This window comes from Sorex araneus, chromosome 3 (genome assembly GCF_027595985.1).
Source record: "Sorex araneus isolate mSorAra2 chromosome 3, mSorAra2.pri, whole genome shotgun sequence".
Classification (NCBI taxonomy): Eukaryota; Metazoa; Chordata; class Mammalia; order Eulipotyphla; family Soricidae; genus Sorex; species Sorex araneus.
In genome coordinates this window covers 130,502,323-130,755,498 of record NC_073304.1, presented here as the reverse complement: position 1 = coordinate 130,755,498, position 253,176 = coordinate 130,502,323, and the positions used below count along the sequence as shown (strand labels likewise).

At 41.9% G+C, this 253,176-nt stretch overlaps 2 protein-coding genes and 1 pseudogene across 3 annotated transcripts; 1 reads left to right on the top strand and 2 right to left on the bottom strand.

Annotated features, from left to right (window-relative positions):
* Positions 1–15,611: 15,611 nt before the first annotated feature.
* Positions 15,612–233,813, bottom strand: SLX4IP (SLX4 interacting protein). The gene is given in 9 exon segments (XM_055131157.1): positions 15,612–16,358; positions 16,360–16,498; positions 17,904–18,016; positions 35,199–35,287; positions 37,680–37,757; positions 87,231–87,351; positions 92,828–92,917; positions 212,087–212,150; positions 233,565–233,813. Coding segments are annotated over 8 exon segments (1,347 nt in total). The 5' UTR covers positions 212,114–212,150; positions 233,565–233,813; the 3' UTR covers positions 15,612–15,668.
* Positions 226,764–226,861, bottom strand: LOC129403875 (U6 spliceosomal RNA; annotated as a pseudogene).
* An 825-nt stretch (positions 233,814–234,638) lies between the features above and the next one.
* Positions 234,639–247,225, top strand: LOC129403584 (uncharacterized). Of its 2 annotated transcripts, XM_055132688.1 has the most exons (3): positions 234,642–234,798; positions 234,965–235,038; positions 247,003–247,225. In XM_055132688.1, exon 3 carries the CDS (start codon positions 247,024–247,026, stop codon positions 247,213–247,215), a length of 192 nt encoding a protein of 63 aa, XP_054988663.1. In that variant the 5' UTR covers positions 234,642–234,798; positions 234,965–235,038; positions 247,003–247,023; the 3' UTR covers positions 247,216–247,225. The 2 variants fall into 2 exon arrangements, with proteins under 2 accessions (XP_054988662.1, XP_054988663.1); XM_055132687.1 differs by lacking the exon at positions 234,965–235,038 and having other exon boundaries at positions 234,639–234,798.
* Positions 247,226–253,176: the final 5,951 nt, after the last annotated feature.

The following is a 253,176-nucleotide window of genomic DNA, read 5'->3' as shown; positions in this document are numbered from 1 at the left end:
CGGCTGCAACATTTAAGCTATCTCCCAGTCCTTTGGTTTTCTCTTCAGCTGCGGGTCCCAGACTTAGCAGAGGCCTCCCCGGTGGGGCCCTGGAATCTGTATTCGAACAGGGCCTCCTGTCCCAGCTCCACTACAGTAAAATCTGCAAACAGCTCTACTGAAGGACTCAAGTCCCAGCTCTTCATTAATTATAATGTTTTTCCTCCTTGTTAAACTGCATTAAGTAGCCTGGAAGCCAGTTTGTTGCTAAATTGCCACCTGACATCATTTTTAAGTAAAATAATTACACTGCCCCTTGAGCAAGTTGTGGCCTAAGTGCTCCGGGTTTATTAGCTGATGTGAGGGGTCAGCAAGTCAAAGTCAACTTCTTTGGTAATATTTCTTCGGCAGCAAAGGGCCAAAGGAAGCAGGGCCTGGGCGTCCCACCGCTCCGATGGACTTAGACCTGTCTGTTCAGAAGGCAGCGAGCAGACTGCTAAGCAGCCGTTGCCTTCAAAGCCCTTCAAAGGTCCCCCCCAGCCTCCAGAGGTTTGCAAGCTGGGCTGAGCAATGTTCCAGCATTTCCGTTTGGACCTCGGCTCTCCTCCCTGCCTCTAGTGGGAACAAGAAACGGGAGTGGGGACGTTCCTGGTCTGGGAAGACACATAAGCACATGGGTTATGGGAAGCCTCCTCTGCTAATGTGTATTTATACTTTGTAAACTCTGATTCATCCTAGCATTGGAACAGAAATCTGCTTCCTGAGGTTCTGTTTTTAAATAGATAGTTTGCAAAAACAACAATTATTTTTCTTAACATTTTTTTTTTCCACCCCACAAGCACTAAATAGCCCTGCTCCGGCTGTGTCAGTCTCTAACAATGCCAACAGACAGCTTGGTTATCAGAGCGAGAAGGGCACCCTGAGGCATTTCTATAGGGTTCTGGCCCTGGCAGTCTTATAAACAAAGCCGCCAGTAGGGCAGTATTGCATCACTTCAAATTCAGGAGATATTTCTGGGTCTATTAAAAATAACGAATTTCTCTCTGCAACAGCGACCCTTCCAACGATGGTCACGGGAAACGCCAGAGCAACTGCAGGGGTGAAGCCGGCGGGGGTGATGCTGACGGGGGTGATGCCGGTGGGGCTGTGGGTACTGTTGCCTGGCAACAGAGGGACCCGCACACCTGCGTGGCACCCTCTGAAATCCTGTTGAAAGGGTGCGGCTCCCTTGCTTTGGACATAAATTCTACCTGTTTTACTTGCTCCTACATGCCAGGCACAACCTTTCTGGCTTAAAGTGTGTTTCTTTCAAGTCCCAGGCAGCTTTTACAAGTCTTAAATTATGTATCATTATGCACGGGTCCAGTATTAACCTGTGATAGGCAAGTTGGGAAAATTAACTGGAAGAGTAAAGGCTCTTAAATCCAGTAAGAACCTCAAATTGAGGCCTGTCCGTTGCCTCCCCCACCCCTCCCCGGCCCATCCCCCCGAAAATATCCACACCAGGGCACCCAAGGGTTGAATTATCCCGAGAGCGAGAGCAGATGCCAGCAACTTGAAAGTAACAGCTTTGTTTGAAAGAGAAGCTCCCCTGGCAGGGCCAGTGGGGCCCTTCCGTGATCCCTGAGGGACCCTAGAGTTTGCAGCTGGCTTCCTAATGATCACTCAGGCAACAGACTGATTGGCCCCCTTTCTGCTTTGTACCTGGAGAGTGAAAAGCTTCGAGATTTCACCCTACAGTGGAGAAGCCTTCATCTTAGAGCCCCTGGATGTTAATACGATCGGACACCAGAGCCATCAAAAGGGATCCACCCCTTGCCCCGACCGTCCCTCGAGGAGAACTTGAGGTCTAGATGAGGTTCCAGATGAGTTTCAGGTCACACAGGGTGTTAGTAAGATCCAGGACTAGACTCTGGGATTCTGCTTCCTGCTTTGCTGTGCTCACTCGCTCTCCTGGGAATCTGCCAGGCTCTAGCCTGGATCCTGCCCTGAGTGTTATTTCAAAGGTGAAGACCTGGGAGATCACCGTTGAAAAGGGGGGTCCCAGGAAGCTTCCTTGGTTTCCTAGATTCAGCCTGTGCCACCTCTGGCCTTGGCCTCAAAAGTAACCTCTTTAAATATTTATTTTCTCTCTCTTTTTTTTAATCTTTTGGGCCACACACCCCATAGTGTTTGGGGCTTACTAACGGCTTTGCTCTCAGGAGTAAATCCTGGCAGTGCTCAGGGGACCAGATGTGGTGCTGGGGATCAAATCTAGAGAGATCATGTACAAGCAAGGTTTTTATCTGTGGTACTATCTCGGCTCAAAACTTACCATGATTCAACCAAACCCTTCCTCCCTCCCTCCCTCCCTCCCTCCCTCCCTCCCTCCCTCCCTCCCTCCCTTCCTTCCTTCCTTCCTTCCTTCCTTCCTTCCTTCCTTCCTTCCTTCCTTCCTTCCTTCCTCCCTCCCTCCCTCCCTCCCTCCCTCCCTCCCTCCCTCCCTCTCTCCGTTCTATTCTTTCCTTTCTTGGAGCCAGGCATCTAATTGAGGTCAGCCACAGGCAGGGCAAGTGCCAACCCTCTGTACTATCTCTTCAGCCTTTATTTGTATTTATTTGGGGGCCCTGACCTAGTAGTGTTCGGGGGCTACTCCCGCTTCTGTGCTCAGAGAGTAACTCCTGGCAGTATACTCAGGGTCAGGGCCCCCAAATAAGTAAAGATGTCAGGAATTGAACCCGGGCCTCCCAGCTGCAAAGCATATGCTCAGGCCATTGAGCTCTCTTACCCGCCCGGGGAAAACAGCATCTTCATAAATCTGAGAGGGGTGTTTTCTGAACCAGAGACTAAGTCTCATCCCTTTAGAAGTGGGTCCTTTGTTCTTGGGCAGATTCAGATTTCCTTTTGTGCTTCAGCTTCAGAGAAACATAAAATGGATTGCAGGAAAAGAGGCTCATAAAGAAAATCCAGTCTCTCGGCATCCCATTCCTTGCATGTACACACACACACACACACACACACACACACACACACACACACACACACACACACACACACACACTCTCTTTCCATCAGCTTTCCAGAGGGACAGCACCGCCCCGAGTACCCGTGAGGCCATGGTGGGAGCCCTTCCTGGGGACAAACACCGCAGCCCACAGTTCCCATCGCCACTCCTGCTTCTCCTGGCCGGCTGCTTCCTTGTTACCTCCCAGAAAAAGTCGCTGGATTTCATGTTTACATATCCTCACCTGACACAAATATTAAAATCCAAGTTGCCTGAATGAGACGAACTTGGACCCGTGTGCAGTGGGGCCAGCTGAGACATATCTGGGAGTTTCTGGAACAGCCTGTGGGCAGCGTTACTTCCTCTCCCCAACACCCCAAAACATCTCCGCGGCCTCCCCACCCACCACGGAGGGATTAGAAATATAGCCCACAAATCATCTTTAACCTGTTTGTCGTGTCAGGGGTGGGCCAGAATTACGTAGTACGCGAAAGTTTCCTCCGTGCGGAGGCACCCACACAGAACAACTTGGAAAAACCCTGTCCTGGATCCAGACATGGAAACGCTCCAAGTTCAGGATATTAACAATCAGATGCTCTCAGGGGGGCTCTCTTGCTGGCTTTGCAGGGATGGTTTTAGGAAGAGCTTTTCAAAAACGCTTTATAAGGATTCGAGGCATAAACTAGAAAGGAAGAACCCAAATGTGAAACAGCTACGGGTTTACACACAACTCATAAAATCGTGTCGCTGGGGTAAAGAAACAGCAGTAGGGTATGGCCTTGCAACCTTATTCCTTCTTCAAATCTGTGACCTAGTATTTCTGTGCTTCCTGTGATTTCTTGTTTCAACACTCAGCAAAACAGACTCGAACACGCCACCCAGGACTCCCTGCCTTCACTGGGACCTGCCTGGCTCACCTGGAATCACTCATGACTTTCACCTTTCCATGCACACTGCCAGGCCCTTTGCTGAGTGTATCAGCTGGAGATGTGTATCAGCTGGAGCCAGATTTCCTTGATTCCTCACATAGCTCTTCCTTTGCGATTCCTGGACTCCTGGCTTGGCATTCGCTGCCTGGGTGGTCTGCGGCTCAATTCAACAGCAGTTTCTGACCTCTGCGAATTGGACAGACCTAGTTTCTGGGTGCTGCCTGCTATTAGCTTGGGAAAGTTTCTGAGATTCTTTGTGTCTCAGTTTCCTTCTCTGTGAAATGGGGGTAATCAATGTGTGCCACTATTGGCATTCATGAAATGGCAGCAGGAAGAACAAGGCTTTCGGCATTTCTCTAAGTATCCTGTGATACCACAGAGTCCATTAAAAGATTAAGAAATTCAGCTAGATTCCAATGACAGTCTGTTCTCACCATTAAACTGGGCCCCTGTCAGAGGAGAGCTAATTGCTCTTGGATCTAGTGGTAGATGAAATTCAAAGATAGCCCAAGATTCCTGGCCCCTGGTTATTAATCAAGTACTAATCCAGGTGCTCCTGTGAAGGGACTCTGAAGATGTAATTAAAATACTAAATCAGTTGGCCTTAAAATATGGTCATTATCCAAATAGGGCTGGTGTATCACAAGGACTTTAACAAAAAATTTTGGTTATGTATGAAAGGTAAGATTAACAGTATTATAAATCCCAGCACCTCAATCACAGTAAAATGGTTAAAAATAATAAAACATAAAAACAAATTTTGGTGCATTCCACTTTGAGATCACCCACATCCCAATTTGGGCTGTGTAATTTCTCTTTTTTACTTTATGGGACATCCCCCCCCCGCCCCCTTCCTAAATAAAACTATTTCATTTCATTAAGAAGAAAAAAAAAGGATTTTTCAAGAGTCAAAGATGTAGCCCAGTGGTTGAACTCAAGCTTTGATTCCTGGTACTGCAAAACAATCAACCAGAGATTTCTTACTCTTATTAGAGAAATGCAGATCAAAGCAGCAATGGGCTATCAGGAAACATACATGCGAAAACTATTATCCAAAAGATAAGTCAGGTGTTGGAAAGGCTGTGGCAAGAAGGGTGTCTGCTGGGGTGAGAACTGATGCAGTCATCGAAGAAAGCATTATGGAGAGTCCTCAAAAGAGTGCAAGTAGAATGCCATGCCATCCAGCTAGCCCACTCTGCCAGAGGAATACAAAACCAGTGATTCAAAGAAAGGTATGTATCCCTTGCACTGCAATATTCTAACAAGCAGGGGTTGAAAACATCCTAAGTGTCCACCAACAGGCGATTGGATAAAAGAGATATGGCATATTCTAGAATGAAAGACTACTCAGATATAATAATCATTAAATCATGTCATCTGATTCAACATGGATAAACCTATACAGTGTTCTACTTAGATTCATTGAAGATAAACACCACATAATTTTACCCATATTTGCTGCATGAAAACAAATGAAACAAAAACAAACTTTGAGGACTGGGCCACATTCGTGATTACTAGAAGGAATGGAGAAATAGGGGAAGGTCAATCTACCCAATTAAAGGGATTGATTATATGACAAAGGATAGATTTGGACTCTGAGTTGTATAAGGACTTAATGCTGTATATGTAGATACTGGTCTATAATGATACACATGTAAATCTAAAGTAATAATGCAATATTACATCAGTAAAATTATTTTAAAAGTTAGTAATTTTTGTACTTGTCTCCATGTGACTGATTCCAGTTTGATCCTGGGCGCCTGCATATATTCTCCAGAGCACCAGGAATAATCCCTGAGTACAGAATGAGGAGTAATCCCTGAGCACCACTGGATATGGCCCTCAGCACTGTAGCACAGTTGTCCTGTTGTTCATTGATTTGCTCAAGCGGGCACCAGTAACGTCTCCATTGTAAGACTTGTTAGTTTTTGGCATATTGAATATGCCACGGGTAGCTTGCCAGGCTCTGCTGTGCGGGCGGGATACTCTCGGTAGCTTGCCGGGTTCTCTGAGAGGGACGGAGGAATAGAACCCAGGTCAGCCATGTGCAAGGCAAAACGCCCTACCCGCTGTGCTATGGCTTCAGTTCCCAAAACAAAAAAATTTAAACAATGAGTTTTCTTTGCTTGGTCACAGAATAAGTCTTGTCACCAAAGAAGAAATATTCAAAATGTGAAGGAAATTCTGTGCAAGGGAGGTGCCCCATTCCTGAGAAGCGGGGAGCATGACAGATCTGCGATGAAGCAGTCTCTAGGAGCTGAAGGAAATCCCCACCCCAACTGTCTGCAGGACAATGGGGCCCTTAGTCTTACAGCTGCCAGAAACTGGATTCTGCCAACAACCCAAGGAGCTTGGAAGAGGCTTTTCCTCTAATTGAGCCTCCCGATGAGGTTACAGCCTGGCTGACAGCTTGATTCCAGCCCCAAGATGCCCAGAGCAGAGGAGCCATCCAAAAGGTGTCAGATACTGTGAGATAATTTGTTTGAACCTGCTAAGTTTATGGGTAATTACACAGCAATAGCAAACTAATGGAATCCGCATCTAAAAGCAGTTGTACCTGGGTGGATCACATGTGTGCCAGTATTTCGTTTTGTTCATGCACAATGTCAATCTCTCACCTGATCGACCAATTCAGTGCCTGCGACTAACAGCAGAAAGAAAAGCTTCCTTTGAGCTTAGGTTGAACTCCAGCAGTCTTTCTCTATCTTTTCCTGACTGTGGTCACCTTCTGACCTTGTTTCCCCTCCTGTGGTGACTCTGTCCTCCCACTTGGACCACTAGTTTCATACCATGGTACCCCCAGTTATGCAATTTTCACCTGCAGTGCCCTTGAACATCCTAAGGGCCCCAGAAGGGCTGGTTGAGAAATGCTGAACTAAAAGACTGCAAACAAACAAACAAACAAAACTTGGTGCCAATTGAATGTTACAACAGTGCACGGTTAGTGGTGATAGAGCATTCTCTATTGCCTTGGCGCCAGTGACATCGTGGCACCAAGCTCTATGTTGGCACACCTTCTGCTTTATCAATGGAGGGCCCATGAGGTAAGCTCAGGTGGCTGGCCTTCTGACAACATACCTCCCACCCCGAGCAGCCTTGCCCTACACAGAAGTGCCCATCGTAATGGCGGCTGAGGGGTCACTGCCTCTGAGTTGCAAAAGATCAAGCATCAAGTGTGCTCTTCTTTCCCATCGTCGCCTCTTTCCTAAGTCAGTCCTGAAGACGGTGGGTGGTGGATGAACAGGTATTGCCAGGGTAGAAAGTGACTATTTCTCTCAAGTCCAGTAGCACTTCACCGATACAGGAAACGACAGCCAGGACTGTCATTTCTACCACCAGGAGCTAGAACGTGCTGGGTGTGGCCCCCAAGCCAAAGCCAAATGCACCGACAAAACAGGCCACGAGATTTGATAAACCTGTCGGAGGACAACTATCCTCGAGCGGAGGCACATTTGACAGAGGAAATGAACTGGTGGAGAGGGTGGCTGCGTGTCTCTGAGCCTGCACTGAGATTTGCGGCTGGGATCAAACGAGAAGGTTCTTCCAGATGTTGATTCTTCTTTGTTTTAAAACCCCCCACAACAGATCCCTCATACCTCTGACAAAACCAGCTCGTCTTCGTCTCAGAGATACTTTGAGATTTCAGGCATTTCTTTTCATTAGGGAGCTTCTAGCGAACCCCGTTCTAGGTGCCCGCCCCCAACTCCACCTGCACAGTACTCCTCCCTGCTCTGGATGAGGTCCCAGCTGGGAAGAAGGCTGTTGGAAAAGACTCCCCAGGGAAGCGTTTTCAGGGGAACTTCCAAAGCAAAGCAGAGATGCTGTTGCACAAGCCCCAGTCCCCTTTGGCATGCTGACAGGAAGGTCCTTTCCAAGCCCCGCCTACTGGGACGCGTCCCAGAAAGCCTGTTCAGTCTGCCATGGCGAGGCCGGAGGTCACACTAATTGACCATTCCACCTTCTCCCTGTGACAACAGGAATGGAGGGGCTGGTATTCATCCTCCCAGGCATCCTCTGCAGGGTTGGGAAAGAGCGCTCAGCATTCTTCTCACCAACGGGGCCTGTGAAGAAGGAACTGGAAAAAAATTCCCAGTTAATCCATCACCTGCCTCCTCTGGAGAAGGCTCTGTCAGTCCATCTCACAGCTTCAGTGCAGGTGGAGCGAGAGAGGGAGGTGAGGGAGGATGAGAATGAGAGCTCTGCGTATGTGTGTGTGTGTGTGTGTGTGTGTGTGTGTGTGTGTGTGTGTGTGTGTGTGTGTGTGTGTGTGAGAGAGAGAGAGAGAGAGAGAGCATAGCAGAGTCAGGACTAGTAATAGAAGAGCCGGCGAGAGGGCGTGGGAGACTGGGAACTTATTTATAAAAGTCTTCTGCCCTAAAGCAAGTCAAACTCCCTGCTGAGGAGTTGCTTTTTCTTCCTCCCTTTTGAGTCTTGTGTGCTGAACTGACCTCTTCCCCCACAGAGGTCAGCACTGCGCTCACCCTGTGCATACTCAGCCTTCTGAGGTTTGATCGCCTCCGAGCCTGAAGAGAAATTCTCCAGTTCTAATTTCTGAGAGAAAAACTGTAGTAAATCTCTTGAAGAAGCTGATTTTTTTTAAATAGATGTATGTTATGATCTTCGGGGCACTGTGGAAAAATTACAACGCAATCATAAAAATGGTCCATCACTAGAGTCCCTCCCACCTCCTACTTCACTGTCTAAAATAAATCAGGCTGGGGGAATGAATGAGGTTTTAAAGAAATGGAACTGAACTTAAAAAACAAGGTCAGCATCTCATCCTAGGTAATCCTTTGGAGGATGAGAAATTCTTTGGATTTTCCCACAGGCTTCCTCCAGATGAGCTTTCCGAGCCAAACTATTTTAAAAGTGTTCATACTTCCACTGCCCTGCCAAATGCGAACTTACGATTCACACGCACTTTTCGCGAGCTTATTAACGATATTAATGATCATGGATCAAAGGCAAACACCAGACAATTATTTCAGGCACTTTAAAAACTCATCTGTATGAGGTAATGATTTCTCAGTGGTGAAGGCACAAACGAAGCTATGCTCTGAGATGCAGTCTAAAGCAGGAGAGTTAATGCAGAGGGGCCCGAAGGAGCAACAAGACGTCCCTTTGTGTAAGAATGTGGCTCTACTGACACCCCGTCACCAAAGCTTTCCGATTCCTTTGAAAGCACACTTTCAAAGTACACTTTGTACGCACTTTGCAGAAAGTCCATATTCTAAGGGATACTCAGCTCTGTCAACCTGGCTCTTTTAAGCATTCAATATTTAAGCGTGTGTTATAGGTGTTATATATGCATGCACACACAGACACACAAATGTTCTTTGCTATTGCTTCTCATTAGGACCACTATATGAGCATGTGTTATACGTGTTATATGTGCATGCACACAGACACACAAATGTTTTTTGCTATTGCTTCTCATTAGAACCACTATATAAGCATGTGTTATATGTTATATGTGCATGCACACACAGACATGCAAATGTTCTTTGCTACTGCTTCTCATTAGAACCATTATGTGAGGTGCAATGTCCTAACCGTAGCTTTAGGATTCTGACTTTACTAGAATTCATCCGAGTGGTATTTCCAATGTGTGGCCAGTGTTAAGGATTTTTCTTTTCATAATTTTGGTTTTGGGGCCACACCTGGTGATGCTCTCAGCATCATGCTTACTCTGGGCTCTGTGTTCAGGGATCACTTCTCTCAGTGCCTGTGAGACGATGTGTATTGGTGGGAATCAAACTGCAATTAGCTGTATGCAAGGCAAGTGCTTTAACCCCTGTACTGTCTTTCTGGCCCATGAACCCACTTTTAAATGCATGAAGAAATTAATGAGTGCTAGTGGTATATCTACATCGACATTCTAAAGACCCAAGAGTGGCACTTAAAATTAGTTGCCTTCTATATCCCTTTACCTGCTTGATAACCTTTCAGCATCTGTACTGCAAACCATAATGCCCAAAATGAGAGAGAGAAAGATAAAAAGAAGACAGGGGCAGGCTGGGGTTGGGAGGTGGCTTGAAGGGGTGGGAGGGAAACTGAGGACACTGGTGCTGGGAAATTACACTGGTGGAGGGATGGGTGTTGGAACATTGTATGACTAAAATGCAGTCATGAACAATTTTGTAATGTTCTATCTCATGGTGATTCAATAAAAATTAAAAAAAAAAAGAATTAAGCATTTAAAAAAAAAGTCCTCTTTTCAGCCTCTGAAGCAGTGTACAGGGAGTTCTGAGGGTGCCCTGGCTAGACTGGCTTAGTGCTTGTGTTGGATCTACCTGGCCACTCCAATAGTGCTCAAGAGACCATGCCATGCCATGAATTGAACCTGGACCTCTGCATGCCCAGGGTGTGCTCAGGGCTATTTTCTTGGACAAATATGGATTTTATTTAGGAGAGGGAGGCTCTGGAGGTTAAGACACCTGTCCCAAACACACAAACCGATTAGTAGCAAAGCAGCCCCTGGCTTGGAGTTTGAAGCTTGTAGCATTGTGCCAGCATCATGCAGCCTCTGCATCTCAGCTCTGACACAGAGCAGGCAGCTTGCTAGCTTAGGCCACAGTGCTGTGGCAATGACAAAACAAAGCTAAACAAACTAGGATGAAATGGGCTTTGTTTCACAGTAGCACTGGTTTTCCGCAATTCACACATGGTTATTCAATGTCCTTTTTAATCTCCTGCTTCCCATATGATCCGCTGAGCTCTGCTAGTACTGACCGCTAAGTACAAAGCCAGAGGGAAGCCCTGGGCACAGCCGGGTGTGGCCCCCAAATGAAAGTAAAATGAACAAAAATCAAATTCACTTTTCCAACCTAACACTGAAATGCTCCTGAAGAATTATGTACAACACCCCAGGGTAAACATATTTACAAGTTATCAGAGAGGCGCCCACCCGATGCTGTCAATAAAAGGCAGAGCAGAGAACAAGTTGGCCCAAGACTTTATTCAATGCTGAACAAGAACTAGATCTTCTTCGAAAATGGAAATGAATCCTCTTGGGAAATGTCAAGAGTCTTTGGAAAGAAGTCAAGGTCGAATATTTTAACCCCTCACAAGAGGGGTCTATCTGAGCTCACAATTGGGAGCAGAAGGGGGAACATCACGGCACCGTATAGACCACCCCCAAATCTTTGGGGCTTATTGTTCAAATACAAAGCTCCAGGGATTATTTTAACACAGTGTTCAAAACTTTCGAATCACTTCACGGAGGAAAGAGTTTCTAACAAGAATGATTGTAATTTTAAGTAATTTTCAGAACAGGGCATCTTAGAGTTATAATCCCTGGGGTTAATTCCCTTGTTTTGATGAAAAGCTATACACACTAATTTGATCTTTTAAAACAATTTTCGTTTTTATTCATAAAACAGGTTCATTTTCACTAATACTCTTTTCATCCCCTAGGCATGCACCACTACCTAAACTATTTCAAAATCAAAACAAAAAAAATCCAAGGGTATGGCCAATGGGAGCAAAAAGCTTTCCTGGTCATGACTGTAGTGTCTGGTGTTCTAACTTTATTAAAGAAAATTAAACTGAGAATCAGTCAAACCTACACCTTCAAATATAAACCTAATCAGATACTTTGGTCTTATTGATTTTTGTTTTATTAAAGAATTGAAAAACTGCAATGGCAATTATAAACTAACTGTATAAAGAAACTTACTGGATGTGATTAAATTTAAGCCCAGTACTGAGCGGTTCTCCAGAATTATCTCATCCGCCCAAGCCCCTTCTGTTAAGCTACACGTTGTTGCCATATATATGTTTCTTGTCTTGTTAAAATAAGTATAAAAACCAAATTAAAGGAAGTTCTGCAGATTTCTGAGTATTTAATTATGCCATTAACTGGTAATACCAATGATATATATGGTTGGACTTCTGTCCTCAGTAATTATCTGAATTAACTTCATTTTATAATGCTTAATTTATTTTGTACTAAGGGAGGCTTTAAACTATTTAAGAGAAATCAGCTTAATTTTGATTATTTTACTTGCTCCAACGTGTTTCAATTCATTAGTGTTTCAGTAACAAGGAATGAACTCTCTTCATCTTGACAAACCAAGCATGGAAATTTCCTCATAAGAGAAAAGAAGAAATTAAAGTGATTTCCATATTCAAGTCATAGCATGCTGAACAAAGAATTTGGGGTTCTTAGGAAAGACACTTGTTATCTCAAAGGGAGGGTCATACACTAGAATTTTGTGGAAATGTTACAGTGGGTCCTGCCAAGAAGGAACTCAGGGAAGCCGGAACGGTGACACTGTGAACCCAGGCCATTCCTGGGCATGGAACTTCCCTTCTCTTGTGTGTCCTGCCCTCTTCAAGTTTTTTCTGAAATCAAAGACTATAATTTACTCTAAAGACCAAACATGGCACCCAAAGCAAGTGACTGTGATCCCATACTTGTCTCTTCAAAATATCATGAGAGAATTCGCTCAGAAAACAACTATACTATCCACTACTCAAAATAAAGGCAGTTCTATGATTTACTTTTAATAAAATGAAACATTCTAATTTTTAAAATATTAAAATCAATGAACGACAGGAACGGCCATACTCACACTTATTTCCCCAAACCTCTGCTTTTTTCCAACAATTATATGTGTACAGTGGATGACAGCTAATCTCTTAGTAGGGGGGAAAAAAGAGAATAAAAAAATGTGTATGAAATACCACTCTGGTTATTCTCAGACACTTATTGTTTATAGATCTAAAAAAGTAAGCAAACAAACCCCACACCAATCTATTAAAAAGTCATTTGAAAGCACAAGGAGGTGACTTAATAGTCATGGCACCAAGAAAGTAAGTTCAAAGTCACAGCATTAACTAAATTGGATCCACATGTCTTCCAAGCATCCAAATGGTGGACAAAATTCCTCATTTTGACTAAGAATACTGACAGGGCTGGAGATTTTATATTACTTTTAAGTGTATCAAAGCACATACCACTCGCAGCAGTAAAGAAATCATCATCCTCCTTCCATAACCCAACAAATAAACCAGACAGCCATTTTCTCCAGTGAATTTCTAGTCAACAAATCCACCACTCTACAAGGAACAAGAGAGCCAGGGGAGTTTTACAGGTGTGTAAGGAAAATGTTTCAAAGCAAAATTCCTCAAACACATGCAATAGTACTGAAATGGAAAGCTGTTCTCATTATTCCTATTCTAATCCCATGGATATAAAGGCTGTGAAAAAGACCATATTGATCTATAATCCAAGACACTACTTCCCTCTTAGGTGAGTTATTATACTTCCACAAATATACCAAACTCTAAAGCCAAGACTGTTCTCAAAAGAAAATCATTACAAACATTGGCTTTGAGCACTGGGCCCAATGAACTAATGAAATAAAAACTCCTCAATTTAAATTTTATCTGGTTCTTCCAGTCCAAATGACTTCTAGTTCTGGGTCAGGTAGCAGCTATGGTTTTGGAATGGTTATTTTCCGTTTTGTTTAGAATTTGAGCCTCTTGTTCAGAGAACGTACTTCTTAAATTATCCCCTGGGTTAGTATTCGTACCCTCTCTGTCTGTGTAAACTCTTCCAATAATTGTTTCTGTTTAAGAAAAACTCAATGATACATAGCAGTCTCTTCAGTGAAAAGCACACTGATAATATTGGTGACTATAGGAGAGAGGTTCAGGGAAGAGCAAGGAAATCAATGTTTTACTACTTTCTCGTCTATTTCTACTGAATGAAAAGAAGTGTTGGCTCCTTCTTCTCTTAAGAGCATCCTCTGACCACCATCAGCTGGGAACAGGAAAGAAATGAGGTGGAAAGAAGAAAGAATACTGGTGGGTAGGGCAATGTTGCTGACAGGAGAGGGGGAAGATGGGTGGACAGGAAGGGGACACTGGAACATGAAAGAAGTAAGATTTATAACCCTCACCAGTTGTGATGTGTGAAGACTGTATTCCATGACCCAAAATAGTGTCATAAAATAGGATTGCCTCATTAATGAGTCCTGACCCACAATACAACTAGGAAAAGGAGACACGGGGAATCACAGGATGAGTGGAAATAAAAACACTGATTTGCCTTGACCATGAATCTATACTCTGTCTATTTCCATATTCGTTTATTCTAGGTCCTCTTGTGACCTGCTGGTTTATTTTTCCACTAACTCTAATATTCTCTCTCATTTTCTCTCTCTCTTTCTCTTCTTCTCTCTTTCTCACTGTGTGTGTGTGTTCACATATACACTTAATTTTCTCCACTCAGGCAATGCTTCTGAGGACTACTCAATGCTGAACACTGTAACACTGTAGCACTGTAGTCCCGTTGTTCATCATTTGCTTGAGCGGGCACCAGTAACGTCTCCATTGTGAGACTTGTTGTTACTGTCTTTGGCATATCAAGTACGCCATGTGTAGCTTGCCAGGCTCTGCCGTGCGGGCGGGATACTCTTGGTAGCTTGCTGGGCTCTCCGAGAGTGGCAGAGGAATTGAACCCGGGTCGGCCGCATGCAAGGCAAATGCCCTACCCGCTGTGTTATTGCTCCACTCCAATGCTGAACAGAAAGAAAAAAAAAAACAACAAGATGTAATTCATGGTGATCATAGAATATGGTTTCCTCCTTATTTTAGGTTGAATCTGGGTTAAGAAAATATTTAGTAGGTGTCCATCAAAGTAAGTCATTACTCTGATTGAGTATGTGACATTTCAGCAAGCCCACTAGACACTGTGACATATACTGAGAAAGTATGGTGTTTGTTTGGAAATTCAACATGTCTGTGAAGCCTTCCAAATGGGAATTTAGAAACTCTGGCCACCGAGTTCCCCTTGAGTTCTGGTCCTTCTCGAGCCTAATGAAAATATGAGAGATGGAAGCAGAGCAGGGGCAGTCATGCACTGGAACTGTGGAGCAGAAGCAAGCCTATCTATAGGACTAGAGTGATAGTACAGTGGGTAGGGCATTTGCCTGGCATGCAGCCAACTTGGGTTCAACCTCCAGCATCCCATATTGTCCTCTGAGTTTGCCAGGAGAAACCCCGGAGCACTGCAGGATGTGCCCCCAGCCCCGGGGGTGGAGGGGGGAAGAAAACCTATATCATGTCTTTCCTGAATGTTCAGCCAAATTATCCATAAACTTATAGCAATTCTGAAGGGACATGACAGCTGCCTGCATGGGTGCTATGGCTGCGGTACTGTAACACCTGGGAACAGAGCAAACCCAGGAGTTTTCCAAGTTTGAGGGAGCAGGAATGTGTGTATGTGCACACGTGGGCCCAGCTGATAAACTAGAGACCCGGGTAGCCAGACTGGCGGAAATAAACACCAGAGAGTCTCCAGCCATTCTAGGAGTTCCACAACTAGAGTCACTAAGTGCGCTTCTAAATCACCCAGTTTCTTATTGAATAGGTCCAGGAGGGCCCCCAGATGTGTCCTGCTAATACACTCTCAGACAGTGAGGCTGGTCCCAGGACAAGCTGCTGGGAACTTCCTTCACTGCTCCTCTATCAGGTGGGGGAGGAGCAGCGTGAACTACCCCAGAACTGATCTGCAACCAAAGCATCATCATTCCACTGTGCAGTTTTGTGGTTGGCACAGTGACAAGCCAAAACTGTACATGACTAATACTTTCTGTAGCTCTTTCACGAATGGCGTACCCTCGACAATGTCCAGAGCTCTCTGTCATTAAAATAATTTCATAAGGCCAGTTATCAAAGTAGGATGAGAAAGTAGATGCTGCTAGAATAGCAGAGAGGTCCCTGGAGGTGCCTGCTTTGAAAGTTAAGCCAACATGGAGAATGAATCAATTTTTATTATTATTATTATTTAAAACAGTCCTTCTAAGTCCTTTAAAATCACGGCCTCTAGGCACACAGGGTTCATTTTTCACAGGTTTGGTCTCCATATCCTCCACACGGACACACTCTATGCTAAGTTTGTGGCCTTTCTCAAGCTTCATTCTCTTCTTGGGTCTTTGAGTGTCTGCTCCTGAGCCAGCGTGTTGTGCCTGCCCTGGCTTATTTTTCATAAGTTGTCTGGAGGAGAGATTTCCCAAAACATGAAACTCTTCTTTAGACGAGGTTTTTGCCAAATCTTGTTTCAAAAGTAACCCCGGATCTGACAGCTCAAAGTTGGCAGAACCCTGACAGTGTTGCTTTTTTTCCACTATTATGTCTCTGGGGACTCATCCATCACTTCCAAGAGCAACTCTGTTGTGGTGGTCGCAGCCTTCCGCAGAGCCCCAGCGCCCGCGTTCCCCGTGTGCTCTGGCCTCTTGCGGACTTTGTTTTGGACCTGCTGATGCTGACTCACAGCTACAGACAGGGCCCCCACTTAGAAGTCCTGTCTGTAACCGCTCCCCAGGATGAGGTTTTTGCTGGCTGCGAGAGTCTTCTGGCTGGATCTGATGAACATTTTCCAGCTTTTGAACAGGAAGCCCCCAGTGGTTCTCAGCTGCCTTTATGTAATCCTTCGCCTGTCCCGTGGCCTCGGAGAGGGTTTCTGGATGAAGCCTGGCCATCACCCCTCCTCTTCGATATCTCCACAATCTCTGACTCACTAGATGTTCCCACAACATTCTTGCTGTTCCATGATTTGCTCACAGTGCTGCTTTTTGTTTCAATTCTCATCACACTAAAACAAAGAAAGATTTTTTGGTTTTGTTTTGTAAAGTTACAATGGCAAAGTTTCCTCCAAATTCCCCTTACCACATTCCTATACCTGAAAACAGGAGACATGGGCTATCCTGTATCTCCCCACTGCCCCGGCAAATTGAGAAAAGTCCCCAAGTGTATGCTGAAAGGTCAACTGGACCAAACAATGCACGTTTCCTAACACATGAGAGTACATTTCACTGACTGGGTTTTTAAGAGAGACATATTGGAGACCATAATATTAGACATGAACACCTAATACTATAGACCTAATATTCATAATGTAATATCCATATATCTAATATGTAATATCCATAGTATGGATATCTATACTACTTTCAAAACATAGGCTGTATGTGTGTGTCTGTATGTGTGTGTGTGCGCTCGCACTGTGTGGATGAAAACATGTTTCCACACTACAGTTTTTATTTGTAAGTAAAAGTAATCTGGAATTTCTCTCAGGTCATTTTAAGTATAATCACGATTTAGCTGGTGTCAGGCCTATTCATCAGCCATCTGGAAACAGGATTCAGTTACTGTACACTGAAATGTCCTGGAAGAAATTCCAGATAGTATGAGAGGAAAGAAAGTAAAATAATGGCAGACACAAGAATGTGTCTCTAAACCACACACTTACATACCACATCCTATGCTTCTGTGCTTCTTTTTGAACATTTCTTTTGAGATATGCATCTATTCATACAGAAATTACACCCTCTTTTCTACAGTATACATAATAGACAATGCAAAAATCTACCTTTTAGAATCTACCCTGAAGGGCGGGGTAGGAGGTACACAAAGAAAATTTGGGACTAAAGACTCTGCCTTCAGCAGATATTTGCAGGTTTGTGAATGGCAACATGTTCCTTAAACCAACAAACGCAAACACTGAGGCTGGAATATTAATTCTGTTGTTTTTTTCTCTCCAGGCTCCTGCTGTTGCTATCAGGGGCATAAGGATTATCATAATTATATTAGGGTCGGACTAAGCATCTTAGGAAAGGAATGTACCTTTTAGATCTGTCTGTAGTCACTCTGAAAGTTGTATGAAATACCACCAACAGGTGCTTTTCATCTTCAAAGCCCTTGTAATTAATTACTTCTTGCAACACACCTGTGAAGCAAGGCTCCATCCCCATCCCCATCGTACCGAAAGCTGGAGAAAGAGTCAGAGAGAAGAGCAAGTCCATGGCTTCCGGTACGGTCAGCAACAGGGTGGGTCTTATCTTTAGGTTACGAGTGCTGGAACTGGAGTCTAGACTTTATGTTATGCAGCCACATACACAGAGAGTCAGATACACAAAGAGTCAAAGACAAGGAAAGGAAGATGAAGAGCATTTGTACAATTCTTTTTTTTTTCTTGGGGAGGTGAAGGTGTCAGAGACGGTGGACCTACATTTTTTTCCAGAGCACTTCTCTTGTGCTTTTCACGGGGAGGAAATGTGCTCTCGGCGCACTCAGCAAAATAATCGGACACTCCGTGGTGAGCTCTTTCCGTCTATTCCAAAAGATAACAAAGGTTCAAGCAGAAATCTACTAGCTGAGCCTCAGAAACAAAGAGTGAGACCCAAGCACTGATGTATTTTTATGATGGTTAAATGAGACCGCCGGCTATCAGGCTATTTTAATGATTTGAATCTAGATGTTCCTTTGGATAAATGCACAACACTTGGACTCTCAGCCCACACGTTTTGTGTCCTGAAATGGGCCACAAGCATACAAGACTGTGAAGAAAAGGATTTTGATTTCTAGCCGTGGAGAAACGCCTGGCCAGTGTGTGACAGGCCCGGTGTCCTGGAGCCAGGAAGCAGCTTGTTCTGCGGCTTTGATCTTCCCGAGTTCGCGTGGCACAATGGCTAGTGCGCTGCTTCGCCTAGGAATTCCCCCATTTTCTCTACTTACAAAAGACAAAGTATGGTCCTTGCAATATTCAAGATAAAAATCAAGAGGGAGACCTTTTAAAACTGGAGGTTGTGGTTTTTGGCTATTAAGAAAGTGGGAGATTTCCCTTCTTCCCTGCACCCCCGCCCCCCTCCCCAAATTAAAAGTAGTACCATGGCTTTACATAATTCATAAATTATCTATCTTCACTCATATATTCCCATGGAACTTTCATAAGGAAGTAATTATATAATGGAAAAAACCTCTCAACCTTTGCCAAAATAATGACCCATTTTATACTTTTGAAATTGTTTCCTTTTTGATAACAAGTAGGTCGGACAAATAAGGTGTTAATTTCTCTCATTTTCTAAGAGACCAAGTGCCCTTTCCACCAAATTCTATAGTAAAAATGTTGTTGTCACAAGGTTCAGGTTTAAAAAAAATTTGGGGGGAGGCGGCACACCCAGTGTTTCTCAGGGGTTACTCCTGGCTCTGTACTCAAGAATTACTCCTGGCGGTACTCAGGGGACCCTATGGGATGTCTGGGATTGAACCCAGGTCAGCTGTGTGGAAGGCAAGCACCCTACCCATTGCATCATTGCTCTGGCCCCACAAGGTTTAATTCCAATCATTTACAAGTAGGTCCTTTCTTAACACCTAACTCTGGCACAGGCAGTCAGCTCTGGACCTTGGTGGAGGGGCAGTCTGCCTGCTGTCCAGGTATTTCAGAGAACCATGGTAGCAGCTGCATCCAGTCACTGCCTTCCACACTGAGCACGAAGCAGCCTTTGGCTCTTACTAACCCTCCCTCTGGTTTCAGATCGGAACCGATATTATTCAAGTTTGATCCATTTAAAATCCAAATCACTTGTAAGACTTCATGAACAAATTATTATAGATCTTATTGGATTACACTACATGTTGATGTGTTCTCTCTCCCCATCAAGTATTACTAGTTCACCAAAATAAGCTAGTTTAAAAGCTGTACACACACACACACACACACACACACACACACACACACACACACACACTCAGAAAGAGAGAATATGAGAGATTGAGATTTATGTGTGAAACACTTCTAAACATGCCCTATAAGTACAGTAGATTTTCCCCTTTCAACCACACCCTGTAAGTGCTGTATTTTCAGAGTTGAACAATTAACATAAGGAGCATGAGTCAGGCTTTGAACAACTCTGTGGGAACCAGAAAGCCTTTTGCTATTAGGGATGATGTAAATTCCCCAAGGCTGGAAGAAGTCCACAATGGAAGGCAGACAGGGTCATAAATAACAACAATGGATACGACATAGTAGACCACATAAAGTATGATGCTGCGATACTGAGCCGCTTCACAATCTCACATTGGATTCGATCGCTTTTCTAAACTTATTTTTTAAAGCTAAGTTTAAAGGATTCTATTTATTTCCTAGGGAAACTTCAAAAAGTTCTTTAAGAAACAGAACAATCGACTCTCATCCCAAATTCCTCTGACAATAAACAATGGGGAAAATGTCCTTGAAAGAAAAAGGGACAACAGAAAAAGGGACTGGGTTAGATAAGGAAATGTCCAGATCAAAAAGTGCAAAACCTGTGACATAGTTTAAAAAAAAAAAAAAAAAGAAAAGAAGAAAGAAAAGAAAAACAAGGGGGGGAAAAAGACAAGGCAGCGGGTTTCCCTGCTTCCAAATTAAAACCACATTTGGCAATTTGTTGAAGGAGGCATATTTACATTTGTATGAAGACTGGGTGGGCAAAAAAAAAAAAAAAAGATTAGACTCCCTCTTCAGCCCTTGAACTGTCAGGTCTCATTAGGAATCTCTCATTCTGACATTTTAGGGTCAACTCACATCCTTTTGTCGCAGCCTCCCTGGTGGCCCCTCAAACAAGGATTTCAGAGGAAGCAGCTATCACCTGGGAACAGGATTTCCCAAGGGAGCCTTGCAGATTACTAATGGCCTCTCACATCTAGCATCAAAATGCAATCTGTGGTTTATCCGGAGGCAAAATTCAGGTGCCAATAGTGCAAGCTGGGAAGTGCTTCCCGGGTTTACCCAGAGGACACTTGTTCCCTTTCAGAGTCTGTCCTGAATGATAACCTTAACTTCTTTGGCAAAGAATATAGGGAAACCAGCAAAAAATAAAAAGCCTACCTCCGTTGGCCATCCAAACTCTCAAGTGAGTGCCCCAGGTAGAAAATTGCAGTATTAAAAACAGGTTAATCCAGACCAAATCCTGGAGGTGGCAGGAATGGGGGCGGGGGTGGAAGTGGGGGAATGATGATGGCCAGGTGTGACATATGAACAGTGGTGGAGGGGGGTGATGAGGTGCAATGACTCTACATAAACACCATACACTTCGGCACCAATATAACCATCTTGCCCCAACTCTCATAACACTAAAACTGGAAAAGAGAAATAGGTTAATCAAGAGAATTTCTCTGAGCTCTCATAAATAACACTGCAACCTGGAAGCTAGTTATAAATTAAATTAAGCAAAAGAATAATATTCCATGGGAACCTCCTCAGGTTGCCTCCTCCTTCTTTTTTTCAATATTATTTCGAGAATTTTAGTTTTATAACTTTCCACATATAAACAGGATTTATATGTATTTTCCCTCGTGAACAGAGTCCTCTGGGTGAAACTGAACAGAAGCCATGTAAAAAGTAGTTAGCAAGAGGGCTTCCTGCCTTTAATCAGAGAAAGAGTGGAATTGATTTTTTTTTTTTTTTTTGCGGAATTGAAATATAGCTCAAAAGGCAAACTGAAGTTCGGATAAATCAAGAAGTTCACTCCACAGTGACATGCTTTTTTATGCTTAAAAGTGTAGTGTAGTGTGGAGAAGTGAGGGACAGAGAGAAAGACTGATATAAAAAGACACTGAAAAAACTGAGCTGCTCTTGAGTTTATAATCTTCTCGATTATAAACCTGAGTTGGAAATCTGAGTCTATCAGAGGCACAGAGGGAGTTTTGAAAAAAAAAATAATAATAATAATCCCAGGACTCATCCCTGGAAGTTCTGATTCACAAGATCTGGATCTGGGTAAGCAGATCTATATTTAGGTTCCCAGGTAATTCGAGAACTGATAAACACAAGACAACATTCCACAGAGCAGAGCAACAGGAAAATTAGGGTGCCCTGTCTGACTGAGGCAGCAGTTGGCAGTATAGTCTGATAACCTATAGTCTGATAAACATCAGAATCTCCTGGGGAGCTTCTTGAAAATCTTCTGGGTTCTCCCCCAGAATCTACTGCAATGGAGACTCGAGTGGGGGAGTCAAAGCAACAAAGGTGCCCCGAAATCATGACAGGGGCATTGAGAGAAAGAGGGGCAAGCTGGGAGCAGGGACAACAGTGACGAGGCGACCACAGTGCTGCACAGTGAGAAGACAGGTGTTGGAGGAGGGGCGGGGTGGTGGGAAGTTATAAGACTAGAAATATAATTTGCAGGGATGATGGGGTCTGTAGACAGAGTAAGTTAAAAAAGAAAGTTGAGAGTGACTCTAAAATTTGTGGTTTAAATATCTGAGTGAAAAAATGCTGCCCTTTGGAGTTTCTCCCCCCTAACGTTGGACCTGCTGAAAAGGAAGTATTTGATAATAATAGTGAGTTTTTTTGTTGAAATATTGAATGTAATCAAAGTAAAGTGAAAGTAAAGTAAAATTTATCAGTTACACAGGTGGGGTGGGGGCTGGGGAGGCAGGGGGTGGGGGGAGGTATACTGTGATTCTTGGTGGTGGAATATGTGCATGGGTGAAGGGATGGGTGTTCGAGCATTGTATAACTGAGACTTAAATCTGAAAGCTTTGTAATGTTACACATGGTGATTCAATAAAAGAATAAATTAAAAAAAAGAAAGAAAAAAATGTTGCCCTTTATCAATAAAGGGAATAGTTAAGGGGAACATAAGTTTCAAGAAGTGGAATCAAAAAGTATATTTTAGAGATGTGAATTTGAGTCCTCTAGAGTATTTATTTATTTAGAGTTTGGGATACACCCGGTGATGCTCTGGGGCTGGTTACTCCTGGATCTGCACTCAGAAATCACTCCTTGCGGTGCTCAGGGGGCCATATGGGATGGCAGGAATTGAGCCCAGGTCAGCTGCATGCAGGGAAATGCCTGACGCATTCTACCACGCTGGCCCTACTCTAAGACATTTAAATAAAGACAGTGAGCAAGTAGAAGTGGTGGCAAGAGAGACTTTTGACTGCAGAGAGAAAGCGGGAAAGTCCAAGGGGATGGTCTTTAAAGCTATGCGCTCCCTAGCAAGTGAGTTTCAATAGGGGGGAGGGGCGGATTGAAGGAGGAAAATTTGGGAAAGTTTTGAGGAAACCATCAGCCAGGAAAAAGTCAACGCAGATAACAGTGACCCAGGAGGCCTGAGGAGAATGATTCGGTGAAAGTGACAACCACATTTAACAGTGCTGAAGGTCTGGAAAAGTGATGAGTGTGATGAATATGACTTGACTAGAGCGGTGGTCAAGTCTTGGCATCCAAGACACCAGGGATGGGTTTGAGAGGCAAGCAAACACAGGTGATCAGAATTGTGCAGCAGAAATATACCATGAGCTGTACAGGAAACTTTACATTTTGTATCGTCCCATTAAAGAAGGAAATTGGTGAAGTTAAAATTTAACATTATTATTTAACCCAATACAATATTATATATAACCCAATATGTATTTATATAAAAATTATATAAAATTTGAGACATATTTCATGTTGCCACTAGTGATTTTTATGGTGCCAATGATCACACCCTCTCAGAGTTTCTCAATCCAACACAGGATCTCACCACACTCTCAAACATGTGAGATAATTGAGCCACTGAGCCACATTCCTGGCCACAAAAAATACTGAGACTGTTACTATTTTTCAGTAATAAAGCTTTGAAATCTGCTTACAACATCTCACTTTTGCTTTCCTGATTCTAAATGCCCAAGTCCAATGTGACCAGTAGCTATATTACTGGCCAGTACAGATCTAGACCAGAGATGCCCAAACTTACCTGGCTTCCTGTGCCTTTTCAGGAAAAAAAAAAAATAAGTGGACCCCCGACACTGGCTTTAAGTGAATAAACAAAAAGCATGGTGCTCCAGACCACTGCCACCTCTCTGATCATCACTGTCACATCATCTACTTTGGAGAAAGCTGATCTAGTTAATACTTTTCAATTGAGAGTTTTTCAATTTTAAAGGAACGAGATGGTAGTTGGAGTGGGGAAGACTGTTACTGGAAAGTAAATCAGAAATGGCTCTTGGAAAGGCATGTGTGGAAGGATGTGACTGTGTACCAATTGAGTATAACACACTGTCACCCTTAATGTCACACTCAGGACAAACAGGTGAGGCAGATAATATCATTGCCCAGGGCTGGCTACCACTGAGTAGGATCTCATTAAAATCAGCTTAGACTGTAATACTCATCTGACAAAAGTGACTTAGTTGGGAAGATCTTGCTGCCATCTCTTTAAGCACCTGAATCTAGGCCTGAAGTAACAATTCCATTTAACTAGCATCGATGGGTGTCATATTAGGCTGTCATATCCAGGAGCCCTGTGTGTGTACAACAATCACAACTAACCTCAATCACACTTCCTGCCCATGGTGTGGTGTACCAACCACTCTTAATGGCCATGGCTGGGAGGGAGCTATCCCTCCAATTCTTGTTCTCATGTTGGTGAACGTAGAACATCCTGTCTGCAATAAAGACAATGAGGAAAAGAGAGGGAGAAAAACAAGTTCTTCGATGTTTTTGGTTTTTCTCACAAAAGTACTTAATATAGTAATACGGTATTTATCAATCTTTATTTTTTGAGAGTTGGATCAATTCTCTTAGTTGTGTACATGGTGCATAATCTGAATTGATTCATTCCTCAAAAAAGTAGTGAGCATAACAGAGAAATGCTTAAAGAGATAATTCACCGTGGACTACCAAACTTTAGTGGACTACATAACTTCAGATTACATTCAGAATGTTACTTTTTTTTTTTAAAGTTACTTGCGATAACATCAGCTGTGAATGATATAATCACACTTGGTCAAATCCGAGGGAGCCTTGTGGGATAAGAGCTGGCACCCAGGCAAGGTCTAGCAGGCCCTACTTACTACTCCCAGAGCCTGTTTCTCAAAGCCCTAATGGTTGGCTTCAACCTTCCAGATTGTTTTGGAACTTCAGATTCAGTGACATTTATAAAGTCCACTTTAGAGACTGCAAAACATCAACCATGTTGTAGTGATATTTTTAGAAAAGAAAACCCAACGACTATGTAAATCAGGCGGGGCTGGCCAGAAGACAAGGGTGTTTTCTATTTGTAGGAAACTTACATGATTAAAGACTTGGTCCTTACATCATATCTGGGTATTCAGCAGCAAGAATCATCTCGATTTGACAAATGAGAAAAATGAGACTCAAGAGACTAAGTCACAAGTGAACAGAGAAAGCCTGGGTTCCTGTGTAGGACCCTTTCCACTGCACCCTGTGAATCATCTGCCACACTGGAATGCAAGGAAGTTGTAGGAAGAGAACCAGACACAGAGTTGGAAATCTTTGTGTCTGGACCCTCTCGGTTACGACCTCCCTATAGATATGGACAAGCTACTTAACTGCTCTGACATAAGATTTTTCACTGGTGTGTGTGTGTGTGTGTGTGTGTGTGTGTGTGTGTGTGTGTGTGAGTGAGAGAGAGAGAGAGAGAGAGAGAGAGAGAGAGAGAGAGAGAGAGAGAGAGAGAGAGAAGAGGTGAGAGAGGAGAGAAAAGAAAAAAGGGGAAAGGATAAGCTAATGTCTCTATAGTGAATGCTCATTTATTCATTTCATTTCCTGGAATTGATACTCATCATTCATCCCAACCCCCACCCTGGGGAATCATATCCACAGTCCCCATACAAAGTTCATGCAGTTCAAGAGGCCTGACTTCTGTTACCTAGTGCAGGCCAATCAAAATACTGAATTCATGAGCCTCAAAGAGATGCATAAGCTACAGGTAGTCTGGGAAGAGGCTTGATTTCTTTTCCCAGGAACTGGGAGCTTATAGGACCAACCACTATATATAGACTGAAAATGAAGCCAACAGAGTGGAAGGCAGGGCTAAAAGACGGTGAGAAGCAGATCTGATGATATAATTTGTGCTTTTGATCAACAAGCCATACCTGAAGTCTGGAGTTTTCAGTCACATGAGTCAAAAGTTTTCCTTTTTTGCTCAGGCATTTTCAAGTTGGCCTTCCTGTCCCTTGAAAACTAAAAGGTTCAAGACTGATACAATCTCTTCTCAGGTTTGTTGTACTGAATAAGTTATTGTATGTGACAGCCTTTTGCAAACAATAAAAGCCTTTTGCAAACAATAAAAGCAGAGTAAAAGTAATATATTATTAGCTTGTGTGAGGGGGATGACAATATTAAAGTATAATACTTGAACTACTTTAAATTCTTTATGACTTTAATCATTATAAAGACAAAAAAAGAAAAGCTATTCTTGCATTTTATTGTGATACCTAATGATTTTCAGGAGCATTAGAATACTTCTCCCTGCCATTTTATATTTCATGGCTTTTTATTTCTGAAAGCATCAGCGTTCTGAAATGTGACATGATATGAAAGGTTGGGCCACAGAAAATTACCCCAGAGAGAGCATGATATATGAAAACGGCCGGAATCATGAACCATGATGAAAATGCCAATACAGAAGCCATAGGTCACAGAATGGAGAAGAGAGGTCCTTCCCAAATTTCACTTCTAATCTTTTCTGAATTTGATAATTGTAAAATAAGGAAAGGGAAAAAACAGGTGATACAGTAGTGAACCATTTTATAAAACTATAGAAACATCCACGTGTACGGAATCAAAAGAACTGTTGCAGAGAAAGGTAAAATAAAAAAGGAAAGTGGTACTGGTAAACATAAATTCTGTGGAGACTCATCCAATTTTTTGAGAAAATGAGTACTGATGTCTAAATAATCTGGTTACAGATTGGAAAGATATTTCAGGTAATAAAGTGCTTGCTTTGCATGTTGTCAATTCTGGTTTGATCCCCAGCACCACATATGGTTGGTCCCCTAAGCACCACCCGGAGTGATCCCTGAGCACAGAGCCAGGAATAAGCCCTAAGTACCGTTGAATGTGGCTCAAAAACAAACAAAACACAAAAGCAAACCATCTGTTCATTAATAAAATAAGCAGTTCTCTCCAAAGGTCATTACATTCACGGCTTCATGCACTGAGAAATCACAGAAAAACCACTGAGTATCAGGAATAGTACCCAGGAAATGAGTCCTTATAAGACACCCAAGGGATGAGTGTGGCCTTCCCCATTTCAGAGGTGAGGAAGCTGGTGCCCAATTCCCAGGACAAGTGAAATGTGTCCTCATTTGCGTTCTCTGGTCCCGGTCTCTTCCTTCTTATAGCAAAGTGCTCCATCCCTTCTCAGCCCATGGATGGTTGGGTCTCTAAGAGGAAGTGTAGTGGAGGCCTGCTTTTGCTAAGTGGGGTAGTAGCAGATACTCCAGTTTTGTATTTTTCTTTTTAATGTTTTTTTTAATTTTTTTTCCCCTAAATGATTGCCATGAAACAGGTCTGGAGTAGATCTAGGGGAAGTAGCAATAAACAGTTGCAAAGAATGGTAACCTGAAAATGAAATCATCAAAAGAAAAAAAATCAGGGAAGTTATTTTGCAGGAAGTACACATTTCAGAGGGATTTTCCAGTTTAGATTCACCTAACCTTGGAGAAACTAAAAATAAATCCTGAGCAACTTTGGGTCATGAGAAACAGCAGAGCCTTTGGTGCCATGTAAGTGCAATGGATCTTGGTTGGTCTGGAGAATTTGTAGATTTGGGGACCACTGCTTCTTAACAATGGTGGGGGAGGGAGAAGGCTTCTTATAGATTACTCAGCAATAAACGAAAGCCATCTATTGACCATAAAATAATAACACATACAATTTAAACAATCCAGGGAATGCGTGAATCATACGTTAATAACACCAAGTTTGAAAGTAGAACCAGGGAATCTCTGTGAAAAGTAGAGAAAAATGTAATGCAAATCATGCCCAGAATAGCTAACCAAACATACCCGGACCCTCAAGTACGGTAGATGAAAATTACCCATCTCTGAATCAATATTCCAAACTCTTTATCCAGGGTGATATCTTCCTTCCGAACATTTCCCACAACTGAGCACGTGGACAGGAAAGGAGAGATAGGAGTATATGCGGAGTTCAACTGCTCTGGTAGCAGGACTGACCAGAAAAGGGCTGGAAAGATAGTTCAGTGGGCAGGGCGCTTGCTCTGCATGCCAATTCCACCCACGGCATGTCCCTGGAGCACTGCCAAGTTTCACTCCTCAGCACAGAACCAGGAACAGCCCCTGAGTACCAACCCCTAAGCCCCCTCCCAAAAATTAAAGACATTATAGATGCTGGTCTTGCTTCGAAATTCTGCACAGAGGTGGCTTTTGGCCAAAGAAGTTAGAAGGAACAGTTCTTGTCATCACCCTAGAACACAGACGGTAAGTTCCCCTCTTTCCAAGACCCTGATTTCAGGATAGTCACAGCTGCTTCTGGACGAGTCTGCAATCATTTCCTTGGGGGAAAAAATGAGGACTAAACTCTACATCATTGTTTACCAAAGAACTTTCCAAATATAATCCCATGCATATTTGACTCTGTCTATGCTGAAACTGTGGGTGTTCTGATGCCCACTGCACTTTCACAATTTAGGCCAGTGGCACCTATCTCCCAACTCTAGTGCTCCTTAGAAACTGACTGGATGCGTCCTCCCCAGCCAGGTCTCACTGGGAGTTTCATGGCAGCTATCCGGGTGGCCTGTGCCTTTCTTTAACCTCCACTGGAAGCACAGGTTTATAGTTTTGTAACCCTCTTTCCAACACTGACATCCAGGTACCTGGATGTTTATCATATACTTCATTTTTCGGTTTGTCTACTTTTGGGGCCACAATCAGCGATAATTGGGGCTTACTACCAGCTCTGCACTCTGGGATTACTCCTTGTGGGCATGGAGAATCATATGGGATGCCGGGGATCAAGCCTGGGTTGGCTGGATTCGATGAAAGCATCCTATCCACTGTACTATTGCTCTGGTCCCCCACTTACCTTTTTGGTACTTCAGATTTTACAGTTACAAAATGAACCTGGGCTAGTATGTGGAGATTAACCAAAAAATGAGGATACTGAACTTCTTAGGAGAATAACATATCTGGATGGATTTTACCAGGTATTTTTTTTTCCATTTTTGAGCATGGATAGCAAAAAGATTTTAAACCTTCTACCTAATTTTAATGGCATTTAAGTTAACTCCTCTTCAGGGAAGAAGAGAAATGATGATAATAATAGCCATTACTGCACAAGGGCTTTCTAGCTTACAAGACACATTTAGAGTCATCATTTACTTGATCCTTAGAAAAACTTGGGAAGTCTTGTATGCCAGGCAACACTTGGCATCTGCTTAACAAATTAGGGAGCAGTGCTCCAAAACATCATATGACTTATCCCAGGCCATCAAGTGACTGACATGAGAGGTGGTGATACAGTCCAATATTTTAATTTCAAGTATTCCCCTCTTCCACTTGTTTTATGCCACCAGCCCCCTGCCCCCTGCCCCACTGAATCTATTCTGTTCAGACTCAGCAAAGGACAGCAGAGTTTCTCAAAGGACTGAGGAGGCGGGGCATGAATCATCTCATTCGCATAGACTGCAGGCTCGCTGTTTGGAAGAATTTTATTATTAGGAAAGGAAAACAAAACCTTAGCTTACTATATAACCTCTAAGCAAAGGAGAGTTAATGTTTAAAGAATTATTTTACCTCAGGGGAAAAAAATGTATCTTCTGTTTGGAGTTGAGGATAAACCACTCTAGATGAACCAAACCGACCAAGAACTTCATCTCTACCAGGAGCATTTTCATCAGGGTGTCTAACTGTGACTCACTCCATCCCTGGCACCACAAATTCCCCAACCAGGAGTTACTCCCCCCTCCCGCCAGCAACATGCCAGTTGTAGCTCCTGAATACTGTAATTATGGACAAAAACCTGAAACCAAATAAATGAGCAAAAGACTGTATCTACCTGCCAGTCTTCCTAAAGGAAGTAACGGAGGCTGCTGCCTCCTTACCTAAGTAGAAAACCCAGCCATAGACAACTACTGCAAAACAACAAATGACTGAAAGATAAATGAAAACATTACTTTCCTCTTTAAAAAGTAAGTTCTTATAAAATGGTTTGTAAAACAAACAAAAAAACACTCACAGAGAAATGAGAACAGATGCATGGTTCTCAAATGAATGGGTTCTAGTGAAAATGAATACACATATCAACAATCAATTGAAGTATAAAATAAGAGGGTAAGAGTATAGATCAGAGATACTCAAATATATTTAGTCTATGGATCCCCTTTTAGAAAATAAAAGTTTTTTTTTTTTCAGGAAATCCATCATCTTTAAGTGAGAAAACTGCAAGTGTTACCCCCATGGACTGCACCCCAAAGTACTAGTGCCCTCTGGAATATTCCAACACCCTCTGGGGCCCTACTTTGGGAAAGATTGGGCTGCATTATTAACAGAGGGTATCTCGGGGGTGAAAGTTGTGGTAATTTCTACACTCTTTTTAAGAATTTGGTATTAATTTTTTGGTACAATGCACAGTACAATTTTGGCAAGCAGTTATTAAGTTCAGAATACTATGGAAAATGTGAATTATTGAAAAGTTCCACTCAAGAACTTCTCTGGTACAACAGTAATCTCTTGCATATAATATAATTTACTATTAGCATTATGTCTTTTCTTAAATGGTCTGATATATACTTACATAGCAATAGTATAGTGGGTAGGGCATTTGCCTTGCCCAGAATCCCATATGGTCCCCTGAGCACTATTAGGAGTAATTCTTGAGTGCAGAGTCAGGAATAACCGCTGAGCATCTCTGGGTGTGATCTAAGAGCCACCCCTCCCCCCCCAAAAAAGCCCAGACCAACAACAACAACAACAACAATTAAAACACCCAAAAAAGTTACCTCAGGAAAGTTTAATAATTCTGTCATCTGGGTATAGATGTTCGTACAGAGTCAAACTGCTAAGTAGCTTATTTTATTTTTCTATCATAAAAGGATGTGAAGAGTGGAAGAACCCTCCAATCAAGAATATCCAGTCATTTATCATCCAGATTTGAAGAGGAATAAAGAGCTTTTCAGAAAAATAATAGTTCAAGGAATTCATCAGTCTCTAAAAGACACTTAACAAAGTTATATGAAAGGAACAGAAACCCTACTTGCAAGTAACAAGATACCTAAAAAACATAAAATATGGGGCAGAAGGACAGTATTGATGGGAACCCTTAAAACAATCTCAAGGTTTAGTTGCTTCAGCTTAAAATGAGCCATACTCCTAGAACCCTATACAAAACCTCACATCAGTGAAAGAGATAGGAGTTGCTTTGCCTGTGGTAGAACCTGGGTTTGATCCCCGGGACCACAGGATACCACAGAGATGAGGAAGTGAGACAGTACTGAACGTGAACCCAGGCTAGAGTCTCAGTAGGCTCATTTTCAATTCGATATCATAGTCACCCACTAGACAAACATTCCAGTTACCTGACTTAAGAGAAGTATCCAGGTTAGTGTTTAATAATTGTCTTGTCAGGACATCCTTGAAATCCCGAGACCATGTTATGGGCGGGCTGTGTTTTGCAGCTAGGACACGGCTGCAAAATGTGATATTCTCACAGTTTGGCTCTAACTCAGATGAAGTATGAGAGAATCCAAACTTTTAATGTACACTTCCACTTTGAAGTCCTAGTGTAAATGTCTTTTTTCCATGTCCAAAAGAATGACAGACTTACAGCTTAGATTTCAAAATAGGAAGATAACCTAGAGTCTCAGAATTCTCCTCCTCAATGGCAGAAAGAATTACCATCAAAAAGATAATCATAAAGGTGCAGAAAGGCTTCTTCTTGAAGAAAAAAAAGAAAAGCTCTGTTTGAAATACTTTTTATAGGGCTTCAGGATCATTTTTGGTGCCCTTAACCAGGTGGTAACTCTTTGAGGATAAGACCACCTGCTTCTTTGTCACTATCTAGAAGAGGCAAAGGCACAGAGCCAGCAATCAGCAAAATATGCTAAGATGGAGTAGTAAGAATAGTTGCGAAGGATCTGCAGAGACTAGGAGTGAGCACATGGTTATTTCAATGTGCTATTCTGCTTTGTGCTGACCCTGTAATGTTCAGGTAAATAATTTCTATGGCAATTCACACAATCGATTTATGACCTGGGGCATTTGCATTAATAAATAACACATAATTTTGAATTTCCAAAGAGTTCTTAGACTTTATATCTGAGAAAGAAAATGGTTTCCACCAAGGGACTTGTATTTCTAAATTAGGAAAGAATACTGATGGGACAGAATAGAACTGAGCACTATTAAAACGGTCCTTATGCTTTTCATATTTTCAGTGGGTGGGGGGAAGAGGGAGGCAGAGAGGGAGGTAAAAAACAAAATCAAATTCAAGGTAAAACTCACCAAAAAGACTTCCCAGCTCCTAGTAATGGGACAAAAAACTGGGGCTTACAAGAGCTCTGAGATTTCTTATGAGAAAATGTAGAAAGAAAAATACAATGACTCACTTCATAATAATGCCCTTTCTTCCCAAAGTACACAGTATGATTCCCACATCCCAGACACATGGGCACTCACTGCGGAGCTATTGCAACACGGAGCATCTCCCCGTACCAGCGGGCCTCGGTGGACAGAGAAATGCCCACAGGATAGCTGGGAACGGACCTCCCTGGTGCTGTGAAGGTTAGGGGGCAGCCTGGCTGCACTTGCTCTGCCCTGCAAAGTAGGGGGGATTTCTCCCTTTGTACTGCCTGATCTGGAACAGCAGTTCTTTTGTGTGGCCACCTTTAAGAACCAGGGAGCTAAGTGCAGCTGGCCGCCTTGTGTAGGGCCTGAAAGCATCCCCTGGCAGAGCAGTTCTGAATAGGCACTCCCAGATTTCCAAACCAATTGTCATTTAGACATTGAAAATCCAAAAAGGGGGTGGGGCTGGCGGGAAGACAAAGGAAAAGGAATCCTCTACTCAAGGCGACAGGAGTCAGAAGCCCTTGATGATGTAGCAGATCACTCCCCCGTGACTGTGGTAGACAAAGTGTAGGAACCACTTGTAGGGAAATAATTGAAGTTTGCTGCTGAAGAAATAATCTCCAATGCAGCTATTCCAGAAGCCGATTTCCCAAGCCTCGTCACTTCAGATGTTTCTTGAGAATAACTCCGAAAGCAATAGAGGTGAATTCTGCCCAGTGTAAGTAAATTGATAAAAGACTGCAATGCTTTCACCAAGTTCAATAAAGACTCATTGGAGAGCCACACATCATTGGCTTTCGGCATTTCCAGGAAACAATACAGAGTAAGAAGGCCCTTTCTGGGGAAGAAGATAATTCTGGGAAGAAAGGATGGTTTACTGATCCTTAAATTTCTGGGACAGGTGGTCTCCACTGAGGTCTCTGCATTTGCAGGGGAAGCATGGCCTGTTGGCTCCATGGGCAATTGGCAGGAGAGAGAACCCTTTTCTTGTCTAGGATTATTGTTTCTAGCATGAAGAAGCTTGAGAAGAGCTGATCAGAAGGTTATGAGTGCACAGGTGGGCAGGATAAGCAGAAGGACTCCATGAGCTTTCGTGCTGGGATTGAACATGTAATAGCATCAGGATTTAAATCACTTATGCACATGAAACTGGGAATGTGCACAAAGAACAGCCAGAAGAGGAGGAAAGAACTGAAGAGGGGCCAAAAAGACAGTGCAGTGGGTAGGGCGCTTGCTTACCTTGCATGCAGGCAATAGTATTTAATTCCCGGTATCCAATATAATCCTCTGAGCTTGCCAGGAGTGAGCACAGAGCAAGGAATAAACCCTGAGCACCGCACTGGGTGTGGCCCCCAAACAAAACAAACAAAAAGGACTGCTGAAGAAACAGGAACTGACCCCTCCAAGGAGACTCACTCAAAACAAGGAAAGAGCCTTATGATGTAAGTGGCATTTTTTTATACATTAACTTGATTCAATCCAATCTGAACATTCTTTAGATAAGAAAGCTAAGCTGGCTCATATAAAAGGCTTGGACTAGACAACTTTTCAGAATGAAAGTTCTCAACATTTAGAAAGTTCTCCAGATTACAGGATTTATTATGACAGCGGTTATAGAAAACTTACATCTGTATAAATACCAGTGCCCCAAAGGATGATAATATTTCATTTGTCTCAAGATGTTTTGATTCACTCTAAATAATTTAAGATACTAAGTATTAATATTATATATCATACATGATCTAATTTCTTCTATATTCCATCTGAAAGCAATAATACTTTCTGGTATAGTTAATTATTGTTTTCTTAAACCACGGATCAATTTCTTCATTGCTCTGAGAAATAGTAAAGCTATATGACATTGCAGTTGTATGCCAACAGCATTATTACATTAGTATTTATTAATTTACTAAGCTAACTCAATATCCTGAAAATATTTCAAAAAATTTTATTGACAATAAAGAAGGGTTATACTGACATTTTCAAGGGCTTATCTGTTCAAAAAAAGGACATCTAAATTTAAATGACTTTTCTCTTCTTTCCCTTTTCCTGAGTCTCTCTTCACCCCTAAAACACTCTCCTCATATATTTATTTAAGATGAGATAAGAAGCTGGTTTTGACCACATGAGCCAAATTTCAAATTCTTTGTGGACTAAACAATAATAAACATAAGGGGTAATCTAAAATCCCCATAAACTATTTTTTTGGATAAATAGTAGGTCCAGGTTTAATGTGTGCTCAATTTTTTATTCTTTGTTAGAGATTTAAGTCCTATGTCCAGTAATATGGACAAAAATATATGTACAGAGGTACTTTAGAGAGACTGAACTGTGTGTGGCTAGCAAGACATATGTGCGCTTGCTCACACACATACACACACATACATACACACATACACACACACACACACAGAAAGATAGAGGCCCTGCAGTGTATATATTAGACTTAAAGACAAAACTGTGAAGCACAATATGAGTTTTCTGTATCTATTTGTTTGAACAGTGAACTCCAATGAAACAGAAATAGAACCTGATGGAACTTAAGACTAAGCATGAGAAAAGAGAGAGAAAATGAACCCTATCAGCTAAGAAATAACACACTGGGGAAAAGTACTGGTTCTCATGAAAATGTCAGTGATTCACCATGGAATAAAATGCAAAAGCCACTGACCCCAATGAAAGCTTACAGTGGAACATGTGCATTTTGCCTCATTTCATTTAAAGATGACTAGATTTCATTTAAGTGGTACCATAAGAACTATCACAGTTTTATCATTTCAAATTAATATGGAAAAGATACTGCTGATCAAACAAACTTTTCAAGGGCCTTCAAAAAAAAAAGAACCAAGAAGTGGATTAATCATCATACAACAAAGATAGGGCCTTACATAAGGGGAATGTAAGGTGGCCCCTCAAATGCGAATCAAGGACCAAGGAGACAGCTCAAAGGCCTGAGTTTATGTGTGTGTGTAGGAACCCTAGATTGAATCCTGAGCACCTCACAGTCTCCTGAGCACTGACAGGATGACAGACACCAAAGGACCAAGCCACAAGTAATCAGTGGGCACTGCCTGGGGTGACATAAAAACCTAAAAAGAAAAATACACATCAATATTTCAATAGCTACATGAGAGGGGGAGATGATTCATTTTCTAATGTTTCAATGTTTGTCATCTAAGAATATGTGTTTATAGAAAAAGTTTTGTACATACCAACTCTTTGTTCTGACTTGCCAAATGATCGTGACTGAATGCTAGCTGACTTACACAGACCACAAATCTGTCAGGAAACACACGGAGCGCTGCAGAAAATGAAGCGAGTCAAGTTAATAAAGGCATCCCCAAACCATGACACTTTAATGTGATAGCAGTCAGAGCAGTCGGCAGGCGTGCCTGAGAGGATTCCTTCCCTCCTCTCTCCACCCAGGGCCGGCCAGCAGCTGGCAGGCACAGCAAGCAGAGTTCTGCCGAAAGCCGGGAAGCCACAAATTGTTCCACCTGAGCCCTGGATGATAATATCTCCCACAATCCCCTGGCAAGGCCTTTTCAGCTTTGCTTTCGGGTCAGTTTGACTCTGTCAGTTTAGAAGGAACATTTAGAGAATAGAATCAGTGTTTGCTAATGAGCATATAGATGTACCCAGTTTAGAAGGAACATTTAGAGAATAGAATCATGCTTGCTAATGAGCATATAGATGTACCCAGGAATAGGAAAAATAGGAGAGAAAATCTGAGAAACCCAAACATGAAAGCTTGTAACTCCTCAACAGAATTGGTTAACTTAATAGGCACTTGATCGACGAGTCTTAGCCAAGTCCCCTAACTGGAGGCTAAACTCTTGATCTAAATCAGGCTCTAGAAATAGCAGTTTCAGTAAGGGGAATGAACGAGCAAGCTAGTATGGAAATAGTTCAATACAGATGTGCAGCAGCGAATCCCAGAAGACAGCAGCTCGTGGGAGATCTCCCCGGATCCCGGGCCCAGACAATTTCACCGGGGCTCTTCAGATGGAGCGGGTGTCCCTTCTCCACCCGCTCCAGATGAACTCCTAATGGCCCCAAACTTTTAGAAGAAAAATCCATGAAATTTGCTCATAAATGGATAAACATGGAGAGTATCAAGCTAAGTAAAATGAGCCAGAAAGAGAGGGACAGACATAGAGGGACTGCACTCATTTGTGGAGTGTAGAATAACATCACATGAGACTGACATCCCAAGACAGTAGATACAAGGGCCAGGAGGACTGCCCCATAGCTGGAAGACTGCTTCATGAATGGAGGGGAGAAGGCAGATGCAATAGAGAAGGGATCACTAAGAAAATGATGGCTGGAGGAATCAGTCGGGATGGGAGACTCGTGCCAAAAGTAGATAATGGACTAAACATGATGACCATTCAGTGTCTGTGTTGCAAGCCATAATGCCCAAAAGTAGAGAGAGAGTATGGGGAATATTGTCTGCCATGGAGGCAGGGGGAGGGTGGGAAAGGGGGGGTATACTGGGGATATTGGTGGTGGGGAGTGTGCTCTGATGGAGGGATGGGTGTTTGATCATTGTGTGATTGTAACCCAAACATGAAAGCTTGTAACTATCTCACAGTGATTCAATAAAATTAAAAAAAAAAAAAACCCAAATCTGCGGGAACAGGCTCTGAAGACGCCAGGCCACACGGCAGTGGCAGCGGAGACTGTTGGACCCTTTTCATCTCCCTGCCCCTGTTGGATCCTGGCTGTCACACCTAGGAACTGCCTCCAGGCCATATTTAAGTGCATATTTAAGGACTTGATCCAGAGACTCACAAATGAATCTCAAAATGGATTACCTCCCTACAGAGATGTCTCTGGACCCCAATCATTTACATATTTAGAATTCCAGGAGTTCTCATAATAGTCCTAATAAGCAATAAAAAATAAATTATCTAGAATCTGTTTGTGGCAAGCATGCTTGAACAGTGATGGGAAAATTCGAAAAAATGGTAGTGGGAAGGTGTAACGGTGGTGGGAAGGTGTAACAGTGGTAGGATTAGTGTTGATATATTGAATGTAATCAATTAATGTGAACAACCTTATGAAAATAAAATTTAAAAAAAATGAAATAACTTTTCTGAAAAAGCAAATAATTTTGATAGTTCCAAGAGCAAACTGCTATACCGTCCAGTTTTAAAGTCCCTGTGGAATATTTTATATCCTTATCATTGAAGGAAGTTGAACTAGGTTATCTTTACAACGTTCAGATCAACTCAGAGACTAGTCATCAGCATCCGATTCTATTGTTATTGGCTGGATGTGTTTGACATCATTTCCTCTCTGGACATCTTGACGTTGGGAAATCAGGAGGAAGCCAGCCTTGTCACACCTAGGGAGGGTTTTAGCCATTTGGGGCCAGGAAAACATTTTCTTGTGTGCACATCTGCTCATCAGACAATGATGGAGTGATTCATAGTTTAGCCGTCCATCAGCTCCACTCAGAAAACTCAATGAAAGTGCTGAGATGAAGGGAAAAATTCAGCATTACCTAGTTCACTGTTCTCCTGACAGTGGACACAGTCAATACTAAAAACAACCTTTAAAAGAACATTTCAAAATACTCTTTTTCAGGACTTGAATGATAGGAAAACAATAAAGCCAGGAGGAATCCTCCTGTCTTAGCTTTCACCCTTTCTCAGGGTGCTTGATAAATTAAGAAGCGAGTTTCTTACCAGAATCCTGGGAGCCCCCAGAGCAGTAAAGGCGGATCCCTCTCCGGAGGAAATAAGCTGTTATATGAAAGCCATAACCTGTAAAGTGCAAGGGGATAGCACTAGATTATAAACTTGCTTGCCACTTAATCCCAGGGGCCCGTTTTAGTGTCTGCCACCCAGCATACATTCAATAATTATTTAGCAAATAAAAGAGTAAAAGAAATCCATTGAGAGGAAGGGATAAACATTCCAATCTGAGCTCTTCCAAGAGGTCTGGTCATAGCTGCTGGGTTGATCTCCTGTGCCTGAGGTGCCTCTGTCACTTGATTTGGAAATAAGTGAGGATATCTGAAACTAACAAGCCTGAACATCGGGTGCTGAAAACAAGTGGATGAATTCAGGCTGAGCTAGTGCAGAGATCTTGGCTACCTTCTGATACTCATTAATTATTATCTTACTAACATCACTTAATACTTACTTAAGGAGTGTTTATTTTACCTATAAATAAGTCACTTCTAATTCAAGGACAGTAAAACCTTATTATGGAATGAAACTTTTTATTATTTTTATTTTATTTTTTCATTTTTTAAAATTTATTTATTTTATTGAATCACCTTGTGGAATGTTACAAAGATTCCAGGCTTATGTCTCAGTTATACAATGCTCAAACACCTGTCCCTTCACCAGTGCGCATATTACACCAACAAAAACCCCAGTATACCTCCCACCCCCCCAGCCTCCCACCCCCACCTGCATAGCTGATAAATTTCACTTCACTTTCTCTTTACCTTGATTACATTCCATATTTCAACACAAAACTCACTATTGTTGTTGGAGTTTTCCCCCCAAAAAACAGCCCTGCTGAAAAGGAAGCATTTGATAGTTTTCTATTGCTGAGAATGAAGAGATATGAAGTTGTGTGGCCACAATAGCAGCTGCGCGGTTTGGGATTTCTGTATTTTAGTATTATAGTAACTAAATCCAGGGAGATTTATGTTAGAAATTGCATCATTTCCCTTCCTGGGGCAGCATGGGGCTATGGCTTAGTTCACTGTCTAGAGACATTTCTGTGAGCAGCTGCTGGTACCAGAAGTAGTCTAGCTGGCCTCCAGATCGTGGTGGATCAGTCGCAGAGTGGCCACACAAACGTGTGGCCACCCGGGTCGCATCTCGGCAAAGAGCGCACCGGTATTGTCCCTGTCCTGAGATCACGCATGAGTCCCTCTATTGCAAGTTCATACCTCTCTCTCTCTCTCTCTCTTTTTTTTCCTTCCCGGGCCTCCATGTTCGTACCTCCTTAATGGTCCTTATAAAATGGCCGAATGAGACTTTTTATTTTGTTGTTGTTTTTTTGCTTTTGGGGTCACACCCGGCAATGCACAGAGGTCACTCCTGGCTCATGCACTCAGGAATTACTCCTGGCGGTGCTCGGGGGACCATATGGGATGCTGGGATTTGAACCTGGGTCGGCCGCGTGCAAGGCAAATGCCCTACCCACTGTGCTATCACTCCAGCCCGGAATGAGACTTTTTAAATGACATAAATGAATTCAGAGCAAATGGAGGGGGCTTGCTTTGCATATGGCGGACCTGGGTTCGGTTCCCAGTACTGTGTATGGTCCTCTGGGTTCCTCCAGGAGTGAGCCTTGAGGACAGAGTCAGGGGTAATCCTTGAGTGGGTGTGGTCCCCAAATAAAAAAGGAACCCCCCACCCCAGCCACACACACACACACACACACACACACACACACACACACACACACACACACACAAAGAGGAGGGAATGGGAAAGAGATAGAGACAGCAGAGACAGTGACACAGAGACAGAAAATTTTTCAATTCACCAGAATGGTCTCAATGGAAAAGATCAAGTGCACCCAGCATCAGCAAGAAAGTTGCAAAGTAGTAAGTCAGACACTGCTGGCAGAAGCACAAATTGGAGCAGACACTTTCAAACTGCTTGAGCAAAGTTGAACTTAAGCATGAAGATACAATGCTCACAATAGCATATTTCTGATTAGTCCCAAACTATTACGAAACTGATGGACAAATTGATAGCTTTTTTTTTTTTAAAGAAGGGACTAGGGTTAACAGTTACACAGTGAAATAACACACTAATCCTAAAAGTGAAAGGTAACTGCCAGAAGTCACATGAGAAACAGATTTCATGAATATATGGTGAGGTGAGAGAAACCTGGTCCAGAGGATTCTGTTCCATCTGTGAAAATGGAGAAATAACCATTCCTCTCACAGTGCAGAGCTGAGGAACTTCAGCTGGTTCACAGAGGGGCCAGCACTTTCCCTCACAGAAGTCCCCTCGCTCCTGCTTCTCCAGATCTCCCCAAGCACGCACTCTTCCATTGATGGCTTTCCTAAAATGGTCAAGTGAAAACCTTCCTCACTAACTCAGTGCCTGTTAACACCTGGTGGGAGAAAAAGAAGTGAAAGGCCCACCAGGCATCAGGACACTCAGGTTCGAAGGCAGCCTGAGAAAACTGTTCACTCTCAGAGACAGCACTTCAGAAATGAACTGGCAGGTGAGCAACCCACAGGTGATGGAGGTGATGTGCTTTCCAGAACCAACGGACTCTCAAGTCTAAGCCTATGATTGTTTTAAAAACGTGTATGCAAAGGATACAGAGAAGTTTCCACTTTCCATTCAGCATCCTTCTAGCACCTCTATAGAAAGGTCTAGAACCTCAATGACCACAGAAGTGATGTTCTGTCTACATAAACTATAACTCTGAAACCACAATTGTTCTAGTCACAAGAACTGCAAACAAGTGACAACCATGATAGGTAACTGCCACATTTACTGAAATGAAAAAGTTTTTCCTAATACACTTGAAATGGACTGCATTTGGGTCATGTGACTTTCTCCTTAAAATAGCAAACAAAATATGCACACTGCTGGCATTATTCTGAGTTCTTTAAAACAAATACTTCATTCCTTCGGCCACTGAGAAAGTGGAAATGGTTTCCAATATCTGTTTATTTGTCCTACTCCTGGAGGTGGGGGGGCTTGTAAAGGAGGATACCTTAACAATTTGGGATTCAAACACACACACAAACACATACAAATTAAAGTGATTTTCAAAGTAATGATTTATAAAGCGAGGCTTCCAAAGAAACAAATAACAACAAAATGAAATCTGAGTAATTCTGCTTTTGTTCTGCCCTAATGCTTAACGTTTGAGGTGATTAAAATTCAGATGGCATGTTCAAAACTTCAAAAATATTTCCCTGTACAAAAGCCCCAGCAATAAAATGTTATTATTAGGAAAGGGCTAAATCTGAAGTGGACTATGAAAGCTCCGGCTCTGCATTCAGGAAGCCTGGTATCTGGAGATACCGTGTGAGTGACAGCTAAGTCCTACTTGGTCAGCTGAACAATGAAGTCTCAGCAGGACACCTTCCCCTATAGAATAATACAACTGTGTAAATTCTAAGTGATTTATTACTGAAATCACTAGAACTGAGTTCATTGAAACCTTTCCCCTACTGCCTCCACTCCCAGAATAGGATTATGTTATGAGAATAAAAAAAAAAAAACCTTGCCAAATAGCACCTACGAGAAAAATGGCGACCTTAACAACAGGTAGGGAAAAATTTGCACCTCCTTAGTCAAAATTCCACTGGTCACAGGAAACTTTATTGTTCAAAGAAAACTTTAAAAGAGATTTTCAGTACTTGTTAAATTGTTTTGGAGGGACACATGCAGATACAAACACTGCAGCTGAAATACAATGGGAGATCATTTCATTTATCCATTGACAAGAGTGTGAGAAAGATATGATTCTTTAGTATTTTTTTTTTTTAATGAAATCAGCTATACAGAACTCAGGTGGCCACTGAGACCTTTTATGCATCCTGAGCTAAAGTGAAACTCTGTTATTTTCTAAAATGAACTGGAAGGGCCAGGGAGGTAGTACAGGGCATAAAATGTTTACCTTGTGTTCCACAAAGCCAGGTTCAATTCCTGGCCTCTCAGTACCACCAGGAATGATATCTGAGGACAGGATCAGGAGTAAGCCCTGAAGCACTGCCAGGTGTAACTGCTAAACAACAAAATATTAAAAAAATAAATAGTAACATGGCAGGGAATCCAGAGAGTCTTTGCTTCTCTTCTCAGAGTCTTAGCTGTGGTCACCTCTCTTGGTATTTTAAATTCACAGACCTGCTTATTAATAGGAGTATAAGGTAGGTTTGGGGAAGGAAAGATGAATGATAGGAAGCAAATTAAAATTCTAAAGTGAAAAAACTTCACAAAAGAAAATTAGTTTTAAGAATATTCCAACATTATTGGGCACTTGTAAACCACATTTATTTATTTATTTTATTTTATTTTTAGTATTATTTATTTATTCAATATTTTTGCTTTCTGAGTCACACCCAGAAATGCTCAGGGTTTACTTCTGGCTCTGCACTCAGAAATTACTCCTGGCAGTGTGTGGGGGACCATATGGAATGCCAGGGATTGAACCCAGGTCGGTTGCGTGCAAGGCAAATGCCTACCTGCTGTACTACCTTTCTGGCCCCTGTAAACCACATTTACATAAGCTGTTTTCGGGGCTGGAGTGATAGCACAGTGGGTAGGGCGTTTGCCCTTGCCTTGCACATGGCCAACCCGGATTCAATTCCCAGTATTCCATATGGTCCCCTGAGCACCGCCAGGAATAATTCCTGAGTGCAGAGATAGGAATAACCCCGATGCATCGCCAGGTGTGACCCCAAAAGCAAAATAAATAAATAAATAAACATACTGTTTTCTTGGGCTGGAGCGATAGCTGGCGCACGGGTAGGGTGTTTGCCTTGCACGCAGCCGACTGGAGTTCTATTCCTCTGCCCCTCTCAGACAGCCTGGCAAGCTACCTGTGGTGTATTCGATATGCCAAAAACAATAACAAGTCTCACATGGAGACGTTACTGGTGCCCGCTTGAGCAAATCGATGAGCAATGGGATGACAGTGACAGTAACAGTGTCAGTGCTGTTTTCTTATTAGCTGCTGTGGTCCTCCTAAATCTGGGAATACTATCTTTCGACATAAGAGGAGTTTGAGGTTGTAATTAAGACAACTTTGAAATGTAAGGAGTCTTCAAATATGTAGATATGTATGTATATATGTATATACCTGTATATACATATCTAGAAATAACATTTATTAATTGCTTAATGTTATGAAGTGATCATTGACGTAAAAAGAGGGGTTCGGCAGGGTGATAGCATTTCACTGAAACTCTTCAGTGCCACTCTCGAGAATGTCATGCAACGACTGGAATGGGAAGCAATGGGAGTAGAAATACATGGTCGGCAACTACACCACCTCTGCTTCGCTGATGACATCGTTCTCATAACGCCAAACATTAGCCAAGCAGCACAAATGCTGGCCGACTTCGACCTCGAGTGTGCAAAGGTCGGACTGCAGCTGAACCTCAACAAGACGATGTTCATGAAAAACGAACTAGTCCCTGATGCTCCATTTGCTCTCAATGGAACGAATATCACTGAATGCAGCAGCTATGGGTCGAGAACTCAACATGAGGAACGACTTGGCACCAGAACTGCGCAGGAAGAAGAGAGCAGCATGGAATGCCTTCAAGAGTGTCGAAGAAGTGGTTAAGCGGACAAAGGACTTCTGATTCTGGGCACATCTTTTCGATTCCACCGTTCTTCCTGCACTAACATATGCCTCAGAGACCTGGGCCCTACGCAAACAGGATGAGAACGCTATTTGGGTATCCCAAAGAGGAATCGAAAGAGCTATGCTAGGAGTATCACATCTCACTCAAGTGAGAGAAGGAATCCAGAGTTCCGACCTCCGTTGATAGTCAAGAATCAGGGATGCTGTCTCATTTGCCAAGACATCAAAAATCAGATGGGCCAAACATGTAATGCGATTCAGAGACTGCTGGACTAGAGCTATTACCGAGGGACGTCAAAAGACGGCGTGGCTGCCCACCAATGAGATGGTGAGACTTCTTTGTCAAAACCCTGAATGAATGGTTTGAGGTTCTTCCTGTTCCTGGAATGAGCAGATATCATTGGGCTACACTAGCATGTGACAGGGACAAATGAAGACATTACAGGCACCCACTGGAGCAACGGAAAGATCAACGGAAAGACAAGTGATACAAGTGATTAATGTTATGATACTATCAAGTACCAGCAAAAGTCTATCTTTCACAGTTTCTAAATAGCACCCTGATTCATTAGTCCCGTGCTTCTTGCAATCTCTGCTTTGGAAATAACTGATGTCCTTTTCTCTATTATTCTACTGACAACTTCCTAACCCCAGGACTCCCCAAATAATGACTTAGCATTAACTTTCTTCTAGTTTACCTGGTTGTTCACCAAGCACTACCACAAAGAGGTGAGGAGTCATTAATATTTATGAGAGAAAGAAAGGGTGGCTTTTTCAGGTTTTTAAAATTACTCAGTTTTGCTACTCTTTTATTTCATTTTATCTGAAGTCAGCTGCTCCAAAATGGCTATATTAGAAATTTAATGACTTCATGAATAGAAAATGGAAAACAATAACAAAAAGTTCAAATATGTTGAACAAATTTCATCTTGGCTTAGCAAGGCTTATTAGTTTATTAATAAGGTTATTAGTTTTAAGTTTTACAGTGCTCCAATGAGTAATAGGTTTTAAGAAAGTGGAGTGTTTATTTGGGTGATTATATTGCTTAGTCCTGAGACACAGAGAGCAAATATGCAAGGAGTTTCTGCTGTAAAACAATCCAGCTTCACTGTTTTCTCCTGGCCAAACTGACTTGAGCTTTCCCGAGGCTGCCCACCACGGTAGAAAGTCTTCTTCCAAGGCTGTTATGAGACCAGGTGTAGAGGAGCTTGGAAGTGTCTCCTGGGGCCTGTGCCCCTATAAGGATGGTCTGGCAAAGGAATATAACTACAACTAGTAGGGCTGGAGTGATAGCACAGCAGGTAGGGCATTTGCCTTACACGCGGCTGACCTGGGTTCGATTCCTCGGCCCCTCTCAGAGAGCCTGGCAAGCTACCGGAAGTATCTCATCTGCATGGCAAAGCCTGGCAAGCTCCATGTTGCATATTCGATATGCCAAAAACAGTAAAACAAGTCTCACAATGGATACATTACTGGTGCCCGCTTGAGCAAATTGATGAGCAACAGGACGACAGTGACAGTGACAGTGAGTCTCACCCAGTACTGTCTGACTCTTCTGGACAAGCAGTCTTTCAATCGAAGGCAAGCTCCAGAAGGCATACTATGCAACACAATACTTTATTCCGAGATGCCTTCCTCATTCCTGTCATCATTACTCACAATCATGGAACACTGCATACATATCTAAAGCTAGGAAAAGAGTGCCGTGAAAACTCCCCAGTTCACCACTTAGACTTAATGGTAGTTAATGTTGATCACAACTCATCAAAACACACGCATTTGGTAAATCACTGTTTAAAAGCAATACGCATAATGACGCTTCCATTTAAAGAAGAGAGCACAGACTCCCAGGTGACAAGAAGGACATTCTGGGGCTGGATTTTTACGGTGAGTAGCATGATTGCTCTTCACGGGGCCTTCCATATGGACCCCTGAGTGCTGCCAGGGAATTCGTGATTGCAGACCCAGGAGTATCCCCTAAACATTGCCGAGTGTGACCCAAAAACCAAATAAACAAATTAATAACGGCATTCTCTTAGATCAACATCAAGATACCATGGCTGCAATCGAGCATGACATTTCTGCTCAAGTAACTCTTATCTCTTACACCTATAACTTAGATCAATCTCCTCTGACCCACCCCCACTCTCTCTAGCACCAAGGACTGAACCCAAAGGCTCACATATACGGAGCAAACTCTCATGCTCAGAGATATCCCTGCCCTTCCTTCTTTCATTCCTTCCTTCTTTCCTTCCTTTTCTCCCTTCCTCCCTCCTTTTCTCTCTCCCTTCCTTCCTCCCTTCCTTCTCTCCCCCCTTTCCATAGTTTTAACCTTTAACAAGATGTTTACACCTTGCCTTGAAAGTTAGATTTTGTATTTTTGTAGAATGGTCACGATCCTAATTCAGAACATAAACTGTTTTTATGAATCCCATTTGCCTCAGTACAAATTTTCAACCTGTATGCTCTTTTAAAATGCTAGAAATTTACCATTTTGGGGCATGTATTTAACTTCCCCCCCAAAATTTCAGGTTCACCTAAGGCTATAATTATAATTTGAAATCTAGAACAAATAGAACCTAATCATAATTTCAGAGAAATCAAATCTTTGATTTGTAGAAACGAAGGTTTAGCAAAGGGAAGTCTACCTAAGCACATTGCATTGCTGTCATCTGTTTTAAGAAAGGGTACTTGGGGCTCTCTGATGACTATTGGCTGACCAAGAAGTGGCTCCATTCTGTATGACCATTCAGACTTGTGACTGACTGTTTTCAGTGTCCTGAGTCAGTTCTCATTGTCCATCAGAGTTGGGTGGTATTTAATGAGAGTATAAGAAGGAAAGAGTTGATGTCTACAAAGTATTGTCAATTATCGGGTGCTAGACTCCACCAGGAACATAGAAAGGGTTTAAACAAAAGCAACCAGTGCTGGCGTGGATGTGGGGGAAAAGGGACGCTCCTCCTTCACTGTTGGTGGGAATGCCAACTGGACCAGCCTTTCTGGAAAACAATATGGACAGTCCTTCAAAAACTAGAAATTGAGCTTCCATATGATCCCACAATAACACTTCTGGGAATATATCCTGAAGATGCAAAAAAACACAGTAGAAATGACATCTGTACCTATATATTCATTGCAGCATTGTTCACAATAGCCAAAATCTGGAAACAACCCAAGTGCCCTACTACAGATGACTGGTTAAAGAAAGTTTGGTACATCTACACAATGGAATACTATACAGCTGTTAGGAGAGATGAAGTCATGAAATTTGCTTAAAAATGGATAAACATGGAGACTACCATGCTAAGTGAAATGAGTCAGAAAGAGAGGGACAAACGTAGAGGGACTGCACTCATTTGTGGAGTATAAAATAACATCATATGAAGCTGACACCCAAGGACAGTAGATATAAGGGCCAGGGGGATTGCCCCTTAGCTGGAAGACTGCTTCATGAGCGGAGGGGAGAAGGCACATGGAATAGAGAAGGGATCACTAAGAAAATGATGGCTGGAGGAATCAGTCGGGATGGGAGATGCATGCTGAAAGTATATAAAGGACCAAACATGATGACCTCTCAGTGTCTGTGTTGCAAGCCATATGCCCCAAAGTAGAGAGAGAGTATGGGGAATACATATGGGGAAATGTGCACTGGTGGAGGGATGGGTGTTTGATCATTGTGACTGTACCCCAAACATGAAAGCTTGTAACTATCTCATGGTGATTCAATAAAATTTAAAAAATTTTTTTAAAAAAGAAAGGGTTTCAAAGATGGAGGTGAGCTGGAGTGATACTAGAGTAGGCAGCGGCCCCCAAATGAAAACCAAAACTAAAAGCAAAAACAAAACAAAAAGATGGAGGACATACATCTTTATTCAGAAAAAATGAGGTTCTCACTCCATGACTTCTAAAATTTTGTTCACCTGAGAATTATACCTGTATTTTGAAGCTGGCTAAGCAGACGAAAAAAGGGGAAAAAAATAAACAAGTTTAGCTGATACTGTCACAAAGAACATAAAGAGAGGCTGAATATAAGTGAGCATCTCTTGAAAAGCCTCGTACAGCCTTTGAAACAAGTTCTATATGTGACCATCCATCCTAGTTCTACATGTGACCATCATTGCTGCTGATGTGTGGAGTTGAAAAAAAAAAGCATTATTCTGTGAGAACCAAAATATCAATACTCCCATGACAAGTTTAAGAGTGTACAGATAGGATACTAGTTTAACATCAGTGTTGGAAAACAGTTTTGATGCATACATGGAATATTTAGTCCTGGGCTAAAAATTTCACTCATTACCCAGGACATTTAGAGACTCCAAAAACGTTCCCTTGAGATAAAATTTCAAGTCTTTAAATAAGGACAGTACTGGACTCTGAGTCACAGAAAAGCTATGTCTGTTTGATGCCAAAACAAATGGCAAACTGGTTAGTTCCACACACCAAAAAAATACATAAAACTATGAATAAAATAATCATTTGGGCCAAACTGACTAAGAAAAGAAAAACAAATTTTCTACCTGTCACATTAACTTCATATGTAAAATAACTTGTCATGTGTTCTATTAATTTCATTTTGTGGAGACTCCCATGAAACGCTCAGATCGTGTGGGGCCATTCCTGGTGATTGTGGAGCATTTAATGCTTGGGAGTGGCAATGTGGTATTCTGCTTTGAAGTCACCCAAGATGGTTACTCCAGAGATACACATGATGATGTTGGGGGCGGGAGTATGTGGTGCCATGGCTCAAATTCACCTGGGTACCTACCAGCCTGACACTCCTAACTGCTGAGCTATCTCCCAGGTCCCCATTAATTATATTATCTATGACAGTGTTTTCACAAAGTGAGTGATTCTGCCCCCTATAGGGCCAGGAAAATTTGGGGAAGAGGGGCATAGTAGTACCCTCAGGGTGGGGGTGGGAGTGTTATGTGGTTGCTTAAAGGAGTCAGATTTCCAGAGGGTTACACTAAGTAGAGATTTCTTTTCTGGGAAGCAGCGGGAGACCAAAAAGTCAGGAACCACTAATCTATTGAAAACATAAATGTTGAATGAGAATGCTTCTCTGGAGGCTGGAGAGAGTACAGGGGATAGGGTGCTGGTCTTGCACGTGGCTGATCTGAGTTTTATCCCCAGCATCACATATGATCCCCTGAGGCTCATCAAGAGTAATCCCAGGAGTGAAAATCCTAAGACACCACCAGCAGTGACCAAAACACACACACACACACACACACACACACACACACACACACACACACACACGGAGAGACAGAGAGAGAGACAGAGAGACAGAGACAGAGAATGCTGGGGCTGGAAAAACAGTACAGCAGGTAGAGTGCTTGCTTTGCCTGGGGCTAAGCCATCTACTCGTGTTCAACCCATGACTCCCCCAAAAGATGCCAGGAGTCCTGCTAGGAGTGATCCCCAAGATCAGGGCCAGGACTATATTCTGAGTATCACAAAGAATGGCCCTCAAACTCCACCACTCCCCAAAAAGAGACAAAGATTTACAGAACAGACAAAAATGAGAAGAAAACAAATAGAAAAAGAATCACTTTAACTTTCTCTCCCATACTGTTTTCCCATCCTTTGTTTATAAAAGTAGGCCCTCAACATTAAATATGAAAACCATGTTTAGATAATATGCAAGCACAGATGAAATGATATAGAAAATGATGGTTCCCACAATCATAACTCTGCCAGACCTCACATAATGGAGTGGTATAATATTGCATACTTATAAGACTTAAAGTTCTCTACAAAATCCTTCACCCACCTTTAAATAATTATTTATAAAAGAAACATCAATTTCTAATAAACTATCAAAATGAGGCGGCTGATAATAGCTTTGCAACATCCTGTGCCTACTACAGGAACACCAGACTAAGAATCTGTCTGTGGTCTTTTGGAGAGGGGAGGGGTCCCCATTCCAAGCTAGAGTCCAAGACCATGTGAAGTGAGATAAAGAACTCAAGACCCAGCAGACCATTCCAACAGGAAGAATCATAGAATAAGAGCTCTGAGAAGCTACCGAATCTACCAGTCACTTAGGACCCCATCTGGATATATTTTATTAATTCTTCTAGGAGGGGCCTCCCAAACACTGATGACAGGGTCTACAGATGACTCCTGGTGATGGCCAAACAGTCAGTGGAGTCATTCAATACTAGAGACTGAGAATACAATGCAGTTAGGGTCCTGAGTGACAGGGACCACCAGGGCCACTGTAGTGGAGCTCATCAGGAGTTCTGGCCACATGCGGTTGTGCTAGTAGGTCATGCAGGAACTGTGCCCAGGATTGAACCAGGGTCCTGTGCATGCAAGCATGAGCCCTTGGACACTGTGCTACTTCCCTGGTTCCATAACCATGCGCGCACGTGTGTGTGTGTGTGTGTGTGTGTGTGTGTGTGTGTGTGTGTGTGTGTGTGTAGACGTATGTTCCAGAGCATCCCAGCTCAAGTTACTCTTGGCTCTCTGCTCAGGTGACCTTCTGCAGAGCTGGGGATCAAATGCAAGGAAAATATCTTACTCTTCACTATTTCTCAGGTCCCTTATGTTAAATGCTGAAATGCCAAACAAGAAGACACCAAACCACCCACGTACAACTCAATTCTTCCTTCATCACTGGAATGAAGCTTGTAGAATTTGATGCTTACATGGCAAAACAGAAGAAATCTGAGGTTCTGACCATGGAAAACTGAAGACACCATAAGGGGCTTAAGGGGGACAGCAGATATTGAACCTCAGTCATCAGCTGCCTAAGGAAAACTAGAGCACAAGAATAACATACTGATTTTGTTTTGTTTGGGGGCTGCACCCATAGTTTACTTCTCATAGCTGACTCCTGTCTAGGCACTCAGGGATCACTCCTGGTGGGCTTGGGACCATCCGATCAGCTCTATGCAAGGCAAATGCCCTGCCTTCTATATTACCACTCCAGCCCCCAGAAATTGCATATTGAAAACCTTTCTAGAAATGTGGAAGATCAAGTTTGCTGTTTGTTTTTTTGTTTGGAAGCCTGGCTGGGCACAGGAACTACACTTGGTTATGTGTTCCTGGGATGCTCTTGGCAGTTGGCAAGGGATCAAACCCGAGGTCTTTCTGTCTTCCCACACGCAAAACATCCACTGCCATCTTATGAAATCAAGGATTTCAATGTGAAACTTGAAACACATCATGCCGTCAAAAGAAAATGCTGGGCTGGAGGGACAGCACAGCGGGTAGGCCATTTGCCTTGCATGCGGCTAACCCGGGTTCGATTCCCAGCATCCCATATGGTCCCCCGAGCACCGCCAGGAGTAATTCCTGAGTACATGGGCCAGGAATAACCCCTGTGCATCTCTGGGTGTGACCCAAAAAGAAAAAAACAAAAACAAACAAACAGCAACAACAAAACCAAAACAAAAGGAAATGTTTCTGAGGGCCTTCCAACTCGCACTACCAGTTTGCGAACTCTAAATCTCTCATCTACAGTCCTCGCACTTCAATGGAAGCTCACTTTCTGGTCTTCTCTTTTTCTAGAGTTGAAGGAAAACTGGACACTATCAAAATGCTTGAAAACAGGGATGCAGTGTCAATCTCCTCAACTGCCCTTTTTTTTTTTTTATTTGCTTTTTGGGTCACACCTGGCGATGCACAGGGGTTACTCCTGGTTCTACACTCAGGAATTACTCCTGGCGGTACTCAGGGGACCATATGGGATGCTGGGATTCGAACCTGGGTCGGCCGCGTGCAAGGCAAACGCTCTACCCGCTGTGCTATCGCTCCAGCCCCTCAACTGCCCTTTCTAAGGTAAGTAAACGCACAGGAAGATTGCTCAAGGTTTAGCATGCCGAGGTCTTGCATTTTCCCGGTAATTACGGGACTACGCCCCCCGCCCCCACCACATACACAGCATTGCAGGATGTGGTCCCATAAGACAAACAACCCCCCCCCCCCAAACTCAAAAAGTCCTGCCCCTTAATCTCATTACACACGACATATGTATCTACATTTAAATAATATTTTCTGACACTTCTAAGTCATGACATTAAAAATCCAGTTAAGGATTTAACTCATCGCGGGAGGGTGTGGGGTGTGGGGGAGACGATGGTGGACGGAAAGACACAATTTTAGAAAACATGATTTCTAGTTTGTGTGGGTTTTATATTTTGAAAAAAAATCACAAAACTGACATTAATTTTTAAAAGGCCTTGAAAATATTGAGTAATATAAAATGTTCTTGGTTGAAAAGCCTGTTATAAAGATGTGAATTGTTCCCATATTTATTTATTTAACAAACACGGACTGAGTGCCTATTATGTACCAGACAATTCCAATCAAAATCACAATGAAATTATTTTGTGTGTGTGATGGGAGGCGGCAGTTGGAAGTTGCCAAAAATAATTCTAAAATTAATCTAGAAGAATAAACATGTAAGAACAGTCAAGGGGAAAAAAAACTCAAAGTAAAAACTGCTTTTTATTAAATTAAAACTAATGTGCATTCAATGTATTTTTAAAAACTGGTCAAAAACAAAAGGTATAAAAAGAAGAAATTAAATCACCAATGTCCTGACCACCCAGAGACAGACTCTTTGTCAACCTTGACATTTCATGTCCTCCAGACCTAGTCTCAAGATATATTTACTTATATATTCTTCTTTTTATAAAAATGGAGTCACATTATAAATGCTGCTTTAGGACCAGATTTTTACTGGGTTCATTGGGTTTGGGCTACCTTCTGGGGTACGCAGAACCTATTCTTGGCTTTGTGTTCAGGAGGTCATTTGCCTCTTGGGGACTGGAACAAAGGTGGCAACAGGGAGGGCAGCTGCCTCCTCTCCTGTACTATTTCTTTGGTCCCTAGACCCTAATTTAAAAAAAGACTCATGGGGTCTTGGGCTCTTTGGTGGTGGTGAGGTGAGGTTACACTATACATCAAGACCATAAATGCCGGCACCATTGTAAACACAATAACTTAACTATAGATTACATGCATAAACTTAAAAGAGAAAGTGAAAAACTCCCTTCATGTTAGGGTACAGACTTCGTGCATTTAATAAGGGTTAGCTCAACCACTTTCATTTTTGCCCAAATGAATAACTAATTGAGTATTCATGAAAAAGTCCCCATTGGTCCATAATGTCGGCTATCATTTCAACTCCACTGACAGATCCATTTGCACTCTCTTATTTATCTGAGCTTTACTATATTCTACTAAGTCTTAATAGATTAGCAGCAAGTTCCTCTCCTGATCCCCAACACTATTTCTATTCTCCATCAGCAGGGCTTGGGGTCATTCTTGCTCCTTTATGTTTTCACATAGACTGGCTTGAGAAGTTGCAAGAAGTTTTGATCAGAAAGGCTATAAAACTATAAGGCAATTTGGAGAAAATATTATAAAAATGAGACTTTCTATCCATTTGTTCTGGTGAATCTCCTAATTCTAAGAAACGTTTAAAATATCTTAATAAATGTTAAAACATTTCTACATAAAATTTTTTATACCTGGGGCCAGAGACCTAGTACAGAGGGTAAGGCACTTGCCTTACAAGCTTTGGACTTAGATTCAATTCTAGGAATCCAATATGGTTTCCCCGGAGCCCACCAGAAGTGATCCCTGAGTGCAGAGCCAGGTGTGGCCCCAAACCAAACAAAATAAAACAAAATTCTTGCATGCTTTATTAAGTTTGTTGAATTACTTCTGAGAAACCCCTTAAACACTCTTTTTAATTATAGTTATTAGTCCCAGATTTCCTAGACTTTTCTACATATCATTTACTTGAAAAAAAAAAAAACAGATTTGCCCCTCTCCTTTTTTTCCTTTGATTTTATTTTTTTTCAACCTCTATAATTGTTTGGGCTGAAACTTCGAATTAGAATTGACTATTGTTGTTAGTAGACAAAACTGTAATGCTCTTGGTTAAAATAGAAATACATGCTTCTAATTTTCTAAGAAATTTTATCAGGAATATGGTTACTTTATCTGCACCAGATAAAATTGTTATATAGACATATATATTGTTCTTTAATTTATCAACATCATAAATACTAATAGTCTTTGTAATGCTAAACAATGTTGCATGGTGTCATGATTATTTTTTCTGCTTTGTTAAGTTTGGCTTGCTAATATTTAGCAAACCTAATAAGTTTAGGATTTCTGCTTTTAAGTTTGAGGGAGAATGATTGGCAATTTTCCTCTCTTTAACTGCCTTTTTCTAGCCTTAGTGTCAAGTTATGCTAACCTCATAAAATGAGCTGGAGATGTTAACTCTTGTTCAACTATGTAAAACTGAATTATCTCATTTTTTCAACTTAGAGAAGAATTCATCTACTAAAATATCTGGAATTGATACCCTCTCTTTAAAAATAAATGTTCAAATTCTTTAATAGGGACTATTCTGGTTTTCTATTTATTCTTAACTCAATTTTGCAGTTTATATTTTTTAATTTGTATGAAATATTCTTTTACATTTTATTCATCTCTAAATTTACTGGCATAACATTGTTCTCTATAAAATTTATTTTTAATATTCTTATTTCCTTACTAAAATTTCCTTTATTCTTTATTTAACTCAGAAGCTTAGCTCATTATTTTCAGCCTTTCTTCTTTTCTAACATAAAACATTTTTTCGTTTTATATTTGGGGGCCACAGCCCAAAATGTATATGGCAACACTCTTTACCTTACTGATTCCATACCATAATTTTAACTTAAAGTATGTATTTTTTGTTTGGGGGCGGTGGGGGGAGGGGCATCTATCAGTGCACGCAGGGATCACTCCTGGCAGGCTCAAGGCCGTAAGTGGTGCTGAGGACAGAACCCGGGTCAGCCACGTGCAAAGCAAGTGCTCTACACACTGGAATATCTATCGCTCCAGACCCTAATACAAACATTATTATTTTTTTCCTGCTTTTTGGGTCACACCCAGCGATTCACAGGGGTTACTCCTGGCTCTGCACTCAGGAATTACCCCTGGCGGTGCTCAGGGTACCCTATGGGATGCTGGGAATCGAACCTGGGTGAGCCGCATGCAAGGCAAAGGCCCTACCCGCTGTGCTATGGCTCCAGCCCCCATAATACATTTTTAAGTCCACAAATTGCAGCAGGTATGTTGCCCAGCAAGTCCTTTTTTTTTACGCCCCCCCCCCCCGCTGGAATCTTTATTCCAATCAAGGGATGAAATGCCCACCGGGGAGGGCCGTGACCCACAGCAAATCCAGTCCCTCGAGGGTGGGTGCGTGGCCCTCTGCAGGGCTGGATCTGCTCCCCCTCCACTGTCCCCAGCATCCAGAGGCCTGGCCCACCGTGCCGGTCCCGGGCTCTCACCAGCTCTTCGTGAGGGTCTGGTCTGTCCCTGCTTGGCGGGGTCCGAGTCCTCCCGGCCTTCGGCGGGAGGTGGGCATCCTCCGCTTCTCGTGAGGGTGGACAAGGCCGCGAAGAGCAGAAGGAACCGGGTTGTGGGGGACATCGCCCAGGTCTTGGCGCAGCCGCTGCCGGCCCCGGGGCTGTCCTCAACATGGGTCTCGGGCAGTGCAGGCGTGCCCCTGACCGCCAGCTTCCCGCGAGCGTGTCTGGCGTCCCCGCAGAGGCGGCGGAAGGCCCCGGGTCCGAGTCCTCCAAGCGGGACTGGGAGGGACGCAGGAGCGGTGCCCAGGTCCCCGCGCAGAAGAGCCTGCGTGTGGCCCAGGTGCGACGGGGCGAGGGACACGAAGGGAAGGGTGCTGTCTGGGTTTGGGCGCTCCGGGTCCCGCCCGCCAGACGGAGGCAGGCTCAGGGGGCTGGGGCAGGTCATAGCTGAGCAGGGCACTCACGCGGTTTAAATTTTTTATTGATAATTTAAACTATTTTTGAGTAATCTGAAATATTTTCATATTTTAAGATTTTTTTTGAAACATATGCTACGTGTGAGTATATTTTTTAATTTCCACAATAGCCTCTTTGTAAAATTTTAATTGAGTTTATTATTGTCAGAGGGTGTGAATTTTCTATGTAAAGGGGCTTGCTTCGTAGTCTGTGGTCTTGTTTCATAACTATTCCCTGAAAACTTGATTTTTTAATTTAAAAATTATTCACTGGATCACAGTGAGATACACAGTTATAAAGTTATTCCTAACACTTGTTCCTATAGTTGGTCCAACGCTTGTCCCTTCACCAGAGTAATTTCCTGCCACCAATGTCCCCAGTTTCCCTCCTGCCCCTCCATGGCGTTCCCTTCTGCCCATGGCAGGCATTTCTCTCTGTCCCTCTGTCTCTCTCTCTCCCTCTTTTGGGCATTATAATTTGCAAATGTTATGTATATCCCTTCATCTACTTTGAACACTCCGTTCTTGCCCAAAGTGATCATTTCTACGGATTATTGTCATACTGGTCCCTTCTCTATCCTAATTGCCCTTCGCCCCACACTCACTTGTGGCAAGCTTCCAAACACTGGCCAGTCCTTCTGGCCTCTGTTTCTCCTGGTCTTGGATATTAGCCTCATACCATTTCTTTAGGTACATACATATATATATATATATATATATATATATATGTGTGTGTGTGTGTGTGTGTGTGTGTGTGTATGTGTGTGTGCATATGTATGTGTGTGTGTGTATATATATATCCCACAAATGAATGCAGTCATTCTATATCTGTCCCTCATTTTTTATAATCTGTCCTCTTCTTCTGACTCATTTCACTCAGCATGATACTCTTAATATCCATCCATTTATAAGCAAATTTCATGACTTCATTTTTCCTAACGTCTATGTAGTATTCAACTGTGTTAATGTACCAGAGTTTCCTTGTCCAGTCACTTATTCTCGGCACTTGGGTTGTTTCCAGATTCTGGTTATTGTGAGTAGTGCTGCAGTGAATAAAGAAGTGTAGATGGAGTTTCTGCTGTGTAAAACTTGATTTTTTTTTTAAAAAAAGGCATTCTTAATCTTCAAAATATGTGCACTGATTTACACTTGTTAGGAGATTTACTCAAACTATATACTTTTTGTTTGATTAATTAGCAGAAACAAGATTAAAATATCCCTTTATGATGGTGGGTTTACTAATTTTGTTTTAGTTTTGTACATCTTAAGTGAACTTTTAGAAACTATTATAGTGAATATAAGTTTAAAGTGATTAAATGCTAAGTGAATTAGTCTTTAATCAATTTTCAGTGCCTTCTGTCTTTACGGGTTTTATTTCTTAAAGTTATTTAGAGTTTGTACTAATATACTGTGCTTACTTTCACTGTATCACTGTCATACCATTGTTCACTGTTTTGCTTGATTGGGCACCAGTAATGTCTCCATTGTGAGACTTGTTACTGTTTTTTGCATGTTGAATACGCCACGGATAGCTTGCCAGGCTCTGCTGTGCGGGTGAGATACTCTTGGTAACTTGCCAGGCTCTCCAAGAGGGATGGAGGAATTGAACCTGGGTCAGCCACATGCAAGGCAAACGCCCTACCCACTGTGCTATCGCTCTGACCCCTTGCATGCTTTTTCCTTATTTTTACTTTAAATTTCTGAGCTCTTATGTTTTAGGAATAATTTGCAAATAACATGAATAAAACTTTTAACAACTGAGCCTAAGACTCCGTTGTTGGTCAACATTTGACTCTGATTATCAATAAATCAAAGCTAGAGTTTGGTAACAACTTTAATGATTCAGTTTTTATGATTTTCATAAAGCTCTTTTAGTATCATCTTAAATTTGGTGTCTTTTATTATCATCTTACTTTACCTCTATTCCATTTAACCTCTTCAACTTTGAAATTTATAAAGCCCCTTTTCATTTTTGTAGTACTTATAGTATAATATAGTTAATAAGCATTTTTACCTAACAAGGCAAGTTTGTCCACATTTTTACACTCCTCCAAAAAAAATCAAGACCTAAGAATCCATATCTCACATAACCTTACTATCAGTCAATTCTTTCTAGGATTTTTATAGATGATTTTTTAGGATTTTCTATAAATCCTAAAAATTACTCAACTTTATAGTTAAGTTGCACCCACAAGGTAAGTATTTTCTATGTTCACAATTGCCTGTCTTTCAGACCCTTTTCCTGGCATCACGTCCTGTTTCCTGAAAAACATCCCTTGGAAGTCCTTTAATAAAGTTTTATGAGTAGCAAACTTGTCAGCTGTATGAAATTCCTTTATTTTTACCTTTCATCTTGAAAAACAATTTCATACAATATAGAATTCTACGTTGAAATTTGTTTTTGTTTTTTAAATCTCAGTTCCTTGAGAAGTTATTGCAATAATTTGCCTTCCATTTCTGCTGCTGCTTGGTTAGCTGTTTAAAAATGATCTGTCACTTTCTTCTGGCATCTTTAAGATCTCTTTTAAGTCTTTGGTGTTTGTGAGTTTTCTGCAATATGTTTAGTTCCTTTGAAAAAAAATTATCCAAAGACATGTTGGACTGGTTTGTAAAACCAGACACTATCTCCTTCACTAATTTTTGAAAGCCATTGGTCTTTTATACTTCTATTTCTGCCTTCAGGCCCTTTCCACCCTTCTTTGTTTTTTTTGGGGGGGGGGGGTCATACAGGCAGTGCCCAGGGATTACTCTTGGCTCTGTACTCAGGAATTACTCCTGGCGGTGCTGGGGGAAACCATTTGGGATGCTGGAGACTGAACCAAGATCAGTCCCATGCAAGGCAAATGCCCTAACTGCTGTACTATAGCTCTGGCCCCTCCACTCTCTTAGGCTGAATTCATTCTCTCTTACCCAATTGTGGATATTTTATGATGAACCCTGACTGATATAATATAGTCACACTATTCCAGGAGAAAAACCCAATTCACATGACCACTGACAGTCATTTCTAGTTGCATTTCATAACAGTTCACCAATTATCATTTCTGCTTCCTCGCATTCCACTGATATCAGGTAATATCATCCATTACCAATGTGTCAGAGCTCACAGCTTTCTTATTTTTAATTTTTATTACAAATAAAAAAATTTCACTTTAGGTGTTTATAATTCCTTGTATGTCTATATGTTCTTTGGTCATGTCTCAAAAGCTGCAATTTTTTTTTTTTAAATTTGCTCTTTCCCTGTGTTGTCAGAATGATTCTATAATGAATGAATGAATCCTTTAATTAAAAGCATTTTACCCAGCTTATCATTTATATTCCAACTATATAGTATTTCTATATGCTGTAGAATACTTTTCACATTTTAGTCAAATACACATAGGTTATTTTTTTTTTTTTGCTTTTTGGGTTACACCCATCGATGCTCAGGGGTTACTCCTGGCTCTGCACTCAGGAGTTACTCCTGGAGGTACTCGGAGGACCATATGGGATGTTGGGAATTGAACCCGGGTTGGACCGCGTGTAAGGCAAACACCCTACCCGCTGTGCTATAACTCCAGCCTCATATACATATATTATATTCTAATATATAGCCTTTTCTTCTTGCCAGAATAAAAAGAAATCACTTCCACTAACAATTTCTTTTTCTTTTTTTTTTTTGGGGGGGCGGGGTTGGGTCATACCTGGCGATGCTCAGGAGTTACTCCTAGCTCACGCACTCAGGAATTACTCCTGATGGTGCTTGGAGGACCATATGGGACGTTGAGAATTGAACCCCGGCTGGCCGCATACAAGGCAAATGATCTACCCACTGTGCTATCTATCGCTCTAGCCCCTAACATTTTCTTATATTTTTGTCCTATGTTTTACTCAGATCACAAACTAATCTACAATCCTCCTGCTCTAAAGTGCTGTTGGTTAATTGCAAATATTTTAAGAATTGTAAAATTTACATGAAAAAACAAATTTTCAGCTTCTTTTGAAAGCTCAAGATACTTAGCATCCAGCCTGTATCTTCACTGTGGTATACAGTGGCGGGAGCTGGTAGATGCTATTGCAAGACAAACGGGGAAAAGCAAGGGTCACAGTCATACTAATGAGAAAGGGACACACTCAAGGCAAACGTCAGAGATAAAATCAGAGACAATTTTTTGTTGTCAGCAACCAACATGCGCAGAGAGGGATGAATCCCAATGATGAATTTTCTAGCTGTGTTAACTATGTGGATGGTGAAATGCCTAGAATCAGAGGTGTGGAGTATTGGCGAGATAGTGGGCCAGCTTTCGATGAAGAGCCTGTGCGAGGTCTGGGAGAAGTTATCCAAGCAGCAAGCAGAAATCAGGGAGGGATTTCAGAGAAGTGCAGTTTGAAGATATAGACTGAAGCAACTCTAGCCAAAGAGCAAAACACGCCCCAGCCAGAGCATACCAAGTGACAAATAAAGAGAAGAAAGATAGAACCGATATCCAGGGGTCAGTCAAGAAGGTGAATCCCACAAAGCATTGATGGCCGGAGCTGGGGAGATGGCTCACGGGGCTGGAGCGCAGGCTTCGTGAGCTGCCATCAGGACTGATCCCTGGCACCACATGGTCCCCTAAAGTGGCAGAGAGTAACCCTGAAAAAGATGCCAGGTATAGTCTTTGTGCTGCTCTGCCACCCTCCTCTCACCAAAAAAAAAAAAAAAAAAAGATGGACAGCAAGAGGGATTCTTCTCAAACACTTACGTCTTGGAAAAAGGGGTTTCAAGATCAAAAAACATGAATATTCACAAAACATGACAAATTACTAAGAATTGGGAAGTATGAGGTAGGCCGATCGCATTTCTGAGATAATTTTATGATAGGAAAATGAATAAAAGCAATAAAGCGGATGTGAAAATGCGATCATTTTCTTCTAGGAACACGAGAAGATCAGGAACAAAAGACAGCATGGGAGCTTCAGTGTAAGCTACAAAATTAAAGGAAGATCATTGTTCTGTCCGCATCACGCTCCTGTTTCATTCTCCAGTCTCCTGCTGCTTTGCTTCACAGGCAGTGTCATACAGAGAAGTGGCGGGCATCTGAAATTGACATGCATCACTACTTTCTCCTCTGGTGTGTCAACAGTCTATTTTCTGACCAGTTTTCTATTCAGCGTCTGTAGCAAATATTCTTGTAAGAACTGTCGAAGTCATATGAGATATGCATGCCATTTTTATAAGATGTTATGTGTTCTTCCCATTTTTGACGTACTTACTTAATGATGAAATATCCCTAAAGTTTATCATTAATCCTACTATCTTTCAGCTATTAAATAAACCACTATGAATACAAGTAATCAGTTACTCATCTCGACTGTTTTCTGTTCTCAGCCATGGGTTCACCGCTCATGTCTAAATCATTTGGGGAGTCTGAATCTCTAAGGCGGGGTCGTTTCCCACCAGACGCCTATATCCCCAAAACTAAGAATCTGAAGAATACTGGGGTGGGTGCCAGAGAACTGAATTTCTTTTGAAGATCCACAGAGGATTCTGATGTACAATTCATGTTTTGAAGTCACAATCTTATTCTGTTGATTTACTAAGAAATATGTAGCAAGTTTTGCTAGCATAATGGTGGGGTTTTGCAGAGTTTTTGAAAGACAAAAACAAAATGTAAGCTCTATAAGTGAATGTAGCAAAAGTTATTCTAGTTCCTTAAACACAAACAAATAGGTCTTTAACAGGAGTACTATAGCAACAGTGAAGAGGCACGGGGAGAAAGCTAATTTCTAAGGTACTCAAGGCCCAAACTACCAAAGCAATTTATGAGAAGCCAATGCATATTAGCTCAATTATTATCACACCTCTGGAGGATTTCAAAGGAAGGCTCCCTGCCTTCTGTGTTTTCTTTTTCCTCTCTCTCCCTCTCCTAACTGCCTGCTGATGTATCTTTTCACAGAAAGGGAAAAAAATCATCATGTGCTTTTATTTTTTATTGTTCCCAAGTTCTTAGGGTTCACATAAATAAGTCATATTGATATGCAAAAATTTAAGTGATAGTTCTTCAATGATACAGTCTTAATTAAGATGGTAAGTCAGATTGCACATAAACTCAGATTTCAAAAAAGAAGTCATTATGTATGCTATGACTCAGGTATTACTATTTCCGGGCCATTACCCTGATACTCTTATCTTAACTGTCCATTTAAAGCGAAGCTGAATATGCAAACGTGTCTTACTAATTTTGGTCTTCTTATATAATATTCACTGATGATGCAAATGCCACATGATCACATCTAAAGTTCTGAGTTATAACCATAAAGCAGAAGCTCCATTTATACAGATTTTTAATTTAAATCAAAAGATACACTAGAAGCAACTGTCCTGAAGTACACTGAACTACCCGCAAAATATTCTTGCACAAAGAAAAACAAGAGGATGTAATCTCACCAAGTCTGCATATCTATCTCACAGCTGACAGTGAAGAAAGGGACTGGAAGATTATGTTAAAATCAAATAGATACAGTCAGCCAAATTGCAAATGTAGGAAATTTCAGGGACTACATGGCCCAATTTTTCTGAAAGGACAGCAAGAAAAAAATTGGTAGGGACAGGAAATCTATAGGTTCGAAAAGATACTCATCTCTGGCAAAGAGAATTAATCAAATGCAATGACTATGCGGGCACACTTATTTACATTCTGATTTGACCAGCCCAACTATAAAACTACTGAAGAGGGCCCAGTGATGTTCTTCACTGTAGCTGCTTGCCTTGTATGTGTGATGCTGCTAATTTCATCCTACACCACCACAAATCACTAAGTATGACCCCAGGAACTCAGACTCCCCCCTCACAGAAGGAGGTACAGCAGGAAGGGCACTTGTCTTGCAAGTGGTGAACCTGGCACCCCAATGGTCCCCTGAATCTGTCAGGAGTGATCCCTGAGTGCACAGCAAGGAATAAGCCCTGAGTACTGCTGGGTATGCCCCCCAGCTCCTGAACAAAAATGGGCATAAATGAGTAGTGTACACTATCCCCAGGTAGTGTAACAACAATAAGAAAGGGAGGACTTGGGTGAGGGGTGGAAAGAAATGCTTGTTTATATAAGTCTGAAATAAGACTCTATACCTGATGAAGCCAATTATTGTTTTCCTAATGGCATTTCAATCTTTTTTTTGGGGGGATGAGGATGAGGGTGAGGGGTAGGGAGGGCACATCTGGCAGTGCACAGGACTGACTCCTAGCTCTGAGCTCAGGGATCACTTCCAGCTGGCTAAGGAGAGCTTGGGACTGAGACTGGGTCAGCAGCATATACGGAAGGTACCCTAACCACTATATTAAATTCTTATATATTTTTTTAATTGAATCACTGTGAGATAGACCCCTACAACACTGTTCATGATTAGGTTTTATTCAGTGTTCAGTGTTCCAACACCCATCCCTCCACCAGTGTACATTTCCTAGCACCAGTGTCCCCAGTTTCTCTCCCATCAACCCCCACCCCCAGCCTGTCTCTATGGCAGGCACTTTCCTTTTCTCTCTCTCTGTCTCTGTCTCTCTCTCTGTCTCTCTCTCTCTCTCTTTCTCTCTCTCTCTCTCTCCCTCCCCCCTCCCTCTTAAAGAAAGCAATCTTTATTACCTTTTAGAGTTGTATGTTCTGAATCATTTATGGATAGTATGTACGCATTTCTATAATAAGAGAACTCTTGGACTTTCTTAAAATAATCTGGGGAGAGGGTAAGAAAAAACGATGGGGATAGAAATACAACAACACTGAGAATGTATTCAAAATGTGGCACCGAGGGTCTGAAGGATAGTACAGGGCAGCAAGCAGCTAACCCCAATTTGAGCCCCAGCACCATTAGGTTCTCTGGTAGCAGCCCTGGAAGCCCTTGAGAGAAGCCAGGTGTGACTTAGAGGACCCCTGGGAACCTCTGGGCACTGCAGCTCCCGAGCAGCACGGCGCTCGTGGGCCCTTGCATTGAACTGCTGGCCTGGCTGGCCCAGGGTCCATCCCTGGGAGGGGGCTCTGGCCTCTGAAGGACCATTTAGAGGTAACAATTTTAAAAACTTGGAAAGGGAGGTAATGGTATGTGTTTGGGGCTGGTTTTATATATTTGGGGGGGTTATTATTTAAATTTTTTAGAAAGTTTTAAAAATTAAAAATGAAGATTCTTTTAAAGAATGTTTCTTTGGGTGGGGGGAGGCAGGGATGGACATCCAACTGTGCTCTTGCATACTCCAGGCTCTGGCAGTGCCTGGGGGACCACATGTGATGCTGGGGATAGAACCTGGGTTGGCCATATGCAAGCAAGCCATCCTGCCCACTGACTGTCCAATATTCCTGGTCCCTCGAAGAAAATGTTTTTAAAATAAACACAAATATTTGATGAAAATATTCAAGAATGTTAATGGTGATTTATTTTTTAAAAACTACTTGTGTTAATAATAGCCTCCTCCTGAAGAATCAGAACATGAATCACGAAAGTAAGCTTCTTCTCAGTGATTTGCTAACTTTGAAAATAACATTTTGGGGGAGGGGGAGAGGAGGCGACACCCAAGCAGTGCTCCTGGCTCTGTGCTCACACATCACTCCTGGCTGGGCTTAGGGGCCATGTGTGGTGCTGGGGATTGAACTTGGATCGTCCGCATGCAAGGCAAGTGCCAAACCTACTGTGCAATTGCTCCTCCCTCCCCAAACAACATTTTACAAAGAATATGTATTACCTACTATGTTGTGAACCACAACCAAAGTGTTTTTTATTGTTATGACTCATGACCATAATTTTTAGCATACGTTTTCTAAACTGATAATAAGAGGAAACCTAAACGAAAATTATCAAATAGCTAACTGTGAAGTTCTCATCTACCTTAAAGCACTTATAATCAGAGAGTAATTTTAAGACTTGAGATACTTTTATTACTGGCCTGGTAGTTGAAATAGAACTGAAACAGGGATAGAGATATAGCTGCATACATCTGCAGCCTCGAGCTATATTCCAGTCTGTCCCGCATAGAGTGAAAGCTGTGCCATCTTTTAAAAGCAGCCCTGCAATCATTTGTATCACTTGTAGTCCCGTTGATCTTCGATTTGCTCGAGCGGGCGCCAGTAACGTCTCCATCTGTCCCTGTCATGAGCTAGTGCAGCCCAATGATATCTGCTCGCTCCAGGAACAGGAAGAGCCTCAAATCGTTCATTCAGTGATTTGATGAAGAAATCTGACCATCTAGTTGGTGGGTGGCCACGAGGTCTCCTGATGTCCCGTGGAATCCAGTCGGTAACAGCTCTAGTCCAGCGGTCATCTCTGAATCGCATTACATGACCGGCCCATCTGATTTTTGATGCCTTGGCAAACGAGACAGCATCCCTGATTTTTTTTTTCTTTTTGGGTCACACCCAGCGATGCTCAGGGGTTACTCCTGGCTTTGCACTCAGGAACTACTCCTGGCGGTGCTTGGGGGACCATATGGGATGCCGGGGATGGAACCCGGGTCGGCCGCGTGCAAGGCAAACGCCCTACCCGCTGTGCTATCGCTCCGGCCCCAACATCCCTGATTTTTGACCGTCGACGGAGGTCAGAACTCCGGATTCCTTCTCTCACCTGAGTAAGACATGATATTCCCAGCATAGTTCTTTCGATTCCTCTTTGGGATACCCTAATAACATTCTCATCCTGTTTGCATAGGGCCCATTTATTTTCAAAGGCTGAAATGGGCAATCAAGCAGGTAAAGACCAGGTGTTCAACATGACATATCCAGATTTTAAAAACATGTTCAAATATGTAGCTTGGCCCTTCTCCCCCTCAATGAACAGATCAAGGACATTCTAGGATTGAAGATGGTATACAACATAAGAAACCAATGTTTGGACTGGAGGAACAATACAGTTGGGGAGGGTGTCTGCCTTGCATGTGGCCGACCTGGGTTCAATCCCACATGTTTCCCTGGGTCGTGCAAGGAGTCATTCCTAAGTGCAGATCCAGAGTAGCCCCTGAGCATTGTTAGGTGTGGCCCTAAACCAACAATTTCTTTTTCAAATGGCAGGGCTGGAGTCATAATACAGCATGGGGCCAAGCCAGTTTCGATCCCCAGCACCCCATATGGTCCCCCAAGCACAGCCAGGAGTGATTCCTGAGTGCAGAGCCAGGAGTAAGCCCTGAGCACCCCTGGGTGTGGCCCCAAAATAGAAGAAACAAAAGAAACCAATGGGCAGGCACTCAGTATCTTCTATCAGGTGAGACACGATGGTAGACGATGCAGCGCCTGCTAAGCTTGACCCCAGGCCTCACCCACCTCAGAGAAAACTTCATTCCATGAAAAGTCCACTTGCCTACCACCTATATCTTTTTCCCTTGTTGACCTTTGAAAATCCAGCATGCCCTGAGGCTCCAGAAAAGTCTTTAGTACTGTTTCATTATCTTAAATCTCCCAGCTTCCTGGATATCCAGCCACTTTACATCACCTTTCCCCTCCATTACCACCTTTCAAGTGGGCTGGAGCCATAGCACAGCGGTAGGGCGTGTTCACCTTGCAAGCGGTTGACCTGAGTTCGATTCTTCCACCCCTCTTGGAGAGTCTGGCAAGCTACTGAGAGTATCTCGCTCGCACGCCAGAGCCTGGCAAGTTTCCCGTGGCATATTCGATATGCCAAAAACAGTAACAATAAGTCTCACAATGGAGACGTTACTGGTGCCCACTTGAGTAAATCAATGAGCAACAGGATGACAGTGACAGTGACCACCTTCCAAATGCAAACTATTTCAGGTGTCTCTCAGCTCTCACACCTTGCATTCAGCTGTTATTTCCAGCCACAGCTGCCCTGATTTTCTTTTTTTTCCCCGTGCCTCTTCAGTCAGACCCGGCGATGCTCAGGGGTTACTCCTGGCTGTGCACTCAGGAATTACTCCTGGCGGTCCTCGGGGGACCTATGGGATGCTGGGAATCGAATCCAGGTTGGCCACGTGCAAGGCAAACGCCCTACCCACTGTGCAATCGCTCCAGCCCCAGCTGCCTTATTTTCAAGGCAGCTATCTCTCTTCCTTTGTTCTTATTAGAAGATCCCATCATAGGGGACCTTCCTCTTGGCATATGAAGTCATTGGATCCTCTGTAGTATTGTGGGGGTCTCTGAAAGGGACCCGGAGATTCTGGGCCTATTCTCGGAGTAGGTTGTGAGTTTCAAAGCAAGGCCCACCTAAGCAAGTAAAACTGTGTTGTATTTCCTCCTGCTTCTTGCACTGTTTGCTCCACCCCCGGTCCTACCAACCCCACTGCATTTTTCTGTTCTACTATGTCTTCACATTTTCTCAGTGGAAATCTTTTCCTCGGGGTATTGCTCCACACAGACCCTGCCCACAGCTCTGATCATCAGCTCCTTTCCCCCGTCTGGCTCCGAGAATGACTAAAGCTTATTCTCCATGATGAAGCCGCTTTCACCTATTCACCTGTTGCAACCTTGGGACTCTTCTAGTCTGATCTCCCTGTTTTTGGTTGTTGTCTTGGGGGATTCACACCTGGTTCTGCACTCAGAGATCCCCCCTGGGGGTGCTTGGGTAACCGTGTATAGTGCCAATGGGTTAACCCAGGATAGCCACATTTAAAGCCAAGGGCTCAACTAGCTGTTCTTTCTGGCACCCCAAGTTCCATTCTTAAAAGTTCATTTCTGTGCACTGCTACAAATCTGTTTCTCTCTCTCTCTCTCTCTCTCTCTCTCTCTCTCTCTCTCTCTCTCTCTCTCTCTCTCTCTCTCTCTCTCTCTCTCTCTCTCTCGGCTCTTTGTGATCACACTCAGTGATGCTCAGGGGTTACTCCTGGCTCTGCACTCGGGAATTACTCCTGGTAGTGTTTGGGGGACCATATGGGAAGCTGGGGATTGAACCCAGGTTGGCCACGTGCAAGGCAAATGCCTACCTGCTGTACTATTGCTCCAGATCCTCAGATTTCCTTTTAAAATAAAGCCTTTCTAGAATAATATTTCTGGGTTCAGGAAAAATTAGATTCTTTAGAAATGGCAGTAAGCATTGCTGTTAGCCAAGTTTGGGCTGCACTTACTAGGGGCTTATACACTAGTTGGTTTCATGTGTCGTGCGGACGATGAGCTATTACTGAATGTGGGAAGTAAAGCAGAGGGTCTTTTTCTATTTTCTTTTATTTTAAAAGCTTTAAATGTGAAGCTTGCAGCACTGTTCACAATAGTCAGAATCTGGAAATAGCCCAAGTGCCAGAGAACAGAGGACTGGTTAAAGAAACTCTGGTACATCTACACAATGGAATACTATGCAGATTTCAGGTAAGATGAAGTCATGAAATTTGCTTATAAGTGAATGGTCATGGAGAGTATCATGCTAAGCAAAATGAGTCAGAGAGGGACAGACATAGAATGATTACACTCATTTGTGGGCTATAAAATAACTTAATATGAAACTGACACCCAAGGACAGTAGACACCAGGGCCAGGAATATTGCCCCAGAGTTGGAAGCCTGTCTCGTGAGTGGGGAGAGATGGCAGCTGGAATACAAGGGATCACTCCGTCAATGATGGTTGGAGGGATCATTTGGGATGGGAGATGTGTGTTGAAAGTAGATAAAAGACCAAATGTGATGGCCTCTTCGGTATCTATATTGCAAGCCATAATGCCCAAAATTAGAGAGAGTATGGGGGAAATTGTCTTCCATAGAGGGGGGGGAGGGTTGGAATAGGGGGGATAGTGGGGACATTGGTGGTGGAGAATGTGCACTGGTGGAGGGATAGGTTTTTGATCATCATATGGCTGAAACTCAAACATGAAAGCTTTGTAACTGTATCTCATGTTGATTCAGTTAAAAAAAAAGGTATTACCATATCCAAAAAAAAAAGTATATGTGAAGCATTCTACTAAGTAGGGGTTTTACTATTTCTGACCTTGGAAATAGTGGCAGGAGGCTGAGAAGACAGTCTATGGAAGTGAGGGCACATGCTCTGCCTGCACTCAAGCCCAGTTTGAGCCCACTGAGCCCACTGGGGAGGCCCTGGGGGTTCCCAGTATGCACCACCCAAGCAACAACACATACTTGGCTCCGAGCATTCAACTGTCTGGCCTGATTGGCCAAGAAATACTGCAAATGGCTCGTGGGCACCCTGGGCACTGTTTGAAAGGACTATCATCAACACCCAAACAAACCAGACAAAAGTAGGATCTCAGCAGAGAAATTCTAGGGACAGTATGCACAAGAAAGAGTCATTACAGTGTGAATAGGAAATAATTTGTCTTTAAATGTGTTAAATGTGGTGTTTCTTTAACATTAAGAACCAAAGCAGAGGGTCAAACCAGAGCAATAAGACAGTGGGTAAGGCCCACATCAGCACTTAACTGACCAGGTTTGATCTCCGGAAACACACATACGGCCCCCCAGACTAGCACCAGGGGTGATCCCTGAGTGCAGAGCCAGGAGTAAGGTGTGAGCACAGCTGGGTGTGGCCCTCAAAAACAAAAACCATAAACAAATGTAAAAGACCCAGAACATAGTCATCTGCCTCACACTGTGTGTACATACTACACACACAAGCAGTGTGTGAATGTCAGAGCTCTGGATATGCCTCTCTCTTCAGGGACCCTTGGATGAGGTGGGAGGGAGAAAGGGAAGAGTCAATCAACAGGAGTTAACAGCGACAATGGTTACAGTGTAAGTCCTAGGCAAGGAAATGCAGGGGGAACTGCCCATGCCAACAAAGAGAATGTCTGAGTAAACAAGGTTGAGCAACAAACTCCACTGGCAGGAAAGTGATCCCCAAGGAAGAGAAGCAGCAGCATCTGGAAGCATGGAGGAACTGAGACTCCACACAGAAGCCGGTGTCAAGTACAGCATGCTGACTGACCCCCCAGAAGCCAGGAGGGCAGACTGAGAGGAAACATTTGACATGAAATTAAGAGAAAGCCAGAGAAAGGGCAATAGGCTGAGCATACACTTTGCACGCAGGAGGCCCAGGCCTGGTCCTCAGGACCACGTGATCCCACAACCCCAAGCAGCAGTGATGGGCACCAAGCCAGGAGTAGCTCCTGAGCACTGCTCCCCTACCAATGAACATGAATATATATTCAGTTGAAAATGATGGAGAAATGGAAGGGTGAGGCTAGAGGGATATGCAAAAGGGATCAGTCTTTTAGCCAGAGTTTAACTTTATACGCTTGTAACTTTATAAATGAAAGGATTTTGATTTTTTTTAAATTTGCTAGTTTTGTTTTGTAATGCCAGGACTTGAAATAATGCAACTGCTCTACCACTGATGTACACTGCAGAACCTTAAAAGGATTTTAACACGAATTACTGAAACTCAGAAGTATCCTCAAACACAGCTTATAAGCACTAACCTAAGTTTTCCATGAATAACAACCTTTCCATTAACATGGGGAGTCTACAGTGAGGATCACTTTTCTCTTCATTCCTTAAACTAAAAGGGAGAAAACTGAGTTGATACATTCATTTATTGATGGGTATAATTTTACCTAAAATTTTAAGAGAAAAGTTTGGTAGAATTAATGGTATTTAATTCATTAAAATCAGATCTTTACAAATATTGATCCTGACTACTTAAATGTTAGCTATAACCAAGCTCGAAGCAAATATGGTTGTACTGCGGAAGGAGTAGGAAACCACTTCAACTTTCTGACAAAGCTACAGTAATCATGACAGTTCGGCACATCAAGGTATAAGGATATAAAAAATATTGAATAGAGTAATTTACTGTGAACTGAGTTTTGATGAAAAGTGCTAAGACCATGAAACAGAGACAGGAGGTTGTATAAACAAATGGTATTGTGAGCTAATAGCAAGTGGACCTAAATGGACTCCTCATAGCACAGACATTAAGTCTAAATGAATCGAAGTGTAAATGTAAGATATAAAACTTTTGTCTTAGGCAAAAAAAAAAGTGTTTTTTTTCTTTATGATGTTCAATTAGTCAATAGTTTCTTAGTCCAAATTTAGAAGCAACAACAACAAAAATGAACTGCACTTTGAAAACTTTTATGTTTTAAAGGATATCAAGAAAAATGAAGAGACAATTGTGAAAGAAGACAAAAGGTTTATGGGATCAGAGACAGTACAATGAGTAGGGTATATGCTTTGCATTTTGTGGACCTAGGTTTAATCTCTGGCACCCCATATGGTCCTCTGAGTCCTCCAAAGGACTTGTATATACATACATACATATATATGTATATATACATATACATATATATATATATATACACACACACACACACAAGTACATAAAGTGACCCCTGAGCTCAGAGCCAGGAGTACACCCTGAGCACCAACAGGTAAGGCCTCAAAGAAAAGACAAATGGAAATAATATGTATAACAAGAGAATAAGAGACACATTAGAAAGTTTTACAAGGAATTCCTATAACTCAATAATGAAAAACCCAATGAAAAGCATGACAAAAGTATTGAGTATACTTCTCAAAAAAGATATGCAAGTGGGATTGAAAAGATCGTACAAGAGTTAAGGCACTTGTCTTTCATGTGATCAGCCATGGTTCAATCTCTAGTATGTGAATGGACCCCCAAGCATGGCCAGGAATGGTCCCTGAGCACAAAGACAGGAATAAGCCCTGCGCACTGCCAGGTGAGGCCCCTAATTTTAAAAAAAGTGTTAAAACGATAACATACAAATGAACAGCAAGTATCTGAATACCTGGCAAATATCACTATCTAGGAAGCTGAACATCAAAACCATCATCTATCACTTCATACCACTAGAATGGCTGTAATTTTTAAAATAACAGCTAGGGGCTGAAAAGACAGTCCAGTAGGTAAGGTGCTTGTCTTGCAGGCAGCTGACCCTGCTTTGATCCCTGGCAACACATGTGGTCCCTGAGCACTGAGCTAGGAAGTCATGAGGACAGCTGGGTGTAGTCCAAAAACTAAAAGGGGAAAAAGACAGATGAAACAAATACTAGAGAGGATGACCAATCTATCAATGCAAAACATTGATCAGAATACACAGGAGTGCAGCCATTTGGGAAAAATTTGGAAATTCCTCAGTCAGTTAAACATAGAGGAACTAAGAGTACTCACAAATCTCATTCTTCTATTTCATTTATTTTTAGTTCTTTGAGGATTTTGAGAAATCCCCAGTAGTGCTCAGGGCTTACTCCGGACTCTGTGCTCAGGGGTCACTTCTGGCAATGTTTAGGGACCCTATGTGGAAGTGAAGAGTGAGCGGGGGGGGGGGAGGGGGGGGCTGGACCGATACCACAGCAGGTAGGGCGTTTGCCTTGCATGCGGCCAACCTGGGTTCAATTCCCAGCATCCCATATGGTCCCCTGAGCACTGCCAGGGGTAATTCCTGAGTGCAGAGCCAGGAATGACCCCTGTGCATCGCCGAGTATGACCCAAAAAGAAAGGAAAAAAAATAGTAGAAAGGTAGTAAAATAAAGACCACTGCTTAAAACCCTGTATAAATGTTCACAGTACCTAAAAGCTAACTAACAAATACCCAGATACCCATGAACTGATGAATGGATAAATAAAATGTGATTTATCCATACAAAAATATTATATGGCAATAAAAATAAATTTAATACAACTGACGTTATAATACACATGAACTTTGGAAACATGCTAAGTGAAAGAGGCCATTTACAGAGAGCCCACATGTGACTCTGTATGAAACACACAAAACAAAACCCACAGAAAAAGAACATTAAAATGGTGGTTGCCAAGGGCTGCAATTGGGAAAGGTGTTGAGAACAAATGAGAAGCAACTGCTTACAGGTACTATGTTTCATAGTTGTTCAGCTTTGTGAATATGTAAAAACCACATTGAATTATATATTTAAAATAGTGACTTGTATAATATATGAATTACATTTAAAGAAAGGGCTGCGATGTCCTTCAGCTAAATGAATGGAAACTGTCAGAGTTACTCATCTTGGTATCTGAGTCAAATGGTAAAGGAAAGACGCTTTCCTTAATTGAAAACATTTGAGAATCTTTAAATGGGATATGTGATAGGTTGATCATACTGACAAAGTATAGGAGGCTAGAGATTAACAATGTCCCTCTTTATTAAATTTAGTAAACGCATCTCTGGGCAGGTGTTCTGTAAATTCTTTAATTTTCCAGAAGCGTGCCTCTCAGCCCTAGGGTTATCCTGAGTCAATATCATTGGTGGGTCTGAGCCCATTAGAACATCGTAAACCATTGCAGCCCCTCAAAGTCCATTCAACCTAAGTCTTAGTCTTGTAAAGGAGCAGAAGGGAAAAGATGAGGTAGAAATAGGGGAAAAGCATGACAAAACCTCCTCATAATAGGACTACCTATAATCTCTAGATTCTTCTATTATTTAAAAGTACTTTAATGGGGTAGGATAGTACAGGGGTACTCAGTTCATATGTGCTCAATCCTCAATGATCACCACATGGTCCCCTACGTGATTTGTGGCATCATGAGGCCCAAACAGCATGGCATCCTCAGGATCTAGCGTTTAGCTGCTGGCTTGGTTGGCTGAGAATTACTTGGAGAGGCCCTCAGGCTTTCTGAACACCACCTGGAATGCCCGCAGAAAAAGGGAGAGAAATATACATGTAGAGAAAGATATACAGATAGGAAGATAAGAAAATCAGATAATTTTAAGCGTTTTTTTAAAAATTAGGTTAAACTTAATTTTAAGTAAAACCTTATAATAATTTCCAAAAGTTCCCAATACTTTGAAGGGAAACCCAGAAGCTATTTTATTTCAAATATTTTTTATAAGAAAAGATTTGCTAAGTGTTTCAAAAATGCTTTCTATTTAAGAGAAACCTTTACAAGTCCTTTTTATAAATAATGAGAATTTCTTTTCACTCAGGGGAATAATTTCTACTTCAGTGATTCTAAGAATATACAGGGTTAAAACAGTGTAAAATAGATTTTCTCACAGTTGGGAGAGAGCAAAACACCGCAAATAGGAAACCAGACAGCTAAGAGGTCAAAACACTACACTTCCAGGTCAGACTTCTGGTTGCAATTAAGTAAAATTCCAGCAAATATCTGTAAGGAAATCATATTTTTGGTGTCTCCTTTCATACCTTTCAGAGGCCAGATATTTTTTTTGCAGCAACTTATATGTGTGGGTATAAACTCATCTATAGCATTCATTCAATATGTATCAAAACACATAAATAAATGTATTTGTGTGGATATATGCATACCAACCTATGACCCCTAAGTCCTTTGACCTTGGCCTCAAAATTAAAACTAGCATCTCTTGTAGGCATCCTTTTTTTTAAATGCCTGAAATTAGGTGGATTCAGTTTTGTTTTTGCTTAACATAGACATGGATAGTTTTCTCAAGATATTTCACAAAACAGGCAAAATCAAAGTTCCCATTAGGTTATATGGTTAATGACCAAATACTTAAATTTGAATCTGAATGGAGTTTAGGTTCTAAGTAATAAGAGCAATTTGGTAGAATAACCAATATAAACAAGTTCCATAATTAAGAGTACCTGAGAGGCTATTAAATATGCCTCTACTCAACTCCCAGGGAATAGCACAAGGATTTGCAACACCTCACTCAGAAATCTATGGCAAATTCAATTAAAATAATGAAAATGACTAACATGTCAAAGGGAGCAGATACTTCCTGCTAAACTTATAGAAGTTATTACTGTGATTTTTTTTTGATGAAATGGTAAATGGAAAGTAGTATGTACAAAAAAATTTAATTTTAGCTTCTCTACTTTTATGATTTTTAATCATCTTTTGGGCTGTAGTCCCTCAAATTCCCAAGACATTTAGTTAGCAACTCTAAGTCTCAAAGCACTAACCTAAATTATTATCCTTTATGAGCCCTTTTTCATTCCTCCTCAAAAATCAAAGGATTCTTTCTTAGAGATATTTAATCAGTTAGACTAGCTAGTATCTATTTGCTCTGTCAAGTTTCCTGATCTATTAATATTAGTTATGTGAAACTCAAAGTCCATGAATTTGAAATGTTGATATTGTGGTTTTTTTGGTCTGTCCAAATGAAAAGAATTTAAAGGAAACAAACAGGCTGGTAAATGCTGTAGGCAATTCCCAAACATCATGAGACCACTGCCATAGTGTAATGGATATGAAATTCCCAAGAAAGAAACAGGACATGCCAAGGTAAATAATTTCTATTATGCCTTGTCATTCCACACATTCAAAGTTACATGTAAGCCCTAGGAGAAAAGTATGAGTAGGATTGAGGGAAGAGCTTTCGTCATTAGTGTATGTCAAGTAGAGCAGTTTGGCACTTTTTAAGACTACATATGGAACATACTAAAGGAAAATACAGCCTTATAAGGGCTCTCACTATCTCCTTATGTCCTCCACTCCCCACTTACACACACACACACACACACACACACACACACACACACACACACACACACACACACACACACACACCCCTCATGGCAGCCAAACAACAAGCAACACAGAGCACTGTATTCCCAACTTGCTGGGAATTTAAGTTGGTTTAAATAAATACTGCTTTCCTCTGCCTTTAATTCAGTTACCACCATTACAAATGTTATCCTAAACTAACATAGTACCAGAAGAGAAGGATTTTTAATTTCAACCTTATCATCAATGTAAAGGCAGGTGACTCACCATTACCTCTCCTATAGCTCCCAGTAGGACATGGATGACACACTTCTACTCCACCACCAAATAGGAGTTGTCTTTGGAATACCTAGCATTATATCACCAGTTCTCATAAAGCTGGTGAGAAAGCAGAACTCTTAATTTGAACAAAGGAGGAAAAACAAAAGGAAACAAAAAAAGAAAAGAGAAAAGAGGAGATAGAGAGCAAAGGAGAATGAGGAAGGGAATGAGGAGAGGGGGATAGGAACAAAAAAAAAAAGCATGACAGAGAGACGGAGACAGAGAGACAGAGACAGAGACAGAGACAGAGTATGCAGAGCGCATGGCTCTTGTCTTACATGCGGTTGACCCAGATCCCATCCCTGGGACTGCATATGGTCCCTACGCCCCTCAAGGAGTGATCCCAGAAGTAAGCCGTGAGCATCAATGGGGTGGTCCCAAATGGGTATGGTTCCAAAACAAGATGGGAGGGGGAGTGCACCTGTCATAGAGTCAGGCTGGGGTGGGGGCATTTGGGGGGGAATGGTTAGGAGGGAAACTGGGAACACTGGTTCTAGGAAATTACACTGGTGGAGGGATGTGTATTGGACTATTGTACAACTGAAACTCAATCATGAACAGCTTTGTAATGCTCTATCTCACAGTGATTCAATTAAAAAAATAAAGACACGAGCACTGATTTTCATTAGGATTTATAATTTTTATTGTTACATGGGTTCAATCTCCAATATCATGAAAGAAAGAGAAAGAAGGAGAGGGGAGGGGAAGGAAGGAAGCAAGGCAAACTGGCAAAAGAGAGGAGAGGCGAGGAGGGGAGGGGAGACGAAAGGAAGAGGGGAGGAAAAGATAATAGGTAGACAAGAGGAGGGGAGGGGAGGGAGATGATGGGAGGGGAGGAGAAGAGGCAAGGGGAAGAGAGAGGAGAAATCTCTCATTCCAGTTGAAGACAATATCTTTCTAGAATCTAAGAACCCCAAAGGATTTGGTAAAGTTGTTTGAACTTCTCAGTTTGGAAATATGCAGAAATAGTAGCAAAAAGTCCATATGTAAATGTGAATGTTCAGACTCCAAAGGAACACTGAAGTTGTCTCATCACAAGACCTCCAACAGAAATGGCATTGTAATTTGAGACAAAGCAATGGCAATGTGGCCTTTGTTGTAAGATGGAAAAATCATTGTCTTTCTGATGTTGACAGAGAAGGTAAAGGGATAATGGCACGGTGGGAGAGAAAGCAGCAGCTTACTCACAGGCCAGCAGATCAATCCAATAACATTTATAATAACACTGAAATGTCTTCTAGAAGGTTCAAACTGAAGTTTGGCCAATTCTTAGCAGGCTGAAAAGAATCTTAATTGCTTTTTGAAGTTCTGTGTTTCAAGGCTATTTTTTTTTCTTTTCTTTTTTTGGTGGTTATGGGGAAGGGTTAATTTCTGAAAAATGTTAACAATTGAACAAAAGACCACTCATTGCAATTCTGATCAGGTTCTGAACAGGTGACTGTTCCCAGTGGAAACAGTGTCCTTAAAAGGCTAACAATTTTGTTTTCTCTCCACTTTCTACAATAAATGGCTCATGAAGCCCCCCTCCATAATTTTTGAGAGCACAAAGCATCATGAGGTGTCACTGCTGCTCTGGCACACTTCTGGTACAAAGTACAAAATTTAAGTTTAAAAAATTGCCCATTACTGGGAAAATGCTCTTTGCTGAGACTGTGGCCCATTCAACAGAGGACTTTAGAGGCACTTGCTTTCATTATTGTCCTTTTAAGCTTCTCATGTGTGGATGAAAGCCTAGAAAATGTTTTGATTGAGTACATTATGGGAAGAAATGTAAATAATAACCGAGGCTATTTAAACACATGTGTAAAAAGAAAACACATGTTTCCACTGTGCCCTAGGACAGATCTCGGGAAATCCATTCCTATCCGTAAAGCGTTGTGAATAAGAAAAAACAATGTCTAAAATATTAACCGTATTTACCAGAACAGCAGATAATTGAAAATGTGTTGTGCTGTTTTACTGTTTATAAAACCACACGAATGCCCCGTCTGACAAGGCGAGTCAGGGAACTCCCTCCACGGCTGTCTGCAATGGCAAAGCCTGTTGCGTTCCTGGTGTGGCGAGCAGAACAGGAGCAAATACTCCATGGCCACTGCAGATGCTCACAAGTAGCTGCTGAAGTTATTAGTGTTTGTCAGGCTCTATATCTTCTCAACAATAACACTTGTGGGTGAACACAGTTTCAGTTGTCACTGTCCTTCTCGAGTAAGGAAATGATGCTCGTGTGTGATAAAAAAGATGTTCACTGGGGCCAGAGCAGTAGTATAGCAGGTAGGGAGCTTGCCTTGCATGAGGCCTTCCAGACACCACATATGGTGCCCTGTGCCCTTCCAGGAGTGATCCCTGAGCACAGAGACAGGAGTTAGTCCTGTACACTGCCAAAAAAAAAAAAAAAAAAAAAAACAAGGAGGGTGGGGAGAGGGAACTAAATTAAGAAAAAAGATATTCACATGTCAGGGTGGTATTTTTTTCATGCGACTTTGCACTATCTTCTCTGAAAACGACATGGCTTGCATGCACAAAGGCCTGGGTTCAAAGGGAAAAGGTTCTGACTTCCAAACTTTATTTGAAATAGGAAAAGGCCCCGTTTCCAATATGCTGCAAAAATAAACAGCAAACAAAAAAAGGGAAGCATGCATATGCACCAACTGGCAAGGGCGAGCAGGCGGCCAGGAGGCCGGCTAATCTAGCTGGTGTCTGAGGAGCAGAGAGGAAGCTTTCTTTGGCAGGTAGCACGCGTGGGCCTTTTCTCAGACTGGGGGAAGAATAGGAAGAACTTGCTTGTTCTGGCAATTCTCTGTCTTTTTCTCTTTCTTCTCTTGTTGGGCGAACACCCACTGATTTCCTAACATGGTGGCAATGTGCCCCTCGGCAGAATGCTGCGTGGGTGTGAGTGAAGAGGGAGGAAGCCTGCTAATTCAGCCCTGAACACGCACAGAGATACCTCGGATGCCACAAAAAAAAGAGCAGACAGTTACACACTTTGGCCAGAGATTTAAGCTGAGATTTTTTAGAGGCGTGCTCAGCTTAGAAGAAAAGCCAAAAAGAAAGCCACTGCAGAGAGAAACCACAGTACCCAAGAAAATTCAATTTATTTTATGGCATTTTCCAAAAGACTGGCTTTCTTAGATGTTAACTAAAAAAAAAAAAAGTCATGCAGAATGGAATAATAGGCAGTTAAAAAAAAAATCACTGCTCCACCAACATGAAAATGGAGCAAACTTTTAATATGTAGACAATACACTGAGGTAAGTGCTTGGAGCTAGAAGGCTAGCTCTGTTTCACATCTCGTTCTCCCTTCCCATCAGAGAATATGGAATCAAAAACTTCAAGCAAAGATTCCCACGTGGGAGTTCAAGCAGAACACTGCTCCTGGCTTCCACATGGTTAATAGAAAGACAGCTTTTTTTTTTTTAATGATTAGAAGAAAACTTTATTAAAAGAGAAAACAATCAAGAGCTCACCACTGCACACCATTATCCTTCACTGTGCTTTGGGATACCAAAGCAGCCAAACTGAGCCGAACAGCAGATGGATGCATTGTCTTGCTTCCTGGGGCCATACTAGCTCTGGGACCTTGTAAGTTGCTGGGACTCTTAGTGTAGTGCTTATTTTCGGGTTTACTCTGCTAGTGAATAATGCTGCCCCGGGCATCTGCCATGGGAATGGGGTGCACTGCTGGCAACTACCAGGATGAAACTGAATCACAAGTAACTAGCGGTTATAATGCAAAACTTCTTCCAGGAGGGATGAGGTAGGAGAGAAGGCATGCTCAGTCCCTGGCTGTCAAAGAATCAGAGGATGATGTAGCCTAATCTTTCACTGCATAGGATGCAGCTTTGCCTTTCTGAAAACCGAACAAGAAAAAGGCAGTGATCTGTAACTCACTGACGACTTTCATGGCTGTGCTTTGTTGAAGGGATGAAAAATGGTGCGACAAAAACATGTCATACTCTCTGGGCAAAGCAATGTGGGACCTGTAAGTAGAAACTACTGTTGGCTCCTTTCTTTCAATATCCTCTACTCCTCTTGACTAATACGCTCTGCACTGGGTGGGGGCTGGGACAAGAACCTCCGGGGAGGGAGGGAAAGATGAATGGTTTAGCACTGCTACTGCTCAGGGAGAACCAGTTACGTGGAATGGGAGAGACAACTCTCTGGGAGAAGATGGAAGCAATCAGACGATGCTTCTTTAATGAAGAAACACCTGAGCAACAGGTCTGCAGCATGACGACATGGGTGATGAGGAGCTGGGCCAGCAAAGTGCATGGAGAAAAACATTTTAGGGAGAGAACACATGCAAAGGACCAGAAGTAAGAGCACATGATGTTCTGGGGCTTCTCAGTTCAGAGACAGGCGATAAAGGGTTCATCTGGTCGAAGTCACCGAAAACTGTTAACTCGAGCTTGAGGTGGGCAGGGCTCCCCCTGAGCTCCGTCCCCACGGGCGAGGCTAGAGAGGACTGTCAAAGTCTCCAGACTGTGGGCAGCAGGATCTCCCAGCATTCTCCAGAAGAGCCAGTCAGCGATACCTGAACCTGGGACTGCGGGCGTTTGTCAAGTCATTCCCAAAAGATCATTCTCAGGCTGACGCGGTAAGAAGAGTGATGAGAGTGAGAACCGGAGCGGCTCTGGCGGGAGACAACTCTAAACACGCGTGCAGCTCTAACCCTCCAAGCGCCCTGGGAGCTAAGAGAGTGAGGGGTTATGTGCATGCTCTCTGTGACAGGGGCCAGCCTGTGCCCAGTGACTGCCTTGAGGTGCCAGCAATCCTCTGCACAACCAAAGTGCGGACAGAGAGTGGGGAAACGCTGGCTCCAGAACTGGTCCTGGGAAGCAGAACATTTATGGGGAGGGAGACTTTTCAGACTGAGTGAGGTGCAGGGAGGGCTCAGACAGACCAAAACCCGGTAGTGGGCTAATATTTGTATTCAACTAAAGCCGACCATTGGATAGAAACATGATTCACAACAGAAATCTGGTCCATGGTAACCTTAGTGGGAGCCCATGCAGAGGCTTGACAGAGATCTCTGGGGCTTACTAATTGAGATGGTCCATAACACCAAATAAGACAGAAAGTGCACTCAGAAACTACTTGAATAACTCACCTGTTGGGCTCTGAATTGTACCTCTCTAAATTTCATGCTGAAGTTCCAACACCTAGCATACCACAGAATGTGACACCATTGAACAGTGGATATTTAAAAAAGTAATTCAGCTTAAATGAGATTATTAGGGTAGATCCTATCCCAATATAATTGGTGCCACATAAGAGGAAAGTAGGACAAAGATATGTACAGAGAACAAATAATGTGAAGGTACAGGGAGACGCAAGCAATGCCCAAACAAGGAAAGAGCCCTCTGCTCTGAATTTGGTCTCTGTTTGCTTCTTGATTTTTGACTATACCCAGCAGTATAAGCATACCGTAGGCTTACCTTTGGCTCCGTGCTCAGAGATAACACTTAGCAGGGCTCAGGGGACCATATGCATCCTAAGCATTGAACTGGGATCAGCTGCATGCTATCTGTACCATCTCTCTGGTCCAAAAAGAGACCTCTCAAGAAACCAATTCTGCCAGCACCTTGATTTTGAACTTTCAGCTTCTAGATCTGTGAGAAAGTTAATTTACCAATCTATGATAATTCACTATGATAGTTCTAGATAACTAATTCTAATATCAACAAATTGTGAGACTTATTACTGTTTTTGGCATACTGAATATGCCACAGGTAACTTGCCAGGCTCTGCCATGCGGGCGAGATTCAATGGAGACATTACTGGTGCCCCCTTGAGCAAACTGATAAGCAACCGGTTGACAGTGATACAGTGAATATCAACAAAAGTAGGTAGGTAGGTATCCTGTTGCTCATTGATTTGTTTGAGTGGGCACCAGTAATGTCTCTCGATTGTGAGACTTATTTGTTACTGTTTTTGGCACATTCAATACACCACAGGTAGCTCGCCAGGCTCTGCCATGCAGGCGCGATACTCTCGGTAGCTTGCCAGGCTCTCCGAGAGGGGCAGAGGAATCGAACACAAGTTGGCGGTATGAAAGGCGAATGCCCTACGGCTGTGCTATCGCTCCAGCCCATCAACAAATACTAAACAAATTATACTTTATAAACAAAATTCTATGTCTAGAAAACAGTATCTGACTTATGTATTTTGAAGGAGAATTACAAACTGTCACCTGTTCTTTAGGTTAAGCAAGTTCTCAGAACATTCTTTCCTGAACAAAGATCCTGCACTAACTCAGCAAGTATATTCCATAAATCTACTTAGCACCTTATAGTTTTTTACTATGAGAGAAGGGAAATAATAAAAGTTTGAGTATGTTTAGCCATAGGCTCCCATAGATAAGGTCAATTCTTGGGATTCTGGAATTTAACTGTGACTCTTTGAAAAGTGATAAATAGAAGTGCATTCACAAAGGGTCCAACAAATCTACAAAAATCTGTAGCTTTTTTTCCCCCACTTTATGAACATATATGTGCAATAGATTTATCTTGTAACTGGTAGTATCTACACTTGGGAGTCCATGTCTCAACAGAGTGAGTGATGTTACAGTAATAAGGGTCATACTGCCCCCACCCAATAAAAAATGTCAAAAGCAACATTTGTCCCTAGGCAATTATGAGGCTATATCCCCATCAAGAACGTGAAATAGCCAAGATCATTTCTTAATGTGATTTTCCTATTTAGCTTGCCTCTTTGGCCTAAGTAGAAGACAAATGGGTCTTTGAGAATAATGGTAGGTTAATTTAAGTTTGATTAAACAAGACTTTTTCTAAGATGGTCACGCTTTTTTAAGTCTCCCCCCAACCCCACCACTCACACACATACACACAGGGTTTTCTTTAGACACTGATCTATACAGGAAGACAATGTAGTTATACCACATCTGCCACCAGAAAATCAGCATTTCTCCACCATTGTCTCTGGGTCTTTCTCATCCAACCCCCTCACTTAGCAAAGTTATTACTCTTAGGAAGATTCTCAGGGTCTATTATCATTGGCTTCATTTATTCCCTCACTAGATTTCTTTAAACTCCATACATGAGTAAGGTAATTCAGTATTTGGCCTTCTCCTTTAGGCTCACTTTGCAAAGAATACCTTCACCTCTACCCAGGGAACAGTGAACTGCAGGATTTCACCTCATAGATAAATAGAATTCCATTATGCTATATTCCGCAATTTCTTTATTCAGTCATCTGTTATTAGGTACTTGGGTTGTTTCCAGATCTTGGCTATTGTGACTATAGACCTGCAATGAATACAGTCATGAAAGTGTCTTTTCAAATTGATGTTTTTGAGCTCTTGGGACAGATGCCAGGATGTGGAATAGGGGTCATATGGGAGTTCTAGCCTTAACTTTTTGAGAAGTTTCCATACTGTTTTCCATTCCCACCCACAATGGATGATAGTTCCATTTTCACGATATCCAACCACCACCAGTTGGTCACAGACTTTTAAAGTACAGAAGTAATTCTCACTGGGGTGAGCTGATATCTCATTACTATTTTGATTTGCATTTCCCTGGTACGTGATGTGGAGTACCCTTATATAGTGATTGGCAATCTGTATGTAGAAGCAAGCATCTAGTTACAGCAAGGAAAGTCACCAGGCTTCATAATTTTGTCCAATACTGTTAACAAGAATGCAGGGACATTGTTAGTTCACAGAAACCTTGACTATCTCACTATCTTGTAAGATGTATTCTGGTGTGTTAAAATGAGGAAATTACAGTAAGATTCAGAGAACAAAAGAGGAGATATTCTAAGCTCCAGACTAGGACACAGATATACCAAGTGGAGACAGATAAAATTTATAAAAATATAGTTTCTCAGCATTCAAGGACAGGAAATATGCCCATCAAAAGAAAATTCAAATGTCTGAACCTTGTATCCACTACTATTAAAATATAAGCACAAACACTGGTGTGTATGTGCATGTTTCTCTGACTGATACAAATGATCTAAAAGGGTGACAGCTTTAATGACCAGCTGATTAGCAAATCAAAATTTGCATCTGGTTAATCAATGTCTCTACCTGATAGGCAGAGTGAATGAATGAATGCATTACTGATACCTCACTAAGGCAGTAGAGAAAACAATGTCCAGCAGCCAGAACACTGAAAGCCACGGTTTTGGTTGATGCAGGATAACATTTTGTGTCCATCGAGTTTTTATAAGAGAAAACCCAAGACACAAGTATCTGTCTATATGTCCATGTATTTATCTATTGATTTATATACAGGAACCCAGGACTGGAGCGATAACACAGCAGGTAGGGTATTTGCCTTGCACGTGGATGACTCAACAACATAAACTTAACCTCATTAAGGGTGAACACTGCCAAGAGCCCAATTTGCCACCAACTCTTTTTTTTTGGGGGGGGAAGGCTTTTTGGGTCACACCCTGCAATGATCCAGGTTTATTCTTGGCTCTGTACTCAGGAATTACTCCTAGTAGTTCTCAGGGGAACATATAGGATGCTGGGGATTGAACCTGGGTCAGCAAGACAAACGCCCTACCCACTGAACAGTTGCTCTGGCCCCACCAACAGAGCTTAACCTGAGCCTTTCCACCAACTTCTTATATCACAGAGAAATGGGATAGTTGATGATGAGTGGGTTATGTGAGATCTATCTCATCACAGAAGAGGCATTTCATGTCTAGAATCAACCGTTATTCAGAATTTGGGTGCACATTCTATATCTGCTATGTTCTGCCAGTTATGCCACCCAGGGACTTACTGAGAGACTCACTCTCACCACCACAGTGCTTCTGATCAAGACATTCATTTTACAAAGTAAGGCAGTGGCTTCATAAAATTCAGAGGTTCTACCAAGAACTCGTGTGGGACTTGAGTGCAGCTGGCCTTATCCATTGAAGGAAAGGCCTACTAAGAATTCAAACATTAACTACAATGTAGTTGGTGATCGCTTCTCTGAGTTGACCTTTCCCCGGAACGTGAGGCCAGCCTCGAAGCCATGGAGTCAACCTCCTGGTACTTATTTCTACAGTTCTTGGGTGTTAGTCTCCCACTCTGTTATTCTATATACCATAGATGAGTGCAATCTTTCTATGTCTGTCTCTCTCTTTCTGACTCATTTCACTCAGCATGAAACTTTTCATGCCCATCCACTTAACTACAAAATTCTTGACCTCCTTTTTTCTAACAGCTGCATAGTATTCCATTGTATAGATGTACCAAAGTTTCCTCAACCAGTCATCCGTTCTGGGGCATTCGGTTTTTTTCCAGATTCTGGCTATTGTAAACAGTGCTGCGATGAACATACATGTGCAGATGTTGTTTCGATTGTACTTTTTTGCCTCTCTGGGATATATTCCCAGCAGTGGTATTGCTGGGTCAAATGGGATCTCAACCTCTAATTTTTTGAGAGTCGTCCAAATTGTTTTCCAGAAGGGCTGAACCAGTCGGCATTCCCACCAGCAGTGAAGAAGGGTCCCTTTCTCCCCACATCCTCTCCAACAGCGGTTGCTTTTGTTCTTTTGGATGTGTGCTAGTCTCTGTGGTGTGAGGTGGTATCTCAAAGTTGTTTTGATCTGCATCTCTCTGATGATTAGTGATGCAGAGCACTTTTTCATGTGCCTTCTGGCCATTCGTATTTCTTCCTTGGTAAAGTTTCTGTTCATTTCTTCGCCCCATTTTTTGATGGGGTTGGATGTTTTCTTCTTGTAGAGTTCAACCAGTGCTTTATATACCATTGATAACAACCCCTTATCTGATGGGTATTGTGTAAATATCCTTTCCCATTCTGTGGATAGTCTTTGGATTCTGGTCAATGTATCTCTTGCGGTGCAGAAGCTTTTTAGTTTAATGTAGTCCCATTTGTTGATCTCTGTTTTTACTAGATTGCTTAGTTCCGTGTCACCTTTGAAGATACCTTTATCTTCAATATCGTGGAGGGTTTCGCCGACCTTGTCTTCAATGTACCTTATGGTTTGTGGTCTAATGTTGAGGTCTTTAATCCATTTTGATCTGACTCCTAGTAGTTCTCAGGGGAACATATAGGGAGTTGCGGGCTGAATGAGGGCTAGAGACTGAGCACAGCGGCCACTCAACACCTTTATTGCAAACCACAACAGCTAATTAGAGAGAGAGAACAGAAGGGAATGCCTTGCCACAGTGGCAGGGTGGGGTGGGGGGGAGATGGGATTGGGGAGGGTGGGAGGGACGCTGGGTTTACGGGTGGTGGAGAATGGGCACTGGTGAAGGGATGGGTTCCCGAACTTTGTATGAGAGAAGTATAAGCACAAAAGTGTATAAATCTGTAACTGTACCCTCACGGTGATTCTCTAATTAAAAATAAATAAATTTAAAAATTAAAAAAAAAAGAAAGGCAAATGCCCTATCGCTGTGCTATCGCTCCAACCCAGTATTTGCATCTTATATGGTTTTAATAAAGATATAATAAAAAGCAAAAAAAAAAAAAAAGAATTCAACCATTATACAAACTGTAAGGCAAGACCCATGGGACTGGCAAAGTCCTAACATACGTATTCCACGCTCTGAACAAAAGAACAGTCTGATCCTTTGGCCAGAGCAATGGTTCCTAAACTGGGAAATGAGAAGTGGGGAATAATCCACTCAGCACTTTGCCTTCCATCCCCATGACTTGGCTCCTTCAGTGCGTCATGAAAGGAAGACAGAACAGAGAGGATCCCAATGATCCAATCTGAAAGTTCAGAGTGCCATGGACCTATTTTAGGCTCCTAATAACACTAGGCAAACATCAAAATTTTGGCCTGCCGCACTGGCAAAAATTAAAAACACTGATAAAACCCAATATTGGCAAGATAAGGGAAAAAATACTAATGAGGTACAGTTGACAGGAATTGACAGAGCAACCTTTTTTTTAAAAAAAACCTTTCTTATAAAACTATTTTTATTAAGTTTATTGGAATAACATTTGAGATGCCTTTAAAGAGATGACACTTGACAAATGTCTATACTATGCTGCATGCTAATAATTTTTTGCTATTCCTTTGTATAACATGATTGGGAAATGGTCTCAGAATCATTTGTACTGTTTTTAAAAAGAAAACGCAAAGCATAAAAAATATTAATTTTATGAGTAACCAGCTAAGTTGGGCTGGAGCAATAGCAAAGCGGTAGGGCATTTGCCTTGCACACAGTCGACCTGGGTTTGATTCCTCTGCCTGTCTTGAAGACCCTGGCAAGCTACCGAGAGTATCTCGCCCATATGGCAGAGCCTGGCAAGCTACTCGTGGCATATCCAATATGCCAAACACAATAACAACAAATCTCACAATGAAGATGTTACTGGTGCCTGCTTGAACAAATCTATGAGCAATGGGATGACAGTGACAGTGACAGAATCAGCTAAGTTAGCAGTCTGGAGATCACCTCTCCCAGCACTATTACATTAACAGTATATGATAAAGCACATTACCATTACACAAAAATAGGACTGGAAAAAGATAAAATACCCAATGCAACTGAAAGAAGACTAACAATTTACATGAGAGAAAAAGCACCTACATTAATTCCCACCATCAATACAGAAACAGCTTTCTCTTTCAAGAGGACATGAGACACAGAACTGAATACTAAAAAGGAAATTGGTAAGACTTATGGTTAGTGGCTTTCAAATTACTTTTGGAAAAGGCATTTCAATACACTTAAGGGAGGGCTGAGGAGATGGTGCAGGGCTTCCCACCCAAATGTGCTTCATTCAAACTAGCACTGGATCGAGGCATCAGGCTCTGTGCTAAACAGTAAGGGCCAAATAAACAAGATAATAATCTCTGTCCTCAAGAAAATGGTCTGCTTTTTTTTTTTTAAATTCCTCAGTCTTAAAAAGAAGAAAAAAAGGAAAACAAACAAACAAACAAACAAAAAATTCCTCAGTCTGGCAGATTTTCAGCTACTATACCTATACCATTCTCCATGTGCTATTAGGAAGTAATACAGAACCTTCAACCTCAATGTCCTTGACAGCTGGGGACAACGATGTCTTACTGGAAGGAACTATCCTGTGCATCACAGGATATGTAGTTGCACCCCCGGCCTCTACCCACTAGATGACAGAACCTCCTGCCATGGCGCCATCCCTCATTATGACAACCCAAATTGTCTGCAGGCATTATAAAAGTTCACCAGGGACAGTATCAATAGCTTTGGAAAATCTCTGAAATAGTGCTGACATACATACATGAATGTGCTTTAGAAAGCAGAGAGCCCACAGTCAAGTCAAAACTAATATTTGAAGGACTACTTATCAAATAAAAAAATCTGTCAAACAATTTATAGTTTCCTAAGGAATGCTTTATTTTCTATTTTAAAGTATGTTGTCCACCATAAAAAAATGCTTCAAAGTTTTTTGGTTAATTTTCTTTACCCGAACAGAGCATCTTCATTAGAACATATTTCTAAACTGTATCACCATGTACTAATATGACAGTCACAGTAGGACCCAACTGCCATCTCTACAAAGCAGAAGTCTTATCCAAGTATCAAAGGATGCTGAGCCTACCTTTTAAGGACAAAGGGCTGGATCTTGTGAATTCTGTACTTGACGGCTTGTGCTGTTTACGAACTTCTAAGTACTCTTTAACTCTTGAATCAATGGTTTCTTTTAACAGTAAACAGACCTCCTAAAATAAAATTTGAAAATTAGATGCAACTTCTTAAACTAATGCAGTGCCCCAAAGTCAACATCATGCATATTAAAAAGCCAACCCTGGATGTTTCATTTTGTTTGCTTTTTTATTTAGCCATGAACGCTGAGAAGAATGTTCTATGTGCTCATAGCTAACACCATTAATTTAAATTCCTCACCAAGGTTTTCTTAAAACTATGTCTGCTCATTCCGTGATCTGACAAATTAATTTATTTCCCTCTGCCTCAGTTTTGCATTGAAAAAGAAAACACGCACTTGACAGCTTGCCTTGCACGCAGTCAACCTGGGTTTCATTCCTGGCATGACAAATGGTCCCCAGAGCACTGCCAAGAGTGATCCCTGAGCATGGAGCCTGGAGCAAGCCCTGAGCACTCCCCCCAAATAAAGCACAAACAATCAAATATCTTGTGTAAAATTAGGGTGTCAAATCAATATGGTAAAGAGTGTTATCATATAAATTTCAGTCTGTCCTATTGTGACAAATTGAGAGAATTTCAGTCAATGCAAGGACCCACAAAATAGGTGTGGGTAGGCAGTCCTGTGTGTAGGCAGTAACTGGATCAAGGAGGACCCCCAAAAGTTAAAATGGGCAGCCATTCATTTCAGTGAGATGATGTCATTTGGGAATAAAAGCCACCATGCCCCCAGTTCTGGTTTGTTCGAGAAGAATTAGAAACAATGGCATAAAAAAAAATTCCTATTTTTCAAACTTGGTTTACAATTTCTTAAAATCTAAAAACCACCATTCAGTAGTTTCTGGCTTTAGGTTTACAAATCTAATGAAAAATAAATAAGTAAATACATTAGATAGCTGAATGGAGTGCTGGAAATCAGTAATCTAATTTTCTTTCACATTCTTATTGATGATATTGTATATGCCCCATTTGCTTTTGGGAAAACTGCACTATATGCACCTCACAATGAAGAAAATAATTTAATAATATGATTTTTTTCTGAAATAGATTAGTATTTATTAGGTAACAGAAACACATAGTTCTAATTCCATGTAAGCATGCCGTACCTCTAGAGATGTTCTGGAGCTGCCTATTGTTTTACTGAATGAGTGCTATTTATTAAAAAGAAAACAACGAAACAAAAAAGCCCCCCCCCCAAGCAGTCTAACTATGTAATGGGAAGACACCATTTTAACTATACCAAAAAAAAAAAAATGTAAGCTGATATAGGAAAGGAAAAAAAAATGCATCTAAATCTAAATTTCCTTACTTAGATTAAGAACTGAGATGTGAAAAAAAACCAAACAAACCCAATAATTCTTGTTCAATTCCCAAAGACTCTGTAAAGGCTCTTGAGTTGCTGAGGTCACCTAAAACCTGTTTCACAGGTTCCTTGAAATGCCACCTCAAGCTGATCTATTAGAATCTTCATAAGTTAAAATGAAAAAAAAAAGTTTTTAAGTTGTTTCAAAGGACAAAGATAAACCAAGTTTACTTTTATTGCAAATGCACATATATTTCAAATGGTATAAGAAGACTCTTGATTTAGTTCACAAATATGAATTTCTAGATAAAATGCAAACTCGAATCTCTTTTGCTCTCATTTGTCAGCCAAGAGATGAGGTGCCTTACGGAATAGAGATATCCATTTACAGTTGAGAGTTCTGGCATTGTTCACACAACAGAAAGGCAGCCTTGCCTCACGCTGTTGTTTTAGCAATTAAAGAATTTTACTTTACATGCAGGGTTCAACCATGACTGAGCTAGAAAATATGCAAAAGACATTCATGGAAACAAAGATTGTTAAAATTTGGTCATAAATGCCCTATAAGGTTAGGAGCAAAAATAGCTGGACAAAAATAACACAAAGGCCCATACGCACAAACTTTTTGTCTATAGTTTCTATGCTTTCCTTCCATGAATGAGGTTTGACAAATGAAAGGTCATATGCAATACAATCAAGGCACCCTAGTAATTGACCACCACAAACTTTAGTAAGGCATGCTCTTCTAGTTGAACTGGAGGGCAGATGAGAAGATCAAGTTAAAACTTACTGATGAGTAAGACATAGAGAGATCTGAAATTCTCTAGACTAACAGAGGCTCACACTGGCTTCCTCAAGTTCATATATGAAGCGGTTTAACTGTTTGAATATGAAAACAATTTGTGCTGAGCTCAAATTTTACATATTTGAGTTCAGCACAAATAGTTTTCATATATATACATATAAGTATGTGTATATATACATATACGCATATATGTGTGTATATGTATACATATCTATCTATATATATGTATATATATGGACTGGAGCAATAGCACAGTGGGTAGGGAGTTTGCCTTGCATGCGGCCGACCCAAGTTCAATTCCTCCGTCCCTCTCAGAGAGCCCGGCAAACTACCGAGAGTATCTCTGCCCGCACAGCAGAGTCTGGCAAGCTACCCATGTCATATTCGATATGCCCAAAACAGTAACAACAAGTCTCACAATGGAGATGTTACTGGTGCCTGCTCGAGCAAATCAATAAACAATGGGACGACAGTGCTACAGTGCGTGATATATATATATATATATCGCCTGATTTATATATATATATATAAACCAGGCACTTTAAAAGGTTTTTTCACTACATAAAATGACCTAAAATGCTATCAACTGATCTAAAGTGATATACATGATAACCTTTCAGTACCTGTACTGCAAACCATAATGGTTAAAGTGTAAAGTGGGCGGGGAGGGGAAAGAGAGAGAGGAGAGAGAGAATGAACTGCCTCTCCCATGAGGCAGGCTGAGCTGGGGTGGCAGGAGGGAAAGTGGAGAAACTGGTAGTGAGAAATGTACACTGGTGAAGGATCAGGTATTGGAACATTATATGACTGAAACCCAATCACGCACAACTCTGTAACCTTGTCTCACAATGATTCAATCAAAAATAATAAATAAAATGTTATCAAACTGATGGCTCTTGAAATCATGACATGATCTAATGACAAAATTCAAGGCACAGAAACAAGGATAAGTTACCATGGGATTCTTCTCTCAACTAGCTTTTCTTCCCTTTCACACACACACAAGATAAAAATTAAAAAAATAAATAAACCTACAACTTCGGGGGCAGTTTTGTTATTGGATTTTGGGTTTTTTTTGTTTTGGGGCCACACCCCACAGTGCTGGGGGTTGCGCCCATCTCAGAGCTTGGGGAACCCTAAGGTGCCAGGGATCAAACCCAGGTCTCCGGCATGCAAAGCACTAGCACAGCCCTCTCTCCAGCCCTTCCCAGATGAATCTTCTATGCAAATTAACATGTTTTAAAGGAAGACCTTCAAGTGAACGCAGAAAGCCATCCGAGGAAAGCTCAGCTTGCGAGTCCCGCAGCCACCGAGTCCCGAGCGGTGGCTCGGCAGGTCCCATCGTGCACGAAGCGTCCTTGCTAAGTCATGCCCTGCTGCCCAGACACAGGTATAAGGTGGAGCAACGCAGCTGTGTGTGGCACCCTGGAAAAATCTAGTCTCATGCTTTGGCTAGAAGTGACTCACGCTTGGAGCTTTATTTTAAAAGTTTCCAAGCCAACTGGCTCTTGGCAAAGCTAACTACCTAACAAGAAAGGAAGGTGGAAAGCTGAGGTGACAAAGTGGGGGAAGGCAATGGAGGAAAGCGGGGGCCTGAGACGTTGACTCTAGAATGCTGTCCTCTTCAGTCAGAAGTCTCTGGGGTGGGGTACCATTGAGGGAATAGTTATCACTTTAAGGAAATGAGAAAAGTGCTGAATCATGGAGATGTGGAAGTAACCCAAAGCCTGGAACTAGATGAAGGTGAGCTGTACAAACAACCTACTAAATATTAAGTCAGGTCAAGTTATCTGAATGTAAAGCCCATCATATTGAATATCTTCTTATTCCAGCTTCACACCACCAATTATTATTATTATTATTATTACTATTTTGGTTTGGGGGCCATGTCTGGGGATATTCAGGGTTTACTCCTAGCTCTGTACTCAGAGTTCAGCCCTGTCAGGGCTCGGGGGACTAAATGGGTTGTTGGGGATCAAACCTGGGCCCAGCCACCTATAAGGTTCAAGAGCCCTGTTGGCTGTACTACGTCTCCAGCCCCTATTTGCAAACTTATGAAGTAAAATTTGATAACAGCAACTACTTTTTGACTCAAGATGAATGGACTTTATATTTCCTTTGGGGGTGACTTTATTTTCCGCCTAGTGATTTACAGAAAGTGACCTTAAAACACTTGTCCCATCAAAGTTTTGCCACAATCACTACTTTCATAAAACTTATTTTTATTTCCAGCTCTACCCAGCTTTTGTGATTAATGGACTGCATGGGAACAGGAAGTGCGGTAACATTCTGAAAGTTAGGGAAAAGCCATCGCCACGATTTCCCTGCTCTCTGGCCAGCGGGAATCTGGAGAAGGAAGCAAAGCATGGGATGAGAACAAGATGTGTGGGGCCATAGTGATAGTACAGTGGATAGGGGCAAGTGGCTGACCTGGGTTCAATTCCTGGTAATCCCTTGAGCCCTGCCAGAAGTGATCCTGACCACAGAGATAGGACTAAGCCCTGAGCACAGCCCCAAACTAACAACAACGACAACAAAGAAGAATGAGATACATCTTCCAACATAGTCGCACCAGTGGCCAGGAACTCCAACAGCCTCTGCAGGAACTTCTGCACTTACAGCAAGGGCTGAGGCCTGCAAGGTCAACCACTGTGCACCCCGGCAAGCGGTTTGGGGCTCTCCCCACTGTCTGCAGTGAGTGAAGGAACACGGTCCAACAGCTCTGGACTTGCTGTAAAAGGCTCATCCTAATAAAAGGATGCTAGAAGATAAAAGTACAAAAGATGAGGGTTGCAGACAGGTGGGAAAGATCAGCCTGTGTGAACCCTCACACCTGCTCCAGGTGCTCAGTCCCTTCTTTCGACCCCAGAGTGTTAAAAGCCCTGCTCACTTGCAACAGTCACTTTAACTTCTTTTAAGACAGAGAATTCCTTATCCCCAAACAAAGAGCTAGGAAATTTGAGGTTTAAGTCATAGAGAAGCATATGAAATATATGGATGTCTAGAGTTCCGAAGGGGGAGAAAAAGCAGGTGTACGTCTGTCATTGGCACAAAATGACTGTTTTTTAAGAGCTAAATATCACTCAATAGTTTTTTTGTTTTGTTTTGTTTTAAGGAAAATGAAGGCTGAAAAGAGCTAGTATTTCTTCTAGCAGTACTTGCTTGTATTTAACTCGTTCAAAAGGTTTGTGGTCAGAGAGAGAGAGAGAGAGAGAGAGAGAGAGAGAGAGAGAGAGAGAGAGAGAGAGAGAGAGAGAGAGAGAGAGTAGAGGGTTTAAGGTGCTTGTCTTGCATGCAGCCTAACCCGATTTGAGCCCAGCACAGCAAATGGTCCCTTGAGCAAAGAACCAAGAGTAAGCCCTGGAGCAGAACTGCATACGGTGCTCCCACACTCCTGGCGGGGCGGGCGGGGGGAGTTTTATGATACCTCTTTCTTCTGTTCAGAAAACCAGCTGGTGTCTTTGCTTGAACCTTGCGGCAATATATGAAGATCCACCAGGACAGCAAAATTCCCACACTGAAAGACATTAATGGCAGAGTTGGTACACGCCCTGCAAACAATGAGAGAAAATCTTACAAATTCCTATGTGGTTGCTCATGATAAAGTTATAATAGAGTTCACTACTGTTCAGAAATGTTAATACGGGTCACAGCTCCACAGCATAACCTACGGCTTCCTGAAAGTTCTATTTATGGTAGAAATGCTAAAGGAAATACAATTTTAATCTGGATAAAAAGCAAAATAGAATTCCATATTTTAAAGCACTTTTTGTTTGTTCTGTTTTGCTTTTGGGGCCGCACAAGGCAGTACTCAGGGCCTACTACTGGCTGTATGCTTAGGAATCACTCCTGCTGGTGCTCACGGGGCAATATTGGATGTCTGGAATTGAACTGATGTCTGCTACAGGCAAGTACCTAACATTAGACAATCTCTCTGGTCCCAACTGTATTTTAAGATGGACAAAAAAGATTTTTTGTTTTGTCCTCTTTTCACCCTAGAATGAAAAGAGGAGCACTGAAGAATGCGAAAGAACCAGTCCAAAGGAGATGAATGAGTTATGAAAACTAAGCATCACTCAAAAAACATTCTATATGCTATAAAAGTATGCTATAAAACTAGCCTCCTTTTGTTATTTTATAGGCACGTGCTATTCCGCACCTTTTTAAAAAAGAAAATATTGGGGCTGGAGAGACAGCACAGCGGGTAGGGCGTTTGCCTTGCACTCGGCCAACCCGGGTTCAAATCCCAGCATCCCATATGGTCCCCTGAGCACGGCCAGGGGTAATTCCTGAGTGCAGAGCCAGGAGTAACCCTTGTGCATTGCCACGTGTGACCCAAAAAGCAAAAAAAAAAAAATAATAATAATAATAAAAAAATAAAAAAAAGAAAAGGAAAATATTCTTTATCTGCACTATTTAGCAGGGTCCCAAACAACTCAGTGTGCCTACAACTTGAAGCGTGGCGACTGCAGCTAAGAAGCTGAATCCACCACTTGATGTCTTTACGTGTGGCTTTAGCATCACTTCGACAGTGCTGGGCACAGTGAAAGCGGCAACTCCCGGGACTCTGCTCGGGTCACTCCCAGGTTTACTCCAGAAATCAAGTATGGTGGAAGAGAGGAGTGTCAACCCAGGGCTCCGGTCCTTTAGGCTAGCTCCTTGGGGACAGGGCACTCCTGTTAGAGTTTGGCCCTGCCTGGGCAGACAGTACTTGGGGATGCCAGAGGACACACCCAGCACTGCTCAGGGGCCAGGGGGACATGCAGTGCTGTGGATCAAACTGAGGTGTTGTGTCCATACTCTTCCACTTGAACTGTCCTTCAGGTCCCTTAAATTTAGTTTACTTCTCTTAAATTTTTACTGAAACTATTATTTACAGGACTGGAGCAATAGAACAGCAGATAAAGCACTTGTCTTGTATACAGCAGCCCTTGTTTGAGCCCTGGCACCCCAAACGGTCTCCTGAACAGCACCAGGAGTATATTCTTGAGTGCAGAGCAGAGCCGGGTATGGCTCCCAAACACAGCAAAACCCCAAAAATAAAGAGAAAAGATCATTAGGGGGCTGGAATGATAGGACAGCAGCTAGGGTGTTTTCCTTGCACGTGGCTGACCCAGGTTTAATCCCCAGGAGCACACCTGGTGGCCTGGGCACTGCTAGGAGTAATTCCCGAGTACAGAGCCAGCCAAGGGGAAAACCTAAGTCTTGCTGGGTGTGGCTGAAAAACAAAAATAAAAATAAGACAAACTATGGTTTGCAGAGTTGTTTATAAGGTTTTGGGCACACAATGCTTGCACCTTCCAAACCAAACGCCTTGTGATCCCATCCCTCTACCAAAAACCTTAGCTTCTAACCCATCTCCCAATAACTCCCTGACAGATACATTTTTAAAATTCATCTATGCTGCTTGGGTTTCACGCTTTCAGCAGTGTTGTGTCTAGTGGTTAAGACATATACAGAAACCTCCTCGCCCAATACCACAGATGAGTCTGAGGCCCCTATGACACTTCAGACTTCCTCTTCCTGCTTCCCCCGCCCCACCGCCTTTCCTTGGTATTTCTGGTTCTTTAATCTAGGGCTGGAGCGATAGCACAGGGAGTAGGGCGTTTGCCTTGCACTCGGCCAACCCAAGTTCGATTCCTTTGTCCCTCTCGGAGAGCATGGCAAGCAACAGAGAGTATCCTGCCCGCATGGCAGAACCTGGCAAGCTACCCGTGGTATATTCGATATGCCAAAAACAGTAATAAGACTCACAATGGAGACGTTACTGGTGCCCACTCGAGCAAATTGATGAGCAACAGGATGACAGTGACAGTGAATCTAGAGCCAATTGTTTTTGCTCATTTTTTATATCGTCCATTCCCTTCACATGTTATTTAATATACCACACATTCACAACTTTTTAGACCATTCCTAACCTACATTCTTGTTCTTTCTTTGTTTTTCCTTCTTTTTTCTTCCTTTCTTCTTTCTTTCTGCCTTCCTTTCCTCTTTCTTTCTCTCTCTCTATCTCTCTATTCCTCTCTCTCTCTTTTTTTAACAGTACTAGGGCTAGACCACTTGCCTTGCATGTGTGAAGTCCTAGGTTTGATTGTCAGTACTGCAAAAGAAAAGAATGAAAGACCAAGAGTGTAGATTGGGAATGGTCTAAAAAGTTCAGAGGGTCAGTTATGATTCAGGGAAAAAGTCATCTTTGCACCTACAACTTTTTCTTTTTAAATTCTGTGCTACAATTCCATGGTAAAGAAAAGCCTTTCAATGGTAGGAATACTAGATGTAAATACAGGAAGAAAATAAAACTTGATGTCTACCTTAAACCACATACAAAAATTAGTCTGAGATGAATCATATACCTGTAAATAAAAGTCAACACTATCTTACCAATCTTTTGGTAGAAAAGTATTCTTAGGTGCTAAAGAGACAGTACAGTGGATAAGGCACTCGCCTTGCATGTGGTAGAGCTGAGTTAGATCCCCCTAACCACATAAGTCCCCTGGGCACCACTAGGAGTAATCACTGAGCACGGAGCCAGGAGTAAGCCTCTGAACACTCCTGGGTGTGGTCCAAAAACAAACAAAAAATAAATAAAGAAAAGCATTCTTAGATGCTACCCAGAAAACACTATAGAAAGAAAAAATATTGAATAGATGGTCAAAATTAAAACCCCTTCCTTATCAAGATACCATTAATAAAATGAACATCCTATTATGTAAAACTGGAGAACATATTCATAATACATATACTTTATGTTAACAACTGGTATCTGACGTATAAAATCCTTTTAAATCATTATTAAAATAAACAACCCAAACTTGAACACTTTACAAGTAGAATAAACAAATGGCTAATAAGCACATGGAAAATACCATCAGCCATAGGCAATGCAGATTAGAACCACCAACTAATATACTTTCTTGCCTACAAAAAAACTAAATTTTAAAAGACTGATTCCCCACTAAATGTTGCTAAGGTATAACAAGGCTCAATCATTTTAGCAAACCATTTATCAGTTTCCTATAGTTAAACAAATTTATTTAGCAAGCCATGTAATTCTGCCTCAGATATTTATTTACCCGAGGACTGAAATATATGTACATACAAAGATCTGTATGCAAAATTGTTCGCAGAAGTTTTATTCATAATAGCCAAATAGAAAACAAAGGAAAAATTGAACAACAGATAAATAAACAAAAAGTAGTATATTCATGCAGTGGAAATCTATTTATTACATTATTAATATACTCAATAGGAATTAATCTCAGAAACATTTTCTTGAACAAAATCAGTCTGGCTAATAGATGTAGTGTATGATTCCATTCACATAAACTCTAGAACATCAAACCTAAATTTTGTTTTGTGATATATTTTATTTTCATTTTTTAAAAATTGAATCATCATGAGATACACAGTTACAAGGTTGTTCATTATTGGATTTCAGTCATACAATATTCCAACACCTATCCCTTTACCAGTGCATACTTCCTACCACCAATGTCCCCAGTTTCCCTCCTGTCACCTCCCCCATAGTCCGCCACTGCCTCTGTGGCAGGCAGAAACTCCTCTCCATCCCTCTCTCCCTCTCCCCCCTCCTCTCTCTCATTCCTTTTGGACATTGTGGTTTGTAATACAGGTACTGAAAGGTTATCATATACATCCCTTTCCTATTTTCAGCACTCAGTTCTTGTCCAGAGTGATCACTTCCAAGTATTATTGTCACCATTGTCCCTTCTCTATCCTAATTGCCCTCCCTACCCCATCCCCCTTTAGCAAGCTTCTAACAGTGGACCAGTCCTCCTGGCCCTTGTTTCTAATACCTGTATTAGTCTCAAACTAAGTCAAAATTAAATTTTTGATGAAAGCAATCAGAACAAGAATTGCCTAGAAAGGAAGTGACTGAGAATAATCACAAAAGAATTTCTTATGGTGAGGTATATATCCTGATGGGGAACACTTCACTGTACATAAATTATATATCAAAATGTTTTAAATTCTGTGATAGTCATTTATATTTGTTGACAGTTATTTAAAATATAAATATCATGTCTCTGAAAATGTGAGGACACCAGCATTAAGTCCGGTGGATAACAGACATGCAGTGCACGAGGGATGGACTGGGTCTCCGCTGCCGTCACAGTCACTGGGGCTCACTGAGTGCAATTCACTATGCTGGAACCAGCATGTTATTTTACTGAAAGAGAATCACAGTCTATTTCGTGTTGTTGTTGCTGTTCTTTTGGTTTTTGGGGTCACATCTGGCAGTGCTCCGTGGCTCTGTTTGCAGGAGTGACTCCAGGCCGTGCGGAGGGAACCATAACTGATGTTGGTGTTTAAACAGGAGTCTGCCACACATGAGGCAAAAGTCTTATCTTCCATACTATCTCTCTGGCCACCGCAGAGAACATTGGAATGGAACTGAAAAAACACCAGTGTATCACATCAGTGTATCACATACAAAGGTCAAGGTTGGGTTGTGAAACTTACACATGAGTACACAAATTTATGAGATTAAAAGCCTATTTCTTACTGTGGGTTGTGGTTAAAAAAACCTAAAAACCATATCCATATTTACTATTATTTTAAAGGTTTATTCATAACTGTTGATTATAGGTTTAACCTTTAAGGAGTATGCTGCCACCAGGTGGAGGTCGAATGCCACAAAGAATGGTATTTACTAACGGTTATTAACCTTTCATGAGCCTTGGCCAGCAGGGACACTCAGAAAACCTCCACAGAATAATATATTTAAATGCACAAAATACAATGCATAAGGCTGAAAACAGAAACAAGCGTACTGAAGGACAGCTGTATATTTTTTAAAGACAAAGATTGTTCTATCTATCTAGATAGAGAGATAGATACATACATACATATACATATAATATATACATACACATATATATCTTATATTGAATCACCATGAGATACAGTTACAAAGTTGTTCATGATTGGGTTTCAGTCATACAATGTTCCATCACCTCCTGCACCTTCACCAGTATACACTTCCCACTACCAATGTTCCCAGTTTCTCTCCTGAACCCTCTCTTCTCGCTCTCTCTCTTTCTGTCTGTCTGTCTGTCTATCTGTCTCTCTCTCTCTCTCTCTCTCTCTCTCTCTCTCTCTCTCTCTCTCTCTCGTCATTGGGTTTGCAATATCAGTACTGAAAAGGTCATCATGTTTGTCCCTTTACCTACTTTCAGCACTTGGTTCTTGTCCAGAGTGACAATTTCCAGCTATCTTGGGTCCCTTCTCTGTCCTAACTGCTCTCCCCCACCACGCCTTGTGGCAAGCTTCCAACTATGGTCCTGGCTCTTGTTCCCACTGTCCTGGGATATTAATCTCATACTATGTTTTTTATATCCCACAAATGAGTCCAGTAATTCTATGCCTGTCCCTCTCCCTATGACTCATTTCACTCGGCATGACTGTGATTATTTTTACTGTAAGAACTTGATGATTAAGTCATGGCCACTGTCACAGAAAGGTGTGTCCAACGACTCCTATATATTTGAAGCAGAAACAAGCAAGAATATTATATTCAGGTATCTTCTGAAACTATAAGATAAAAAGAACTATGACCAATCTCCAACAGTGGAAAATACTGATGATATGATTTATCTGGAAACCATTCATTACAAGTCAATCTAAATAAAGATCACTTTTAGAGGGGCACAGTCTACCGTTCGGAGGCGATTATTGGCTCTGAGATGTTCAGGAGACCGTATGTGGGTAATATAACTAGGGTAGGCACACGCAAGGCAAGCACCTTACCCTGGTACTATCTTGCTATCTCTCTGGCCAAAGATGGCATTTGTTTCCTAAGATGGTTTATTTATAAAATAAACCCATTTTATTGGCTTGTCATAGGTGTTCTATCCTGACGCTTCAGTCAAGCCAAATTGTCGGTGATTCCTCCTTCATTAGCAAATATTAGAAGATATATATTTATTTAGAAATAAGTAGGGTTGCATGAATACCTTAAACTGAACTATGAAATAGGAACTCTCTGAAGAATTAAAACAGCAAGATCCAACTGGGCCCATGTTAGCGATCTCTTATGCAAGGGCTCAATGGCTCCAGGGTGAGATACAACAATCTGCACATGCTTTCTTCTAAGGAAACACTTTTTGATCATTTTTAGAGAATTATTCATAACAAGTAATACAAAATAAATTATTTAGGACCTGGTATTGGGGCAGACTTGAGTGGTAGCTGGAAAAATTCTAAATAATGGTGGTGGGTAAGGTGTAATGGTGGTGAGATTGATGCTGGAATACTGAATATAATAAATTATTGTGAACAGCCTTATGAAGAAAAAATTAAATACAATTTTTTTTAAATTACAACTGGGTATTTTCTCATCATCTTATAACTTGGAACCCTGATCAGAAATAGCCACACATAAGTTTAATGTAAACAGACTTGTTAGAATGTCTTTTTCCTTCCTTTCTTCCTTCCTTCCTTCCTTCCTTCCTTCCTTCCTTTCTTTCTTTCTTTCTTTCTTTCTTTCTTTCTTTCTTTCTTTCTTTCTTTCTTTCTTTCTTTTTTTAGAATCTTGAAATCTCATGCTGGTGACCAAATTTCCCAGGATTTTTGGTAATCTCCCTCACAAGGGACCCTTTCTCCTTCGTAGCCTGGAGATCTCTCTAGCAGGAGCTCCCTAGAACTCTGGGAAGTATTCTGCCTTCCTTCAGTGCTCTATTCCCAAGTTTACTCCCAGGAGTAAACAGAAGTGAAAAAAGGAAAGAAAGAAAGAAAGAAAGAAAGAAAGAAAGAAAGAAAGAAAGAAAGAAAGAAAGAAAGAAAGAAAGAAAGAAAGAAAGAAAGAAAGAAAGAAAGAAAGAAAGAAAGAAAGAAAGAAAGAAAGAAAGAAATCCTCTCCCTGCTGCTGGCAGCTCAGCCCTCGTTTCTCCTCCTTAATTAGGAGCTATTTCTACTCTCAGCGGAGAAGAGATTCTCCAGCTCTCTTCCCGGGCCGCCAGGCAGTAGCCCTCTCTTCTTCCCCCAGCCAGAGTTACTTCTTTAACAAAGGCCAAGTAACTTCTTGAATGGCCCAACGGTCACCAGAAGGAGCCTCAGATGCTGGCGTGTATCTCCAGGCTGTGGCCAGTCCCGCGCCTGCCTCTTCCACTCTGAGTTCTACCCAGACCCGACAGCCTCCTTCCCCGGCTCCACATCAGTGGCCAAGCTTCATCTCCGTGACGACTGAGAGTGACGACCTGTCTCGTTCCACAGCTCACCCTCCCCTTGGAACGGTAGGGCGACTTTTCCTCAGCGTTCCTGGATGCCCTTGAGACGCCACTATCAGGGCAACCACGAACCTACAAATGGGAGCACAGTGCTTGGCTGGAGGAAAAACCACTGAGGAGGCCTGGCTGGCTCTCCCACTGCTCCTGGGCATGTGCCTTTGCCTCCGTTTCTACAGTGTCCCCAAGGCTAAGTGAACTTCCTGGCAGCTGGGACCCCAGAAGGACGAGGGGCAGCTCTGTGAAGCTTTCCCACACAATCTCACAGCCCCGCCTCTCCTTGCCCCCGGCCCCCATTTCTGGACTGGACTGACTAGTTCAGAGAGGGCCCTGCTGGATTGTTGGCCCCTTGGTGGAAACTGGGTCCATACCTCAGTGGACTCTGTCCTCTGAGGATTAGCACAGTACCAGCACACACATAGGATTTAATATTTATGAAAGCGAAAGAGAGCGAACAAATGACAGGACAAATGAGCTGAGATTCTGGGCAAACTCCAGCTTTCTAGGCCAACTCTGGGCTCGCAGCCTGTGCTGGGACAAGCCATTCTACATCATCCCAGGACACTGATGTATCCAAAAACTACTTCCTCTGTCCTTATTTAAGGATGGTGCCAACTATGTCATCAACCACAGCCATTTTCCATATTTTGAAAAAAAAATGGAATAGAGGGATCTTAAGATTACCTCACCCTAACCTTACCGCCAACCAAGTATGCTGTTGATTTTTTCCCCTCCCTCTGTCCTAAGAATTTCAAAGCTGAGACTTGCCCTGAACAATTTCCCAGTCTTCAAAGGTGTGGGATCATGTCTCCCAATTTTATATTAAGTGTAAAACTAATGGTGAAAATGTTCATGTTTGCCGTGCATGTGGACTTTGCAAGCGCAGACTCAGAACTCTGTGATATGTGGAAGGTATCCCACATTCTCTCATTCATTCAACACCCACGGAGTTTCACAGGGGCACTGGGCCAGACCCTGAGAGAGAGAGCATGCAGCAACAGAGCAGTGCCTAAGTTTGACCACAGCACACACCCAAGGACCATCAGCCAAGTGACAACTGCCTGGAGGAGGCCAGAGAAGGTATGATGTCCCAGCTCTGCGCTGAAGAAGACAAGTGGGGAAGAAGGGAAAAGGAACATCATCTCACAATGGAAGAGGCCTGATGAGCTTGGTGTGCTCTTGGGACAGAACGTGACAACCTGGAAACGGCCCCATCAGCAGCTGATGTGAATAGGGCAGAAGGAGGCAGGAGTATGGAAGCCCCTGTAGGCTGGAGAGTTCTGTCAAGTGAGAGTGTGTGCATGACATGGCAGCAGGAAGCAACTAGGCACATCAACACAGCCCTAGGTTCAACCCCAGGCACCACACACCTCCCCACAATCTTTAGTACCATCAGCAGTCACCATGGTGACTAGAGCAACAACTAGAGAAACAAACTAGAGCAACAAACTCAAGAGAACCCAAATAAGAGACAATGGAAGGTAACGTGAGGTGAAAAGAGGGACACACTTGAAGAGTATCCAGAAGACAGAGTCAAGAGGTTGGAAGACGGGATGAACCTCACCCCAGAGCATACTGGCAGGAAAACCCAGATACGCAGGAACCTGTGACTGAGATCTCCAAGCCCGCTTGGATGGGGACTGGACTTCCTTTCCCCAGCTCCCCAGTTTTCCAGAAGCTTGGCAATCACATCCATAAACTGCCTTGGTGCCATGTAATTTCATCAACAGCCAAGACCCAGAGACTATAAACTAAAGCTCCCAGAAGAGAATGACACAGAATTTCCTGGACATTATATTCTATCTATAACAAGCAATACAAAACAAATCGTCTAGCATTGCCTTTTCAGCAGGTTTGAGTGGTGGTGGGACTGGTGTCAAAATATCAAATGTAACCAAAGTAGAGAGAGTATGGGGGAAATTGTCTGCCACACAAGCAGGGGAAGGGTTGGAACGTGGTGGGGGGCGGGGGGGATACTGGTGATTTTGGTGGTGGAAAGTGTGCACTGGTGAAGGGATGGTTGTTTGATGATTGTATAACCGAAGCTTTGTAACTGTATCTCACAGTGAATCAATAAAAAGGAGGGGAAATAATAATGATAATAAAATAAAATTAACATTCTGAATTTAAAAAAAGTAATGTGGAGCACATGCCCAATTCAATCAGCTTAATCCATGGCTGAATAAATAGCAGTACTCCTACATTATTAAAAAAAATAAAAGAGGATATGGTTGAATGTGAAATGGGGAAGGGCCAGGATGATGTTCAAGCACGTGAGTAATTTCAGTGATGCCCAAGTAGTGCCTGTTGCCATTTTCACTGGTATTTTATACCATCTGGCATTAAGGATTTAAGATAGCACAGACTCATAAGGAAATAATGGAAAATAAGGGAAATGTATTTTTTTAAATTAGAGATTTAATATATAACAAACCAAGGATCATTCTGTACCCTAGCTTCTTAAACTGACCACAATTTAATCACAACCCCATATGAAGTAACTGAATGTAGTGGTTGTAAAAAAAAAAAAAAATCTCCAATTGACTTTAAAACAAATTTCTTTGTTTTGTTATTAATTTAATTACTTCACTATCAGTAATGTTAGCTTTTATACCTATCTTTTTTTTTAACCTATATACCCCAGGATGCATAAAAAAAATTCTCAGGCAAAAGGGGTTGTCAATGGAAAAGTTTAAGACATCTAGGGGCTGGAGTGATAGCACAGCGGGTAGGGCATTTGCCTTGCACGCAGCCGACCCGGGTTCAATTCCCAGCATCTCATATGGTCCCCCGAGCACTACCAGGAGTAATTCCTAAGTGTACAGCCAGGAGTAACCCCTGTGCATCGCCAGATGTGACCCAAAAAGCAAAATAAAATTAAATAAAATAAAGTTCTGCATTCTACTTAAAGAAAAGTTTAAGATATCTATACAACATTCTATAGAGAATTCCCACTGAAGTCTGTGCAAAATTCTATTAAAAAAATATATATATATATCCCTACCAAAATTCTGAAGCTCTGAGACATTCTACTCTGAGTTTGCAAGACACCCATGTCAAAAAAACAAAAGGTCAACTGCAGTCATAAGAAAAAAAGTCAGAGCTGAGGATATGTCTCTAATTTCTGACATTAATATATACCTAGACATTTCTCCACAAGATCTTCACGCAAAAAAAAAAGTAGTAATTATCGTCTTCTTGTACCAACTTCACTAAAAAATTTAGGGAAAAAAATTAAACATTATTGAAACAAAGCATACTGAGTTACAGATTAAATTTTAAAGGCATATGTTTTTTAAAGAACAGTTGAAAATATTTACTGTTTATTTACTATCTCTTAGAGAATACGTAGGTTGCAGTTATTCACACATAATATTTAATTCTCACCACCAAACTGTAAAGGAGTATAACTATTACATTTTTTTAGCCAAGATAGCTGACAAAGAATGGGGTAAAAACTATACCAATATTACACAGGCAGTAAGTGGCATGCCCAAGGGCCATATCTAAGTTTGTTGGGATTCTAAATACTACTGTTATGCATTACTATAAGAAATATCTCTACCGTGCTTACTCAGGATTCACTTTCAAGCCCCATGGAGGCCCTTGAAGGCTACCTACTCTGGTACCCAGTTCTTTATTCTTGGGAGTTGGCCTCCTAGTCCCTTTAGGGGTGATGATGACAACCATGCTAGTCCCAATGGTGCCTTTGACTACACCAAGAATTCTAAACACAATCACTGGTTCTAGGCAATGTTACTCCGTGTTTGAAGGAAGACAGGGAGCTCATAACACTGAAGCTGCTGTAGTGGAGGAACCTGTTGGAACAAGAGTATAATGATGAGACAGAAGCGCAGTAAGGTGTGGAGAAGGGAGGAGGGAAGTGTGGTATGAGAAGAAAACAGTAGGAGAAAGCGGAGCAGAGGATGACAGCGACAACTCAGAGAAGGGGGACGGAGTGCTGGGCACTTTCCTGAAATGAAAGGGGCAGTTTCCTGAAATGAACAACCTACCCAAAGGTAAAGCTGGAGAAAAGTCGATGCAAATATTTGACCGATTTCCTCTCCTTTGGTGTTTTCCTCATGAAAAATACTCACCCAAGAAATCTAAGCCCAGAACTGATATTCAACAACAGAAGCCACCGTAGTAGCCTCTCTGCATCCCCGTACTCCCAGCGGGCCCAGCAGCCCCAGCAGCCCTGCCACCCCCGTGTCTGGTGCTTCGCTGACTCACCCACTCCCTGCTCCACCAAATCCCGACTAAGTCTCCCAGTGGATGCACACCAAGCAGCTCAACCTTATGGATCTGCCGCCCCCGCAGCTGAGAACCCAGGGCACCCATGGGAGGCGGCGGCACCCATTCCCACCACTGCAACTACACAAGGGCTCAACGCCACCACCGCAACAGTCTTCTCTGCAGAGGCACCAAGCGACAAATAATGTCAGGTACTGGCGACAGGGGCTGAGCACTCTGAGGTTTAATTTTCAGAGTCAGGGTGGGTAGCCTCTCCTCACACTTCCGGAAGCCCCAGCAGCCTCACCCACCCCCCAGGTCAGCCGCCATGTCGACTCCTTGGCCCAGACCATAGATCTGGAAGCGTCTGGACTAAGCAACAAAAAGCTTAATGAATTCTCATACAAAGACTTACCAACTGTGCAATCAGATTTAACAATGTTCACAGAAATTTATTTTCTAGATCTGTTGATTTTAATACTGCAACTGTGTTATCTAATCAATTTTAATCTTAGAATTATACCAACACTTGCTGATTTTTTCTACATTAAATGAAAAAAATATATATATTAATTAAAAAAAAAACCCACTATAGTTTGGCATGACATACACAATACACCAGCACAGGATTGGAAGAATTGCGATATATACAACAAATACACATCTACAGAAATCTACCGATACACACACAGTCCTTGACCAATTGCAAAAACATACTCATTGTGAATAAGCTGGCAATGATAATAATTAAGATTCAATAAACACGAGTCTTTATTGTGTGTCAGACACCCTGCATCAAGGCCCTTTCATTCATGACTGCATTTACAAACTCAGGACAACCCAGAGAGTCACAAAGTATTTCCTCTCAGTGTTCTTGGAAACACCGAGAAACTGAAGAGCTCTCTTTTTTCCCTTCAGAGGATCCCTAGTGATCACGGCTGGCCTTTGTTTAGTTGTGGTGCCTTGCCAACCTGGCAATGCTCATCAGGCCAGGTACAAGGAACACTCGACAATCTTTGTAACAAAATTAGCCCCAATCTGAGATCACCGCACACAGAGGAGGCCCAGAGGAAGTTCTTTCATCACAAAAGGGAGAAGCACAGGAAATCCAAGGTGGAAAATGTCTTCTAAAGTTGTCTTAGGTTGGGAGGGAATGTATTCCTTTCCTTCTCTGGATATTTCCCTACACATAAAATGAGGGGACACAATTCGATCTCCTTCAAAATAGCTTTCATTTTAAGATCTCCTGCTTCTGCTTGGGTTTGCACCCATTTGCTGGGATTCTATTAGTGCATGTAATGTTTGTTCTGTAAAGGTTACTAAAGACCCACATTGAGTCTGGCAGCTTGTACCGTCTTCCATCAGTTCATGATGGGCCACCCAAGCTCAGCAGTAAAATCCATCGTTACTTTGGAGAGAGAACAGGAGAGTACATTTCCTGCTGTGCTGACCTATATGGGCATGATTTAGTCGTTGGCAGCCAATCACAGAAAATGCCAGTCACATAGCTGAGTAATCATGTTAGGAACCATACGGAAGGGAGCTGTTCAGTGGAGCTGGTGGAAGCAAAACTCTTAGCTATCAATGAGCTCTTCCCCAGACTTCCTCCAAATCTGCGGGATTAAGCTCCCTTCCAATGCTTTCTTCATTCTTCTGTTGTGGAACTCATCACAGGCTATAAACACAGGATCGTGCACATCTGGCTCCCCGGGCTGCCTGCCGGGAGCCGCCGCCTGCTCTTAAAGCCGCCTTGCCAATGCCTAGCACTGGGCCTGGCACACAGATGGCCGTGACGACTATTTGTTTCACTGATGGAGAAAATACACTCAAACGTCAGTCACCTCCATTCTCTAGGAGGAACCACCACACACTGGACTGCACTCCGTCCTCATTCCCAGGAGCACCACAGAATCAGTTCATGGCTTAGTTAAAATTGCCTTACACATGCCTGGAATGCCTCCACCTCTGAAAATGTTTTCCTCCCCACATCCTAGTCATACATGAAACTAGCTGTAAAACCTGGATTCCTAACGTGTTAACAAACACACTAGAGGCAGTAGAATGGGACTTATTGATAGCTATAGAAGGCTATAATTTTTTTTTCCCTGAGGGAAGAGGTATACATCCAACTGTGTTGGGAGTTTACACCTGGTGAGGCTTGGTGGATGGTGCGGGGAATTGAACCCAGGTCAGCTGCATGCAAGGCAAATGCATTAGCCCTAAGTTACCTTTCCATGACGAGTGTGCTAAATTTTTCTAGTTGAGAGAAATGCAAGGGAGAATGTTCCTTGTATTACATGGGAAGGAATCGGAAGGGAAGGAAGCTTCTCTCTCTTATTCAGCATCTGCTGCGGGGCTTCTGGCTGCAGGGCAGGGATGCAGGGATGCAGGGCTTTCACTGCCGCTTGTTTGTTTCCCTTAACAGATTCATTGCCATGGATGGGAAAAGAGTCTACTCGGATCAGGAGCAACTCACAAAGGAATGAGAGAGACGGGGGAAAGCAGAGCTAATGTGTTCGGCAACAACTCCTTTAAGGAAGAAGAAACAGAGTTAAGAGCCTAATGGCCTTGGGTAAACTCTGATCCACTGTCACAGGGGTCTGGCTACTTGCCCAGAGTGCTCACGTAGTGGGTCACAGTCCTCCTGGAGAAGATTTAGGAAATGGAATACAGCACATGGAAACCAAGATGCTTTTATGGAGAAATTAAAGAAATTTTGCAAGTCCTTCACTGCATAGAATGTACTTAGGAAGAGGTCAGGCACTCAGACATTTACTGTGTAAGATAAAAATTTCCTTCCTAGGGCCAGAGCAGTAGTACAGTGGGTAAGGCACCTATGGCATCCCATAATGTTCCCTGAGCACTACCAGATGCAGAGACATTGCCAGGTATGGGCCAAGCCAGACTCCTCCCTCCCTCCCTCCCTCCCTCCCTTCCTCTGTCCCTTCCTTCCTCTGTCCCTCCCTCCCACCCTTCCTCTGTCCCTCCCTCCTTCTCTCCCTCCCTCCCTTCCCTTCCTCCCTCCTTCCTCTCTCTCCTTACTCTCCCTCTCTCCTTCCCTCCTTCGCTCCCTCCGTCCCTCCTCTCTCTCTTTCCTCTCCCTCCCTCCCTCCCTCCCTGTACACAGAGGTCATTCCTGGTCGTGCTCAGGGAGACCACCTGGTGCCAGCTCTCTAAGTGGGGTCAGTGCATACACAGTTAAGAGCCTCAACCCCTATATGATCTCTCCAGTGCTTGACTTCATTTCCCTAGACTTTCTCACTCCCTGCACTGTTACCTGCAGGCTGCTGCTCCTCAGGCGACTGCCCTGTGGCTGAGCAGAGGCAAGGCTTTGGCGGGGGATGGGCATAGTTTCAGACTCCTGCTTCACTCCTACTTAATGTTCCCAGAGTCTGGGGAAATTTCCACAGTACAAATTGTGGACTATAAAACAAACAAGCAAAAACACCTAATGGAGTTTTTTTGAGGATTAAATGAGAGAATGCAGGCATGAGGCTTAAATACAGGGCCAGCAGTACAAAGGTCGGAAGGAAAAAATATTCATATATATATACATATATATATGTACATATATATATCTTCTTTTTTTCATTCTCTGAAGGTAGAATTTGCCCCAAATTCCAAAGCATTTTTAATGAACTCTGAATTGTCAGCTCCATAAGATTTACAAATAGATTAGGGCATAGGTTTCCACCTATTTTTACTTAGCTAATAAATGCCTCATATTTCTTCTGCACAGTTGTACTCGGCCACACACTGCTTCTTAGAAGAACAACAGATGGCTTATAAGCACACCACATTACAAAGTAAAACTATGAACTCCCCTCTCACATATTTCAGTCATACAAAACATGAAATGAAAAGATAACCCAATGGAAATGGTCAAGCACTTGTCTGTGGGAAGCTGTCTTTAGAGATTCATGAGTAGCTAGAAAAACAAGTCACATTCATAATTAGCAATATTTAGGCTATTCAGAAGCATGTTCAGGACCAATTATTGCCAGTGAGTTAGTTATCTGAAAATGAAATTTGGTAAACAACAGGGGTGCTGGTCGCCATAAGTTCTTTTTATAATTTCTCCAACATGTGTTGTTGAGAGCATTTACAATGTGAAATTTAAGCTCTCTAAAAATGAACATGTTTTTAAAAATTGCTTTTTTGGGTTAGTCTGGGGCCAAAGCCAGCAGGGCTGGGGGAGGGGGCACACTCCAAGCTTGGTGCTCAGAGGTCGCCCCCAGATGTGCCCAAGGACCATGTGGTACCCAGAATCCAATCCAGACTCCCACAGGTAAAGTGTACTCAGAGTCGTCTCTAGGACCCTTAAAAATCATCATTTTCCATCCCAGTATCCCCCTCACCACCCCCACCCAATCCCCTACCACCCCACCCTAACTCTGCAGCAGGGCATTCCCTTTTGTTCTCTCTCCTTTTGGGTGTTGTAGTTTGCAATAGAAGTATTGAGTGACCTTCTTGTTCGGTCTAATTTTTTTTTAATTTAAATAAAATAAAATAAAAGTAAGGCATTCCTGAAAATCAAAGTTGGTACCACATTGTCATCATTATCACCCCATCCAAAACTCATTTAACAACAACAACAACAAAATCATCATTTTCCAGATAAGCCTTCAAAGAACAAAAGAAAAGCAGTAAAGATTCTGAGTTAAAGAAATATGACAAGTATATGGGGCTGGAGCGATAGCACAGCGAGTAGGGCGTTTGCCTTGCACACGCCCGACTTGGGTTCGATTCCCAGCATCTCATATGGTCCCTTGAGCACTGCCAGGAGTAATTCCTGAGTGCAGAGCCAGGAGTAACCCCTGAGCATCTCCAGGTGTGACCCAAAAAGAGAAAAAAATTTAAAAAAAGAAATATGACAAGTATAAATGAATCTGAAGTGGATAATAAGGAGGAAAGACCATATTCATGTCCTTGATGATCAATGTGGGGAGTCATGGATTATCTACAGGATGGTCAGAACTGGTAGATTGTGAGGAGAAAGAGTTTAAAGATAGGCGGCACAATTTTCCTGCCTCCAAAGATAGGAGAAGGACAGGAGGAACAATGAGTGTTTGATAATTAAAACTTAGATTCTGTTTATCTAGTCAAATAGAATTTAAGGAATTTACAACATCATTTTTTTCCTCTGGAATTCTCACAAGTACTGTTAAATATAACAGAGAACTTGCTAGATAAGGCTGTGACAAACAAATCTAGTTGTCATTCAATTTTTTACTGAAGTATTTATGTAGCGTAAGTACCGTTGTTGAAGAAGGTCATTTTCGCTCTTGTAAGTGGAGTAAGGTACTGCTTCCTAGCCCATTTTGACAGGCCAAAAGTAAGGCTACATGTAACCTTCATGGGAAGGCCAAAAGAATCCTCCAAGTTTATGGTTTCAAACCAAAACACAGTATCTCTAAAACTGAGGGTAACCAGAGGCCGAGAGGCCCAACCTAGCCAAATACCAGCCCTCCTCTGCTCAGGGCCATAGTTATCACTCGGTTCAGTCAGTTCAGGAAAGCTCTGGGTAAGCCGCATCTTAAGGATATTTATATACAAAAGTAGTGATTATAAACCTCCCCCCTCCCCGCCCCCTCCCTTTGTCTCCTTCCCTCTACACATTCTCGCTCCCAGTCTTGTCTCTCTCTCCTCACCTTCCTCCTCTCTTTCTCCCTTTTCCCTCCCTTCCTCCCTCTCTCCTTCCTCCTCCGCTCCCTCCCCTTTCCCCTGTCTGCCCCATTCCCTCCTCTCTGGCCCCAGCTCCTTGCTTTTTGGCCACATAGGTGGTACTCAGGGATTACTCCTGGCTTAGTGCTCAGGGATCACTCATGACAGTTTCAGGATACCATATGGCGTGCCAGGAATTGAACCCCTCAGTCACTTGCCAGGCAAGAGCCTTATCTGCCACATTGTCTCTCCCAGGGAAACAGCAGCTGAGCTCTCAAAGTGGCAGCAGCAGTGGGGCTTGTTTGGTAAGTCAAATCAGACCGACCTATAAGCCCAGTAAGCTTATGTGTTAGCAAGTCTTCCTGGTGATTCTAGATTGTGTTTGAATTTAACGGAGGCTCTGGAAGGCTATTATAGGCTACTTCTGAAGGCCCTGGTAGGCAACCATTTCTCCTGGGAGAATACTCATGTATTCCTGGTACAATGCAGAAATTACAATAGAAAGGAAAAAAATAACCTGATTAGTTGTACCATGTAGCACAATGAAAGGTGAGAGTTCACTAGAATACATCACAATTCTCAAACTCACAAAGAATATCATAATTTTATCAAGCTGATAAAAAAATTCCCTCAGAATTGTAAGAAACTCAAATTCTGATTATTTTTTTCTCTTAACAAAAGTCCTCCAAGAGGTGAATGTGGCATCCAGCCTACAGCTGAGAAACAGAGACAGCAATGCCTTGCTGAGTAACTAACAAATCCTCACTGAATTAGAAGAACAAAGATGGTGAGAAAAATGCAGAAATTTGAGGCGGGGGGGGGGGGGGGGGGGGGAGAAAGGAGACAAACTCACTGGGTCAAGGTAGAGTAAATGGCTAGAAAGGAAAGAGGTAGCATGTCCAAACCAGACAGGGGAGTTTATACAACTGCACTTAAGTCTTCTAAGTATTATCAATGAGTTCAGAGCACCAGGCTCAGGGAACCCATTCCAAAACATAAAGGTGACTATCACACATGGTTTGGTCAGTGAGATGTAAAGTAGCAAAGAGGTTGCTCTGAGCACCAGGAGAGGCAAAAATAATACAGCACTTGGCAGAAAGGACAGGAAGACAGGTTTTACAACTAGAACCTTAATCCCTAGAAATGATAGGTGACCCAGAAGAAAGCACAAATTATAAAACACTAACTTTGGGGCTCAAGAGCTAGTATAGGATAAGGGAGGTGCCTGCCTAGCGCCTGGGTTTGATCTCCGGCATCTCGTATGGTTTTTCCCAAGTTCAACCAAGAATGGTCCCTGAGTGCAGAGCCTGGAGAACACCTTGAGAAACATCAGGTTTGACCCCATGTCAAAGAAAAATATTTTTAAAAATCAAAACTAATACACAAACTTCATTTTCTTCTTTGACAAGTTTCCTAGAGTTGATAACTGATGATATTGAACTATGGGTGACAAAAGTGAAAGAGAATTTTAGCCAGGAATCAGGGGAATTTTACATCCTTTTGAGAAAGCCACCAAAACTTTTTTTTTCTTTTGGAGGGGAGCATGGGTGTTTAAGGTGATCCTCATGTTATCAGAACTCTCAACTCCCCTTCTCAAAGTGGTTTGTGCATTCTCCCCTGAAATCTTTGTTTCTGGGTCGCCATGCTTTCCTGGTTCTCCTTTCTCCTTACCTGCCCTCTTTCCTAATTTCTGATCTTGGCTTGCACTGTAATGGTACCTCCTAAGGCTCATCCCTAGACGTCTCCTATCTTACCTGCATTTTCATCAGTCTCACAAGCCTCAAGGTTTCGGATACTGGACATTTTACACATCAATTTTTGCTCCAGCCTGAGTCTCCCCTGCCTATCAAATCCAGATGCCATAGACTACTGCTGATTATTACAACTCCACTTGCACATTCAACAGCATTGCCAACACCAGTCCAAAAAAAGAATTATGAATGGTTTTGTTATTTTGGTTGGAGGCCTCAGAGGTACTGGGGTTTTCTCTTGGCTCTGTATTCAGGGATCAATCCTGGCAGGCTCAAAGGATCAAACGGGGTGTCAGGGGTTAAACCTGGGTTGGGCATGTGCAAGACAAGCCCCTTACTGGCTGTACTATACCTCTGGCCCCAAACTACTAATGTCTTACTCTAAAACTGTTGCCACTAGGTTTAGCAATAGATCGACTTGATAAAAGGCAATATCATATATATATGTATATATACACATATATATGTGTGTGTGTATACATATACATCTTTTATATATACATCTTTCCCAATTCCACTGTTCTTCCTGCACTAACATATACCTCAGAGACCTGGGCCCTATGCAAACAGGATGAGAACGCTATTCAGGTCTCCCAAAGAGGAATGGAAAGAGCTATGCTTGGAGTATCACATTTCACTCAAGTGAGAGAAGGAATCTGGAGTTCTGACCTCCATCAAGGATCAAGAGTCAGGGACGCTGTCTCATTTGCCAAGGCATCGAAAATCAGATGGGCCGGACTCATAATGCAATTTGGAGATGACAGCTAGAGTAGAGCCGTTACCGACTGGTTTCCACGGGACATCAAAAGAACGCCTGGCCACCCACCTACGAGATGGCCAAACTTCTTCGTCCAGACCCTGAACGAACAGTTTGAGGCTCTTCGTATTCCTGGAGCAAGCAGATGCCATTGGGCTACACTAGCACGTGACAGAGACAAATGGAGACATTACTGGTGCCCACATGAGCAAGTCAAATGAGCAACGGGATGACAAGTGACAAGTGATACAAGTGATATATATATATATATTTGGCGTTTGGTCAAATACTCTGGAGTCATCATCTATGTGTTTCCACACATATTCTACATATGATCTATTAGCCGCCCTAAAGGCTAGACACACAGTAAGAGCTCAATAGACATTAATGGATTGAATCTGTGAATAAAAAATGAGTCTCAGTGGATAAATGATGAGACGGATTCAGAACTAATTCACTACCCATAACCACATAAGTTATTCGTGGTCAAACAACAAAATGGAAGGAGATGGTGCAAATCTTCATCTGGAATGTGGTATTGGTCTGCATTTCAGCACACTGACACATTATAACATAGAGAGCACAGCACACTTACAAGATGGTGTATCAGGAACCCGAGTGATAAGACAGCACGTAGGGAGCTTGCCTTGCTCAGGCGGCAGTCCCAGGATCGATTCCTTTATTCCATGTGGTCCCCTGAGCCCAAAAAAAGTGAACCCTGAGTGCTTGGCCCCAAAATGGTTGATGACACTAAACAGGAGGGTGGTAGTGACTTAGGAAGTCAAAACAGGATCTGGAAAAATTCGAAAACAAGGGAGGGAATCTTGGGACATTGCTGAAGGGAAGGTAACAGGGATGGTGGGACCGGTGCTGGAATATGGTAGCACTGCACTGTAGCAGTGTCGTCCTCTTGTTCATTGATTTGCTGGAGTGGGCATCAGTAATGTCTCCATTGTGAGACTTGTATATGGTATGCCTGAAATTCTATGCGTAGAATTTGTAAATTACAGTACCTTAATAATAATAACAATAATTTTTAAAAACTTAAAAGTAAACAAAAAGAATAAAAACAATTGGAAATGCTAAAAGCAATTCTATTTTTATTAAAACAGAATACAAAAAACTTGAATTTCTATGGCACAGAAAGATTAGCTTAACCTAACTTGTAAAGATATTAAAAATATATGTGAAGACCAGAAGTTAGCTCCAAAATCTAATATCCCTTGTAAGCAAGAGTAAGCTCTGTAAGTGGGAAACATGGTACCGTGGCCCATGATGATGGCAATTTTATTTTAGGCTTAATAGTAGCAAGACGAACCTTTCTGATGATCACACTTTCTGCACTTAGCAAAGAATTAGTCCCAATACATAAAATTGAAGCAAACCGCCAATTATTCAAGTAAAGGATAGAAACAACCACTTGAAATCACATTCTTAGAATTAGCTGAAAAAAAGAGTAATTTAGTTTTTGAAAACAGGAAGTGCTTCTCCGCCAGAAAAAGAGGAAGAAAATAGCCAGGATAAAACAGCATTACAGGATATTTAATGGTATAAAGAATGATTTGTTTTACTGTTTTTAGGGCTTTAAAGGATAGAGAACAAGTTTAACCACAGGCAACAGGTGTTGGCATCACAGAAACTTTTTGACTTATTCAATCAGTCACAGCATCTGCCAATCGAGACACTGTATCACCACCTGTCCTAGTTTAAAACAAACAAACAAACAAACAAAAAACCCAACTGTTACAGATATAAAGTCCATGGAAATGGACAACCCACCCCTATGAAGTTAAGTGGATAATGAAAACTAAGCGGGAAAGGGTCCACTACTGACTTGCAGAGTTTCACTGATTAGTACTTAAGCCACTAACACGGGTTGCTAGTTTTATTGTTTTCTAGTGTACACCTTTGGGTGTCAGTTCACTAATCTCAAGACCCAGAGAACTTTTCACCTAAGGGATACCTGAACCATATTAAGCAAGGGGTTGAGAATTACATAGCCATGGGTCCATATACTAGCTGCATCTTCTAGACACCATTTGGCCGGTGGCAAATTTCTCTGCTTCCCTGAAAGCAGTCCCTTTATCTGTAAAACATTTACCCAGTTTCACAGAGCTGCTGTTGGGATTAAATCAGAACCCAAAGAGAGCAGTGAACTACTAACAGTTAACTAATGCTACTAGCTAACTAAGAGTAGCCAACTGATGAACTGAGAGACGTTGACGAAGCCTCTCGACTGTTTCCCAACTAACACCAAGTGACAAACCTGAACAGCAGAGCGCTGGCCCAGAATGCTTCTGTGGGAATCGGAGAAATTCTGATAGGAATGTCCTTTGTCTTAGCTAAAAACAGTGAGTGGAGGGGCTGAAGCGATAGCACAGCGGGTAGGGCGTTTGCCTTGCACGCGGCCGACCCGGGGTTCTAATCCCAGCATCCCATATGGTCCCCTGAGCACCGCCAGGGGTAATTCCTGAGTGAAGAGCCAGGAATAACCCCTGTGCATTGTCGGGTGTGACCCAAAAACAAACAAACAAAAAAAAACAATGAGTGGAAACTGAGCACCTGAAACAAAGCCGGTGTGAATTTTTACTTTCCTTTTCCTTTAACTCACTTAAACAGGTTGATTAGTGACCATTTCTTAATTAATTCAGATAGCCTCGTGTAGCTAGTGGCTACCAAACAGGACAGAAAATTCCCTTAAGTGAGTTTCTAATTCAGAAATCCTAGTTCAATTATTTGGGCAAGGGATTAAGAGCAAGGGCACCTACGCCATTGGAAACCCCACAATAGGAAGTGGCCAGTGATCTGAGGGGATTCCCAGCCTGCAAGGAACTGCAGAGGTTCCTCAGGACTGCATGTGAGGGAATGAGAGGGGCTAACCTGGGAAATTTCTATGAAATTTACCTTGGCCATTGCTGATCCAAAAGAACTGTTTTGTTTAAAGGTGTTTTCCTCGTAAACAGAAAATGAAGCAATAAAAACTGTTACTGCCAATTAGAGGGTTAAGAAGTTTGTTTCCCTTCACCTTTCACTGTGGCCCCGATTTATTAAGTCAGAAAGCAAAATTCCAGGAGATTTCTTAAAAATTATTATTCCAACGACTTGCGATCCCTCCTAATCCCTTGACTTTTTGCGAAGAAGAAACCTGAAAGTTGGGAGCTGAATTTCCCTTCCTTGTCTGCTTCTCTGAGCTCAGGAAACAATCCTATAACGACTTTCATCACTGCTTCATCAAGTTTCTACAAAATGAACAAGAGTTCAAAGGGAATTTTCAACCAATTCATGCCCAAGGCAGGAAATTGAAATACCAAATGGGATAGAAGAATGTGAGACAAACACAGGCGAGGTCGGCTGGTGAGAGTCCGAGATTTTCTTCCCCTGACCCATTTTTTGAGAACTACAAAGAGGAATAAAGGGAGATAGTTAATTGGTCACAGGACTTGTTTAGAGCTACCTCTACTTTCCTTTTCTAATTGACTGCTGGGAATAACACCCTCTTCAAGGACTGCTCAAAGGGGAAACGTGCTGGGACAGGAGGCCACTGATGAAATGGCTTCAGAAGCTGAAGATCATTAATTAAGAATATTGAGAGCGAGGTTGAAAGCTTAGCCGAAACGAGTGGGCGGGCCAACTCGGTATCAGCTGCTACCTACACGTTAGCAATTAAGCCTTATGAAGGCTCTTAGTGGAAAGTTACAGCTCCCAGGCATTCCTCCTTGGATAAGTGAAGAGTCTCCTGAGGCAAGTGAACTCTGAAGACTGTACCACGGGCTTCAGCACCAACCTCCACTAACCTCCATTCTCAGGATGTGATGCCTCCCAAGCACCTAGACGACCCACTCTCTAGCCGAAACACTGCTTCTCCAACGCGAGCGTGCCTGAGATTCACCGAGAGGGGTCCTGGGCGCCCAGGTGGCTAAGGCTCACCGCCTTGTCCTGGCGGGCAGAGGGGGGACTGCAAACAGGCATTTCTTCGAGTCCCAATGTGGTGGTGCTGGTTCAGAGGCCACACTCGGAGAATCTCTGGCCTAGGAAGAGAGGTTTGCAGCTTAGGCAGCACTAATGACATTAAATATCTGGGCAACTTTGAATGACTGTGTCCAGATTCTACTCCAGATCAATTAAATCAGACTCTTGGTACCCAGATACCAGAATGTTTTTTTAAAACCTCCCTACCTCACTGTAATATGGTGACTGGGTTTAAACACACACACACACACACACACACACACACACACACACATCCTGCAGAAAAGCTCACCTTCAAACAATTTAAACGTGGAAACTATATTCTTACAAATTAGAATCAGGAAGGTGGATCTTGGCATTCGCTTGATGGCTCATGCCTTAATGGGCATATTTCACTAGTCAAAAAAAATCCTTTTTCGCAGACCAAAATAATAATGATCCTCTTTGTGTACCAGCAAACACACACGCTCTCCAAGAATTCTCTGAAGATTTACTAATTAGAGCAACGAAGATCTATGAACACTAATAAATCTGCTTAATCCCTTGAAAACATGGTAGGTAACAAGTGATAAATTTTGAAACGAGAACTCTACAACCAGATGGAAAGCAGACAACTATTTTCAAAGCATTCTGAACCATCTAACATCCTTCCCCTATCTCTTTTCTCTTCTCCTGAAAGATCTCTCCTTTCCAAGTTAGAGTCTACTTTTCCTCGCCTCTATCATTCGCCCATGTTTCTCCTCTTCCCCCCGCCCCCGCCCTGGTGTCTTTGCCTTAATATGACGAGTATTACGTGTGCAGTTCATTATTTCTATGAAATAAAGTTTTATGATGCCTGGTCCCAATTTAACAAACAAGGGAACTAAATATTTTTCTTGGTGAGGAAAAAAGAAGCTAAAATTAAATTATTTTTGGTATGTACCTCCTGATTAATTCTGCCTTGGGCATTAGCCCTCCACAGGAAACCTGTTCCCTACCCTGGATTCTTCAAATTAAAGAATCTTCGGGCTAAAATAAACCTTGTGCCAATTATCAGCAGCTCCGAATCACATGTGACAATGTGGTGCCGCACCTCCGAGTGAAAAAGACTAAGACAGAATCTAAAGCTGCGCTTCTTAATCATGGGTGACTTGCTCCGTCCTCCCCACTGCAATGGGCAACATCTGAAAACATTTAGAACTGTCACAAGTGGTAACTGGTGCAGTAGAATCCAGGACTGCCTCTAGACATTCGACAGTGAGGGGCAGACAGCTCACGGTAAATAATCATCTGCTCCATACTGTCAGTAGTAGCCAAGCAGAGAAATCCTGCTTCAGAAATTGCTATATGAAGTGAGTTACAAATCAAAATATACAAACATGCATAAATGCCTCACAAAATAGTGTTCTCATTCTCACAGTCACTTACACAGGGTTCCTTTAAACAGCAAAATCCACTGAGTTCACCTGTGTGCTCCTATCCTCTGACTTAGGGAGAAAGATGGTGCAGATCAAAGCCTGCTCAGAAAATCCTTGTATTTATAAGCAACAATGGAACAAAAGAAACTGTCCTTTAATTACCAAAGGTTAAAATAAAAACCCATATTCTCATTGCCCTTTTCCAATAGATTTTGCAATTTTAATAAAACCTTGTCTTACGATGTAACATAAACTCATTTCTCAATTATAAATTGTGTAAATATGTCACCAAGAATTGCTAAAATGCCCCTATTAAATATGAATTGTTTATTCCAGGCCTATAATGTTCTGTGTCCTAATGCTTCAGAGATATTAGATACCAAAATTTTATTAAAGCCATATTTCTTGCTTTCGCTGGCATTATCAGTGATGCAAAGTTCACATGTGTTAGCTAACGAAGCAGTCAGACAGGGTTTCATAGGCTGAGAAATGGCTGAAAGAAATCTTGTCTGCCAAAGAGAAAGTGGCCCAATGTGGAAAATGATTTGGATATATAAGGTAGCCTCCACAAGCCTTAACTGTAAATAAGGTTAGATCCCCACGTCGTCCATGGTTTGAGTATATATTACAGCATGTTAAGGCAAACCTTTACTTTCACTCTAAGGGTTTATGCCAGCTGGCAAAGCATAGTTAGTTGAACAACAGTGAAAAAAATAAGTTTGAGGTTTCCTTCCTTACATACTATGCGACATTTGTAGCATTAGCCCTTACCAGAAGAGGGCAATGGTGGCCTAGTGGGCACTACTCAAAGCTGTGGCAGTTACCTTCTGTCAAGATAATACCTGCCAAAAGAGCCAGATCTCAGGAAACAGTATGTGGTACTTTTAAGCGTCAATTATACAAAGGCTCAAGGCATTTTGCCTGTCCCTTCCCTTGGCTGAACTAGCGGGCAGCTGCGAGACAGACCATTCCAATATTCCCCATTGAGGAAGGCCAAGGACTTTGTCTGAAACTCAGAAGTTACCATGTCTGCTTTGTCTCACTAGTTACAAAATCATCATAGTCTCAAAACAAAATAGTGCTTTTAACACCCATGATTCTCTGAATGAAGAATCATGCAACTAGATGATAAGAAATCTGCAAGTTACAGATACCAGAAAAGTTCTTCTAAATGCACATTCAAGTTCACAGGAAATACACCAGCTTCTCAGCTCCCCTGGGTGGAGTCTCAGCTCGGCTTCCTTCCCTGACTTAGGAGGGAATCCAAGTTCTCCCCGAACACTGCTTTCCCACTCTGAATTTTCAAGCTTTTCTAAATGAAGCGTTTTTCAACCTCCTCTTCTTGACAAGCCACTTGCTGTGCTGTGCAGCCTATTTAGGTTCTGGCTTCTAATACTTTTCTCACCAATGAAGGAAAGGGTTTGCTTCTGATTTAATAACATTTTAGGCATAAGTGTAATAGGTGGGAGGGGGCTGGAGGGGAGTAGTTTGAACAGCTGAAGCACAAAAGTTTATGCCACGCTGATGAAAGTGACTTTATCCTCCCCTAGTTTGGGAAATCCTAAGTTAGTTGCCACCATTTAAGTTCATACTTTGACTTCCTATGTTGTTCAAAACTACACATTCTCCCCAGACCTGCTCCTACGTCTGTTCCTGCTCAGACACTAATTAATGTTGATACCTGTCTAGTTCAGAGATGGCCACACCTGATTCTCAGAAGTCCTAACCAATGCCATGCACATCGCCACCAATGGTCTGAGTCACCATCAATCTCCTGCTTGGCTCACGGTGTCAGTCTTCAGGGTCTCCTATATCATCTCGCCTTCAGCACACTGTTGTCCTGTCTCGCCTCCCCTCCACTGAAGGGGTTTTCACTGCTCTTAGAGAAAAAAATAGAACAAAACCCACTTGAATTCCTCATGATGGTCTGTGAGGCGCTGAGCACACATCCCAGCCTCTCTCACTCTCGCTGTATGCCCTGCTGTCCAAGCATAATGATTAAGAGTCCTGCATTCTGCTCCCAAACCTGTCCTGATTCGCACAATAACCCACAGGGTTTCTTTAGTTAGAAGCCTCTGGGAGGTCTGTTTGCTACTGCCAACTTCCTTATCCAGTGTCAATTCACTGGTCCAGCTCTCTCTGTTCTGGGCCTGCTGGCCTTCATTTACTCTCTCGATTTCAATTTACCGAGCATGCACACACTCGATACGGGCCTCTACACTAGGAGCTAAACAACAACAAAAAAGACAGGCTCTTCGCTCTTGGGGCACCCGCCGCCTCCCCTTAGCTCACACAGCAGGGCTTCCTTCAGTCTTAACTCAATGCCTCCTCCTTCTGGAGACCCTCGGGAGCTCTAGACCAAGTGCTTCACCATGCCAAAGGCACTATGTGTCTCTCCCTGAAACAACAGAAAAAGAACAGAGTTGCCATAGGACCCAGCTATTCCATTTCTTTGATTCTACACTCAAGACACAAAAACACCCATACAGAAAGACGTATGCACACCATTAATCATTTCAGCCTTATCACAGTAGCTGGGTTATGGAATGAAGCTAGGTATCCAATAACAATTTAGTGGATAATGAAGGTGTGGACTATGTACACACAATGGGATACTGTGCAGCCGTAAGGAAGGATGAACTCAGACAGTTTGCTGCAACTTGAATGGAACCATAGTGATAAGTCTAAGAAGGACAAATACTAGATAATCTCACTTCTCTGAGGTTTATGAATAAAAGAACAGGGAATCCAGGTTCTGGGGGTGGGGGAATATATAGTGTATCTTGGATGCTAGATCATAGAAATTATAAGGACAGGAAAAGAAAGAAATCAAGGAGAGAAGAGGCAGGTTGGAGGTAAGGGGGCGGGAGCCTTGGGTACATACATGTAGTGGTGTGGTATACATAAAGCACAGAGCCAGCCAACAATACTTCAAGTAGGAGAACCAAGCAATTAGAACTAAATATAAAACTGTGCCTAAAAGGAGTCAGGAGCGGAGCGGGTGGGTGGGAAGACTCCGGGGGTACTGGTAGAAGAAACTGGCACTGGTGGTGGGATTGATGTGGGAATATTGTATGCCTGAAATTCTATAATGAGCAACTGTAAATCAGGGAGCTTAAATTAAAATAAATATTTAAAAGTAAATAAAAAATTTCAATACCATAATTATTTTTTCTTGCTAATCAAACCGGTGTTTTAAGCAGGATGATGGGAAATGTCTATGGTCTTGATAACAAATCCTATGTGTATGCCAGACATAATTTAGTACAAGATAGCTGCCTCTCCGCAGCAGACTTAAATTCCCATCTTAATCAAAACTGATTTTGGAATCTATTTCTCAATTTACATGTGGGCAGGGAACTTCTCATCATGTGAACACTCAGACTCCTTCATGGAAATGGGCATTCTTCCCAAACTCCTAACATTCTAGGACATTATTAACCACTGGTAATAATTTTCTTCTACCCTCTGATGTTCTAAGCTTCATCAAAGGTTAACATCATGAAGCAGCTTTAGAGGGAAATCAGAAGTTAAAGCCACAAAACACCAATGGTACTATGTTCACAGATATTTAATGTGTAAGCAGACCTCACAAAGGAAAAAAAGTTCAAGGGTTTTTGTGAATCATCTAAACATGCAAACTCACCAGAAACATAACTAATCAATAAGTGAAAGTAGCAACCACTGTAAAACAGTCCTTCACATTTCCAAAGTCCTCCTATCTCTGAGACTCTTTGTCTTACTCTAAGGTAGGTAATAAATAGTATCTTCTGATACTATTTATGGTTGCAGAAACAGTTCTCATTCACCACCCCCACCACCCCTAACACACACACACACACACACACACACACACACACACACACACACACACACAAAAGCCCCAAAGTGCTTTGTAAACTTTTCTAAATGTTTACAAAGTGGCTCATTTTAAATTAAACAGTAATCAGAGAAGTGTCAGCCATAACTGATTCCCCAATATGGATTCCCACATGGCTAATAAGATTGATCCCCACAAACCCAGTCCTGCTGGTGGATTCCAATGGACTGACCATGGTCTTAGATGTCTGCATTACTAGAGAAATAAAACAACTGCCAAATTAAGTCTTTTCTGAGGGCCTGGGCTCATAACCTTCCAATTCTCCAAATATTGAGAAAACAACAAATTTGGGCTCATGATATTTTATATCCGGGTGATCTAGAATTGAAAAGGTCATTTTAGGGGGCTGGAGCGATAGCACAGCGGGTACGGCGTTTGCCTTGCACGCGATCAACCGGGTTCGATTCCCAGCATCCTATATGGTCCCCTGAGCACCACCAGAGATGATTCCTGAATGCAGAGACAGGAGTAACCCCTGTGCATTGCCAGGTGTGACCCAAAAAGCAAAAAAAAAAAAAAAAGATCATTTTAGGGGTCTGAGTGATAGTACAGCAGCAGGCGGGGCATCTGCTTTGCATACAGCTGACTAGGATCCTTGGCACCCCATATGGTTCCCCGAGAACTCCCAGGAGTAATTCCTTGAATGCAGAGCCAGGAGTAACCAACCCCTGAGCAAGGCTGAGTGTGCCCTTCCCCCCACAAAAAAAAGAAAAAAGAAAAGATATATATATATATATATATATATATATATATATATATATTTGCTTTTTGGGTCACACCGGCGATGCACAGGGGTTACTCCTGGCTCTGCACTCAAGAATTACTCCCGGCGGTGCTTAGGGGACCATATGGGATGCTGGGAATCAAACCTGGGTCGGCCGCGTGCAAGGCAAACGCCCTACCCGCTGTGCTATTGCTCCAGCCCCAAGAAAAGATAATTTTTATAGGAAAGAAATTATAGTAAATGGTTGTCGATTTTTCAATGATTTTGATGTTCTACCTTTCTGAGTTGTAACTAATTCAAACAAAATTATGATTTAAAATATGAGTGATCAGGATCACTTTTCCATAAATGGTTTATCTTCACTTACCAGAATGCTAAAAAATAAAAAACAAGACCAAACTATTAAAGTTTCTTTTATCACTGTATCACTGTCATCCTGTGGTTTGTATACATTTATAAAAATTAATTTACATTTATATAAATATATATACTTATGCACATACATATGCATAAGTATATATAAGTATATATATATATACTTACTTTTTTATGGTAAGAAAATGATATTCATGTACTATTCTTAAAACTGGGCCATATTAATTAAGCACTGAACAAAAGCTGAATCTAGTTTTCAATGCTATCCTAAATTTACTATCACAAAAATAATATGGAAGGCAAAAATGCTAGAACATCTGAACAATATTGAAGCATAATCATGTATTTTTCCTTATACAGATTAAAATAAAATAATACAGGTCATTGTATTTGTACATCATGCTCTTTAAAGAAATTTCTAGAGGGTCTCGCGTAACCTCAACTTCCAACTAGGTTGCACTGGATCACATAGTTTAAGGGTATGTGAAGTGTTGGCGTATCTGTTTGGGAAAAAATTTCTAACTACAAATGCAGGTAACATTACCAGTCAAATGCAGTCATCCCTAGGCATCACAAGTAGGTAGGACAAGTAGGTCGTATGGACTTAAGGGTTTTCGCTTTTGGGTTTTTACAGTGGAGTTTCAGAGCCCGGGCTCTTCTTTCCTGTGATAATATATGGAGAGTGGGCCAGGGTTCACTCTAAAGGCCTAATCTGGTATAACTGTACATGTTACCAGGAGTTGGAAAACAAAAAAAAAAGAGAAAGAAAAAAATCAGATGCAGGGAGGACAACAAAACTTAAATGTACATGACCTTAACTCTCTCAGATAACTTAAGGAAAATGACAAGGAAGAGGAAAGCAGAGGCACAAGAGGAATGAATACAAAAGAAGATATAAATTCCATCCAAATGATTATCACTGCATAAATTAATTACATTTTTAAAATTATGATATTTTATTATTCTTATTATTATTATTTTGCTCTTTGGGTCACACCTGGCAATGCACAGGAGTCACTCCTGGCTCTGCACTCAGAAATTACACTGGCGGTGCTCAGGGGACCATATGGGATGCTGGGAATCGAACCCGGGTTGGCCACATGCAAGGTAAACGTCCTACCCGCTGTGCTATTGCTCAAGCCCCAAAAATTATGATGTCTTTTAGTGGTGATGTAGTAGAACAGTGGGTATGATGCTTGCTAGGTTAGAGTTCCAGCACCAGATATGGACTCCTGAGCCCTGCCCGGAGTGATCCCTAAGCACAGAGCCAGGAGTAAACCCTGAGCACCACTGGGTGTGGCCCCAAAAGCAAAACCTCATCTAAAAAAATAAGAAAAAAATTATGATATCTACCAAACTGATGATCTGCTACCATGCAGGATCTTACAATAAACACAAAGCATTTAAAAAATTGCTTCAAAATGTTGTCAGAAGAGCACTAAGTTGAAAAACTTCACACATTTTGATTTATGTTCAAAGAAATAAAGAAATTTTAAATTAACTCCAAAAGTTGAAAACAAAAATTGGACCAAGGAGAGATCAATGGATTGGTGAGCATCCTTTGTGAGTGGCAGGCCCAGGTTCACGAGGAGCAACACGTAAACAGAGCTGGGAACAGCTCCCAATGTCATTGAGTGAGTCCCCAAACCAAACATAAATTTAAAGAAATGGAACTCAACTCTTACCTGATAATGACCAATTATGTAGGGAAGACAGAGCCACCATATCTGTCAATATTTTTTTTATAGAACTGAAACATGCAGAAGAGTCGATGGCATTTGACATCCACTCTCACGACAGTACAGGGGAGGTAGGCTGGAGGCTATGTGCAACACAGAGGCACCAGCTGAACCTCCAGCCTTTTCTTCCCCAAATGGAAAAAACAAGATGGAATGCAAGGGAAACAGAGAAAGGAATAACTATTATGGATGAACTGAACCAATGTCAATCCCACAGTAGGGAAATCGCTGACAAATTTAGGTACTTCTTCTTGGTGATAACAATCTAAAACACATTTCAGTGAAAACAAATCTGGAATCAGAACCTCTAAGAGGTGGTAATTTTGAATTTATTCTAACTACCTGAGCCTAAGAGTCTTATCAGAAGGCCCAGAAGTAGTTTGGAGTGCAATCTTAAGAGTAAGCAACAGAAGGCAACAAAGCATTCCTAAAAGCTTTAAAGTACCTTCTTGAGGCTTTAAAGTACCTTACATCTTATGAAAGCATCTTCCTTGGGGACAGAATATATTTTTAGGGTAAGAAATAAAGTTCTCATGTTGAATAAATGGAGAAATTTGTAGAAAGTTCAAAGACCCACCTTTACCAGAAGGGTTGCATCTGTATCAAAAAAGCTACTTTGCACACTAAACCTCTGCTCAAAACCTCTTTTGTTGATAAAACATAAGGCTAGTCCTTTAGTCCCCTTCTATGACCCACGTTACACATATATTTAATATACTTGCCAGTTTCTTTGCATTTCCAACTCGTTCATTTCTATGATTACTTAAAAATTCATCTAAGTAGATTAAGGATCCTCAAACGGAAGCTAGCTTTTCTCGTTCTTTACAGGATAGGATTCAGTCTGTGCTGGCCTCTAGAAAGTCAATACCTAAAAAGGACCTGGTTCGAACGGATGACTGGTTGAGGAAACTTTGGTACATCTATACAATGGAATACTATGCAGCTGTTAGAAAAAAGGAAATCAAGAATTTTGTAGTTAAGTGGATGGGCATGAAAAGTTTCATGCTGAGTGAAATGAGTCAGAAAGAGAGAGACAGACATAGAAAGACTGCACTCATCTATGGTATATAGAATATCAGAGTGGGAGACTAATACCCAAGAACTGTAGAAATAAGTACCAGGAGGTTGACCCCATGGCTTCGCGGCTGGCCTCACGTTCCGGGGAAAGGGCAACTCAGAGAAGCGATCACCAACTACATTGTAGTTGAAGGCCATGTGGGGGAAGGGAGTTGCGGGCTGAATGAGGGCTAGAGACTGAGCACAGCGGCCACTCAACACCTTTATTGCAAACCACAACAGCTAATTAGAGAGAGAGAACAGAAGGGAATGCCTTGCCACAGTGGCAGGGTGGGGTGGGGGGGAGATGGGATTGGGGAGGGTGGGAGGGACACTGGGTTTACGGGTGGTGGAGAATGGGCACTGGTGAAGGGATGGGTTCCCAAACTTTGTATGAGGGAAGTATAAGCACAAAAGTGTATAAATCTGTAACTGTACCCTCACGGTGATTCTCTAATTAAAAATAAATAAATTAAAAAAAAATAAAAAAAAAATAAAAAGGACCTGGTTCTTGGTGTGCTTGTTTGTTAAGCAAAAGGATAATCGACCAGAATCCTGATTGATAGTGAATACCTTGACCAGAGACGTGTGTATCTTTTGGCTGTCAGCAGAGATTATACATGGGCACTGTGCTGTGGGGGCTGGAATGGATTAAATCGTAGTCCCCATATATATGCCCTAACTGAGAGAATCTGTGAAATTACACTATCTGGAAAAGAGAAATCTCTATATGTAATTAAATTAAAGATCCTGGATTCTCCAAACAGTTCTGTATCTAATCATATCTCCTTATAAAAGTCTCACAAGAGAGATCAAAATAGGAGACAATCTAAAAATCACAGCAGAAAAATGTGACTGCAAGACAACAAACACAGCCAGCAACCACCAGAAGCTAGGAGAGGCAATGAGGCAATGAATGGATTCTCCCCCAGAGCCTCCGGAAGCAGCACCGTCCTGCCAAATTCAGACTTGATTTCATATTTCTAGCTCCCCAAACAGTGAGAAAATAATTTCTATTGTTTTAGGTCACCTAGCTTGTTGTAATTTGTTACAGCAGTCTAGGAAACTGATATGGTGTCTACCAGAAATATCTCAGAGAGAAAAAGATAATTTGATGGAATGACAATCTTGAACACAAATTTCAGAGTGAGCATTTGTGGTCCTTGGTAGTTACCTGCTATGCCAAAACTGACTTGTTTCAAGAAGCACTGTAATTGCATTTGTTAATAAAGTGTATTTGTTAACAAATGCAATTAACAAACCCTCCAAAAAGGATCATGGCAGTTGACAAACCCAAACCCAGTGACTGGCATTTGCCTGCTGGGGAACTTTCCAGCACAGCTAAAGCATGCTTTTCCATGCTCCTTCTGTTACACCTGACCACTGGACAGACATCTAGCTAAATGTTTAGACTTTTTTCCAAGTAGAAAATTGATGACCAGTCCTCCAGTACGAGGGGAAAACACGACCAGAGACTAACAAGAACATGGCAGTGCTGAAATGTTCAGGAGGGTCGAGTGGGTCAGATGAGGCGCTACACACAGGCAAGAATGAACAGTCATCCAGCGGGACAACAGGCAAGCACTTCACCGGAGAGCGGGATCCTTGTAATGCTCAGTCCCATAAATACATCAGTACGTACAAGAGCTACGTTCTTATTTCCTACATCTATCTTCCTCTCCCAAGAAGGGTGAAGAAGAGAGTTCCTCCAGTCAAAAGAATAAACCAAGAAGATGGAAAGAGAGGGTGAACCCGGGAAGGGGTGGAGATAAATCAAAGACAGTGGAAAGAGCACAGAACTTAGTAAAATAATATCCCCAAGAAGTAGTACAGACTTAACATGGTAAAATATTCTTTGGAAGAATAATGAATTATCACTTATTTGGATAATATTGGGAAAAATAGTGGTAAAACCAAAAAATTAAAATAATAAAAAAAAAGCAAGTCCAAATTCTAGGAGAAATAAAATATAACAAAAAGAAGTTTTTTTAAAATTTTATTTTATTGAATCACCATGAGATAGTTACAAGCTTTCATGTTTGAGTTACAATCATACAATGTTCAAACACCCATCCCTCCACCAGTGCACACTCCCCACCACCAATCTCCCCCGTATACTCCCCTTTCCCACCCTCCCCCTGCCTCCATGGAGACAATTTCCCACATATACTCTCTCTTCTTTTGGGCATTATGGTTTGCAACACAGATAGTGAGAGGCCATCGATTTTGGTCCCTTATCTACTTTCAGCACACATCTCCCATCCCAACCGATCCTTACAATCATCATTTTCTTAGTGATCTCTTCTCTATTCCAGCTGCCTTCACCCCCACTCATTAGGCAGGCTTCAAACTATGGAGCAATCTTCCTGGCCCTGTGTTTACCGTCCTTGGGTGTCAGCTTCAGGTGATGTTATTCTATACTCCACAAATGAGTGCAGTCATTCTATGTCTGTCCCTCTCTTTCTGACTCATTTCACTTAGCATGATACTCTCCATGTCTATCCACGTAAAAGAAAATTCCATGACTTCATCTCTCCTAACAGCTGCATAGTATTCCATTGTGTAGATGTACCAAAGTTTCTCTAACCAGTCATCTGTTCTCAGGCACTCGGGTTGTTTCCAGATTCTGGCTTTGTGAACAGTACCGCAATGAACATAAATGTCATTTCTACTGTGCTTTTTTGTATCCTTGGGATATATTCCCAGAAGTGGTATTGCAGGGTCATATGGAAGCTCAATTTCTAGTTTTTGAAGGAATATCCAAATTGTTTTCCAGAAGGGCTGGACCAGTGGGCATTCCAAGCAACAATGAAAGAGCATCCCTTTTTCCCCATATCCACATCAGCACTGGTTGCTTTTGTTCTTTTGAATGTGTGCCAGTTGTTTTGATTCGCATCTCCCTAGTGATGCAAATGACTAGTGATGTAGAGTATTTTTTCATGTGCCTTCTGGCCATTTGTATTTCTTTCTTTTTTTTTTTTTACTTTGTATTGCTTGTTATGAACAGCATATGTCGTGCAGCCACAAGAGTGGCCATGCACTTCTGGAATTTTAAAATTTTATTTATTTATTATTTTTTAATTAATGAATCACTGTAGGTGTACAGATACAGATTTACATATTCTCGTGCTTGTATTTCTGTCATACACAGCTTGAGTATCCATCCCTCCATTGTATTTCTTTTTTGAGGAAGTGTCTGTTCATTTCTTCTCCCAATTTTTTCATGGGGTTAGAGGTTTTTTTCTTGTACAATTCTACTAGTGTCTTGTAGATCCTGGATATTAATCCCTTGTCAGATGGGTACTGGGTAAATATTCTTTCCCATTCTGTGGGCTCTCTCTGTATTTTAGTCACTGTTTCTTTTGAAGTGCAGAAAATTCTTAGTTTGATGTCGTCCCATTTGTTTATGTTTGTTTCCACTTGCCTGGTCAATGGTGTTTCATCCTTAAAGATGCTTTTAGCTTCAATGTCATGGAGGGTTCTGCCTATATTTTTCTCCATGTACTTTATGGATTCATGTTTGATGTTGAGTTCTTTAATCCACTTTGATCTGACTTTTGTGCTTGGTGTTAGACAGAGGTCAAGGTTCATTTTTTGCAGGCAGCTATCCAGTTTTCCCAGCACCCCTTATTGAAGAGGCTTTCCTTGTTCCACCTCACATTTCTTGCTCCTTTGTCAAAGATTAAGTGGACATATATGTGAGAAACTGTGACAGAATATTCAACTCTATTCCTTTGGTCTGCAGGTCTGTTTCTAGCCGAATACAATGCTGTATAACAAAAATTTTAATGTATTCATGGTATGCAGTTAGTTTGGTGTAGCACCGAAAATAATAAAAATAATAGTAATAGATGACAAATTTAATGAAACTGTATAGCACACTGAGCTGGAGTGATAGCATAGCGGGGAGGGCATTTGCCTTGCACATGGACAACCTGGGTTCGATTCCCAGCATCCCTATGGTCCCCCGAGAACTGCCAGGAGTGATTCCTGAGTGCAGAGCCAGGAGTAACCCCTGACCACCGCCAGGTGTAATCCCTTCCCCCAAAAAAGAAAAAGAAATGTATAGCACAGCAGGTAGGGTGTTTGCCTTGTTCTTGGCCGACCCAGGTTCAATTCCTCTGCCCCTCTCAGAGAGCCTGGCAAGCTACCAAGAGTATCTCACCCACTCGGCAGAGCCTGGCAAGCAACCCGTGTGTATTCAATATGCCAAAATCAGTAACAAGTCTCACAAAGGAGACATTACTGGTGCCCGCTTAAGCAAATCGATGAGCAATGGGATGACAGTGACAATGACAGTAATTAGAAAAGGAGGACATCTCTATGTGGGGTAGGTGGAAAGTGAGGGAGCTATGAATATGAAAAGTGTGAATTATCATCCATAAGTGAACAAGTTATATCAAAATTTGGAAAATGGGGGCCAGAGGATATAGCACAGCAGATAGGCACTTGCAGGCAACAGACCGATGTTTGATCCCAGCATCCCATTCCTAGCTTCTGGTGGTTGCTGGCTGTGTTTGTTGTCTTGCAATCACATTTTTCTGCTGCGATTTTTAAATTGCCTCCTATTTTGATCTTTCTTGTGAGACTTTTATAAGGAGATATGATTAGATACAGAACTGTTTGGAGAATCCAGCATCTTTGGAATGCAGAGACAGGAGTTACCCATGAGTATTGCTAGATGTAGCTCAAAAACAAAACAAAACAAAATGCTGAAAAACCAAGAAATGATAAATATCCAGAAAGGGACATCCTTCTAAAGTACAAGAATTGAGAGTGGAGGAAAATAGAAGCAGGGCCTGCTACTTCTCATTAAGACCCATGTAGCTCTATTATTTGATATTCAAAACCTTAAAGTTCTAAAATTATCAAGTATAAAGAAACCATAGATGGCAGGAAAAAATGGCAAATTCTGAATCATACTAAAAAACAACTGTTGTAGAATTTTGATCATCTTTTGCATCTTAGTAATGTGCTAAAACACCTTTATCATACAGAGTGAGCCCACATACATGCTTACACGTACACAGACACACATGGATATGTAACAAAGCTCACCCGCGCTTCAAGAGGAAAGACGGCTGCAGCAGGGAGACACAGAAGGCCTGGCTACAGATGACAGTCTGAACTGAGATAAACTGAACAGCGGTGGGAGAAACCAGGACAGGTGAGCTATCAAGGACAAGCAAGTGTGACAGGGCAATGGATGAGAGTTCTGGACGCTGATCTTCAGAGGTCAGTGGAGAGATCATAGTTCACCGTCTGGGACACACAGACATATTTGAAGTTCTCCGTGGTTAGGACAAAAAGGTCGGAAAGTTAGACACCCAGGGACAGTGCACAGAATGAGAGATGATAAGGGATTTGGATATAATGTTACCTAACCTTCACCACAATCTTAAAATACGGGCAAGCATGAACCATCATCCCCGCCCTTCGAGAGCTATAAAGCAAGGCCCTGAACAGATAAGATCAAATGGTTACTAACTGGCAGAGCCCAGTTCTCCCCGGCAGTGTTTTGCTGTCTTCTGCACACCCAGAGCTTGGCTGAGACTCTGGCAGTTCCACTACCGTCCCACACCCCCACAGGTCAAATAAAAACTTGAAAGCAACTCAAAAATATTAATTATTTTAAACATCAAAGAGATTTTTATGGGTATATTAAACCGAATTTCCAATTAAATGTTCTTCCCTATGACTGTTTTCTCATCACCACTGAGTGGGCCCCTGGGAGCCCTGTATTTCTGACTTCATCCCCAGTCCTGGCCATAGCTGATGGAATAATCATTTCATGTTTCTCAGCAACGTGGAACTGGGGCGAGGCGGGTGGTCAGGAGTGGCTCCCCTCACATGGCCACACCTCTGCCAGGTCAACCTGGGAACTGTTGGGGCTGCACCAGAGAAGACTCAAGCAGGCCCGAAGAGGAACAGACACGAGAAATGCAACTCGGCATAACCCCCTCCCTGCAAACCCGCTTCAGAGTTCCTGAAAGTACTCCAGCAGTTAAGCAATGCATGCCAAAAGGACATGGCCCGTCCACTCTAGCAAGACATGTGGCAGTCTTCCCCAGCCGTGCCTGCCGCCATGGGTCTTTCTGTTTTCCCCAGAGCTCCCAAGCTCAGTCTTTGGAGTCGATGCTGTGTGGGCTCCCAGTTAGCGCTGCATCTCTACATCAGATCCACTGGCTCTGCCCTCTTGGGCCCACGTCAGGTAGAAACCAAGACAAAGCACCAACATTACCTCCTCCTCCTCTTCCCAATAAATAATCATTAAAATACATTATCAGGGGCCGGAGCGATAACACAGCGGGTAGGGCATTTGCCTTGCACATGGCCGACCCGGGTTCGATCCCCGGCATCCCATATGGTCCCCCAAGCACTGCCAGGAGTAATTCCTGAGTGCAAAGCCAGAAGTAACCCCTGAGCATCGCTGGGTGTGACCCAAAAAGCAAAAATAAAATAAAATAAAATACATTATCAACCATTCGCATATTTTTGGGGGGAGGGTCACACCTGGTGACCCAGGGGTTACCTTTTGATCTGCACTCTGGAATTACTCCTGGCAGTGCTCAGGGGACTATATAGGATACCGGGGATCAAACCCAGATCAGTCGCAGGCAAGGCAGATGCCTTACCCACTGTACTATTGCTCCAGTCCCATTCACATACTTTTAAAGAAAAATGGATTTCAAATAAGAATTTTAGGCTAAACGACAGTTGGACAAAGTTTTGGAGGTTTATAATCCCAAGTAACTCAATTTCTCTGCCTAGATAGTCTGAAGGGAACTGTCCTATTCACAGCAAAACTATGTCAGACATTTTATTTTGAGGCTGATGTGACAGTACAGAGAGTAGGGCATTTGCCTTGCTGGCAACCAACCCAAGTTCAATCCCTGACTCACTAGGAGTGGTCCCTGAGCACAGAGCCAGGAGTAAGTCCTGAGCACCAGCAGGTGTGACCCCTCAGAAAAAAACAAAACAATAAAAAGATATTTTGCATTAAGAAGTGATGGGAAAGAGGAGAGAGAGAAGAGAGAGACAGACATACAGAGAGAAAGAGAGAGGAGAGAGAGGGGAGGGAGGGAAGGAGGGAGAGAGAGAGAGAAAGAGAGAGAGAGAGAGAGAGAGAGAGAGAAGAAAAGTGTCAGCCATACAGGCAGGCTGGGGGGGAGTTTGGGGGTGCTGGGGACACTGGTGCTGGGAAATGTACACTGGTAGAGGGATGGTGTTGTAAACGGTATGACTGAAACCTAATTACGAACAATTTTTTAAGGGTTTATCTTAGTGATTCAATAAATAAAAAAAAATTACATAAAGGCATGGTAAGACTTCTGACAGTTTCCTGGCATATACAGTCGTTCAATTTTTATTTCAATAAATTACAAAAACTTCTTCTAGAATCTGACATGCTATAATAGATTCCCTGATTAACTAAGGGAGTGTAAAGGCAGAGTGGAAGGGAAAGAGGTGGCAACCTGAGCTTTTACAGATAAACAGAAACAACCATATTGGACACAAATAGTTCTAGAGATAGAAGTGACATTTATAAGGACAGTCTTGATGTGGTCTTCTCTCTCTCTCTCTCTCTCTCTCTCTCTCTCATAGGAGGCACTCACCAGCATTGCCTGGGAAGCCACCAGGGCTATACCCGACAGCATGTGGGTGCCAGAGGGTGCCAGACATCTACCACAGAGCTCTGACCATCGAGACATGCACTACACCACTTGAGCTAGTTCCCTGGCAGTGATGCGTCTTTAAAGGTTGATAAAGGGGAAAAAGTCCAGGTCCCAGCAAGTATTTTACTCTCATAAAGATATTATGTTATTAATTCTTTTATTTATAAAGGTGACAAATAGATTGTTATACATAAAATCACTTCCTGGATAATTAAACTTACTTAATCCTTTAAACATTTTATGTTCATAAAAGGCACTGGGCACAGTATAACTTTCAAAGCAGTTTTTAATAAATATCTCAGGAAGGAAGGAGGGAGAAGTGGGGAGGCCAGCTCTGAGGAAGTGATTCCACTATGTAATTCTGACCTATACGGGGCTTTCGGTAGCAATGTGAAGTGATGCCTAATTCAGGTATTTATTAATTATATGGAGATTTAAAAACCACCCCCCATCTGTTACCTCAGCTAACTGGCACTTCTTACTTCTCACAGTCTATCTCTGGCATTCCCTCCAAGATTTACATTTCCCGATTAAGTATCTGTTGTGCCCTAGAAAGTAGAATAGTCAAGAACTTTAAACTGTATGGCCGCAGGGGCCAGAGCGATAGTAGGGTGGTGGGTAAGGTTATACTGCCTTCAATCTACAGAATCCCATATGGTTCCCTGTATACCGCCAGGAATAATTCCTGAGAGAAAAGCTAAGAGTGGCTCCTAAGCACCACCAGGTGAGGCCCAAAAAGCAAAAAAAAAAAAAAAAAAAAAAAAAAAAAAAACAAATGGTATGACAGCAGACCTAAATGAAGAGAGCCACAGTTGAGACAGGTTAGCACTGAAGTGCCAAATTGAGGGCTATTGCACAACTTATGGTGTTTTTTTTTTTTTAGACTTCTTGGTTCCTTGAGTTAGAATCCTGAGACAAAGGCGCAGCAGCAGGTGGAGAGGTAGACTAGTAGTGACAGAAGGACAATGGTATAGGGTCTTTGGTGGTGGTGAGGTATAATAACTTTATACATCAAAACTATGAATATCGGGGCCAGCGAGAGTACAGAGCAGACATCGGCCTTATACTCTGCCAACCATGGTTCAACCCCTAGCACCACACAAGATAAACTGAACAGCACCAGGAGTGATCCTTGAGCACAAAACCAGGCCCCCAAAGCAAAATTAAATACATAACAGTTAGCACTACTGTAACCATATTACCTAAATTATAAATTAAGATGGGGTGCAGGGAGGCAGAGAATTTTAATGACTGCCTTTCGGAATCAGGAAGCTGTTCTTGACAAGATTTTTAACAGACTTCAACTCACTTTCACTAGCCATAGTAGGCAAGGAAGCCAGTAATAATTAGCTCAAGGCTGTAAGTAAGGAACTTCACGAATCTGTGCATTCACTTCCTCAACTGTCTGAAAGCTGAATCAGGAAGTAGAGGATGCAAGGCAAAGCAGCAGTGATCTCCTTCAAGAAGACAGGAACCAGCCTGGAATAAATGAAATAAGAGACACAGCCGGGAAGGGGGACTCCCAGAACAAGAGAAAGACAAATATTAAAACCTGGAGCAGGGCCCTACCAGTAACCCCTGCATCAGCAGATGAGTTTTGGCCCTTATCCCTTGCTACAGTCTGCCCTGGGCCTTCTTTTGTCCTATATCCCAGAAATCTGGGTGCCAGTCCTGATGGCCTGCCCTGGGTGATTCCGGCCTACCTCAACAAAATGCTCATATAAAAATCTTAAAAGTTGAGTTCCAACCCTGCCTGTTCTGCCAGTTCTGGTCCCAGAGTCCTCCCAGCTGGATTTCAATACTTAGTTCTAATGCTTGATAGAAATTACTAGAGTCATACTCACTACTCTGACAGCACGAATAGGCATATTGACTCACTGGTTAGACCACCAGAAATTTGGAGTTCCACCCTTATCACCCATGAAACTTCAGGAATAATGAAAAAAAGCAAAGACATTCAGTTGTTTCTATGAATAGGGGCCAGAAGCACAAGCTAAGACTTCAACCTATAAGAACTGCCTGAGAATGACCTCAAAATAAGTATGCTTCCAGTATTCCTGAACTGAAGGAAATCACTGGAAGAGAGAGTCAATAAACTGGAAGAAAATTTGATAAAAAATCTGAAAGAACTCATTTAAACAAAACTGAAGGAAATAAAGAATATAGCTGCAGGACTCAGCCATAGGATAGAAGAAGCTTTGTTAACCAGTCATCTGTTCTTGGGCACGTGGGTTTTTTCCAGATTCTGGCTACTGTAAATAGTGCTTCAATAAACATACAAGTGCAAATGTCATTTCTACTTTTTGCATCTCTGGGATATATTCCCAGAAGTGATATTGCTAGGTCAAATGGGAGCTCAACTTCTAGTTTTTTGAGAAACATCCATATTGTTTTCCAAAAAGGCTAGACCAGTCAGCATTCCCACCAACAGTGAAGGAGAGTCCCTTTCTCCCCACATCCATGTCAACATTGGTTGCTTTTGTTTTTGGGATGTGGGCCAGTCTCTGTGATGTGAGATGAACGTAATGATGAAAATTTGTAAGTCTGTAACTGTGGTGATTGTAACTCGTGGTGATTCACTAAAATAATAATAATAATAATAATAATAATAATAATAAAAGAATAGAAGAAGCATGGGGCTGGAGAGATAGTACAATGCACAGGGTTTCTGCCTTGCCCATGGCCACCCTGGCTTCAATCCCTGGCACCTGCCAGGAGTAATTCTTGAGTTTGGAGCCAAGAGTAACCTCTGAGCATCACTGGCTGTTGCATCCACCCAGAAATAAACTGAAAATAAAATCAATGACCTCAAAAACAAGGCACAGAATATTAATAAAGAAGAGGTGATTGTAAAGATTTAAGTAAAATGTAAGTTGTCCAATAGACAAAAGTAAGAGTAGCAACCTCCAAGTTATAGAAACTCAAGAAAAAGAGAGGGTAAAAGAAGAGAAGAAAGGCTAGGAGAAAAGGATAATAGCAGGGGCCAGAGTGATAGTACAGTGGGTAGATAATTTGCCTTGCATGCTACCAACCCAGGTTTGATCCCCGGCATCCCTTATGGTCCTCTCCCCACACCCCATTCCCTATGCACCGTTAGAAGTAATTCCTAAATACGGAGCCAGAAATAATCCCTGAGCATTGCCAGGTATGGAAAGAAAGAAAGAAAGAAAGAAAGAAAGAAAGAAAGAAAGAAAGAAAGAAAGAAAGAAAGAAAGAAAGAAAGAAAGAAAGAAAGAAAGAAAGAAAGAAAGAAAGAAAGAGAGAGAGAAGGGAGAGAGAGAGAAGGGAGAGAGGGAGGAAGGGAGGGAGGGAGGGAGGGAGGGAGGGAGGGAGGAAGGAAGGAAGGAAGGAAGGAAGGAAGGAAGGAAGGAAGGAAGGAAGGAAGGAAGGAAGGAAGGAAGGAAGGAAGAGAAATGAAAAGATAATAGCAGAGAACTTTCCCATCCGAAGGAGGAAGACTAATGCATGGACCCAGGATGCCCAAAGACTGCTAGACAAAATAAACCCTGACAGAGGGACGCCAAGACACAGAGTCAACAAAACTGCAGGAACTAAAGAGAGAAACAGACAAGGAAAAGATTTACATCCAATTTCTCAAGTGAAAGTCTAGAAGCAAGAACAGAATGGAATGATAATCCTCCACTCACTGAAGGAAAAGAACTTCCAACTAAAAATCCTCTACAAATTAACCTTTCAGATCTGAGGAAGTGATTAAAAAAAAGCAACAACATTCTAGGGTGAGCAATTGCTAAAGACTCTGCTTGCAGCATCCAAAGGTCTGCAAGAAATGGTGAAATGACATATATATGTATATAAATATATATTTAATGTAGCCCCATTTGTTTATTTGTTTATTTTTTATTTTGTTGCTTTTGCCGGTAGTATTAGATCTCTGAAGGCAACTCTAAGGTCCAAGTCTTGAAGTGTCTGCCTGTATTTTCCTCAGTGTACTTTATAGCTTCTCAAGGTCTTTGATTCACTCTGAATTGCCTTTTGTGTGAGGTGTAAGATATGGATGCAGCCTAACTTCTTACAACCACTGGAACTTTGTAAATCTTGCAGTTTGCTCAGCTTGGATGGACCTAGAGGGAATGCTGAGCACAGTGAGCCAACAGGGAAGAACAAACATTGAGTAACCTCATTCATATATGGAATATAAAGAAACACAGCAAAGGAATAAACAACAGTGAATTATACCCTAAAAGTGAGTCTGCCTATAGAACTGAGTCCACTGACAGGGAAAGAAGGGACCTAGAGTGAGAGGTGGAAGGGTACACTCTACTGGTGGGGTATAGTGACACTAAACTTCTAAAACATTGCTACAACATTACTGTAAATCAAGGCATAACATAACATTTTTTGGAAAATGTGTTTAGGGGGCTGGAGGAATAGCACAGCGGGTACGGTGTTTGTCTTGCACACGGCCGACCCGGGTTCGAATCCCAGCATCCCATATGGTCCCCTGAGCATTGCCAGGGGTGATTCCTAAGTGCAGAGCCAGGAGTAACCCCTGTGCATCACCGGGTGTGACCCAAAAAGCAAAAAAAAAAAAAAAAGTTTTTAGTCAGGTAGTACTGATACAGTGAGATATCAAAAATTAAAGAATAAAGTTGGGCCCACCTTTATTTTTTGAACAATGAGAAAATATATTTTTAGAGAGCAGCAGATAATAAACGCAAGAAAGAAACTTTGTGACATCTACAGTCATTCCCAATTCCTATACTCCCTGCTGCCCCCAGACCCAGGCAAACATTTGTCACTTTTATCTCAATTTAGATTTTCTATCTAAATTGGCAGATAAATAAAATCAAACAAAATAATGTCATTTGTATTGGCTTCTTAGAATTTTCTTTTGTGTGCATGGATGTATTCTTTAAACCATATACAAAAATAGAGGCCAGATCAATAGTACAGTGGGTGAAACAGTGGATGCATGCGGTGAACTGGGTTGGGTTTGATCCACAGCACCCCACACATTGCCCTGAGTGCTGAACCATACTCAGTAACCCCTGAGTATCACTGGGTGCACACCCACCAAAAAAATAAAATAAGTCACATACAAAGACAAATTCAAAATAGGTCACTAGATCCAAATGTGTGAGCCAAAACTATGAAACTCTTAGAAGAAAATAAACATAAATGTCCACGTCCTTCATTAGGTGATGACAGACACAATAAGCAACAGACACAAAAATAAATAAATAAGGCCCTTTAAAAAATTTTAAACTTTTGAATTTCAAAGAATAATGCCAAACATATTTGCAAATTATGTATCTGACTAAAATATTAAAATTCAGGGGCTGTAAAGAGAGTACAGAAGTGAGGCACTTACCTTATATGCTTCCAACCTGGGTTTAATCCCTTGTACCGCACATGACCATCCAATCTGTCAGATGCGGTCCCTGAGCACAGAGTCAGCAGTCAGCCCCGTGCTCAGCCAGGTATGACCTAGGCTCCCACCTCCCAAATTAAAACAGAAATTTCAATGTGATTATAATACAATCATGAAAGAGATCCAATTGGAAAAATCAGCAGCCAATAGGCATTTCTCAAAAAAAATAAAAGGCCATTAAGCACAGGGAAAGGTGCTCAGTAACATTAGTCTTTACAGAAATTCTAATTTAAACCACAATGTGATACTAATTTACAGAATTAGGATAAGTAGAGTTAGGAAGATGGAGACAATAATAAGTGTTGACAAGTATGTGGAGAAAGTTGAAGACCTCCCATAGTGCTCACAGAGGTGTACAGTATTACAAATATTAGAAATGACTTGGCAATTCATCAGATTATTACACATATGGTTACCACATACCCTAGCAATTCCACTCACAGGTAGAACTGAAGGTGTCCAAAGGTACATAAAAAATGTGAGACAAATGTTTCTAATTCAGTTATCATGCCAGACAAAAAGGTAGAAACAATCCAACTCTTCATGAAATGATAAACTGAAAAACAAATCCTTTTGAAAGGATTTGTTTTTCAGTTTATCATTTTGTTACGTGGATTAAGAAAAGCTATTCAATCATAAAAAAGATTAAAATATTGACTCGTCTACCACATTATTGGAAAGAATTTGTTATGTTGAAGAAATCGGTCATAAAACACCATCAGTTGTACAGTTCTACTTATATTAGATGTCCAAAATAACTAAATTTATAAAGAAACTTGACTAGGAAGAGTGGGGTGGGGTATGGGCAAGAATGGGGAGTAGCTATGAAATTTCTTACTGGAGTGATGAAAATGTTCAAAAATTACATTTTGGCAATGTTTGCTCTATAAATGTACTTAAAACCCCCCAAATTATGTAATTTTATGAGAAATTTTATAATATATAAATTACATCTCAATAAAGCAGTAGTTATTACATAGATATAAATAAACATTTGCAAATCCATCCAACTCTGTACAGATACATTTGATTGTACGGAAATTTAACCTCAATAGAATATACTTAAAAAATGTCTAAGACACACTAATTTTATTACAGTGAATATAAATAAGTGTTATTTTTGGAACACTAACCTGGAAATAAGATCAAACTCATCACTACCTGAATCCCGGGCTTAACATACCTTTCCACAACCAGCATTAATGACTTATGTTAGCAGACCTCCTCTGCTTTCATTAGTGAAGTCTGCAATGCTGACAGGAGAATGGCTATTTTTTAGAGTGACAAGACTCCATTTCTAGCAGGGCAATAAAAATGTCAGATTAATTACCATCTTCCTAACGTTAATTAATATGCCTCCCTGGAAGAACATCTGTTTCCCTAAACAGTACTAGAGCTGTGGAGATAAAACAGTGGTAGAATGTTTGCCTTGTATGTGGCCAACCCAAGTTTGACCCCGCCACTACATAGGGTTCGTGGAGCCCACCAGGAGTGATCACTGAGCAAAAAGCCAGGAGTAAGTCCTGAGTCCAAACACCAAAAATAAAAAATAAACAGAACTATTAATGATTAGAGTTCTTAATATTCTCAGTTTGCCATGGTGAAAAGTATAATCTTAAAAACATACTATTTTCATTCTGGAAGTATTTTACAGTTTGACAGTGACTGATGCCTAGAGAAGTTCAAAGATTCGCTCAGGACCACAGTGGTGGTAGAGGGACAAAGCAGTGACCAGACTCCTTAGAGGGGTCACCCACAGAGACAGAGGCCAGCACAGATTGAGAGGTTCCTAAAAACCAGGAACTGTGTGAGTGCGTGGAGTATGTTCCTTACTTCCCATGCACTCTCCTCATGGACTATTACTATGCACTGATGACAAATTAAGCACCAAAACCTTAAGAAGCAGCTGACAGTCACAGAGCCAGTTAAGAACTAAACCAAGAGTCCCACTCAACGCGTTTATGTCCAGGACTTAATCTCTCCAGTAAAATCTGATGACTTTTCTAAAGTGCATACTTTTCACTCTCATTTGTTTTAGTGTTGGCATTTTACATTCTGAATGCATGACAAGACAGCCATTGACACAATTTCTGTATGAGCAATATTTCTCCGTACCTCCTCTTCCCTCTCAGAACTCCCCCTTGTCAAGCCAGACTGGGAAGCACCACAGCACCTATGGCCTCTGACACTGCAATAAAACCATCCCGGCCTGGACCACACAAGTCTGACTCTTACGGGAACACAGTCATTTATGCATGGAATATATGAATACAAAGACTTAGTAAGAGATGATGGCACGGAGTCAAGAGAAAAGACTGCCTTAAACAATTTCATAAATTCTCACGGAGGCTTTCTTAAGTGGGAGGGCCTGACAACTTAGACGGACTGAAACGGATGTACAAAGTTGCTCCCATGTTCATTTTTATTTTTTATTTTACCAAAAACATGAGTTTATCAGGTTTTAGGTTACATGTTGACATAAACGATAATCTCGCACTCAAAATAAATGTATCACATGCTGTATAGATTGGAGAGAAAGGAAAAGAGACTACTCCGAGAAACCAATACCATATTTGGTCTTGGGAATCACTGGGATGTAAAACATAGACAAAATTATGGGCCACTTTAGAACAATGTTGTAACTGCCCAAACATTTTTCACTTGGTTCAAGGGGAAAATGAATAAAAGCCAGTGAAGACAACTGAAGCCACTTGGGGAATTTTTCCTCCCTAATGCCAGTAAAATTCCATCTGAAAAAACAAAGCTAGAATTTACCTGATATTTGTTTGTGTTTTGTAGCTGTCATTGAGAGTTGAGCTTCTCCTTTCAGACACATTGTATTGAAAAAGGACTTTAAGGTAAGAATCTGACAGGTTATAAAATATCCATAGCTGATACATACAAACAAACACAACACTTAACAGGATTAATGTTCATTCCTCAACACTGCCAATTGCTTTACTGAACAAACTCTACAGAGTTGTTTTAAATAAGCCTCAGAGTTTACCTCTTTTGTTCAGTGTCTTCTTAACTATCTCACCTACCTGCCACATTGCTTAGTCTGTTACTTTCTATTAATCAGAAAATTAAAAAGCTTGCCAAAGATTACAAACCTGACAGCATATACTGAGTGTGCATGTGTGTATGCATGCATGTGTGCATGCATGCATGCATGTATGCACGTGTGCATCTGTGCACATACCTTCAGGTGAGGTGAAATAGAGATGCCTCTAATTTTATCTGCTGCAGATAAAAATAGAGAAATCTTAAACAACTCCACCGTAAAGTCCAAGTGTAAAGACTACCTTGCTCTTAAAATAATGGCTCTAAAGAATGAACTCATTAATATCCTAATACCAAACGTAAAAATGGATCAAAATGGGCACTAGAAACAAATATCTGACATTTTCAACTTAACAACAAAGATTTATATATGTATATATCAAGTTTCAAGTATAGTACTCAGGCCAGTAAAATGATGAGATATGCATATGTCGCAAATTTAATTCAGAAGGTATCCTTTCTTTCCAAATATTTAAAAAATATCAGTTTCCAATATCCTCAATTTATGTACATTACCATTTTAAATGTTTTGATTGGATGTCATTTATAGTAAGAAACCAAGGTTACTTGAAATAAACCAAAACAAAGTAAAGCTTGTAATTATATCACTGGACAGTATTTCCAAAATTTAACCAATTCTTCTGAGCTTCTGAAAGCAACTGCACAATTTCAAATTTTCACAATTTCACCAAGAAAAGTTTAAAAAAAACTTTAAACTTCGAAATAAATGTGAATTCTATTTAATACAATACACTTCAATCCCTGATTTTTTCCTCCTAAAACACAGTATTTTAAAATAGTACTTTCAACAAGGGCCAGATTTGAACAGTCCCAGAGGCAAAGAGTAAGACCACGGGGAAATGTGCTTACTGTACTCATCATCAACCTGACACACAGTGAGATGCCTCAGTAGCAGCCTCCTCTCTTCACTCACAGAAACGCATGAAAGACAAATGCTCAAAGCACAAGGTTAATACTCAACTTTGATGGTCTCCTTTTATATAAAAATCATTTTCCGAATCTGCAATTTGTTTCTAGGCTTATAAACTTCCAACCTCTCAAATCTGCTTCGAAGAATTTCTCTCAATTTGACACAAGTTAACTTGACAGTGAAGAAATACATTTTTACCACATTAAGTCTCCCGTGTGGCCCATTAAAAGTTTTCAGGATTATTAGTACAGTTATTAAATATTTAATGCATTATACAGAGGGCAATCTTTCCGTGCTCTGAGAACTTTAACTCTGGCATGCTCCAACCAGAACACTCAAACATGAGAGCTAACTGTTTGCAGATTTTTGTCCTTGGTGCCCTAACACCAGTTAAAATGAGGAATACAAGAGGAAAGAACTTAGCCAAGAGCTTAACGGAACAGAGAGGGAAGCTGGGGCAAGAGTCAGGCAAACAGGAAACATCCCCTCATTTGTCCTGATGCCAAAATGAACTTAGACAATTGTCCTGGGGCAACATTGAGGGTCTGGGAAAATACACCAACTACAACACACCTAGAAGAAAACATGTTAAAAAGCTGGGGCAGGGATCAACCCATTGGTTCTCTATTTTACCTCCCACCTCTGGAAAGAGTTTTGTCATCAAGCCAAGCCTATAGGCTCCCTTCTTTGCACTTTTCCCTGAGTCCTTTGCAAAAGCTCTAAACTACTGTTCTCATTGTGAGTGGGGTCACTGCTTTGGAAACTGTACAAAAAAATACCACCCAGAAATAATAAGAGCTAATGAGAATTATTTTTAAAGATTTCCTTTTGGCACAGGTTTATCTAGAGAAGGCAACTCCCTTGGAAAATTATATACAACTTGGTGTTCTCTTTAAATCACGCAGTTTCTTTTTTTTTTTTCCAATCTAGAAGTCGCTGCCAAGCCTATAAGAACAGAGACTAGCTTGGGCCACTCTCCGTCCATTTTGTCCTAACATGAAGCCACAGGTGTGCCGAGAAAATGTCTCTTTTAATGCTCAAGCTACAGCAGTGCAGAATGCGTACTTCTTTACTCTGGAATGTATTCCTGAGAAGCCAAGTCAAATGTCACTGTCCATCTTACCCTTCATTCAAAATAGCCAAAGTGCTGGACACTTGAGAGGCCGTTCTCTAAACCAAAACATCTCTCCAGGCCCTCTGTCCCTCAACAAGGATGCCGTGCCTCAAGACCCTCCACCTCCCTGGGGCCTAAGGATTTTGTAATTCATTTACTCCCACTGAAAGGTGCCACCTATGGGATGGAGGTTGGGTCCACCTTATCTCCATCTAGTTCTGCTTATGTTCGATTCCTTGATTACTTCACACTGGGGCAGCCTTTCGCCCATGACTGTAACTTCGATCTCTAGCTCCAGGACCCAAGGCCCACTTCCTAATCTTTTGTACTTCCCTTTCCTCATCAGGAAGATGTGGATACTAATCATATTAGATTAATATGATTAACCTTATATTAATCTCAGCAGTGTGTATCTCCTGAGTTTCCATAAGAAGACTTTAGACCTTAGAGCCCAACACATACAGCTACACAAATGAGAGTGAAGGGCTCTCCTTCGAACAATCTCGGGTTTCCTGCTCCCTACAGCTCCCTCTATCACCCTCTTCTCCTTGTGGATTCACACCGTGCAGCAATCTATAGAAAATACGCCTGATAAGGAAAGGTCCTGATTACTGTAATCTGAAATCACTGATTCAAATAGGTACCGAGACCATTTTCTATTTCATCTAATTAACATGTTTAATATACCAGACTACTAGGGGGACAGTATTTATTGACCAAGACACAATCTGAACTGAAAAGAGGCTTTGATTAACAATTATATCACAATAACTAGGTCAGGCCTACTTAACACCCACTTGTAAATAGTTTCTCACCAACAGGACAAACTCTGTTAAATCCAAACTGTGATCCTGAGTCCTAACCCAGCTGTTGCCTGTTTTTGTAAATACAATTTTAATATACAATCATGCTCATTTGTCTCCATATTGTCTAAGCCTAGTTTGGTTACCATGACAGAATTAAGTGGATGTAATGGTGAGTGTATGAGCCTCAACGCCCAGGATACGTGTATCTGATTCTTTACAGAAAGTTGGCCAGCAATTTTTTTAAAGGTTCTCTTAACTCAGTCACTTTGCTCCAACCCTACAATCTTATCTATACATTAGCCTCTGAGAAGAATCAAAGAGCAAATTACTTTCTTTCTGAGAAAATAAAAGTAGGTTAGGATGCAGCCATTCCATATTTAAAATAAAACTTAAATTTACCCAAGCACAGTCCTCTGGATGCTGTAACATTTCAGGGGACTCTATTAAATTAGAAGGGACTTTTTGTAAAATCATGATATCTTGGTGGTACGTCCAGAAATATTACTAGACAAAGAGTGGTCAAAGAAAACAACAATTTACCAAAAATAAACAATATTAAAAGATGTGGGTGGCAACAGTAGATACAAAAGCCAGGAGGATTGCCCCATAGCTGGAAGACTACTACATGAGCGGAGGAGAGAAGGCAGATGGAATAGAGAAGGGATCACTAAGAAAATGATGGCTGGAGGAATCAGTCGGGATGGAAGATGCATGCCAAAAGTAGATAATGGACCAAACACGATGACCTCTCAGTGTCTGTGTTGAAAGCCATAATGCCCAAAAGTAGAGAGAGAGTATGGGGAATATTGTCTGCCATGGAGGCAGGGGGAGGGTGGGAAAGGGGGGTATACCGGGGATATTGGTGGTGGGGAATGTGCACTGGTGGAGGGATGGGTGTTTGATCATTGTGAGATTGTAACCCAAACATGAAAGCTTGTAACTATCTCACGGTGATTCTATAAAATTAAAAAAAAAAAAAGAAAAATAAAGAAAAGATGTGGATGGAAAGGACAGGACCGTGTTGGCACACAGGAAGGTCTGTCGCCTGAAGACTATGTGGGCACGATGGGCAGCTCGGGACTCTGCCTAAGTGTGGTCAGCAAACTGGGGTCCTAAACTTCTCCAAGTCCCACCACTGAAAGTGGGTAGAAGCAGCATCTTCTCCACAGGGAGGGAGCAGTGAGCACTGTCGGAGAGGGGAAAGTGCCCTCCTGCTGCTGCTGACTCATTTGTATTAGTGGTGTTTTTGGTGAAGCTCTTCTGCTAAGAGCATTCAAACCATAAGGAATAGATTTCAGGAAGGCAAAGGCCACCTCCACATAAGAAGACATCATATCACTTGCCTGTCTGGTAGTCAGATGACATCAATCAAACAGGAATTCAAACTCCCTGACACTGTTCCCAGAGCAGGCATGATCCTATAGGACATGGAGAATTTATCTTGGAAGGCTACAATTTTCCTTTGTGTTTTAGAAAGTTTCATGTGTGCCCCAAAGATGAGTAAGTACCATCGTTTTAACAGGGAAATATGATGCATTGGGATTATTGCCTCCGGATGATGAAGACAATGTATTCCAAAGCGTTCTAAAGAACCACCAGCAACTTAAACCAGAACAGGAAAACAATCTGGCTTCACTTTGTCAGAAAGGTGAATGGAAGGGCAAGAACACAGTACCAGCGACTGCCACAAACGCTGATGGATCAACCCAGGAAGTGAAATGGTCCCAAATAACAAACCCGGTGGTTTCAGCTGGCAGGATACTGCAGAGGCACATTGTACCCGATTCATGCTGAGTCCATTCAACCTGCGCCCATTGATAATTTGCCAGGCGCCTGAGGTTGGGCCCAGGCTTCCTCTCACAGCAGCCTGCCTTATCTTTAGTGGAGCTGGACAAGCTCCGACTTGTGACCATGGCAGGTGGGAAGAGAGCTGATTATACAATGGGCCCTTAGCCCTAACTGCCTGTTATCCAGGAAGAAGGTTAAGCGGACCGCAAAGAGCGAAAATGCATGTGCTTCTGGCATCCTAAGGGGTGGTAGGTTATTATTCAGACTCTGAATATTAATCAAGGGTTGAAAAGAAATGGCAGTGCAGGAACAGAACAAGAAAGCATGGGTATGCCACAGATAATTACAGCTGAGACTCTGAATGTAAGGCCACTAAAGCTCGGGCTGGATGAATAATTAACAGTAAGCACACAATACACTTGAATTTCTTCTTGAATTGTTGGTATAACATGTCCTTTCGTAAGGTACATGCAAGTTTTATGACACCCATGTCAAGTCTGCCCACTTACGTTGGATAAATAACTGATATTCCTTTGAGTAATATTTGGTGGTCGATAAAACACAACCATACATGGAATCTTAGTAAGGTGGGGAATTCTGCTCCCAGTTTTGCAGATATGGAGTTGGGAGTCAAAAAAGATTGAAGCCTTGATCTACATCTCATAACTAAAGGAGATCACAGTCGGGCGATCCAATGCCTTTTTAAAAAATCACAGCAATAATCCTCAGCTATGGTGTGTGTGGGGGGGAGAGCAATGGAGAGAGGGAAGAAGTGCCAGGTCCTTTCCCAGACATAATTTCCTCATGCTGACTTCAAGCCAGTTCTCTCAGAGTGAACCCTGGGGGGTCCAATCCAAGATCACAAAAGAACTGGCTAACAGCACTAACCCTAGGCCGCGCCCCGCCACTCAACACTGCCAAGAAAGTGGCTGGGCAGGCATCAAGGCAGGAGAAGCCATGGGCAGCCCGGGAGCTAGCTCAGGGCCAGAATGATGTGTTCTTCAGCTTGGAGAACAGGAGAGCAGGCAGGCGCATTGGCCTCGGACCCCAGGCCAATGGCGGAAAAACTGACCACGGGGGCAAGAAGTTGTGAGGAAGAAGGAAAGGGGCGAGAGGGAGGCGAGAGCCAAGAGTGGGAGGGTCAGGAGGATTTGGCACTGGAGTGCTGAGCAGGTAAATTCACATGCCGGGTAGTCCATTACAGCAGACGCAGACCAAGTTCTAGAAGTCTAATCTGAAGGCAGTCAGAGGAAACACACTAACTAGTACGTGGTGTGCAACTCTGTCTTGGCGTTGTCAGAAGGAAGAAGTTCAAGCTTCACAGAGCAACTTCAGAACTCCTGGAGCAGCACTGCCTCTTCGCCCATGCCACCCTTATCTGCCCACGGGTGTGCTCATGCTGTCATGTCACTGCCCTGAGCCTTCAGAGACCCTTTTTGTTGTACTCGCCACAGTTTCCAGAAATTCAAAGGTAGAAAAAAATAAATAAATAAAAATAAAAAACAGGGTTCAAATCTCTACTGGGGCTCTTCAGAGCCCGTTCCATGTCCTGCATCTGGACTAGACCTGAAGTGCAGTGAGGCCTGCAAGACGGACAACAAGCCTTGCCACTCCCCTACACTCTCCTGCCAGGCTTCCCAGCAACGAACAGTCAACACTGCATAAGACCAGGCCAGGTGCTCTCCTGTGACTCCCCTGGAGGGGGGGATTCCTGAGGGTGCTCAAGGAGGCAGAAGTACATCTGCACTTTAACATAAGGGGGCCAGGGTAGAAATTTTAACTCCACAAAGTATCAGCTGAATTTTTGTTGATATACCTAAAGAAGTAGGATAATGATTATCCTAAAAGCTTACAGTCACGACGCAGAGAAATCACAGTTACTAGAACCTAGTACTTACCTGTCTGGCATATAATAGCTGGTGAATAAGCATTGACTCTCTTTCCTTCCTTTCATCCAATAACTAGGGAGTGACTAGAGTTATTTCTTTATTCCCTACCGTGCTGGAACAAATCACTGCCTCTTTGGCTGAGTATCAGGGCACACAGGTGGCTGACACTTATGGACCACATAGGAAGGGAACTCTGTTTGATGATCTGTTTGGTGGCTCCACACCTGATAGGGCACAAGGTGTGCTATTCATTTGTAACAACTAGTTTTCTTCTATGTGTCTGGAGAAGTTTACATTTGGCTTCTCAAGCTGTCTTCCCAACCAAGGTTGCTTCTGGGCTAAACACTAGGACCCTACCACTAGACAGACTATTATTCCCTCTACCTCCTTTTCTTTGGCCATTCTGACCACAAGGCAATATTGTCTCCTAAGTCAGATTGGGTTCAAATTCTCATTCTAGCCTTAATTATCTGTGGCTGAGGAAATCACCTAAAACTCTGACCCTGACCTTCTCTGGGTCTTTATTCTGAGTAAATTCAGAATACTTACCTCAAAGGATAACCATTGGATAAAACATCAATAACAGCGTCATGCACATTTCCAGCAGTGGGATTGAGCATCCAGATGTCATCAAAGCTCTATTTATCATTTGGGAAAAGTATCCAGCTAAAATTTCAACCATTTTCACTTTTTGAATTCTTTAAAGAGTTCTTTTATTTTCTAGTAATTTTAATGAATATTATGCAATCTATAAAAATAGTATATATGCACACAAGAATTTTTTAAAGCACAAAATAAAGTGCTAAGAAGAGGTCAGAGAGATGGTACGGTGGGTAAGGATACTGAGTTGCACGCAGCCAGCTGGGGTTGGATTCCCAGCATCTCTTTTTTTTTTTCCTTTTTTTTTTAATTTATTGAATAACCGTGAGATAGTTACAAGCTTTCATGTTTGGGTTACAATCTCACAATGATCAAACACCCATCCCTCCACCAGTGCACATTCCCCACCACCAATATCCCCAGTATACCCCTCTTTCCCAACCTCCCCCTGCTTCTATAGCAGACAATATTCCCCATACTCTCTCTCTACGTTTGGACATTATGGTTTTCAATACAGACACTGAGAGGTCATCATGTTTGGTCCATTATCTACTTTCGGCATGCATCTCCCATCCCAATTGGTTCCTCCAGCCATCATTTTCTTAGTGATCCCTTCTCTGTTCCATCTGTCTTCTCCCCTCTGCTCATGAAGTAGTCTTCCAGCTATGGGGCAATCCCCCTGACCCTTGTACCTACTGTCCTTGGGTGTCAGTCTCATGTGATGTTCTTCTATACTCCACAAATATCCCTCTATATCTGTCCCTCTCTTTCTGACTCATTTCACTTAGCATGGTACTCTCCTTGTCTATCCATTTTTTTTATTTTAATTTAATTTAATTTTATTTTATTAAATCACCATGTGGAAGATTACAATGCTTTCGGGCTTAGGTCTCAGTTATACAATGCTGAAACAACCATCCCTTCACCAGTGCCCATATACCACCACCAAAAAAAAAAAAAAAAACCCACACAGTACACCTCCCATCCCGCCCCCCCACCCCCTACCTTGCAACTGATAAGTTTCATTTTACATTCTGTTTACTTTGGTTACATTCAATATTTCAACACAAACCTCACTATTGTTGTTAGGAGTACCCCACTAGATACCGCGGCCGCGCGGTTTTGAATTTCTGTACTTTAACAAGAAGTCCAGGGAGATTTCTTCCAGATATTATATAATTGCAGGCTTGAAAACCCAATCTGTGGTCGTCTTAATATGGTGGCCACCGCGCCCTTCATCCCCGGAGAGAAAGAGGCGAGAGAGAGAAATACCTTTCCCCTCCCGGGCGGGCACAGGGCCGAGGCATAGTTCTCAGGCTGGAGACATTCTGCGAGGAGTTGCTCACACTGAAAGAGGTTTTGCTGGGTCTGGATTCACGCTTGTACAGATGCGGAGAGGCCACACATGCGTGCGGCCCCCGGGATCACATCTCGGCAGTGGGAGGTTGTCTATCCATTTATAAGCAGCAAATTTCATGACTTTATCTCTCCTAACAGCTGCATACTATTCCGTTGTGTAGATGTACCAAAGTTTCTTTAACCAGTCATGTGTTTTAGGGCACTTGGATTGTTTCCATATTTTAGCTATTGTGAACAGTGCTGCAATGAACATATAGGTACAGATGTCATTTCTACTGTGCTTTTTTGCATCCTTGGGATATATTCCCAGAAGTGGTATTGAAGGGACCCCCAGCATCTCATATGGTCCCCTGAGCACCACCAGGAGTGACTCCTAAGTGTAGAGCTAGGAGGAACCCCAAAGTATTGCCCGGTGTGGTCCAGAAACAAATAAATACAATGCTAAAAAGAAAGTCTGGAAGGAAGAAATGGAGGGAGAGAGGAGAGGGAGGAAGGGAGGAAGGGAGGAAGGAAGGAAGGAAGGAAGGAAGGAAGGAAGGAAGGAAGGAAGGAAGGAAGGAAGGAAGGAAGGAAGGAAGGAAGGAAGGAAGGAAGGGAGAAAATCTTCCCAGGAGGGGAAAATAAACTTCTCATACTAGAATATTTTCTCTCATTTTTTTTCTTTAAAAAAAATTTTGTGATAGTCACGATCATGCTGTATTTAATTTTAATGGATTTTCTTTAAAAGTCTGTCCATGATCTTACTAATATAATATTAGGCTCAAAAATGACAGGAGATTTTGTCAACAACAATGTTATTGACAACTCTGAATATATTTTAATAGGTACATAAATATTCAAAAAACATAACTACATCAAAATTCATTCAACTAAATGCTGTCTATACAAGTCATGCTTCATTGCACATCCCTCTGGATAAACTCTTTCCTGTAGTGAACAGATTCCAAACTACCTCTTTGAAACCAACAGAAAATCTAGTCTTTCCTGTGATAATATCCTACCCAGTCTGGAAAATGAAGCACGGAAGAAAGACCACCAGATGCCAAGCTGCTGCCAAGGCTGTACCACTTACTAACCACAATGCTCAGTTCAAATCATGGCCAACAGAAGAGGGCTCTGACCAAGCTGGCCAGACCATTCCATTACCAGCACTTTGCTCATACCCATGTGGTGCTTTCAAGCATTTGTCATCGGGGTGTTAATTTCTTCAGCTATAAAACTAAGAGTTGAAATGAAATCATCTCCATGTTCCTCGGGACCTTTATAACTGAAAGACTGGTTCTGGTTTTAGAACAAAGCTACAGATGCTTTAGAGATCTGGTCCAAAATAACAAATTTCACTATTCCTGAATTATGACTGAATTTTTCCAAGCATCTTCATTAGTTACCCAAAGGCTCTGTGTGCTAAACTATCAGTCAGACATAAGGAAATGGAAGAAATATTGTAACTTAGTGTGGAAGGAGAGCAATGAGTAGTTGCAAGCACCAACTACTGAATGCTCACGTGGCAGCACTGTTTTTAGGATCAGATATCTGTGAGACCTTGCGTGCAAATGTGTTCATTGGCCAGTTCTAGAAATGGGGAGCAAGAGTTCTAACAGAAACCTGAGTGAGGTGCACATCCACAGCCAAGGACCAGTGGAGAGTTACTCAGAATCTTCTTTGCCTTACCCAAATTTATTTAAGTGGATCATTTGCCTTCTCAGATCAAAGCAGACAGAACTTGTGAGAAATGGGAAAAAAGGCACGTGAGAGGCAGGTTGGCTGAGGAAAGCATGAAGGGAGAGCTGGTGGATGATGTAGAAAGGTGTGTAAGAATTAGCAAAGACAGGCAGTTTAGAAGAAGCTTAGCGAAGACGCCTGGGGTCACTTACCACAAAAGCAGGTTGTGTGTGGTCCCAGGGAGTACCAAGGGATATAGCTACTAGTGACCAAAAGACAATCTTTATTAAAGAACAATCTTTATTAATCCACACTAGAGTCAAGAGAATTCACTGGAGACTGGGAAGTCTGAATTTGGGAGACATTCAGTATAACATCTATCAAGTGCTTTTTAAATAATAAAGGAATAAAGGTTGAGTGTTCTGGAAGAGTTGACCATGTCAAACACCTTATCTTCAGAATATATCAGGAGCAAAGGGACTAGAAACAAATCATGTTAAAGAGACGTCAGTGAGAAGGTTCCATACTACTCTGAAGTCTAGCACCAAGTTCAGCCCAAGCAAGGTGCTCACTGAGTAGGACTGAGAATCTGTGGGCAGGATCTGCACATACAGACTCTCCTCACTGCAGCCAGGAGAGTGCGGGGCTGCCTTGTCTTCCACACACGCCTCTTAGAAAACACCCGCTGTATACTAGTCAGTCCTCTTTGCCCAGATGCAAATCAGAAACAGTATCTGCTAAATATATATATATACACATACATACATATATATATATATATACATACACACACACACACACACACACACATATATATGAGGCTGAATCGCAGTGTGGCTGCCTCTTGGGTGGGAAAGCAACTGAGGATGGTAAATGAAAAGAAGTTACACACACACAATAATTTTACAAAGGCTGGAAGCAAATATGCCAAAACATTAAGTGCTGTAAATTCTGGTTGGCAGGCATATGAGTGCTGTTATATATTATTCTTGGGATTTGTCTTTGTGTATTTTCCAAATACTTAAATGAGAACAGATAACAGGGGCTAGAGAGATATGGGGGATTGAGGCGCATGTTATGCACATTGCAAGGTGCAGTCCTGGAGGCCACATCCCTCGCCCAATGCAGAACCACTAGGTGTGGCCCCGGAGGCCACAGGCCAGTATGTCAGGGCCTGAGCAGCCTCAAGCCGGAGCACTGGAATACATGTTCATTTGGCTAAGAATAGCTAGGAGGGGCCCCTAGGTTTCAGGAATACTGCTGGGAAGTCCCCACCCCCCCCAAAAAAAATGTGAAAGATCTCTGTCCCCCTGGAGAAATACCACTAAACCCTTTGTCCATCTGTCCACCCATACCCATTCCAAAACTTTGGACTGGGCTGCTAGGCCACAGTGTAGTGAAAACAGACCAAGGGAGCAGATGAAGACTGAAGCCTTCAGTTTTATATGTGGGTTATGCCACGTTCTTTCAGTCTCTGAAATCTAAGAGTACAAGCACGAGAGGTGGTATTGTAGCACTGTCGTAGCACTGTCATCCCATTGTTCACTGCTTTTGCTCGAGCAGTAACATCTCCATTGTGAGACTTGTTGTTACTGTTTTGGGCATATTGTATACACCATGAGGAGCTTGACAGGCTCTGCCGTGCAGGCGGGATACTCTCGGTAGCTTGCTGGGCTCTCCGAGAGGGACAGAGGAATCGAACCCGGGAGAGCCACATGTAAGGCAAATGCCCTACCCACTGTGCAATCACTCCAGTCCTCCAGCTCCTGCACTCGTGTTTGGACTGGAGCAATAGAGGGGGTGTCATTTCACTCAATATCCCCGTTAGCTTAGTGAAACCCAAACCCCTTGACCTGAACACAATTGTCTTGGCCCTCTCTTCCCTCCTATTCCAGACCGGCTCTCCATTCTCCCCCTCCCCCTCCCCCCCAAGTGCTTCTTTCTGTCTCACAGTCTTGACCCTTGTCATTCTTGCGCCTAGAACACTGTGGCCTAATTTTTCATGAGAATTTTGTCCTGCAATCCCTGGGGTTTCAGTTCAAATCACAATCTCACTAAAGGGCCTTCCCTGACACAATGGCACCCCCTGACAAAAAGAGCAACCACCATCACTTTGTCACACACCTGACACGCTTTTATCACACTCACATCCCTGATGTGTGTGGAGGTTCTATAAGCTCCACCCTGTGCTCTCTCTGCTCCAGAGGCCTACCTTCCTGTGACTCCAACCAGTCTAGAACATTCTGCCCCAGTGAGACCCTCCCTCACCTCTTCAAAGCCTTCTCGGTGAGGATTTCTTGGATCACTGATTTCAAATTGCATGTTATCTACTTCCATCGCAACTCTTCTGGTAGCCTTTTATCTTGTTCTCCTTTTCTTGTCAGCTAGTATTTATCTACCTACCAGCACAGTATATGATTCATGCAGTTATTCTAGTTGATAAGTATTGTCTGTCTGCATTAAAATCTGAAGATTCATGAGAAGAAAATTATTTTTTATTTATGAACATGCCATAAGGGTCCCCAAAGTGCCCTCAGTAAACACACGACATGGAACAAATCTACTTCAGAGCAATCACAAATACCCACTGTCTTGTTTACTCAATTACTTATTTAGCATTTTCCTCAAGAGACATGTCGGGCTGGACCAACAAGCACCAAGGAGCAACAGTCTGTCTTGTTTACCCCCCCATGCCTAGTATATGAAAGAAAAAAATATTAGACACATTTGTGGAGTTTAGTAACTATCTGAAACACAGGAAGACACCGTTGTCAGGCCGTGTCCGATGTGGGCTTTTCTACCAGAGAACTTTGAGGTAGTTCAGCTACCCATTTTCCTCACATCCCCTAGAAGAATCTTAGCCATCCGAAGAGGAATCATTATTTTAACTAGCATAATCATGATGCAAAAATAATTATTTCACTTATTTCACATTCCAAGTTTGGAAATGAACTTCAGACTGTAATTGCTGCCTAACTCCCAGTAGTAAACAAACGAGCTTTGCATTTTATATGTTACCATGAGGCTCTCCAGGTTCGCCCTTTGCAGCCAAAGAAATGTTGACACAGTTGCACACCAAGTTTCAACATGCTGATCATGTTAAAATGGTGCACAAGAAATATTTTTCCACTTTATAAAGAGCCAGACTGTTTACATGCTTAAGTGGCCAGAGACTTTGCTATCTGTGTGTGGTCCTGAAGTTTCAATATCATAACCCGGGAATACAAAGTGGACCGGCATGCAGCAAACTAGTAGTTCCACAGCCAAATTTGGAATTATGATGTTACCACGCAACTCAGGACTGGGCAGGTTAAAAGGGGTGGGTATGGAACTCTTAATATCTGATCTTAATATATACGTGTATTTTAAGAAAAAAAAAACCATTTGATTAAAACTGAATGGCATCTGCACACACATACACAGAGTACAGAAAAAATTACATATTAAAGAGAGTGTATGTATGCAGGAGAGGACAAAAACAGTCCACAAGCTCTCTAGCTTCGACTCTAGATTACTAGTCAAGATCCACGTATAAATATGCACAGTGCAGCATTAACCACAAGTCCCATGTGGTAGAAAGTTCAGTGAAGCGGTTCCCAAGCACAGACCTTGCTATCAATGTCTGAGAGACAGGAGGCATTACTTAGACTTGGCCCAGTAGCCTAACACAAGCTCTGTGCAACCTCCCAGGAGAAGCACCAGAGGCGGAGCCCTAAGTTCACCACCCGGCCAAATGACAAGACATGCCCCATCTCTTGCCTTTCCCGTTTTCCAAGGAGCATTGGCTCTGTTTGATAATAACTCAGTCTTCCTTCGAGCTAGAAATAGAATTTGAGCAGAGGCTCCACCCTGTCCAGACAAGATATAAGTGAAAAAAAAAAAAAAGACCTCACAGAAAGAAAAATTATCTACATTTGACTAACTGAAGACGTGAACTCATTCCCAGAGTCTACGGTTGAAGTGCTCAAGACAGTTTTTGGATTTGGGGCTGTTTGCATTTTATCATTCCTCTAAGTCCCAAAATGCATCAGGTTAGAGAGGACTGACGGTTCTCACATTTTTAATAGCTCTCCACATGAAGAAAGTTTCTAGTACACTGTGTCTAAACAAAAAAATAAATCATTTAATATAAGCAGGTTCATGTTGCAACACGAAATGCCATTTCCCGTTTGATTGCCAAATGCACAAATTGTTGTTCTCAGTTGACTGAATAAGTGAAGGAATGGTACTTTATTACTTTTTTTTTTTCCTGGGCAGTTTTTTTTCTTTCTCTCTGCAGTTTCTTTTATAGAGTCTTCCACGACTATAGGTCAGAGAAGTTTTTCTGTTGCTATGACAATAGTGTAAATAAGTCAACTTTAAAATTCACTTGGGGGGTATGGAGCTGCCACATTTCCGGCTACCTAAGCCCGGCTGGGTGTGTGTTGCACACTCTTCCCTAGAGACAGTGGATCACAGCCATTTAACTGGCCTCTCTCCACTGCGGCCACCATCCTCTGGCCAGGAAAATCCCACAAGTATCTCAGAGGCCCCTCTCTCATTGCTGGGACTCCTACACAGATGCAGTAATAGTCTCCGGTGCTCAGAGGAGAGGAACATAAGTGCAACGTGACACTTCTCCAAACAGTGACGAAACGACGACTGTGGAAATGGGTCTCCCCAACTCTGCCAAGCATCTGCAGTGCCTCCCATTTGCTACCTAACACGGCCACAGAGCAATGGCTGAAATAAGGATGTCCTTGGGATCCTTTGGCAGGGGAACAGGGTTAAGGGTTGGGAAGAGCCCGGGGAGGGAGCTGCCATCCTGCTGCAGTCTTCCAGTTCTACTTCATTGGAGGTCCAGGAATTCCCACACCAGATCAGCATCAGGACTCTGCCCGCCAGAGAATGGTTCTTTCCGTATTTTCAGGAAATTCCCCATCACAGTTAATCTGTTCATTCACACAGGATTCCTGGATCTCAGAGAAAGAAAGCAAGTCTACATGACTCAATTAACTGAATTGAATTCCAGGCTCTTAGGATGGAACACCCAAGGCCAAGAATAAGCCAAACAATAAGGAAAAGTATTTAGAGCATCTCAAGGCTCTCAAGAGAGGCAACTCTGCTCTCGACCTTCACACATGTCAGGTTTCCTTTCCAACTGTTGCTGCTTCTTCAGAAAGAGTGTTGCAGGTTAAATTATTCCCATAACAACCTCCCGCCCCCCCAAAGGGTATGTGATAGTCCTCATTTCTAGTAGCAATGAGTATGACCTTACATAAAAATAGGGTCTCTGCCATTGCAAGCACGCCTAAATGAGGTTAGTAGGATAGACAGTTAATCCACTACAGATACAGACACAGAGAGAAGACAACAACAAACTAATGGAGCCTGTTGTTGACTAAAGTAGCCACAAGCCAAGAATGCTAAGACTTGCCAGTAAATGTTAGAGACTAGAAGCAAGAAAGGATCCTCCCCTGGAGAAACTTATCCTGCTGATACCCTGGTTTTGGACTTCTACTCTCCAGAAACATGACAGAATGATTGTAGTATCAGGTCACAACAGTCCTAGAAAACAAATACAATGAGCAATTTCTCTCTCCTGTTGGAAAAAAAAAAAAAAAGAATCCTAACATTTGCGAAGAGACTTGCCTTTCAATGGAAAGGAAGTCTGGCTTGGAGCAGAGGGCATGCAATACAGGCCTGCTCCCTCGAGGGCAGGGCGAGAGCAAACCAGACGCAGAACATTTTTACAAACTGTTCATGTGGCCCCCTCTAAGAGAAACAGCTTAGTACATGGAAATATCTGTCACTGTCACTGTCATTGTCATCCCATTGCTCAGCGATTTTCTCGAGTGGGCACCAGTAACGTCTGCATTGTGAGACTTGCTGTTACTGACTTTGGCATATCAAATACACCACAGATAGCTTGCCAGGTTCTGCCGTGCGAGCTAAACACTCTCGGTAACTTGCCAGGCTCTCCAAGAGGGGCAGAGGAATCAAGGCAAATGCCCTACCCACTGGGCTATCGCTCCAGCCCATGGAAATATCTAGGACCAAAAATTCTTCTAGATTGTTTCAGCAACAATCCTTCTAACCCAGCGCTGCCACTCACTTGCCTGTATTGTTAGTCCCCTGCTGTCAATGGGTATTTTACTCCTAAGGAACCTGCAGATCATGAGAGGACAGAAACAGGTAAAGAAGAAATTCTTACTCAACACATACAGTAAAATCAGAAACAAAGACATAAAAAAATGAAATTAAAGATCAAATTTTTTTGGCTTTTATTTGGGGGGGGTCACACCCGGCGATGACGCACAGGGGTTACTCCTGGCTCTGCTCTCAGGAATTACCCCTGGTGGTGCTCAGGGGACCATATGGGTTGCTAGGAATCGAACCCGGGTCGGCTGCTTGCAAGGCAAATGCCCCACCCGCTGTGCTATCACTCCAGCCCCAAAGATCAATTTTATTGATCAAAAGTTTCAATAACTCTAAATGTAAAATGTTGGCAAATCAAAGTACAGTTCACCTGAGGAATATTAATATAGGGGAAATGAGAACACTTGTTAATATGCAATATCAATAGACTCAGGAAACAGAAAACTGAAAAATGCAATAAATGCCACTTAAACAAGAAATCAACACTCACTCACAAGACAACATGGTTGCAAACAAGAATGATTTAAAACTTTTTTTATTTGAAAAGCAGTATCTCTGTCTAAAGCCAACAATGCTCTTAACAGTGAGGGTTTAAAATTCTTTCCATTAAAGAAATTATTTTTTAGTGTACACTTCTCCAGGTACCAGAGCAGTATACCTACATCTTCTATTCATTACAGTTCTAGAAAGCCTAGTCAAAGTGTTCATTCAGTATATAAAAAATGGAGAGATAAGATTTGAATGAAAGAAGTAAAGCTAACCTTATTTGTGGGTGAAAGTATTTACATTAAAAAAATCTCAGAGATTATTAAATAAGAGTTCTGAGAAAGGTTGTGGTTTTAATATGAATCCATAAAAATGAATAATTCTATTAAATTGTGATAATGCTTATTATAAAATGTAACAGAATAAAACACTCCATTTATAATCACAACAACAAAAAAAATCACGGGAATAAAAGCTAATAAAAGACCTTGCTCAATGTCTGTATGGTTTTGTTCAAAAGTTATAAAGACAGCAAGGCTCTCAAACCAACTAACAAACTCAGTATTACTTGAATCAAAATCTCAACATTTTAAGAAAAATCTAAAACATCAGGGTAATCAAGAAAATTTTGAAAATGAAGGACTTGTTTGGTACAGGAAAGGACTTTTATTATTGTAATGCTATAATAATAAAAATAATTGGAACTGACATGGGAAAAACAAAAGATAAAGACAGAAAATTCATATATGGACAGACCCACTACAGTTCAGCGGGGAAAGAGATGTTGATGTGGAACAACTGGTTATGTCCTGGACTTAAATAAAACGATGTCACACACATATAGAGAACAGGTGGGTTACACACCTGAATGTGAAAGATAAAGCTACAAATTTCTTTTAAGAGGGGGATCGTCTCCCAAGTAGTGCTCAGGGGGCCTGGGGCCACTCCATGTGGATGTCTAGCCAATGGGTCACTGCTCAGGCTTGGCCTGGACATGCGGCTTGTGCTCACCAGTGCCAGGGCAACCGGAGTTACTGGGTAGAGCTGGGCAAGGGGATAACTAATGCCAGGAATGAACCTGAGATTGTTCTGCATGCAAGGTTTGCACCTCTGACTCCCGGACTATTTCCCTGGCACCCTAAAAGTTTTAAAGAATTCACAGCCCACATTTTGTTTGGAAAGATTAAATATTTAAGACAGACCTAAATATAACAAACCAGAAAAGGTTGGTAAGTTTGATTTATAGACTGAAAATTTGCCAATGAATGGAACAAGGACAAAATAAAAAGACATGCCACTGATTACTACTTGTAATACACACACATTTATGTTTGTAATACATTGCATCACTGTCATCCAATTGCTCATTGATTTGCTCTAGCGGGCACCAGTAACGTCTCCATCGTGAGACTTGTTACTGTTTTCAGCATATTGAATACACCACGGATAGCTTGCCAGGCTCTGCCATGTGGGCAGGATACTCTGGATAGCTTGCTGGGCTCTCCGAGAGGGGCGGAGGAATCGAACCTGGGTCAGCCACATGCAAGGCAAATGCCCTACCTGCTGTGCTATCGCTCCAACCCATTTGTAATACACACAAGAGATTATTATATAGATTAATGGCTATGACAAAAGATAGATATAAGCAACCCTGCAAAAAAGTGAGTAGAGGATAAGAATTATCTACAGAAATAAAAATTGTAAGATGTCATTTTATATTGATAAAATAAGTAAAGGTAAATTTTCTGCCAATACCAAAAATGGATGTAAAGAAAAACTCCCCAGACATTGCTGCTAGGACAGCAAACTAGGGCTTTGCCTTTTGTTTTGTTTGAAAAGTTTTTATTGAATCATTATGAATTGCAAAGTTCTTCATGATTAAGGTGTCCAATGCTCCAACACCAGGCCCTTCACAGTGTCCACTTCCCTCCACCAATGTTCCCAATTTCCCTCCTGCCCCTCCAATCTGCATCTCCCACAGGCCCTCTATTCTTCTCCTTTTCTCTATTAGGCATGGTGGTTTACAATACTGTTACTGACATGGCATCACACAGCTCACTTTTCCTCTCCAAATTGTGACTTTGATGTAACCAGCTATGATTAGTGTCCAGGGCAGAACAAACATCTATCTGAAGACCTGAGTTCTGGTCCTGGACACATTTTCTAGAACAAGAAACCTGGAAGTGGAGCCTTCCTCTCCAAACAAAAGAGAACACTCAGTGAAAACTGTTGGCACAAGAAAAAAATGGGAAAAAAAGATGGAAATAAAGAGAAATGGAAAATAAATGACATGTTCTCATGAAGGAGAAAACTACAGAGTAGGCCACCATCTATGGCTACACATACCAGTATGGCTATATTGCCAAAACTGAGTGATCAAAGCAAATTACATCCTCAACAAAAGTGAAGGGGAAAATAAAAATTAAGTTGCTCACCATCCTCCACTCCCCTAGAGAAGACTTCATTATTCTATGCATAGCAAGAACCACTTACATTAATTTTGGAACTTCGAAAATTGTACTAAATGTTATCTTAAGGACACATTCACTTGTTGACAGGCAGGGAAAGATGCACAGAAGAGGATAAATGCCAAATTCATGAAAAGTGTAATTTCTGAGATGGCAGAAGAATCACAAGTTTGAGGAGAAGTACAGAGGCAGACTCAGAGATGCCTCTGATGTTTTTAACCCAACAATTCTGGTGCTGTACTATTATGATTAAGTGACAAGCTTCTGAATTCTTGTTAAATAAATGCTCTGTTAGTTTTGTTACTTTGTTTGTTTTGGCTTGGGGGCCACATTTGGCTGTGCTCAGGGTCTTTTCTTGGGTCTTGGATCAAGGATCACTCCTGGTGGACTTGGAGGATTACATGGGGTGTCAGAAATCAAACCCAAATCAGCCACATGTAAGACAAGCACCTTACCCACTGTTCTATTCTGTACTATATCTCTGGCCCCCATTGTTCCATTGTTTACATGTGCACTACGTACATTTTTGTATGTGAAAAATAATTACATAATACAGAAACACTTTAGATATGGTAGGCTCAGCTCCAGACCATCACAATAAAGTGAATAATGAAATGAAGTCATTTGCATATATATTTTGTTCTAGTACATAGGAAAGTTATCTTTGTGTTATATTGTCATCTATAAGGGTGAAATATAAATATCTGAAAACAATGTACAAAGAAAAGAAGGAATACAAACAATAAAAAGAGAAAAATAAAACCAAAAATATGTAAATACCTTAGAAAGATACCTTATTGCTAAAAATAAAAGTGCCATCATTTGAGCCTTCAGTTAGTTGTGATTGTCTAGTACAGGGTCTTACCTCCATTCTCATGGCTACTGACTGGATGGAGTAATTTCTTAAATTAAGAAAAGAATGCAGTCAGCCACATCAATGCACTCTTCCTTTCATCCTCTGCAATGTCCTATTATAAGATGCAAGGCCCTATCCTAACATTTTCTCCACTGTAGAACTTCTTTTGAAATTGGAATCAACCTTTTTGAACCCTTATTAACTAAATTTATGTAATATTCTGAATTCTTCGTTGTCATTTCAACAATGTTCACAGCATTTCACCACAAATAGATTCCATCTCCCAAGAAACCTTTCTTTGTTCAACCACACAAAGCAACTCATCCATTAAGGTTGGGTTTTGTTGTTGTTGTTGTTTTACTTTGTTTTGCTCTTTAGTTTCATTTGAAGCACCATGATTTGCAAAATTGATAATGGCAGGGTTTCACGAATAAAACATTCCAACACTACACTCTACTAGAGGGTCAGCTTCTTCTCCATTGCTGCAGTGTCCCCCTCCCCACACCCGCATCCCTCCTACAGAGAAATGCTTCCGACTAAAGACCAGCTCTTAGCTTCTGTTGTCTTTAGATATTTGTTGTTTCCATTCTGTGTATCTTTATATATCACATATGATGGAGAATGTTCTGTATCTGTCCCTCTCCTTCTGAGTAACTTAACGCAACATGATACGTTCCAGATTCATCCACGTAGCAGCAAATGGGATTAAATCATCTTTCTTAGAGCTGAGTAGTATTCCATTGTGTATATGTACCACAGTTTCTTTATCCAGTCATCTGTTCTCAGACATCTGAGTTGCTTCCAGATTTGGGCTATTGTGAATAGTGCTACAATGAACATAAGAGTACAAATGTCATTTCTGAATCAAATTGTTAGGCCCCTGGGATAAATGCTGTATCAGATGGGTGATCAATTCCTACTTTTTCTGAGAAGTGTTCAAATTGTTTTCCCAAAAGACTAGACCAGTCGACAGTCCCACCAGAAGTAGATGGAGGTTCCTTTACCCCTTATATCCCCACCAAGACTGGTTGTTTTGAATTACCTATTAAAGTTTTATCATGAACTAACAGTAAATCAGTCACATCTTCTGGCCTCGCCACCAGTTCTTCTTCTCTTACTATTTCCATGATATCTATAATATTTCCTCCCCAAAGTCTTAAAACTGTCAAAGTCAAACATGAGGGTTGAAATCAACCTATTCCAAAATCCTTCCTGTTAGTGTTGATATTCTGGCCTCCTCCCATAAATCAAAAATGTTCTTAATGCATCTTAATTGATAAATACTAGAGTAAGACTGATCAGGTCAGGGATGTGGCTCAGCAGCACCGCACACACCTCCTTCTGTGAGGCTCCGGGTTTGAGCCCTGGAACCATACTCAATTTTTATATATATATACATATATATATATATTTGCTTTTTGGGTCACACCTGGCAATGCACAGGGGTTACTCCTGGCTCTGCACTCAGGAATTACCCCTGGCGGTGCTCAGGGGACCATATGGGATGCTGGAAATCGAACCCGGGTCAGCCGCATGCAAGGCAAACGCCCTACCCGCTGTGCTATTGCTCCAGCCCCTCAGTTTTTCTATATTAATAAAAACTTGAAAAGTTAGAATTACTTATTAGAAGGCACTGAAATATAACGTATATTATGTTTATTATTATGTATATGTATACTATTAGATATACATGTTTATTATTATGTATATTGGATATTGGATATGCCAGAAACAGTAACAATAAGTCTCTCAATGAGAGCTGTTACTGGTGTCCGCTCAAACAAATCAATGAGCAACGGGATGACAGTGATACAGTGATATGTATATTATTATATACATCTGTATATGTATATTATTAGAAGGCACTGAAACATAATGTATAAGGCCTTATACATCTCCAATTTAGGAAGCTCTTGGACGAGCAAAGCATTATCAGTGAGCAGTAATACTTTTAAATGTATCATTTTCTGAGAGATATGTCTCAACAGTGAGCTTAAAATAGTAAACCATGTTATGGATAGATACGATACCCTCCAGGCTTTATTGTAAGTCCGGAGCACCACTGGGTGTGGCCACAAAACAAAAACAAAAGTGCAAGCCTTGCATGTTGACTAGTCCAGTTTGGTCTCCCAGCCCCAAAGGGTTCCTCAGTTGTTCCACTAGGAATAGTCCTGAACACAAAAGCTGGAATAGTGCCTGAGCACCAACAGGTGTGGACCCTTTCCATAAAAAAAGACGAAAGCACACAGGCTTCAACTTAAAATCACCCACTGCATCAACCCCAAATAAGAGAGTTAACCTGTTCCTTGAAGTTTTGAAGCCAGAAAATGTCTTCTCATTTTCTTAGGTTATAAGTCCTAAACAGCATCATGTTCCAGTATAAGGTCGTTTAGTCTATACTAAGAATTTGCTATTTAAGCTAAAGCAATCCATGGGGAAAAGAAGATGGGTAGCATCACCTTCCCCAACTTCAAACTCTACTACAAAGCAGCACTAATTAAAACAGCATGGTATTGGAATAAAGACAGACCTGCAGACCAATGGAATAGAGTTGAATATCCTGGCAAAGACCCCAAAATATACAAACACCTAATCTTTGATAGGGGAGCAAGAAATATGAAGTGGAGCAAGGAAAACCTCTTTAACAAGTGGTGCTGGGAAAACGGGATGGTTACATGTAAAAAATTGAACTCTGAGGGCTGGAGTGATAGCACAGCGGGTAGGGCATTTGCCTTGCACGCGACCAACCCGGGTTCAAATCCCAGCATCCCATATGGTCCCCTGAGCACCGCCAGGAGTAATTCCTGAGTGCAGAACCAGAAGTAACCCCTGTGCATCGCCGGGTGTGACCCAAAAAGCAAAAAAAAAAAAAATTGAACTCTGACTTCTACCTAATGCCATGCACAAAAGTCAGGTCAAAATGAATTAAAGTCCTCAACAGCAGGTCAATATCTATGAATCCATAAGATACATGGAAGACAAAACCCTCCATGACACTGAAACTCAAGGCATCTTCAAAGATGAAACACTGCTGGCCAAGCAAGTGGAAGGAAAGATTAACAAATGGGACTATCTCAAACTAAGAAGCTTCTGCACCTCAAAAGAAACAGTGACCAAGAGACAAAGACAGCCCATGGAATTGGAAAAAACTATTTACCCAATACCCAACCAATAAGGAGTTAATATCAAATATGTACAAGGCACTTATAGAACTTTACAAGAAGAAAACATCCAACCCTAGCAAAACATGGGGAGAAGAAATGAACAGAAACTTTCTCAAAGATAAAATCTGAATGGCCAAGGGCACATAAAAAAATGTTCTTCATCACTAATAATCAGGGAGATGCAAATCAAAACAACAATGAGATACCTTCTCACGCCACAGAGACTGACACGCATACAAATGAACAAGAACAACCAGTGGTGGTGCGGATGCGGGGAGAAAAGGACCCTCATTCATTGCAGATGAGAATGCCGACGAGTCCAAACTTTTTGGAAAACAATATGGACATTCCTTGAAAAACTAGAAATTGAGCTCTCATTTGACCCAGCGATACCACTTCTGGGAATATACTCTCGGGGTCCAAAGACACACAGCATAAAAACCATCTGCACTCCTGTGTTCATTGCAGCACTATTCACAATAGCTGGAAGTTGAAAACAACCTGAATGCCTGAGAACAGACATATGGATAAAAAAACTATGGTACATATACACAATGGAATACTACGCAGCTGGTAGGAAAATGAAGTCATAAAATTTGCCTATAAAATGGATGTGCCTGGAGAGTATCATGCTGAGTGAAATGAGTGAAAAGGAGAGGAACAAATATAGAATTACTGCATTTATTTGCGGAATATAAAAAAAAGTGTGACACTAATACCCAATGCTAGGGAAAACAGGCTAGGAGGATTGATCAATGTTTGGTTTATGGTATGGGAGATGAATGGTAGTTAAGATACAGGAGGATCCATTATGACAACACTAGTTGGAAATGATCACTCTGGATAAGAACTAAGTCTTGAAAGCAGGTAAAAGGATATACATGATAACCTTTCAGCATCCATATCACAAACCATAATGCCTAAAATGAGCGAGAAAAGAAAGAGAGTGAGAGAAGAGAGGTGCCCGCCATAGTGGCAGGTGGGGTAGGGGGTGGCCCGAAGGGGTATTAGTGAAACTGGGGACACTGATGGTAGGAAATTACACTGGTGGAGGGAACATTCTATGACTGAAATACAATCATGGACAATTTTGTAATGCTCTCACAGTGATTCAATTTTTTAAAAAAGAGTTACAAAAAGAAAAAAATGAATTTGCTATTCAGTGAGCCATCTTCAATCATTTTAGTTAGATTCTCTATCTAACTCGCCACAACTTCTATATCAGCACTGGCTGTTTCACCTTGTACTTTTATGTTACAGAAACCATTAAGGAAATATTGTGGCTGGTTTGATCTTCCACCCAGAAAACTAAGATTTTTCCACATCAGCAATGCAATATGGCCACTTTGCTTTCTTATCATTTGTTTGTGTGTTCATTGGAGTAGCACTTTTAATTTCCTTCAAAACATTTCTTTTATATTCACAACTTGACTGGCACAGGAGGGCTACCTTTTGGCCCGTCTTGCCTTTTTTATGTGCCTTCTAGCTTTGGATTTAAATTTTCTTTTTTAAATGTGTAACTCTTCATTTGAACACTTAGAGGTTATTATATGGTTATGAGCTGCCTAATTTACTTATTGCTGTGTCTTAAGGAATATGAAAACCTAAAGAAAGGAAGAGAAAGGGGACCGCAGCCAGTCAGAATAACACACAAGGGCCAGTTAACCTTACAGAGGTTAAGATGTTGGCCTCGCACATGCTGACCTTAGTTCAATTCCAGGCACCCTATATGTTCCCGGAGCAGTACCAGGAAGGACCTCTAAGTGCAGACCTAGGAGTAAGCCCTGAACACCACTGAATGTGGATCTCAAAACTGAAATAATTTAATAAATAAAGAACACACACATTTACTTTTTAAGGTTTCTCTTTTATATGGGCATGGTCTATAGGGGCCCCTTCATAAATGATTACAACAGTAATTATACGAACTACAAGTCATAGATCACTGCCGCAGATACAATGATGGAAAAGTTTTAAATAGTGTGTGAATCAGTAAAATATGACACAGAGACAATAACCGAGCACTGCTGAAACATGCTGCCAGAAGACTTGAGGATTACCACAAACCTTCAATTTATACAAAATACAGTATCTACAGAGTGGAATAAAGTGAAGTACACTAAAATAAGGCATGCTTGTACACGTACTACTTAATGAAAACCCAGTGTGAAATTAAAGAAGTTCATCTTCAGACCTAAAGGGTATAGCATGTTTTGGAGAAAACTGGAATGGATTGTTAATTACTTGAGATATTTAGGTTATGGATCTTAGGCATTCTTCAGTTATACATACAGAAAAAAACAATGGCAAGGGGGGAAGTAATAAAGTGATCTTAACGTTCACATGGGGTAAGGGACAAGACTAGAGGTCAGAATTCAAATTTGTTGAGGTAGAGACAGACCACACAACATTATCCCCATCATCCAAGTTATGGGTACAGACTGTATACAATGCACAGGCACATGTCAAAAATGAAATACAAAACCATACAAAACTCCTCAGGGAAGATAGTTTACAAGAGCACTTCTAGAAGATTTTCTGCATGAATATTACCAGTCCACCAGGAGGTAAACAGAGAAAGCTGGTAAAGATGAAGAAATCAACATTGACCATGAAATTCGCTGGCACAAAGAACCAAAATGATACAGAGTGATAAAACATGAATATAGGGGATAAGCATTAACAACCCTAGCTATATAAAACAGCAATGTAAAAATAAGGATGTTAAGAGAGAAATATGAGAAAATATGAACATATTACATTCTTTATTTTCCTGGCTTTGATAGGTAACATCTCAATTGGGCAAACCATCGTCAGATGTTCTCACTGAAGAATGAGCACAAGGGCATTTATATGTCATTATCCATTTTATTAGATCTTTCTGGTGCAAATCAATTGTTTTAAAAAATCAATTAAGTCTCCAGATCACTACTAGAGCAATAAAGACAACAACAGCGTCAAAGTTGGTAAGCATTTGCTTTTAGAGTCCCCTGAAGGTAATATGACAAACACATTTTCTTTTACTTGCTTTCCACTGCACTGTCCTGAATGGGAAAGAGAGGAATGGAATTACAAGCAGTTGGCTTGGAATCCTACATAACCGTGTCTATCCCCCTGTGAGTGCGTGAAGCATGTGAAAGCCATCTGTGTTCTAGCAGAAAACAACTTGAGAGCCACTGAATTAGAGCATTCAAATCAAATAATGAATGCAAAGTACTCTAACCATGAGAAGCCATGTACACGGGGAGAAGGAAAATTGACAAAGACACTTTAAACAACGAAATGACAATAGCAAAAAAAAAAAAATCTAAGTTACTATTTGACCAATAACTTTAAACTGCAGATCCACCAAATCTTTTCAACTTCTATTAACTAAGAGCAACACCAATGGGCTGGGGTTCAAGTTTCTCCATTCTTTCTGGGTCCTTTGGAAAGGCACAAAGGAAGTAAGAAAATGCCAAAACTCTAGGTTGCCAGAAAAGAGAGCTGGAATTGAAAAGCAGGGAAAATTCACAATATGAGTACCCAATTCCAACAATGTAATGTCAGAAAAATCTATGTGACTCTGAATCATAATTTAAGAGGGACAGTTTTACTTATCTTTCTCATTGGCATTTAACACCATAGGGAGAAAATATCACTGGGCACCACATGAAAGAATTAGCTGAACATCTCCTGATTACTTCTCTGCTTTGGCCAGCACAGTGCTCTGTCCCAAGTATGCAGAAAGATTCAGGCACAGACCCAGAAATAGAATACTTTTTATGTTTATATTCTATCCAAGAAAAAGTGAATTACTGTCACAAGTAATTTATATATAAAATTACAAGAAAGCGTACATCTCAAAAATAAATTTTTTACATTAAATAGTAAAAATGCCTCCTTTCAAAACACTGCGTAGACATATATGTACGCATGCATGTGTGCACACATACACACACACACAAACACACATACTTCTCTTTGTCATTACTGCAGTTTTGATACCCAGGGGTTGTACATTTGGTTATAATATTTTTACACCATTATTCCCAGAGATGGGCCACCTGTTGTGGCACTGGGTATCAAAACTGCTGTGTCTTAGAGTAGTTATTGTACTGTGATACCAAAGGTGGTACCAGGACCAAACCTAGAATTCAGACCAGACACATCTCTGGGTCCAGTATATCTGTAAATTCCCTTGCCAGAGATCCATTTTTTAAAAAAATTTTAAATTTTATTGAATGACCATGAGATAGTTACAAGCTTTCATGTTTGGGTTATAATCTCACAATGATCAAATACCCATCCCTCCACCAGTGCACATTCCCCACCACCAATATCCTAGGATCCATTTTTAAGACCTCGCAAGGTCACAGTATTTTTACAGTATATGCCATGTTTTATAATCCATACAAGGGATTCACTAGAGCCTCTTCAAAATAACACTAAGGACATTTGTGTCTTAATTGGTGAAATATAAATGGTAGAGGAAACAGGAGTGAGGAAAAATATCTGAGCCACACTGGATTATCCCAGAGTAAGACACCATGCATGAGACCACAGGACATTTTACCATAAATGTTAAAATACCTTTAGGAAAAAGTATAATTGTTTAGGACCCAAATAAGTTTCATTAAACATGTGCCTAAAGGGCCATAAAGAGAGCAGAATGGATAGGGCATCTGCCTTGCATATAGCAGGCATACATGCTACCCCTGGAACCACATACTGTTCCCCAAGCACAGCCAGGAGCTATTCCTGAGCACAAAGCCAAGAGTATGGCCTGAACACTGCCTGCTGTGACTCAAAACTGAAAAGGGTAATTTTTAAGAAATATGTGCAGGGGCTGGAGCAATAGTACAGTGGGTAGGGCGTTTGCCTTGCACGCGGCCGACCCAGATTTGATTCCCAGTATCCCTTATGGCCTCCTGAGCACCACCAGGAGTGATTCTTGAGTGCAGAGCCAGGAGTCAGCCCTGAGCATCGCCGGGTGTGACCCAAAAAGCCAAAAAAAAAAAAAAAAAAAAAAAGAAGAAGAAATTATGTGCCTATTTTATTTTGGCTAAATACAGCGAAATCATCTTCAAGCTAACTATTCCTCTGTTCCTTTCATTATGGAATTTAAAGAAAATAAAAAGACAATTAAGTTCATCTGGCCACTCCAAGGCTTCTCCCGTTACCCTTTTAAATTCTCTCCTTGACCCGAATACGGCCAGTTGATCTTTTTGTTCTGGCAGATTGAAGAAAGAGAATATTCTAGCAGATGAGCAAGTCATGGAAGGTTTTTTGAGAAAAATAGGAAGAAAAAAAGAGCTTCACATAAGTGGCAAGTGATATCAAATGTCTTTATGTAGATTTAAAAGATTTCCTTTCTGGAGCCAGAGAGATAGGAGTTAAGATGCCTGCCCCATTCACAGACTACCCAGTGAGTACACCACCGGGATGAGCACTGAGTATAGGGCCACCACCGAGCACTGATCACTACCAGGTTTCATCCCCAAATAAAAGTTTAAAGCAAACAAAAGTTGAAGGCAGGAACCAGGGGTGTGGCTCGGCAGCAGAGGGCATATCTCATATGCAGAGCCCTGGGATAGATCCCAGGCATTGCCCAGCATCTTGTCCAATTTAGAGAATGCATTCGCCGTAGCTGTAGCTGTATCTCAGTGGTAGAGAACATACTTTGTATAAAAGAGGCCCTGAGTTTAGTCCCCAGCACTCCCTGCCACCCCCACCAAAATGCACATGTACGCACTGTAATACGGAGATTGAAGGGGGGTGGAAATCTACAGAGAAGGTTCGACAAAAATGGCATTAAGCCTATTCTGTTTCAGCTGCTGAGTTTGACTTAGTAGGAGTAGCAAAGAAACAGGTGAGTGATTGCTTATACACACATAACATTCCTCAAGGCCAACTGTCTGTAGCAATGAAGAACTGTCGTTCCGTTGTTCATCGATTTGCTCAAGCGGGTACCAGTAACATCTCCACTGTGAGACTTATTGTTACTGTTCTTGGCATATCGAATACGCCACGGGGAGCTTGACAGGCTCTGCCATGTGGGTAGGATACTCTCGGTAGCCTGCCAGGCTCTCTGAGAGGGATGGAGGAATCAAACCTGGGTCAGCTGCATGCAAGGCAAATGCCCTACCAGCTGTGCTATCACTCCAATCCCAAGGCCTCTCTTAAGGCCAATACCAGGTGTCAAAAGGCCTTGTCTGGCCACGTGAAGGCCTTGTCTGGTCACTGTACCTTTCCAGAGAGGAGACCAGCTCTCAGTGAAATCCCTGACTTATGTATTAGTCACCCGAAGAACACTCCAAAACTGATGCACAGGCCCAGAGAGAAAGCAGAGTGGGTAAGGCGTTCACCTGTACTCAGCCAACCCTGTTTGATCTATTCGGAACCTCAGATGGTCCCCTTAGCATCACCAGGAGAGATCCCTGAGCACAGAGCCAGAAATAAGCCCTGAGCACTGCTGTATATAACCCAAAAAGCAAGAATAAAATCACTACTGGCACTGCTGTTGATGTAGGTGGAGAATCTAGCAACCCTCTGAAGGTTTGCTAGATCTGTGTGGCACCTTCCTTTGGGGAAACTAGTCTAAGGCTGTAGATATTTAAAAGAAATCCTACAAATGTAGAGAAGACAAGTTCATGAAATGACACCCAAAACATGCCAGTTCCCAATCAGCAGAATATAGCTATGTGCACCAAGTATCAAAGTGAAATGTTCTTTAGTTATATATTATACACAGACTAGACATGCTGTCATCTCTTTCATGTGTCAGCTGGAAGTAACAGCCTTACCCAACATTTTAGCTTAAGGGAAGTATTATCACCAATGACTCCTGAATGAAATTAGCAAAATTGAGAACTAGGGAGAAAAAAGTGTCCTTTGCATATTTTAGGAATGTTAAGAAATATAACTATTGCATGCCAGAAATAGAGTGTACTTTCTGAAATGTTAATCATCAAAAAACTATGCTTTACCCCTAGAAGCTCCTGGCATCCTTAACTGGTTGGATGTTATTTATCCAGTAGCCTCTTGTTGGTTGCTCTTCTGGATGTACCAGTGTCCAAGTTTTCCCTCTCGATAAGGACACTAGTGACACTGTCTTAGGGTCCACCTTGATGACATTATCTAAACTTAATTACATCTTTGCACACCTAATTCCAAATAAATCCACCATCCGAGGAATAGCACAGACGCAGTGTATGGAAAGACATCACTCAATCTACAGCAAGGACTACGAGTAGAACCCGGGTCTCTCAATTAAAAGCCAATAGTCATTTTCTGCTCCTGAGTCTATTTGTCATTGGCGTATATTGCACATGATGGCTTCACCTATGACAGGTCCTACTGACAATGCCAGATGTAACTTTTTCCACCCACTACAAGCAGGGATTTTTCAAAAGTTAACAAAGCAGTCAAAAAACAACAAAAGGAAAACAGTCCATTTGGCCCATAAATGTTCACCAATGTAGGAGCTGGAAAGAGTATAGCGGATAGGGCACTTATCTTTCATGTGGCCAACTAGGGTTCGATCCCCAGATCACACATGGACCTCCAAGCTCTGCCAGGAGTGCTCTACATTGCCTGAGTGTAGAGCTAGGAGTAATTCTTGAGCATCACTGGGTGTGTCCCAAAAACAAAAAAACAAAAGACTGTCCACCAATGTACTTTAACCTTTTCACAATAATCTTGCCATAGGCTGCCTCTCATTTCTCACATGTTCACTGTAAAGAGGAAGAGGGTAAACGGAAATAAAACGGTAGAGGAAATTGAATCTACTCGCCCAGTTTGTCTAAGGCCACCCCTCTCACTCATCACAGCCAGCCTAGAAAAGGAAACACTATTCTGAATTTCCTGGAGCCAAGCCGAACCCTCCAGGGCGATAGATTTCCAACAGATTTCAGTCTCTTTTGACTGTCTAAAAGTCACAGCAAGTGGCTGGCTCATCCTGCAGGCACAGAAGCGCTGAGACTCGGGCTCGTCCCGCAGTTTAGTGCTTCTTCCTGGCACTGCCATTTCACAGCAGCCTGTTCAAACTATTCAATCATCACTCACCCTGGTGCCTAAGGATTCTTGACTCTAAAGATAATTGTCATATTGTCTCACTGTTTTCCATTATAAATTAATGACATCTGTAATACTGAGTCATGAAAAAAAAAGTCTCTCCAAAGAACTGTATTAAAAATTACATGGAACTGATTTCTCTAAGTGGCCTCCTGACAAACACATACCCACCCATTTCCATTAAGGTCTTTAGAATTTTGATCTACACAGCTGGCCTTGGAAAATTGGGAATTATGTTTTACTGCACAAGATCTAACAAGTTCATTACTGTTGTAAAAAATGAGTAAATAAGAGCTGAGCAGGATTAGAGTGGATGACTTTTTTTGTTATTTTTTGTGTGTGTGTGTGTGTGTGTGTGTGTGTGTGTGCGCGCGCGCATGTGGTGGTTGTTTTTGTTTTTAACCCTCAAAGAGTTTTGCCTCAAGGAATAAGTAGTTTTCTACAGTACAAGGCAGAGAACTGGAAGCTGCTGCCCTAATTCAGTCTCTTTCCGAATTTAGACGCTCAGGCCCAAAGAACAGGAGTGAATCAAAATCAAATGACCAAGTAAACTAAATCTGCACTTAGCCCATGCTTCATCTGCTCATTCAAAGGCACCAAACTAAGCTTTCCTGTAGAAATTCAGTCATAATTTTGTTCTGATAGTAGAATTCTCTTTTGCAGACTAGTAACCTTTCAAAGAAAGGGCAGCTTTTAAACATTCTAAGAACTGTGGAGTTGAATGTTTAGTGTTTGATCCTAAGTAATAGTTAAAGGACTATTCATTATCTTAAGAGTTTACAATTTTATAAACAGAGACATGGAGCTGGCCTGGTTATACCCTCTCCCTAAGCATGTCTCCCAGGTAAGAATTTTATAAGAGCTGACTGCCTTTCCGAACACCCTACCAGCAAATTCATCCCAAACAATGACTGAAAAGCTTGTATCCCTATATATCAGCCTCCCATGCCACATTATCCCTTCCTATACATGCACTGTATTTTTTACTGGCACAGAGTTTGCAGTTCCTTGCCCCTGAATGTTTGCAGTTCCTTGCCCCTGAACGGAAAGCAGCACCTCCTTCCTCAGTTCTAGCAGCATTTCACTGCCACCTTTGTCATGATGTAAACCATCTTGTGTGCGGCTTCTCTTTAACACTGACCTCCCACATAGCAGCTTCTCCTCCATATAACACAAACTCAAAAAATGCATACCTTCGTATTTCAAATACAATCTGTTTGTTTGTCATTGTTTTTTGGTCACACCTAGCTCTACGTTGAGGGATCACAACTCTTGGTGGTGCTCAGGGAATCATCTGTGGTGCTGGGGTACATTCTCTCCTTTTAGTCTGAGATTAACAGATTTATACACGGTATTAATTCTTCATGTTTTGAAGCCATAAAATGTCTTCTTTTTAGCCTATAGGTCCTAGGTGGCACTGGCTTCTAGTATAAGGCTGTTTAAGCTACACTAAGAATATTACAATTGGGGCCGGAGTGATAGTACAGCCAGTGGGGTGTATTTGCATGCGGTCAACCTGGTTTCACCCCCAGCATCCCATATGGTCCGCCAAGAAATTGGAGAATTCCTCAGTGCAGAGCCAAGAATATCCCCTGAGCATCACCAGGTATGTATGCAGGAGGCCCAAAAAAAACAAAAAAAAATCAGATTTATATTTATTAATATTTACATTTTAAAATAATGCTCTCCTCCTGATGAGACTCTGAGATGATGCCACACCAGGCCACCATCTACTTAAGCTCCCACACAGCCAGGATCTAGAGACACACAAAGGAACCTAGTACCCGAGCAACTTGCTGTAACAATCTCTTCAGACCCAAATTATTAAAATTTTAGAATTCCTAGAGCATTTATATTGTATTCAAACGAACAATACAAAACACATTGTCTAGCATTGCTTTTCAGCAGGTATGAGTGGTGGTGGGTCTGGTCTTGAAATATCAAAGGTAACTAAAGTAAAGAAAGAGAGTATTGTGCAAATTGTCTGCCACACAGGCAGGGGGAGGTGTGAAATGGTGGGGGAAGAAGGGATCGAAACTCAAACATGAAAGCTTTGTTACTGTACCTCACGGTGAATCAATAAAAATTAATATTTAAAAAAATTAATTAAAAAATAATAAAATTAAATTAAAACAAAACAATGCTTTATAATCAGAAAATTTTATATTTTATAAAAATAACATCTTCTTACTAATGGGTACCACTAATTCTATTTTTCTGCACAGTCCTCACCGTTCTCTTCTTTCAATATGATATGGACCATAACACAATATGGTCTTGTGTTACTAGGTATTTTTTTGTTTTGGTTTTGTTTTGATTTGGGGACCACCCCCAACTGTGCTCAAGGCTTCCTCCTGCTCTGTGCTCCGGGATCAGTCCTGGCGGTGCTCTGGAAACCATATAGAATTCCAGATATCAAATCCAGGTTGGCCAAGTGCAAGGCAAGCACCCTCTGTCCCATTGCTCTGGCCCCGCCTTTTGTCAAATTTCATATGTGCTTTGCTCAGTCTCCTAACTAGAAATCCCCTTTCTTTTTTTTCTTTTTTTGCTTTTTGGGTCACACCCGGTGATGCACAAGGGTTACTCCTGGCTCTGCACTCAGGAATTACCACTGGCAGTGCTAAGGGGACCATATGGGATGCTGGGAATCGAACCTGGGTCGGCCGCATGCAAGACAAATGCCCTACCCGCTGTGCTATCACTCCAGCCCGATACCCTTTCTTTGAGGACAACAACTACATCTTATGTTTTCATTCCCTTCTCTATTATACAGTAATAAGTCTACAGAAGTCTTTGAACAACTATTTACTGAAAAGTTTACCATTTGAAAGTTTACCTTCTTTGCTTTTTCATTTGGTTTGGAGGCTTGGGGCCACCACAACCAGCAGTGCTGGGGGCTGCACGCAGTTCTGTGCTTGGGTTGCCCTGGAGACCACATGGTGCTGAAAACCAAACCCAGGCCTCCAGCATGCTAAGCATGTCTCCCAGGCCTCCCAATTCCTTTGTGCATTTTCCCAGTAGATCACCATAGTAAAGTGCTCCCAACAAATACTCTTTAAGTAAGTAAATGAGGTTCCTAGCTAAATGTGGAGGTGTACCCGGATGCTTCAGTCACCAGTGAACAATCTTTGTTATCTAAGGGCCATCAGGATTTGAATCTATCAGACTGTCCCACTACCAGAATGAAATAAATGATAGGTGATCTCACCATAGGATCTTCCACAGAAGCATGACTTTAATGCTTTTCCTCTATGCTGCAGCTGAGGAAATTAGACTCTAATTAGTCTTTTTACATTTAAGTAGAATGATTTCGTTTACATAAAATTCAATCCATATCACAGAACCATTCTGATACTATGTCGTTTGCTTAAAAGGCAAAAGAGAGGCTGGAAAGACTTAAAATAGGTCAGGCAGCTTTCCTTGCATGCAGCTGTCCTGTGTTCAATCTCCAGCACTCCGTAGGGGTCGTAAGCCCCACCAGGCATGATCCTTGAGCAGAGTGAGGACAAAGGCCTGAATACTGCTGCGCATGGCCCAAAGCCCAATTCTGAGATGGCGTTAGCGGTCACGTGTCAGAGTTCACTCTAGCATTAATTAATTAAAAGCAAAAGAGAACAAACTTTTTCCCTTCTAATTACAATGCTATCATTCTCCTGTTACTTGTCCATAGCAATTATTTCTACTAAATGGGTTAACAAACAGGCACCATGAATGACTGGGATTACTGAACCATCAACATTTGCCTCAGATTTCTGGGAGGGGGGAAAAAAACACTAAAGGAACATGCTTTCGAATATGTTTTATCAACTTTGAATTATATATCGTGAAATGCATGTCTGAAAAAAAAAAGAAATGTATATCTCAGTTTCACTTTGATGAGTTTTCACAAATTGGCAGCAGTGCAACTGCCATCACAGTTTAGCTCTAGAGTATTGTCATGACCCCTAAAAGTTTCCTCAGCTCATTTCCCTATTTCAACAAGTGCGTATTTTCTTTCCTTCTCTGAAATCTGGGAGATGATCAGGGAGGCAGGGCAGTGGACCCTGTCCTGTTCAGGAGTGAACTCTGACACAAGACCTCTAAGACCATCTCACGTACTCTGGCTCATTTCACCTGAACCTTCAGCTTCCGGAGACCACCCTTTATATCAGCAATAAAGTAGAATGGCCAACACACTCCATGTGTTGCTGGAAGAGAAAACAAACTGACCTCAGACACAATCAGAAAGAATTGCTTTGTTTTTTGCTTTTGCTTTTTTATTTGGGGGCCACATCCAGCAGTGCTAAGGGGTTACCACTGGCTCCTGACTCAGGAATCACTCTTGGTAGAGCTCAGGGGAAGGTATGGGATGCCGAGGATCAAACCTGGGTAGGCCACATGCAAGGTAAGTGCACTCCCTGCTATACCATCTCTCCAGCATTTTTAAAAGATTAACTCATATTATTAAAGCAAAGAGAATGTGTCAACAGTGCAACACAAAACCAAGACTAAGGGCTGGAACAATCGCACAGCAGGTAGGGCATTTGCCTTGCATGCAGCCGACCCGGGTTCAATTCCCAGCATCCCATATGGTCCCCTGAGCAGCACCAGGAGTAATTTCTGAGTGCAGAGCCATGAGCCACACTATGCATCACTGGTTGTGACCCAAAAAGAAAAAAAAAAAAAGAAAAAAAGCCAAGACTAAAATAAAAAGTATGGCTTAAACTGTGTTTCTATCAAACAAAGAGTAATAATAGAAGCAAGAGGCATTTGCTCAACCTACAAAGAAATGCCATGTGGGAAACAGGTATAATACTCTGCTTCAGAAAGACAGAGAAAGTTGGGCCAGGAGTGAGAGCATCATTAACTCAAGAACCAAGGCCAAAGAAAAACACAAAATAAAATGAAAAGAAAGATGGCACCACCTAAGATATCTTCCAGTGACCGTCACCTTCATGCTCAAGTAAATTCTCATCACAACTTGAGCATGGGCTGGGTTTAATGAGACTGGGTGTAATGATTTGTTTCTAGAATATGGTTGAGATGATGATGGAATATCACCTGAAGGATAGGTTACAGAGAGGTTCTGTGATTTCTGTTGTGGGCACCCTCTCTTGGCATATCTAACAGGGGTAGCCCAAAAACTGGAGGGAGGGAGGAGAAAAGTTAAGTTAAAGAAAGAAATCCCAGGCTTGAAGTTGCTTTTACTATTCTTTATCTGAGCAAAGTACCTGGCTCTCACATTCAAAACCCACTGACAATCAGATACATCAACAATGTTGTAGTTTTTTAAAAAAGGTCAAGGGCTGGAATGATAGTTTATCGGGTAGGTGCTTGCCTTGCATGTACCGGACCAGGGTTCAATCCCCAGCATCGCATATGGTCCCCAAGCACCGACAGGTAGATTTGCCTCTCCCCCCCGAAAAAAAAAAAAGTCCACCAGTTCAGGTAAGTGTCAATAAATATTACTTTCCAATGAAAGAAGGCTTTTTCACAGGGGAGTTTATAACAGAAAGACCATAATATACACTTAAACCTCAGATTTTAAGCTGCTGAAATGAAATACCTAGAGAAAAGGAAACTACTTAACCTTAACATTGATCAGTTTCCCAGAATATTTATTTAATACTTATGGTATATTTAATTTGATTATAAATAGCTAATACTTATTTAGTAAATGTCATTGAACTGACACTGGCTTAGACACATTTTTGGTAAATGTGTGACTGGCATTTCAGCTTTGGGAGGGGAGAGGGTGCACCCAGTGATGCTCAGGGCTTACTTCTAGCTCTGCACTCCAGGATGGGCTAGGGGACCATGTGGAGATGCTGGAGACTGAATTCTGGTCCGCTGCCTACAAGGCAAATACCTTACTCTCTCCAGCCCTACACCTGGGCTTTCTTACTGAAGTCATATACATTGATAAAGAAGATCAAAGCTTTTAACTGCAGATTTAAAAGAAACTGATTTAGAATTACCCTTGTCTGGTAATAACATAACAGCTTCTATTGTCATGGTTCATAAACTTAGATTGCTAGATTTTACTATCCATTTTAAAAGACAGTATCTCAGGAAGTAGGCCTTATGGGGACAAGATAAACTGTACCATAGCTCCCATCCCCAGCACAGACACTTTCTTAACGCAATGACACTATAAAAGCTAACACTAGCAGCCTCAGATTGAAGAAAAGTCCAGACCCCACACACACAATGAGTAGCGTGGCCACCTGCCTGTCATGCAATAATCCCAACAAGATCCCTTCACAGTAAAGCCGGAATTCCAAATACTGGTTGTCTTTAGAACCTAGACAACAAAAATTAAATTTCAGTGATTGCTTTTTTTCATAGGAAAACCCACAATAAAACTATACCCAAATTAATTAGACATCTAATGATGTGTCAGAAATTAAAATGAGGCTCCTTTGGCTCAGGGAAGGATTATTAACAGTGCTGAAATTTGGAAAATCCAGTTGCAACACATCAGCACCATAGTCGCATCATACCACAGTTTCGTTTTTTCCAGAACTATCCCCAGTGTTGAAGATGGGCCATGGGTACATCAATTTTCATTATCCTCCTTCCCTTTTCTGGTTATAAAATTTTCCATAAAACATTTTGTAACATCTCTGCACATGTACTAGGCATGGCCATCTCCCATGATCCCTGCGGCAAGAAGCTGATGGGTGTACATTTTTACAAAAGACACCCAGCACTGAGTAATTCGAACGTATTCTAAAAATAAAAATTCTAGTCCCCCACCCAGTGAGGGGGACGGCAGCTCAAAAATGCACTGTCATGGCAGATGGACAATCAGTCATGTGGGAAGTGAAACAGACTGAAGCCCATTAGGAGCAAGATAGCAGTGTCCCATTCCAGCAGGTCACCTTCTGAACAGTAAGTATTTCGTCAGTGGCGGGAAGACTTGGCACAGTGGCTAGCAACACTTGCTTAGCGACAACTAGAAATCCTAAAGCAACAAGGCCGCTTTTGTTGTTCGGCCCAGCAGAGGAAGTACAAGTGAAATGCTGGCTCATGAGTAAATCTGTAGACTCATAGCTGATTAGGGACTCTATGGAATGCATCCAGTGCTCCAGATTTGGAGATTTTATGCCAGATTTGTGCTGCTGGAGGTTGGGTCCTTTCCTGACTCACAGTGTCATCAACAGAGTAGATGAGAGAAATTTCTGCAGAACTACATCCTCCTGTATTTTTTTAAAATTGCTGCAATACTTTGCTTTAGCTACCATAAACACATACGCACTAAGGGAGATGAACCACCTTATGATACCTTACAATCTAGGTGCAGAGTAAAGCAAATTGCAAACTGAAGTAAAGCGGTAATTATGATCATCCTCATGCCCAGTAACCAAGAGAACCTTCTCAAGGGTCAGATTATTCCAGCTACCTCCTGGATGCCCCTGAGGCTTCTCTACGAACTTTAAGTACTCATTATTATGTTCTAGAAGAAGGCCTGTCTATGGGATTGCCAAGAAGAAACTTTAAAAGTACAGTCTAGGGGCCAGAGAGATAACCCAGCAGGTGAGGTGCTTTCCTTGCACACTGCCAACTGGGGTTCGGGTCTCAGGAGGAATCTGCGAGCACAGAGCCAGGAGGAAGCCCTGAGCACAACGGGATGAGGCCTAAAAATAAAAATAAAGAAAAATAATAAAAGTAAAGTCTATACCATGAAGTACTACCGAAGAGCTTTTTCAGAAATCAATTGTCCCTTTCTCTGGCAATTCACTGTATCACTGTGATCCCATTGCTCATTGATTGCTCTAGCAGGCACCAGTAACATCTCACTGTGAGACTTGTTGTTACTGTTTTTGGCATATCGAATACGCCAGTAGCTTGCCAGGCTCTGCCGTGCGGGCGAGATACTCTCAGCAGCTTGCCAGGCTCTCCGAGAGAGGTGGAAGAATCAAACCCAGGTCTGTCGCGTGAAAGGCAAATGCCCTACCACTGTGCTACCACTCCAGCCCATCCTCTGACAGATACAATGCCGAAACTGAGCACAGGCACTGCGAGCCAAGCATAGAATAAGTGATGCAGACTCTGTACCAGAGTCAGTGGAGTGGGTACCTACCCAAACTCACCTCAAGACGTTTATTTATGGGGGCAGAAAGAAACTGAAACAATCGTATAAGATGTCAGTTGAGGGACCAGGGCATGCACAGCATGTAGGGTACTTGCCTTGTACATGGCCAACCTAGAACCAATCTCCTGCATCCCTTGTGGCCCCTGAGCACATTCGTGAGTCATTCGTGAGTACAAAACCAGAAATAAGCCCTGAGCACTGCTGGGTGTGCCCTCACCCTCCAAAAAAAAAATGTCAGTCAAGTGATAAGTAGCCATCAGCCTCTACCATGTGCACCAGAGAAGAGAAAGAGCAGCCAAGAAAGAGTAGGGCTGGAGAGATGGTGCACAAGGCAATACACTTGGCTTGTATGTACACAGCCCCAGTTTGACTCCCCGATACCACAGGATCCTCCAGGCACAGCCGGGTCAGTCCTGAGCACAGAGCCAGGAATAACTCCTGAGCACCACCAGGTGCAGCCTCCCCCTACAAACCACACCCCCAGCACCTTCCCCTACACACACACACACACACACACTACGCACACAACCAAAGGGAGACTAATAAAGCTGACCCAGAGGCCTGGGTCCCAGTTCCCTATGAGACTTACAGCAGAGCTGTCTGTGGGGAAGAGTACCAGGCAGCCTAAGGCCGTCACTCGGCCTGTATGAAGGAAGGGCAGTGGCAGGGTATTCGGAAACATCCCCCATCCCTTGCATAAAGCACTTTTTTTAATGACAGCAGCTTGCACAGGGTTATTTCTCACTCCTAAAAGCAAATCTTACCCCTCAAAATAAGGCCCCAAGTTCTTATAAGTAACTTTACATGTCCTTACTTTTTTGGGGGGAGGGGTGGCACTGGGCCATACCTGGTGATGCTCACACAGGGGTTACTCCTGGCTCTGCACTCAGGAATTATTCCTGGAGGTGCTCAGGGGATAACAAGGGATCGGGGGATCAAACCCAGACGGGGATGACCCGCTGTACTCCCACCACTCTGGCCCCTCACCGCCTTACTTCTGCTCCTCTAGTGTTCTCCTCCCACCTGTGAAGGAGCCGAGCTGGATGAAACCTTTATGATGCTTTAGGTTCTCCCACCTGTAGCCCATTTAGACTCTAGGCAGAAGGTCAGTATGATCCGATGGCAGTTGAGTTACTCTGCCGAGGACTCTCCACGGAATCCCAGACATCAGCAGGATGCTTCTTGGAGCCTCCAGCTCTGTCTGGGTATTCCATCCTCCGGGAAGAGCAGCTTTCTGCTAGCCTCTCCATACACTGTTCCAAAGAAGGTAAGAAACACGAGCACGTTCTCAACACGGAAGCTGGGAGCAGAAAGTTCAGGCAAAACAAGCTTTCACTGCAGTGACCTGGATCTCAGGCCCCCCCGCCAGAGAAAGTGAGGGCTTCTAGTACCAGGGAGAGGTGGCAGGGGAGGCTGAGGTAAGGAAGCTATGGGTGACAGCAATGTGGTCAGAGAGACATCTCAGAGAGCACCCAGGCCTCTGAATCAGCAGGACCCAAAGACAAACAAACTGCTTTTCACTTAGGGAATTGGCTTAAACCCAGTGGTCTGGGAGAGAAAGAGGAAATGAACACCACAGCCAGCTGAAGGGGTAGAGCCGATGGAACCCCACCCAGGCCCCTAAGGTCCAGCTGGCCTTCCTCTTGGGGTTAAGGATGATCCTTATTTGACCACAAAGGAGAAAAAAAAAAAAGACAAGAAAAACAGAAAAATCTACACAAAGACTTTTTATTTAACAATGGGGATATCTGAAATGAAGAAAAGGGTTCCAGAGGGAGAATGCACACTGCAGGATTCAGACGCTGCCTGGGGGCTCATTAGAGGGCATTAACCACTCCCAAAAAACATCAGGACTTGGAACATATTTGCAGAGTTGTTATACGATCTCAGCATAACTTCACACTGAAGAATATCTTCTTTGGCCTTAGAAGATTCCGAAAGAAGCACCCTTAGCTTCAATAAGTCTTCCTCTAGTTGACAACATGAAACCCTGTTAAACCAATAGCCAATCCACAATTGAGAAGGAAAAAAAAGGAATTAATACAAACTGGTAGCTCTAAGGAAAGTTACAAAATAAGCTGCTTCATGAAAAAGCGCAATGATTAATACTGATGATGAGTAATGTTGATAACTTCTAACATTAACCAGAACGGTTACCCCTTTACTAACACTTTATATTTATCATTTCATCTAACCCTCAGAGTAACACTATAATTAAAAAATAAAAATACTGCTACTAGTGCAGGAGATCGTAATCCAATGATCATCTAGCAAAAAAGTCCTTTAGAAAATAGTCTTTTCTCTGACTCCTGTCTCTTGAGTTTTAGCACCTGTTTTTCAAGAGAGAAGCAGCACATACTACAGCATTTCCTATCGATTCTGGTTCACAGGCCGTGCATTACCATACACCAGCAGAATCAGATGGAAAGCTGACCACCCTTCACGGCTATATTCCTGTCAGGGAAAAGATACTACAAACATCATATAAGTCAGCTGTTCACAGGCTAAATGCACGTTCAAACTAGTTATTTTAAAGCATACTTTCTAAATAAGCCACAATGGTCTAGGAATAATGTGTAACACCAAAATGGATAAACAAACTTAACAGTTTCATTGAACCTCTTGATCTCAGAAAAGTATCCTAGCATTCATGAAACACAATTATATACCAGAATATCTATATATTAGAATAAAAATAATTCTACTTAATTTTCAAATGTTGGCACTGAAAAGGCAGATAGCAGGTAACAAGAAAGATAAAAGCAAAGGATGTGAAACTCTAAATGACTGTGCTAAAACAGACAAGTATTCCAAAAGAGAGTTTATAATAGCACTACCCAATTTCCCCTATTTAACAGTTGATATAGAAACTTAGAAAAACGAAGTCCCCGGGGAGCCAGAGCACTAGTACTCGCTTGCCTTGCATGTGGCCAAACTGGGTTTAATCCCCAGCATCCCCAGATGGTCCCCAGAGCACCCCCAGGAGTAATTCTTGAGTGCAGAGCCAGAAGTTACTCCTGAGCATCTACAATGTTGCCTCAAAACAAAATAACATCTCTTTCCAAAGTACAGGTTAGTGCCCTGATTCAAACAGGTGTTTCTGTCCCCAAAGTTCAATTTTTTTCCACTACACTATATTAAAAAAAAAAATCCTCCAATAAAAATGTACAGCATCATAAATACATAGGGTTAAACAGGTCCTTAGAGAGACTCACAAATTCAACCCCTCATTTAATAGATAAGACAGTTATGGGTAAACAATCTCTGAAAATAACCACCACCAATTCCTCCCTTCTTCTGTATTTGCACACAGCTCTTCTAAGCAAGTTCTAGAGTCTGACTCTGCTCTTCCCAATGTTGTGACTTGCTGACCAACGGGATCTGGTGGAAGGAACAGTTTGTAGTTCCAAATACACTGCAGGAGATACAATGCAGGAGAGCAGCAGCTTCGACTGTAATGTCCTTTAGGAAAGCCAGCCGTCCTACTGTGAGGAACTTCAAAGTGGACTACGATAGTATTTCTTGAAATGCAGGATGATCGTTTGAAGAAACCTAACTCCAAACGATGACATTCTCATCTGGCTTGTAATGTGGTGAGAGAGGGGCATCAGGAGAATCCAGTGAGTCAAGCCTTTTGGAGCATTGGCCCAGTTGGAATCTGAATGCATCTAAGCAAGTAGGAGCTACGTTAATCAGGCAGAAAAATTGTCCGGCCAGATTGTCTGATCCCTGGAATTAGGAGAAATCTGAGGCTAGTTGGTACACAGTTACAGATAACTGAAACAAAAAAAGTGTAAATTGCTTGTCCATAGTCAAGAATTAACATCAAGGACTAACATCAAAGTTCTCTGTTCATCCCAGACACATGCCACTGAAGTCCACCAGGCAAACCAATACACAAATCACACACACTAACACCAAACAACAGATTGACTGAACTATGACCTAGCCACAATATCTCACTGAGATGGAGCTGAACAAAATTACTGTATGCATATGCTCATGACTCAGAGATGCTGGGAAGTTCAACATCTATGTAACTAACTTACTGCTATTTAAAGTTTGACACCACTGCAAAACCCCTGAGGATCGGGACCGGCAGTCATCAGCCTGATGCCTAACCCAAGGTCTAGCATGCCAGGGATAAATGAAGATCTGCTAACTGACTCCTCACATATGAAAAGAGTTAGACCAGTCCTCACTGAGAGAATTATGAGCCCAGGGACAAAGGAGAGCTGAAGCCAAGCTCCACTAATGCTACATAGAACATTACTGTAAAACTAATATATATTATTATTTTTTCAAACATTCAGACACTTTTAGAGCATTATATCTTTTATTATCAATTTTATATCACAAAAAAAATCCTTGTGAAACAGATAGAGCAGTTACTCCAATCTCACAACTGACAAACATAGATGCCAGAGTGCTAACATGATCCACCCAAAGTCAAAAAGTTTTCACAACTGAAACCACAATGTGAATTCAGGAAACATGATTAAAAGCGTGATGAAAATTTTATCTCCTGGAATTATCTTTCTTTGACCTGACATCCTGCATTTCAAGAAATATTATTAAAGAATCTAAAGTAAACATGAATAAAATACAGAGAATCCCAGAAACTTAAAAGTAGACATGATCTCAATACTGCCCCATAATATACATTGTTTCCAGATAATGAGAACTGGGATGCTGACCCTGGTACATGCCTTTCCAGAACTGAATGGACCTATACTTCCAGGAAACTAACTCCCCAACTGTTCCTCACAAAACATAGCACAAGCCTCTGGGAAATGGTCAAATACACTATTTTATTTCTAATAATTTTTTTTTTTAATGCATGGTCACATGCTGGGCTGGAGCGATAGCACAGCGGTAGGGCATTCGCCTTTCACATGGCCAACCTGTGTTCAATTCCTCCGCCCCTTTTGGAAAGCCCGGCAAGCTACCGAGAGTATTGCGCCCGCACGGCAGAGCCTGGCAAGCTACCTGTGGCACATTCGATATGCAAAAAACAGTAACAATAAGTCTCACAATGAGAGACGTTACTGGTGCCTGCTCGAACAAATCGATGAGCAACGGGATGACAGTGACAGTGACAGGTCACATGCTATTCACATACAACAAAGTGACAGAGCAGCCACATTTCCAACAGAGAAGCATCCAAAAGAACAGTCCGGAGCCAGAAACAGAGGGTGGGACACTCACAATGCACACAGCAGACACAGGTTTGATTCTTCAGCTCCCCCTATGGTCCCCTGATCCCTTGCAGGAAGGCAAAGTCGGGTATAAGGCCTGGGCACAGCCAGATATAGCACCCCCAAAAAGCCCAAAATAGAGAAATAAAAATAAACAATAAAAGAACAATAAATGAAGACTGTTCCTTTACACAATCTGGCTGATGACTGAACTGCTATATCAAGAAGTCATTTCAATAAATGTCATTCCATTCAATTCCCCGTGGCCAGACTTGCAAGACCCTGCCCTAGATCTCACTACTCAGCCACACTGCCCCACTCACTCAGAGTAATAATAAGGAAAGAGGAGAAGAAAGGCAGTAACTCCGTCACAAAGTCAGGAAGTCTGTCCTGGGTCCAACTGGGACATAGCCCTGGGCCAGAATGAGGTCCCAAAGCTTTCCAAGTACAAAGAGCCTCCTAGCTCTCAGCCCATCACTTTCAGTTCCAAAATGTGGAAAGGAAGACACAATCTTGTGTCACTCAAAACGCTTACTCTGTGACCACTTGGTCTAGTCTGGGCTGTAGTGACCGTCTCCCACCGATGCGGTTAGTGATGTTGCTTCTAGTGAGAACTGTGAGATGGCATGCTTTAAACCCCCACCGGCCAAACAGGCTATGGAGGGGAGCATTCACAGGACTCCCAGGCAAACGAATGTCATGACAGTTCAGGAATGAGCCAGCGATTTGAAAGGCACATTAGTTGCCGGTTCCCTGGATCTCAAGCGCAGCTGCTTCACAAAACGCGGAGCGACAACGCCCTCTACAGTTCTCCATGAGAGTCCAAGGGACATCTGCACATTTTTTTAGGCTGGAAAAAGGTGTTACCTCAAAGAGCCTGTGTTTTGTATATATGCTGGAAAAAAAAATATTTAAATACTAAGGTCTAACTAGTATTACAATCATGTCCAAGCTGAAGGGTTGGGTGTTGGAACATTGTATGACTAAAACCCAATCATGAACAATTTTGTAACTGTGTATCTCCTAGTGATTCAATTTAAAAAAAAAACTCATGCCCAGGCAATTAAAATTCTACTGAAATACTTTACTTTCTCGAGGAAAATAGAAGCAAATTCTACACACTGTGATTTTGGCTTTATTAGAAGCCGTTTTCAAAATATTTACTTGAAACTTTTTCAGAGTTGAACTATGGACTCCTCAGTAGAAAAATACGTTAAGATGAGGGAAAATGTTTTTAATTAGATATGCCACAAATTGGAGATTACAACATTTCCTTTCTGGAAATGAGAATAAGACTGGTAAAAAAATCCCTAAGCTGGAGTGATGTCTCTCTGTTTTTATGAGCCCTAAGTAAAGAAATTTTTAATCTTTGTTTAGTGAGAGGTGCGAGGCATATCATATCATTCATGACCTGTGCAGACAGGAAAGAATCTGCACAGATCCTTCCTGTCAGGGAATGTGGCTAGGAGTAGTGCCCTGTCAAAGGATGTGGAGAATATGCACACTAAAGACCCTGTCAGATAGATAGATGGATAGATAGATAGATAGATAGATGGATAGATAGATAGATAGATAGATGGATAGATAGATAGATAGATAGATAGATAGATAGATAGATAGATAGATAGATAGATAGAGATATATGTATGTGTGTGTGTATATATATGTGGAAAATAAAGATGACAATGGAAATTGCACACAGTGGTCAAAGAAACAATGGTGAGAAGGTAATCAAATTGAGAAAAAATTAGATTGTGTGTCAAAGAAAAAGCGTGTTACTGATTAATCCTGGAGTGCGCAGATGAGTGCAGACTAAGGAAGAGAAAGTGAGAGAACAGGAAGGGAGAAACCACAGGATACATCATTGCAGGAAGAGAAATGCATCAATTTCACAGCATAGGTGGGCCAAGTTCCCAAGTTCCAAGATGAGAACATGGGTCAAAGTCAAGAGGAAGGGGAGAATATTACCAGAGTGCCTTCCATCTAGCTGGAGAGTGTAGATTAGATCTCACTGAACAAATGTAATTACTCTGATCATTTAGGCAAGGAAGTAACATGATGAAAATGGTGCTAAGAAATCACTGTCCTGGCATTCATCTAGATGAATTGGAAAGGCAAACCTAGGAAGACAGAGAAATTGTCCTGAGATTACCATGGAAATACAAACAAGATAAAAACGGCTTGAATTGGAGAGACGATGCACTAAACAGGTGACTCTAATGAAAGATGAGGAGACCACATAATTTGACAAGCCTTGGGATATGCATGTGCAGGTGGCCACAGGGCCATTCAAAGTTAAGAGTCAGTTTAGAATAAAACTATAATGAACGAATTCTTAGCCTGAGGGTTTAGGATTTTTTTCAGGCAGAGACTTCATGGAAGTAGGTGGAACATTCAAACTGAAAAGAGGATGAGAAGCCAGGGCTGTATTTGAACACTTTCTAATCATCCAAAAAAAGAACAGATGAGCTTATACACACAAGGGAAAGGAGTGGGAAAATAAAGCCCAGAAAACTGAAAGTCTGGCCAGAAAGGCAGATAAAACACTTGGAAAGGGAAGTTCCATTTCAGATCCAACAAGAGCATTGTTTCAAAGTCATCAACACTTAGAAGTCACTGCCCAACTGAGTGAGAATAGGGCACAATGAATTGGATAACCTGGTGACTTTTTTATGAACTTTACTTAGTGAACCAAGTAATCAGCAAAAATTTAGTTGAATACAATCTCCACATGAGAAAAATAATAAAACAGAAAATAATGATGGGGGAGGGAGTAACTCTTACTGACTTCTCTTTAAAACTTAGTCTCCCAGGGAATGACCAGAAATAAAAAGGATTGGGAAAATGAAGACTTTAAGTACTGGAAGAAGAAATACAGAAAAATAAAAGTACTTCTTTCACCTTGAAAAGTTAGGCAAAGACAAATGACTTTACAAATGTTCTCAGGGATAAAAGCTTACAAGCTCCAATTTTATTTCTTGAGACAAAAAAAAAGGGGGAGGCATCAAAAACTTGTGATTTGTTTTATTAGAATACTTTTATTTTTCCATAAAATGTACTGGAAAGTCATCATCTAGAACTCAACTAATTATGAAAAGATTTTTGTATACCTTTTTTTCTAATGTAATAAGCAAAATAGATACATCTATTTTCAGATGAACACTGACGACAAAATCAGTACCACATTCCCTTTTAGATGAACGGAAAAACCTAGGACACAGAATTTAAGTGATTCACTGAGGCAAACCAGCAAGACAAAAGCCCATTTGCTATTCAACTTTCTTTCTCTAGAAGTTCAAAGTGTTGCTCTTCTATACTATAGAAGGGAGACTTTACTATAAAGGGGAGATTAGATTCTTGGGCATATTTCTCTTTTTGTGGTTGTTCTAAGGAATGCGATTTGTTAACAAAGGTTAACAAATTCAAAGGAAAACAAAATTATAATTGCTATAAAGGAGTGAAAAGAAAATATATAGATAGTAAAGATACAGGAAGTTTTGGCATTTTTTTAAATAAAAGTTCTGTTCCCAAACATTCATAAAATCTTAGCTGGTTACTACAGATTTAAAAAAGATTCATTTTTTCTATCCCAAGTCCCCCTAGCCCCTTTTTCCCAGAATAAAAAGTGGACAACTATTAAGAGCAAAAAAAGCTTTAAGTCTCCTATAGGGGTGGGAAGGAGGAGGAGGGGATCATTACACATTCCCTAGACAAAGAGAGATCCACATTCCAGGGAAATCTGGCTCGACTGAGTTTTTCCTTAAATACAGATTGACCTGTCACTAAGCCAGGCTCTGTAATCTTCCCAGGCTGCCACTACTAGGGAAGCCAGGAATCCCTTCTAATTAATCAGGTCCTCCCCACAAAAATGTTCCCACCCACAATAAAGTGGGATGGGAAGGGGGGAGGGCGGGAAGCTTTGTAGCCAAAAGAATTCTAGACTTTGGTGTAATACCTAAGTAATCCAAGAAAACAGATGCAGGAAGCAGAGGAAATGATCTATAGAGGCAGTCAATGAGAAAGGAACATTTCACAGCACTGCTTTGCTGGAACCCATGTTTAAAATGTAACATCATAAGATGCGATTATTATTAGAATACGATCTGGCCAACTTTACATAGTTTTTAAAATACCTCTAAAAGCAGGAGATGAAGTCAAATCTTTTAGATGTAGACAACATATGTATTTCTACGGTACTTTAAAAATTATTACATTTATTTTCCTTTAACTAAATCTTTGTGTTTTCATGGATGAAAATCCACAATTAATACAAGTAATACATCACATGTCCAAATCTATTTGTTGCTTTCAAAGAAAATCACCTAACTTTGACCGTGCTGATTTACCCTATCTTTAAGATCAATTTATCTCAAAGTAACTTTACTTTGACAAGGTGAGATGGTGAGAAAGAAGTCCAGATGCAAGAATTTAGACCACGTGCTGTCTAACTCAGTTATTACTAACCACAGTAAGCCTATAAGTATTTGAAATGAACATGTGGGAACTCAGACATACTATAAGTATACATTTATATATCCAAATAAATACATATATACAAATAAGAATCTGTGTATTGATATATAAATGTTTAAATACAAAAACAAACTTCAGATTTAGGCCAACTCAACTCTCACTGCAGCATATGAACAGAAACAATATATAAGTGAATGGTAATAGTATTCCAATAAAACTTTATTTTAAAAAACAGCTGGTGTGGGGATATAATTTGCTGGCTCCTAAATTAGGTAAAATTCTGAAAGCTCTAAAATAGTGAGGTGGGCACAGAGCTCCTATTAAGGTTACTAAGGAGGGTGAGAGAGAGAGAGTATGAAGATAGGGAGCTTGCTTGCAATGGGACCAACCTGGGTTTAATCCTGGGAACCACATCTCGTTCCCCTAAGGCCAGCAGGAGTGACCACTCAGGGCAGAACCTGTTTTAAGCCATGATCACTGCCAATGTGGCCCCCAAACAAAACAAAACAAAAACAAACAAACACACAAACAAATCTCTAAGTGGACACAGGGGATGCATCTGCTGCTGCCACTTTCAATGGAGAAAGCAACCACTGTCTCCCAGCCAAGAACTGCACCACCCAGATGTCAAAAAATCCTCAAGGCTATAGCTCCAAGGACTCTCTCTTCTCATCTACTACTGTTGTTTCCTGGAATTCTGGCCTAGAATGCAGTTACAAGAGTTCAATGTCAGGACCACAGCAGTTTAAAAGAAAATAAAAGCCTTCTTAAATGTACAAACATATAAACAAGAACAAAAAAAAAAAACAGCTTTCTTCATTCAAAGGAAAAGCTATGTGCATGAAGATGTTGCGTTATTTCAGAGAAAGTCTCAGAACAAAACCTAGAGATGTTAGTAACAAACCAGTGGTTTATTTCATTTTCCATAACTTTGGACACCATGTTGCATTCAAATATTTCTTTTGTTTTCAAAGATTTTATTATTAATTGTTAAATTTTATTTTCATAAGGTTGTTCACTTTAACTGATTACATTCAATACTTCAACACCAATCCACCACCATTACACCTTCCCATCACCATTATTTCAAATTTTTCCACCACCATTCAAGCCTGCATGCCATAGGCAGGTGCTAGATAATTTATTTCCTGTTGCTTATTATGAATATCATGAGAAGTCATGCACTCCTGAAATTCTAAAATTGTAAATGATTGGGATCCAGAAATATCTCTGTAGGGAGCTAATCCATTTTGAGATGCATTTATGATTCTTTGGATCAAGGACATTAATGGGCTTAAAAGGAAATTTATGGAAGTGACAGTCAGGACCCTGGAGGAGCGGGGAGCTGGGAAGGGACACTACCATGTGACCCGGAGTCTTCGGTGCCTGGTTCCGCTTACCTGGGTCTTTCTTCTGGAATTTGTGGCCACCAGGGGTTCATCTGGAGCGGAGAGGGAACACCCCGCTCCATCTGAAGTAGCACCATAGCACTGTTGCACTGTCATCTCATTGTTCATCAATTTGCTCGAGTGGGCACTAGTAATGTCTCTATTGTAAGACTTGTGGTTACTTTGAGGGTTTTTTTGGCATATCGAATACGCCACAGGGAGCTTGCCAGGCTCTACTGTGCGGGCGGAATACTCTCAGTAGCTTGCCAGGCTCTCCGAGAGGGACGGAGGAATTGAACCCAGGTTGGCTGCATGCAAGGCAAATGCCCCACCCGCTGTGCTATGGCTCCAGTCCCCAACTAAAGTGCCCAGGTGAAATTGGCTGGTCACGGGGTCGGTGAGATCTCCAGCGAGCTGCTGTCTCCCAAGGCTCACTGCTCAGTCTGGGTCTCCATTGGAATAGATTTAACCCAAAAGGTAGATGCTATATTTCTATAAGCGAATTAATTGCTACCTGCTACATTTTTTTCTTTTGTTTTTTTCTTTTTGGGTCACACCCAGCAATGTACAGGGGTTACTCCTGGCTCTGCACTCAGGAATTTACCCTGGCGGTGCTCAGGGGACCATAAGGGATGCTGGGAATCGAACCCGGGTTGGCCGCGTGCAAGGCAAATGCCCTACCCACTGTGATATCGCTCCAGCCCCTCATTTTTTTTTAAGTCATAAACACATAAACACAGGTTTCTTCTATCCCACCCTGCCACTGTTCCCACTCTTACTCTCACTCATCAGGAATAACCACACCAAAAAACTCTGGCTATCTGATCTGGTATTTCCACTATCTTTCTAAATACTATCACCACCTGATCATTTCTTATTATATAATTTCAGTTCTACAGACTTTCTATTGACAGTGATTAAAACCTACCCTTCCCCAGTCTTTCAAAACTTGTTCATAATATATGAAGCACACCTATTTTCAAAACTGAGTCATTTTCTATACTTGCTTACTTCTCTATCTCACACAGACTATGGCATGCTTACAGTTAAGGTTATATCGCTTTTCTTTCGTTTCTTGAATTCCTATAATTAAATCATCACCACACTGACAGAACTAAAACAAAATTAACAGGAGGGGGAAAAAAACTCTCAATGCAGATACATAAACAAGGCATTTTATGGGGTATTTTTGTTTTTGTTTCTTATTTTGTTAGCAACATCATTTGTGAGAAAGAAAAAAAAAAAAAACTCTGTTCTTTCCTACAGAGTGCTATTTTAAGGCAGAAACAACTAATCACTGATCATCAAGGAATTTGCCTTGGCCCTGACAACTTGACTCCCCATTAACTGGACCTTTCTAAAAAATCTTTTAAAATACGATCACTGTATCACTGTCATCCGGTTGTTTATCGATTTACTCGGTCGAGATGGGAGAGGCATGCTGAAAGCAGACTACAGATTGAACACGATGGCCACCCAATGCCTCCACTGCAAACCACAACACCCAAAAGGAGAGAGAGAACAAAAGAAAATGCCCTGCCACAGAGGTGAGGGGGGGGATGAAGGGGTGGGTGGGAGGGATGCTGGGGTCATCGGTGGTGGAGAATGGACACTGGTGGAGGGATGGGTACTCGAGCATTGTATGACTGAAACACAAGCACAAAAATATATAAATCTGTAACTGTACTCTCACAGTGATTCATTAATAAAAAATAATTTAAAAATTAAAAAAAAAGAATTACCAGGTCAATAGATAGTACAGCAAGTAAAGCACATCATACATCTTAAACTTATCTAATGTTACATGTTAATTACCTCTCAATAATTCTCGAACTATAATCATCCATACCTCTGGAAGGTATAAATATGGTTTTTAGAATATTTAGAAGTCAAAATAACTCAGAAAAGGTATCCATAGGTGTAAAAGGGGTAAAAGAGAAAGGAAATTCAAGACTGGACTTGTTCCAGTTTATCAGAGTGATGAATATCTTCAACATTCACTTATTTCAGTTACATATTTTTTTCTTTTTTGAGGAGGAACTCTTTAAGGAGTGCTCCCAGGACTCCCACACCAACTTTCCGAATATTAAGTCAGATACTCAGTGCTAGGGCCCCTCCATGCAGCAATATCCAGAGACCATGAGAATTACACCAAGCGGGATGGGGGAATGGGAGAGAAAGGCAAGGGCGGGGATTCAACTCCAGTCCTCAGGTCCTTACTCTGAGATGACTCCTGAGCCCAGGAGTCACCTGCCATCCAGCTTTCAGTTCTTTGTAACAGCTTTGCATATAATAAATACAAATTTTGATGCATAAAGTGTTCAACTTCTAGATTTCCTCATATAGTGCTCTTTGGCTTATAAATTTATCAATAATGTCTTGGAACTGGAGCTATATATCCAACAGGGCTTTTATATCATTCTTTTAAGAAATGGTCACTCCTAGGGAAATACAATTTAAAAAAATCTTTGCTTGCTGACCCAAGAAAGCAACATGGAAACTTATCATTCATCCAGGACTTCGGGAGAGGGAAGAGGAAGAATAAACAAGTGGAAAATACTGAAAACATCAAGTGAATGCCAGATTCTATTGTGGCTTACAAAATTATACTACCCACAAGGTGGTGGAATCCCAAACCATGAAATTAATATAAAGCCTGGTCCAAAACCACTGAAATGTTAATGGCCTTAAATACTTGAAACTGCTGAGTGAGAGTAAGAGAAAGAGAGAGAGAGAGAGAGAGAGAGAGAGAGAGAGAGAGAGAGAGAGAGAAAAGAGAGACAGAAACAGAGAGAGAGTGTGTGTACAAAATGTAACTGAAAATGGAAATATAATTAAAATTATACATAAAAAGATTTTTAAATGAAATAAAGCCCACTTATAATAATAATGTGGGGATAGAAATCTTAAGGAGACTATAAAATAAATAAAGTACTTTAAAATATTGGGGTTGGGGTAAAGAATATTCACCTATTACCTATCTGATAAGGAGTTGATATCAAGGATAAACAAGGCACTGATTGGAATCTGCAAGAAAGTATCCAATACCATCAAAAAATGGGGCGATGAAATAAACAGAAACTTTTTCAAGGAAGAAATATGAATGGCAAAAAGGCACATGAAAAAATGCTCCTCATCACTAATCATCAGAGAGATGCAGATCAAAACAACCATGAGATACCACCTCACACCACAGAGACTGGCACACATCCAAAAGAACAAAAGCAACGGTTGTTGGTGTGGATGTGGGGAGAAAGGGACCCTTCTACACTTCTGGTGGGAATGCCGACTGGTTCAGCCCTTTTGGAAAACAGTATGGACGTTTCTCAAAAAATTAGAAACTGAGCTCCCATTTGACCCAGCAATACCACTCCTGGGAATATATCCTGGAGAAGCAAAAAAGTATAGTCGAAATGACATCTGCACTCAAATGATCATTACAGCACTATTTACAATAGTCAGAATCTATAAAAAAAACCCCGAGTGCCAGAGAACAGATGACTAGTTAAAGAAACTTTGGTACATCTACACAATGGAATACTAGGCAGCTGTTAGAAAAGATGAAGTCATGACCTTTGCATATAAATGGATCAACATGGAAAGTATCATGCAAGTGAAATGAGTCAAAAAGAGAGACAGATATAGAAAGATTGCATTCATCTGTGGAATATAAAGTAACAGAATGGGAGACTAGCACCCAAGAATAGTAGAGATAACTACCAGGAGGTTGGCTCCATGGCTTGGAAGCTGGCCACACACCCTGGAGGAAAAGGCAGCTCAAATAGAGAAGGGAACACCAGGTAAAGTGTGGTTCAAGGACCCGCTGGGGATGGGAGATGTGTGCTGAAAGTTGACTATAGATCAAACACACTGGCCACTCAATACCTCTATTACAAACCACAACACGCAAAAGGAGAGAGAGAACAAAAGGAATGCCCTGCCACAGAGGTGGGGGGATGGGATGGGGGTGGGAGGGATACTGGGACCATGTGGTGGAGAATGGGCATTGGTGGAGGGATGGGTACTCGAACATTGTATGACTGAAACACAAGCACAAAATTTGTAAGTCTGTAACTGTACCTCACGGTGATTCACTAATAATTTTTTTTTAATATTGGGGTTGGAATCAGCTAAGATTTGAACTAAACCTAGAGACCCAGCAACAAATCAGTAGGTCATGAAGACATGGTATATATACACAATGGAATACTATGCAGGAGTTGGGAATAATGAAATTTTGTAATTTGGCAAATAAACATGGCAAATAAATATGCAATTTGCCATGTTAAATGAAATAAGTCAGAAGAAAGACAAACACAGGATAGCACTATAGCACTGTCGCACTGTCCTACTGTGTTGTTCATCGATTTGCTCGAGGTACCAATAATGTCTCCATTGTGAGACTTGTTGTCTATTCGATACTGCATTGTATCAAATACGCCATGGAGAGCTTGCCAGGCTCTGCCATGCAGGCGGGATACTCTCGGTAGCTTGTCGGGCTCTCCAAGAGGGATGGAGGAATGGAACCCAGGTCAGCTGTGCAAGGCAAATGCCCTACCCACTGCTATCACTCCAGTCCTGGATAATATCACAGGATAATATCACTTATATGTAGTATTTAGAGAAACTAGATGAGGAAAGGTAATGATTTAAAGGGGGGTTGACTAGATCACCCTTGGACCCAAAGTATAGGGAGGAGAAGGGAAGAGTGTAAGTGTAGGGGTGGGGTGGGGTGGGGGAGACAGATGAGAAGCAACAGGGGGCAAGGATCAATTTACATCAGTGGCACTAAGAAATGACAGAGCTAAACAACAGGACCCAGGAGCAGAGACCCTCTGCCCATTTCCCCCCATCTCCAGTGACCCAGGGGTCACTCCCATAAGCCACCTCCTGTCGGCACCAGATAATCTCGTCATCGGTCACTCTCCAGATCCCACAGCTGCTTCTCCCGGAAAGGAGCATAAAATGAGGCCCCCGTAACCATACACCGGACTCCGCACCAGGCTGTTTTCACTCGGGGCACCCCAGAGAAAGCAGGTGAGAGCCCTCCCCACCCCCAGGGACCCAGCCCTGGCAGCGGACCTCCACAACCCAACCTCTGCCATGCTCCAGGGCGCTCCCCACTCACTCGGACCGAGCCCCACATATGAGTGAACATATTCCTGGACACATCATAAGATACTCCCTACCCATTCTCCATAACTTCCACACCATATTTGATGGGGTTCAGACAGTAAGCAACAAATCATAGAGGGAAATATATAAATGCATATATACATATTTTCAGATATATATATATACATATACCAAAGCTCACATCACCCAAACTTTAACAACATGTTAGTGTTATCCTATAGAATGTCTTAATGACTCCTGCCAAAATAGAACAATCTTAACACTGTTTCCTATATGAACACTTTACTTCTGTAAGCATGGTCAGCAGTTCTTCATAACAGACAATACAAAATACATTCCTTCGGTTGTGTTTTGGGACAGGGATTAGAGTTTGGGATGGAAACATGCTGAATTTGGTGGTGGAAGATGAAATGGTGATGGGATTGGCGTTTGAATATTAAATGTAATCAAGTATTGTGAACTAACTTATAAAATAATTATTAAAAAAAAGAAATGATAGAGCAAAATATCCAAATCACAGAGTTAACAACACTGAAATCATAAGACCTGGTGCTTTAATAAAATAAAGTTTGGGGGGAAATAATTCTTAAAATACTGGGGCTGGGACCAGAGAGATGGTACAGAGTTTTTGCTTGCTTTGCTTTGGTGCTTGTTTAACATGTGACCAACCCTAGTTCAATCCCCAGCACTGCATATGGTGCTCCAAGCACTACCAGAAGTAATTCCTGATTATCCCCCCCAATAATAATAAAATAAAATATGGGGGGGCTGGAGAGATAGCACAGCGGGTAGGGCGTTTGCCTTGCACGCGGCCGACCCGGGTTCAAATCCCAGCGTCCCATATGGTCCTCTGAGCAGGGCCAGGGGTAATTCCTGAGTGCAGAGCCAGGAGTAACCCCTGTGCATCGCCAGGTGTGACCCAAAAAGCAAAAAAATAAAAAATAAAAAAATAAAAAAAAATAAAATATGGGGGCTGGAAGTGTAGATCAATGGTATGATTCATATGTTGCACAGGAAGGAAGGAAGGAAGGAAGGAAGGAAGGAAGGAAGGAAGGAAGGAAGGAAGGAAGGAAGGAAGGAAGGAAGGAAGGAAGGAAGGAAGGAAGGAAGGAAGGAAGTGATAGAGATGTGGAGAAAAAGGAATCTTCATTTATTGTTAGTAGGAATGCATACTGGTTCAGCCTCTATGGAAAATGATATGGCAATGTCTCAAAAAATAAAAAATAGAACTACCATGAGAGCTAACAATTCTACTTTCAGTTACTATGCCAGGAACACAAAATACCAACTTGAAAATATATATGCACATCTACATTGACTACAGTGTTACTTATAATAGTTAGGATTTGGAAACAATGCAGGTACCCGACGACAGATGATACAGAAGATGTGGTATATATACACACAAAGTAAAACTACTCAGTTTTTAGGAAAAAATGAAATTTTGCTGCAATGTAGATAAAACTGGAAAGCATCAGGCTAAGCAAAATAAGTCAGAAAGAAAAAGACAAATATAATCTATATCATAGATATCATAGGTATATCATAGGTATATCATAGATATATTAATCTATATCATAGATTCATAGGCAGTACATAGAAAAAAAAAGCAAAGAAATAAGAAAGTCTATAAAATCAAGCCCATAGGGTAGTAGGTAAACCTGTCCCTGTAGGGTGAGTACATCAGCAGCCTGATGGTGCCTTCAAGCTTCCTGATACCGCAAAATTGCTGTTGTGTGTCTGGCCAGACCCCAACAACTTGGGACCAAGTTTCTCAAGAAAGTAAAAGGCCAAAAGCTTATATGGGAGCCATGCCCACACACCACCTCTGGCTCAGCTATACAAGCTCATTTATCCGCCTTGCTTCAGAGATCCATAAATCTCAAAAGAGATCAAAGGCCACAGTTATCTCGGACCCACACAGGCTGAACAGACCTGCGTAAATGAAAGGGGGGTAGGTTAGGCTGGTGCCCCGCCAAGTAGAGCCTCCATGGCTGCTTGCTCCCACAATCCAAAACTGCCGCATGTTCCCAGCCTGACTCCACCATCTCAGGATGGACCTCAAGGAGATACAATCTGCTCAAAATTCAAGTATGCGAATTTTGTGACTGAAATATCCAGGCTTTCTCAGGTTCAGGATGGGCTACCTTCCCTCACCTCCCTGTATTTTCCGGAAACCTCTGCAGTCACATCCACACTCCGAAGCTGCCACTCATTTAAATAAGCTACTCCAGCCTTACTGTCCCTATAAAAATACTGAATGCCCTGAACAATGACCTCTTAGTACCTGTATTGCAAAGCATAATGCAGAAAAAGAAAAAAGAGAGAGAGAGAAAGAAGAAAAGTGCCTGCCATGGAGGGAGGCTGGGAGTGGGGAGTGGGGCATTGGGGGGTAGTGGGAGGGAAATGGGGGACATTGGTGGTGGAAAACGTACACTGGTGGAGGGATGAGTGTTGGGTCATTTTATGACTGAAATTCAATCATGAACAGCTTTGTAATGATCTATCCCACAGATATTCAATAAAATTTTTTTAAAAAATAACATGGAGTTCATGTCCACTTCAGTCAGCTTAATCACTGGCTAAATAGATAGCAGTACTCCTACATTAAAAAATAAAACAACAACAAGAAAAAACATATACTCTGACAATAGAACTGAAGTTATCTAAGGAGGGAAGGAAGTGAGAAAAAATGGTCTTATGGACCATTGAGAGCTATTGGCACTTTGGTGGTGAATGTGATAAGATAACACTGTACCCCTAAAACATATAAACAGTGAAACTTTTATAAATAAATGTTACCTCAATGAACAATTACATTTTAGTATGAAGGAAATTAAAAAAGGATGTGGAAACAGTGAAAATAAATAGGACAAATTTGGGACAAAGAGATAACTGAACAAGCTGGGTGGAGCACACAGTTTTCCTGAAGAAGGCCCTGGCGGTCCCAGGCACTGATGGCCCCTCTGCACTGCTGAGAGTGATGCCAGAGCACAGAGCTAGGAGTAGACTCCAAGAACCACTGGGTGTGGCCCAAAAGCCAAAAGCTAAACCCCCCCCCCAAAAAAAGTGTGTGGGGGGGGGTGCGAGGGGAAAGACAATAAGACAATTTAGACAGTAACTTAACTGAAAATAAACAAGCTAAAGAACAAATTAGATTCAGATCAAAGAGCAGATTAAACACAGACAGAAGTCTTAGAAAACTGGGTTTGCAGATAATCACTCTGAAAGCAGCAGAGACATAAAAGAAGAGTGGAGAAAGAAACAGGTAAAAGGCCAAGTGGCACTAATAAATGCCCACTAGAGCCATATTCAGAGACAGCACATGGTGACAGAATCAGCAGAAAGTACACCTGTCCCCTGCTGACCACGACAGCCTGGAACAGTGCACGTAATCTGGCAGGGCAGGATTTGAGACAGTAAAAAGGAAACGCCAGGAGCCAGAGAGACAGCTGAAAGGGTTGGGCACTTGCTGTCATGCAGCAGGCCTGGGTTTGAGTTCTGAGCTCTGATATTACAGGGCCCCTCAGTTGCTCCCCCAGTCACCTCTGGGAGAAGCCCTTAGCCAGAAGAAGCTTCTGAGCACCATCCAGTATGTCCCCTCGCCTCATAAACACACTAAACAACAACAACAACAACACTGTAGGATTCCAATGCCTGAGTTGTGGAGCTTTAAAGCTGGGTCACTATAGAAGCAGTGGCCCTCTGCCTACGTGCTCAGTTGCAGAGATCCTACCACAACATGATTTAATTAAAAGAATTTTCCATGTTTTTATTTGCGGACAGAGTGATAGTGCAGTGGGTAAGGCACTTGCTTTGCATGACCCCAGTTTAGTACCTGGCATTGCATACAGTCCCCTGAGTACTGCCAAGAGTGATTCCTGAGCACAGGGTCAGGAGTAAGGCTTGAGCACTGCTGGGCGTGGTCGAAATAACCAAAATAGAAATAAACAAATAACAAAAAATGAGGGGGGAAAAAACACAACAGACCTGTCCCTTTCACTTTCCTGAGATTTATTATCCATGCTTGGGTTATCTCTGCTGCCTGGTATATCCTGGAAGTTAGGTTCAACACTGCTAGTATAACTCTGAGACAGGACACTATGTATGGTTTGAAATTAGTAGAACTATTTCTGGTATGTTAGGAAACATAAGTCTAAGCTTTGGCCAGAACTACTGCCCTGATGAGCCAGACAAAATTTTTGAACGATGTATACGAGACTCCAGTCCTTTTCGAAAGAGCTTGCAGGAGCTCAAACTTAGACAAGCAAATATTGTTCCAGGCCATAAAAAAATATTTATATACAACTATTCAATCAGCTTCATAGAAGAATCTTAAAAGGAGAGAACACAGATAATAAAAAAAAAAGCAGTACGCAAAGAGAAATGGTCAAGATTTCCAAAATGGATGAAATACTCTTTTAACTGAACCGTAAGATGCATTGCATTCCAAAGAAGTAAAATATAAGTCTTTTTCTCAAGACTTCCTAGCAAAATGGTCTACACATAAAGATAAAAATAAAATCTCTAAAGCAATCAGAGAGAAAATATGACGACCAAGAATGACAATGAAGCTAAAAGCACTATCTCTAGGGCCAAATCTCCTGAGATGCTCTCAAAAGCCCCAGAAGCCCCAGGAGACCCCATCTAGGCCCTGGAAGGCCCCACCCCAGTCCTGTAAATTCAAACCTAGCAGGCTGCACTCAGAACCACGCCACTTTGATCCAAGGTCAGGGCGCCCTGAAGAAGCAAGCAATCCAGCCCAGCTACATCCCCAAAGGCCCTGGAAGGCCCTGGGTAGGCCCTGAAAGTCCTGCCCCCAGTCCGTGAACTCAAAGCTAGGAAAATCAATATAATGCAACACTGTCAATACAAGAAAAAGTAAAAATCATATGATCATATCAATAGGTGCAGAGAAAGCATTTGACAGGATCCAACACTCATTCATGATAAAAACTTCCAACAAAACAGGAATTAAAGGAACTTTCCTCGACATTGTCAAATCATTTACTACAAACCCACAGCAAACATTATACTCAATGGGGGAAAACCTTAAGATCAGGCACAAGACAAGGTTGCCAATCTCACCACTTCTATTTAATGTAGTTTGGAAGTACTTGCCATAATAATTCACTGTCACTGTCATCCCATTGCTCATCGATTTGTTCAAGCAGACACCAGTAACGTCTCTCATTGTGACTTATTGTTACTGTTTTTGGCATATCAAATATGTCACAGGTAGCTTGCCAGGCTCTGCCATGTGGGCGCGATACTCTCGGTAGCTTGCTGGGTTCTCTGAGAGGGGCGGAAGAATCGAACCCGGGTCAGCCACGCGAAAGGCAAACGCTGTACCGCTGTGCTATCTCTCCAGCCCATAGTGATTAGGCAAGAAAAAAATATAAAGGGCATTCAGATAGGAAAGTCTCACTATTTGCAGGTGACACAATACTATATCTGGAAAACCTTAAAGATTCTACAAAAAAGCTCCTAAAAAATGAATCGACTTATAAAGTGGCATACTACAAAATTAACACACAAAATACCCCATGGCTTTTCTATATACAAATAATGAAAGAGAAGAGATATTAAGAAAACAATCCCATTCACATCTGTGCCTCAGAAAACCAAGTAACCAGTAAGCAGCCTAACCTAAGAGGAGAATGACCAATACAAAGAAAACAACAAAAAACTACTTAGGAGAAATAAAAGAGCAACAAAAAGAAAATAAAAACACATTCCCTTCTCATGAATTCAGAGGATTCACATTGTAAAAATGGCAATACTCCCCAAATCATTGTACAAATTCAATGTACCCCAAGAAGGATACCAATAACATTTATCAAAGAAATAGATTAATTACTCCTGAAATGTATTATTTAGTTCTCTTCTTGGAGAACCTGACAAGCTACCGAGAGTTTATTGCCTGCACGGGAGAGCCTGGCAAGCTCCCCATGCATATTCATATCTCAAATACAATAACAGACATATACATACCTCTGGGAGAGCCCAGCAAGCCATCAAGAGTATCCTGCCTACACAGCAGAGCTTGGCAAGCTACCCGTGGCGTATTCGATATGCCAAAAATAGTAATGATAGGTCTCATTATCCTGACCCTGAAAGAGCCTCCAATCATTGGGAAAGACGAGTAATGAGAGGCTGCTAAAATCTCAGGGCTGAGAGGAATAGAGATGTTACCGGTGCCCGCTCAAGTAAATAGACGAACAGGATGACAGTGATACAGTGATACTCCTGAAAGTTATGGAACAATAAACCCCTTGAATAGCTAAAGCAATCCTCAGGAAAAAGAAGAGGAGAGGCATCATTTTCCCCAACTTCAGACTGTACTATAAAGCAGTAATAATTAAAATAGTGTGATACTAAAGTAAGAACAGACCCTTCAGATCAATATAACAGAAAATCCAAAGACAAATCCTCAGGTATATTAGTCAATTAATCTTCACCAAAGGAGCAAAAAATGTGAAATGGAGTAAGGAAAGACTCTTCAAGTGGTGCTGGGAAAACTGATTGGCCACATACAATAAATAAATAAATTAATTAATTAATTAAATAACCAAACTCAGACCCCTTTCTAACACCATGCACACTGTAGGATAACATTGGTTTGTCCTTTCTCCCTGGCCGCAGGGAGTTTAGGTTTATTGGGTTACACCCATCACAGTGCTCTCAAGGCACTCCCATTCCTCTGTGTTTATCTTTAACCTCTTCTCTGTGCTCTGCTTCCCCAACCAGTTAATCACCATTTTCCCCTAGGCAGTACCAGTGCCTTTTATTTTTAAATTTTATTTTAAAATTTAAAAGTCAAATTCCTCAGAAATGTCTGATTTTGTATTTGTAAGTGAAATATTGCTTTTCTCCTTTCCTTATGTCCTTTTGCATAGTTTACTTCAGAGCGATGTCCTTTCTGTACAGACACAGGAAGACAGTTAATGCTATGCTTTTGTAACTTGGGAGGTAACTGACTTTGAATATATTCATTCCTAGGCATCTGTTTCTTGACTTAAGCCTCACTTGCCCTTAGTTCCTAGCACCCCAATAGCAGGGTCCTGTTGAGGGACTGGATAGACCCAGATCAAGCTGTGAGCTACCCTGGCATTGAAATGAGTCAGGACAAGAGCCATTAATACTTAACTATAAGTTAAGAGCATGGTCATGGAAAAATTCGTCATGATTCAAAGAGTATCAAATGGATTAGGACCTTGCTAGGGTTAGAAAAGACTAATCTGTCCTGAGCACTGTAGCCTAGTATCTATAGCGAGATATCCCCAGGAAAGCCACCCTACAAGCTTATTGTATCTCTTACTGTGTCCATACAAAATACTAATATTATTACGTAGAATTAAGGTGAATATTTAAATGATTGTTGGACTAAGGAAAGGAGAAGCACACCCCTAGATGGTATTTCACCCTTGAGTGGATCTCTTGGCTGCAGGAGATGTTTGTCTTATCTTAGAAGAGCTACCCTCGCCACCGCCGAGATGTGATCCCGGGGGCCGCACGCATGTGCGGCCTCTCCGCAGCTGTACAAGCGTGAATCCAGACCCAGCAAAACCTCTTTCGGTGTGAGCAACTCCTCGCAGAATGTCTCCAGCCTGAGAACTAAGCCTCGGCCCCGTGCCCGCCCAGGAGGGGAAAGGTATTTCTCTCTCTCGCCTCTTTCTCTCCGGGGATGAAGGGTGTGGTGGCCGCCATATTAAGAAGACCACAGATGGGATTTACGACAAAAACTTCAGCAAAAGGACACAAGGGTGCTCTTGGGAAGGTGGGAGGCACCGGCCCCTCCCACCGCCGAGATGTGATCCCGGGGGCCACACGCATGTGCGGCCTCCCCGCAGCTGTACAAGCGTGAATCCAGACCCAGCAAAACCTCTTTCAGCATGGGCAACTCCTCGCAGAATGTCTCCAGCCTGAGAACTAAGCCTCGGCCCCGTGCCCGCCCGGGAGGGGAAAGGTATTTCTCTCTCTCGCCTCTTTCTCTCCGGGGATGAAGGGCACGGTGGCCGCCATATTAAGACGACCACAGATTGGGTTTTCAAGCCTGCAATTATCTAATATCTGGAAGAAATCTCCCTGGACTTCTTGTTAAAGTACAGAAATTCAAAACCGCGCGACCTTATTTGTCTTCGCAGTAGGTCTGAATCTAGTGGGGTACTCCTAACAACAATAGTGAAGTTTGTGTTGAAATATTGAATGTAACCAAAGTAAACAGAATGTAAAATGAAACTTATCAGTTACAAGGTAGGGGGTGGGGGGGCGGGATGGGAGGTGTACTGTGTGGGTTTTTTTTTTTTTTTGGTGGTGGTGGTATATGGGCACTGGTGAAGGGATGGTTGTTTCAGCATTGTATAACTGAGACCTAAGCCCGAAAGCATTGTAATCTTCCACACGGTGATTTAATAAAATAAAATTAAATTAAATTAAAAAAAAAAAAAGAAGAAGAGCTACCCTCAGAAGGAAGGGCTTTCACATATTGATTGTGCTACCTGACCTAGGTGTAGCTGCTCCCATAGCTTGGGAGGTGGGGCGCTAGACCAAGGCTGAGACGGAGTGTGAAGACACTAGCATGGGAGACAGGAGGAGATGGGAATGAGGGGCAGTGTGAGACTGGAATGAGGAGCCTAGTGAGACTGAACAGGCACAGGGGGAGAATGGAATATAAAGCAACTGATCACCAACCAGCCTGGTGGTCCTGTTCACTGCTTCATGCGTCTGTTGGGGCAGCCACTATGCTCTCTTATGTATTTTGTGAATACACAATGCACAAAAATCAAATCAAAATGGATTAAAGACCTAGATATCAGACCTAAATCCATATGATACATGGAGGAAAATACCGACAGAACTCACCAAGACATTGAAACTAGAGGCATCTGATGGATAAGACACCACTGACCAAGCAAATAGAAAAAAAATTAAATAAACAGGATTACGTTAAATTTATAGGTTTCTGCATCTCAGAGGAAACAATGACCAAAATACAAAGACAGTCCACAAAAACTGGAAGAAATTATTTGCCTTCCACTCATTCACAAAGTCTTAATATCCAAAATATATAAAGCCCCATCCAATAAAGGGTTGATATCAAGGATATACAGTGCACTGGTTGAACTCCACAAGAAGAAAACCACCGACCTGATCAAAAAATGGGGTGATAAAATGAGCAGAAACTTTCCCAAAAAAGAAATCCGAATGGCTGAGAGGCACATGAAAAAATGTTCCATATAACTAATCATCAGGGAGATGCAGATTAAAACAATGAGCTATCATCTCACATCACAGAGACTGGCCCACATCCCAAAAAACAAAAGCAACTGTTGTTGGTGTGGATGTGGGGAGAAAGGGACTCTCCTTCACTGCTGGTGGGAATGCCGACTGGTTCAGCCCTTTTGGAAAACAATATGGACAATTCTCAAAAAATTAGAAATTGAGCTTCCATTTGGCCCAGCAATACCACTCCTGGGAATATATCCCGGAGAGGCAAAAAGGCATAGTAGAGATGACATCTGCATTTCTATGTTCATTGCAGCACTGTTTATAATAGCAACAATCTGGAAAAACCCTGAGTGCCCAAAAACAGATCACTGGTTAAAGAAACGTTGGTACATCTACACAATAGAATACTATGCAGCTGTTAGAAAAGATGAAGTCATGACCTTTGCATATAAATGGATCAACATGAAAAGTATCATGTTGAGTGAAATGAGTCAGAAAGAAAGAGACAGACATAGAAAGATTGCACACATATGTGAATATAAAGTAGCAGAGAGGTACAAGCTTGCAATGATGCAATTTCTGGCAGATATTTCTCTGTACTTAGTTACTAAAATACTAAAATACAGAAATCCAAAACCGCATAGCCGCTATTGCGGCGAACTGACCTCGTATCTCCTCATTCTCAGCAATGGAAATCAAATTATCAAATGCTTCTTGTTCAGCAGGTCCGACTTTAGGAGGAGAAACTCCAAACAATAATAGTGAGTTTTTTGTTGAAATATTGAATGTAATCAAAGTAAAGTGAAAGTAAAGTGAAATTTATCAGTTACACAGGCGGGATGGGGAGCTGGGGGGGTGGAGGGGTGGGGGGAGGTATACTGTGATTCTTGGTGGTGGAATATGTGCACTGGTGAAGGGATGGGTGTTCGAGCATTGTATAACTGAGACTTAAACCTGAAAGCTTTGTAACTTTCCACACGGTGATTCAATAAAAAAACAAATTTAAAAAATATATATATATATATAAAGCACCAGCAGTAATCTACAAAAAAAAAAAAAATCCAACCCTATCAAAAAATGGAGAGAAAAGATGAACAGGAACTTACTCAAAGAAGAAATACAAACAACCAAAAAGTATATGAAAAATGTTCTATGTCACTAATCATCGAGGAAATTTAAATCAAAACAACAAAGTATGACCAGAGACTGGCACTTATCAAAAAGAACAACAATCAGTTGGTGAGGCTGTGGTGAAAAAGGGATCCTCATTCACTGTTCGTGGAACTGTTGACTGGTCCAGCCTGTTTGAAAGACAATATGGGCATTCCTCAGGAAACTAGGAATTGAGGGGCTGGAGTGACAGTTCAGTGGTAGGTGTTTGCCTTCAACACGGTCAACCCAATTTGATCCCCAGAATGGGAACAGGGTCCAGGAGAAATTCCTGAATGCACAGATAAAATAACCACTGAACATCACAGGGTGTGACCCAAAAAGCAAGCAAACAAACAAAAAACTCAAATAAACAAAAAACAAAAACTAGGAATTGAACTTCCATATGACCCAGCAACTCCATTCCCAGAAACATAATCCAAGGGCTCAAAAGTACAATGCAGGAAAGACATCTGCACCTCTATATTCATTGCAGCTCTATATACAGTAGCCAAAACATGGAAACAACACAAATGCCCATGAACAGATGACATGTTCAAGAAACTATAGTACATAAGCAATGGAATAGTACTTGGCTGTAAGAAAAGATAAAGTCATGAAATTGGCTGCAATGTGGATGGATCCAGAGAGTATCATATTGAGTGAAGTCAGAGGGAGAGAAAAAAGCTCAGAATAATCTCTCTCATATAGAGGGATATAAAGAAACTTCCAGTAGCAATACCTAATGCCCAGTGGCAATATAAACCAAGAGCAGAACTGGTCTTCAGAAGGAAGCTTGCCCGGGACAGGGTGGCAGGGGATAAGTTAGGGAAGGGAACACTAGGACAATGGAGGAGGAGGAAAGTGCCTGCCACAGAGGCAGCTGGGGTCAGGAGGGAAACTGGGGACATTGATGGAAGGTACTGAACACTGGTGAAAGAATTGGTATTAAAACGATGTACACCCTGAAACTCAATCATTAATATCTTTGGAACTTTGTAATTCATGGTGATTCAACAAAATAGAGCTAAAAATTAAAAATTAATGTATAGCCTAGAATCTCAAAACAAACTATCATACTGAAATAAAACCAAAGTAAAATTTTAGAGAACTAGTGAATACACAGTAAGTTCACCACTTACAATCTCAGGAAGATATACAACAGAATATGTGAATATATGGATACAAAACCAAAACATGTAAAAAAACCAAAATAAGGGAAAAAAAATTTTTTCCCTTCTTAATATATGACTGGGCTGGAGCGATAGCACAGCAGCAGGACGTTTGCCTTGCACGCAGCCAACCAGGGTTCGATTCCTCCAGCCCTCTCAGAGAGCCCGGCAAGCTACCGAAAGTATTTCGCCCGCACAGCAGGGCCTGGCAAGCTACTAGTGGTGTATTCGATATGCCAAAAACAGTAACAAGTCTCACAATGGAGACATTACTGGTGCCTGCTCAAACAAACTGATGAAAAACGGAATGACAGTGACAGTAACAATCTATGACTAAGAAGATAACATATGCTTTGCATCTGGAAGCCCCAGGTTAGATCCCTGGTATCATAGGTTCCCCCAAGAATCACCAGGAATGCCCCCCAGCCACACCCCCAAGCACTGTTCCAGGATTGCCCACAAACATTGCTAAACGTGATCTGAAAAATCAAATAAGCAAAAAATTCCTTACCCAGGCTAGAGCGAAGGGACAGTTGGTAAGGTGCTTGCCTGGTATGTGGCCACCCAGGGTTCAATTCCCAGCATCTGATATGGTCCCCTGAGCACCAGTGGGAATAATCCCTGAGCACAGAGCCAAGATAAGCCCTGAGCAACACCAGACATGAGCCAAAGTAACAAAACAAACAAAAAAACAAGTTCTTTGCCCAGAACATCTGGATTCAAAAAATAATTACAAGCAACAAAGTTTATGAGTATGGTATAAATCTAAATAAGCATTGAGGATAAAAAATAAAATGTAACTACAATATTAAACAGCACCTGATCTGATAAGTTACTGTAATTTTACTATTTTTATCTCTCTTTTTTAAATTTATTTATTTTTTAATTAGTGAGTCATCGTGAGGGTACAGTTACAGATTACACATTTTCATGCTTGTGTTTCCCTCATACAATGTTCGAGAGCCCATCCCTCCACCAGTGTCCATTCTCCACCACCAATGGACCCAGTATCTCTCCCAACCCCCCGTCCCATCCCTCCCCAACCCACCCTGCATCTGTGGCAGGGTATTCCCTTTTGTTCTCTCTCTCCTTTTGGGTGTTGTGGTTTGCGATAGGGGTGTTGAGTGGTCATTGTGTTCAGTCTATAGTCTACTTTCAGCACGTATCTCCCTTCCCGCACGGGCTCTCCAATCACATTTTACTTGGTGTTCCTTTCTCTATCTGGGAAGCCTTTCCCCCAGCGTGTGAGGCCAGCTTCCAAGCTATGGAGCCAACCTCCTGGTATTATATACTACTATTCATGGGTGTTAGTCTCCTACTCTGTTATTTTATATTCCACAAATGAGTGCAATCTTTCTATGTCTGTCCCTCTCTTTCTGGCTCATTTCACTTAGCATGATACATGCTAAGTATCAACATTTCCATGTTGATACACTTATATGCAAAGTTCATGACTTCATCCTTTCTAATAGCTGCATAGTATTCCATTGAATAGATGTTCCAAAGTTTCTTTAACCAGTCATCTGTTCTCGTGCACTTGGGTTTTTTCCAGATTCTGGCTATTGTAAATAGTGCTGCAATGAACATATAAGTGCAGATGTCATTTCGACTATACTTTTTTGCTTCTCCAAGATATATTCCCAGAAGTGGAATTGCTGGATCAAATGGAAGCTCAATTTCTAATTTTTTGATCTTTTTTTCTTTTCTTTTCCTTTTTTTGTTTTCTTTCTTTTTATTTATTACTTCTGTTTTTCCTACTTTGACTATTTTGATATTCTGGATTTGTACTTAATGTAACATTAGCACAGAAAAAAAACTCTTACCACACCACATATAAAAAACATCTCTGAGAATTTACTATTATCAATTATTGCTCTCTCTTTGCTTTCTACTACCCCTTGACACTTGAAAAAAAGAGTATCTCAGCTACCAAGGGAAAAAGAGCACTTCAAAAAGGAAACTGAAGTAGCAGCAGATAAGAAAACTCTCTCCTGTCACTCACCCAGGTATAGCATTTGATGTTTAGTTTGGTTCAGTGTCTGGGCCACACCTCACAGTGCTCAGGGCTTAATTGTGGCAGTGCATGGAGCCATTTCAGAGTCAGCAGCATGCCAGTCAAGCCCCCGAACTCCTATTCCATCTATATGGCCCTTAATGTGTACTTTAAGTTTATTTTGTTTTGTTTGGGGCCATACTCAGTAGAGAGGAGGCTGCTCCAAGATTAGTGCTCAGGGAACTGTGTGGTTCTTGATATCAAACCTGGGGCTGTAGACAGAGCATTAGCACTATCCCATGGAACTATCTCCCCAGGCCAACTCCTACTTTATTCTGCTTCATCATAAAAAGTCATGGGCAACAGTGTGAATGATTTTTAACACTAAAGACTAAGTTATGACCAAAAGACAACTCATAAAACACTTCAAGCTAGAAACTACCATAACCATATGAACTACAATTCTTCTCCCTCATCTCATCCTTAATATGCAGTTCATAATCACCTACTTAAAGGTTTCAGTAGAATTTCAAATATAAAGCATAAAAGGAAGCCAGAACGTTAATTTTCAATTAATACATTACATTAGAAAATGATTAATCATTTTTAAAGGACATTAACAAGCATGACTTACTTTAACAGCAAATTTCTTTGATGCCATGGCTTACCGATTCCAGAGTAAGTACAGACATTTAGACCTTTAAAGAAAGAAAAAAAAAAAGTAGAAGTAGGTACATCAAAATCTGTTTCTTTCTGGACATTATTTAGGAGAAGTCTGGATAAATATTCAAACAACAATAAGTATTTGTGAGAGAAGTAGTCTTTTAAAAATAATATACTGACAGTCATTAAAAAGTGTTGACTGTCCACAAACACAGAAAAAGAAGCATATGCCCAGATATAGTATAGCAAATGTTTCAAGAACCAATACCATTTCCTAAATTCTTTCAAAAAAAAAAAAAATAGGTGCAGAGAGGCCCAAAGCCATAGTATAGTGGGTAGGGCGTTTGCCTTGCACACGGCCAACCTGGTTTGATCCCTGGCATCCCACATGTCCCCTGAGCACCACCTGGGGTAATTAATGAGTACAGAGACAGGAATTACCCCTTTTATAACTGTAATAAAGGGAAAAAACACACAGTGAAAATTAAAATTCTGGGCCAGGAATGCAACTTCTTGGGCGAACAGGTGCTTTGCAGGGGGGAGGGTTGGTTTAAAGTCGCAGCAGCACAGAGGATCCCGGCAGATGAGAAGGAGCTCCGAGCACAGAAAACCCCAAACACACACAAAAACCCAAGACCACCCATCCATTTATTATTTTTGGTTTTAAGAAAGAAAAATTAACATATTGAAAATGGAAGGAAACATGCTCAATCTGATCGAGAGTCTCACATGTCACGGTGAGATTGCTTTCTCCCCTGATGAGAAAAATTCAGTGATGTCTATTCTTGTCACTTCTGCTCAATACTAATTAAGGCAATCATGTAAGAAAAATAAATAAAAAGCTTCAAACTGAAGGAAGAGGTAAAACTATTTTTTACTCACAAATGGCAATGCATATTTTCATAAATAAAAATCCTACAGATTTTTTAAAAAATTATTAGAATTAATAAATAAACTGGGCAAGTGTGAAAGACCTACAATCAATATTTTAAAAATAGTAATAATAATAATTACACAGCCAATCTCCGGTGCCCCAGGGATCAAACCCAGGTGACCCACCCTACCCCCACCAGATGAATACCTCATTGGCCGACCTCCACTACCTCCACTACCCGGCCATCGCCACCCTCCAGGCCACTTTCCAGATACTTCGGCCTAACCTCACGCATGAGTGAAGCCCCAGAAAACCAGGTAAAGCAGATCTTTGTGACCTTGGACTCCAGGCTCAACGAGACCCAGAAACAAGATCCTCTGTCTGCCTCCTCCAATCTCCGGTGCCTCAGGAATCAAACCCAGACAACCCACCCTACCAGAGCCAGATTAATACCTCATCAGCCGAACTCTACTATATCCACTACCCAGCCACCGCTACGCTCCAGGCCGCTTTCCGGACACAGCATAAGACACTTGATACCCATTTACCATAATTCCCATGCCATATTTGATGGGGTTCAAATATGGTGTGAACCATGGGAACACCTGTAAGGGCGATTGTAGCCGCCCTAAAAGACTCCATCCCTCTCAGAAAGCCCAGCAAGCTACAGAGAGTACCCCGCCCACACGGCAGAGCCTGGCAAGCTACCCATGGCACATCTGATATGCCAAAAATAGTAACAACAATGGGCCTCATTCACCTGACACCGAAAGAACCCCCAATAGGGCAGTGTTAAGAAGGATGAGCAAGGAGAGGCTGATAAAATCTCAGGGACGAACTAGACTGCCAAAACGAAGAAGAACTAAGATGACTGTACTTTCAACGCATGTACGCTGGCATCGGAAGCATCCATGGAGGACCTGATGATGCAAGTGCAGAAGATCAAGTATGACATCATTGGTCTGACCGAAATGAGAAGGCATGGATCACATCAAGCCATTACTGACATTGGAGGAGGAACTGTTCCTGGGAACATGCGACAACAGAGGCGTTGGTGGCATTGGTGTCCTTGTCAACATGAACTTTGAGGCTCTTCGTGTTCCTGGAGGGAGCAGATATCATTGGGCTACACTAGCACACTACAGGAGACGTTACTGGCGCCCACCCAGCAAATCGAAGATCAATGGGATGACAAGTTACAAATGATTACACAGCCAGGGAGACAGTCTATGTGACTGCTTTGAACGATGGAGGCCTGGGTTCGATTCCTGATTCACCAAATACGGTCAGGAGTATCCTGAATACCTATGGATGTATCCCCACACCACACAACAAAAAAAAAGTCAATCTATTGTACTTCTATATACCAGGATGAATAATCCTGAAACAAGATTAAAAACACAGTTTCAGATAAAATAATATCAAAATGAAAACAATAAAGGAAAAAATTTGAACAGCTAAATCACAATACACCACTGAAAGACATTAAAGACATGTAAACAGACAAATCTTCATGAAAACACAATTTTGTTCGAATAGCAATAATTCCCAAAGTGATATTCACTTCAGCACAATCTATCATTTAAAATTCCCAGCTGACATCTTTATAGAACCTGATAAATTTATACCACGATTTACATAAAATGCAAAGACCTGGAGTACCCAAAGGAATCTAGCAAAAGAACAAAGACGGAAGATTCATTACTTCCTATCTGAAACTTACTACAAAGAGTTAGCAGTCAAGACAATATGGTATTAGCATAAAGACATATACATAAGTCAATGAAATAAAATTGAAAATCTAGTAATAAATCATTATATTTACAGCCAAGTTATTTTTAATAAACATGCCATTTCAGCATAAGTGAGAAGGTATTTTTTCAACAAATTGTATGAGATAACTGGATATCTACATGAGAAAGAGTCAAGTTGAGGTCCTCTATCACATTGATTAAAGGCCTCAAGATAAAAGATAAAACTAAGGAGTAGAAGAAAACAGACATTCTGGTGGGAATATTTTAATGAAAGAAGAGAAAATAGGGGAATATTTATAAAACAAGTTAATACTTTCCTCAGCCCCCAGGATCCTTGTGAGGCTAATTTTATATACATTTGTCTGAGCTAAGGAATGCTCAGATAAATAGTTAAACATTATTACTAAGTGTGTCAGAAAGGCATTCCTGGAAGAGATTAGCATTTGATTTGGTGAAAGAAAGTAGATAAAGCTACCACATTTGGACCTTATTCAATGTACAGAGAGCCCAGAGAATGAAGAGGTGGAGGAACTTTAACTGACTCTGTGGGGCCATCCATCCACTCCATCCCTCTGAATCCACACTCCTGCTCCTTGAATCTTTGGATTTGGACTTTCTTTGGACTACACTGCCTTTCTTTATACTTTACAGAAAGCCGACCATAGAATTTCTAGGCCTGCATAATGAGTCAATTCCTGTAATAAATATATATGCACATATATACACATACTCACATACTTATGTGTATAGCCATATAAATTTACCTCTTCATGGTTATGTTCCTCAGAGAGACCTCACCTGTTCTACCCCTCTACAAAGAGTAAATTGGAACCTCCCCACTCCGAGAACTGTGCTAACAAAGGGCAATGTCTGAAGTACTGACATCCAGGGATCCCCCAAGGAAACAGCCAAACCAGATGGCTCTGAACTGAAACCCACACCCACAAGTCCTGCATCTGTGCAGACTAATTTCGAACGTTTAAAGTTCCACTCTGAACTACAAGTAAACAACCAGAAATTGCCTCCATCTAAGGAAAAACTGTCATGAAAGAAAACAAAACAAACAAGAAAAAAAAAACCCGACTTGGGCTGAAACCAAGACTAATGCAGGGACAAGGGGAGAATTTTTTTTTTTTAAGAAACTATCATAAGTATTAGGAAAATAGGAATATTTCTTCCATAAAACTATAGATAACTGTCCCCCCCCAAAAAAACCTTAATAGAAGCTGTATGAAAGATTAAGTTCGGCGAGTCATTCAGAAAGTTCAGCCAAACTTACAAGGTTGAAAAATAGGAGAAAAAAATTAAAAACTAAAGGACCAGAGTAAGAGTTGGACTAAAACAAGAAAGCTGAAATGGAAACAGACCCATATTAGGGCACACACATCACAGTCGAATTTCAAGCACTGCTGACAAGAGCCCTAAAGAAGCAGTTGGGAGAGGTGTACAAGGCCCTGTTTTGCTCCAGATTACCAAAGCCGACTCTAGAGACTAAAAGAAATAGAGAAATATGTTCAAATTCTTGAGGAAAGTTGTTTGCATTCTCCATCTGTATTTAAATGTGAGAGAAATATCTTTGGATTTTCAAGGTCTTTTAAAAAAATGCAAGGGGGTGGGGCCGGAGCGATAGCACAGCGTTTGCCTTGCACGCGGCCGACCCGGGTTCGATCCCCGGCATCCCATATGGTCCCCCAAGCATCGCCAGGAGTAATTCCTGAGTGCAAAGCCAGGAGTAACCCCTGAGCATCGTTGGGTGTGACCCCCCAAAAAAAATGCAAAGGCGGGGCTGGAGCAATAGTACAGCGGGTAGGGTGTTTGCCTTGAACGCAGCCGATCCCGGGTTCGATTCCCAGCATCCCATATGGTCCTCCTAGCACCGCCAAGATAAATCCTGAGTGTAAAGCCAGGAGTAACCCCTGTGCATCGCTGGTGTGACCCAAAAAGGAAAAAACAAAACAAAATAAAAATAAATGCAAGGGGCAAGTGTTTTGCCTTACAAGTGGTGGACCCTAGTTTTATCCCCAGCACCACATAGATGCCTCAAGCACCACCAGAGGTCACTAGTGAACACAAAGCCAGGAGTAAACCCTGTGTACACCCTGAAGCGCACCCTGGATCCAAAACAAACAAAATACAAATAAACATAATAAATAAAAAGCAGCCTACTCTAGAACAATGTGGGGGATGGGAGACCAAGTACTACACAAATTTCCATATATAGCTTTTAATTCCACAAAGGGTTGCCTACTAATAAACTTCCAGTATGGACTGGAAGCCGGTACCAGGAGACATAAACATGTCTTGTATGGGTGAGGTTCTCGGTTCAATCCACAAAAAAATAAAAAGAAATGGTCGATTAGCAAATATTTTGCATGTCATAGGACTTCTTACAAGACAGTATGCATGTAAGGAGAAAAAAACAGAAAACATTATCAAGAAAATGACAAGAGAAATACAGTATTCTGCTGCATCTATCAATATCATAAGCTTATATCATCTGCTTATAAGAAATTTTCCATATTAAGATCACTCACACTGTTCAAACTTCTGTTGCTCCTGTGCTAACTGTACATTACTTGCACATAATTAAAAGGAAAGAGTCCCCTTAAATATGATAAATCAGGATTGAATATCTACTGTAAAGAGTTTAGGGAGTCCCTCACCAGAAGTACATAGTGCTCAGGAGGTTCAATGATAAAGAAAAAGGAGGCTGGGGGTGGGGTGTAGGATGCAATGTCAGTAAGCTAAAGCATGAGTGGCTGATTTGTTTTTTAATTCTACTGCTTTTCCCATATGTCCTTCCTTTCCTGCCAGGCAGGTAGAACACATGAAAGACTGCAGCAATTTGGTCTTAAGGCAGAGTATATTTGCCATAAAATAGACCATGAACCACTTTACAGTGAAGAAAACATTTTCACTTCACAATAAGGTTCCTGTAGAATCCTCTTTCAGATACATTTTTTTAAACTGGTACACCAACAGCTGCTTTCAAAAAACAGAATTCTTGAAAAAGTATCATTACAATCAAATCTCGGAGAGATGATCTTCAGGAATCCAGGAATAAAAGCATTATGTATTTACATAAAATAATATGGTTAATGGACACAATAGGAGGAGGAGAGAGAAACTGAAAAACATTTTGCATAGTTTTAATCTAGTTTTTTTTTTTTTTGCTTTTTGGGTCACACCTGGCGATGCACAGGGGTTACTCCTGGTTCTGCACTCAGGAATTACCCCTGGCCGTGCTCAGGGGACCATATGGGATGCTGGGATTTGAACCCGGGTCGGCCGCGTGCAAGGCAAACGCCCTACCCGCTATCTCTCCAGCCCCTTAATCTAGTTTTTAATATCATGTGGTATTATGCCTTTCGCTAAAATGTTTTTATTTCCAAAATGTTCTCAACCTTGTTGGACAAGAACTGAGTGTTGGGACTGGAATGACAGCACAGCGGGTAGGGCAGTTGCCTTGCACACGGCTGACCGGGGTTCAATTCCCAGCATCACAAATGGTCCCCCGAGCACTGCCAGGGGTAATTCCTGAATACAGAGCCAGGAGTGACCCCTGAGCATCACCGGGTGTGACCCAAAAAGCAAAAAAAAAAAGAAAGAACTGAGTGTTAAAAGTAGGTAAAGGGATTACACGATAACCTTTCAAGACTTCGTATTGCAAACCACAACTCCCAAAAGGAGAGAGAGAGGAGAGAGAGAGAGAGAGAGAGAGAGAGAGAGAGAGAGAGAGAGAGAGAGAGAGAGAGAGAGAGAGAGAGAGAGAGAGAAGTGCCTGCAATAAGGGGTGAGGGGTGGCAGGAGGGAAATTGGGGACACCGGTGCTGGGAAATGTGCACTGATAGAAGGATGGGTGTTGGAATACTGTGTGACTGAAACCTAATCATGGACAGCTTTGTAAGGGCCTATCTCACAAGTGATTCAATTAAAAAAAAAAAGTCTTAAATAAATAATTTTTTTAAATGTCCTCAACCTCAGAAAAAGCACGATTCAGAGCGAAAAGAAATCTTAGAGGCTATCTACTTGGAACCCCGCCACCTATTCCCCCCAACTTGGAACTCAAGGCCAAGGTTTAAGAGCTGAGGGTCAGGGGCAGAAGCGTCTCATGGGGTCACTGAGCCAAGCAGCACCATCTGTCACCTGCAGAACTATAAAGGTCAACGACTAACTGATCTGTCAAGGTCAGTGGCGGTTAGTTGCTTCCATCTTCCCTCTTCCCCGAGTTGCTGACATAAAGTATAATTTCAAATAAAGGTACGTGAATACTGCTTTTCTCTTGGTAATGAAAAAGTGAAACAGGAGTGGGGCAAAAGGAAAAGGGGGTGGGGGTGGAATAAAGAGGGAAAGAAAACATTCTAGCTAAGGACAAAAAAAATGTGCTGAATTAATTCACTATTATGTTATAGCCCAGTTCTTCCTTAGCAAAAAAATAATTTACCAAGATAAAGCCCATAAACATCTGGACAGGCAGTTGCAGACCTTGAGCCTGCATGTTTGAAAAGGTCAGTTTCAGATAAGGGGGGTATCTAGCCTGGCTTCACCACAGCATCAGGCACAAGTGCTGAAAGGTAAACTAACAGGGAAGTGAAACCTGAAGCAAACTGGAGCCATCTACTAATTCCAGAGCGCAATGGAAGTACAATTACCCCTTGAAGAGCAGGTTCTCAAAGGCAACACCCCCGGAGTAGGGTGATGGAGAAATGACTGTTCGAGAAATATGCCACACACAGAAGCACAAAATTAGCTTAATTTTGCTGTTCTCAGGGAAAGTTAAAAAAAGAAAAATGAGTCTTTATAGAGGAATGCCACAAAAATACCCTATTGACTTTCCAGATGAAAATTACCATCCTTCACAATGGACAATAGTTTATGCTTACACACACACACACACACACACACACACACACACACACACACACACACAACCCTCCGTCACTGGCTTAAAAGAAATATCACCAAAGTGAAACATCTGAAGGGGAAACAGCACAGAACTTAAGGCACTTGTTTTGTGTATGGCCAACCTCAGTTTGATCCTGGCACCCCATATGGTTCCCCAGCACACAATCAGGAGTGATCCCTGAGTCCATAGGCAGGCGTAAGCCCTGAGTACCACTGGGTGTACCCAGCTCCACATCCCCACCCCAATAAAGCAAATCATAACTTTAATAGGTAGAGGAAAAAAGATAAAAACAAATCTGAAAACAGAATTTCTTAGAAAGGAGCATCTAATCCCCCTCCCCCACTCATACACACAAAAGCATGTTTTGTGATGAGCCATTCAAAGCAATTTCATTGAAGCAAGTAAACTTACTGCAATTTATTTTATTTTTTTTTATTTTATTGAATCACCGTGAGATAATTACAAGCTTTCATGTTTGGGTTACAATCTCACAATGATCAAACACCCATCCCTCCACCAGTGCACATTCCCCACCACCAATATCCCCTGTATACACCCCACTTGCCCACCCTCCCCCTGCCTCCATGGGAGATAATATTCCCCATACTCTCTCTCTACTTTGGGGCATTATAGCATGCAACACAGACACTGAACGGTCATCATGTTTGGTCCGTTATCTACTATCGGCATGCATCGCCCATCCCAACTAGTTCCTCCAGTCATCATTTTCTTAGTAATCCCTTCTCTATTCCATCTGCCTTCTCCCCTCCACTCATGAAGCAGTCTTCCAGCTATGGGGCAATCCCTCTGGCCCTTATATCTACTATCCTTGGGAGTCAGCCTCATGTGATGTTATTTTATACTCCACAAATGAGTGCAGTCCCTCTATGTCTGTCCCTCTCTTTCTTACTTATTTCACTTAGCATGATACTCTCCATGTTTATCCATTTATAAGCAAATTTCATGACTTTAGCTGCATAGTATTCCATTGTGTAGATGTACCAAAGTTTCTTTATGTGTTTTAGGGCACTCGGGTTGTTTCCATATTATGGCTATTGTGAACAGTGCTGCAGTGAATATATAGGTATAGATAACTTACTTCAATTTAAATCACAATCTTGAACAGAAAATCTGGAGAACAGAAAGGACTAAGGCACTTCCACAGGAGACAAAAACAAGCAAACAAAAAGAGTGGGAAGGATATACTACCAGGCAGAGAAAAAGGACTATGCTAGAGTAAATAAAATAATGTACTGACAAAGGCTAAACAAATAGGCCCCCCGGCCAGACTATACAAACCAAAAGCAAGCCCACACATTTATGGAAATGAGGAGATCACGCTCACATCAGTGGGAAATGAAACTCCTCAGTAAGTACATTGTTGTGGTCAAACAACTGCCTATTCACTTGGGAAAAAAAATTAAAACTGGAACTGTATTTCATATATAAAACACAAAAATCAATTGTAAATAAGCTGAAAATTCAAATGGGTGATTAGAAACCTTTTTTGAGAGAATTTTTATAAAACTAAAGTAAGAGACATATTTTAACAAGGCATAAAAAAGTACAAAATATAAAGAATTTAGGACTGGCCATCTTAAAATTAAAACTTCTCCACAGACTGAAAGAAAAGGCTTGCAAATTATATATTCAACAAAGGGCTTATAAAACTAAAACATATATATTTTTTTAAAAGCTTAAAAACAGTGGGGAAAATATCCAGTCAGGGAAAAAAATGAGCAAAGGACAGAAACAGCTATTTCCTCTAAAAGGATATTTAAAATGTATCTAGTCTACATCATTAGATATAAGAATAAAATACTAATGAGGTATCAATACATGCCTATCAGAATGGCAGACGAAAAAAATACCAAAAGCTCTAACACTGGTGAGATATAGAAAACATGCATGTCCCCAGTGCTGGTGGGACTATAAAAATGGTACAGCCATTCTGGAAAAAAGACTGATGGTTTCTTAGCAAACACATACTTGCTACTCAGCCCCCAAATCTTACTCCTAGGATCTGTTCCAGAAACATGAAAGCGCAGGCCCACATAAAAACCCACATAACAACTCTATTTCTAACAATGGAAAGCTGGATTCCTTCAGTGGGGTACGGGGCTGGGAGAGATCTCGGTGGCAACCTTGCAAGCCTGAGTCCATGAGTTTAACCCCCAAAGTCCCACCCATATTACTGAGTACAATTCAGGCAACTTTACTGTTTGGGATCTCTAGTACAGAACAAAACGTGCCATCTCCAGTGCTCCAGAACCAGATGTGTGGCACACTGCAACTAAAGCATGCGACCCACAGGCCACACCCAGGGGTGCTCAGGGGCTACTGGTGTGCGGGTCCTGGTGACACTCAAGGGACCATGTGGTGTAGGGGATCAAACTTGGGGTCCCCCCTACCAAGCTTGGGCTTCAGCCCTGTAAGCCATCTCCCCGGCACTGATGTAACATTCTGAAGATACTACAACTGCAGAAGTGGGAAAGAGATTAGTGATCACCAGTGGTTATGGATGGAGGAAAGGTGTGTGGTCATAGAGTGAGGTAGCAGAAGGGAGTCTGAGCAATGAGTTCCATGCCTTGACTGTGGTATTGATTACACAAATACAATGTTATATGCACATTTAAAAAAAGCTCAGAACTAAAAAACTGCATGTAAAATAAAGCTTGTCAAATTTAATTTGCTCTCTGGGGTGACCAATGTCAATTTTCTAGTATAAATATCTGCATTGTAGTTATCCAAGAGATTCCCATTAGAAGAAGCTAAATAAAGGACCTGCAGAACTTCTTTACATCTCTTGCCAATTTCCTGTGAATCCACCATTAAAAATAAATATTCAAAAATAAAAAGGTTTGAAATATGAGCACTTCATCAACATGCACCATCCACAAATAAGGTCTCAAACTGAGAGGACACAGTTATAAGCCATATAGCTGGTACAAGAAAAGCATCAAAAATTGAATAACCCAACAGAAAAAATGGGCAAAGGCCCCCACGTCCCAGTCAAGTCTTCGAGTCTGGAGCTGGCAAGAGCGTTCAATCCATTCCATCATTTGCGCTTTGACAGCGACTGGGTAACATACAACTATGCGTTTCTTTTTTGCTTTTTCGTTCTGTTTTGGGGTTACACCCGGCAGTGCTCAGGACCTAGCCCTGACTCTATGCTCAGGGATCCTTCCTGGAGGACTCAGAGGACCGGATGGGGTGCAAAGCAAGCAGCCTACCACTGGATTGTGGCTCTGCTCCACTACGAATTTCTTTTTTTTTGCTTTTTGGGTCACACCCAGCGATGCTCAGGGGTTACTCCTGGCTTTGCACTCAGGAATTACTCCTGGCGGTGCTTGGGGGACCATATGGGATGCCGGGGATCGAACCCGGGTCGGCCGCGTGCAAGGCAAACGCCCTACCCGCTGTGCTATCGCTCCGGCCCCTCCACTACGAATTTCTTACCTTCTGGGTGTGAAGGATGTATCCACAACTATTCCTTTATAAAAATGAAAAACATGAAATCAAAATAAAAAATATATTTAATAATATACCTCCCAGCCCCCTCCCCTCTGCAACACATACACCCACAGGACAGAGAGATGACAGAGAGGTGTCATCAGTGGACTGGGGTATAATCTTTGAGTGCTGGACCACCAGGTTTGATCTGTACTTCTCCAGAACATTGCTAGAAACAACTAAACTGGGAGTGCCCTGGAAAGTCACCTGGTGTGGCCCAAAAACAAAACAAAAGGCAAAAACAAAAAATAAAAGTATCTTAAAGGCTTGTTTTCTTAGCTGGGGCACGCCCTCCCCTGTGGGCTTTGCACAGGAGTATCACTGTATCACTGTCATCCCCTTGCTCATCGATTTGCTTGAGCGGGCACCAGTAATGTCTCCAGTGTGAGACTTATTGTTACTGTTTTTGGCATATCCAATACGCCACGGGGAGCTTGCCAGGCTCTGCCGTGCGGGCGAGATACTCTCGGTAGCTTGCCAGGCTCTCCGAGAGGGAGAGAGAGGGGCGGAGGAACGAACCCGGGTTGGCCACATGCAAGGCAAATGCCCTGCCTCTGTGTATCACTCCACCCTTGCACAGGAGGTCCAGGTTTAATCTCAGTCCCTAAAAGGTCCCTCCAGCACTGCTGGGAACACAGCCTGGGAGTAGCCCCAAGGCACCGTCAGGTACCACCCATAATAAACAAATAAATTACTTTCCAAGGGCCTTAAGGTTGCTTTCAGGAGGGAGCGCAAACTCACTTTTAGAGCAGAAATGCTAAAAGGCCCTACTCCTAGAGCTGCCAGTTGCACTCTAAAAGCAGTGCAGTTTTATTTAATTTTATTGCCTGTTTTGAAGAAGCTCAAGACAACCTCCAAAAAAGATCAATTTTCCAACTATCTGAAAGCATATAATTTATATAAGTATGCAGAGAAGCTCAAGTATATTATAAATCTTACAAATAGCGTCTCATCCTCTATTCCAAATTCTTGAGTCACTTTCTCTGGCCTGAAAACCGACATTCCTTCACAGAGGAGACTGATAGTGTAGGAACCACCAAAAATATGCATGCGTGTGTATCTTTAGTGGAGAAAGAAAGATCCTAAGATCCCAAAGAAAATTAATTTGGGGGGTGGAGTGAATGGAAACAGATTAAACAATATCTCATGATTGTTCTGTCATTTAAATACAAAGCGGAGATAAACTTAATTAAAAAAAGTCAGTGACCTTTTGGATTATTCTGTGGGAAAATCCAGGGCACTCTGAAATACACATTTATCTTCCTGTTAGCATTATTTGCCTGAGTCGCAAGTCAAAGCAACTACTCCAGATTAAAAAGACCAGAGATACCTTTAAATTTCTAATCTCCAGATTTAAAATGTCATCAAGAAAATGACACCACTTTCTCCTAGCATCTTAAAAAACTTTTATCAACTCTGGAAGCAGAAACAAATCAGCAAAGACTCTAATTGTGAAGGAAAAACTATAATTCAAGAATGAAACATCATTTCAAACTTCATCCCATTGTCAACAATCCAATTTTAAAATTCCCCCCCCACACACACACACTCAAAAATAAACAACAACAGCAACAAAACCGAGGAAGGAATCACAGGCTAATAAAATATAAAGGGAAAAAGGTCCAACTGATGTAGGCATGTAGATAGGGAAAGGCCCTGTCAATGAAACTCAGGTCAACAAAAATCCTAGAAGGAAAATTCTAGGCTGATCCACTTTGTGGATATAATAAGACCCTGAGCAAGCCCTGAGGAGATTGGACCCCTCCCCATGAAGGAAATTCCTGGAATACTCTTGGACCTCTCCCTTAATCTGATTAACTTTAGTGATTCAGCCCAGAGAAGACTTCAGAACATTCCAGACCAAGACAATCCAAGAAGATACTCTATAAAAGCCATCTTGAACAAAGGAAGGATGCACATATGCTGCCTGAGGCCATGTGCTGCTTGCACCCACATGGCCAAGTACATGTGGTGCCCAAGCACATGTGGTGCCCGAGAACATGTGTTGCCCAAGCACATGTGGTACCCAAGAACATGTGCCGCGCGCATCTCCCCTCTTGAGATGTGTACTTGCATGCTTTCATGTCTAATGCTGGGGTGTGTGTCGGGGCTCGCTCCGCCCTTGGAGAAGCCCGCATTCTCTCTTGAGTGCGTTTCTCTCTCTCTCACTCTCTCTCCGCCTCCACACCTTCAAAAACCCTCCAAATAAAATCTATTTTACTTCACTGCTTGTCTACTCCTGAAATTCCTTTCTGCAAGCAAGACAAGAACCCAGTACCCCTGGGTCCTGGGTGGCAGAGGCGTATCGGGAGAAAGTGACCATCTTCTCCTGCCCACCTCACATGAGCCACCCATGGTGCCCACTGACATCACAATGAGCAAAGGTCTTACTGTTGACAACTTAGATAAATTTGAAAAGATAACTTCGTTGTGAAAAGAGTTGCCTTACCTAATATTCATATGGGAACTGTGAAAGCCAAGCTTTAAAAAGTTGAAGTGAAAATAAACATTGATTCCCCATCCATTCCCCAAGATAGATAATGTAAATGACAAAACAATCAGAACTTCTTTTTCTTTTCTCAGTCCTTAACTGTAGGTCAAATAGTATTAAATTCTCTACCCAGATTAGGTTGAGATCAAATATATAACAATGAGTCCAATATCTGAGACATAACGCATACTCAGTCTCCGTTAACCAACATCTTCATAAACATAACCACACAGCACATAATCACCCTCCCTTTTTTTTTCTTTTGGTGGTGAGTTTTGGAGTGGGAAGTTTTGTGGTGCTGAGATCACTCCTGGCAGTACGTGGGGGACCATATGCAGTGTCCAGGATCAAACCGTGGTATGCCACAAGTAAGCAAGTGCCCTACCTGCTGTGCCATCTCTCTGGTTCAATCAGGTTCAATTATTCTGTACCCCAATTCCCATGGTGATGATTACTGTATTCCACTCATCTACAGCATAGGGGAAAAAGTGATACTGACATGATCATTTTAAAAAATCTTATCTTTCTGGCCAGACAGAGAGTACAGCAGGTCGGGAGCTTGCCTTGCACACAGCTGACCCAGGCTCAATCCCCAGCACCCCATATGGTCCCTGAGCACCACCAGCACAGTTAGGTGTGGCCAAAAACCAAAACAAACCTGAAAAGAAATCTACTTTTTTCTGGGTAGGGATGTAGTATAAAGCACTTGACTTGCATGTGTGAGGTGCTGATTTTGATCCCCAGCACCCCTGCCCCTCCCCACCACACACACACCCCTCGCTAACCTTTCCAACATAAAAACAACTGATGTTGTAGGCAGGTAGATTAGGGAAGCCTCCCATCAGCCGCCTCCCCAGCCCCCCCCCCCCATCGTGGCAATGAAATTCCGGGAAGTAATAAAGCCACTAGTCCTAAGGCTGACCCACCTTGTGGATAAAGACCTTCTCCAGCAGCTGACCCTCCCCCCGAGTAGAGACAGGAACCCTCCCTACAAAAAAGGTCTGAAGGAAATTCCTGGAGGACCCTCAATTGCTTCTTTTAATAGATTGAGCCAGAGGCTCAACCAGTCCAGACCAGGGAAGGCTGGAACCACCCTCCAAGAGAAGATCCAGAAAGAACAAAGGTCAAAAAAGGGAATTTCCTTGCACAGGGACCATGCTAATCTTCTCTGTATCATTCCAATTTTAGTATATGTGCTGCTGAAGCGACCTCATGTCTCTTCATTCTCAGCAATGGAAAACAAATTATCAAATGCTTCCTTTTCAGCAGGTCTGACTTTGGGGGGGGGGCGGGGAACTCCAAACAATAATAGTGAGTTTTTTGTTGAAATACTGAATGCAATCAAAGTAAAGATAAAGTAAAGTGAAATTTATCAGCTACACAGGCGAGGGGGGTAAGGGGGGGAACATATACTGTGATTCTTGGTGTGGAATACGTGCACTGGTGAAGGAATGGGTGTTCAAGCATTGTATAATAGAGACTTAAGCCTGAAAGCTTTATAACTTTCCACATGGTGATTCAATAAAAAAAATTAAAAATAAAAAAAAAGTAATGTGGAGTTAAAAAAAAAAAAGGAATTTCAAAGCAGACCATGGAACACTCCTAACTCACCCTTGGCAACCACCCTAGCAACAGAGTCTTACCTAGCTTGAAAGCCCCAGGTGGAGCACCTTGGGAAACCTTCTAACAGGCACCTGGAGCAAAGGGAGCGTGCACATATGCTGCTCGATCCCATGCGCTGCTTGCGCCCACCCGTCCAAGCACAGGTGGCACTCGAGTACATGTGTTCCCCACATCTCCCCTCTTGAGATGTGTACTTTCATGCCTCCATATCCGATGCGGGGAGTGTGTAGGCTCTTTCCACCTTGGAGAAGCCAGCAATCCCTCTTGAGCACATTCCTTTCTCTCTCACTTTCTCCTTCTGCCTTCCCTTTCCTCAGAACCCTCCAAATACAAGCTGTTTGACTTCACTACTTGTCTAGACCCGAAATTCTTTTCTGCGAGGCAAGACAAGGACCATGTAACCCTGGGGAAGGCCTAGGGCTGAATTTGCTGCAAAAAGCAAATCCTCGCTCCAACCTGAGTCCCTGGCTCCCTGAGGAATCGGGTGGCGGGGTCAACTCCCATGTTGACAAGACCAAGCCGACTGGGGCAGGGGTTGCTTAATGGCCACCTGGTGGAGCTGACCGGACTCTGGTCCATGCCACGCAGGTGCTCATGGCCGACTTTATCAGTCCTAGCCTTCCCAGTGGCCCTGGCATGGCATAGGCAGCGTGGGAGAAAGTGACCATCTCTCCTCTTCACCTCACATGAGTCACTCGTGGGGGCCCACCGACCTCACGAGATGTAAAATATGTCATATATGCCATGGGTCACTAAGGGAAGAAACTGGAGATTACTTTAAGAGGCTTGTTGAAGAAAATGTGTGTGGGGGGGAGGGGGGCACGGGGTGGGGCTGATAAAACTACTCTGTGTCCCAACTAATAAAGTCATGTAAAGTCAAAATACATGAAACTATAACTCAAAGGAGTGAATTTTATCACACATAAGTTTATAACGTTTATTTTCTCATTTTGGGTTCACACCCCACAATGCTCAGAGGCTGCCCCTAGCCTAGTGCTCAGGTGTCATTCTTTGTGGTACTTGAGAACTATGAATGCCAGGGCTCAAACCTGGGTCCCCTGCATGCAAAGCACGCACTCCAGTCCTTTAAGCTCTCTACCCAGCCCTAACATAAAAATGTACTTGAAAAACTAAAATAATCTAATATTGGGGCTGGAGCGATAGCACAGCAGGTAGGGCGTTTGCCTTGCACACGGCCGACCCGGGTTCGACTCCCAGCATCCCATATGGTCCCCTGAGCACCGCCAAGGGTAATTCTTGAGTGCAAAGCCAGGAGTAACCCCTGTGCATTGCCAGGTGTGACCCAAAAGGAAAAAAAAAAAAAACTAAAATAATCTAATATATTCTAACTAGTGAGCAAACCAACACCCATCCCTCCACCAATGCACATTCCCCACCACCAATTGCCTACCCGCCTCATGCCTCCATGGCAGACAATATTCCCCATACTCTCTCTCTACTTTGTGGCATTACGGCTTGCAACACAGACACTGAGAGGTCATCATGTTTGGTCCCTTATCTACTTTCAGCACACATCTCCCATCCCGACTGATTCCTCCAGCCACCATTAGTGACAATATTTTTAATGTCCAAGATACATTTTGATACTTTATTCTATACACACATTCTATTGTAACAACGGCAAATTTATTCAAAGACAAAATGTCAATACTATTATAGAAATGCTGCTTTGCTTTTCTATCACGGAAGCAAAAAATACTTAAGAAATCTACTTGATTCCACACTATGAGTGGTATACTCTATTTGCAGACAAAAATGGCATTTTAGAACTAGACTTGGCTTTATAGATCACTGTTATGGTGCCTAGTTAATCCATTTAATAATCTGAAGAAAATATTATTCTCAATCTCTAAAAAGTACTATCTATGTATCTCTAAGACTTTAATAATTTTTTATTTGTGGGCTCCACCCAGAGATTCTCAGAGATTACTCCTGGCTCTGTACTCAGGAATCCCTGCAGGGATCATATGGGATGCCAGCGTTCAAACCCAGGCAGGCCGTGTGCAGGGAAAATGCCCTACCTGCTAGACTATCTCTCTAGCCCATCAGACTTTAATAATTTAATACAGCTCAGGATGATTAGGCGTGTGATGTACCTACCAAAGGGTACAATTAGAAGTCAGTGTACGGGTTGGAGAGACAGCTCAAGGGCAAGAGCTCACGCACTACAGACAGAAAGCCAGGGTTAGATTGGGATTTAATCATTTCCCCATGGAACCCCCAAACACAGAGTCAGGAGTAGTATACTACTAGGCATAGCTCCAAATAAAAACTGGATTGGGGATGGAGCAATAATACAGCTGGTAAAGTGCTTGTCTTACATGCAGTCAACCCAGGTTTGATCGCTGGCACTCCATATGGCTCCCGAGCACTGCCAGAAGTGATCCCTGAGCAGAGCCAGGAGTAAGCCCTGAGCATAGCCATATGTGGCCGTTAAAAAAAAAAAAAAAGAAACAAAACAGCAAAAATAGATTAAGGGGCTGGAGCAATAGTACAGCGGGTAGGGCGTTTACCTTGCACACGGCCAATCAGGGTTCAATTCCCAACATCCCACATGGTCCCCTGAGCACCACCAAGGGTAATTCCTGACTACATGAGCCAGGAGTAACCCCTGTGCATGCCAGGTGTGACCCAAAAAAGAAAAAGAAAAAATAGATTAAGTAATTAAAATCAATGCATAACATTCTGCATTCTAAAAATCATGACACGTTTCACTGGAAAACATAGTTCATAAAGCGATTATGAACTAATTATTTCTATGGCAAAGATACAATGTCCCAATACAAACAAATTTTCCCATTGTCACTTCCTGGTTGCACACTATGTAGAAGGTTTGCCAACATCTGTCACTGTCATCCCATTGCTCATCGATTTGCTTGAGTGGGCACTAGTAACGTCTCCATTGTGAGACTTGTTGTTACTGTTTTTTGGCATATCGAAAACACCACGGGTAGCTTGCCAGGCTCTGCCGTGCGGGCAAGATACTCTCAGTAGCCTGCTGGGCTTTTCGAGAGGGGTGGAGGAATCGAACCCAGGTCGTCCTCATGTAAGGCAAACGCCCTACCCGCTGTGCTATAAGCACCGGGAAAACAAAACAAACCAACTACACTTCAGCTGGTGAATGTGTCAACAAGTTACAGCACCGCACATAAGGGAATATAGGTGCTCATATTACTTGACAGTAAACAGGAATCATTTATACATTACTATTTGCAGTAATAATGCTGGTTCTTCGCCAGGAGTAATTCCTGAGTGCAGAGCCAGAAGTAACCCCTGAGCATCGCTGGGTGTGACCCAAAAAGCAAAATAATAATAATAATAATAATAATAATAATGCTGGTTCTTTTTTAGGAGTAAAAACAACTGGACACTCCTCTTACCCCACCTCCCAAAACAGTATCTAGTGTAAAATTCCTTTTAGAAATAGCAAAGAAAATGCAAACATATCTAGCTTTGTAAAAGGCAGGTAATTAGAAGTTGCATAGAAGACAGCAGCCAGAGGCAATATGAGAGGGCAAGAAAAAAAATTTCAGTGATGTTTCACTGGTTCACATGGGTAAAGGATATGTAAGTATACACTTTAAATAAATCTGTACAGTTAGCAGTCCTCTGCTCAGTGAAAAAAATACCAGGGTCATCAGAAGGAAAAGGGATGAAGATGGATGGAAAAACTGAATAGATAGGTCCTTTTTGGTGTAAAAATGACACTGGAATTTCCATGAAGAAAGTTGTGATAATTATACACGTATGCAGGTCTGAAGCTTAAGCCCTTACAATTCCATATTGCATTATATAAATCAACAACAAAAAAATCTTAAAATATAAAATACACCTGCAGTTTACTGCACTGTATCTCAAATAAAGTTGCTTTGAAAGAAAAATGACCGTTTATATATATATATATATATATATACATTATATTTATATATACATATATATTCATCTGGCCTAGTAAATTCTGTTTAGACAATCCTCTTCTTCAAGCATTTCATGTACTAAAAAGTCATAGAACTGCAGTACCTTTCCTCTTGGTGATTTGTATGCATAAACAAAACCTTAACAACCTAAAGATTTAGTAACCAAAAAAGGTACAATAGCTAATATTTACGTAGCTGTGACTGGCACTGTTTTAAGCACTTTTCTGTAAAAATTTACCCTGACCCCCACATAAACCCAATTTAACAGGTAACTTATGGACAAGTGTTAAGTGATCTGCTCAAGGTCAGACAACTAGAGGCATTGGGGCTTCCACACAAGGAGTTGGGCCATGCCATTTATTTCCTTACCTGCTATACTGGTACACAGAATATAATATCAGTATGTGAAAATCAAAAGCTATGAATATTGCATTTATAAAATCCCTTTCTGCACATTTACTAATTTCCATTTTGTGATACTCACCAAGCTAAAATAAAATGCTAAAAACAGAACCATCATTCTTTTCCCAATTCTTAGAGGCAGAAAGGACACAAAAGTCCAAACTGCTTAGCAAAGAATAAATGGCAAGTTATTTACCATAAATTAATCCATCATAAAGGATGGATTACTGCAAAGTTGGTTCACACATTCCCAATTCAATTATCTTCAGTGCCTTCAAAGTGCTAGCTTAAGAAAAGCAGAAAAGGAATAAACATACAGTAAGGTTGCAAAGCAAAAAGTTATTTTGTCATTTCTCAAATACATTACTGGTTTAGAGCCTCACTTCCTAAACACTGGGTATGAACTCCAAATAACTTAATTGGGGCAGGGTGGGGGGTGGGGGGTCCTTCAAATATTTGGCAACAGTGAAAGATTTCCAAAAGTTCAATAACCAAAAATTAATTCAAAATCAACTATTGATGAATTCCAGGTGTTTTGGGCAGCCCTCATTCATGTCACATAGCATTTTTTTAAAAAGGTTAAAAATGGTTAAGCTTGTTTTGGTTGTTTTTTTTTTTTTTTTTCAGTTTCCCCAGGTAATGTAATGAGCACCCAAGGCTGAGAACTTTGGAAGATAGATGAAAGCAAAGATTTGGAAACCACGGTCCAAGATTCTCCAAGTCAATAGTTAAACTATTGAACTTAAGCAGGCCTAATTTCTAACTTCTAACAAATTATAAATAGAATCTAGCACTCAAGTTACAAAAGGATGTCAAAACAGAAGCCACATAAGAAAATAATGTACTGATAAATTCTCCAACTTTTTTTAGGGGTGGGCTACACCCTGCAGTGCTCAAGACTTCACCCAACCTGTGTTTTCAGAATTTACGCAACACAGTAGGTGCCGGTGATCTAACTGGGGGGCTCAAAGTGTGCAAGACAAGCGCCTTACTCCATGTACTATCTCTCCAGGCCCTTGTTCAACTGTTTAGAATGCAAAATCAGAATCCTGATGTCATCCATGTTCTTGGTCTAGAAGCAAAGAAAAAGTGCCCTATCCATCACATTCAAAACACAGGATGACAATTTGTGAATCTGTTTATGAAACAAAGGTAGAAAAGAGACTGGCTTTATCTCCAATCCATGCCTTGCTTCAGCACTCCATGAATTCTAAAGTGCATTTCTTGGAGAAGATTATGATTAGGTGGCTTGGGATGAAGTCTCAAACTCCCAGCTGTTGCCGACGCCGCTAGTCCCTACACCGCAATTAAAGCAGCAAGACCCTGACTCCCTGGAATACTGGTTTTAAGATTAGAACATTGGACAACCAATACGGTCATGTCTACGATCTAAGAATAAAATATTCCAAATAATCTGCTAATTTACTAACCCAGGAAAAAAGGGAAATGGGCAAGACAAGAGGAAGGAGCAAGCAAAATAGTTGTTTGCGTAGTCAGGTTGGGCTAAAAAACATAGGCTACTATTAAAAACTTTGCGGCTGACAAAGTGGTAAAAAGACAGAAAGATGTTTTTGTTTCCTGCTAAATCTTTGTGGCCTCGTATATACTAGATACTCAATAAAAACACTTAATACATGAATAAATGAGATGCATTTACAAAGACCACCAAAATGTTTGGGAAGGGGACTTCATTTGCGTAGATGAACGTAGACACCGATAGTTTGTTACAAACACCTTAGCACACCTATTATACTGCATTTTTCTTTTTTTGTTATAAAAGAGGCACCCTGCATCCTTATGCTTCTTTAATTCTGAACACAGTGGAGAAAAGTAGCACAGGAGAAAAGGTTCAAAAATCAAAGAAAAATAATAAGGGGAGAGCATATGGGCGGTAGGGTTCAGTTGAGGTTAAGAACATCTTAGGTTGTCGGGAACTCCAGGTTCTTACCTATGATGGTGGCAGAGTTTGGGCTCGGATTTTTATTTGTTTTTGTTACTGTCCAGGATGGTCACGGAGGTGTAGTACGTGGCTGTGGAAACTCAAAACTATACAGTTGGCTCTCCAGCCAACCTTCAGAGATTTGGGGGGATCCTGGCTTCTGGTTGACTTTCCCCTTGCCAAGGTTTCCCCGCGCGATGTCAATTACTGCAGCCTCCCGAACGTTAAAACATTCGGGGCAGCTTCGCCCGCCGCCGGCTTGAAGCCACGCCAGGAGTTACGATGGCCGCAGAACACTTAGGCAAGAAGCCTGAATCTGCCCAAAAGAAATATGGCCTCTGTCTAAGTACCGCGTCTTTCAAGCCCACCCCGAACAAAAATGGCGGCGAAGACGGGCTCATTGGAGGCGGGAGCGAATTGAATATGATTGGCAGGGAGCAAATCACGGTGTTTCACGCTACTGTGGCTTTCAAAAGAAAAACAGAACATGTCTGCGTACTTCTCTACAACGAAAAATGATGGTGCAAGCCTAAAGCGTTTCCGATGAGGAAAACTATCGCAAAGACATTAATAAGCGATCTTTCACAACGCCCGAAGAACTTTCAAATAAACCGTATTTAAATGTAACTTCCCCCATAAATCTAGCACAAAGTGAAAGTTGAGTCCCTCCAACTGGGACGCTAGTGTAGAAACTTAAGAAGATTTAAGACCTTGGACCACCCTGAAGGGCCATGAAGTCCAAGGGACGGAGGAATTGAGAGGACCCCCCTACCGCCGCCCCTTTGCCACTGCGCATGCCCCCTTTCCGGCTCCGAATGGGCGGGGGGGGGTAAAGTCTCGAGGACGCTGAACTTTTCCAGGTTTTCAGGCAACAGGAAAAGTAGGCGGGGAATTGGTGCTATGCATTCAGACTAGGGCGCTTCTCGATTGGCTGATCCTTAGGCCCCGCCCAGTTGAGGATTTCGCGTCCCCTCGAGAACAGCGGCTCAGGCGAGCGCTCAGGCCTCTCTAAGAATCCCATTGGCTCTGCTACCCGACTGGCCGAGAGCAACGCGGATAAGCTCCGCCCCCTCCCTCTCCCCGCGGCGGCCGGAAAACCCGGACGGGCGTTCGGCGAGAACCGCGCATGCTCCCTCTCCTCGCGCTCGGCGCGGTCGTCAGATCCCCGGCGGCTCCCGCGTCACCTTAGCCTGCGGGGCCGGCTCCTGGCGGCGCCACGCGAGCCGCAGCGGCTGCCGGGCAGGTGAGCGTGCCGGGCGGGCGGGGAAGCGGCCGGTTCTCCCGCCGGCCCTGAGAGGTCACTGGCGTCCTCCTGAAGGATGTCTGGGGGCGGGGACGGGCAGGGGCCGGCTCCTTGGAAGGGTCAGCCCGACCTTTTTCACCTGGTGTTCTTTCCTCTGCGGGGCCAGGGACCCGGCTCGGGCTTCCCAGACCGCGAGGCTGGCGCCGCGCCGCGGAGCCGCTTTTCGTGACCTAGTTGGAGGTAAGCGGGGCCCCTGGCTCGCAGCATGGAGCCTGGGGGGTCGCGGGATGGGGGTTCTGCACCGCCGAGCGCCGCTTCCCGGCAGGCCGACGCAGAGGAATATCGGAAGGCAGCACTGGCGGAAGGGGTCCGCCTGACAGGACGTCTCGCCGCCCCCTCCCGGGCCCCGCTAGGCAGGCGCTGGAAGGTGCCACCTTCTAGCTGGAACTTTCGACCCCGCAGCCACGCCTCCCTTAGAGGTGGGGCACCATGGCATCTGTCTGGGAGCTGCGGTCCCCCCCACATGACCTCGGCGTGCCGGGACCCTTTGGGGAGTCAGGATCTCTTTTGTTTTGTTTGGCTTTTAGGGGTCACACCCGGTGATGCACGGGGGTCATTCCTGATTCTGCACTCAGGAATTAACTCCTGCGTTACTCCTGGTGGTGCTCAGGGGACCATATGGGGTGCTGGGAATTGAACCCGGGTCAGCCGCGTGCAAGGCAAACGCCCTACCCGCTGTGCTATCGCCCCAGCCCCAAGTTAGGATCCTTTTGAGAAAGAGATCCCCGTGGGTTGGTTTCTCTCCCCAGTGGGGGACCAGACCCAAATTCTGTGGCTGCTAGACACAGGGCTGGCATTTTCATCTTCAATCGCGGATTAACATGGTCAGTGGGTCTCTGCGTATTTGTGACACGGCCCAGTTTGCAGAGTGAGCAGTGACCATTATGGACCTGCTCCCTGACCACGTGTTGCTTTAGGTTCGGCTGATAGAAGCACGATGCACGTGATCAAACAGCTGGCTGGCTGTTTCCAGATTGACCTAGGATGGTACCCAAGGGAAGTGAACTTTATGCCCTGACTTTTTTTTTTCCCCAGTAGACCGTTGTAATATGTGGAAAGTACTTAATTCATACAGGTTATCTTCATCAGTGAAGGCATGTTATCTTTAATACAAATCCTAAGTGAAAACAAACAACTGTTTGTCCCAGCAATGGACTGTTATCACCTACTGTTTCCACTAATGTTTGGTTATAACTTTTAAAAACTGGGAAGTACTGTAAAGTCTGATCCAGATAATGGATTTAGGGCTTATCTAAGAGATAATGGCGAGACAAACAGGTGCTTGTTACCACTTACGATTTGTATTTTATTTATATTATTCTTTCTTTTGAGGGAGGGTCACACCCTTCATTGCTCAGGGCTTATTTTTGGCTCTGCACTCAGGGATCCTTCCTGACAGCTTTCAGGGAAGCACACCTCAGTGAGCCTCCTGCAAGGCAAGCACTATCTGAGGTACTATCTCTCCACCCCCACCCCCATTGTGGATTTTACTGGAAGAGAAAGGAAGTAGGATAGAACAGACTGAGCTGCAGTAAGTCCCAAGGAAACTTTTGTGTGCTAGTTGCACAGAAACTTTGGTGCAAGGTTGACCCCTCAGAGTTGCCAGAGCTGTAGGGATGGTGAGATGCCTCAGTGGGTGCATGCATGCTTTGCATGCCGAAGGCCCTAGGTTTCATCTGCTACATGATACTGTATGATCCCCTGGGGACCACCAGAATGACCCTCACACCCCAGCACAAAACCAGAGTAGCCAAATAAACAGTTCTTAGGGCTTTATACCCCAACCATGACCAGTCACAAGGAAGCGGGCCTGCTTCAAAGCCAAATCAGTCCTGGAAGGAAACAACTCAAAACAGTTTCGTTTCTCCCAGGAGCTTGAGAGAGAGTTCTTGAATTCATCACAGGCGGCAGAGTAGCACAACAGAGCCCAGGATGCACCTTAGTGGCAGACTACCAGGCTCACATTTCTGAGCCAACTGGATTCCCACTGCAGAACGATGGCACATCACAGAATGAACCACTAAAGGTTTTATTTGGAAGGTGAAAGTGAGGTGGACGAGAAAATATTAATAGTGGAGTGGGTGAAAGGGACACAGAGTGGATTAGATGCTCAGGAAAAGGCTTCTGAGAGGCCAGAGCAATAGTACAGCAGATTAGGTGCTTGCCTTGCAGGTGGCTGATGGAGTTCAACTCCAGGCATCTCATATGAGCCCCCAGGGTCCCCCTTTAAATAGGTGATACATGAACCAAGACTGGAAGAACGCATAACCTGTGTAAAATAAAGGGAGTCGCACTATTCACTGCTGGCAGTGCACTGAGAACATAATAGAAAAACAAATCATTACTATCTTACAGTGAATTGAAGTTACTGCCTTGGGGGTGATGGGCCACACCTGTAGGTGCTTAGGGGCCATGCCTGGATGTACTCAGAATATCTCTTTTGTGGGGGGGGAGGGAAGGGAGGGTCACCTGGTGATGCACAGGGGTTATTCCTGGCTCTGCACTCAGAAATTACCCCTGGTGGTGCTCAGGGGACCATATGGGATGCTGGGAATCAAACCCGGGTCAGCCACATGCAAGGCAAACACCCTACCCACTGTGCTATGCTCCAGCCCCAGTACTCAGGATATCTTGAGTGGTAATGCGGTGGCAGGGATAGAACCAGGAACAGCCACATACAAAGCAAGTGCCAGTTTTTTGGTTTGGTTTTTTTTTTTTTTTGGTTTTTTGTTTGTTTGTTTGTTTTCCAAATAGTGACTCCATAATATAGCTAAAAATCCAGTCAGCTTAGTAAAGATTTGTAATCCGTACAGTATTTTCTTAATTTGTACAACATTTAATATTTCATCTGCATTATGCCTTTCTAATCTGAAACATATTCTCTGTGAGGACAGGGACTGTGACTTCATCATTCTGGTACTGCTGTCTGTCCCTCCCACAGCAGTCTTATAGCATCTAATAGATAAGTTCAACATTTGAATAAAATTAATTTCACACTTGAAGTTAGGTCAATCCTAAGTGATGTTAACATCATAAATATAACTATATGTGGGTCAAACTTGACAATGTATCCCAGTTTTAGTTATAACCAAGCATTACTGGACATATTAGGTGATAATATACAATTGCTGGAACAAACAGCATTTTCACTATGTTTTTGTTTTTGTTTTTTGTTTATGTATTTGTTTTCACTATGATTTGTATTAAAAATACATTTTTTTATTGGTGAAAATAATTTGTTTGAATTGGGCACCTTACACTATGGTCTGTTCTAAGCAATAAACACATAAATAGTATCTAGTGACCTTCATAACATAGGCCCTTGATATTGATCCTGAAATCATGCCAAGATCATTGGCTAATCACTAATTTATAGTGGAGGTTAGAATTTAACCGCCATTATTATTTTGTCTTTGCTTATACATGACCATCATTTCTGAGAATGTTCTTCAAGTTTCATCACACATTAGAGCTCATGTTATTCATTTAGCAACTTTTTAACTCTGTTAACTGCTACCAAAGAAATATGAAACTTTGCTAGTTTGCTTAGTCCTTGCATTTCTGATTTCCTTCACAGTTAACTTCTTTGCTCTCACTTTAGGAATTTGACTTTTCCTTATTATAATAAACCCCTGAATCTAAGTACAGATTTTTCTACTCTAGTCAAAATTGCCCTCCAAATCTCAGAACGTTTTTCTTGAAAATATGGCGGTCTATATTCCCATTTAGACTAACTGTATTAGACGGATGAGCAGACCCCCTTTATAAGGGTCATTTCTCTTCGTCTCAAAGCCGAAGTTCCCTCGTGTTCTTGCTGCACTTGTAGATTGACTCCAGTAATGTCTTTCCCTTTTGGAATAATGAAAATAATAAGAGCTTACAACCGCTAAAGCCAGATATTGTCCAGATTATGCTGCCATGTCAGAAGGAAGTTATTCTTTCACAGTGACTCACGCAAGGTCACCCAGACACTTGAGAAGTGGGAAGGTAGGGATTGAAATCCCAGGCCATAAGATTCCACAGCTTCATCACTGGAGTTCTCAGGAAAGTGAGTTGCTGGGTCTTCCCCTCTGTCATTGCAAAACATGCAAAGCACATTCTCTGACTGGAGCTTCTCTACCTCTTGCTGACCGTGAACCACTTCTGACCTTGTTCTTTCCTGAGGTTCCCAGTTCTACCAGTGTGATGCCCCAATCTCATTTAAAATAACCGGTGGGCCATGGGACCCCAGGCTGAAAATGTTGCTCCGGCCCTTTGGAGCTATCTGCGCTTTAACATTCTGTAAATAGGCAGAAGTTACATTTTGGTATCCTTTTTGTGTAATACTAAGATACTTAGATTTCACCTAGTTTGAAATTTTAACTTCGAGGAGGTGAGAAGATAGTAGGGGGCTATAAGGGCCAATCCCAGTCTAATATGCAGCACCACGTGTCCCTTTGGTTTCTCAAGCACCTCCTGGTGTGGCCAAGAGCACAAACAGGCTTCTGAGAAGTACAGAAACAGATTTGTTTCTGTTATTGATTCCATGGTAGTTCTGGAATATGGAGAATTGAGTGGTGGGGTGAAGTTGGAGCAGTAAAGAGGTAAAGCCCAAATTACTACATCCCCATCCTGAGATTTCTGATCCAGTAGATCAAGAGCTACCCAAGAAGTTGCATTTCTGCTAAATTCCTGTGTGGTGCTAATGCTGCTGTTGAGGGGACCGCTCCTTGAGAACCTCTTTTCTGGAGGAAGCATGGTCTTGAGAGGTAATGAGAGTCTGGACTGTGGCTATGAAGCTGGTTGTAAAGAAGAAAATGTGTCAAGTGGCAGGAGGAGAGACTGAGGGTTTGCTTTAATAAGGATTGACAAGGAGGCAGAGTCCATGCTTTCTTTTTCTTTTTTCTTTTTTTTTCTTTCTTTTTTTCTTTTTTTTGGCTTTTTGGGTCACACCCAGCGATACACAGGGGTTACTCCTGGTTTTGCACTCAGGAATTACTCCTGGCGGTGCTCAGGGACTATAAGGGATACTGGGGATTGAACCCAGGTCGGCTGCATGTAAGGCAAATGCCCTACCCGCTGTACTCTCGCTCCAGCCCCCCATGCTTTCTATTTCTGAATTGAATGCCTTGATAAATAATGCTATTTTTTTAGGGCTAGAGAGATACGTTTAGGGTGTTCAAATCACCAGTCCTCTATAAGGTGTGTACTGGCTGTACTATTTCTCCGCCGCCCCCTCTGCGTCCCCAGTACCTTTTTAATGAAATCAAAATAGTTACTCTATTAAAAAACTAGAAGACCAGTTTGGGGAAAAAAGAAAGATTCTTATTCATATGAGATGATTTTATATCATTGTGTGAACAGCTAGAACAAGTGAACAATAGTATTTGCATTCACGGGCGGGTGTAAGCTGAGGGGTTATATGGGAGTCTTTGGTGGCTGTGTCCTTACAGAAGCTTTCATTCCAAAAGAGAACACCTAGGAAACTACTGTGGGGAAAAAATAACCAAGTACAGATCTTCAGGGGGTGAGTTGGTAGGTGGAGACCAAGGAGCCTTAGAGGTGACTGGGAAGAAAGTGCCTAGTTGTTTAGGTTTTAAGAACATCAAACGCATCAGACATGAAATAAGGGGTGAGATTGATGATTTTTACAGGGCAGAGCAGTTTTACCATGGAGAGTGGAAAGAAAGCTGATTAGTTGGGTCTAAAAGTCAAAAGTGCCAATGACCCTAGAAAAAGATACATTTGAAAGGAAGCAGATTCTGCAGCGACTGAAAATGATTAATAAAGCATAGTTGCTTTTAGTGTTCCTCAGTTGAGAAAAATGGCCAGATAGTCTGGATGAGGATGATCTAGTAACCCATAGGGATGGGAGAACTGGAACCCCAAAGTAAAGTGGAAGGTAAGACAGTCAGGAGTCCCGGGTCTCTTGAGATGGGAAGAGAAGGTAAGACATACGCAAAGGTGAGTAGGTTTCTGTACAGGAACTCTGTACACAGCTTTACAAACTGCCCCCACTGGAGCTTTCTGTGTAGGTAGGTGTCTGTTGCCAGGGGGGAGGAGGTTTTGGAGTTCTTTCATATTCTTATCACTGCCTCTGGGCTTTGGAGCATCTCTCTGGAGGTCCAGCCACCTGGACCTTCCTTTCTACCACTTTCTGGGTTTCTAACATTTGTGCTTTTAGGCTGGTTCCCAGTAGTTTCTTTTAATCCACATTGCCTGGTCTCTGCCTGCCTGCCTGCCTGCCTGCCTACAACAATAGAAATTCTTTAGCTCTTCATCTCTTTCAGAGTTGACCTCTGCACAGAAAGTCACTACTGTAGCTAGAAGAGCCCAGCAACTGGCTTTATACTCTGTAATCTCATCTGAATGGGGATAAGTCCATTCTCACCCTATCCCCTACACCCTCACCAGCTTCAGTGTCAAATGGGAGCCACTTATAAAAATACTAAATGCTGGGGCAGGAGCAATAGAGCAGGGATAGGGCACTTGCCTTGCTTGCAGGCTGTCGACCTGGGTTCAGTCCCCAGAACCCTATAAGGTCCCCTGCCCCATCAGGAGTGAGCTCAGAGCCTTAGGTAAACCTTGAACACCTGGGCATGGTCTCAAAATAAACAGTAACAAAAATCCAAAAACAGTTGAAGGATGGGGAAATTTTCTGGGAACTTTATCAACTTAAAACCTTTAAGTACCCCTATAATATTTATAATAAGCCACAACCTGCCTGTGGCCTGTAAAATGAATGTCTCTTCCTCATTAACTGCTAAGGAGTCATTGTTCATTTTATATTGCCAACAATTTGTAATTCTCACGTAAAGTTATTTTCAATGAATTGTTTGTTTATAACACAGTGAATTCACAGTAGTAGGAGTGGGGTAACAGATCATAAAGTATTTCCACATATTTTACTTGTACCCGTAAAGTACTGCTCCCTAGGCTGCATCAGCAGCCAGCAGCTGGGTGCCGATCAAGTTAAAAGGAAAAAGGGAGGTGGTAGGATTTTGTAGATTGGAAACTTCTCATATATGAAGCATTCAGTTCTGCAAAAATGACAGTAATCTTTTGGGTTTTGTGTGTGTGTTTTCATAAGACTGGAAGTTAAGCAAACCTGTAGAAGGTGATGTGATTAGAAAAGAACAGTGGAGGAGAGGAAACTGTTCTTTTTAGCATACCAATCAATAGAATGGGCGTGAAAGTGATATGCCTTCCTTTGTATTTACTTGGTGGGGGTCCTGTCGGGGAACTGTTGGCCACATTCAGCTGTACTCAGGGCTTACTCCTGACCCTGTACTCCAGGGATCATATGGAGTCTCAGTTTTTGAACTTGGGTCAGCTCCTGCATGCAAGGAAAACACTTCTTTTTTTCTTTTTTAATGGCTTTTGGGGTCACAACCGGTGGTGCTCGGGGTTTACTCCTGCCTCTGCATTCAGGTACTGATGGTACTCGTAGGGAACACATAGGATGCCAGGAGATCGAACCCGGGTGAGCCACATGCAAGGCCAACGCCCTACCCGTAGAACTATCACTCAGGCCCTCGCAGGAAACACTTTAACCCCTGGACTCTCTTACCCCCTTAGCCCTTTTTAATGCATATCCCCAAAAATGCCAGGATATTAACTGCTATATTAAGAACTGAGGACAAAAAAAAAAAACTGTTTAAGTATTACTGATTGGAATTCAGAGAGGAAAAATTCACCAAAACTTAAAGTCAACATTGTCATTTTGAAAGAAAGGGCATTTTACAATTCTATTAAGCTGAATATCAGTCATAGAGCTAGGTTAATTAATTGTTTTGCATTGTGTAATATTCTCCTGTGATTAAATCACATTTAGTGGAATTTTTTTGTATTTAGTTACTATTTTTTTAAAGCAGCCCAGGCTACCTTACATTCTATGCAAAAGACCAGCAGATGGCGCCCAGCAAGCCCTGTAAGCCAAATGAGACCCTTTTACAGCAGCTACCGTGCAGATAGGTTGTTATAAGCCTAATGTAATAGGGTCATAATTCATTGGCCTTGATGAAGTGCTGAATAGAGCTGGTAACTAAAGACAGGATATGTTGGGTTTCTAGGAATTTCCCCCCTTTATTTTGCCATCTGATCTATCACCAAGAAAGTGTAACACATCGCATTAAGTCCATCAGAGGCCTTTCTGGTAGAATTGAAAGCGATGCTGATCTTTTGTTTGTTTTGGCAGGGCGGAGGGGGACGCCCCTGGTGTCTTGGGGTCTATGTGGGATGCAGGGGACTGAACATGAGGTCAGTATGCAAGGCCAACAGCATGCTACTCACTGCACCAACACTCCAGCTCCTAGAGATACTAATCTTATGACACACTGGAGGAAGGGAAAGTTGCCTTCTAGATGCATGACTGCCATTGCCTTAACACATTGATGCCAGCTGGCACCACAGGTTGTTCACACTTTAATATGGCAAATTCACATATATTGTAGCACCAGTGCTGGTAGTTCTAAAGAGGATTACTTGTGGTCTGAAATGCAGATCTTGGTGTTTTCTTTCATGATTTTTATATTTGTAGATTTTCAAAAACATTATATGTATGAGGTGAATAGGTGAATATATAGCACATTTCTCACTGTTCTTTGCACTAATTTCTGTTTATTCTAAGCTAACTACTAAGCTAAAGAAAACAACTAAAAGTTTCCCTGCTGATAACATTGGGCCACCAATATGTGTTTGGGTTTTGGTTTGGGGGTTTGGTGTCTTTGGGCCACCTTTTTTTAATTTTTTTTGGGGGGTCATACCCAGTGATGCACAAGGGTTATTCCTGGCTCATGCACTCAGGAATTACTCCTGGCGGTGCTCAGGGAACCATATGGGATGCTGGGAATCGAACCTGTGTCGGCCGCATGCAAGGCAAACTCCCTACCTGCTGTGCTATCACTCCAGCCCCCTTTGAGAGTACTCAGGACCAAACCTTACCTGGAATAGAACCAGAGATCATCATGTGTAAGGCAGTGCAATCCTGTTTGAAAGATAGAGTGTTTGTCCTTTGATTTTGGACAAAATGGCACAAGATCATAGTTAGCTTCTTGTATACCTGATATGAGAATCAAAAGAGAATAGAGGTACTATACTAGAAAATAGTTGACTACAAGAATCTTCATGAGTATATATCAGGAACTCAGGGTTCTTACTATTTATACTTGAGAGTTCTTACTGCCCTCAGTGACTATTGTAAGAGGTGGGTCACTACTACTTGACTTTTGAAAATTTCCTAATAGAACACCAACCAAGATTTTTTTGGAGCATATCTAAGTTGAATGCCGCTATGACATGATGGTAATCTTGTAAAAAAATTATTTAATGTTTTCTCATTTATAGAGTGGGCTTATCAAGTTGCTATGAAAATAAAATGAGATAAAAATACAGTAGTAAAGTGCAGGTAGGGCACTTGCCTTGCACACACCCAACCTTCATTCAATCCCTTGTACCACATATGGTTCCCAGAACATTGCCAGAAGTGATCTGTGTGCAGTCAGGAGTAAGCCCCTGAGTACCAGTAGGTGTGGCCCCAAATCTCTCGATAGATAGATAGATTGATAGATAGATAGATTGATAGATAGATAGATAGATAGATAGATAGATAGATAGATAGATAGATAGATAGATAGATAGATAGACAGACAGATAGATAGATATTGTTGTTGGGATGGATAGGAATCTTGCTGTTGGCTGAGGGTCAAATGTTTTCATTGTGCTGGCTGAGGGTCAGATGCTCTCATTATGGTGTTCACCAAAGGTTGCACATTTGGCTGTAGTGCTTGAGTACTTAGTCGTGGTGCTTTGCAGGTGTCACACATACATTAGATGTGGTACTCACATTAATTGGGTATACCCAAAATCGCACAATTGTGGCACCAGGGATGTCAACCAGTGCTTCATAGATAAAGCTCAAGATCAAATTTGTGGCCTCATGTCTGCACATCAGGCACTATACTGCTGAGGGTCTGTGGACTCCATGGGATTCATAATGAAAGTTAATTGTGATAGTTATTTTAAGTGACTAAAGCTGTATCACTGTCACGGGCACCAGTAACATCTCCATTACTCTCAGCCCTGAGAATTTAGCAACCTCTCCTTGCTCGTCTTTCCCAATGATTAGAGGCTCTTTCAGGGTCAGGGAAATGAGACCTATCGTTACTGTTTTTGGCATATCGAATATGCCAGGGGTAGCTTGCCAGGCTTTGCCATACGGGCAGGATACTCTTGGTAGCTTGCTGGGCTCTCCAAGAGGTATGTGTATATCTTTTATTGTATTTGGGGTACAAATACGCCACGGGGAGCTTGCCAGGCTCTCCCGTGCAGGCAGTAGACTCTTGGTAGCTTGTCAGGTTCTCCAAGAGGGAGAACTAGGCTATTAGATGTTGCACGGCAGCATCATGGCTGTCAACTGTCAAGGCTTTGCTTGGTATGGGAAGGGAAACACAACCCATCCCCTCCGAGAGGCCCCAGTGAAGACAGCCAGGTGCTAAAGATAAAACTTAAAATGTTAATTAAAAAGTGTGGTTAGTCCCTGTGGTGTGAGATGATATCTTATTGTTGTTTTGATCTGCATCTCCCTGATGATTAGTGATGTAGAGATAGAGAAGGGAACACCTAGTAAAGAATGTTGGGAAGACCCACTCGGGTTGAAAGCTGCCTGCCGAAAGTAGACTATAGACCGAACATGATGGCGATTCAGTACCTTTATTACAAACTACAACATCCAACAGGAGAGAGAACAAACAGGGTGGGGTGGTAGGGGTTGGGGTGGGGGGGTGGGAGGGATACTGGGAACATTGGTGGGGGAGAATGGGTACTGGTGGAGGAATGTAAACGAAATGCAAACATGAAAGTTCGTAAGTGTGTAACTGTACCTCACGGTGATTCACTAATAAAAACTAAAAATATATAAATAAATTTTTTTAAAGTGTGGCTTGTAGTGTGTGTGTGTGTGTGTGTGTGTGTGTGTGTGTGTGTGTGTGTGTGTGTGTGTGTGTGTGTGTGTGTGTGTGTACATGATACCAGAACACTGGAGCAAAGGAAAAAGCTGTAAAATACTTTCAGTTACAGAAAAGTCCATGTTTTCCTTCCTAGCTAGTAGTTTAATAGCAAAACCTTTATAGTATATAACTTTGTATCTTCAGAAGAAATGCTCATGATGCTGGGAATAATACATCTACATAGGGATAATTCTTAAGACTTATTTATTACATATATATGTGCAGAACATAAATAGAAGGATTATGTTTTCTGACTCAGAAGAGAAGACAATTTCTGATCAGACATTTTTCTAATGGATTTATACAAAATTTATGAGATTTCTTGATACTGAAACATGAATGCAATTAAAAGTAATTCTTAGTATATTTCTTAAATAATGGAACAGTTTCTAAATTACTTTTATGCTCAGATGGGAACTTAGAAAGTTTAGTCATTGATAGAATCACAAATCTTTATGTAATTCACTAAAATCTAATGAGCATTCCTTAAATAAAAATGTATAATGAGTCTTTATAAATTGTCCAGACTTGATTTCCCAAACCTATAGGTTTCCTGGGTCCCACCAGCAATTTCTAATTCAAAGACATAGGGTAAAAATCTATTTTTACTCTTAACTAAGTTTGTAACTCTAGACAAATTACTACAGTTTTTTCATGCAATCTGGATTGACAGTAACTCCTACGGGGTAGAGTTACTTGATATACAATCTAAAATGCAATGGTTCAGTACATAAAATTTAAAACAGCCTTAATTTCTAAAGCGAAAATTGTTTTTGCTGTAATTGAAACCCATGCATGAAATCTCAGGACCTAAATCTCACTGCCCAATTTAAGAATTACTGTTTGAGGGCAAGAGAGATTGTTTTATGGACTGAGTATTGACACAAGAGGCCCAGGTTTTCTCTTTGCCACCACATGGTCCCCAACAATTATTGCCATTTTATTCTTCTGTTAAAAATATTAGTAAGTGTAATAACTTTACTGGTTTAAAGAAAGTAGATTTTAATTTATATGTAAAGAAAGTGATGTCCATGCATGAATGTTTCCAAAGGTTTGTAAAGCTTTCCAAGCAGGTAATATTGATATTTTTATATTGTTGGTTGACAGCTCAGCACTGCTTCATAAATTTCCTACTCACTAATTGCCAACCTTTTCTTAGGTTCTTTGATGCGGAAGTACTATGAGCTTTCAGAAGTTCTGGAGAGAGTACAAAGTTCTGATTGTTATGGTGCCTTTAATTGGGTTCATACACGTGGGTTGGCACAGAATCAGAAGCAGCCCTGTTTTCCAAGTACCTAGTAAGGACAGCGTTCCTGAAACAGACAGTCTGAGCCTTTCAAGTCCTCCAAAGAGCCACATCCAAGGAAAATAGCAAGCTTTGGGTAAGTTTGATTCTGACTGACAAATTGTGTAGTCTGACAACGGGAAATGTGATCTTTTAGTATAGGATTATGTCAAGAAACCTTGATTTTTGTCACTGTCATCCCATTGCTCATTGATTTGCTCAAGTGGGCACCAATAACGTCTCCATTTGAGACTTGTTGTTACTGTTTTTCACATATCGAATATGCCACGGGTAGGTTGCCAGGCTCTGCTGTGCGGGCAAGATACTCTCAGTAGCTTGCCCGGCTGTCCGAGAGGGGCGGAGGAATCGAACCCAGGCTGGCCATGTGCAAGGCAAACACCCTAGCCTAGGCTATCGTAAGATACCTAATATTTTCACTATAACCTGTAGGCAAACAATTTTTACAGCTGCTTCTAGAAAAGTTTGCTGTGCAGAGATCTTTGATATTTGCTTAGCAGAGTCATTTGGATGAAAAGAAATGGGACACTCAAGTCTGTTTTATTTGTCCTTTCCTTTTTTGTATGCAAGGTTAGGAAAATTGAGTTGTATCCAAAGGAAAATTTGTCTCCTTACCATAAATTCATTCTAAATAATAATAATCTAATTTACTAAGTTTCTTTACTCCTTCTTTTTAAAACAAAACTAATCATATCCTTCTTTGCTTTTGAAAGTCACTGAAATAAAAGAATGCAGTTAACTAATTCATGTTTGTAGTCACTTGTTAATCATTTCAAAATCCTAGAAGTTCAAAGTCCCAAACATTTTGTTATAATACCTTTGGTAAAAGAAGTTGATCTTAACTGCGTTGAGACAATTTGCCATCTTTATCTCACTCGGGATTTAGTTTTCTAGCAAAAATAATGTTTTTGACTATGACTGCTAACACTGTATTATAATTGTATTGATTATAGGTATTATGAACCTGTTTTGTTAAATATTTATGCTTCCTTTGGTTTTTGGATCGTACCCAGCAGTGATTAGGGCTCATATGTGGTTCCATGGCTCAACAAACCAGGTCAAGCTTTTGCAAAGCAAGCGCCTTACCCACTAAGCTGTCTCTCCAATCCAAGTACTATATTATAAGTATAGGTGTTATGCACTACAGTCCTAAAATCCAATTGATTCTGAATTAGGAAAGTCATCTGACCCCAGATAAGAAAACCATTCTGTAATTCTGGAATGTGTATTCGATAATAGAGAGGTGCTCTTGCCACATGCGTTCAGTGGCTATGAGTCACTTCCTGAACCTGGCCTGCCAGCAGACGCATGAAGGAGGGAACAGGGCCACCAAGCTGCTTGGTGATCAGTTGCTGCTTATTCCTATCTCTCTCCCGCCAATTTTTCCATTCTCCCCACACGCGTATTCCAGTCTCACTAAAGGCCCCATTCCAGTTTCATACTGCTCCTGGTTCATATCTCCTACTTTCCCCATGCTAGTCATCATGCTAGTCTTTGACCCAAATACTCACAGACAGTTAGCTCAATCAACATATGTATAAAAGCCCTTCTCTTCCTTCCAAGGAAGCTGCTTCTAAGACAAAGATCTCATCCTGTTAGGAGATCCATTCAAGGGTGGAATTTCACAAGGCTTATTTCTCCTTCCTTAATCCATATACATTTAAAAGGTCATGTTAAATTTAATTCAGAATAATCTTTTTAGTCAATTTGCATGGACACAGTAAGAGATATATTAAGCTTAGAGAGTGGCTCTCCTGGAGAAATCTTTCTCTGTGTGTCTTTGTGTCCATCCGTCCATCCCAGACTACAGTACTGTGCCAGATTAGTCTTTCCTAACCCCAGCAGGATCCTTGTCCAGTCACTTCTCTGTGGGTCATGACAGAATTTGTCCATGACTGCTCTTATTATAAGTTTATGGCCCTTGGCCTGTCACGATTTGATGCCAGGGTAGTTTACAGCTTACTCTGGGTCCATCTAGTCCTTTTGTGAGGGACCTGCTTTGGGGGTGCTAAGAACTAAAGGCAACTGAGGTTTAAGTCTAGTAAAAATATGACATGCCCAGGAGTAAATATTACTTGGAGTCAACTAACTCTTGACTTACAAAAGCATAGCATTAACTGTCTTCCTGTGTCTATACAAAAAAGAGCATTGCTCTAAAGGAAACTGCAAAGGACATGAAGAAAAAAGAAAAGCAGTATTTCACTTACAAATACAAATCCAGAGATCTCTGAAGAATTTGACTTTACAAGTCACAGGTTCTGGTTAGGGGGAATGAGTGACTAACATAGGGGCAGCAGAGCACAAAGGAGAAGTTAAAGGTGAGTCCCGAGAATCTGGAGCACTGTGATGGGTGTTACTCTGTAAACCTTAGCTCCTTGGGGTGGAGGAGAAAGGACAAACCCATATTATCCTACACTGGAGAATTTTCTTTCTGACATATTAGTAATTAAATGCTATCAGTTCTGATAAAATACCTATTAAAGGATCTCCTTACAAAAATAAATGAGAGTAATGTTTTCCTACTTATAGAGGTCTACAGTTAAACTACAATATAATTTATGGCTATATTATCTCAATTAAAGTGTTTTTAAATATTCATAAGCAAAAGGGGTTGGAACTGCTTTGCACGTGACCAAACTGAATTCAGTCCCCAGCACCCCATATAGTTCCCTCAGCCCAACGAGGAGTGATCCTTGAGTGCAGAGCCAGGAGTAAGCCCTGAGGGTGGCCCCCAGAGAAACCAAAAACTTAAAAAAGTAAATATTCACAAGGAGAAGAGTATGTTGATTTTGATTTAGAGTATTAGACAGTTACTTAATATTAAAAAAGCCAGGCAGTATGATAGAAATTTTGTTTTGTTTTGTTATTCGTTTTTGCCCTGCCTTTTTTCTTTTTAGATATTCAAAAGCGTGTGTGTGTGTGTGTGTGTGTGTGTGTGTACGTATGCGTGCATATGTACACATGCACACACATTCTGGTAATGAATATAGAGAAAAATGAGTATATTATCCAAAAATTCATGGTTTCAGAATCACTTGGCAATCTTGGAAGATACAGACAGTTCACAGATCATTTGGGTTTAAATTTTTTTGACCATATTCCATCCATAAATTGAATGTTGACCCTAATGTTATGTCGTAAATCTTTCAGTTTTTTTTCTTTTTTTTTTTCAGTCTATTCTTTAATTCACACAGCTCTGTTAACTAGATGAGCAGTTCTTTATCTGTTTCCAGAAGGGAACTTTTTTGTTTCGATCAAGATTCTGCGATTTGGTCAAACCATTCTGTTGATGATTATTTGTCATGCAACCTAATTCCAACACCACATTCATTGCCAGTGTACCCACCTTCCTCCTCCCACCCCCCCATTCCAATTCAATGCTCCTCACTTTCAACATTCCCTTTTCTCTTTCTCTCTCTCTCTCTCCTCTCTCTCTCTCTTTTTTTTTTTTCTTTTTGGGTAACACCAGACAATGTTCAAGTGTTACTCCTGGTTCTGCACACATGAATTACTCCTGGCAGTGCTTGGGATACCATATGGGATGCCAGGGTCTGTAGCATGCAAGGCAAACACCCTACCCACTGTACAATCGCTCTGGCCCCGCCTTCCCACCTGCTTGTCTGGATCAGTTCTCTTGTTATGTTGCCTTTGTCCCTTTATTGCTACCTTGCTGTCCCACATTTGAGAGCACATTCTGTATGTCTCCCCTTCTTTCTGACTGACTTCACTTAGCATAATGTGCTGTGGTTCTACCAATGTTGCCGAAAATTGCATGATTTTGTTCTTTCTTAGAGCTGCTTAGTATTTCATTGTGTGTATATAATGCAACTTCTTGATCTGCTCATCTGTGTTTGGGCATTTGGATTGTTTCCATAGCGTGGTTATTCTACTAATTGTGGCAGTAATCTTCAATGTGCATATATTCCTTCAAATAGATGCCAAAAAGTGTTGCTGGGTTACCTGGTGGTTCTGTTCCTATTTTATGCTTTCCATAGAGGCTGAACCAGATGACATTCCCCCTAACAGTGGGTGAGGGTTTCTTTCTCACCACAACTTTGCCAACTGGCTGTTCATAGACTGTATGTGCCATTCTCACTGGCGTGAGATGATATCTCATTGTTCTGGTTTGTTATTTCCCTAATTATGAAAGATGAGCAGTTTTTCATATGCAAGATGGTGATCCATAGGTCTTTGTAAAGTGTCTATCTCCTCACCCTGTTGGAGAATGGGTTGTTGGATTTTTTATTATTGAGTTTCGTGAGTGCTTTACAGATCTTGGATACCAACCCCTTATCTCATATTGTATGCAAATATTTTATCTCATTCAGTAGGATAACTTTTTATTATAACTTGAGTTTCTTTTGCTGTGCAGAAGCTTTCTAATTTAATGTGTCCCTTTGGGGAGCCAAGGTGGGGGGTTGATCAGTTGGTTGATTGGTTTTGTTATCTTTGCTGCTGGGGTCATTGAAAACCCAGGGGAGATTCTAAAATGTGATCTATTGAAGCTGCTCAAATTCTCCTTTTTAAAATATACTTCGAGTTTGATTGTAGTTGCTTTCTTAAAGAAATTGGGGGTGGTTGTGAGGACTGTCTCTAGAAGAGGTTGATGAGTTCTTTGTGAGGGACTGCGAAACTTTCCAGGTTGCTGGACCCTGAGGTTAAAATGAAATTCGCTCTCAGCAGGGTAGTGGAGTTGATCTACAAGGGTGGGAGTATGTTTAAGGGGCCCCAGGGGGGTTCATTCAGCTTTAGGGAGGCTGGGACAAATGGCATACCCATCTGCAGTGCTAGCTCTGTTGGCTTGTCCGTGCCAGTTTCATCTAAGAGTTTGTGCCTGGACTGGGCCCAGGCATTCTGAAAACAAACCCGGAGGACCTATTCCTGAGGGGAGGCTCATTTTTTGCTAGACCTACTTGCAGTACTTGGCACTTGGATTCTGGTGAACAGCGAATCATTCATTTCGTCTTCTGGCTGCCTGGGTAGGGCTGATCCAGGTGTGTGTGCTCTGTGTGACTCCGGCACCGCAGCTTTAGGCTGTAGGTACGTCTTCAGGCTGGGTCTCTCTGTGCCTCCTCCAGCACTCTACCTGGACTGTCGCCCCAGCCTTCCTGGGACACAGCAGGTGGTTGACTCAGGCTGCATCCATAGCAAGTCCTCTGGGGTGCTGAGAGCCGTTTATTTAACAGGCAGCATTAGAGACCTGGGCTGTTAGTATATAGTACCTTGTACTGGCTTATACAGATCAGTATAGATTGAACTTGAGTGAATCCCTACAGTAGCTCTAATAGTTTTTCATTTTGATTTCCTAATTATAAGTGGGAGCGGTTTTCAGATGAGCCAAAGTTGTTCAAATGAACCAAACAAACATAGCTTTTCATCTTTTCTTTGAGTTTGCATTTTTTGTTTTTGGGGTCACACCCACCAGTGCTTAGGGACTGTTTCCAGCTTGAATCTCAGCCAGGCCTCTATCATGAAAAGCATGTGTATCACTCCTCTATATCTTGGCACCTCACACTTAATCTTAATGAAAGTGGTATATTATATGAAAGATCATATGCTATAAGATTTTAGCGGTGTGTTCATTTAAAACTCACAAACACATTTTGGTATGGGGACCATATCCAGTGCTGCTGATGGCTACTCCTGGCAGTGCTCAGGGATCCGTGTAGTGCCAGGGATTGAACCCAGAACCTCACATATAACATGTATGTTCCAGTCCTTGGTGCTATCCCCTGGACCCTAAGATTAGTACTTTGCTTACAAAGAAAGCTTTGTTGAAGAACAAAAAGGTGAAGATTTAATCTAATTGATATACTTTTCATTCTCTAGAAACTTATTTTTGTTGCTTGTTTTGAAGCCACAGCTGGTGATTCTCAGGAATCATTCCTGAGACATGGGACACCAGGCCAGGGGTTGAGCCTGGGTCGACCGTTTGCAATGCAAGAACCTTACCCACTGTACTGTCTCTCTGGCCTCTTGCTATTTGATTTTCTGAAGAAAGAGTAGAGGGCTGGAGAGATGGTATAGCAG

Bases quoted from the DNA above. Each gene is read 5' to 3' on its own strand.
- LOC129403584 (XM_055132687.1), top strand. From the start codon at position 247,024: ATGAGCTTTCAGAAGTTCTGGAGAGAGTACAAAGTTCTGATTGTTATG.